General features: G+C 37.7%; 4 protein-coding genes and 2 long non-coding RNA genes across 24 annotated transcripts; 3 read left to right on the top strand and 3 right to left on the bottom strand.

Annotated features, from left to right (window-relative positions):
* The first annotated feature begins 38,308 nt into the window (after window positions 1-38,308).
* On the top strand, window positions 38,309-44,110 carry LOC127943183 (ICOS ligand-like). The gene is made up of 4 exons (XM_052539417.1): window positions 38,309-38,444; window positions 40,184-40,224; window positions 40,318-40,650; window positions 43,639-44,110. Exons 1-4 carry the CDS (start codon window positions 38,434-38,436, stop codon window positions 43,803-43,805), a joined length of 552 nt encoding a protein of 183 aa, XP_052395377.1. The 5' UTR covers window positions 38,309-38,433; the 3' UTR covers window positions 43,806-44,110.
* Window positions 44,111-102,516: 58,406 nt separating this feature from the next.
* Window positions 102,517-271,309, bottom strand: LOC127943181 (CXADR-like membrane protein). Of its 19 annotated transcripts, XR_008149578.1 has the most exons (6): window positions 271,122-271,308; window positions 253,845-253,988; window positions 218,216-218,312; window positions 217,032-217,072; window positions 216,623-216,949; window positions 215,391-216,403 (listed from the first exon to the last, which is right to left on the bottom strand). XR_008149578.1 is itself a non-coding variant. In XM_052539413.1 (5 exons), exons 1-5 carry the CDS (start codon window positions 268,141-268,143, stop codon window positions 216,186-216,188), a joined length of 597 nt encoding a protein of 198 aa, XP_052395373.1. In that variant the 5' UTR covers window positions 268,144-268,420; the 3' UTR covers window positions 215,391-216,185. The 19 variants fall into 19 exon arrangements, 9 of the variants coding, with proteins under 9 accessions (XP_052395367.1, XP_052395368.1, XP_052395376.1 ...); XR_008149587.1 differs by lacking the exons at window positions 215,391-216,403; window positions 216,623-216,949; window positions 217,032-217,072; ... (1 more) ...; window positions 253,845-253,988; window positions 271,122-271,308 and adding exons at window positions 102,517-104,315; window positions 104,517-104,843; window positions 112,896-112,936; window positions 116,249-116,353; window positions 116,486-116,724; XR_008149579.1 differs by lacking the exon at window positions 253,845-253,988 and having other exon boundaries at window positions 218,216-218,414; window positions 271,122-271,309.
* On the bottom strand, window positions 121,021-127,354 carry LOC127943177 (ICOS ligand). Its single transcript, XM_052539394.1, has 4 exons — window positions 127,168-127,354; window positions 126,662-126,702; window positions 126,248-126,574; window positions 121,021-122,476 (listed from the first exon to the last, which is right to left on the bottom strand). The coding sequence occupies exons 1-4, from the start codon at window positions 127,173-127,175 to the stop codon at window positions 122,217-122,219; spliced, it is 636 nt and encodes a 211-aa protein (XP_052395354.1). The 5' UTR covers window positions 127,176-127,354; the 3' UTR covers window positions 121,021-122,216.
* LOC127943187 (uncharacterized) lies at window positions 136,690-138,764 on the bottom strand. The gene is made up of 3 exons (XR_008149589.1): window positions 138,714-138,764; window positions 138,519-138,583; window positions 136,690-137,812 (listed from the first exon to the last, which is right to left on the bottom strand). It is a non-coding gene; the product is annotated as an uncharacterized LOC127943187 (long non-coding RNA).
* Window positions 156,296-158,935, top strand: LOC127943180 (CD276 antigen homolog). Its single transcript, XM_052539406.1, has 5 exons — window positions 156,296-156,414; window positions 156,611-156,858; window positions 157,376-157,416; window positions 157,499-157,825; window positions 158,023-158,935. The coding sequence occupies exons 2-5, from the start codon at window positions 156,848-156,850 to the stop codon at window positions 158,247-158,249; spliced, it is 606 nt and encodes a 201-aa protein (XP_052395366.1). The 5' UTR covers window positions 156,296-156,414; window positions 156,611-156,847; the 3' UTR covers window positions 158,250-158,935.
* Window positions 268,901-276,485, top strand: LOC127943194 (uncharacterized). Its single transcript, XR_008149597.1, has 3 exons — window positions 268,901-269,293; window positions 270,140-270,284; window positions 271,233-276,485. It is a non-coding gene; the product is annotated as an uncharacterized LOC127943194 (long non-coding RNA).
* Window positions 276,486-288,358: the final 11,873 nt, after the last annotated feature.

Genomic DNA, 288,358 nt, shown 5'->3' with positions numbered 1-288,358 from the left:
ATTTGTAAATACTACAAAAACGATCCATAATTTTGTTGGGACGTATAGCTTGTCTGTTCAGAAAATGTAAGCATTGTGGAAATGTGTTCAATGACTCCATATTGTGTGAAAACGACAGGAAATGTGTGAATGGTATGGCCACAATAGACAGATGCTGTGCTAATTGTGTTTAGAGTTTTGAAAATGTGACAACTGCTTGGACAAATGCTTGTTAGCGACTGAAAAAACTGTAATATCTTAGTGTCTTTCACTCATGTCTATGTTTGTGTATTTTCATGTTTACCATTTTACTTGATATGTATGTATTTATGTATGGTCCTGTAATTGTCACTGCTTGTCTGAGCCTCATCACAAGTATTTCAGTGCCCAGGGTTCCTCTGTGTTATCTATGCAAATGATAAATAAAGTTAAAACACACTCTTTTGTGTGAGATAAACATTAGATGTGTATGTGAGAAATACAGTATAATCAACACCATTATGTCAGAGCTACAATTTCCCTTTCATTTTTGTTTATATTAGAGTTGTTTATAGATGCTTTGTATAAAATGTATATGACCCTGACACAAGGTTGCAATATTCAGCACAAGAGCTGCTTCTGCTCATTAGATATAGATTATTAAACTCTGCATGGATGCTGCTCATTTTCATTACAGTTAGACACATGCTCTGTTTGTATCGGAGCTCTCTGAAGGTCACAACTGGGTTAACTAGGATTTAATCAACATTTCCTTGATTAATCAGCATCACGTGATAGATCATGCTGGTCGAGCAAGTCCACCAACCAGCACCAGTATAAGCACTAAAAAGCCTGGGATAACTTGTTGGTCTCTAGCTAGTCTTTTCAGATGTTTTTTATGGGTGTAGGTTTAAACATCTAGTCTTTCACATTATGATAATGTTACTATTTCACATATAATTCACCCAATAAATGCCTTCTGTGCACAAACTGAACTTTTACTGTATTGTGTAACAGCATGTTGTACTAGCAGAGGTGGAACCTGATGACATTATAAGGTTTTTTATTTTTATTTTTATTTACTGTAAGGAGTGTTGTTGTGGTGAAACTCAGCTCAGGATGCTGAAGGTGGAAGAGAGTGCAGCTCATTCACTCATCCTCCTCTTTCTCGGCTCTGGCCTCCAGGGGGCAGTGAGTGAAAAAGTAAGTCAAGATACGAAAATGCAGAAGTTCTGAGCATTTTTGCAATGTTGTGTTCAGTCTGTTGTTCTTCTCATTAAGCGGCGGTCACTGTGTGTAAACAGTCATGTGCCAAAATTCAGCAGTTTCTACACACAAGGAAGAAGTAGACTAGGTTGAGTGCATTGTCAGCAACAACTCTGTTGTGGGAGATAAAGATACTGTCTCAAACTGTGCAACTCAATAATTCAAAAACCCATGCAATACAACAGTTAGACAGACACAAGATACAAACATTCAGAAAGATGCTGCGGTAAATGAGAGCAATGAGAAAATTCAGTAAATTTTATGTCTGAATATTGAATATTAGAATCCCTCTCTACTTTTGTGCTTTTAATGCTTTTGTGCTTTTAATCTATTGCTAATAATATTCAATTCAGCCATACTGAACCTGTCTCAGTTCATCACAGTGTTGGACTTGATATCCAAATTCACACAAGTGAACTGATTCATTATTACATAATTCAGTGAAATCTGATACATGAAAAGAAAGATACATGAAAGATACGTCAATAAATATTATTTTCAATGAAGATGTGTGCATGTTTTTATTCAGAAAGGCTTTTGATTAATAATTATAATTACCCTGATGTGATTTGATTATAAGTTAACATGATTGGTGTTTTGAAGAAGCACAAAAAGAAACAGAAAAAAAAAAAAAAAATTTAAAGTAATGCAAAATATAATTTTATATTTCTGTTTGGTTTTTAATCACAGATCTAATCATGAGGTATAATTTAGGCTTAAAGAAGGTGCTGAAAATAAATTATCACACTGAGGAAAATGTTAATGTAGAGTGTTATAAAAAAATAAAAGTCATTTGATAAGCATTTAACACTTCAGATTTACCAGTGAACAATGAACATTAATTGTTACAAAAATATTTATTTCTTATTCAGTTCATGTAAATATACAGTACTATGCATGTGACAATTATCATAAAATAAGAACAACTGTGACAAAAACTGTAAAAAAAAAAAAAAAAATCCTTTTCACAAATGTCTTAAACTTTTAATAGTATATACATAGCATTTCTCCTTCCATCTTATCACATATCTTATAGAGTCACATATTTAACAGCATCATTGTCTGAACTCTCACATCCCTGCTCTTATTGTGTCAGTACATTATATAGTTTATCATCACTGTCAAGAACATCAATGATTCAGATCTTCCAGTGACGTCCTCATGCTGACCTGAAAGAGAGAAACAAAGGTCAAACATAAAGCCTCACATAAATCATATTCATATCTTATAGTCATATTGGCATATAGGTTTGGTTTTGTGTGTTTCCATTGTGGTTATATTAATCAAATGGAACTCTTTGGCCCACATTAGTTGAAAATCTATTATTTGTCATTGTTATCAATCCAAAAAAAAAAAAACCTGGCACATAAATAAGAGCATTTTGTATTGAATGGATTATATTATTGTTGTATTGTGTTTCTGTTTTAAATCGATGTAATGACAAGATATAATGCGAGATCCACTTTCCTGCAGAGTTTAGCTCCAACCCTAATCAAACAAACCTACCTGTGATTTTCTAATGATCCCAAAGACATTGATTAGCAGACATTGATTAGCAGAGGTGTGTATGATCAGGGTTAGAGCTAAACTCTGCAGGAAAGTGGATCTCGCAAGCCAAATTTGAGGATCATTGTAATAGACCATAGGCCTAACAATATATATTTCATTTACATGTTAACTTGTCCACCAAAACATTTTTAGTCAGCTGAAAAAATGGCAGCTGTTCTTCAGACAATGGCCAGTTGATGGCAACAAGTTGTTGGTTGGTCAGTGTGGTATTTGCCCCGACCCTTGATTACACAGAATTTGTGCTCTGCATTTAACCCATCCAAAGTGTGCGCGCACACGCACACGCACGCACGCACACACACATGAAGCAGTGGGCAGCCATTTATGCTGCGGCGCCCGGGGAGCATTTTGATAGATGAATTTTGTGTGAGGACAGCAGCTGACTTTAAGGAGAAATTACTATTCAGTACACCTATAGCAGTCTATAGTCACATCTATTTTACACACTTGAACATCATTGGCCAGATGTTCTTCACACTTGATTATTTCTGAGAGAGAGAAGTGTCCCCATAGAGTCAGTTACTCTCTTAACGAGAGCTCTTAACGCTCTTAAGTGCTGTGCCGGAGCATAAGATCTTGAAGCTCCGCCCTCTTCTGAAAAGGAAGTGGCTATATATATATATATATATATATATATATATATATATATAGTTGCCTCATTAGTGACTGTTTCTATGGGCCGTTATACATAAGCCATCTGCCATATTGTAACAGTAAACTTGACGTCATTCACCATAATCATCAATGAATTTTCGAAGATGTCACATGTAAAACCCCACGGGGGTTTAACTTAAAAGAAAAAAAAAACACACACACAGAGGGAGAGAGAGAGAGAGAGAGAGAGAGAGAGAGAGAGAGAGAGAGAGAGAGAGAGAGAGAGAGAGAGATGCACACTCAAATGTTTCCTTATTTTGACAGACAGTAAAATAGCTGCTTAAACAAGAAAAATATATTTATATATCTTGGGCAGATTTTACATTTTTGTCCATAGAGTGCTGATTTGATCACTGTGGGTTGCTATTGCTGTGATGTCATGTGAGTGACATGTTAGCTGTGTCCAAATTCAGGGTCTACATCCTTCGGAGGACGCATTTGAAGGATGTTACGTCACAGCGCCGCGACGAAGGCTGTTCAAATTCGTAGGATCCTTCAAATGCGGCCCACAAATGCGTCCTCCTTTTCCCCGAATTGGATCCTTTCGCGTCCTACCTATCCCATAATTCTTTTCGGCAGGACGAAGCGAGCGGTAGCGGAGTATTATTTTCGATGTTTTTTAAAAACTGGCTTTTCAAAAATATATATTTTCAGTGGTTTTCTAGTTAGGCATTTTGTTTTAGCGTTAAGCATTTTTTTTTTACATTTGTACGTGTATATGTAAAAAAAAAAAAAAAAAAGTTTACTTTCGTAAACTAGCTTTTTCCTTACTGTCTGTGTGAATATCCCCTTACACACAGCTAATTTGTTAGTGATTGAAGCTGTTTTAACGCTTCTAAGGACGAAAGAGCAGACAGAAGTGTTTATAAAGCTCCGGGGAGAGAACGATGAGCTCTTCACTCGCGTCTTGCTTGGCGCTGTCACGGTTGTTAGGCGACAGGATATGAGCAACGGGTAAGGGAGGGAACTGAAAGAAAGGTAGGCTGTCCAAATTCACAAACACCAACTTCCGGTTTTTGCGGTCGTCGGAGGACCCATCCTCCTTCAACCGGGTAGGAAGGATCCTAAGGAGGATGCAGACCCTGAATTTGGACACAGCTGTTGTCACCCTCAGGCTAGTAAACACACCCTTAGTGAAGAGAAGAGATGTTGTTGTAGTGTTATTACACTGATCAGCCACATTGAGTAACATTGGTTACATTGTTACAATGGCACCTGTTCACAGGTGGGAGATATTAGACAGCAACTGAACAGTCATGTTGAATTTCATGTGTTAGAAGCAGGAAAAATCTGCGATACTCTGACAAAAGCTAGATAGTGATGACTAGACAAATGTGTCAGAACATCTTCAAAATAGCAAATCTTGGCTAGCAAGTCACAGCATATCTAGTCCATCTGGTCTGATCACAACGAAGAGCTTCTGTATTTCAAAGTGCTGATGAACTTTAATACTGGCCGTGATAGAAAGCTGTCAGAACACACAGTCCATCTCACTTTGCTGAATATGGAGCTGCAAACCAGTCAAAGTGTCCATGGTGACCTCTGTCCACCTCAGAACTGAACAATGTGGACACAACAAAACAACATAAAACTAAATATTGAGCATGAGCATCTGAATTCTAACACTGAACTAAAACCAAACCAGACAGGAGTCTCAAGATCCAGATATCACACTTCAAACACACACAACACACTGAGCAGAGTGAAGAGAAGATGTGGAGGTTCATCAAACACACACACAACACACCACACGAGCAGAGTGAAGAGAAGATGTGGAGGTTCAACAAACACACACAACACACCACACGAGCAGAGTGAAGAGAAGATGTGGAGGTTCAACAAACACACACAACACACCACACGAGCAGAGTGAAGAGAAGATGTGGAGGTTCAACAAACACACACACAACACACCACACGAGCAGAGTGAAGAGAAGATGTGGAGGTTCATCAAACACACACAACACACCACACGAGCAGAGTGAAGAGAAGATGTGGAGGTTCATCAAACACACACACAACACAACACACCACACGAGCAGAGTGAAGAGAAGATGTGGAGGTTCAACAAACACACACACAACACAACACACCACACGAGCAGAGTGAAGAGAAGATGTGGAGGTTCATCAAACACACACAACACACCACACGAGCAGAGTGAAGAGAAGATGTGGAGGTTCAACAAACACACACAACACAACACACGAGCAGAGTGAAGAGAAGATGTGGAGGTTCAACAAACACACACAACACACCACACGAGCAGAGTGAAGAGAAGATGTGGAGGTTCAACAAACACACACACAACACACCACACGAGCAGAGTGAAGAGAAGATGTGGAGGTTCATCAAACACACACAAAACACAACACACGAGCAGAGTGAAGAGAAGATGTGGAGGTTCAACAAACACACACAACACACCACACGAGCAGAGTGAAGAGAAGATGTGGAGGTTCATCAAACACACACAACACACCACACGAGCAGAGTGAAGAGAAGATGTGGAGGTTCAACAAACACACACACAACACACCACACGAGCAGAGTGAAGAGAAGATGTGGAGGTTCATCAAACACACACACAACACAACACACGAGCAGAGTGAAGAGAAGATGTGGAGGTTCATCAAACACACACACAACACACCACACGAGCAGAGTGAAGAGAAGATGTGGAGGTTCAACAAACACACACACAACACACGACACGAGCAGAGTGAAGAGAAGATGTGGAGGTTCAACAAACACACACACAACACACCACACGAGCAGAGTGAAGAGAAGATGTGGAGGTTCAACAAACACACACAACACACCACACGAGCAGAGTGAAGAGAAGATGTGGAGGTTCAACAATACTAGAACATTTCTGTTGTGATCTGAGAAATATACTAAGCTATCATCTAACATGATCAAATATGAAGAGTGCTGAACTTAAAGCAGTGATGATGGTGAGGTTTAATAAGCTGTTGTGGTCAGAACAAATTTGATTTGACTTCCTCTACTTGATGAAGGAAGAGCTTCTTTTGTCTTCCTGTCTCTGCTTTAGATTCATCTTCAGTGTTGTGTGGAAGAAAACACGACAACAAGATGAAGATCATTCAGCTTCAGTTCTGTGAGTTTTTACATGATATCATTATATTTACATGCTTTCTAACTTTATTAAATCATAACTAGTTTTATGTTATGCATCACAGGGGGTTTACATGAGTAATGTTTTATTGTATTTATTTATTTATCTTACAGATGTATTAATCTGTTGTCAAGCTGCAGTTTCAGATCTACTGACTGATTTGGGATCAAATGTGATTATAAACTGTGATCTTGATGAAAATGAGGTTTATTGGATTTTACTGAAAACAGCAGATCCTCCAACACTGATTCTACGAACATTATACAACATAGAACAAATAACACCAATACCTCCTCATTACTATAATAAAACATTCAGAAACAAATATTCAGTGCAGTTTAAACATCGTCTGGTTATTAATAATGTGACTGCTGATGAATTAGGAGTTTATTACTGTATGAACACACGCACCCCTCCAAAACTCAGTAACAGCACCAGAATATACTTCACCGGTGAGTTCATTTATTAATCCAGTGATCAAGACACTGATGAACACTACTTACATACATAGATGCCATTTTCTGCTTAATTTTTTAATATTTATGAAAACACAATTCTGTTTGTTAATTATGTAATCATATCAGTATTTTCGATGCTACAGATCTGCAACCATTTCACTTACACTACAGTTATAGTAACAGACTGTGAACATTTTCTTTACAGAAACATTTAATCAAACTGAGTCTCACAATCATACAGTTCTGGAGATTATTGATCAGAATCAGACACAGTGGCAGATTATTAGCATCATATCTGCTCTGATGAATGGACTTCTGATCATTGTGGTGATTGGTGAGTTATTTTCAGCCATCTGTAAAAATATCACTATGATGCTTTCTCCAGAGGCAGATGTAGATAATAAAAAAATGTAAATATTAATTATTTAAGCTTTCGACTTTTGCCTTTTTTTTTTTTTTTTTTTTTTTTTTTTGCAGATACATTTGTAACAGAATCTAATAAACTGCTCCATTTCTAGGTTTATTGAAATGTTCTGCAGAACAATCCCGACTCGAAGCTGATCAGCATCAGACACAAGATACAGAACAACATCAGGAGCATTTACACTTCAAAACATGTGAATCCAGCCTCATTACTAAAATTCATTTCTGTCTTGATAATTATTGAGGATTATTGTTGACCTGTAAATTAGTGTTCCATAACTCTTCATTATTATTATTTTTTCAACAGTGAAACTTCTTTCTTCTGCTTTTAAAGAATAGTTAGAAGTCATGACATTAATGTCAATTAGTTTATTGAACTAACAGCAATAATTTTATATTTTTCTTCATGTACCTGCCTTTGTATTTTAGTACGTCTCAGAAGTCAAATTTTGGTCATATTTTGGTCTCGGTAGCATATATATATATATTTTTTAAGTTGGGCCCGGTTTCCCAAAACGTTCTTATCGCTAAGTAGTTCTTAACCTATTCCTAACCTCTCTCTTAACCTTGTGGCACGATTCCAGACACGTTCGTACGCTAAGTATATCTTCTGTAAGTCACACTTTCATAAGGTTGGTCTGGACCATTCGTAAGCTCTCGCTTAGCGTTGTTTGAGCTCCAGACGCTACTGTACAGCAGACTTTAGAAATCAGCGCAGTACAAGTCAAACTGTGGTATGTTGACAATGTTGTGGCTCAACAATGATTTTCTGTTATGAACATTTTAAGACTCATATAAATTATGTTCACAATGGATAGAGACCTATTTATGAAGTTGACTTTATGTGGTATCAGAACTAATATGGTGGTAATTAGCCTAAGCTTTTTCGTAATGTAATTAAAGCGAAATGGCAATCACTTTTGAAAATTAAAATCTGGCAAACAATTTGGCTCTAAATGGCTAAGATCTGTAAATGGGTAATCATGGTGGTGTCCAATAAGCGACCAACTATATCAGCGATCCAACATGTCCTTGTATTGAATCAAAGACGGAGCCGGACGCGGAGACGTTTAGTCCATGTCAATTTTTTTATTCGGCAAAACTTAAGCCCTTTTGACATTTTGCCTGACGTGGCTATATTGAAAAAAATTGCCTCCCAAGACAGCTCATTATAGAGCTGCTGGACCTTCTCAGACCTGCCCTGAAGGCCAGCGCAAGGTTTTTTTTTTTTTTTTTTTTTTTTTTTTTGCTACAGAGAGATTCATCGAGGTCGTGGGAGAGGGCTACGGCCTAATCAAGACCTCGGTGTGGAGGTGAGTTCACACTGTCACCAACACCCTTATGCGTCATGCCGGACCATAGGGGTGTGATACATGACCTGGTGGTAAGGTCCAGCAAAACTTCAAGTTCCTCTGACGAGAGGCTTGGTGCCCTTTTTTACGTTGCTTCCCCACCATATTTTGTATCTAACTCTCTCTCTCTCTCTCTCTCTCTCTCTCTCTCTCTCTCTCTCTCTCTCTCTCCCTCTCTCTCTCTCTCTGTTCATTGTAGATATGTTGCTTTTTATTGAAAACATAAACCAATTGCAATTAATACCACATTAAACAGAAGTAACTGCAGCTGCTTGCCAATCAATTCTGATTGTAAAGTACCTTACCATTAATATAAAAGTGTATTATATAATTTTTATAAGTCGTTAAACCCATGTCAAGAAGCTGCACAGAGCTCTTGTAACGTCAGACGTAAGAGGCAGCGTGCTAAGAAGCTTCCTAAGGGACACTTCGGGGAACACACTTAGAAACATAAACAACTTTGGTAAGATATATCTTTCGAGGTCTTCTAAGCACGCAAAGAGTGAGAGTTATCGGGGAACCGGGCCTTGGTCTCTTGGTCATTTGGAAGACTTTGTTTTGGAATCGCTCTATGTTTCATCTGTATCTGCTGAAAAATGTTATGAGTGGTATTCGACATGGACATTTCTCATTATTATTATTTCTTTTTTTTTTCTACTTTTTTTTTTTAGCCTGATTGGTTGAGTTTCCCTTGCTGTTGGACCAAGAAGAGGCTAGATTGTATAAGATATAGAGAACTGTTTATTTAATTTATGATTTGTTGTAGTAATCAGTTAAATGACAATAAGATAATAATGTCTGAGATTGTGAAATGTCATGGTTGTCATGTATGTGTATATTATTTGCCTGTGTATGAATAAAATTAAAGTGTGAAGAGTCTGTCTGGTGGGAATTTTAAAATATGTTCAAATATAAATTAAAACAGAAATTTGAAAACAAGTCCCAAAAATGAATGATAGAACAGTTATTAAAGTCCCCTAAAATAATATTACACTTCATCATGAAAACAGCATTTTTCTTCAATACCAATATAATTTCAACATCATTTTAAATAATGTCACACTATTGATTAATTATGACTATGACTGTATGAACACAGACAAACAATAAGCACCATTTCCATATTCACAACAAATCTAATTAAAAAATTTTAATGTCATAATTTCTAAATTAATATGTATTAATAAACAAAAAAACTTCTAAGTGTGTGTGGGGTTTGTTTGTTTGTTTTTTTTTTTTTTTTTTTTTTTTCAACTAAACTGAAGTGTTAAACCAAAACCCGAAACATGTTCCACTGGCCTTGGCACTTCATAACCAAATCTCACCTTTGTCTAGAGTTGAGGTTTAACTGTGAAATGAGTCTAGTATTTTTCTATATCTTTACGATTATGTTCTCACAGTCGTCTTAACCTCAAATGAAAGAGAAACATTGCAGATGGCTGCCTGAAGTGGATTTTGGCTTGGCTACCACAAACAGAGATGATTGTGCTTGGGCTGATTGCCAAGATTTTCACGCATAAACTAGAATCCCAATCATCATATTTATCATCTTCCTTAAGGACATTTATCAACATCCACACTTCCTCATTTCTCCAGGACCCGGTCAATATATCCTGACTACAGCCCAGCAGGCACTATCAGCTGTGCCGCATCATTCTTGCTTGATGGGGCACAGAAATGTTGGCACATTTGAACGTAAACTCAAATTCTGCTGTTATTTCTCACAGTTCAGCAGTTTGAATTAACAAAGATCTAAAATTAGAAATATGAAAAAATGGTCTGAATTGTGAGATGTTGACTAAACTTAAATTGTGAGATACAAACTCGAAACAGAGAAATAAAGTCATACTTTTGCATTATTGTAAGATGCAGATTTAAATGATGAGATATAAACTCAAAAAAATGTTATGAACTAATTTCTCAGAAAGAAAGTGTAAGTTGCAAAATACGGGAAGTTGTGGCCTAATTGTTAGAGAGTTTGACTTTTTAACCCTAGGGTTTTGGGTTGGAATTTCAGGCTGGCAATACTGTGACTGAGGTGGTCTTGATCAAGGCACCGAACCCCCAACTGCTCCCCGGGCCCTGCAGCATAAATGATGCCCACTGCTCTGTGTGTGCTCTTGTTTTTGTGACATATCAGGACACAACTCTGTATAATGACATGGGTATGACACAGGTATTACAAGGAGAGGGTGACTTATGAGGACATAACCCATGTCCCCATTTTTTTAAATGCTTATAAACCATACAGAATGAGTTTTTTTTTTTTTTTTTTGAGAAATGCACAAAGTTCCCTGTTAGGGCTATAGAATATACAGTTTGTACAGTATAAAAACCATAACATTACATTACAAAAAACATTAAGGGGTTAACAGTACACAAAAATGATAGTTCTGAACCAGACAGAAATTAAAGAGTCTATCAAAGCTGTTTGGAACACGAGCCGAATTCCTCAGGAAGTCATAAATCAGTTCTAGTGCCACAAGAACCAAGCAACCAACCAACTTGTTCACACAACAGCTTTCAACATTAACACCACTAGAACAATTATTGACAATTTTAATTTGCAGAAGAGATTGTCAAATTTGTTGTTCATAATTGAAATGTAACGCTGGACATCACATGGAAACCCATGAGTTAAACACTTCCATTGACTTCCCCCCACCTAGCAGAACCAGACTGAAATTCCTAAGGGGGGGGGGGGGGGCTTTAAACCTCTCTTGTGTTTTGTGCTTACAAGGTAATGTCTTAAACTGCCGATCTTGTTACTGTGCTAATTGATAGTGTTTCACTATAGTTTGGATATTAGTATCCAGCGCAGATTTGATGTTAAACGGCTCTTTCACTGAATCGCAGGGCATCTCAGTGATCAGCCGTGAAACAGTAATTCTGCTCAAATTCCCTTTAAAATCTTAAATGATTCCCTTTGAGCTAAATTGACCTGTTTCCGTTACAATATATATATAAAAATTTGCTAGCACTATAAAATATGGAGCCCTATTACTTCACTTTACTAAAATATTAAAGCCGACAAGTAACAACCCAAAAATTTGTGTTTATTTTTAGGTAAAAAAATAACTTTAATGAATCCACATATAGGTTTATCAAAACAAAGTGAAGGCGTTGAACACACATAACGTAGATGATTAGACCCAGGTGACTTAAGTACACAAGCAAATTAGGATAATTAATGACACATTTAGTATAGATTGTAGGCTATAATCTAGTGCAAATATTTAGCGAAGTGTTCTTCTCCTGAGTTTTTCTAGCAAAGTAATGAGCTGTGGACACTGAATGACTTACTTGAGGTAAAGATAATGCTGCTTTGTGACATTGCTATTTTGTTCGCAGATGCAAACGCAAGTTTGCAAGCCATTTTTTCCATCGTTTTCAGTCCACAACTTTTGGTACATGATAAAAGCTCCTTGTGGTTTCTCAGTTTGATCAACTTGAGCAACAACAAATGACAAACAAATGAGCATCATAACGTCTATAGAATGCTGTTGTCAATGCTGCAAACTCCCAGACATACAAATAATTATACAACAAATATAATTTACCTGCAGCCAGTAGTCCTCTCCCCAGTGTGTGCCCCTGCGCTTCAGCCCGCTGACACCTGTGGAGCCCGATCTCACAGCAATTCGTACATATTTTACAGGAGGCTAATTTGTATGAATTCGTATGATCACACACATACACATTTTTTTATTTTTTGCCAGATCGTACGTATTTTGCAAATTGCACAATTCGTACGAATTTGTAAGAATGACCAACACCTAACCCGAACCGACTCTGGGGTTTTAGACATGATTCTACGATCATTCTCAACACTAAAATCACCTTTTTACTTTAATAAAGAACTTCAAGTTTCGTCTTCTGCCACACCAGCTCAGCTTTATTATGTGTGGAATTTTGTTAATCAATTAAATATTGAAAATTTATCTGTGACTGTATGACTCTATTCTGGATCCTGATCCTCAGTTGAAACATTTTTTTCTGAAAGATGTGTTGAATATTCCTGCTTCGATTTTCTCAATAATCATTGTCATTGCCAATCATTGTCTTGACTTCAGTTTCTTATCATAAAAAGATAAGAAAATCCCATTGCCATCATAAAATCCTCTTGCCGCTTCCATGATCTAGAGCTCGTTCTGGTGGCTGACACACAAGGACCACTTCCAGCAGTAGCACAGGTGGTTTGAGGATTTCAGTGGTGGCAAACCCCGCAGGGAACCAACCATCTGGGGACCATCACTCCTCTTGCACCTCAGGTCTAGTGGAACAACTCACAGAACATCTATTCATTTATCTATTCTAGTCATTTCGAAAAGAGTAGAGGTGTGACCTCGCCATCCTGGCTAAATTCGCCCATTGGCCTCCGACCATCATGGCCTCCTAACAATCCTCATATCTGCTGATTGGCTTCATCACTCTGTCTCCTCTCCACCAGTAAGCTGGTGTGTGGTGGGCGTTCTGGCGCACTATGGCTGCCGTCGCATCATCCAGGTGGATGCTGCACACTGGTGGTGGATGAGGAGATACCCCCTGACTATGTAAGCGCTTTGAGTGCCTAGAAAAGCGCTATATAAATGTAATGAATTATTATTATTATTATTATTATTATTATTATTACCACCCTCGACAGCGGTGCAGTGAAGTGGTCGCAATTGTGTCCCATGTCATGTCTGCCTTACACACTATGGCATTACTGCAGGTGCACCATGCTAAGGCACTGAGGGACCTGCATGAGGGTGGTCACGATCCAGCAGTTTTGAAGGAACTCCGAACCGCCACTGACCTCGTGCTCCGAGCGACGAAGGTCACCGTGAGTTCCCTGGGTCGTGTGATGTCCACTCTTGTGGTCCAGAAAGGCCATCTCTAGCTGAGTCTGGATGAAATGAGTATTGCCGACAAAGATCGGTTTGTTAATGGTTCTATCTTACAGTACTAATGCATTAAAGCATCTAACAAGAAGGTATCATTGAAGGGACAATATCCACAAGCAGTTACAGATTCAGAAACTCTGTTAAATTCAGCTAAATTCAAAAACTGAATATGTGAAACCATGACAAACAGTGAATGGAGCTATTGAAAAAGAGTCAGTTTTCCAACTGGTTGAAACCAATTAGCGCTGTTTGACAACATGGTCTATTTCGGAGGGAAAGACTCTCTGTCTTTGAACATGGTGTTTTGCGTAAGTTACTGGATTTTGTTAATGGAAAAACTATTAAAGATTCTTATAATACTAATATGTTGCATAGGTATCAACCGGACCATTCAGAACATCAAAACACAAATTCATAGACACCAAACATGGTATAGGTGAGGGTACTTTAACTAGTGTTTCATTCCACATACGAAAGACAATATACAAGAACAGTAATAATACACACAATGATCTGGGGATATGCATATAAAGCTTTGGCTATGAATTAATGAAAGAAGTCCATTCCTATGGGCATTATGTGTCTGTTTCAAAGTGACTTCAGTGGGGTGAGGTGAATACCATTGGGCCATAAAACCAGTCTTTTCTTGTAATGTGTCCTTGACGCTATGGTCTGCCTCTGGTTGTTAGTTGTGGCTTCACAGTCATGCTAGTCATGCACAGTCACAAATAATAATGTGTTTGATTTGTTCAGGTGTTACATCTCTGTTTTTCACATTAGTTCTTCACATCGACATCACACTTACATGCCACATTTAAAGATTCAGCGACATAAAATATCACTTGATCCTCTAGAAGGGCCTATTATTTTGGGAAGTAAATCCCTGTAAATAATGTCTTTTTAGCAATTACCGGTCTATTATTTTGATTAATTGTAATATAAATAATAATATTATAAATAATGTTAATAACTTTAAAATATAAACAAACACATAAATAACAATAAATACAGTACAAGAAATGTTTTCAAAAGATGTCCTGTTTTTATATATATATATATATATATATATATATATATATATATATATATATATATATATATATATATATATATATATATATATATATATATATATATATATAAACGTTTCTCTTTCTCTTAAGTTACAAAACAGATAGCAATTACTTTTTAAAGCATGTATTTTTGAAATCGGTAGTGAAATAAATTTTAAAGGTAACATTCCCAACCCTTAATTTTGTTTCATGTCGGTTTAACTGCAGCTGAAATGCTTAGTATTTTTCTCATTGCTCTTTCATTTTTATATAGCTTCCATCAAACCAACAGAACCTCAATGTGCAATATGATCACCTTGTCACTTTATTTATAAGGACTTTTATAAATGTACTATAAGTGGCATGTCAATGTGCAAAACTATATCTGGTAAATAATCACTATTGCCACTTATTCTATTTACATTTGTATTTTTTTTTATATACTTACTGTTCCATGTCAATGTGCAGTATCACTTTACTCAGATTGCTCAGTGTGCAATATTATGACTCTCTTGATGTATATACTTTTATAATTTTGTTCGTTTTTAACTAGAAATCTTCTGTCGTACATGTTTAATAAAGTGATGAGGCCCTTTGTTAATGAGGTCGTGGATCATTGTGTGTTAAAAAAAAAAAAAGTGTGAAGAATGTGGTTAAAGACTTCCTCTTCTTCATTTCTTTCGTGTCTTCTTCACACATGTAGTGTGGAGGGAACCAGATTTTATATTGAAGACAACATGAAGATCATACAGCTTCAGCTCGGTAAGTTACATATTATGAAGATTTTTAACATACATTCACCAAATTTGCAAACTAAAAACTTGATAATAAGTTGTTTTATTTTTCACACAGTGGTATTGATCTGTTGTCAAGCTGCAGTTTCAGATCTACTGACTGATTTGGGATCAAATGTGATCATAAACTGTGATCTTGATGAAAATGAGGTTTATTGGATTTTACTGAAAACAGCAGATCCTCCAACATTGATTCTACGATCATTCTCAACACCGATATCAAATTTTTACTTTAATAAAACATTCAGAAACAAATATTCAGTGCAGTTTAAACATCGTCTGGTTATTAATAATGTGACTGCTGATGAATTAGGAGTTTATTACTGTATGAACACACGCACTCCTCCAAAACTCAGCAACAGCACCAGAATATACTTCAACCGTGAGTTCATTTGCTCCTGTAGTAATTATAAAACAGTCACAGTTCACCAGTGTAATTATTTATATTTGGTATTTATTAATACAGTTTTATAGTATATATATATATATATATATATATATATATATATATATATATATATATATATATATATAAAAAACATAAGGCCTCTCATTGGTCGCTCCACATAAAGATGAATAAGTTATCGATATTTACTTCAGTTTTACAAACCCGCATCATCGTCACTGATCTCCAGTAAAAGACTGACAGTAACAGACTGGAAACTTTCATTACAGAAACTCAACTGACTGAGTGTCACAATCACACAGTTCTGGAGATTATTGATCAGAATCAAACACAATCACAGATTATTATCATCATATCTGCTCTGATGAACGGACTTCTGCTCATTCTGCTGATCGGTGAGTTATTTTTCTTGAAGAAAAATTCAATTGGAAACTTAAACACTAGTGGTGGCATGTATGTCTCTACATTTATTATTACAGTTTAAAAATATTGAATCTGAATATTAAAATATTGAATCTTGAAGTTTCAGTAGTTTTTGCTGTTGGAAAAACAGAAAAGATGGAAAAACATGTTTATGATGCTGATCTGCCGACGAATGTTATGTATCAGCCTCGAGACACAAAACCATCCACAACCAACCACAAGTATAATAAGGTAAATATGTTAAACAATTTAAAATGGTAAAATAGTTAATACATTCATTACTACTATTTTTATAATTATTTAGGATTTTATTTCTATACGTTCAACAAATAGTAGACTTTTGTTCAGTTTAATTTTGGTTTAACCGCGGCTGAAATGTTAACTGTTTTCCTCATTACTCTTTCAGTACACCGCGGTGGACTTTACTTTAAAAAATAGTCATCGAGTCAGCAGCATCTGTGTGTGATTGTATGACATGTTCTTATATGATGTGAATTTTCCTAAAGATGTATTCTGTAATATAAACAGTATTTTATAATAAAATAATAATAATATTTAGTAAATTTCTGTATAGACATAAAACTTGGAATCTTTCCACACAAAAAAAAAAAAAAACACTAAAAAAAATTTAACTATTAATCTAAATATTGAATATTTGAATAAAATTAAATATTTCCACCATTACTGGCCAGGGAAAACATACAGTTTAGGAGTTTACACAGATACACATTAAGCTTCATTGTCAGATTAACTGATGAAAATCAATTTAGTTATCAAGTTTGATGTGAAGTTTTTGATCTGGTTCATTTGCATTTAGCCTTTAAAATTTTTTAGCATGTAACAATAAATTAGCTGAAAAGAGGTCAAAGGCCGCTAGACCTTATCATAATAAATAGTAAGAATAGTGAATAATTGTTACCATCATATATTTTGAATTAAAAAGGGAAAATTTTGAGAATGTTCTCATGCTCATGTAATATACGTCTCCTTCATTTTATGGAATTACATTTGTTTCAATAATAATTAATTAAACTTTATAAAACTTAACGTAACTTTTTCAGAAACTATCAAAAATATGCCATTACAAAAGAAGAAAAACAAAATGATAATTAAAAAAATCTACTCAGTCGCTCAAATTTAACAGGCTCTACAAATATGCTTCATTCTTTGTTAATGTCTTTCAAAGATTCGTTTTCACTAATCGTGGATTCTGAATTCATTGCCACAGATTTCAGTTTCACAGTTTTTCGTTTGGTGTCTTGACACAAACCTCTCCTGGGGGCGGGCTTAACAGTGATCTACTCTGATTGGATAGTGATCTTTTGATGGACAGGTGCTCTCTGACCGGGAAGTACAGACGCCACTCAGTGGTGTGCATATTGGAAAGCTCTCGCGGTGATTTGTATTACCAAATATGTAAATAATATTTGACCTTTGATCATCTCAGTTTTTAATCTTTTTCATCATTTAATAATTTTTCATCTCAGATTTAATCACCGCGAGAGCTATCCAATGACGCGTTTCCACTGCAGGAACTTTACCCAGGAACTAGGGACTTTGGCCTGGTACTCGGTGTGTTTCCACCGCAGGAACCAGGAACTAAATAAAGTTCCGGGTAAAAAGATGCCCCTCAGAAAGTCCCTGCTGGCGAGGTGGTACTTTTTCAAAGTTCCGGAACTTTCGGGGGCGGGACTTGGGCGCTAAACATGCTGATTGGTTGAGTTCAAGCAACATTGGTTGAGTTCAACCACCATTTATTCGGATCAACATTTTCAAAATATTACTGTTATTGTGTCATGAAATGTAATTTTAAAAGTATTTCAGGCGAGAATGTAGTTGTTTAAAACTTTTTTTTGTTTTTATGTTAAAATGAAAACGAAAGGAAGCAGTGGTATTTGATATCCTATTTTGTTTTATTGTAAATATACAGAGAGGAAAATTGCAGTAGCCATGGTCAGCTAAGTGAAGTTATCCAGTACACTGCTGTTTGAAGATTTACCAGACTTGTGTCGTCGCAGACATCACACTCCCAAGACGAATGCACAAAGTCTGAACTACCAAGGAAGATGCACATCCAAAATCAGCGTACTTTGTATTGAGAAACGCGCGCAGACCTGCGTCACCAGTCTATTTGCCTAATCTTTCCGGTACTTTACACTGCGGTGGAAACGTAGAAAGCAACAGGTCTGGGGGGAAAAAAGTTCCTTGGAAAAAAAGTTCCTGGTACAAATGTTCCGGGTAATTTCGGTGGAAACGCGGCACAATATGCACACCACTGAGTGGCGTCTGTACTTCCCGGTCAGAGAGCACCTGTCCATCAAAAGATCACTATCCAATCAGAGTAGATCACTGTTAAGCCCTCCCCCACAAGAGGTTTGTGTCAAGACACCAAACAAAAAACTGCGAAACGTAACTGAAATCTGTGGCAATGAATTCAGAATCCACTATTAGTGAAAATGAATCTTTGAAAAACATTAACAAAGAATGATGCATTGAAGAGCCTGTTAAATTTGTGCAACTGAGTTCATTTTTTTTCATTTTCGTTGTGTTTTTCTTCTTTTGTAATGGCATATTTTTGATAGTTTCTGAAAAAGTTACGTTCAGTTTTATAAAGTTTTGTTCATTAGTATTGAACCAAATGTAATTCCATAATAGTTTTGTTATATGTAATTTTGGATTCTGCAAAAAAATTAAAAAAAATAAAAATAAAAAAAAATGAAAAAAGGTTATGGATAAACTTAAGTGCTAAACCAAAACTATAAATGATGTGTTCCACTATTCGCTCACTTTGCTCACATACAGAGTCTGTCACCTTTGTCTCACCTTTGTCTAGAGAAGAGGTTTTCTAAAACCTTTATACATTATTGTAACTCAGTTCTCATACATCACATGGAAACATAAACACTGTTGTACTTAATGACATGAGGCTTATTGTCTGTGAATCTAGATACATATTTAATATCAGACTATTAGACAACTTGTAAAGCAACTTTGTACTTGATACCGAAGTTAATTTTTTTTTGTGAATGTGCAACAGCTAATGGACTGTTTGTGTGTATGTGTGTGTGTGTGTGTGTGTGTGTGTGTATACAAAGCTCTATGTTTATGACTAATTGTCTTAGACTCTTAATTTAGTGAAGGTTATCTGGAAACTAGGAAATTTAATAATTCTATTAATTCACAAAATGTGCACATTCATTTCTAAATGTGTACTAAGCATGCTTAAAAACAGCTCCCTCAATGTTTATCTTGTCACTTAGGCCTACAAATGACATGTAACATGTCTTTCAGTTCAGAATGGCAAAATTAGACAAAAGTATATACATTTGCATCCCTGATTATTCATGTCATTTAAAATGTAAAACCGCCATCAAAATATTTGTTTTAGCTACTCAAAGCTTATCTTGCACTTTATGATCATCAAGTGAACAGTAGAGCCTGCCCACTTTCATTTGATTGGTCAACATTCAAGATCATGTTTTTTCTTGGCGTTATGCAATTTCCCTTTAGCAAAAAAATAATACAAATAAATAAAATACAGGGAAAAACACTGGTGTGATTTCTATTCATTAGTTTGCATTTATTGCTCTGTCTGTGTTTATTGTTCTGCCACTTTAATATAATCTATATTTGTGTATGTTCATGTTTACCATTTGATTCGTTATGTATGGTTTACTGTGGATTAAAACACATAGAGGTTTAAAAGAAACATCAACCCTTTTCTGTGAGACATTAGTGTGAACATTATATATATGTAAGAAATACAGTATAATCAACACAATTATGTCAGCTACAATTTCCCTTTCATTTTGTTTATATCGATATTGTTTATAGATGCTTTAGCTAGTCTTTTCAGATGGTTTTCATACATATAATCCACCCAAGAAATGTTTTCTGTGCACAAGCTGAACTTTTACTGTATTGTATTACAGAATCAGAATCAGAATCAGAATGAGCTTTATTGCCAGGTATGTTTACACATAAGAGGAATTTGTTTTCGTGACAGAGGCTCCGCAGTACAACAGAATGAAAGAGACAGAACATAAAACACATAATAAAAGAATAAAAAATACAAATAAGTAGATAGTGAATGACAATATACAAATGACAATTGTAGGCAGGTATATTACAAAATGCAGTTATGTATGTACATGTAAATTATGTGCAAAATTTAAGTGTATACTAAGTATGTGTGTTAGATAAATAAAGTGTATGTGTATATAAATATAAAGTGTAGTGTGTTCGCCGTTATTATCAGCTGTTCATAAGATGGATTGCCTGAGGGAAGAAACTGGTCCTGTGTCTGGTCGTTCTAGTGCTCAGTGCTCTGTAGCGTCGACCAGATGGCAACAGTTCAAAGAGGGAGTGTGCTGGATGTGAGGGGTCCAGAGTGATTTTGACAGCCCTTTTTCTCACTCTGGATAAGTACAGTTCTTGAATAGAAGGGAGGGTTGTACCGATGATTCGCTCAGCAGTCCGGACTACCCTCTGTTGTCTTCTGAGATCAGATTTAGAAGCTGAGCTGAACTAGACAGTTACTGAAGTGCAGAGGATGGATTCGATGATGGTGGAGTAGAACCTCACTAGCTGCTGCCTGTCTGTCAGGAAAGTTGAGGAAACTGTTGATCCACTGACAGATGGAGGTGGGCACGGAGAGCTGATTTAGTTTGGGCAGGAGGAGGTTTGGGATGATCGTGTTGAAGGCCGAGCTGAAGTCCACAAACAGGATCCTCACATAAGTCCCCGGTCTGTCTAGGTGTTGCAGAACATAATGCAGTCCAATGTTTACTGCATCGTCCACAGACCTGTTTGCTCTGTAGGCAAACTGAAGAGGATCCAGCAAGGGCCCAGTGATGTCCTTCAGATGGGCCAGCACCAGTTTTTCAAATGACTTCATGACTACAGACGTTAGAGCCACAGGCCTGTAGTCATTTAGTCCTGTAATTTTGGGTTTCTTAGGGATGGGGATGATGGTGGAGTGTTTGAAGCATGAAGGGACTTCGCACAGCTCCAGCGATCTGTTGAAGATCTGTGTGAAGATGGGGGCCAGCTGGTCAGCACAGGATTTCAGACAGGCTGGTGTAACACAATCTGGGCCTGGTGCTTTTTTCCTTTTCTGCTTCCGGAAGACCTGGCGCACCGCATCCTCACTGATCTGAATTGCAGGTGTGGGGGAGAGGGGGGATGCAGGAGGTGAGAATGGTGAGAGTGCTTGATTGGAGAGGTGTTCAGGATGGGTTGCAGGAGCTGTTAATGGTGTGAATGGTTGTTTGGAGAGGCATTCGGGGCTGGTTGCAGGAGTTGTGAATGGTTTTGTGTGGAGGCAACTGAGTCCTTATTTTTTTCAGAATAATTCCTCTTTGCCACTTTGATCTCTTTTTCCAGTGTGTATTTAGCCTGATTATACAAGACATTGTCCCCCTTCTTGTAAGCATCTTCTTTGGCCTGACGGAGCTGTCTGAGTTTTGCAGTGAACCATGGTTTGTCATTATTGTAAATTAGTTGAGTCTTTGTAGGAATACACATATCCTCACATAAACTGATATATGATGTTACGGTCTCTGTGAGTTCATCCAGATCGGTGGCAGCAGCTTCAAAAACACTCCAATCAGTGAGGTCAAAACAAGATTGTAAATCCTGCAGCATGTTGTACTTACCTTAAGGCTGGTTCTTAACCACATTGATTCAGTTTGCAGAGGTGGAACCTGATGGTACAATAGGTGTTTATTTATTGTATTTATTTATTTATTTTTTTTTTACTGTAAGGAGTGTTGTTGTGGTGAAACTCAGCTCAGGATGCTGAAGAGAGTGCAGCTCATTCACTCATCCTCCTCTTTCTCGGCTCTGGCCTCCAGGGGGCAGTGAGTGAAAAAGTAAGTCAAGATACGAAAATGCAGAAGTAGGATAAAAAATTTAAGTAAAAAAAAAAAGCTTTTATCTATAAGCTATAAAAGTTCAAAAAGAGCTATTATCTGATCTGTTTTATTTACTAGTAATGAGATGTGCTTCAGGAAAACTCTCAACACCAGGATGTGAGAAGAGCCCAATCATGCGTTCATTATATTCAGGTGCCAAAATACAACTGGGGCCCTATTCCAAATGTGCACACCATTAAAAACGTATTTTATGTTTACTGGTCATTAATTTTTTTTATTTTTTTATGATTCATTAGGCATTTGAACAATTCAAGACAACATGTTATCAGCATTTATGTTATACTAAGCAAATAACTGTCACGCTGTCTGGTCTCTGTTTCCCTGGGTGTCCACTAGTGGGCTCACTTCCCCTTAGGCACTTTACCGTAGGCACTACAATTTCCAATAGCCTTGTCCCTTCATCACAGTAATTGCACTCCTGTTAATTGCACCATGTGCCTTCACTTAATTGTCATTAGCCTCCCTATATTTACCAGTCTTTTCCTGTTGTCTGGATGGAGTCCTTTCCTTCCGTGATCCTGTCTTCTCGTTCTTTGAGACTCCTTGTATTCTGAGTTCCCTTTCCTGTTCCTCCTTTGTTTGCTTTTGGACTGCATTCTGGTTTGGACCCTGGCTTGTTTTTACTTCGATTTGGATTACCCCAAATAAACATACCTGCACTTGGATCTCTCTCTCCCTGGGCCTGTTCTTCGTACGTCGCTTATTACATCCGAGATAAAAATGACACATCCAAGATGATATCATCGTGCTAATCCTGATCCGGCTAATTTGGTTATTCGAACACACCTGTGGTGTATGATTAGTATCGCTGGATTGAGTTATCTGAGATAAATGCGCGTTCATGTGTCGGCTTAAAAGGGGATATGTATCGATACTCAAAACCATGATCAGCAGTGCAGCGATGGGCAGGTGGCAAGACGGCAATGTAATGACATCATATAATTTAAACGACACCAGACGAAAAAAAAATTTCTGGACTTTTATAAGGAAACAGCCAAGCAAACAAAACTACATAAATGTTTTAATAGATACATGAAACAGATAATACATACATGTTTTCATTTTATTATAATTTTTTTCATGATTCCCAATTATTTAGATTCGCAATTTATAGTTGTGCAGTCTTTACATTTTTATTTCAATGTAGAAATTATCTATTCATTTCATTTTATATTTGGACAGATTCGTTACATGACAGCATTACTGAAAGTTTCTTAAGGGTCAGTATCATGTTATCTGCATCTCCTGCGCTCCATCAAGCCCCGCCCATAATATCATCATCACTCAAAATAATGCACGACTCTATTATCTGTATAGCATGTGTGTAAGACTCTAATACAATTATGAAGTAATAATTTTATGAGAAATAAATATTTCAGTGAGTAAAACTGACTGTCTATTAGCCTGTTATTGACTACGCAGCATTTTTATATTATTTTTAAATATTTCTTTAATGATTATTATTTTAAATTATTGTCCCTGGACTCTTGTAAAAAAGTAGCGGTGGTAGCAGACATATTTTGAGTATCAGTTCTGGTTGAAAAGAAGCGATCTAATCCTGTTTACATGATATAAGCTGCTCCCGAGCAGGTTTAAGCTCACGGACCTGTTGCTATGACAGCAGCTCCGGGATGAGCTTCGAAGAACCAAATGATCCAAGATCACGCCAAATCGTCAACAATCAAATCCAGCTAACTGAGTTAGGACAGGCCCCCTGTTGCTTCTGAGATGATTGTGATCCCAGTAAGACACAGGGAGAGAGAGATCCAAGTGCAGGTATGTTTAGGGTATGACAAGGCTAGTGGGAATTGTAGTGCCTACGGTGAAGTGCCTAAGGGGAAGTGAGCCCACTATTGGACACCCAGGGAAACAGAGACTAGACAGCGTGACAATAACATAAGACAGCTGTTTCAAGATGTTTATTCGTCACATAGACAATTATATATAGCATATATTACCAGCAGTGAAATTTGAGCTGTTTATTTGTCTTCAGCTCTACATATTTCTGTCCAAGAAATAACATCAAAAGCAGAGCATTATGTATTATGTCATTGTTTTAATCTGTTTTGTATATTAAAGTCCTGGTCAGTCTGGTTCTTAAGTACACACGTTCAGTCTTTCTCTTAGTTTGCAGAGGTGTATCACCTGATCTCATTGTTTGATGTTTCATTTTCACTACAGGATTGTGCTGCTGTGTCACCAGGATGTTGGAGTTAAAACACTGCCACAAATAAGAAGAGCCCAGTCCCATTTCTCTATAGATTTCTGCTGCTGAGATACAGTTAAGGCCAAATGACTCACCAATAGCCTCATTGGGCCCTCAAAGTGCCCCAGTGCATGTATAGAGCCCATTATCATTTCTGTGGGGCATTCTGATAATTTTTGCAATGTTGTGTTCAGTCTGTTCTTCTTCTCCTTAATCGGCAGACACTGTGTGTAAACAATCATGCGCCGAAATTCAGCAGTTTTTACACACAAGGAAGAAGTAGACTAGATTGAGTGCAGTGTCAGCAACAACTCTATTGTGGGTGATACAGATACTGTCTCAATCTGTACTGGGTTATTCAAAAGCCCTAAAATACTGCAACACAACAGTTAGACAAACACAAGATACAAACATTCAGAAAGATGCTGTGGTAAATCACAGCGAATGAGAAAATGCATTTTATGTCTTAATATTTAATAGTATAGTCCTTTTCTACTTGTAGATAAATACTTGTATATTTTGTATACTTATGCATAAAACTAGAAGAACAATGAAGAATTGCCGATGACTAATATTTAACAACATTCTCTCAAAACAAGTAATATCTTTCTCAGATAAATTGATCTTGTTTTAAGGATGTTTGGTATTTTTTAGAACATAAAAATACTGTTTGGGTGGCAAAGAGAAGAGTTCAGGACAGAGCATACAGGAGTATATTTTGGACTCGTGATCTACTACTGGTGATAAGATCTGTTCAGTATTTTTTCATAAAACCCAGAAAATGATTTGCATTTGAGACATAATCACAGAAAATGTAAATGCAAAAAGTCATGCAAATCGGTTAAAAGAACACTCCGACTCTTTGGGACTTTAGCTTATTCACAGTATCCCCCAGAGTTAGATAAGTCCATACATACCTTTTTCATTTCTGTTCGTTCTGTAAGTGTTATTTGACACACCCACCGCTAGCCTAGCTTAGCACAAAGACTGGATGTAAATGGATAATGGTAGCATAGTAATCCCAATAAGTGACAAAATAATGCAAACATTTTCCTATTTACATGTTGTGATCTGTATAGTCACAGAGTGTACAAATAACAAGGCTATATGAGACAGAGACCATTTTTAATCGTATAAATACTGGGAACTATATTCTCACTAGGCGTAGGAGCACAGCTAAGTTACTTGGGCGGAGTGGCTACTTGGGCGGAGTGATTAGCGCAGCCTGCAATTTCTTCTGGTGCTCTCAATCCAGGACATTTATCTTAGATTTAAAATTTTTGTTTAATGTGGCACTAAAACAGTGTCATATGTTTTATTGCAACGTAAAAAAAAAAAAAAAAAAAAAAAAAAAGGGAAAGGGAAAAAAAATCTAAGATTACGAAGTTAAAGTTGTAATATTTAGAGAAAAAAGACAAAATATTATGAGAATAAAGTCAAAATGTTTCTAAAATAAAGTTGTAATAGGCCTAATACGGGAAAAAGGTCGAAATACTATGAAAATAAAGAAAAAAATATCACGAGAATAAAGTTGTAATACTACGAGAATAGAGTCGAAATATTAAGAGAATAAAAACGTAATATTAAGAGAATAAAGTCGAAATATTATGAGAATAAAGTTGAAATATTACAAGAATAAAGTCATAATACTACATAATTTATTATTATAATATAGGTGAGTTTTTTTTTTTTTTTAAGTTGTTGATACACACACAGTGCTTTTGGATGGCTGGTGAGTCTTTATATACAGCATCAGCAGCAACATTTCCCATTGTGTGAGACAAACAGTATTTGGGTTATTCAAAAGCCCTAAAATACTGCAACACAATTGTGAGACAAACAGACCATATAAAAACTCAGATAGATGCTGTTAATGACAGTTAATTAGAAGATTCCTTAAAGTTTATGTCTGAATAGTGAATATCATAATCCTTTTCTATTTTGGTGCCTGAATATTTTTGTATACTGATGCATAAAACTAGAAGAACAATTTGCCAATTACTTATTTTCAATTATATTCCCTCAAAACTAGTCTCATATAGCTTTTTGTTTCTCAATAACAAATAATAATAATCTTGTTTCAAGGATGCACTATAGAGAGAGAGAGAGAGAGAGAGAGAGAGCATCCTTAAAACAAGATAAATGTATTTGAGAAACAAAAAGCTGTATGATAAGCAGGCACGTGCACAGGTAGGGCTCAACCAGTGCAGAGCACATGCCCTTTTTGCCCTTACACTCCGAAGTGCCCTTTTTTTGGTGGTGTTTTTTTTTTTTTGTTTTTTTTATCAATGCTATTGGTCACCCTTTACGCCTGTCTGTCTGTTTTACCAAATGAAAGTTCTTAAAACGAGCTTGTGTAAATCTTATTCGATCCTCAAGCTGTCAGTAAGCTGATAACTCCGCCCCCTCTCATTGAATCAACTGAAGTTCCACAGCAGCCGCACAGTAGACACCAGCTGAGCTGAACAAAGTTTTGCGAAGGGTAAATAAATATCTTGTTGTTTGAATAAGTACTACTAAACATTGTCTATAAAGGCTCATATTTTATTTATTTGATGTCTGACTGACTCACTGACTGAGACATGTGGGACGTCGCCTGAGAGAGAGGGCTAGCATTTGCCATCTAGTCATAGCCAATACATAGCCAACACAGCCTGTGCATGCAGTTGCATTTCATCTTTTATAAAATGCTAATTTGGCCAAATGCATTTTACCACAGGAAAAACTGAGCGCTCCGTCTTATATAGCTAAAAAAACTAGTTTGTAACCTGTAGATGAAAATGTAATGTGATGCCCGCAGCGGCAGGCGCCGTCGCCGTTTTAATGACGCACAGAAAAAAAAAATCACATTTGCACACATTCGCTGGTCAAAAATGATATATTGATAAGTAATACAAGAACATATAATTTGTTTTTACCATCGGAAAATCATAACAGGTGCGCACCCGCGCTGTTTCGTACTGGAACTTACACAGCGACGAGTGATCCTCGTCACCTAGATAACATATTTCTAAGAAATTTATTCTTTGATTTATGATTGCTGATACACTTAATTTATTAACATTTAGGCTAATCATGTTATGGTATACTCTCTGTATACTCTCTGTATAAAATGTTGTAAAACATGGTTTTACTACAGTAATGTAGTAGTAACTAAAAAAAAAAATTTGAGAAGATCACTGAAATCTTTATATTTTATCATACAGAATGTAATTCATGATTCATTCCAAGTCTTCATTTATTTGATCCAAAATACAGCAAAATCAGTAATATTGTGTAATATTTTTACAATTTTAAATAACTGTTTTCTATTTGAATATTTTAAAATGTAATTTATTTTTGTGATCAAAGCTGAATTTTCGGCATCATTACATCAGTACTCTTCAGTGTCGTGTGATCCTTCAGAAATGCTTTTCACTGCAACTGTACTTTTCACACTATTTTTATTTATTTTTTCATTGCTGGCTTATTTTAGGGAAAGTTTAGTGAATAAGAGACCTTCAAGAGACCAACATCCCTGGTCCACCACAGTATAAGATTTTTGCCAGATACATGGCTCACAGAAGGTTGCTGTTGTATTAGGTTTAAAGAAGCCCTTAAAACCCTGTTTAACTATATTATCTAATTATCTAATATTATTATTATGGTTGTTATTAATCGTGAATAAATCTAAAGCTTTTGAGACTATTATTTTGTGTTATTGAATTTGTCATGAAGATGTGACCATTTCTTCCTTTTATGCAGGCTTAATAAATAATCTTGATATAAAAAAGGGGGGGGGGGGGTGCCCTTTTTCAGTTTCAGCACATGCCCCTCAAAAGGTCTGTGCACGGCCCTGATGATAAGACTAGGTTTGAGAGAATAATATAGAACTGGACCTCTCTCACCTCGGCACAGTGTTGGACATTGTATCAAAATTCACACAAATTTTATTATAACAAACTGCTTCAAAACATCTTCCGTAAAACCTGAAAATAAAGACATTCAATCTAACTCTCAATCTGTGAAAACTATACACAATAAGATTACAAATGAGTAATAACATATTCAATTAATTAATAATTAATGAATAATTCTCAAAGATAAACTCACACGTTTAAAACCTCATAATAGTTTTGTGTCCCAACCACACAGAAAACAATGAAAAACATCTGATTTGGTGTGCATTAACATATGTACAACCTAAAGCTGATTTTTTTTTCAAAATAACTGTGTGCCAACATATAGTTTTTTAAATGAAGATTTGTGGATGTTTCTATTCTGAATGGCTTTTTATTTATGATTAACATTGCCTTGATTTTTAATATTATCATGATGTATGGTAAATGTTATTAAGAAGCACAGAAGAAACACAAAGGAGATGTAGACTGTGTACATTTTTGCTTGTTGAATATGTTTTATTTCTGTTAGATTTTTATCACAGATCAGCTCATCATCATGGTGTCACTGAGGTTTTTATCAGGTTTAAAAATAAATAAATAAATAAATAAATAAATAAATAAATAAATAAATAAATAAATAAAATTACAATAAGGGCGGAGATCAGGTGGGGTGTTATAAAATGACAAAACACATTTGATAAGTCAGAATAACCACCCATCTTACAGCGTTATTTGTTCTTTGTGTTGCTTTAGGACTTTTGTTATACTTCCTGTTTTCTGTGCCATGTTTGTAGTTCTTTGTAGTTCTTCCTGCTGACTAGTCTTCATTGTTTACAGGTGTGTCTTGTTCATTGGTTCTCTGTGCTCTTTTGTTCCTTGTTCCTTTGTATTTGTTTTGCTTGTTTTCCACCTCACAGATAGATTCTCATCTCTGCATGCCTTCACATGCTCATAAATGGAAACAATACAGGCTAGAATAATCTTCAATCTGAAGAGACATTTAATGCACTAAACATTTAACACTTCAAATATCCCAGTGAATACTGAAGTCACGTGATTGTTACATACATATTTATTCAGTAAGGTTCTCGTCTTCTATCTTATTCAGTTAATGTAAATATAAAGTACAGTGCATTTTATTTGTTTTTGTTTTTTTATGTTTTTTTTTTTTTTTATACAAGTGTACATTTTTTCACAGTATACTGTCTACTTGCAGGTAGATCTTTCCATAGTTCTTATAGTATCACAAATTTAAACAGTGTAATTTTCTCATTTTATCTCAATACACTGTGTAGTTCATCATCACTGTCTAGTATGTCAGGAATGCAGATCTTCCAGTGACGTCATCATGGTGACCTGAAAGAGAGAAACAATGGTCAAACATTCACCCTTGTCATGAAATTGCCATTCAGATTGCATTATATTTTATTTAACATGATAACATATCAAACGTTGAAAGTGAGACATTTTTAAATGTCATGCCAAATATTGGCTTATTTTGGATTTCATAAAAGCTACACATTCCAAAAAGAGATGGGACAGGTAGCAATAAGAGGGCTCAGGAATACTTCCAGAAAACATTGTCATTGAACACAATCCACTGTATATATTATTTATATATATATATTATTATTATTTATTTTTTTGCAAAATGATCTCATACTGCTTTTTGCATATATTGTGGAACTTAGAAATGTCTGGTGAGTGTTGATAAAAAAGTCAATACTTTATTTAGATTGTTGAGAAAAGGGGCAAGTAACCTCATCTTCCAATTCTCATTTCAAACAGAAGCATGGAGATATTTGTATCAAATGTGTTTCCTTCAGGACAAATAATCCAGTCATGGGAAGAAGAGAACAGCTAGAACAGCCAGAAAGTGAACGGCCAGTGGTTAAAAAACTAACCAGTGGCTTGGCACGGGAGATCCACGAGCCTATGGCAACGAAGCCCGCCAAGCCTGCCAAAGCCCGCAGAGAGGGGTGTCAGGTTATATAAGCAGGCCACAGGATTCTCAGTTTACTTCGACTGAAGCGACAACTGAGTCATGCACTACATAGCATGGCTAGAAACACAGTACTCATTCCCATATCTCAGGGAACCAAGGTTACGTTAACCCTTTGATGTCTTGAGGGTATTTTTGGGGCCTGAAGAAGTTTTGTCATGCCCTGACATTTGTGCTTTTTTCAGTTGCTTATAAACAGTTAAATGGCTAAAGTCTAATCTCACTGTAATCAACACAAACAGGGCTACAATAATATTTGAGCAGCATGTATATACGTTATTGTGTTTTTGAGAAAAAAAAATGTGGATGGCATGCGTGGTTAGTGAAAAACAATAAATGTTAAACCACTTTAATAAGGCCATAAAACACATACAGAACATTGGTTCCCGGGACTTGAAGCCTAGAATTTTTATTTCTAAATTATGTGAAAAACATTGTGGCGAGAGGGGTGGGGCCGATTGCCATGGGAACGGAGCGAGGCCGGTGGAGTGATTGGAAATGAGCAGTGTTTGGAATAACGGCGTTTAAAAGAACGGCGTTAGGTAACGATGTTATTTTTCCGGTAACGGGGTAATCTAACTAATTACTTTTCCCGTCGTTACAACGCCGTTAACATTACTGAACATGAAATTACTGAAATTACTTTTTTAAAGTAACGTTCTCAACAGTGGAAATGAGCGACACTTTCTCGACCCACCGGTCTTGAGACCCACAGAATAGATTGGAAGGATACAAAAGAGGAGCGATGACAGTTAAGGACGAGAGAGGACCAGGTCTGGGTTTTAGTTTGTGTTTGGTTTTTGTTTGTGCGTGGCAGTGCACTGTTTTGTGTTTATTTTGTAATTAAAGTAAATTTTGATTGTCCGCCGGTTCCCGCCACCTTCTTCCCAATGATTATGAAGTTTGTACTTTGCTACACTGGTGCCGAGACCCAGGAGAAGGAGGGACACGCTGCTGAAGATCCCTCGCCGCTGGGGTGAACATGCGGTGCCATCGAGCAGGGCGAGGAAGTGTACTGCCATGGACGCTTGAGGCGGTGGGCTGGAGTGAGTTGCCGGGGACGGACGAGCTCGCTGCCATCCGCCTAATGGGGAGGAGCAGGGAACGGGGGACTCCTGCCGACTGCCCAAAATCGGAGGAGCCGTCGCCGTCCACCGGGCGGCGGAGGAGTGTCGTGCCATCCACCGAGGGCTGTCCAGTGCCACCGCCAGGCACCACGGATAAGTTCACTCAGCTAGTGGAGGGCCGAGTGGCAGTGTGTCTTTTTTTACTCAGTTCTCCCCACTCTCATCTCTGTCGCTCCTCATCCTCATCTCCTTTTCTCTCGCCTCGTCTGTCCTATCTTCTGCAAGTCACACTTTCGTAAGGTTGGTCTGGACCATTCGTAAGCTCTCTCTTAGCGTTGTTTGAGCTCAAGACGCTAGTCGCTGCCACTGTGCAGCAGTCTTTAGAAATCAAATCAGCGCACTGCAGTGCAAGTCAAAAACTATGGTATGTGGACAGTGTTGTGGCTCAACAATGATTTTATGTTATGGACATTTTAAGACTCATTATAAAATATGTTCGCAATGGATACAGGCCTATTTATGAAGTTGACTTTATGTGGTATCACAACTATTATGGTGGTAATTAGCCTAGGTTATTTTGTAATGTAATTAAAGCATTTAAATTGGCAATCACTTTTGATAATTAAAATCTGGCAAACAATTTGGCTCTAAATGGCTAAGATCTATAAATGGGTAAGCATGGGGGTGTCCAATAAGCGACCAACTATGGCAGTGATCCAACATGTCCTTGTATTGAATCAAAGATGGAGCCGGACGCAGAGACGTTTAGTCCATGTCAATTTTTTTATTCTGCAAAACTTTAGACTTTTTGACAGTTTGCCTGACATGGCTATATATATATATATAAAAAAAAAAAAAAGCCTCCCAAGACAGCTCATTATGGAGCTGCTGAACCTTCTCAGACCTGCGCTTGCCAGGCTAACGCTGCGGAATTTTGCTTTAAGCCCTGAAGTCCAGCTGCTTGCAGCACTACGTTTTTTGTTGTTGTTGTGAGCTTCATTGAGGTCGTGGGAGAGGGCTACGGCCTAATCAAGACCTCGGTGTGGAGGTGAGTTCACACTGTCACCAACGCCCTTCTGCGCCATGCCGGGAATTACATCCTGGTGGATGTCACACTCAATCATCAGTGATTGATCAGAGGTACATATCGCGAAAGGGATACGCGGCCATAAACGTGCAGGTTAAAGTGGACCATAGGGGTGTGATCTTTGACCTAGCGGCAAGGTCCAGCAAAACTTCAAGTTCCTCTGATGAGAAGCTTGGTGCCCTTTTTTACGTTGCTTCTCTCTCTCTCTGTTCATTGTCGATAGGTTGCTTTTTATTGAAAACATTAACCAATGGCAATCAATACCGCATTATACAGAAGTAACTGCAGCTGCTTGCCAATCAATTCTGATTGTAAAGTACCTTACCATTACTAATATAAAAGTGTATTACATAATTTTTAGCGAGGGATACCCGGTTCGTCTAACCATCACAATTTGTATGAACATATTTATAGTCTATATTTTAATGATAACTATATTAAAATAAATGTTACTGTAATAATTTGAGGAATGTTTAATTTTCATAGAACGGGTTGTATTTCTTAACGCTGTAATGCACCTTTGTGTGAAGTGGAAAATTGATTCCTGAGCAATCGATGCCAACTAATTCAGCACCCTCACTTGGGACAGCGCTCTTGTAACGTCGGACGTAAGAGGCAGCGTGTTAAGAAGCTTCCTAAGGGACACTTCGGGAAACACATTTAGGAACATAAAAAACTAAACATTTGTTGAGTCTACTCCACCAAACTACTGTTAAACATGAGCCCCGTCAGACTGGTCGTGGCGAAGGTGTTGCAACAATATATAGTGATATTCTAAATGTTACCCAGAAAACAGGATACAGGTTTAACTCTTTTGAAATACTTCTGCTAAACGTTACTCTGTCAGACATGCAAAATAAGTCTAATGTATCTCTTGCTCTGGCTACTGTGTATAGACCACCAGGGCCGTATACAGAATTCCTAAAAGAATTTGCAGATTTCCTCTCAGACCTTCTAGTTACAGTTGATAAGGCGCTAATCATGGGAGATTTTAATATTCACGTTGATAATGCAAATGATACATTAGGACTTGCGTTTACTGACCTAATAATAAGAATGTATTGATTTACGGCACGCGGTCTGCGCCGCTGGAGGAGGCAGCCTCAAACTGCACTGTGGCCAGAAAAGCTGTGGTGAAAAGGCTGAGCAGTGGCGGGAAGCAAAGACACTTGCTGCGGTGAGAACTGGGCTCGGGCTTGGGGCTTTGCACAGTCTATTGTCCACAACGTGTGGCTTGGTGAGAAGAGCTTAATGGTGTTCAGCGGCACCCTGGTAATGTTACAGGGCCCGTATTCATAAAGATTCTAAGAATCCACTCAGAAAACTCTTAATTTAGCTTAAAAACTTTTACGTAGGAGTCTTAGCTTAAGAGCGATTCGGGACCGATCTGAGAGCAACTCTGAATAAAGCTGCGTTCAGACTGCACGATTTTAGCCCAGTTTTTGGCTCGCCGACAGGTTTTGAGAAATCAGCGACAAATGCCCGAAATCACAGGCAAATCGGTGCTCATCCACACGCGCGACAATCACGCAGTGTGAATGAACAAAGATGCCATCTGAGAGAATCGCCGACAAGTCGCCGATGCCTATGAGATATTTGGCATGCTAAATATCTGGACCTGTCAGCGATTCAAAATCATGCTGTGTGAAAAGAGTTCTGACTGAAAACTACATAGGCGATGACCAACAGCCAATGAGAGAGCAGGATACAGAGCAGCGGGGAGTTCGTGGAGGAGTTATAGACTACAATATTAAGCAAGTATGATATAAGAACACACAATCCTTGTTCCTCGCATCTCCCCTACCATTTCCTCCTCCATAATCTTCTTTTCTTTTTCTTGTTTTCTCAGCAAATCCGCGCATAGGCAATTCTTAATGCAAGCTTCTTGCAGACTACCATTTTTAATAATCACAGTCTCACGTGAGAACTCCGATCTTGCACGTGTGATATCGCGTTGTTTCCTTGTCACATCTTGCGTGTGTTGGGTTGTGAAAAGTAGTTTGTGTGCCAGACAGAGTTGTCAGCGATTCTTCCTATTGTAAAGTCATGCAGTGTGAAACCTTCTGTCGCCGATCCATCATGCAGTGTGAACACAGCAGTGACTGAATGCTGGCCAATATAGTCATGCAGTGTGAAAAAACAGTGAACTCGGCTTAAGGAAAAGACAAAAACTTTCATCTTAGTGATGCAAGCGGGTTGACCCCGTTGCTATGTATGACACAATCTTTTGAAAACTGTGATTGGTTGGTTGTCCAAGAAGGAAAAAAAGAGTGATTTTAAGTATAGGGTCTATTCTAAATCTCACTTTGAATTTACATGATTAATTTTTCCTATTTGACCGTTCTCGCACACACACACACATTACATGCGTGTATATAAATCATTTTTTATTTACCATGCTTTTAATTTCCTATAAGTTATTTGATTGGCTTAGATTTAAAAGAATTGTTCCACTCTTTCCAATTACAGTGATTGCTGTTCTATTTAAGTGGCGGTTTGAATGTTGGTTTTAATCTATCAAACATGGAATCAAAACCAAGAAGGGCGAAAAAAGCCAAGCTGGACAGAGGAACAGTGTTTACTGTTAGCCCAGTTAGTGGATGAACAAAAGGCATTCTTAAAGGAAAATTTGGGCCGGGTGTCACAGCAAGGGACAAGAAGCAGACATGGGAGCGTATAGCACAAACTATTAACGGTTCATTCCCCCTGCTTGTGTGCACCTATAAGCCTGCTATATTCATAAATGCAGTTTTTTGAGCCTGCAAGGTGGGAATGTCCAGTGGAAATGAACATTATAGCGACACAATAAGATGTTCTGAAAGTGCTGTAATTGTTTGTGTGATCACTCTGCTTACAGAAAGTTGTGACAGACCCAAATCATCACTATTGCATTGTTGCATTTTCCCAGTTACCAAATATCGTAATGTAGTGATTACTTTAATTTCTGGTGCTATGGCTTTTCTGCGCTGTGTCGGAAATGTTAGCACGTCTCTAATAAGATCAGTCACAAACATGATCCCTGCACGATCTAATCTATAGCGTCTTTTTAACTCACTGTCATCCATTGTCTGCAACACATTTCTTCTGCCTCTTCATCTTTCTGCCCTTTTCTCCTCTGCTAAAGGAACTCTTAAGCCTCTTAAAAGTCCTTGTCTGTGTTCCTAACAAGTTTGACCTTAAGACCTCTTTTAAGGGTTAAGATGCTTTCTGAATTACTTTTTTCTACACAAGGATTTTTTCTTTAATTTTAAGAGTAAACGCCAACATTTCTAAGAATTTTCTTAGAATTTTGTCACTAGGAGCTACTTTTTCCATTAAGATTCTGTATGAATACGGGCCCAGATCTCTTTGTTGGAAGGAAAATTGGGTCTGTGATAAGATGACAGACAGCATAAATCGAATGCTAATTAACCTTTGATGGATGTAAGGAAAGTCAGCGATATTTATAATGTGGGATTGATTACTAGATTGTGTCTAGTATCTGACGCACTACTCCCAAACCTTGTTAACGAGAACATCATTTATTCTTCAACAGTGATGCAATCTACTGCAGAAACAGAAGTTTAAAGACAAAAATTAATAAAGATGGTTGCGCACTTTTTCCTCTGATGCGTTAGGTCAATATGAAAGTAGTCAGACTATGAATGAACTGCAGTGTGTCCACTCAGATGAGGGCCCTTGCACTTCAGAAAAGGTTGCGCTTTGGCCATAAATTCATGTGTCTCACAGCTGCTCAGATTCTCAGGTGGGGCATTGAACTGAATGCTGAGCTGAAGAGGTGAGTTGTGAAGGTTTGCGTGAAGACAGCAGCTGACTTCAAGGAGAAAGATTTACTACTTCAATTGCTTAAAGTCGGCATGAAACGGAAGTAGCAATTGTCTTTTTTTCTCTCTAGTGTGATGTCAATCCGAGTGAAACAGCATCTGAAATGAGATGGCGGGACTTGATTTCGATCATTGGAAGTTGGGTAATCTCCTAATATCCTTTCAGTTTTTAAGGTTAGTGTACTCGCATTGGTAAATGCATTGATTTCTATAAAGTGAAGCAGAAGCTCCGCCCTGCGCCATAGCTCATGACCAGAAGAGAGAAGTCGTTTAGAGGGGGAGGGGAGGTTAACGTTTTTGATTAAAAGTTACTAGGGCATTTCATGGTGACTTTAATAAATTTCAGTGTAGTTCATGTTTTATTATGTGTCAACTACTAACACAGTGTCGAGTGAATATTTCTGTACTGTAGCCAATGGAAATCTTAGATTATAAGTGATCAATATTGGACATATGTTTAAGTTATTATAACATGCTCGCAAATACAAGATAATTAGTAACTGTGTTTGACCCTTTTATTTTTTTGTTTTACAGATCATGTTTTCACAGCCGGTTATAGTCCTACATATATATTTGTTTCAAACAATTAAAGGGGGGGTGAAATGCTCGTTTTCACTCAATGTCCTGTTAATCTTGAGTACATTTAGAGTAGTACTGCATCCTTCATAAATCCAAAAAGTCTTTAGTTTTATTATATTCATAAGAGAAAGATAGTCTGTACCGATTTTTCCCGGAAAAACACGACCGGCTGGAGGCGTGACGTGTGGGCGGAGCTAAAGAATCACGAGCGCGAATAGGCTTTTGCGTTGAGAGCATGTGGAAGCTGTGACATTACCCAGAGCCGTTGAAAAACATATTAAAGGCTCTGACATTACCATGAGGGAAAACCCATCATCCAAAACAAACAATGGCTTACAGTCAGATTCAGCCGTTTATTTATGATCCAGAGGCTGAAACTGAACGAAAGCAGCAGCAGCAACGACTCGCTCCGAGCGGGGCTCGAACCCGGGTCTCCGGCATGGGAGGGGACGCACTAACAAGGACGCAGAGATATTTGAAGCAGTTTTACTCACCGCCTGTGGTTCTAACACACGATCGTGACCCTTTTTCGTTGGGATTGCATCATCCTTAAGAAATAAACGATATGCAAATCCGTCGTCAAACTGGGCCTTGTGAACAAGCATCTTCGAAATGCAGGGAACAAACAAAAACACTTGCACAACTCCGTTGATGCTCTGTAAAAATAAACTCCATCCACTGGTCCCTTAATGCTGTTTTTTTTGGTAATCTGCGCAGGGTTGTCTTGCCCTGGCAACCAAAAACACACTTCTTTTGTGACTTTTCGCGACGCTCTCTCTCTGCTGCTCAGACTCGCTATACGGGAGCGCGCGCTCTTCAGGCAGACGTGCCCTCAGGACCCCATATAAGGAAATTCCGCTCCATCTAACGTCACACAGAGCCATACTCGAAAAAAACTTTCCGAAACTTGTGACAAACCGGAAGGAGTATTTTGGGAACAAAAATACTCCTTCAAACGTACAACTTAATTTTTGAAACTTTGTCCATGTTTAGCATGGGAATCCAACTCTTTAACAGTGTAAAAAACTCAGTATGCATGAAATAGCATTTCACCCCCCCCTTTAAAATTAAAGTTGAAAAACAACTTTTCCTGTTGTTGCAAATTAAACTCTTTTTTAATAGTTTTATTTTTATTTATTTTCTTCTTCTTACTGTAGTCTCCTGTTCACCGCTATAGATTTTTGTATCACTTTTGCTCTGTGACCGCTTCCGCTACAGAGAGCACGGGCGTCGCGCACATTGATATGTATACTGACCGATAGGTGCACCAAAGTACCGCGAGACCTATTGAGAGCAGACCGCTCTTCTATGATTTTGAATCACTCTTGCGGTACTTTGATGTCATAACCGGTCTGCGCAGCGCGACCTCAAGTCAAACCCACCGAGCTAAGTTACTTTCTGTTTCTTACGGTGGTATAAGTAGTATTTCTGAAATATTATGTAAAATATATATTCCTTATATCGGGGCACCATGATCATCGGGTATGTCAATGTTTTAAAGTGATATTCTGTTTCAACAAACGGTTTGTACTTTCCACACTTCAGATCTGCCGCGATAAACTTACGTTACGTGAAAAAAGTGATCAAGTTTGTGAGTTAATTTGGCCTGGTTTGTTGTGGCTATCACACAAACTGACATTACCAACATCTAGCATTAACAAACATTTTCACTCTCATTAATGCATTATTCACAGTTTGATTAATTAGCGAATTACAGGTTAGTACTCAAAGAAATATCTATAACTATTATTGTGGTTTAGCCATTAGCATTAGCATGTTGTATCCTTTGTTTTCCCTGCATGTACAGTTAACGTTAGTCAGTTTGACTGTGTAGTGTATTCGAGGTTTTACCAGTAGTGGAAGATGGGTAAAGATGCTCCCTTAAAAACAAGAACATTTACTGCTGAATCATGTTCAGAGTTTATCATTTAACGTTACAGGATATTATAACATCTAGCAGGCTATATTATTAATGGAAATTATAAAGTTTTAAGATTTAATTTGATGCATTGTGTCAATTTAGAGACAACTGGTAAATAAAACTCAGTTAAAATCTGAATCCCATTTAATGTTTATTTTATAAATGTTTTTATTTTAATGGAAGATTGTCATAAAAGCGATAGACTACCAATTCAGTTTGAATGATTCAATTTAACTGGTCTTTAGGTTATGATGAACAATGAAAATTTTACTTGAATAATAACTCCATGAATTATTAAGAAAACAGTAAAAGCACAGTTCCACAATTGCGAGGGGGCATCTGACCTTATTCTGTCCATCTAAATATTCCACATCAAAATAAAATAACACAAAATATAAAAATACATTTAATTAAAATCATTTAAAAGTCACGATTAATAAGGGGATAACCATCTGATAAATGTGTCAAGATTTTAGAAGTCTAAACAGGGTTTCATTACTGTATAAATGCAATGCAATTTCAGTGAGAGTTTTTCTACACGGAGTGTGACAAGGATTTATTGTCATGTGTGTGTATATATATATATATATATATATATATATATATATATATATATATATATATATATATATATATAAGTAACAATTTAATCCATATTGCATGCATTTAAAACAGTGAAAATATTTATTTGACTTAGATTTAGGAATCGTCAGCAAGCTTAATATCTATAGCACAGTGAATGTTTATATGGTTATCAAATAATGAGATGCTACGTTTTATTCAAAATCTGTTTTATATTGACTAAATATAATTTATTATCTTTTTGCTATATTAAGAAACAGGCAATAATGGACTCATAAATGGGCTGTCCTGTTCTTTCCAATGCACTTGAACGCAAACTCCTAATTATAACTCCAGAAGTAAGAAATAGGTAGTTTCAGACACCCTTTCAGCACATGAAAGCAAAAACACATGACCTTGTTATTTATCACATTTAAATTCAAATCAGTTAATCCTAAATATAGGCCAGCAGGCAAATTCATTATTGTTCTTTAATTGTATGAAAACTCATTATTGTTCAAAGCCAGTGGTGTCCGTAAGTTCCTGGAGGGCCAGAGCCCTGCAGAGTTTAGATTTAACCCCAATTAAACGCATCTGATCCAACAAATCAAGTCCTTCAGGTTGTTTTAAAAACTACATGGTATGTGTGTCGGAGCAGAGTTGGAGCATTTTTAGTTGTCATGATAACTTGGTTGAGATCAACAAAGTTAAAGGAACTTGTTTATTTCTTTTTCTGCAGTTGGTGCTTCATCTGCATATTTGCAGTGGTGATAAACGAAGGTGAGCACAAAACAAACTACATTTAAAAAATTTAATTCATCCCACTATGTGTAAGTTCCAGACTGTTTACAATTAGAGTTTGTGTCATTTCAGTGTCTCTGGATGTCACTTTAGTGGGTTTTACTGGCAGTTCTGTTGTTCTGCCGTGTTCTTCAACTGAATATGATCTTGAACTTCAAGACATCAATGTGTTTTGGAGACACAATGGGAGTGAGACTATTTATGATCTAATTAGTGGTAAAGATTCAGTAGCAGGACAGAACCCACGGTACAAGAACAGAGCGCAAACTTTCCCTGATGAGTATCTGAGAGGAAACTTCTCCATCAAACTCATAAATCTCACTCACGCTGATGCAGGAGAGTTCGTCTGCCTCATCATTCACTCATCTGATTCTAAACAGGAGACTGTACTGCTGTTCATTAATGGTAAGTAAAAATAGTTAAAAAAATTATTAAAAATAGTTATGTTTGAAGTTTTAAAGGTGCAGTGTGTAATATTGACAGCTAACGGTTGAAATGGGAACATCAGTTCAAAATAAAAATATTGGAGAGAGTTGTTTCTATCATCCCTCCTCCTCAGACTCAATGCTTGCGCAGTTTGGCAGATTGAGGACACATGACATGAACAAGTGAAATGGACAATAGATGGCACCAAGCCTTACACTGTATGTTAATGTCAAAGAGCTTTTTAGATGGATGCAGAGGATTTTTAGGTTAGCAGAATCTGCAATCTCTGACCCTGTTTGTTCGCTTCTAGTGACGTTAAAAGCACATGTGGCCAAGTATGGTTTCCTATACTCTGAATTTGTGGCACATTTTTCCACTAAGTGCAAATAACAGTAAATTATATTTGTCTATTTGAAGTGGGCGGAATCATACAGACCAAAACAATAATTTTGACACGGGACATGCAAAGTAGAATAACTGGATGTAGGGGATTTTTTTTTTCTTTTCTTTTTTTCTTCAGAGAAACAAGTACAGGTGCATATCAATAAATTAGATTGTCTCGGAAAAGTTTGTTTATTTCAGTAATTCAACTCAAATTCTGAAGTAGTTGAAGTCTTTGGTTCTTTTAATTGTGATGATTTTGGCTCACATTTAACAAAAACCCACCAATTCACGATCTCAAGAAATGACAATATGGTGACATGCCAATCAGCTAATCAACTCAGAATACCTGCAAATGTTTCCTGAGCCTTCAAAATGGTCTCTGAGTTTGGTTCACTAGGCTACACAATCATGGGGAATACTGCTGATCTGACAGTTGTCCAGAAGACAATCATTAGCCCCATTCACACTGCACGTTGGTCCCGGAAAATTGCCGGAACATGGCCGACCTTGATCGATCCCAGGTTTGGGACCTAGTAACATCGCCGGGTTCGGACCTGAATGAGCGCTGTGTGAACAAAAGCCAGAACGTATGCTGTATAGGGTGTGTCATAGTGATGGCACATGTTATTGCGCGACTCTTTTACCGAGAGTTTGGAGGCAGATCAATGTTTGTGATGAAAACAATATGTGCAAACTGTAATGAAGTAGAGATCAGTTAGCTCTACACTTTTCACGCTGAAGCTGAGATAGTTCGCCAGCTTAAAGTGAAGTTAACATGATTATCATTTTCGACTCATTAGACGTCACATCCTGATGTCACATATCTTTACGGGACCTTTACGTGTTGTGTGTGAATGCTAGGAGTGTAAGAAAATATCGATACATGTGAGTATCGCAATATTTTGTTTGCTGATACTGTATCCATTCTCTCAAATTTAAAATGGATATTTAAAAAAAATCATACAAGATTCGTGGCAGATGTTTCGTTTTTAGCATATTTCCCTACTGCTACATGGCAGTCTTCATCTCTGAAAAAATCCTGAGTGACAGGAAATACTAGTATTAAAGCACGCCACTAATGTTAGCGTGAAAGATTTGTCCCAGTTCATGTTTCATGGCACAAAGCAGAAGTGTGCCGTCATGTGGGCTTTTGTGGTAACCTCCACCGTGGGGCATTGGTGCTGACTCGGTTCTGCCGCTTACCATAACAACCCATGTTAAGGCTCACGCGAGACGCAGCCATAGGCATGAAGGTCGCCCTGCTGCTGCAGCCATCTCTTATTTTGGGGGCGTTTTGTGCAGTTGGTGCGGTGCTCTCATCATGGTTTTTCGATGGTGGTTAAGTTAGTTTGATGTTTGAAATTCATTGGACATTAGTTTTTTGGACACTGTTTAGGCACCAGTACTGTTTTAAAAGTATCAAAATGACACTGGTATTGTAAAAAACACAATCGAGTCCCAACCCTAACACAGAAGTGTCAAGGAATTTGCTGAAGGATACGCTACCCATTGGTCCAAACTCCTCTCTTCAGATGAGAGCAAGTTTTGTATTTCACTTGGAAACCAAGGTCCTAGAGTCTGGAGGAAGGGTGGAGAAGCTCATAGCCCAAGTTTCTTGAAGTCCAGTGTCAAGTTTCCACAGTCTGTGATGATTTGGGGTGCAATGTCATCTGCTGGTGTTGGTCCATTGCGTTTTTTGAAAACCAAAGTCACTTCAACCATTCATTTACCAAAAAATTTTGGAGCGCTTCATGCTTCCTTCTGCTGAACAGCTTTTTGAAGATGATGATTTCATCTTCCAGCAGGATTTTGCTCCTGCCCGCATTGGCAAAAGCACCAAAAGTTGGTTAAATGACCATGGTGTTGGTGTGCTTGACTGGACAGCAAACTCACCAGACCTGAACCCCAGAGAGAATCTATGGGGTATTGTCAAGAGGAAAATGAGAAACAAGGGACCAAAAAAAACACAGATGAGCTGAAGGCCACTGTCAAATAAACCTGGGCTTCCAGACGACCTCAGGAGTGCCACAAACTGATCACCTCCATGCCACGCTGAACTGAGGCAGTAATTAAAGCAAAAGGAGTCCCTACCAAGTATTGAGTACATGCACAGTAAATTAACATACTTTACAGGAGGCCAACAATTCACTAAAAACTGTTTCCTTTTTTTATTGGTCTTATGAAGTATTCTAATTTGTTGAGTGAAGTTTTTTGTTAAATGTGAGCCAAAATCATCATAATTGAAAGAACCAAAGACTTAAACTTCAATCTGTGTGCATTGAATTTAATACACAAGTTTCAGAATTTGAATTGAATTACTGAAATAAATTAACCTTTCCACAACATTCTAATTTATTGAGATGCACCTGTATGTGAACTGAGCATGTTTCCTAAATATCTGCAGACATATAATGGTATTTTTATGCTTTAGTAGTCAGTCAAAAATGACATACAGCACCTTTAAAATAAAAAATAAAATAAAAAGAATTCTGCTGTATACAGTAAGAAATTATAGACACATCTGTTGTTTTTATCACATTATGCAGTAATGTTTCTTTGTTTTTGCCCCCCCCCCCCTTACAGAATCAACAGTAGAAAAAAGAAAAAATTCCACTGAACCAGCAGAGACAGAATCAGACCAGAGGAATGTATTATTAATCTGTGTTTGCATTCTTGTACCTGTAATAATTTTGCTGTCTATAGCCTGTTTCATGATTCACTGTAGAAAAAGAACATCAGCTCCCTTATAAAAGGATATTTTTTTAAACTGAAGGGCCTGTTGCACACAGCAAGTGTCAGCATCATCTATGCAGCCTGTATTTTTAGCACCCATGTTAAAAAATGAGTGTTCACATCAGATGCACGAGCAGCACGTCGTTTTCTACTGCATTCTCTCACCTTTTATTTTCTTGTTATACTGTTGCTGATAAATTAAATACTGCTTGTTCTTATTGTATATAAATTAGATTATTAAACACTGTAACATAAAAAAGTCAATCCTGTCCATATCGTAATTCTATACAATTGGTGTTTTTGTCAGAATAAATACATTTTGGATTCTTTAAGTGTTTCTTATTTGTTAGTTTTAGGACTGGACAAAAGAATCTGCTAAATTAATTCCTGATTACACATCAGTCAATTTAATTGTTTCTGTTAACAAATGGTGTGCTCAAGGTAAAACACGGTGCTCACGGCTGTTATACAGCTCTGCAGACTTGTCAGAAGAGAATAATTATTTAATGCATCTGCTGTACTACAGATGTGCTCTTCTAAAAAGGAAGCCTCTTTATTTTAAACATTTTACTGATCTTTCCAGGAGAGGATATCGGGTTGGGCGATTTAGCAAAAAATTGTTTTATCAAGATATGTTTAATATCGCTCCATATTGATAATTTTAGTTTTTTTCTCTCTCTCTCTCTCTCTCTCTTTTAATTTAACTAATTTATTAAGACAAAGTGCATTACATGCAGATTAAATAAGTGTTGGGGAAACATTTGACCTGTATCCTGAGGCCATAGGAGGGCGCAATGAGCAAAATAATGCACCTCATTAAACTGTTTATTCAGTGGAATGAAATAAGGCTGCCTATAAAAAAAGTCCATGCCATCTAAACTAATATTTATAAATATAATTTCATAATTTAAAAAAAAGCATTATTTATTTATGCATAGCTTAATACAAATAGCTAAAGCACTGATCACACGATTGCATTTAAAAACATATGAGACTGGAGTGAAACCACTACAAATTCTTGAGACAAGTTTTCAAAAATGTAACCTCTTTGACCTTTTCCTGACTTTCTGTTCATCTCTTGTGCGAGAGACAAGTGAAACAATAATGGTTCTGTATGCGTTCTGTATGAATGGCTTGGTTTGAATTTTAACCTAACATTCTCCGCTTCTATATTTCTTAAATATTTAGAATAAGAAATGCAACAGCAGCACATCTTGTGGGCTGGACTAGACAGACAAAAACATTAAAATTCAACAACTACACTTAGCGTAACCATCACCTCACTTCGTGCGCCATTGATAGTCTCCCTGACACACTCCTAAAATTCAAATCCGTTTTTGCATTTTAATGCAAATTTTTATTTTAAATTCGACTAATATTCCTTTGTTTTTATTCAGTCTCCTCATAGCAGACAGGCACAGCACTCACTGTACCAACAGTTACAAAATATGCAATACATATTATTTGATGATTATATGTACCTATATACCTTTTATTAAAAACTTTAAATAAAATAACAGACTTGGGCTGATGATACAGGCGTAACATTTTGAGCAGTGTTTCCGGGCAACTTTTGGAAATGTTGCCATTAACGGGCAACCAGGTGAGACACAGGGCCCACGACCATCAAAATATCTGATAAAAAGACCGGGGTGGTGGTCCCTCTTTTCAAGAAGGGGGACCGGAGAGTGTGTTCCAACTATAGAGGGATCACACTTCTCAGCCTCCCTGGGAAAGTCTATGCCAGGGTACTGGAGAGGAGAATTCGGCCGATAGTGGAACCTCGGATTCAGGAGGAACAGTGTGGTTTTCGTCCCGGTCGTGGAACACTGGACCAGCTCTATACCTTTTCCAGGGTGCTGGAGGGTTCATGGGAGTTTGCCCAACCAGTCCACATGTGTTTTGTGGACTTGGAGAAGGCATTCGACCGTGTTCCTCGCGACATCCTGTGGAGGGTGCTCCGGGAGTATGGGGTCGGCGGCTCCCTACTTAGGGCTGTTCAGTCCCTGTACGACCGGAGCAAGAGCTTGGTTCGCATTGCCGGCAGTAAGTCAGACCTGTTCCCGGTGCATGTTGGACTCCGGCAGGGCTGCCCTTTGTCACCGGTTCTGTTCATAATTTTTATGGACAGAATTTCTAGGCGCAGCCAAGGGCCGGAGAGTGTCCGGTTTGGGGACCGTACGATTTCGTCGCTGCTTTTTGCGGATGATGTTGTCGTGTTGGCATCCTCAGACCAGGACCTTCAGTGTGCATTGGGACGGTTTGCAGCCGAGTGTGAATCGGCTGGGATGAGAATCAGCACCTCCAAGTCCGAGGCCATGGTTCTCAGTCGGAAAAGGGTGAATTGCCCACTTCAGGTTGGTGGAGAGTTCCTGCCTCAAGTGGAGGAGTACAGGTATCTTGGAGTCTTGTTCACAAGTGAGGGAAGGATGGAACGTGAGATTGACAGACGGATCGGTGCAGCTTCTGCAGTAATGCGGTCGCTGTACCGGTCTGTCGTGGTGAAGAAGGAGCTGAGCTGTAAGGCAAAGCTCTCGATTTACCGGTCAATCTACGTTCCTACTCTCACCTATGGTCATGAGCTGTGGGTCATGACCAAAAGGACAAGATCCCGGATACAGGCGGCCGAAATGAGCTTTCTCCGTCGGGTGGCTGGGCGCTCCCTTAGAGATAGGGTGAGAAGCTCGGTCACTCGGGAGGAGCTCAGAGTAGAGCCGTTGCTCCACATCGAGAGGAGCCAGCTGAGGTGGCTCGGGCATCTATTTCGGATGCCTCCTGGACGCCTTCCCAGGGAGGTGTTCCAAGCACGTCTCACCGGGAGGAGGCCCCGGGGAAGACCTAGGACACGCTGGAGGGACTATGTCTCCCGTCTGGCCTGGGAACGCCTCGGGGTCCCCCCGGAAGAGCTGGAAGAAGTGGCTAGGGAGAGGGAAGTCTGGGCGTCTCTGCTTAGACTGTTGCCCCCACGACCCGGCCCCGGATAAGCGGAAGATGATGGATGGATGGGCATTTTTATTTTTATTTTTTTGCCTGAACGTTGATCTGCCTTCAAAAGGCCCTGTAAAAGAGTCGCACAATAACATGCATCACTATGACACACCATTTACGACATTGGTCCTGGCTTTTGTTCTAAGGTCACTATTCCAGAACGTGTTTGCATTCACATAGAAGGAACTCTATATGCAATTTTACAGGATCAACCCACCATGTTAAAGTGGCTTAATCAGTCAGTCGATGACGCCGGTAATGTGAAATCACTTTAAATTTGGCATTAAATGGCTTGCAGTATTCTTTTCTTCCTTATTGTGACATATGGTGAAATTAATTCTGGAACAGGAAAAAAATTAGGGTGGGATTTTGTTGTCCATCGTGAGTTAATCACTGTGGCTTGCTATTGCTGTGATGTCACGTGAGTGACAGGTTGTCCTGCCCTCACTCCAGTAAATATGTAATTGGTGAAGGGAGGGGAAGTTACACTGATCAGCCACAGCACTGAAACCACAGAAAGATGAAGTGAATTACATTTATTTCTATCGTTACAATGGCATCTGACAAGGGATAGGATATATTAGACATTAAGTGAACAGTATTGAATTCTTGAAAATTCAACTCTTTCAGCCGACCATTTGAGAGTGTGTGAAGTTGAACCTGGCAGGAAGTATGTGCACAAGACCACGTGTCCCAGAAACATGTCAGAGGACACATAATGAAAACTAAATCCAAACTATCTCTAAAAATGCTTTGAAGCAGTAAGCTATTTAAGTATATCTAATCATTCATCACATTCAGGGACGTATGTGCTCCAATTTTGCATCCTGAAAATTTTATAGTGTAATTTAAATTAAATAGATATTGTATATAACTTGGTAGTAAAATGTAAAGGTTTGCAACTGCACTTTATCACTTAATTTGAAGCACCACAGTCACTAAATCGGGACTTACATATAGTTACTAGTCAATCAACAATTAAAAACTGTAAAAACTTTACTTGTATTACCATGAGTAAGTGTCCCAACATGTGATCAAAAGTTTGTCACATGCAATCTTCATGCTCACTTGAAAACAGGTCAATTACAGAACATTAATTGTTTATTTTTATTATGTGTACATGAGCTGACCAGTCCTGTGATTAAAATGTTTCTGCTTCATTGTAATATATATATATATATTTTTTTTCAAATGGTATATGATTGGTCAGCTCTATAGTGTTGTGTTGGATGTGTTTCAATATTTAGTCAAAATGACATTTTTATATATATATATATATATATATATATATATATATATATATATATATATATATATATATATATATATATATATATATATATTTGTAGCACTTGTGTTTTCTTTGTATATATCACTGTTTAATTTAGTCTACTAGGTTACTTTTGGGGAGTTTCCGCCTTGCCTCTTGTGGTAGGTAATGGGGCTGAACCATGTTAACCAACCGAATCTTGAATAGTAAGAAACTCAACTCTTCTCTTTTGTCTATCTATCATTTGTTTGTGGGATATTCATTGCAAGAGATTGGACAGATTTAAACTTTGCTCTTTTACCACTTATCTGACAGCAAATTACAGTACAGTGTCAATGCAATACAGAAAATAAAAAGACAAGACTATTTTAAATCACAAAGAAAAAAAAAGTTTCAGTGTTTAATTGACAGTGTCATGTCCATGATATTATGCTTGATAGCAACACAAGACAAGGTGTATATGTGAATGCATAAACAACAGACATACAGTACATAACAGAACAAAGATGTCACCTTTGATACACTATAACTACTCCAACCTTAAAACAAGAAGTAGTAATTAAAAACGGAACAACAAAAAAAGTATACCTACATATATACCTACAACTGGTATATCTTTTGCACTGTGTTGGTGGTACTGTGTATTATTTTGCACAGTTATTGAGTAGAGACACAATACAGCCATGACGAATGTTTAGAACTGAGAGATGGAGGAGGAGATGCTACAAGTGGAGACAGAAGAGAGGAAAGAAAGTGGGTGTGTGGGTCAGGCTAAAGGCTAACTTGTCGAGGCCCCCGCTTCCTTCCTACCGTCTCTATTGCCCGGTCGATCCACAGTAACATGGATGAAATACATCTACATCTGGCGACAGTGGGCCATATACAACTGCTGCAGCATGGTTTTCACTGAAACGTGGTTGGACAATACATCTTCAGCTTCTGAGCTAGAACGTACAGTACTTCCTACAGAGAAAACAGGACTTCAGAGTAAGAAAGCCGGCAGGGGACTGTGCATTTACACAGGGAAGTTAAATGCAAAGCTAGCGCTAGCCACCCAAGGATGTGTGTTTAGCCCATTACTCTACATGCTCTTCACACATGACTGCCTAGCCTCTTTGCCATCTAACCTCATCATTGCATTTGTTGACAACACTAAAGTGCTATGATTTATCACCAATAATGATGAGAGTGAATACAGAAAGGAGGTTGGCCATCTGGGACCATGGCGTAAGGAGCACAACCTAGTCCTTAATACCAAAAAAAAAAAAAAGAAACAAGGAAGTGATTTTGGATTTTAGGAAAAAGGGACAGACTAACCACATTCTACTATCGGTAACACTTTAGTATAGGGTCCAATTCTCACTAATAACTAGTTGCTTATTAGCATTACTATTATTAACATATTGGCTGTTTATTAGTGCTTAGAAGTTAATTGAGGCAAAAATCATAGTCAATGGTTAAGTTAATAGTGAGAATTGGACCATAAAATAAAGTATGACCCTACTTTTCATTTGAAGTGAGGAGATACTGTACAGTAAGTTCCCAGCTTTAAGTTCCTGTTAAAGCTGCTCCACCTGCTGCCCTTAGGGAAAGGATACCGGGCCATAAGATCCCGAACCACCACACTGGCCCGCAGCCTATCCCAGTGCCCAGAGATTGCTTAATGAATATTCCTCCAATGAACACCCAAACCATCACACACACCCCACTTCTTTATCTACACGACTGCAATAGCTGGGAACTGGACTATTCATTGCTGCAATATTAATAGTACATCTCACAATCTGCAATATTATTTTCATTTGGACAATAATTTCAATATCTCTGCTGTCTGTTAAAATGTTGTTGTGTCAAATTGGAATATTGTTGCTCTTTTACATTGTAGGCTGGTCTGATGTTATCTCACTGTTATTTATAACAATGACAATAAAGAACTTGAAATTGAACCTTGCAGTCTCCCCTGCAGCTTCTTGTAAGCACAGTCTCTCTAACTGCAAAGATCTGTGTGGATCAGTTACTCAGGCTTTTTTCATTTGCCTGTCCTACACAGTTTGTTTGATGTTTGGTTATCAGATCCAACTTACAATGAAGTGGATGTCCCATGAACAACATTTTTCATTGGATTTGGTTTGTAGTTGCTTTCGCTGTAGTATCAATTTATCATGTGCCATGGCCTGGAAACCTTGTTAAAGCTTTGTACCAATCTCACTGCTTGCCCATTAGAAGCTGGGTGCCATGGTGCAGATGTGACATGTCTGATGCCATTTCTGTGAAATAATGTCTGGAAATCAGTGGCAGTAAATTGTTTTACATTGTCACTAACTGATGAGAAGCTCCAGGTCTGGCAAACAAGTCTCTCAGTACCTCAGTGGTGCATGAAGTGGTGGTAGTGCTTATGGTAAAATCCTCAGGCCTTTGGAACAGGCATCAACTACCAGGGAGTGTCATTTTGCAGTCAGGTAATTGCAATGTCATCCGTATGTCTTGATCCATCACCAGGCACCACACATAATTACTGAAGAGCATTCATCATTACAACTCATAGATGCTTGCCAAAGATAATGCCCAGCATTGTATACAAGCAGCTGCTTTGGCAGGAATTCCTTTCTGCTGGCTGAAAAGTAAGCAGCTGGTGATCCATAACAAGGGTACATTCCATACTGATGAGGTAGTGGTTACATTTTTTGACACCCCACACTAAACTCCATTCCTCTGTGTCAATTTGGGCATAATGCTTCCCAGCTGTAGACAAAAACTATGATGCAAAAGCAATGGGCCTCTTGCTACCATCTTCCATTGCATGTGACATCGCTGCCCATATTCCATAGAGCGAGGCTTCACTGGGAGAGATGGATTGTAATGTATCAGAACCATGTCAGATGTCATCAGCTTCCTTATTCCATTCCACTGTCTGCCAGACTGAAGTAACTCATTGAGGGGATGAAGGAAAGTTACTATTTTAGTAAAACATTGTGTAATAGTTCACAAATCCTAAGAAGGATCTGATCTGGGAGACATTTTATGGCTTTGGAGCATTCACCACTCCCTGTGTTTGTTTCTTGTGCACCCCTTGGGCATCTATAATTTGCCCACAATATGTGACACCCAGCTTAAAAAAAAAGAAAGAAAATACATTGTTCCTGCCTGGATGTGAGCCTGTTTTCCTCTAGTTGTTTCAAGGCAGTTACCAGTCACCTGTAGTGCCCATGGCAAATATGTCATCAAGAAGGACTTGATCCATTGCATGTTGCGTACAAGTTGAGAATTTCTATCTTGCCATAATATTCTACTGTCAATGGCAGCATATCCTGTGGTCTTACATTTTCACCAGCATATGTTTTTTGAGAACAACAGAAGATAGGTTGAGCTTCTCATTGCTTAAAAAGATTTTGTAATCACTCTCAGACCTAACTGTCCAACTCCATTTTTACCAGTTTTGGCATGAGCCAGCTGGCCTGTTTGTCTTTTCATCCAGACTGAACAATTCTAAACTGGCCAGTGCATCATTACTGTCATTACTTGAAACATCAATCTTATGCACATTTCTCTTGTGATTGCAATATCACTTGTCCTTCTCAGCCTTTTGTTCTTTGCTACTGCGGCAAACTCTTTAAATATGCCAGTTTCCACTGCTTGTTTAAACATCAGGTCTGGCTCAGTCAACAGTCTCTTTTGACTTCCCTCATTCCACATACTAGACGATCGTGCAGTGCACAATTTAGTACATCCCCATATGGGCAATTCTCCATTTACTCCATTAATTTGGCCACATAAGTGGAAATGATTTCTCACACTGATTTAATTTACAGAATCTGAAATGTTCGGCAATCAGTAACAGTTTGTGTGATAAATATTAGTCTTTCAAAATACATATTACAATCCTTCGTGGAGCTATCAAATGACAGAATCATCCCATACACACAATCATAACCGAACAAGCCTGCACATGTTGAACAACAGACATACATGGTAAATTGAAAAATGCTTTGCTCATATGCTGATTATATACGACAGCAAGTGACTGAATTGAGTACTGCAGTCCAATTTAAAAATATTTGGGAGGGTTCCAGGCTGAAGAAACAGAATTGCCATCGTGCTCAACAAAAACACAAAAGATTAGAGTAGATCACGTGTTAGGGAACAAACACCTAGACCATGTGCTCACAGTGAGCAAGATTAGATTAGCACGCAGCCAATGAATAAGACCGACTAGCATCAAAACAAAACATATGCACATGAAACAGGTTGAAAGACCATGTGCTCATAACAAAAGACAAAAAAATAAAAAATAAATAAAATGGAGAATGAGCATCTTGATTCCAACAAAACCTGACAGGAGCATTAGGATCTAGTTACCGGCTTTCAAACACACAAAACACACTACATGAGTGTCCTGAATAGAAGGTTGAACAAAAGTTTTACAAATTTAAGCGACTAAGAAAAACATGATTGAATATCAAACGTGTTAAACTTAATGAATTGATGATGTGATGAGAAATTGGGTTTTGTGGTCAGAGCAAATCTGTCTTTGACTTCCTTTGCTTGATGTGGGAAGGGTTTTTTTTTTTTTTTTTTTTTTTTACTTGTCTTCCTGTCTTTGCTTCAGTAAATTAATCTTAAATGTTGTGTGGAAGGAACCAAGTTGTATAGTGTTTTCACCACGAAAACAGCATGAAGATCATTCAGCTTCAGCTCTGTGAGTTTATTACATGATCTATCAATGTATTTACATGCATTGGCTAAAATAAAGTTATATATAGTTTTATATTATTCATCAGGTTTTATGTGGTTGATCTTGTTTATTTATTTATCTTACAGATGTATTGATCTGTTGTCAAGCTGCAGTTTCAGATCTACTGACTGATCTGGGATCAAATGTGATCATAAACTGTGATCTTGATGAAAATGAAGTTTATTGGATTTTACTGAAAACACCAGATCCTCCGACAGTGATTCTACGAACATTATACAATAAAGAACAAATAACACCAATACCACCTTTTTACTATAATAATACATTCAGAAACAAATATTCAGTGCAGTTTAAACATCGTCTGGTTATTAATAATGTGACTGCTGATGAATTAGGAGTTTATTACTGTATGAACACACGCACTCCTCCAAAACTCAGCAACAGCACCAGAATATACTTCACCGGTGAGTTCATTTATTCATTCAGTGATCAAGACATATTGACCAACACTGCTTACACACATATTAATTACTTAAATTTGTAAATACTTTTGTACTTATAAATTTCATCATACACTTCTTGCCAACAACAAGCAAGTTAGTGTCTGATTTCTATAAGGAAATACTTACAATTTTATGATTGGATCTTTATTGCAGTGTTTCTTATGTTTCTGCTATTTTGTATTGTTTGACAAGAATTATTTTAACCCTAACTCATGCAGTGCATAGATTTTTTATTTCTAAAACAATCACGTCTGAAGATGTACCCGTGTACATATTCCAGGATGACAATGTCAAGATTTATCAGGCTCAAACTGTGAAAGATTGACCATCACAAAGTCCATCACATTAACCTCAGTGGAAGTCTTTGGAATGTGCTGGAGTTGACTTTACACAGCCTGTCCAAAATAAAAGTGTCACACTCATTTTGTTGGAGAGTCTTTAGCATATACAACATAATACAACATCCCAGCATTTATTTCCATCAAGAATTGCATGCATTTTTTGTGGGGATCTTGTATTGAAATGATAAAGTGTCGAACCCCCTGTAAAGTCGACTCCAGCACAACCTCAAGACTTTCAATAGGGTTAAGCTCAGGACTCTGTGGTGGCCAATTCATACATGGAAAAGGATTCCTCATGCTCACTGAACCACTATTTTACAAACTGACTCCAGTGAATCCTGACATTGTCAGCCTGGAATATGGACATGTATATGTCTTCCTATATTGTTTGAAAGGAAAAATCTATGTACTACACTTAAAATAATTATTACCAAATTTACAATGTGCCAGAAACATACTGTATTAATCACTATAAAAAAAAATTATGTCATAAAACCTTAATTATTTACTTATATAAATATTAACCTTCAGTGTTTGCAGTGTAAATTACCAGTATTTTCAGTGATTCAAATCTGTAGCTATTGCACTAACAGTAAATGTTTTTACAGTAACAGACTGTGGACACTTTTATTACAGAATCAACTCAACAAACGGTGTTAACTGAGTGTCACAATCATACAGTGATTCCGGGTACAGAGCAGAATCAGACACAATGGAAAATTATTATCATCATATTTGGACTGATGAATGGGCTTCTTGTTCTTGCGGTGTTTGGTGAGATGTTTTAAGCCATTGGTAAAAAATATTTATATCATGATTTTCTCGATAGCCAGCTGATGATAATTGAAATATTGTAATATATATAAATATTCTTTATTCGGACTTTTGACTGTTTCAGTATTATTGCGCCAGTTATGTGATATGAATATAAATACTGAATCTGAAACACTTTTTTAGGACTGGTAAAGGTTTTTGTTGTCGGAAACAGAAGGTCTGAAGAACAATCAGAACAACTCGACACTGATCAACAGATGATGCAAGTTATAGAACCACATCAGGACCAGTTACATGTAAGCATATGTGAAAACATCATCATAACTAAAATTCATTTCTGTCTTGATAATCACTTGAGGATTCTGTTATTCCAACATTAACATTTTATAACACTTCATTTGGGTTTATTGTTCAACTGTAGCTGAAAATGTTAATATTTCTCTTTCAGTATGCCACGGTGTACTTCTCCAAACCGCGTAGGAATTTTCGGTCCAGCCAAATCAACAGCACCTATGCTGCTCTAAACCTTCCGAGATCATGAACACATGAGTATGACAGATTATACTTATTTAATTCAGTTTTTCTTTATGTTCAAATGTGAATCTCTGAGTCTGATCAAAGTTCAGAAAAAAAAATGCTGTACTGCTTTCTAGAGGCTGGTTGGAAGTAGTGAGATTAATCCGAAATATTTTATTGAATTCACAACTATTGTTTTATGTGTGCGTATCTGATAGGACTCTTGTCATGTATAAAACATATTACCTGGAAAACATTACTTTCTATTAAGTAGTTATTATTTCACTGTATAATTATTGTATGATTTTTTTTAATAAATAAAAATATGTACCTGTCTTTGTATTTTAGAGGGTCTCGCAAGAGGTCGGTGACATCAATCAGTTTGAAAAGTGTTTAGGAACTTTTATATTAACTGTCTTAAGCCATATCTGGTGAAAATTCTCTGAGTGGTTGTAGATGCAAATATATGTATGAGAGTGGATGGAATATTCATTATTTTTGTGAAGCCAGAATGGTTGAGTTTTTCAATGCTGTTGGACTAAGAAGAGGTTAATTTTTATAAGAAAAAAGGGACTGTCTATTTTGTAATTTTTGTTTTATTATTATTTATTTATACCTAATTAAAGCTGTATTTAAATAAGTAAACATGCTCAGTTATTTAGTGTGAAATGTAGTGGCTTCTTAACCTACTTTTCTCAAACTCAGCACAGGTTTTCTTTTCTTTTTTTTCTTTTCTTTACTCTTCTTTTAAACAAAACGTTAAGTGTGAAGAGTCTGTCTGCTGGGCTTTTTAAAAATGTGTTTTATTTTGAGAAGGCATTTGTGAGTATATTTTGGTATTCAAATGGGAATCATAAAAAAAAAAATGTGTTTGCAAATGAATGACAGAAATATTTTCCAGATTGAACAATGTTATCCTTATATTTTAAATGCACTTATTATTTGCTTTTATATTGATATGACTTTCTTTGATACTCTATATTATTATATCTACATTCATTTTACAATTAGTTTCGCAATCTATATATATATGTGTGTGTGTGTGTGTGTGTGTAGTATATAATTATAAAATAACAATATTTAAAACACGTTTTAAGACAACTTGGCCCGACTTGACATTTATGAGAAGCACCCTTATTCTGAGAACAAGGTTCAGCATTTTGTTAAATTCTACCTTTATTGTGAAGTGTCTTCATTATAAATAAATATATTTCTATATGCGTGTTTTTGTGTGTAAGAAAGAATGTAATTCTTAATATTTTACAAGAACTACGAGAAACTTACAAGAAACCACAGTCCCTCAGTAATGAATTATACTTTCTAATTTAAACTGATTTCAGTAACAAACACAAGTAGTTCAATGATATTTCAGTGTTGTGCTAAATAATGTCCATATTGATGAACAAAAAGTATATAACTTTATGAACACAGATATACATTTCGCCGAATTTCCAGATGAATCATAAAGCAGTAATAATTAAACTAAAACAGAGAGGGGTGCGGCAGTAAAGTCTGAAGTGGTTCTTTGGCCTGACATATCTCATATATATATATATATATATATATATATATATATATATATATATATATATATGTGTGTGTATATATATATATATATATATATATATATATATATATATATATATATAGCACTGAAATCTCAACCAATCAGGCTTCACAAAAATAATGAATATTGTGAAGTAGGTTTGTAAACGGTATTGCATACTATGAAATATGTTAAGCAAAAAAAAAAAAATAATAATAATAATAAAAAAAACACATATGCAAACTACTCAGTGTTATCCTCAACTAAACTCATCTAAAGTGCTAAACCAAAACCAGAAACATGTTCCACTGGCTTTGGCACTTGACAACCAATGACTCTCACCTTTGTCTACAGTGGAGGTTTAACTGTGAAACGAGTGCACTGTTTTTTCCAATACCTTTATGTTTAAAAGGTTCTCACGGTTGTCTAAACCTCAAATGGAAAGTACATCTGCTTTGTTTGTTTACTAGACCCCCACAGTGCCAAATTAGCACTTGCAAAGTGTTAACACATGTAAACCACATTCGACAACAGCACTTAAACTGAAGTTTTTATTGCTGTGATTGTCCAACTGTAACTGGCAGTGTAATTTCACATTAATCTATGGTTAAACTTGAAATGAAATAAATGATTGAAATGAAATAAATGATTTTACATAAATGTCATACTAGAAGTGCTGAAACTAAGCCCTCTGTGGAAAAGCAAGTGGTGTTTAACTAGTATGTGTTTAACTATTGAAGGCCTATTGCTGAAATCACAGACAAGCAGGATGATACGAAGAGTGACATTTCCCAGTGCTGTGGACCAATCAAATCTGACGATCAGAACTAACAGTAGTTTTTGCATTCTTGTTGATTAAACAATCATGAAAAAAAAAGCAATGCAAATGGTTGCTATTGGAAGTCCCGGTTCAACAATAATACATGTAATTCATAATAATGTGTGACTGTTTCATAATCTGGGGAACAAATTTGTCCATTTATCAATATGTCACAGTAGTCTGAAGACAGCAGCACCAGACAGCAGACTCCTCATATACTCACCTTAATATACTCAAAACAAAAAGAAAGAAAAAGAAAAAGATTTAACGATACTGTTCAGTTTATTTAAAAAAATAAATAATTTTCATTTAATACCATTGTATTAGGTTTCTCATTCAAACAATTTTATTGTGTTAAACTGACTTGAAACAGTTGCATTTTGGATTAATTCAATATTTAAAGGTAAACAATACATTTGATGGTGATTTTGTTTACTTAAGTAAATTTAGTTAATCCAACATAATTCTAATCCATTTGAGTTGAGAGTGCATACAGTAAATTAATCCCCTTTCTATCATGCTTTGCACACTGCTTGATAAGAAGAGTAAATTTTGTAATAAAATGTTGTTTTATGCCTTTTTTTCTTTGTTTGTCTGTGTTTCTTTTTTTTAGATAAAATATGATCTGCATACTGATAAAATTAATGTTTTCCCATGTTTTCATACAAATAAAAGGCTTTTTAATAAAATGATTCATAAGCATATTTCCAGTAGTAGGGGCGTGTTTCCAGTTTTTGGGGTGCTAAGCAAAGCGTTACTTTGGGCCCCCTTTTGTAGAAATCGTTTTCCTCCGGGGCAGGGGTGTAGTGCATTGGGGCACCAAGGGGTCATGTTGTTGTGGTGGTGGTGCTGGTGGGATGGTCATGTGACACATAGCAGCCACAATAGTGTTGTATAACTGATGTAGGCCTATTGACTTGACAGTTGTCCACAAGACAATCATAAACACCCTCCACAAGGAGGGTAAGCCACAGAAGGTCATTGCTGAAAGGGCTGGCTGTACACAGAGTGCTGTATCAAAATATGTACATAGAAAGTTGACTGGAAGGACTGTGGTAGGAAAAGGTGCACAAGCAACAGGGATGACCACAGCCTAGGGAAGATTGTCAGGAAAAGCTGATTCAAGAACTTGGAAGAGCATCAAAAGGAGTGGACTGAAGCCGGAATCAGGGAATTAAGAGTCACCACACTCAGATGTCTTCAGGAAAAGAGCTACAGCTGTCTCATTCCTAGAACCAAGCCACCCCTGAACCAGAAAAACATGTCAGAAGCATTTCACCTGGGGTAAGGAGAAAAAGAACTGGTCTGTTGCTCAGTGGTACTCTTTTCCACAGTCCTCTTTTCAGAAGAAAGTAAATGTATTATTTAATTTGGAAATCAAGGTCTGGAGTCTGGGGGAAGACCGGAAAGGAAAAGAATCCAAAGTTCATTGTTAAGTTTCCGAAGTCAGAGATTTTTTGGGGTGCCGTGATGTTTGCTGTTGTTGGTTTATGGTGTTTTATCATGTCCAAAGTCAATGCAGCCATCTACCAGGAGATTTTGGAGCACTTCTTCTGCTTCTATCTGCTGACAAGCTTTATAGAGATGCTGATTTCATTTTGCAGCCAAACTTTAGCACCTGCCCACAGTGGCACTTCCAAGTTGTTTGAGGACCATGATGTTACTGTGTTTGATTGGCACGCCAACTTACCTGACCTGAACCTCACAGATAACCTATGGGGTATTGTGAAGAGGAAGATAATTAACATCTGACAAACAATACAGTGGAGCTATATTGAAGCAGTAATTCGTCAAAAAGGAGCCCCAACCAAGTATATAGTGCATAATTAAACCTGCTTTGGAGATCTTTTTTTTTTTTTTGATTGATCTTTGAGAAAATATATATAAAAAAAAAATTTGAGATATTTTTTTACATTTTCCTAAGCTTTAAGTCATAACATATAATAACAACAACAACAAAAAATATATTTTTTGAGATGCACCTTTAATGGTAATTAAATGCAACATAACCCAGTTGTGGAACCTGTTGACATATAAGCATTAAGTAAATCCAACATATTTTTTGAGTGATTAAGTGGGAAGACAGTATTTTTATGTAAAGCCTTTTCTCATGAATAAATAAACAAAAAAATAGATAGCTCAGTATAGTCTACAGCTTCTTAAAGGGGTAATCTTATGTTGCGAAAAAGAACATTTTGTTTTGTATTGCAATTGGTATAAGTGCTATGCAAAGTCCTATACACATCTTCCCACACAGTGGGGGGGGGGGGTGGAAAAGTCTTAACTTTTATACAGAATATTTCTTTGGGTTTGAGACTTTAGTCTTTGCAACATTACAGATCTCCAAGATCTTGTAAAACTCCAAAGAAAAAGGAAAACTTGAAATCACAGCCTGGATGCACTGTAGGTCGCTTTGGTTAAAAGTGTCTGCTAAATGCACACATGTAATTGTAAGATAAGCGCAGAATATAAATGCAAAGAACATAACGTGCAAATCAGCAATTTTATTCTTTGCCTAAAGGCATTTTAAAATGCATTAAGAAAGGTTAAGATTAGCCTAATCAATAAAAAAAAAAAAATGTTCTTCATATGGTAACATCTTGATTAATAGATTTTATTTTTGCAAACTGCTAATATGTTATTCGACATAGCCTAAATATAATGTAAAACTATGTGTGTTGTGATAATATTCTGAGCTTTTCTGTATCCTAGAGTTTGATTTTTTAATATCACTGTTATTAATGCATAAGTCAAGTTAAGTGAAAAAATATCCACTTCGATTAAGCGCCAATGTCTTAGAAGTATGAGAAATGGGAACGATTACTGATTTTACCTGAACATAATTTAGCCACCTTCAGGGTTTTTCACACACGTATGTAAAGAAAGACTCACCATGTCCAAATACCCCCATATGCAGTTTTTGCACTTGGCCACTTGACTACTTATATGATGTTTTTCCCGTATTTGGCCAAATTGTTCAAGTGAGCACGAAGACCACAAGTGTGTGTCGAACTTTTCATTACCTGATGGGACACTCTTGTTTAGTGTAGTGTTGTAAAAATGCAAGCATTTACATAGCTTTTTTTTAATTTTTAATACTTTGCATTTTAAAATCAACTTCCAAATGTCTGTTCAGTATTCCCAATAATATGACGTCATTTTAATTTGTGGTGCTTCTAATTAAGTGATAAAAATCAGTTACAAAATAAATATCACCATTACTCATCGTTGCACCAATAAACATAAAAAACACTCTTTTTCTACTAAATGATATATAACATCTAATTATTATTAATATTTCAAAAACATTGGAAAGGTTTCTGTTACCTCTCACGAGATCTCGGCAAAAAGTCTCAGGATTTATTTCCACAACATGACGCATGATGGGATACACTAAGCCCTCGAGTTAGTGTATTTACTGTGTGTTAAGGTCACTGCGCTTTTGGCATTTTTAAGACATGGGACAGTCTTAAACACTTTTACTTCCTGTTGTGCACAAGTGGCCAAGACTGCAAGTGTAGGTGTTTGGACAAGGCTTCTGTCTGATCCGGTATGTTTTGGAGCTCCTCTGCTGCCCTCTGCAGGTCATTCGTCATACATAGTTCGAAATGACGTCACTATAATAGTTTAGTAACCACATCATCCTCTTCCTAACAGACTAGATTAAAATTAGTCATCTTTCCAAGGCTTAGCCTCCACTATTACCTTCATCAGCAGCTGCATTAACCCTGGTCTTGTAGGTCTTGTTTTTAGATCTTGGCATTTTTAGTGTGCTTTTTACATTGAAGTAAGACTGAATGATGCTGTTACTGGGAAACTAGGACAAGTGCACTTGAGTGAATCTACAGTACCACTTACAGTGAAGAGTCACTGTATACAGTACTTCAAAGATTAGTTTCAGAGTTTTTTTTTTTTTTTATCCAGTAGATAGCATCACTATTATAAAGTATACTCCAACTGAGTGACCCATGCATTCTAGAAAGCTTCATCTTTAATACTATAATAGTAGAGCAGTAGAAAGATTTGTAACTGCATTGACAGCAAATGACAAAATATTTTAGTGGTTTAGAGCATACGTTTCTGTTTAAAACAAGAACAATTTTATTTGCTGACTTTACTAATTACTAATTCAAGTGGTATATTCTCTATAGCATGTCTTAATATCTTATTCTTTTAGGGCATTCCACTGAGGGTAATAAAAAAATAAAAATAACTAACTAAAAAAGCTGTATATTTGACATAAAAGGTGGCAAAGAGCATTCGGTGACTTTCCCTGCGGAATATTTACAGTACAGGTAGCCTATATATGTTTTTGCCAGGCAGGATATTTCTTCAGTCAACATCCTTGTTGGTCCTGAACCAATCAGATTTCAAGCTTGGAGTTAGGTTAGGCTTGGGTTAGAGTTACAGGCTTGCATTTTTGAGCCACCCCCTCTTGAACTTCCTATAGGATTTTGGAATTGACATTTACGATTTGTGAATGAAATAAAGTAAGACATTTGAAGTATTTTTGAGACTTGTCTTTTTCTACATTAAGTTACAATTTCGGTATAAATTGTTATGGTAAGTTTGGCATTATGAGTAATGCAGATAATGCTTTGATAAAGGTTTAACTTTGTTAAAGTTTAATTTAAAAATTATGACTGAATATATTGCTACTGTATAAGTTACTACAATGCTATTCTCAAAGTAATATTAATAATATGATTATTTTTAAGGAATATCATTCAATCAAGTTTGTTTATAATTATTAATTTATAAAGTTATGCTGTGCAGCATCTGCAATGTTTTGCAATTGCTTTTCATTTGATTAAATTTAAATGATTCATTATTTTGTTAAAGTTTATGAAATCATTTCACTAGATACCACTTTTTATGATACATTTATAATTTATAATCCTTAAGAAATCAAATGCAAAACACAGAATGTAGGGGAAAATACAATCCATTACCTGGGACCCTAAATTAAAACGTACTGTAGCTCCTTTGTGAAATTTAATTATGAACAAAGTTATGTTTACCTTCATTCTCAAGGTCTAACAAACATTCGGAAAGCAGAAAAGACAGTTGCATTTCCTATAAGTGGTTAACATGTTGACAGTAAATGCATTGTCTGCTTATTTAGCTACTTTTCAGTATGTACTTAAGTATGTGTTCAGTACTTAACACGTATGTCAGTTAGTACTGTAAGACTTTGAATGTAAAATTGCAAATCAGCACCTAAGCACTCTTGTGGGTTTGAGGGTAAAAAAGGGTAAAAACATGTCAGGTAGACAGTGGTACGAAGTAAGCAACACCGCTGCAACAAACAAAATTGATAATGGTTGTGTTTGATTTATAGTATCTGAATAATCAAGAATTGACAATAGTCAATTGTATTGGCAGCACTGAGGACAAGCACAAATACAATTCTGCTTGGGGTTCCATAAAGGCATGGCCTGGCCATGGGTTAGTGTCTGACCAAGTCTGAGCTCATCCAAAATTATTATTCAGAGTTTTATAGCAGATTTGAACCCTGAGTACAATTATTTATACTCATTTGTATCAGGAAATACAAATATGTAATATTACATAAACAACACAAAATGTATTTAATACTGGCAAACTTAACGTGAGAAAGAACACTTGTCGTAGAGACAGGAAAATAATGAAAAAAAAATTATTTAGCAACAGCAAAAATATTTTCCTTATACAGTGTTTCAAGATCTTATGTTCACATGGCAATTGTTTAACAGCACAAAAAAAAAAAAAACGTCTTTTCTACAAGAGAACCAATGACAGATGAAAAAACGTCCATCTCTCTTAGCTCATCATATTTGTATTCTGGTTCAGATAAGTAAGGCTGGGCAAAAACATGCAAGTCATCCTCTCTGTCGAAATCTTCTAAGACTGTTTTATGTACTGCGAGTGTCAAGGTACAAGGTAAACAAGGTACAGTGCATCAGGGTTCTACGTCAGATCGACAGCTCCACTTTTTGCTAAAATTATGCTTTTTTTTTTTTTTTTTTTTAATGAAACCTATACCTACATTCAAGTGTTAATAAAAATGCATGTATTGCATATTCAAATATTCATACAGCAAAATATACTGGAGGCCAAAATCGCTGGCGGTGGCTGCCAACTTTTTGTCAAAAATGCTGGCAGGGAAAGAGTTAAAGGGTTAGTTCAGACTAAATAAAGAGTCATTAATGACTCGTTCCAAACCTGTAAGACCTCCGTTCATCTTTGGAACACAGTTTGTTTTATATGTTTATTATTTATATACGTTTTATTTGACTATTGCATATAAATATTTCTGAAATTGGAGTGAAAAACGTATTTTTCAACAGAGTATCCTAAACTCCTAGGCTTAACCACAAGATATTCATTCATCTTTCTAAGATTTATTTCAATATATTCGAGACCTCTGTCCTTCTACTGAATTTTCACCTTTATTAATATTAAACATGATTCTGACTGTATTACTGTATCTGAAAACCATCTGTCTGCCATGACTAGACTTTAATCAATAACAGTTTCACTAAATAATTAATTTTGATATCTAATAATAAAAATAAGATGGTCTTTTCAGCATGCATGTATGTGTTGTTTGATCCAATAATGTAATGATGAAATGAACAGCAGTAAATTTAATAAATTAGTAAATGTACTCAGACTTACATAAGTATGCGATTGAAGCTTCTTGCCATAAACCTATTCTGTATTTTGGATCCTGTTCCTTGAGTCAAACATTAATCGAATATGTTCCTGCTGGCTCATTCTGACCTAGAGAGAAAAATGAGAGAGAGAGAGAGATTTGAATACAACAAGGAAACACAACCTGGCTTTTTCCCAAATTTGCCTTTCAAATAGATTTCAATAATTAATTACTAGCAGTTTTTCTACAACAATATATTACCTGTTTTCTTTTTCTTATAGCTTAGCTCAATCCCTAAAGGTGTTCTCTCTTGTTTTGATCCTGACAGATTGTTCAGCTGCTGTGAGACTCAAAGATAATATAGTAAATATGTTATCTTGGGAGGAGGAACTCTGAGGGCATCTGTCAGAGATGAGAAGGCGAGTGGACAATTACAGTCTGTTTTGTGGTCATCAGATCACCAAGACATCCTGATTCTGATCTACAAAGGAACTAAAAGCGAGAGAGAAAGCAAAAGTCTCACACGCACAGCCTTGTCTTGAATCTGCCCTTCATGCCTTGTTTGTTTATAGGATACAGTATCAGCATGAAGGTTTGGTTGCTAATTTTAAAGCAGATGAATTTTAATTCTGAATCAAGTAACATTTCAACAACTAAATGTTTCAGGTATAAACACTTCATGGACAATGCTAACATTTTGTGAAACGGAAACATTTTAAAGAACAGGTCACTTTGAACAAATTTTTGAATAATGTTACTGGAAGAATGGTTGTTCTTAACTTTTATTTTTTATTTTTTTATTGTACAGCTCATACAAAAAAAGTTTTATACTGAAACATTTCTATTTTTATTTAGAATATCAGCCAATCCGAAGCATTCTGACACACTTTGTGTTGATTTACACTCATTTTAATGTTTTTTATTAACAGATCTGAATGTAACAGCTGCTCTTATCATGACATGAGAACTTTGACCTGAAAAAACTAAAACCATGAACTCGCTGAAATATGAAAACAAGATATTGTTGTGTCTGGATGTTTTTGTGATTAACATCTCACTGTCCTTCCAGCTTCAGAATGAAGAGATCAGATGAGATGTGATCATGACGGGGCTGGAAAAATATCTTTATTTTGCATCATTGTGTTTCTTACACCCTCAGGACATTTAATGTAACAGCACAGGAATGCTGTTATCTTGAAGATCCCTTAACATTCCACTAGATGGCAAAAACGACATCTAGCAGAGATATAGGGTTTGAGGCATGTGGAGCTGCTTGTTTGCAAATGACTCATGACGTCATAGAACACTAAGATATCATTATCACAAAAAAAAAAAATAATAATAATAAAAAACTGGGCTTTGTGTTTTTTTTCTTGATATCACCATTGTTGAGATTCATATGCTGCTGCTTGATGTCTGTGTGTGTCGAAATAATAAAACAGCTCAAAACATTTTGGTAAAGATCTTTTTTTAATCCTTCGTTCCTGATTGGTTCAACACTACTGGCTTTCATGCTGCAGTATTACGGGGTTGGTGAACCTAAATTAATGGAGCAACACACTTATGATCAGTATTTAGGATTCAGATGAGATCAGTGAATTAGACCACTTCATCATGCTTATATTAGAAATAATATTTAGCCATCATCACCTGATCATATTCTGTCTTGGAATTATTTTATTTTATTTTATTTATTTATTTATAGTTTTTTGCTACTGCAACTGTGTTTTATGAACAGATTCAGCAGCCAGAGAAAACTTAAATATTCAAGTCAAGGTCAGATGAAGACTGATCCCTGAAAGCAGAAGAGCGTCCAAGTGCCATCATTCAGAATGTGGTCCAGATCTGGAACTAAACAATGTTGCTGTCAGGGATTATTTCAGACAACAAAGCATGTGAACCTGATGAGCTGGTACTAATGGCTTCAGAAATGGGAAGTAGGAAATTTCTGATTCATTCATTCACCTGACACAAACATAGTATTTGAAGTGATCATGTGTGAACATTTTTGGCTTTCTCTCTACACAGGCATCAGACAAAACTAGAAGTGTTTATGCACACACTTGTTAGACTGGAAATCTAGTATGGCCACCATATGCATCTACTCCATTAGAAATGTGTGTACCTTAAAAAAAAAAAAAAATGTTGGTATCTATTATAACATCTTGCTCAAGGCTTAAATGTTGAAATTGTTATTAAGACATATTACCTTTGTTACTTAATGCCTCAAGTAAGTGTAGAGGAAGTGAACCTTCCATATTTCTTTCTGTGAAAAGAGTAAATTTTTAGCAAACAATCTGTGGAATTTAGGAGACAAATCTTCAGTCCATTCTTGTAAATGTGTTGAGTTTTAGATGACTAATGGGATAAGTAATGTTCTTCAAACAGGGACAGATCACACATGCATGTCTGTCCCACTTATTTCACAATTACTGTATGTAGCAAAAAATAAAAATAAAAAAGTGTTGCTCAAAAGAGTAACAAGTAACTATGGCTTGCAGAAAGTAGAGCACAACAAATTGCAACACTGTATTGTAGAAGAGATGATATTAACTTAATTTGAGGCATTAAGATGGACTTTACAATTCACAGCCCTACTTCAAAAGCATCTCAGTTGTTATTCAAATGAACTTTTAAACTGTATATTTAAGCATCTGTAAGGATGCTTTTCCAAGCCCTGCACTTAGTTTGAGTGTATACTGCACCATTTTATATAGAGCTTTAAATATATAGATTCATTTATAGTAACCTGTTTGTCATTGTTATTCATTTAATTGTCACAGCTGTTTGTCTTTAATTCTATCATTTGCCCTATATTTAAATTGTTCTAGTTCATTCTTCAATTGTTGTTCATTTTTAATCAGCTTTCGTTATCTTCATCTTCTGACCTTCTGGGACACCGTGTCATTAATCTGTGACCATATAGCAGTTAGCTTCCATGCTACCTTAATATTAGCATGTGTTTTTGATGATCTGATATTTGCCTCAAAATTCACTAAAGCATACCTGTGTGCTATTGTACAATTTAGTTTTTCAAAGTGACAGTTTAACAATGTACAAGTTATGATGGGATTTAATGTGACATTTTCTCTAAAAGACAGAAATATCAGATAATTTTGACTGGCTAGAAATAAACTTGAATGACCAGATATGGTCGATATTTATGTGTGTTCTGTTTTATGGTTTATTTTGTACCTTTTTCAACCCGATTTCACGGCAATTAGTAAATTTTCCACAAGGTTGCTTACTCGTACGAATTCGTACGACCACACTCGTACAAATTCATACGATTGTTGCCAAATCGTACATATTTTACAATTTGCACAATTTGTATGAATTTGTACGAATGACCTACACGTAACCCCACCCCTAAACCTAACCTTCACTGGGGTCGTATAAAATCGTACAAGTGAGGTCGTACAAATTCGTACGAATAAGCCACCTCATAAAATACGTACGAATTGGTCGTGAGATAGCGTTGACCTTTTTATATGATATCTTTTGCATCCCGATTATTATTATATATATTTTTATATTAAAAATAACATTTGTTTGTTTAATGGTAAAATGTTGTTCTAAACAAAGCAGAATAACTTATCAATATCACTACTCACATAATCCACACACCAGTCGTCCTGGTTAGTTTTTATGCCTAGTTATTGTATTAAATAGTTTTCTTTTTTTATATATATATTTTTTGACAACTCCTATATTACTGAACAAATGGAATACAACTAGAGGTTTGAATGCTTTACACACCTTTGATGAAGAACTGTTCTTGATTGGTGAAGCTGGAATACATCCTTCTTGATTCTGCAGTTAGGAAATAATTTTTGTTTTGTTCAAGGAATTTTATTTGTATTTTGCCACAATCTCAAAGATTAGCCTCAAAAAGACTTTTCTTTCTCATCTTCTCTGTGTTAAAGATGTGTGTACTCCAGAAGTTTGAGAGACTGTGTAGATGTGGAGGAAACACAGAGCATAGTTGTGATGGGAGGAGCAGAATCCACATGACTACAGCTAATGTAAACTATTACAGGTATTACAAGGCATTGCCACTTATACAGAAGAACATTCTTGTTTTGAAAATATTCATATATTGTAAGGGCATTGTGTGATCTGCTGTTGGTGTTGTTTTTAAAAATATCCAAATAAGAACAGGTCTGGCTGAAATACCAAGAAGAATATGAAAGACTGCTGGCCTTTATTTTAAGAAAAAAGTTTTAAATACATTTGTGTTGTAGGCCAGGCCTACAGGAAAAGATCAAACCAGAAACTCAATAGGAGAAAACTCATATGCCCTTGAAACGATGGCTCAAAATAACTAAAAAAGGGGGACATAAATGCAGTTTAGTAACCAAACTGCCTTAATTATTGCATATAAAATTATGACATGTAAATTGACTTGTACTTTTTGAGTAAGGGAAGTTTCTTTTAAGGCTATTTTTTGTTAATGAAGAAGAGAGACAGATAGATACATTTTATTTGGGTTAGACTGAATGATACTGTTACTGGGAAGGTCAATCTACAGTACCACTTGTTGGTTTGATATTTTTAAATTTGTCTCAAGTGTCACTTTTAATCTAAGAGAGTCGTTTCAGGTTTTTATCCAGTAGAGGGAACCACACAGCAGAAACAAAGGCCCAAAGAGACTTACTATATTAGTGTAGTTATTACCATAAATAACCTTTTGTTTCAGTTTTCAGTATAAATATCACTATATTTTGTTATTAATGCTTAAGAACAATTTGATATGCTAATGACTTCTATTTTCTGAAACAAGACTTAATATCTTAAATAATTTTTCTTCTCATTTGATTTGGGGATGTTTAGACACTTTTACTGAAAAACATGGCAGAACATGATATATGTTGGTACTTTCACTGAATAATATTTACTTAAAAGTGAATATAAGCAGAACATGTTTCCTGGATAAACATCCTAGTGTCGGGTCACTGGTCTAATCATCTGCTCTTTGGTTTGAGGGTTGTGTGTGTGTGTTTGTGGGTGTGGATTGTTTGACAGCTCACCACTTGCACGTGTCTGTATTATTTATCCCCCCCCCCCACCCCTCCTTGTTCTCTGCTTGTTAACCTATATTGTTTGCCACCTGGCCCTTGTTACCTCTAATTTCCTCCCTTTATAGTTCCCTGTGTTGCTCTGTCTTTGGTCAGACTGTTATGATTCATCCCAATAGCTCTGATCATCTTGGTGGTCAGTGTCCTCACCATGTCTTGTCTCGTCACCAGGCTCGTAGCTGTATTGTTTTCTGCTCCCTCTCCATAAGCTCAGTTGCCAAGAATATCCCTCTGGTTCTAATCCCATCCTGGGTCTCTGCTGTCGATTTTGTAGATGCTCTGATTAGCGACCTGCCTTGCCGGCTTCACCTCCTCTGCCGTTTTTATGGCTGATGTCAGCCACTGCTACTCTTTCGATCCGGAGACAGCAGACTCTTCATCCACATGAGCCGGCTGGGGAATGGCCGATTGCATGCTCTGATTTTTTCTGCTTGAATAAAGCTTTGTTTAACTCGCATCTGAATCCAGCCTGCTTTTCTTGACACCTAGTTGGTCTTGGATCAGCATCCCTCTCAATCAGATTTCAAGGTGCGGTTTCATAATGGGATAATGTTAAGGTTAGGATTGGGTTAGAGTTAACCCCTATTAGAGAAAAAAAAGATTGTGCAGAAATAAATGCATACTGACTGTCCATGTCTGCTCAGTGATGGTAAATAAAATATAACACACTGCTCAGTAGTGATTTCCATTATCTCTGAACACCATAACCAATCAGTATTTTTTTTTCCTGTTTTATGAAGTCATATAAAATGCTAACATAGTTTTGCTATTGGAACTAACTTCAAGGTAACCTTTGTTCCCTGAAGGAGGGAATGGAGACGTTACATCAGAACCCGAGAGCCCAATCACCTTCAAGTGGTAACAAAACAAGCCAATGGTACAGAGTGGTTGGTGGGATTTGCATCGCGAGCTCCACCCCACTCTGTGGGTATATAAGGAGCAGCGCAAGTAACTCACATTAAAGTCTTTACTAAGGAGCCGAGCCCTGTGACCTGGCCGTTCAGCAGACAAGCGATGTGGCAAAGGGATGTAACATCTCTGTTCCCTCTGTTCTCTTCTTCAGGGAACGAGGGTTACATACGTGACTTAGACATTCCCTATACTTACTGACTGAAGGACACGGGCTCTACACAGAGATTATAAAATCTTGCAAATATGTTAGGTGTTGGCCAGCCCGCAGCTCTACAGATGTCTGTTAGCAAGGTGGCATGCTCCAGTGCCCAGGAGGAGGCTAGACTCCTAGTTGAGTGAGCTCTCAACCCTAGGGGGCATGGCAAGTATTGAGCCTAATAAGCAAGGACTATAGCATCCACTATCCAGTGAAATAACCTCTGCTCGGAGACAGCCTTTCCCTTCTGCTGGCCTCCCGTAACAAAGAGCTGGTCTGAGGTCCTAAGGCACTGAGTTCCGTCTACGTAAGTGTGGAGCATACGTACTGGACAGAGCAGCACCAGGGCTGGGTCTGCCTCCTCCAGGGGCAGCGCATGCAAGTTCCCCACCTGATCTCTAAAGGGAGTGGTGGGAACTTTGGGCAAGTATCCAGGCTGGCATCTCAAGATAACGTGAGAGTTGGCAGGCACACTTCTTCAACTGAAAATGTCTGCAGGTCCCTGACCACCTTAACTTAAGCCTAAGCGATCAGCAGTACAGTTTTCAATGATAAAAACTTTAGCTCTACTTAGAGCAAGGGTTTAAAGGTTGTCCTCTGAAGTGCTGATAGAACCACTGCAAGGTCCCAAGAGGGAACTTGTTGAGGGCGAGGTGGATAGACCCTCCTGGCCCCTCTCAGGAACCTGATAACCAGATCATGCTTCCCAAGAGACTTACCATCAACAGGGTCATGGTGAGCCGAAATGGTGGCCACATAGACCTTCAGGGTGGAATGAGACAGTCTTCTTTCCAACCCTTCCTGAAGAAAGGAAAACAATGACCCAATCGGGCATTTCCAGGGGTCTTCACTATGTGAAGAACACCAAGTGACGAAGAGGCTCCACTTCAAAGCATAGGCGTGTCTGGCAGACAAGGCTCTAGCCAAAGTGATGGCAGCTACCACCTGAGGTGGAAAGGTACCTAAACCTTCCATGACCCATCCAGAACCCTCACATGTGGGTTCCAAAGATAGGGACACGGGTGCCAGAGGGTGCCGGGACACGGAAAAAGGGTATTTTCTCAGTGGAATTTTCCAGGGAGGAGCTGTCGAGAGGAGTACCAGTTCGGGGAAACAGGTCAGGCCGGTACAAAAAGGTGCACTCATTAGGACCTGCTCCTAGTCCTCCCTGATCTTACACAACGTCTGTGCAAGAAGGCTCATTGGGGGAAACACATACTTGCACAGGCCCAGCATCCAGCTGTGCACCAGACCATCCGTGCCAAGGATGCCTTCAGTCAGGGAGTAAAACAACTGGCAGTGGAAATTTTCTGGAGAAGCAAACAGGTCTATATGAGCATCTCCAAAGCATTCCCAAATTTCTGACGTGAAAGCTCGTTGGTTGCACGATTGAGCCTGAACGGGATTTGACTTGAATCTGAACCATCAGATGCTTCTGACTCCACAAGAGGAGATGGTGAGCGAGTTGCAACATGCCACAGGAGTGTAGACCACCCTGATGGTTGATGTACAACTATGGTTGCAGTGTTGTCCATACTGACCAGAATGTGCTTGTCTATCAGCAGGGCCCTGAAGCGGTGGAGAGCAAGCTGAACTGATAGCAACTCAAGGCAATTCACATGCCACTGAATTCAGGGTCCCTTCCAGGAACCTGATGCAGCATGCCCGTTGCACACGGCACCCCAGGCTTCTGTTGACACCACAACATGTCTGGACACTGGTTCTAGGGGAATGTCAGCATTTAGAAACGAGAGGTCCAACCATGGGGTGAGGGTTTAGAGGCAGGCCGGAGTCACAGTCACTTGGAGTGTGCCCTGCTGCCACTTGGTCATGAAGCCAGTGCTGAAGCAGTCTCATATGGAGCAACCTAAGCAGTATGACTGCCGCTGCAGATGCTATATGCCCCAGGATTCTCTGAAACAGTTTCGGTGGAACCTCTCTCTTGTCCTCGAATTGACTCAGGCAATTCAGTAGTGTCTGGGTTCAAGGCTCAGTTCAAGCAGCAGCAGTGTGGAGCAGCAGTGAAGAGGTAGCAGTGGGCTGCCGGGGCAGGATGTGTTTGATGGCCTCAGACTTCTTCTGGGTAGCAGAGAACTGCTGGGCAAAATTCTCAACTCAGTCCAATTAAACTCCCTCATGTCTGCCAGGTTTAGACATAGGTGGCACTCTTGGACCACCAAAGTGGACATCACCTGACCCAAGGAGTGTGCAGTAACATTCATCACCTGGAGAGTAAGGTTGGTAACCTCGCGCCTCCTGCAAAACCCCTGTGCAGCTCTTTGAGGACTTAAAAGGCCTTGGGACCATCACAGCATGAGAGGTACTCTGAGGACACAATTGCATCACAATGGAACACTCCACTGGGGGAATCCCAGCATACCCCTCGGCCACTCCACCATTAAGGGCAGTGAAGGCAGAGGAAGCACCAGAACGGCACTCCAGAGGGAGGCAATGCAGCCGAATTCTCATCTCCCGAGGACTCAAGCCCGCCTTGTGATACGGCGATCGACATTACATTTTCCTCCCGAGCAATGAATGAGATGTCAGGAAACTGAGAGGGTCCAGCAAACTCACCTGTAAACTCTACCGGATGCAGCGTTTGTGAGGGGGTTGTGGCCCGGGGAGGCTGGCTCATCGGGAAAGCCCACGTGGTAACCCTCAGATCACCCTGTCCATCAGCCGGAGTAGCCCTCTTACGAGAAGAGGAGCTAGAATGGGGTCTGGCAGAGTCGACTATATACCTTTTAAGCTAATCAATTCTTAATGCCGAGTTGGTCATGTCCCCGTAATGAGAACACAAGCCATTCAAGAACACAGTCTCAGCATGCTGAAAGCAATGCGGGAGTTGAAGTCAGGAAGCTCAGTTGAATCGCTGAATCGCGCCATCACACCAACACCAGCTGACTCACTTGAAAGCAGCAAGCAATTGTCACGGTGTCTGGTCTGTGTTTCCCCGGGTGTCCACTAGTGGTCTCACTTCCCCATACGCACCTCACCACAGGCACTTCATTTCCCACAAAGCCTTGTCCCTTCATCACAGTAATTGCACACCTGTTAATTGCACTCAAGTGCCTTCACTTTCATCGTCATTATCCTGTCTATTTAAATCAGTCTGTTTTCTGTCTGTGTCATGGAGTTCTTATTTTCCGTCACCTGGTTTCCTCGTGTTCCCTCTAGTTTCGAGTGTCTAATTTCCTGTTTGTTTGTTTCTTGACTGATTTTTGTTTATGACCCCCTGCCTGTTTTGATTCTGATTTTTGGATTACCCAATAAACACACACTGCTCTTGGATCTCTCGTCTCCTGTGTCCCGATCGTTACAGCAATGTGCTCAGCTCCAAAGCCAAAGCTTGAATGCAAGTTGCCTGTGCTTCTCGTTATACCCCCACACAGTGGGGCGGAGCTCACGATGCAAATCCTGCAGACCAAGGGGGCAATGTGTACCACTGGCTAATTTTGTTACCACTCGAAGGTGATTGGGCTCTCGGGCAAAACCCCATTCATCAGTCCCTTCTGACTGAACTGAAAGGGAACAGAATTGTATTTGTATTGAATTGTAGTTTCCATTCAAGCTGGATGACAGATTTCTGTTGGGTGGCCGAGTGAAGGGACTGTTGATTTCTGCCCTTTTCCCCTGAACTCCATGACAAGTTATCTCGATCATAAAGTAAACCATGTTCCTCTAACATCATTGTACCCACAACCTTTTTTATAAAAAAGATTTATCCGACTATCATGTGTGCAAAGGCACAGTGGTATGCAATGATGCCCCATATGGAAGAGATGCTTGCTGGATATTTCTCACCTGTGAGATAAACATCACTGAAAAAAGCCAGCGTTAAGTGTTCCAGGCAGTGGGTCAGTTTCCTGCTGCCTTGCACACCAAGGTGTATTTGCAGGCCTAACAGGCTGATCTACTGAAAGTCCTGAGCATGGGTGGGAGCATTAGTGAAGAAACATTTTTAAAACTACACTGAGCCATGGATATTGTCTCTCCGTGCAACCAAGCAAATGGCCCATGCCATCGGCCATTCTGTGGCTGCTATGGTTGCCTCTGAGAGACAGGATGCCTCTGAGAGAGAGGATAGGAACAAGGTGCTCCTCCTTGATGATCCCGTGTCACATTCCGGCCTTTTTGGTGACTCCATAAATACAGTCAGTAGGTATTTTACATACGCCCCTCCTTGGACAACCAGAGTGTGGTTCTCAGATATATCCATCCTCAAGCTGTTACTCTCAAAGTCTTTGTGGCCACCATTTTGGCTTGCCACTCTGTTATTGACAGGATCTCTGTGGTAGTGATGGGTCATTCCTGAATGATTTGTTAATTTTAAAACACATCTTTAATGTGACTCAGGACGAATGAGTCGTCCAGGGGGTGATTCGATCAGTTTCAAATGCGCAACATCCTAGGGGTTCTGTACTGAAATTAGTTCACCTGTTTCGAGTTCACCTGTTTCGAAATTAGTTCACCTGTTTCATCACGTGACAGCCCCATAAGCATAACCTATGCAGTCGGAAAGAGACTTAATAATAATAACCAACTCTTTTTTTTTTACCTTTGTTACCACATTCAGTGTATAGAAAGGAACCATCATGGCAGAAATTCACACATTTATAAACTCTAAGAAATAAAAAGCTACAATTTGACCCCAGAAACACATCACATAACTTTAAGAGTAAATGATAATAGTATTAATATTAATGATTATAACTATGCACTCATTTGTAAGGAAATTCATTTCTCTATCCAATGTTGTCATATCATGTAACAAAAGAACAAATTAATCGAAAGATGATATAATCAATTCTCTTTTCGGCTCAGACTGCATAGGTTAAAGCTTATGGGGCTGTTATGTGATGAATGAACGCCCCAAACTTAAAGACTTGTCAGATATGAGGTGAGGTGAACTGATCATAGGCTAAAGCTCCAGTTAAATAATCAATTTATCTTTTCTGTTTCTTATAGCATTATTTTTTTATTGTTTGTAGTGTGATCAACGTTTGAGTAGTCATGTCTGAGACCACTTCAGTGTTTGTGTGCACACACTTCACAACCTTAAGGAGTCCTGACACTTCCAGTGCAGTGACATTGATAATGTCATTCCCATTAGCATTAATGAAACACAAGTTCGAGTGTAGCCTATTAAACCAAGAATGTTCTCATAAGCATTAATGAAATGTAACATATCGTTCCCTGTTTTTTCAAGGAACAGGTTACAGTCCTGTAACCCGAGATGAATCCTAGAAATGTGGAAAGGTGTTTCATCAATTAGCTATAGGCAATCTTACGTGTGATAGAGTACATGTAATATCAGACCCTAAATGTAAAACGAACAGGCATTAATGGTATGGTATTTTTTTTCTAGCTATCTCTACAATGTTTATTCTGACAGACTGATATTTTCAATCTGATAAATCAGGAGGATTGTTATCAGACCAGAAAGTGGGCTGAATAATGTGTACACACTGTCATGTCAAAGGTTTTGTTTACCGTCAATGCACATGACAAGAATGCAGAAATTCCACTTATATCCTCATTCATGCATAGGAGAAAAATATTTTTAAAAAGATGAAAAAACAGTCAGGATGTGACCGAGTCAAATAGTATGATGTGATTTATTCCAGGTGTGTCTCATTTGGTTCTTAAGCCCTGTGTTCCCACATGGAAAAAACCTATAAAAACATATGTTTCAATATAGGTTTTGATATAGGTTTTTAATATATGTGACATATATAAAATTGGCCATTTTCCTATATTATATGTACATATATGCACGCATATATTTACACATATATATGTGCATGCATACACATATATAGGTACATATATTAAATTCAAATTAAAATCCATAGCTGCTAGGCAACATAAATAAAAGTCCAAAATGTAGAAATGTACATTATTTATTTACTCAAGATCAATCAAATAGTACAAAACAAAAAATATAGTACAAGAACAAAAATAAGACAAAAAAACCTGCTAGGCAACATAAATAAAAGTTAAAAATATGGAAATGTACATTATGTATTTACAAGAACAATCAAATAGTACAAGAACCAAAATAAGACAAAAAAACTGAACAGAATTTTATATTTCTTTATTATTCTTTGAAGGTCTGTCATGACGCGCCTCATCATCCTCCTCCTCCTCTTCGTCTTCCTTCCTGCACTATCCAATGACGTTTAATATGGTGTCCGATATTTTTATTTGTTCCTCTTTTTTTTTTTTGGCGCACACATTTTTTAGCGGATAGGCATTTTCGTCCACACGGATCTGCCGTTTTGGAAGAGTAAAACTGATGTTTTGAAACCGGGTCCCAGAGTGGATATATTTGAAAACGCCGCCTTAGCGTTTCAAATCCGTACACGACGGCGAATCCGTACATTTTCTGAAAATATGGCGTCATCAGCACACATGGTATTGCATGTTTTGTTTTTATATATAGTATTGTTGTATTGTGTTTTTGTATTAAGTTAACTGATGTCGTGATGACTTTCTTTATCATAATGCTTCTTAAATGCATAGATTCTGTTCGCTATTTTTGTTTGCTACTATATCTAATGTTTTTCATTTACTATTAATGAGTGGCGCTTGATGTGGCAACACTCAGCACCAGAATGTTTTTCATATATATATATATATATATATATATATATATATATATATATATATATATATATATATATATAGGCATATATAGCCATTGTTTTTATAATATTCTAGTGCCAAGATGCCCTTTTATGGGCAATCAAACCCCTTACTGGGCCTTTGTTTTTGTTTTGTTTTTACGGTTTTACAGTTTTACAAATTGAAATTCTTGCAAGCTTAGGCTATGTCCACATGAAGCCAGAGCTTTCCTTATCCAATCTTTTTTTTTTCTCGTCTCAAGAAATTGTGCATTCACACAAAACCAAGGAAACCAACACAAAAACGATGTATCATACATGCCAGACCAGTATGTAGTGCTGTAATTCTACAACAGGGATAAACTAAAAATGGAGAAGAAGACTTGGACTATGCACAAACTTGACCATTGAACTATACATTTTTTTTTAATCTGTGTTAATGTTAGTTAATAAAAAGACAGTAGTTTATTATTGTTTTTGTTGTTGTTACATGATGTAACCGTGTCTGACTAGGGGCGAGATGTGGGCTGAGGAAGTCATCGTTTCAGAAAATATACATATTCACTGTCGACACGAAAATACAAAGATGGAATTTTCAAATTTATCCACTCTGGGACCCGTTTTAAAAAATATATTGGTTTCTTTCTTCCAAAACGCCAGATCCATGTGGACGAAATGCCTATACGATACAAAATGTATGCGTATATAGCTAAACAGCTACAGCGTCTGCGTGTGGACAGGGCCTTAGTTTAGTTGACCATTGCAGGGAGATACTACAGTTTCTTCTGCTGCCCTCAAGAGGCTTCAAGTGATAGTCATTCACCTTTAAACCCAATGAATAAGGATAATACTGGGATAGATTACCTGCATACAACGAAACAGAAAAAGTAACCATAAAGATACAACGTTAATTAAGAGTACAAAATATAGCTACTGAAGCCAAAATAAGTTCCGTTATGTAATTTCCTTTGTGGTAATTTTTTTTTCATAATTTTAGAGTTAGTATTTTTTACTTTTTTTTAATAATAATTATGCTTTACGAAAGCATGATCTTTTTATTATTCTTATTAAAAAAAACGGATATCTGAAAAATATGTCTTATTAACAAGTAATTTATATGGTGCTGTTTTGAGGCTATTTACTGCAATGTCACCTACATAAACATTGTTTTTGAGATCCTAAATGCACAGCAATTCTATGCGAACTAAACATATTTCTTAAAAGCCAAGCCATGATTTGTGTTTCACAGTTGCTTTTCCTTTGTGCTTGAAAATTCTTTAAAATTGACATAAAATATTACATCCTTGTGATAAAGGCAACAGATTGATCTGCAATTTATATACATCAGCATTCAGACTGGAGCATCACTGGTGAACTTCAGATATTGGATCAATCACTTGCAGTATTTAGATTTTAAAAGCCATCAAATTTAAATGAAAACTTTGAGATGAGACAGAGCAGATGAGTAATGTTCCACAGTTTAGCTCGTAGGGTCGAAGAATGCCAGCACCCGAGTGAGGGTATGAGAAGTCGAAGCAGATGAGTCAAAACAGATGAGTAACGTTCCACATTATAGCTCGTTTGACAGCCGAGACCGAAGGCATGACAACTGAAAGCTTCTAGGAGCTCTGCGTTCATGAGAACAGGAGGCAGAGAAAACAGCTAAAGACACTGGAGCCTGACGACACGGCACGGTGAGTACATAGACCAGCTAATAGATCAGAGCTATTGGTACGAGTAACAACAGTCTGTCAACAGACAGACAAACACAGGGAATTATAAAGGGAAGAAATTAGAAGAACATGGAGATCAGGTGGCAATCAATTAAGGTTAACAACGGAGAAACAAGGAGGGCGGGGGATCTCAAATCAAACAGACAGACGCGGTGAGCTGTCAAACCATCCAAACACACACACAACACATTCACAACCCCAACAGGCAGGTGATTAGCCCAAGACCCAACACCAGTGGTGTCAAAAGTATTGGCTTTCATTACTCAAGTAGAAGTATAGATACTAGGTTTTAAAAAGACTTTTGTAGAAGTTGAAGTATCAACTCAAGCTTTTTACTCAAGTAAAAGTGTAAAAGTACTGGTTTAAAAAACTACTTAAAGTATAAAAGTAAAAGTAATGTAAGGAAAAAAATGCCATTAAGAACAAAAGCTTAGGCCGCACCACAGGGTCCTAGTGTGCACTACCCCACCTCCTCAAAAAACATTTTTCTAAAGGCAATAATGACTATAATGTTATATTAAAATGTTCATGTTGAAAAATTTGGGATGCACTAGGCTACCTGTTTCAGCCACATTTATCCCATTGAAAATGAACGCATTTTAGTACAATGCAAATACATTAAAGAGCTATAGATATGATGACTAGTTGCCAATAAGTATTGTTATGGTGCAAAAAGTCAAATTTCAGAGGCATTAATAACCTTTAATGGAATGTAAATGTACATCCAAGCTTAGCTGCAGGAATCTGTGAGGGCAATGGACAAGAACATCAGTGCAGGCTTAGTAACAATTACACTTGTATGGTTGTCTATTTACAGTAAACATTATAGTGCTGTCAAAATTAATGATTAATCCAAGTGATTAATCAAAAACTAAAAATGAAAAATAACTCATAATCCTTCTTGATTGATAGCTTCTTGTATTCGGTACATACGTCTGCTATGTCCAGTGTTCGGGGGGTAACGAGTTACAAAGTTGATATAGAGCTTCACAGTCCCACCCACAGCCCCAGAGAGCTCTGGTGCCGGAAGTAAATTTCCCATTCATTTCTCCCATTCACTTTCGGAAAAATCCGTATTTAAAGAGTTTTAGAGCATGTGTGAGGATAACCAGCTACGGCTGAACTCATAAGCATATAACATATCATTTCAAGTGAAAAAATTAAGACAAGATCCAAAAAAAGTCAAAGGTACAAGACTGTGTACATATTTTCATTTCGAGCGCAGGAACTACTCATCCCATAAACCACCGCGCCTCATTGAATTAGACTGAAGCCACAACTGAGAACGAGGCAACGAGCCTTTTGAGCGACATCCAAATCTGATGACGGCCGCTCGCGCGAACTTTTTCCTCCAGTGAATTTTATTTTATATAGTGAATGTGCAGTAATTATATATTGTGTGCGTGTTTGAAAGTGGTTAACGATAACGTCAGCAATGGTGCAGTGCTTTGTATCTGACTGCAATCACTGCTCAGTTGTCAACACATGTCGTTGCCATTACACAAATGTTCAGTAAATGCACAAAAAGGTATGTCTAGGCTAAATATTGTTTTGACAGTGGCATTATAAAATGCTTGATATGACTCATTTCATATGGAGGCTACAGAAGCCTTGCTAAAGTGGACGATAATGCTAACTAATGTTACCAAGCTCCCTGCAAAACTCTCAATGGCAGCCAAGGAGATCATGATTGCACTGATAAGTCTACCGTGCAAAAACGCAACACAGGTTTTTATTTTATTTTATTTTTTTATTAATGATATTCAGTCTTCACGGACCTTCGAGGGGTTTAACCAGACGGTTACACGAGCTCCACCAATCAGATGCATCACTGTGGGATTGTGGGATTGTTCAGGATTGTGGGTAATGAAGTACTTAGCCAAGACATCGCGAATAAAAGGCATTTATCTCAAAACAAGGTTAGTGCCCCATGAACTTTTGGCGTTTATATGAGCATATACTGTCGCTTAGTACAGCCGTAGCTGGTTTTAAGCCTACCATGTATGGTCACGTTTTTATGGCTTATACCCCAAATGTCAATGCAGAAATTGCATTGAATTTTTAGTTCCGGTGTCCTGACATTTTATCCTACCCTGCCAGATTTTCCTACGCGGGTTTACTGCGCACGCGCACATCAATATCGCGTCCTTTGTCTCATGCTAAACAACGATATTTAATGTATCTGCATTACTGTAAGGGTAGGTTTAGGGCTGGGGTAGTTGTAGACTTTAATAAAAACGCAATCTAATTGGTAGAAAATAATATTTATTGTTGGTTTCATGTAACTGTATCCATTTTAGCTACAACCGCGAATATAACACATAATTACTGTATTTGCAGTACTGTAAGGGTATGATTAGGGTTGTGGTAGGTGTAGACGTTAATAAACCATAACTTTACAGTAGAATTTTCGTTGTGGAATTGTACTACCCACTGTTTTGGTGGGAGGTAGGAAAATCTGACAGCGTAGGACAAATCGACAGAACACCGGCACCAGCTGTGGGTGGGACTGTGATGATCTATAGCCTAGATATCACAACATTGTCATTTGTGTCATCAATCGCAAACGATAATTTATTAAAACGTCTCACTACCCAACTACCTACAGTAGCTTAATTTGTGGAGGAGGAAGAGAAAGCACCCATTTGGCAAATGAGCCAGTAGTGAGAAATAAATAATAACTTTTAAGTAGGGTCCAGTGCCTTTTCGATACTTTTAAAATGGTACCGGCGCCTCAACGTGCCTGAACCGATACTTAAAAAAAAAGAACTACAAAAAAAACTATGGATAACTTTAAAGAACATTACAAATATTAAAATAAATCCATAGCTTTCACCTTGGATGCTCTCATTTCCCAAGTTATGCTTCCCTTAATCTAAGGCTAATAAATGTATTTCACAATCTGGGTCATTATTTAATACAAAACCACACATAATGTTTCTACTGTATCTGTCACTCACTCTGATATTTAGTTAAGATGAGTGCTGTCTGTCACTGTCTTTAATCAGTTCTGTGAATTACTGTATGGTCATCCTTTATAAAATAGCAACAATGTAGTTTTTAAATACAGTGCTGTGCAAAAGTCTCATGGAAAAGAAAAAATAGTATTTTCACCCCAAAAAAGGGTTTTAAGCCAGTTATTTATATCTTTTTCTGTAGTGTGTCCATAGGAAATATCAGTTTCCATTAATTTTAATAATAATCTAGTGCGATTTTGAATGCACAAGCAGGCTGACAACGGCAAAATGAATGTTTGGAAATGTAAACTGATATTTTATACCGACACTCTACAGCAAAATATATAAATAACTGTCCGAACACCATTCTTTTAAGTGAAAATACTAACGTGTCTAAGACTTTTGCACAGTAGTGTATGCATAAAGTACCTATGATTAAATTAATTATATTTAAATAAGTGTAAGGAAACTTTACAGTAGATGAGAAACCGACTGATCGTGACCTTTTGTAAACTGTATTTATGTCAAAGAACTGCACAGATACGTATATTCTAACAATCTATCGATAAACACACACCTTGTGTCCTCTGTCTCTGTTTGAGCTCGTGCGGCTCCGCCGCGATCTGCGGATTGAAGAGCGCGCTGAAAGACGGAGAGGAGACCGGTCTGGCGCCGGTTTCATATGAAATTTAAGCGGACTGACTCTGAGGCGATCGGATACTACTGGTTCCAACCTACTTTTAAGAAATATATTTTTGATAAACGATCCCAAAACTGTCTATGCAGTGTGATGTGATTTGTGTCATGTGCAGGTGTGATGGATCGCGTATGGACCAATAGGGTGTCGGAATGGTATATGTGTATCTCATCCAACCACAATCAAATTCACTCCATCCTGATGGCGCGATTTATCTGGATAGGTTTTTTTTCTTTCTCTCTCTCTGAACGATAACAATCCGGAATGAAATAGCAGTAACGAAGCTATTTTTAAAATGTAAGGAGTAGAAAGTACAGATACTTGCGTGAAAATGTAAGGAGTAGAAGTAAAAAGTCGGCTGAAAAATAATTACTCAAGTAAAGTATAGATACCCCAAATTTCTACTTAAGTACAGTAACGAAGTATTTGTACTTCGTTACTTGACACCTCTGCCCAACACTACTGTGATCTGCAGACACACTCAAATCACACAAACTTTACTGTAAACACACAGTCTGGTGAGATGTGGGAAGAAGCCCCCTTTAAGAAAAATGTCCTTATACTGACATTTACATATGAGTTTAGCATGTAGAGGATGGTTATGCATCACAAAACATGCTAATGGAAATAAAATGGAAACAATTAATATTTTAGTTGAAATGGCACAAAAATGCCAATGATGAAATTGTGTCCCACCATTTACTTGGGGCAAGAAGTCCCCAGAGGCATATGACCTTTACAGAACATTTTAACTAAATAATTTGTCCCAACAATTTTTTTTTTTTTTTTTTATATGAAAAGCAAATATTCAACACATTCTAAACCTGAAAATAACACAACATCACAATATACTGTATACTCGACCACCCTAATACATTTCTCTAAGACTATTTAATCCTGAAGTGGGGTAAGCTAAAGTCAATGCCTCCATGTCACTCTCACTCCTTTTTTTTAACACTTTATCTTTAACATTTTCAAGCAACCTCATATTTTGAAGGAAGATGTTACCTTGGGCCTTTTGCCCTATTTTGAGGAGGCCATCTTTAACTTTACACTTAAAAAAAAGCTAAATAAAATACAAATATCCAGAGGGACTTCTTTCCCAGTTTTAACCTACATGTGGTATGAAAATAACTTTTAAAAGTAGTTTTTGTTTTTAATCGTTAATCAGCACAGCAAATAATGAAGCAGCAGCTGCAGAAACAGAGAAAGTTCCTTAAACTTCCTAATTTTGAATAGCATGCTTCAAGCAACGATACTGTCAATACAAAATGCTAATTGTTCTTAGTCATTTTATTCAGAATTCATCAAACTTACCTGTTGATGGTTTTGGCCCAGTATTATATATATATATGTATATATATATATATATATATATATACAGTATTGTTCAAAATAATAGCAGTACAATGTGACTAACCAGAATAATCAAGGTTTTTAGTATATTTTTTATTGCTAAGTGGCAAACAAGTTACCAGTAGGTTCAGTAGATTCTCAGAAAACAAATGAGACCCAGCATTCATGATATGCACGCTCTTAAGGCTGCGCAATTGGGCAATTAGTTGAAAGGGGTGTGTTCAAAAAAATAGCAGTGTCTACCTTTGACTGTACAAACTCAAAACTATTTTGTACAAACATTTTTTTTTTCTGGGATTTAGCAATCCTGTGAATCACTAAACTAATATTTAGTTGTATGACCACAGTTTTTTAAAACTGCTTGACATCTGTGTGGCATGGAGTCAACCAACTTGTGGCACCTCTCAGCTGTTATTCCACTCCATGATTCTTTAACAACATTCCACAATTCATTCACATTTCTTGGTTTTGCTTCAGAAACAGCATTTTTGATATCACCCCACAAGTTCTCAATTGGATTAAGGTCTGGAGATTGGGCTGGCCACTCCATAACATTAATTTTGTTGGTTTGGAACCAAGACTTTGCCCGTTTACTAGTGTGTTTTGGGTCATTGTCTTGTTGAAACAACCATTTCAAGGGCATGTCCTCTTCAGCATAGGGCAACATGACCTCTTCAAGTATTTTAACATATGCAAACTGATCCATGATCCCTGGTATGCGATAAATAGGCCCAACACCATAGTAGGAGAAACATGCCCATATCATGATGCTTGCACCTCCATGCTTCACTGTCTTCACTGTGTACTGTGGCTTGAATTCAGAGTTTGGGGGTCGTCTCACAAACTGCCTGTGGCCCTTGGACCCAAAAATAACAATTTTACTCTCATCAGTCCACAAAATGTTCCTCCATTTCTCTTTAGGCCAGTTGATGTGTTCTTTGGCAAATTGTAACCTCTTCTGCACATGCCTTTTTTTTAACAGAGGGACTTTGCGGGGGATTCTTGAAAATAGATTAGCTTCACACAGACGTCTTCTAACTGTCACAGTACTTACAGGTAACTCCAGACTGTCTTTGATCATCCTGGAGGTGATCATTGGCTGAGCCTTTGCCATTCTGGTTATTCTTCTATCCATTTTGATGGTTGTCTTCCGTTTTCTTCCACGTCTCTCTGGTTTTGCTCTCCATTTTAAGGCATTGGAGATCATTTTAGCTGAACAGCCTATCATTTTTTGCACCTCTTTATAGGTTTTCCCCTCTCTAATCAACTTTTTAATCAAAGTACGCTGTTCTTCTGAACAATGTCTTGAACGACCCATTTTCCTCAGCTTTCAAATGCATGTTCAACAAGTGTTGGCTTCATCCTTAAATAGGGGCCACCTGATTCACACCTGTTTCTTCACAAAATTGATGACCTCAGTGATTGAATGCCACACTGCTATTTTTTTGAACACACCCCTTTCAACTAATTCAACTAATTGCCCAATTGCACAGCCTTAAGAGCGTGCATATCATGAATGCTGGGTCTCATTTGTTTTCTGAGAATCTACTGAACCTACTGGTAACTTGTTTGCCACGTAGCAATAAAAAAATATACGAAAAACCTTGATTATTCTGGTTAGTCACATTGTACTGCTATTATTTTGAACAATACTGTATATATTTGACTATACTGCACATAAATATAAAAAACAAAATTAGAATGAAATACTATACTTTTAATTCTTCTGGCTCAATGTGCCATGCATCGACCTACAGATTTAGTACGTAAGTGTACTTAACGCTGCGTTCCAGGCAGGTTTTTGAGCCCATAAGTCATGACTTTAAACCGCGACTCACGACTTTGTAGAGTTCCAGACAAGTCATGCCAAACTTCCTGAGTGCAAGGAATTGCAGCTAAATTATTAATTTTATTGCAACGTTATATTGTCCTAAAATAGTTTTTCAATGTCAATTGAGTGGTGAAAATCATTTTGAAGTCATAGAGCTTTTTCTGATTGTATTAAGTGCCGTTATGCCTCCAAAACCCAGAAATATGGAACACTAGATGTCACTGAGAGTGCGGCCTAATGCAGGGGCTACATCCTCGGCCCAGCTTGATCCTGTCAGACTGCCGCCTCATGATGGAGATGTCGTTGACACCACTAGCAGTGTCACAGCATTGAGTATGGCTTCTGCGGACTTTAAAGCCGAACTTCTTGTTGCTCTCTGAGAAATGATGGTACGCATTTCAAGTCTGAATTACAGAGGGCTTTGACTTATCTCAAATAAAGTCAGAATTGCAAAGTGTGAAAACGGAGCTGACGGCTAACCTAGCCACTATAAGATATGATGTGGGTGAGCTAATGGGGACTGTGATTGAGATGGAGGAATCACTGTCAACTTGCACAGACGACGTGGCGTACCTCAAGAGTAAAGTGGAGAGCCTCTCTTATAAAGTTCTGTCTCTTAAAAATAAATGTGAAGATCTAGAAGGTAGATCTTGCCACAATAACATCCGTATAATCGGGTTATCTGAGCAATGTGGCACGGATATTGTGGCATCTACCTCCACTCTGCTTAAGGAGGAGCTTATCTTGGATAAAGCACATCTTATTGATCGTGCTCATCGATCCTTAAACCTCAAGCCCAGACCCGGAGAGCGGCCACGTCCTATAATAGCACGTTTACATTATTACGCAGATTGTGTCGACATGTCATGGTTGATAAACCATGGTCTCGGGGCTTTGCACTATGTGGGTGGAGTGAGTGTGTGTCTTCTGTCAGCACTGATTGTTTCTTGTGGGTGTCTCCGCTAATTGTTCATGATCACCAACTGCTACTCATTACCCTTTCCCTACATATTGCCCTGTCTTTCGTCTTGTGTTTGTCAGAGCATTGTTGGTCATTCCAAGGGTTACTTCATGTTCTCTCTTTCCTGTTTATGTTCTTCTCGTCGTTGGATTGTCCTGTCTTCGGAACTCCGTCCACTCCTCTTCATCCCCGGATCTCACCACTCACCTTCACGGCTCTTCCCCTACAGTTCCTGTGTCACGCTCTCCTGCTGCCAACTCACCATCACACCTTGGATCACCCGTGAGCTTTGTCTCTTCCCGGAATACTCCCAGACCTTCAAGATTCACCTTACCTCCTGTCTTTGTGTTCATTGTTTGTTTTGTTATTTAATAAATATTATAACTTGCACTTGCTTCCTCACCTCCTAGATCTCATTACAGAATGCTCTGACCCAACATGGAAGCAGCGAGTACCACTTCTCTCACAGACTTTATTCATCACAATTTCACCGGTATGGATCAGCAGCAGGAGAGTATAGTCAACACCGTACGGGCGGTCTAAGCGCTTGTGAGACAGGTGTCTGAGCTTACCCAGCAGATCCATCAGCTGACCTCTCCCGCTGTGCCCCCCACACCGCCCATTCCCCGGGACATCCCCGAAGCCCACTACGAACCCGAACCTCGTCTTCTGGTGCCTGAGAGTTACTCTGGTGAGCCAGATTTCTGCAGAACATTCCTAACCAAGTGTTCCATGCACTTTTCCCTACATGCTTGCACCTTCAAGACGGAGGAGTCCAAGGTAGCATTCACCCATACACTACTCTCTGGTAGGGCCGCTTTGTGGGGAACGGCGGTCTGGGAGAACCACCACCCATGCTGTGCCTCGTTCCATTCCCTCTCAGAAGAGATGAAGAGAGTGTTTGACAGGGCCGCAGCCGGCAAGGGAGCAGCCCGTCAGCTCGTGTACCTCAGGCAAGAAGATCTATCCGTGGCTGATTATTCCATCAAGTTTCGCACCTTGGCCGCCGTGTGCAAGTGGAACGAGAAGGCGAAGTGGGATAGATTCCTGCATGGGCTGGTCGACTGTGTCCACAAGGAGATCTACCTCCTTGAGTTGCCAACCAGTCTCTATGGGCTCATCGACTTGGTGCTTTGCGTGAACGCTCAGATTAACCGCCTGGGGGCGCAGACCAGTCACACACGCCTTCTCAGCATCCCGGAGAGTGGTATCTCGAGTCGAGAGAACATGGTCGTTCCCGTCATTGATAACGAACCCATGCAGGTGGGTACGCCTCGACTGTCCCCGGGAGGAGAGAGATAGGCGGTGTCTCTACTGCGGTGGCTCCATAGGTCTCGGGTTTTGCACTATGTGGGTGGAGTGAGTGTGTGTCTTGCGTCATCACTGATTGTTTCTTGTGGGTGTCTCCGCTAATTGTTCTTGATCACCAGCTGCTACTCATTACCCTTTCCCTACATATTGCCCTGTCTTTCGTCTTGTGTTTGTCAGAGCGTTGTTTGTCATTCTTAGTGATACTTCATGTTTCTCTCGTTCCTGTTTATGTTCTTCTTGTTGTTTGATTGTCCTGTCTTCGGAACCCCGTCCACTCTTCTTCATCCCCGGATCTCACCACTCACCTTCACGGCTCTTCCCCCACAGTTCCTGTGTCACGCTCTCCTGCTGCCAACTCACCATCACACCTTGGATCACCCCGGATTGTCTCTTCCCGGAATACTCCCAGACCTTCAAGATTCACCTTATCTCCTGTCTTCATGTTCATTGTTTGTTTTGTTATTTAATAAATAGTATAACTCGCACTTGCTTTCTCACCTCCTTGATCTCATTACACGACATCTTTCAACGTGACAGGGCCCAGCAGCAGGTCAATAACAATCTCCATCTTTCCGGACCACAAAAGCCCGGACGCCGAAAGCACTCGCTGCCAGATGTCAGGTGGCAACTCAGGGACATTCCAATCATACGGTATGGTCTGATATATCCTGCTTTCCTCTGGATCACAATGAGTGGAGGGGTTACAAAGGATTTCACATCCCCTGGAGAGGCTGCTGTTTCAATCAAAACCCTTTAAGTGGTTAAAGCTGATTTTGAATGCCACCTGCCTACAAAGTGACTTTGAATGTTCATGTAACATCAAAGAAAGTTTGACTTTGAGACCTACAGTGGCACAGAGACCTACAGTGGCCCAAATATTTTATTATTTTGATAAGCAAATATCTTTCTCAGGTTCACACAAGTTGCATTGTTCTAGTTGAATGTACACCCTGTAATTTAAGCTAAACATTTTATTGTTGTTGTGCAGGAGCTCCTGTAGAATTTGGAGAAGTATGAAGATGACTGTTGGGCTTATATACAGAGTTTAGTTGTTCTGCTAATGACTCCTAGTGGAGTCTGCACCGGTATCCTATAGTTTGGGGATGGGGTAATAGTAGGTGTGGGGGGAGGGGGTTGGGTTTATTAACTATTTTTGCCTTTTTTAATGTATTTTTTGTGTTGGCGGTCGAATTGTGGTTGCAGTTTCAGTTGTGATACAAACTAAACATGACAAGTATTAAAGCTTTAAATATGAGATTTGTTAGTTGGAATATCAAGGATTTGGGGACTGCTGTCAAACGTTCAAAGGTGCTTTCTCATTTAAAGCGTTTTAAAGCCTGATATTGTTTTTCTGCAGGAGACCCACATGCAAAATAATGACCAGGCATGATTGAGATGTCCCTGGGATTTGGAGGTATTCCATTCCTTATAAATCGATGGAACGAATTAGTAAACCGTGCGCACAATTTATAAATCGAGTAAACGCAATAGTAAATTTAGTGCACGTTTTAGTACATTGAGGGAATGGATTAGTAAATCGTGCACACAATTTAGCCTTGTATTTTTTCCTGCATGTCATGTGTGGGGCTCTGTATACCTATATTGTTATCTAAAGATTTTTTCAAAAGCATTGATTCAGTTATATCTCTATCTATCATTTTCTGTGGAATGGTAAGACACCTGGAATCAGGCTAAAAGTATTACAGAATTGTAAATTTGATGGTGGCCTCTCTCTACCAAATCTTCCACAAACTCCTCCTGAGCAGACATGGGACAGTCTTCTACAATTGAATTTTTCTCAAAGATCTTTAAAGGGGGGGTGAAATGCTCGTTTTCACTCAATATCCTGTTAATCTTGAGTACCTATAGAGTAGTACTGCATCCTTCAAACCTCCAAAAAGTCTTTAGTTTTATTATATTCATAAGAGAAAGATAGTCTGTACCTATTTTTCCCGGAAAAACACGACCGGCTGGAGGCGTGACATGTGGGCGGAGCTAAAGAATCACGAGCGCCAGTAGGCTTTTGCGTTGAGAGCGTTTGGAAGCTGTGACATTACATGAGGACAAAACCAACCAAAACAAACCATGGCTAACAGTCAGATTCAGCGTATATTTATGATCCAGAATCAGATCCAGAGGCTGAAATTTAACAAGAGCAGCATCAGCAACAACGTCTCTGTGTGGTATGTACATATTTGCTTAGCGGTTTTGGAAAATGACTAAGTTCCACTTTTTTTTTTTAAAGCTGTACGTGTGGAAAGTGCAGTTTGATGACAACGTCGCATGTTGTTTACTTGATGGGCTCACGCGCTTATAGCTAAGTTAACAATAGAGATATTTGAAGCAGTTTTACTCGTGCAGTTTGATGACAACATCGCATGTTGTTTACTTGATGTGCTTACGCGCCGATAGCTAAGTTAACAACACAGAGATATTTGAAGCAGTTTTACTCACCGCATGCAGTTCCAACACACGATCGTGACCCTTTTTCGTTGGGACTGCATTATCCTTAAGAAATAAACGATGTGCAAATCCGTCAAACTGGGCCTTTTTTGTAAAACAAACATCTTCGAAATGCAGGGGAACAAACACAAACACTTGCACAACTCCGTTGATGCTCTGTAAAAATAAACTCCATCCACTGGTCCCTTAATGCTGTTTCTCTTTTGGTAATCTGTGCAGGGTTGTCTTGCCCTGGCAACCAAAAACACACTCCTTTTGTGACATTTCGCGACGCTCTCGCTCTGATCAGTGAATGTCTGTTGTGCTCTCAGTGCTTTCTAATCCGGCAGACGTGCTCTTAGAACCCATATAAGGAAATTCCGCTCCATCTAACGTCACACAGAGCCATACTTGAAAAAAACTTTCCGAAACTTGTGACAAACCGGAAGTAGTATTTTTGGAACAGAAATACTCCTTCAAACGTACAACTTAATTTTTGAAACTTTGTCCATGTTTAGCATGGGAATCCGACTCTTTAACAGTGTAAAAAACTCAGTATGCATGAAATTGCATTTCACCCCCCCTTTAATTTCAAAAGCCTATGGCACTATCCAGTCCTATGACGACCATTTAACCACTAGGACGAAAGAGACATGGGAGAAAGAATTGGGTCTAGCCTTTGATATTGACTGGTGGGACTCTGTTTTAAACGGTATTCACAAGGCCTCAATCTGTGCCCGCTTGACCTTAATACAATTTAAAGTAGTTTTCAGATGTCACTATTCTAAAACCCGACTATCACAAATTTTCCCTAATACAATTGATGTCTGTGGCAGATGCTCTGGTTCGCCCTGTAATCTTGCACATATGTTTTGCTTTTGCCCAACTCTAAGAAATACCTGGCAAACTTATTAGAAAATAACCAAAACAATCCAAGGTTTTTATTTAGCACAGTGGCTAAATTAACAAATTACCAGACGCCACCTGATTCAAATATTCCACCAACATTAAATAGTAATGACTTTATGAATTTATTCACTGATAAAATAGATAACATTAGAAATACAATAGCGAATGTAGATTCTACAGTATCTAACACTTCAGTTTCATCCATCGCACCCAAAGATAAACTGCAGTGCTTTACAACCATAGGACAGGAAGAGCTAAATAAACTTATCACTGTATCTAAACCAACAACATGTCTTTTAGATCCTCTACCCACTAAATTACTGAAAGAGTTGTTACCGGTAGCCGAAGAACCGCTTCTCAATATCGTTAACTCGTCGTTATCTTTAGGTCACGTCCCAAAACCATTCAAGCTGGCGGTTATCAAGCCTCTTATTAAGAAACCAAAACTAGATCCTAATGTACTGGCAAATTATAGGACTATTTCAAATCTTCCATTTATGTCAAAAATTTTAGAAAAAGTTGTGTCTGCTCAATTGAGCACCTTCCTGCATAAAAATTATCTGTATGAAGAATTTCAGTCAGGTTTCAGGCCCCACCACAGCACAGAAACTGCACTTGTTAAAATTACAAATGACCTGTTCCTTGCGTCAGATCAAGGCTGCATCTCATTTCTAGTCTTACTTGATCTTAGTGCTGCATTTGACACCATAGATAACGACATACTCATAGATAGATTACAAAACTATACAGGTATTCAAGGGCAGGCTCTAAAATGGTTTAGATCCTACCTGTCCGATCGCTGCCATTTTGTTTACTTAAATGGGGTGTCATCTCATTTATCATCAGTAAAATATGGAGTGCCACAAGGATCCGTCCTGGGTCCCCTTCTATTTTCAATATACATGTTGCCCCTTGGTAATATCATTAGAAAATACGGAATTAGCTTCCACTGTTATGCTGAAGATACTCAGCTATATATCTCAACGAGAACAGATGAAACTTCCCAAATATCTAAGCTAACAGAGTGTGTTAAAAATGGAAAAGATTGGATGACAAATAATTTTCTCCAAATAAATTCGGATAAGACGGAGATATTAATTATTGGACCAAAAAACAATACACAGAATCTTGTAGATTACAATTTGCAACTAGACGGATGTACTGTTACTTCCTCTACAGTCAAAAATCTGGGTGTCATATTAGACAGCAATTTGTCTTTTGAAAATCATATTTCCAATGTTACAAAAACTGCATTCTTCCATCTTAGAAACATTGCCAAGCTACGAAACATGTTATCTGTTTCTGATGCAGAAAAGCTAGTTCATGCATTCATGACCTCTAGACTGGACTATTGTATTGCACTTCTAGGTGGTTGTCCTGCTTCGTCAATAAACAAGCTACAGGTAGTCCAAAATGCAGCAGCTAGAGTCCTTACCATGTCAAGAAAATATGATCATATTACCCCAATTTTACAGTCTCTGCACTGGCTACCTATTAAGTTCTTTATCAGTTACAAATTATCATTACTTACCTGTAAGGCCCTAAATGGTTTAGCTCCTGCGTACCAAACTAAACTTCTACCACGCTACAACCCATCACGCACCCTAAGGTCACAAAACGCTGGACTTTTGGTAGTTCCTAGGATAGCAAAGTCCACTAAAGGAGGTAGAGCTTTTTCACATTTGGCTCCCAAACTCTGGAATAGCCTTCCTGATAATGTTCGGGGTTCAGACACACACTCTCTGTTTAAATCTAGATTAAAAACGCATCTCTTTCGCCAAGCATACGAATAATGTATCTCTTAAATTGTGAGTGTAGTTGCATCTGATCAAATGTGCATTTTTATTCATTAGCCTGGGTTAAACTAATTTTAGTTTGTTGGATCAGCAGCTATGCTAATGATGTCTCTATTTTGTTTCTATGTTTTGCCACGGGTAACTAGGATTTACACAAGCTCCAGTCTGGACCAAGAACACCTGAGAAGAGATGATGCTGACCCTCAGAGGACCTCAGATGATGCTAACCCTGAATCAACAAACAGAACGTCTTGGTTACATATGTAACCCTCGTTCCCTGAAGGAGGGAACGGAGACGTTACGAATGGGATCTCGCCCGAGAGCCCAATCACCTTCGAGTGGTACAAAATGAGCCAATGGTACACAAAGTACCTTGGTCTGCGGAATTTGCATCGCGAGCTCTGCCCCGCAGAGCGGGTATATAAGGAGCAACGCGAGCAACTCGCATTCAAGTCTTCGCTGAGGAGCCGAGCCAGTGACCCGGCTGTTCAGCGGAACAGCGATGTGGCAAGGGGACGTAACGTCTCCGTTCCCTCCTTCAGGGAACGAGGGTTACATACGTAACCAAGACGTTCCCTTTCAGTCGGTCACGTTCGACGTTACGAATGGGGTCCCTTACAAAATGCAACATGGCTGTCTTCCAGCGACCCATGTGAGTGATAGCACCCTGTCGTGAGGCCAGCACGAGTGAGGGCCTATAGCTCACACAGAATACACTGGGTAGCATATTCCAGCTGGACATATGCTAGCAAGCTGCCTGCCTGTGGGAGGACGTACAGAAAGCAGGTATCTACCAAGGTGGTGATACGTAAGAACTCTGAGGTACCCAGCCCGCAGGGTGAAAGTTTCAACGACAGAGCTGGCAAGGGCTTGCCAAGGGAAAGACACATGCTGCGGAGAGACTTACTGTGGACATACACACGTGGGATTACCCAGAAGGGGAATCACGACACATGGAGGCACCTAGTCCCACACATGGCTAACCAAAGGGCATGTACGCAAGTGTTGGACATCAACAGTGATGGAGGAACCCAGGGTTCTGACTGAGGAACTCACCTGAGGGAAATAGTGCACGCATCCAGTCCGCGGAGTGGAATGGCGCAGCAAGCGGATTGACACCGAGCAGGTCCTTACTGGCCCGAAAGAGCGAGTACCCGGGAGGACACAGGCTCTACACGGAGATTATAAAATCTCGCGAATGTGTTAGGTGTCGCCCAGCCCGCAGCTCTACAGATGTCTGCTAGCGAGGCACCATGCGCCAGCGCCCAGGAGGAAGCTACGCTCCTAGTTGAGTGAGCTCTCACCCCTAGGGGGCATGGCAGGTCTCGAGCCTGATAAGCCAGGACAATAGCATCCACTATCCAGTGGGATAACCTCTGCTTGGAGACAGCCTTTCCCTTCTGCTGGCCTCCGTAACAGACAAAGAGCTGGTCTGAGGTCCTAAGGCACCGAGTTCTGTCCACGTAGGTGCGGAGCGCCACGTAGAGCTCATCGGCTTAACAATTGAGCCTGCCTGGAATGTGAATGGCACGAAGCGACCTCAGATGCTTGTGACTCCACAGAAGGAGATGGCGAGCGAGTTGCGACATGCGGCGGGAGAGTAGACCACCCTGATGGTTGATGTACGCTACGGTCGCAGTGTTGTCCGTACGGACCAGAACGTGCTTGTCCTTCAGCAGGGCCCTGAAGCGGTGCAGAGCAAGACGTACTGCTAGCAACTCAAGGTAATTGACATGCCACTGACATCACCTGACGCAGCATGCCCATTGCACATGGCACCCCAGCCCGTGGCAGAGGCATCTGTTGACACAACAACATGTCTGGACACCGATTCTAGGGGCACGCCGGCCCGTAGAAACGAGGGGTCCAACCACGGGGTGAAGTATCGGCGGCAGGCCGGAGTGATGGTCACTTGGAGCGTGCCCTGTTGCCATGCCCATCTCGGGACTCGGTCGTGAAGCCAGTGCTGAAGCGGTCTCATATGGAGTAGCCCGAGTTAAACACTTAATAAACAGTTTCAGTGGAACCGCTCTCTTGCCCTCGAATTGTCTCAGGCAATTCAGCAGTGACTGCGCGCGCTCGTTTGTAAGCTGCGCGAACATGGCGACCGAGTCTATTTCCATACCGAGAAAAGAGATCCTCTGCACAGGGGAGAGTTTGCTCTTTTCCCAGTTGACCTGAAGACCCAGTCGGGCGAGGTGTCTGAGCACCAGATCCCTGTGCTCGCACAACCGCTCTCGAGAGTGAGCTAGGATCAGCCAGTCGTCGAGGTAGTTGAGGATACGGACACCCTGTTCCCTGAGAGGAGCCAGGGCTCCCTCTGCGACCTTCATAAAGACGCGGGGAGAGAGGGCCAACCCGAATGGGAGAACCTTGTACTGATATGCCTGCCCCTCGAAAGCAAACCAAAGAAACGGTCTGTGTCGAGGAAGAATGGAGACATGAAAGCACGCGTCCTTTCAGGTCGATCGCTGCAAACCAATCCATCGGACGAATGCATTCAAAAATGTGATTGGGCGTTAGCATCTTGAACGGGAGTCTGTGCAGAGCTCGGTTCAAGGCACGCAGGTCCAGGATTGGCCGTAACCCACCTGTCTTCTTGGGTACTATGAAGTAAGGGCTGTAAAAGCCGGACTTCATGTCGGCTGGAGGGACCGGCTCTATCGCACCCTTTGCCAGCAGGGGCGCGACCTCCGCGCGCATGACAGGGGCATCTTTGCCCACCATCGTCGCGTGGGCACCCCGAAACCTGGGGGGACGCCGGGCGAACTGAATCGCGTGGCAGAGCCTGAGCGTCCGGATGAGCCAGCGGGAAGGCCTGGGGAGCTCTAGCCAGGCTCCCAGGAACCGAACCAGCGGGGTCAAGGGGACTACAGGCGTACCCACAGTGGGGCAGCGTGGTGGAGCAGACAGCCCCGGCATGGGAGGCATAGTGTCCCTTAGCGGGGGCGGAGTGCGGGCACTTGTCTGACTCCAAGTGGCAAAGAGGGCATGAGAAGGCGAAGCGTTCTTGAGCCGTCTTTGCACGGAAACTGGCAAGGGGAGAGGGGAACAAGAGCGGCGAGGAAGCACATCGCCAGCTGTCGTTCGTGGCCTCTTGGGACCCGGAGGTAGAGGAAACAGCTCTTTTAGTGAAGGTTTGGGGAACAAAAAGAAAACAAGAACAAAGGATTCTCCCCCGGCCCTCCTCCGGGGAAAGGAGTGGTCCTGCTACCATCTCCTGATGAGCTGACGTCTCCAACGCCGGGTCGCCCGTCTCAGGAACGCCGCTTGGCCTGGCGTTTGGCAGGTTTAGGGGCAGAGACGGGTTGCGCCACCCTTCTGCGGCCATCTCCTCGCCGCGGCCGCGGTGAAGGCTGCTGCTGTGGCCAAGCGCCCTCGGTGACGAGCAGGCTGAGGTTGCGCTGGCAGCGGGGTGGAAGCAGCAGTGGGCCGCCGGGGCAAGATGTGTCTGATGGCCTCAGACTGCTTCTGGGCAGCAGAGAACTGCTGGGCAAAGCTCTCTACCGCGTCGCCGAAGAGGCCATCCTGGGAGACCGGGGAGTTGAGGAGCTGAGCCCGATCAGACTCCCTCATGTATGCCAGGTTCAGCCATAGGTGGCGCTCCTGGACCACCAAAGTGGACATCACCTGACCCAAGGAGCGCGCAGTGACCTTCGTCGCCCGGAGAGCGAGGTCGGTAGCAGTGCGCGCCTCCTGAAAAACCCCTGGATCAGCACCGCCCTCGTGCAGCTGCTGGAGCAGCTTGGCCTGATAGACCTGAAGTGAGGCCATGGCATGCAGGGCAGAAGCGGCCTGGCCCGCAGCTCTGTAAGCCTTGGCCACAAGCGTGGATGAGAACTTACAGGCCTTGGAGGGCAGCTTGGGACCACCACACCAAGCGGAGGCGCTCTGTGGACACAGTTGCATCGCAACAGAACGCTCCACCGGGGGAATCCCAGCATACCCCTTGGCCGCCCCTCCATTGAGGGCTGTGAAGGCAGAGGTTTCGGGCAGTTAAAGGTGCCTTCCATGAACTAGTTACTTCCTGGTGCACTTCCGGAAAGAAAGGAACCAGAGGGGGGTTCTGGCGATCCGTATGAGAAGCCCCCAGGAACCAATCATCCAGCCTCGAGCACTCGGGACAGGGTGGAGGATCCCACTCAAGCCCGATGCTCTCCGCTGCCCGGGAAAGTACGGCCGTCAGCTCGGGATCAGACTCGGACAACGCTGGCACTCCCGAGGGAGGCAACGCAGCCGAACTCTCATCTCCCGAGGACTTAAGCCCGCCTTGTGATGCGGCAATCGACATACGGTCCTCTTCGCGAGCCCCGAATGAGATGTCAGGAGCCTGAGAGGGTCCAGCAAACTCATCCGGGAACTCGACCAGCTGCGGCGTATGTGAGGGGGGTGTGGCCCGAGGAGGTTCGCTCGTCGGGGAAGCCCACACGGTAACCCTCAGATCACCCTGGCCACCAGCCGAAGTAGCTCTCTTACGAGAAGAAGAGCTAGAACGGGGTGTGGCAGAGCGGACTCTATACCCTTTAAGATAATCGAGTCTCGATCTCAACACCGAGATGGTCATGTCCCCGCAATGAGAACATGAGCCATCCATGAACGCAGTCTCAGCGTGCTGGAAGCCTAGACACGTGACACCGCGATCGTGACCGTCACGAGGAGCGATATATCGACCACACCCAGAAACACACGGGCGAAATGACATCTTTAAAAAGACGCAAATCCGCCCGTATCTCTTTTGTGAGAGAAATTTGGCTCTTTTAGAGGTGTTGAACCGCTCAGGGGAACGCGGGAGCTGTCACAGGAAACCCAGACGAACAGCTAAATCGCGCCGTCACACCAACACCAGCTCTTGCTTGTAAACACTCCGGTGATTGCAGCAAGCAATGTGCTCAGCTCCGAAGCGAAAGCTTGAATGCGAGTTGCTCGCGTTGCTCCTTATATACCCGCTCTGCTGGGCGGAGCTCGCGATGCAAATTCCGCAGACCAAGGTACTTTGTGTACCATTGGCTCGTTTTGTACCACTCGAAGGTGATTGGGCTCTCGGGCGAGATCCCATTCGTAACGTCGAACGTGACCGACTGAAAGGGAACTAACAATTATTGCTACATGTGTGACTGCATCATATAACAATTATGAATTAATAATATTAATAATGTTCATCGTCTAGCTGACTACGTCTTGTATTATTCTTTTTTCAAAAAATCCTGTCAAACATGCACAAACTGACAGTCACCACCATAAGCTACTACTAAATATTGTAGAAACATTATTTTCTGTAAAGTTGCTTTGTAACGATTCGTATTGTAAAAAGAGCTATACAAATAAACTTGAATTGAATTGAATTGAATTATTCTGACACCATGTCTAAAGTGCTCTTCAATACAATTGATGTTTCTCCACATGTAGCAACAAATGCCCCGTCCAATAGACTTTGGATCACTGATGTCATGTACTTTCTAAAACTGGAAAAAAATAAGATACTCTAAACATGGTAATCTAGCCAAATTTTACAATAAGTGGCAACCATTTATGCAATTTTTCCAGGCTAACTAGACCTAACTCCAACACGCAACCTTCCTTTTTTTCTTTAATGAAAAGAGGTGTAATGGGAAAAAAAAATCTAAAAGTTGTATACAAATATGTTTGTTATTGTTATCCAAGTGCCTTCACTGTTATTTGTGTGCAAGCCAATAAATATATGAAACAGAAAAATAAGCTGCGCTTGTTCCTTACATCTGATGTGCCATTTTATCAAATGTCAAGTGTCTTGGCACCACGAAAGAGGCCCGAGGGGAGCTGACTAATTTCTACCAAGGGCCTCCCCCCACCTGGAACATGGTTTCTACCGAGGCCCCCTCGATAAACTCAGTTGCCCTCCCAGTTTGTGTCGGATGGTGCAAACTCTGAGCAATAAATTAAATGAATAAAAGCACTGAAACTTCCCTTCCTGAATTATTCTGGGGAAAAAATGTATTGTGTATCAAGGAAAACATTTCTCTGAATAATTTCTTAAATATTCCCACTCATTGGGCCTCATTTACGAAACAAAATTGGGCGTCCAGTCATTTTAGTACAAAACTTGGAGTTTATCAATATGGATGTGCAACGGTGGCTACGATCAAATCTCACATCTGGTCTCAGATTGTGTACGCAAGTTTTTGAGTTACCTTAACTTGTGGACAGTACAGTAAATATAGTAGAGAATTGTAGAACGACAGTACTGTGTTAATTTTTATATTCCTGACTTTCAGACGAAGCTCATTAGTCGATCGTTAGCCAGTAAGATAGAGCAGAATGTATTTTTGTTGTTGTTGTTTTATACAGGGATTTTGCTTTATATGTGTGAATAGCAGCGTAAACAAGAACATGATGATTCAATCATTACATCAGGCACCTGCAGCACTTCTGTGAAAAAAAAAATAAGTCTATAAAAGGGATAAAATAATTAGGTGCAACCAGTATAGGCTATAGGTATAGACTCGTTTTTGTTACACTCTCAATGCGTTTTATTTATTTTCTTTGTATCTTTATTCAATTTAATCCATCTGATCACACAGGCGCCTCATGCACACACAAACAACAAGTTCTACCATTGCCTGATATTTAATCTGATCAACGTGTGATCATTTGCATGATGAGATTGGCCGCATGCGAATGTTTCATGAATCACATGTGAACTCTGTCATAAGTTGATACTTTATGTGTGCACAGATCTGCGCTCTTTTCTTCGTAAGATTTATAAATGAGGCCTGTTGTGTCTCAAAGCACTTGATTCATGTCTTGTCATGTTTTGATTTTATTTTATTGTCACTCTAAATACAGGACAAAAATGCAGAATTCCCAACATCGTCATTCTTACCTACAAAGAAAAGCAGAGAGAGAAAGAGAATTGAAAACAGCTGAATACAGTCTGGATGAGCAAGTGTTTAGTGGGCAGATCATGTGTTTAGTGAGAAACAAATCAAAGCAAAGTCACTCCTGTTACCAGAGTCTCTGAGAAGGAACAAAACAATAATAGTACACATGGAGACAGACAAACATATTAATCTCTGTACATGTGGTTATTTAAACACTGAAGTTTTCAGAATTCTGTTTGACACAATCCCGCTGTCACTGTGACTTTATTATCATCAAAAGTATGACATGAATGCTGAGTTTCCAGTGCCACCCTTAGTTATGAACCACAGAGGAACTGAAACACAGTTTACATCAGCACAATTGTTTGGTTGTGTATGTTGCACATTTGTTTCACTTTGCACACAATTGTACAAAGAACATTTACTTTAGACATTAATTTCCTCTCATTATAATAATTTTAATAATTGAATTTTGTTTTCTATATTGTTATTATTCCAATAAATGTATTGCATGCAAAGCAGGACATTTTGTATGTTTATAGCACCTTCCTTTATGTCACTGGTGTTCATGATTAGAAAAAAAAAAAAAAGAAGCAGCCTGGGCATCATGACGGTTTCTTTCAATAATCAAAGATTTTTACAACCCGCACTTTATATTTACACTATAAATACAATGAGTATGATCTTCATCTTGTTATTGTACAACATTCAGATCACTCTTCACAAAAATACAAATTATTTCTTAATGTGTAACGTTAAGGAGGTTTGTCTAGCACAGCTCACAATCTCCCTTACTGACACGCTCAGCGCTTTGTATTATATTGTTTTCTGATGCATCCAATCATAGATGAGTGTAGGTAGATGCCTCATTTGACCGCTCCAGACAAGTCAATGTATCCATCATCATGTCAATGTGTAGTTTTGCCAAAATTTCACAACATTGTTCAGCCTATGGTTGTTAAAACCACCGAAAAATTCTGGAAGAATTTGAACAGACTCTCACAGGTGTGTTGTTTTGTGTTCCCTTTCAACGGAATGAGACACTGTGTCCTCTAGGGGTCCCTATGGGGAATGTCTAATCGTGACCTGTCTGAAGCACACACTGAAGAAACATCAACAACATGTTGATTGGCAAAAGCCCATGATGTCACTACAGGTGGGACTACAGTATAAATAGGCGCTGGGAGAATGCGTCATTCTCTTCTTTCGTTTTGTTTTGTTTGAAGTGTGCATTAAGAGTGATCTTTATTCTATCTTCTATTCTGAAGAGCATGCACACAATGTCCTGAAGAGGGATAATTTGCATGCATTGTGAGCATTTTCTGATGAAAAAGCTCTGCTCTCATTTGTCTCTCTCATGGAGGAAAGAGGGGCAGCCATCTGCTTCCCGCAGTTCAGGACCCGCTGCTGCTGAGGCATGGAGGAGAACAAGCTTGTGGGCTTCACAGGTGGATCTGGTTGATAAGTTTAAAGAGGAACATTCCCTTTCTACAAGGTCTGACAACCCGATCTCATGGCAATTCGTACATTTTTCACAAGGTGGCTTATTCGTACAAATTCGTATGACCACACTCGTACAAATTCATACGATTGTTGCCAAATCGTACGTATTTTACGATTTGCACATTTCGTATGAATTTGTACGAATGACCTACACCTAACCCCACCCCTAAACCTAACCGTCACTGGGGTCGTATAAAATTGTACGAGTAAGGTCGTACAAATTCATACGAATAAGCCACCTCGTAAAATACGTATGAATTGGTCATGAGATAGCGTTGGGTCTGAATGAAAATGGAAGAAGGATAGGCTGCAAGTATCATTTGATATGTTATATGAAGCTCTGTCAAATTTTCAGTCTATTGTGAAGGTTGGAAAAGTAAAATATTATATAGAGTATAATTAATAAGAACTCAGACAAGCCTAATATTTTATTTAATACGATTAATAAACTGATATTTCCTGCACCTACTGATTGTCTCGAGGCTACTCAAAAGATGTGTGAGGATTTTTTGGCAATTCTTTGTAAACAAAGTAACAAAGTTGATAATTTTTGGTCACAGATTATAGTAGCAATGACCTTGCACTCTGAGTTAAATCATCTGAGTTTGTTTAGTAATTTTGAACCTATTTCTTTACCTCAGTTTGAGCATATAATAAGGCACATCCATCTGATTCTCTTCCTCCTCTGCTGTTTTTAAAATTGTTTGATCTTTTAGGCAATACTCTTCAATCTCTTTTTAATAGTAGTTAAATAAATGGAAAGGCTCCTGCTTGTTTCAAAAATACAGTAGTGCAGACACTTCTTAAGAAACCAAATTTGGACTGAACTGTTTTATGTAATTACCTACCAGGGAAACTATAAGTAGGTTGGCCGCCATGAAGATAAGTTTTTCAGATCATGTAAAAAATGTGGGTGTTATGATGAATTCAGCCTTAATTTTAGATAAGCAGGTCAATAGTGTTGTGAGGGCTGACTTTTATCAACCCAGAATTATCTATAAACTCAAAAAAATTCTCTCTTTAAGAATCTGGAGAATTTTATTCATGCCTTTGTGTCATCATGCATCGATTACTGTAATTCAGTTTTATATAGGTATTTCACAGGGTCAGTTATCTTGTATTCAATAAGAAGAGAGAGATAATTTCTCCAGTTTTTTTACACTGGTTGCTTGAAGATTTTAGAATTTAATTCAAGGTTTTGCAGATGGTTTTTAAAGCTGAGGATGCTTTTAAGTCTAGATTGAAATTGTACTGTTTTGTTAGAGCTTTTAGAATTGATCTTGCTTGTGTTACTGTATGTAATGTTACTGGAAATCACTTTGGTCAATGGCAGTTGTTTTATATGTGCTATAGAAATGAAAGTTGTAATGTATTGTATTGTAGCTGTTTTCTGTTCTTCAAGCAAACCCTTTTCTTACTCACCTGTGGCAGCAACAATGAAAGCACCAAACTCATACTCAATCCATTTTTTATTGTTTTTAATGAAGAACAGTATAATTCAAGCCTAGGTTCCCAGCTAACATAATTTTGTTATAAGAACATTCTCCAAATATTCAGTGTTTGTTCTGGGAACATATTTTTTTTCTTCAGTTTTCTGTACATTTGAGGAACATTTTTAAAAGCCACCAAACTTGGCTGAATGTCATGTCACTTTCTCGTCACTTTCACTAAATGTATAATCAAATGAAACATTATGAGGTTTCAATAACAATATACACTACTACTGTAGGTAAGGAATGTCTTTCCGTACCTACTTATTTGTATTTTTTATTCTTTTATTATGTGTTTTTTGTTCTGTCGCTGTCATTCTGTTGCACGGCAGAGCTTCTGTCACGAAAACAAATTCCTCGTATGTGTAAAGATACCTGGCAATAAAGCTCATTCTGATTCTGATTCTGATACTATACCATTCAAAAGCTTGATGTAAATAATTTAAATGTAAAAAATAAATGTAAATGTAACAAATGTAACAAACAATGCTGTTCTTTCAATTTATCCCCCAAAAACCTGAAAAAAATATTCTCAGCTCTTTTCAAAATTAATAATAATGTAATGTAATTAATAAACCAAGTAATGGTGCTAAAAAATCAGCTTTGATTGTTCCTAATAAACTGTTTAACTGCACTCGCAAGTGGATATTAAATTATGTTGTGGGATAATTAAATATATTCTAAATAAACTACAAACATAAAATATATAGATTTATTTTGATTAAGATGTATATAGATTAAGGCTCATTATGCAGCTCATTATGTGGGTCTTCTCAGGTGTAAATCACAATGATATTCATGGTAGTTGACGCCTACTCGCCTATGAATTTTACCAACAAAAAGTGTCTTAAAAAATCTAAATCAATATATTGTTTTCTGTAAGTGAGTAAACAAGATGATTTTCACATAATTTAGAAAGAAAAAACATTTGGCTACAAGCTCCAGTTCTCAAAAATCCCGGGAACTAATGTTCTGTATGTGTTTTATGACCTTATTCAAGTGATTTGACATTTTTAGTTTTATACTAACCACGCATAACATTTTTTTTTTTTTTTTTTTTTTAAACACAATCAATTACATACATGCTGCTCACATATTATTATAGCCCAATTTGTACTGGTTACAGTGAGATTAGACTTTAGCCATTTGTATGGGTATAAGAAACTGAAAAAAAAAATAATAATAAATATCAGGGCCTGACAAAACTTCTCCATGCCCCAAAAATGCCCTTAGACCTCAGAGGGTTAAAACAAACAGTGACCCCCATGGTGGTGACACCAACAAAAAAATTTCGACATCTTAACCTCTGTTAATTCTCAACAAGAATTTCTGTAGATGTGTGACAGAAATAAAGTAAATCTAGTTAGTAACAATTGAAGCTGGAAATGCTGTTTGAGGACTTGTTTAATCAGATCTTGAGAGATTTAAAGTCTTTTATCTTCATTTCATCTAATGCTGTTGCTGAAGAAAATTGTAGTTTGTGTTCTTATGTCTCTTTCTTTCAGTGCTTGTTTACAGCAGGTGTTTGAATGATTGAAGGCATGTTTCAGGAACATTTTAAATAGGATTATCAACGTGATTCATACATAATTCAGTAGTGGCCAAACTCATGACGTTTCCAGTTTCCCTCTGGCTGCTTGAGCACCTTTTTCTAAAGAAAACTGCAATGAAAATAATAACCAATGACACAGCTGATATAATGCAAACCAAGACCAAAGGCAGTGTTGGCCCCAGTCCCTCCCGTTCTATTACTCCTTGGTTTCCCTGTTCAATGGATATTGATCCTGAGAAAAGGTAAAGATAAAAAATAAGAAAAGATTTACAGGAAACATTACTTGTTGTACACAGTTATATACGTCAGCATTCAGACTGGAGATTTGGTGAATTTCAGACACTGGATCAAACAATTGCAGGATTTAGATTTTAAAACAATCAACTTTGTTTATATTGAAAACTTATTGCACTTCTCTGCTAGTTTCACATACCATTGATGATCAGCTTTAGAGTCTGATATTTATCGGAGTTTTTGATATAGCAAATGTATTCTCCTGCATCAGTGTGTTGAAGATGGTTGAGTTTGATGGAGAAGTTTCCTCTCTGATACTCCTGAGGGAAGGTTTCAATTCTGTTCTTGTACTCTGGATCCTGTGTCACTGGTGAATTACTGTGTGGAATTATATCAAATATAATTTTGCTGCCATTGTGTCTCCAGCTCACATCAATGTCTTGAAGTTTAAGATCATGTTGAGTTGAAGAACACGGCAGAACAACAGAACCATAGATAAACCCCTCGACTGTGACCTGCAGACACACTGAAATCACACAAACTACTGTAAACACAGTCTGACATCTATATATGTAGCATGAATTTAACTCTTAAATATAGTTTTTGTTCTGACCTTTGTTTATCAGCACAGCAAATACACAGATGAAGCAGTTGCTGCAGAAACAGAGAAAAAAATCTATTTAACTTACTTTAGCTCAACTTTAACTTCAACTTATCATGCTTTAAGCAACACCAACATAATATGTTTGAATCTCACATAAAACACATAATTAAGATAGGTTAGGATCTCCCCCATGTCAATGCATGCACTATTGTTACAATTTGGCAGTCTTCACCTGTTTTACTCAAATGGTAAAACCTTGATTTGACTGTAAATCATAGTACTATCAACTAAAATTAACATGTATCACAAACATGAGACATAAAAGATGATAATCCAAAATGCTAACCGCTAACAGCTAAATTAAAATAACAGTTACAAGCAGTTAAACCTAATAATCAGGTTTTTAATATTTCATGTTTAATGTATTCATGAAGCTTAAGTTTTTAATTCTAGTTTAAAAGAGGCATTTTTGTCAACTCAAACACAGCAGGCCAAACACAAACACAAACAACAAGCTTCATCAGACTTTCACTTTCAGAGAAGAACGAGTTTCTCCAAACAGCATTTCTTTCAGAATTCATCACACATACCTGATCATGGTTCTGGTTCGGTATTACCAATATACTGTATGATTTATTTGATTATATATTGCTCATAAATATTTCTGAAATTAGAGTGAAACACTACTTTTCCAACTCTTCCGTCTCAATGTGCGTCGTCCTTCAGATAACGTCAGACGTCAAGTGTACGTAAATACGTAAGTAAGACGTGAGTTTCATCAACAGTTACCAGGTGAAATGATATGAAACAAACTCGAGATTAAATATGTACCCTTTAAAATATTCACTAAATTTACCCGTGCAAAATATCATTATCAAAATTCATTAACAATATTATTCTGATTCTGATTCTGAATAACTGCACTTTCTGTACTATCGAAATAAATGGTTCATTTGATACATAACAGTAATTTGGGTCTAATTTGTTTAATTATTTCCCCCAGGAAATCTAAATTATAAGCTGTCTCTAAAACATGTGATATATTCTTTAACACAGAGAAGCAAAAATGTTTGAGTTTATTAGTGAATTAGTCTCAATAGAAATGGAGTCAATTAAAAAAATGTGTTTAAATGTCAATCAAATCAAAAAGAATTATACATTTTTTAACTTCACGGATAAATTCTTTGCATGGTAACGTTCTTGCTGTACATCACCAAATACTTTGGATCTTGAATATGTTGCTAGAAAAGAAAGAGGAAATGGTTGTTGTAAAATAAAATGTATTTTCTTATTGTATGTTTTATTCATTTATTTGTTTATCTTCTTCTACAATCTATCTGGTTTATTAATATGTCTCCTTTAAAGTAATCCTTTCCTGTATGTCTTTAGAAATATGTTGTCAGACTTATTTGTTCCATTAATTAATGAATACATAATTTAATAAATTAATTCATTAAAAAATAAATAAAGAACGGCACTCTAGATTTTCTTTCCTTCAGTATATTTAAGACTCTCGAGACACAAGCTGACTATTAGTAACATACTTTTCACAAATTACTCTTGATTTTCAACTTAATTTTTACCATTAGTTATAATGAATGTGTTTCTAATCTCAGATGTCTTGAATAATCTGTCTGATCCTTAGTCATCAATAAAATAAATGACATTGGTTAGCCTACAAAATCTCCAAGAAGACTCCAAGACCTCATAATTGTGTGTGTCAGAGAGACACCAAAAACGTGCAGTCCTGGGGTTCTCCAGGACCAGGATTGGGAACTACTGCCATAAGTGAAATTAACAGCAGCAAATTAAATGAGTAGAAGTACTCAGACTTACATGAGTATGAGATTGAAGCTTATACTCCCATAAACCTCTTTGGGAAAACATCGTATTTTGTATCCTGTTCATCAAATCAGACATTTCTCTTATATGTTCCTGCTGGCTCACTCTCACCTACAGATAAAATGGAAAGAGATTTCAAGAATTAATTAATAAGCAGTTTTTCTACAACAAGAAATTACCTGTATTCTTTTTCTTATAGCTGAGTTCAATCCCTAAAGGTGTTCTCTCTTGTTTTGATCCTGACAGATTGTTCAGCTCTTGTGAGACTCAAAGATAATATTGACTGACGTTCTCTTGGGAGGAGGAACTTAGAGACTGAGGGCATCTGTCAGAGATGAGAAGGCGAGTGGACAATTACAGTCTGTTTTGTGGTCATCAGATCACCAAGACATCCTCATTCTGATCTGCAAAGGAACTAAAAGAAACAGAAAGGAACAGTTTCACACGCACATCATGTCTTGAATCTGCCCTTCATGCCTTGTTTGTTTATAGGATACAATATCAGCATGAAGGTTTGGTTGCTAGTTTTAAAGCAGATGAACTTTCTGAATTCAAATATCCAGTTTTTAAATGTTTTAAAAGCACTTTTTCTTGTTTATTTGATCATTAGGAAACATTCTAGTTCACAATCCTTCACACATAATGAGAATTTTACTTCTGAATCAAGTAACATTTCAACAACTAAATGTTTCAGGTATAAACACTTCATGGACAATGCTAACATTTTGTGAAACGGAAACTTTTTAAAGACCAGATGACTTTGAACAAATGATTTAATAATGTTACCTGAAGAACGATTGTTTTTAACCTTTTTCATTGTACAGCTCATACAAAAAAAGTTTTATACTGAAACATTTCTATTTTTATTTAGAATATCAGTCAATCTGAATCAATCTGACACACTTTGTGCTGATTTACACTCATTTTTATGTTTTTTATTAACAGATCCGAATGTAACAGTTACTCTTTGCTCAGTAAATATCATGACAAAAACTAAAAACATGAACTCACTGAAATATGAAAACAAGCTGTTGTTGTGTCTGGATGTTTTTCTGATTAACATCTCACTGTCCTTCCAGCTTCAGAATGAAGAGATCAGATGAGATGTGAGACATGATGGGGCATGATGTCTTTATTTTGCATCATTGTTTCTTAAACCCTCAGGACATTTACTGTAACAGCACAGGAATGCTAGCAGCTAGCAGCAGATCTAGCAGCGATATGGGATTTGAGGCATGTGGAGTTGCTTGTTTGCAAATGTCTCAAGACATCATGGAACAATCAGCATCACAAAAAAAAAAAAAAGTGGCCTAAAGATTTTTCAACTGGGCTTTGGGTTTTTTCTTGATGTCACCATTGTTGAGATTCATGTGCTGCTGTTTGATGTCTGTGTGTCGAAATAATATAATAGTTCAAAACTTTTTCTGTATAGAACACATTTTAAAAAATTCTTTATTCCTGATTGGTGCAACAATACTGGGTTGGTGAACCTAAATTAATGGAGAAACACACTTATGATCAGTATTTAGGATTCAGATGAGATCAGTGAATTAGACCACTTCATTATGCTTATATTAGAAATAATATTTTTTCATCATTACCTGATTACATTCTGTCTTGGTTGTATTTTTATTTATTTTATTTTTCTACTGCAAACGTGTTTTATAAAAAGATTCAGCAGCCAGAGGAAACTAAAATATTCAAGTCAAGGCCAGATGAAGAATGAGCTGAAAGCAGAAGAGCGTTCAAGTGCCATCATTCAGTGTGTGGTCCAGATCTGGAACTAAACAATGTTGCTGTCAGGGAATATTTCTATTCTTTCCGACAACAAAGTATATGAACATGACGAGCTGGTTATCATGGCTTCAGAAATGGGAAGTAGGACATTTCTGATAGCATGTACATCATGAGTCCAAGACAGTTTTTTGATTATTTCAATCATTCACCTGACAAAAAACATACCTGAGATCAAATAATATTTGAAGTGATCATGTGTGAACATTCTTGGCTTTCTCTCTACACTGGCATCAGACAAAACTAGAAGTGTATATGCACACACTTGTTAGACTTGAAATCTAACATGGACAACATATGCAACTACCCCATTAGAAATGTTGGTATCTATCATAGCATCTTGCTCAAGGCTTAAATGTTGTAATTGTTGTTAAGACATATTACCCTCGTTACTTAATGCCTTGAGTAAGTGTAGAGGAAGTGAACCTTTCATATTTCTTTCTGTGAAAAGAGTAGATTTTTAGCAAACTATCTGTAGAATTCAGAAGACAGCTATTCAGTCCATTTTTGGAAATGTGTTGAGTTTAAGATGACTGATGGCATCAGGTTAGACTGAATGATACTGTTTCTGTGAAAGTCAATCTACAGTACCACTTACATTGTGCTCATTCTCTCTTTAATATAATCTTTTAAGTTTGGCCCAGTAGAGGGCACCACACAACAGAGAGACAAAGACCTGTTCATACAACTCAGAAAGATACTTAAGTTTCCATATTGCATTTATAACCATAAATAACTATTCCTTTAACAGTCTGTTTTTAGCATACACATATATTTTGCTGTTAATGCTTAAGAACAAGTTGATTTACTATTGACTTCTCCTATTGACTATGCAAGCAGTATGTTTGACGTAGAAGGGTAAAGAGCACATTTGGGACTTACGCTGAAGATCATTTACTTTGAAGATCATGTGATGTCATGTAGGACATGTTTCCTGGACACACATCCTTATTGGTCCTGGATCAACATCCCTATCAGCCAATCAGATTTAAAGGTTGGGTTTCAGGCTAATGTTAGGATAATAAGACTACATGAATCACATGTTGTTTTCTTGTTTTAACAGTCCTCATACTACAACACAAGGTGCACAAACTACAAGATCTTTGGCCAAGAGACAGCCCCGACCAACAATGTTAAGTATGTTAAGTATAGTGCAAAGACCACCTATTTGGATTTTTAAAAAATAAAAAATTTTTTTTGATCACTTGACATTGCATTGATCCAGGAAATATCTTGAATGCAAGCAGATCCTTTTGTACTGTATGTATTATAAAGCTTGTTTTTTTGTATTATGCATGACGTTATGTCTTTATCTGATGTTTTTCATTTACTATTAAAGAGTGGTGCTTGTGAGACCCTAACTCCTCAGATGAGTTCACATAAGATTAGAAATATCCAGACATCTTTGACAGATTCTATTTTATTTACACTATTTGTTGGATCTTGAACATAAAGAGCTTGTGTACATACAATGAAACACAATGGTCCTCATTTCCAGCGTGTATACCTGAGAACAATGTAGTACATTTAAAATATATTTACCAGTTCTTACAAATAAAACATGTTCAGTATAAATGTTTATATAATTGACAGGCTTATCTGTCTTACAACTTCAGCCAAAAATTTACCAGTTTAAACATCTCTTTCTGTAACACAATAAAAACAGTGCATAAGGCAAGGATATAACAGTACATCCGAAATATGTAAACATTTAGCTAAAAAAGTAACTTATAAAGCCATGAGGCAAGGCAAGGTTATTTAAATAGCACACTTCATACACACTAGTAACTAAAAGGACTTGAGACAAATGGTACAAAATGAAAATATAAAAACAGCTACTGAAGCAACATCGTAGCTTTCACTTTTTAACATTGTAACTTTTTTTCTTATAGGGTATAGATCTTATAGATTTATGAATGAGTAGAGCACCTTGTAAGATCCTGAACATTTTTTTGAAATGTACCTGAATTCCAAAACCATGAACAACTACACCACTAGAGACTGTTAGATAACCTAATAGAGTACTCATAAGGAAGATCCAGAAACACACTCTTTCTAGCTGTTTTCTGTTCTTCAGAAAAACACTTTGCTTACTGGAATTTATTTTTATTTGTCTACCCGAAGCCACAGCACCAACCTCCTCTGACTCAATGTTTAATGCAAAAGCTCATGCAGTTGCTGCATAAAAGTGCAGTTTTTCATTTACCGACTGCTTCATCATGATTATCAGCCAATACTGTTTCATATTGTGCAGAAGAGTTCACAACCTCAGGAGCAGTGTTGTGGGTAACGCGTTACAAAGTAACGCGTTAGAGTACTTTAATTACTTTTTTCCTGAAATTTGTAATTTAACGCGTTAGTTTCGTGCGTAAGTAATCAGTAACTTCGTTATTTTTTTAAAAAAGTAATCCGTTATTTTAAGGAAAGGAAAATCCCGACTGCAGCCTGCTTTTTGTCAGACAGTAGTCCTAGGTCTACTGTGCCACCTGCGGATGTACAGTATCAGCGGAGCCGAAGCTCTGTGATCGTAAAGTCAATGGCTGTGATGCGTCTGTGCCCTGCGCCTGACCCTGTGTGTGTGTGTGGGGTTTTTTTTTTTTTTTCGAACTCCCGGCAAGATGGCAGAGAGGACAGCGTTTGGTTTATGGAAGTACGCACATTATTTTCAATTTGTCAACGAAAAAGAAAAGAACATAACGGTAAAATGCACACTCTGCTTTGGTGAAAAGCTTCTGTCGACCGCCAAAAATTCTACCTCAAATTTAACGCTACGTTTTAATCACTACTTTGAAGAGTAAATGTAAGAGGACTGTGTTCAAGCGAATTTAGGCTTGTGACTGTGAGTGACACTTTAATAATAATTAGTTCGGCTATTAAGCGATTTGTCATTTGCCTGTGTGGCGGTGAAGGATTTAATTCGGTTTGTTATCATTTTTGTTTGACAGGCAGCTGTTAATTTCTGTTAGATCATTGGCTGGCTGGTTGTTCATCATTTCTAAATGGATTTAAATCTGCACGCCTGTTTAAGGTTGTGTTTACAAGTAAGCATAATTGTACTTTGATAACTGCATTATTTAAAGTTAAAGAAAAATCAGGAGTTATCTTGTGGTGCTCATAATATACAGTAGCCTAGGCTACCCGGGCTGGGTAGGTGCAAATTTTGATTAATAATATGTTCTGTGATAATAAATAAATAAAACGCAATGTGGAATAGCCGATTGCTGACTGTCTTTCCTGTTATTGTTATCCTGCAGTGTTAATGTAGTCGGATGACTGACGTTATTCATTGTCGGGAGTCACGACTTCTAGGTGCATTTAAAGGGACCGGGGGCTGTGTCTGTCATGTGTGAGCCGCTGCAAATGGCTTTTAATTTTTGGTAATGCATGAGTACTCTAACGCGTTACTTTTATGAATAGGTAACGCTGTATCATAACGGATTAATTTTAATTGATGGTAACCTTGTAACCTAACTAACTACTTTCCAAAGTAACTATACCCAACACTGCTCAGGAGTGGCTGAACTCACAACGTTTCCAGCTGTCTGGCTGTCTAAGTGCTTTTTTCTCCAGAAAACTGCAATTAAAATTACAACCAGACATAACAGCAACAGTGGTACTATAATGCTAACCAAGAGCGAAGACAGTGACGGCACCATTTCCTCTTGTTCTGTTCCTCCTTGGTTTCCTTGTTCAACAGATATCGATCCTGAAAAATTAATGAAAAATATAGTTTTTTTTTTTTTTTTTTTTTTTTTTTTTTACAGAAACCATTACCTAAAGGATCCATCAATAATTTATATACAACAGCACTGAGACTGGAGCATCAGGGGTGAATTTCAGATATTGGATCAGCCACTTGCAGTATTTAGATTTTGAAGCAAACTAAATTAAATGAAAACTTTCATGCACTAATTAACTAGTTTCACATACCATTGATGATCAGCTGTACAGTCCGATATTCAGATGACTGTGTAATATAGCAAATGTATTGTCCTGCATCAGTGTGTTGAAGATGGTTGAGTTTGATGGAGAAGTTTCCTCTCAGATACTCCTGAGGGAAGGTTTCAATTCTGTTCTTGTACTCTGAATCCTGTGTCACTGGTGAATTACTGTGTGGAATTATATCAAATATAATTTTGCTGCCATTGTGTCTCCAGTGCACATCAATGTCTTGAAGTTTATGTTGAGCTGAAGAACACGGCAGGATGACAGAACCATCAATAAACCCCTCGAGTGTGACCTGCAAACACACTGAAATCACACAAACTACTGTAAACACAGTCTGACATTTATACATGTGGCATGAATTAAACTCTGAAATATAGTTTTTGTTCTGACCTTTGTTTATCAGCACAGCAAATACACAGATGAAGCAGCAGCTGCAATAACATAAAGTCTATTTAACTTCATCATTAGCTCAACTTGAAGAGCATGCCTCAAACAACACCAAGATAATGTTTTTCTTAAATAACACAAATAATTAAGGTACGATAGGGTAGTGTTTCTACCCTGTCAAAACATGCTATATTTGGCAGTACATGTTTTTGAAGAGGACAGTCTTCACCTGTTTGACTTTACTGGTAAAACCTTGATTTCAATGTAAGAGTGAGAACATCAAACTACTATCAACTAAAACGATCATGAACCACAAACATGAGACACAAAAGACGATAATCCAAAATGCTAATGGGATAGGTGCACAAGATGGCGCCGGTGAGCTTCAGCGACGCGAGTGTGTGCGTACTTATTTCCGGTCTTGCACGCTCGCATTGACTGTAAGGGAAACTTACATACGAAACTTGGCTAGATGGATATAATTAATGTTTTTCAAATTTAACAGCGAATAGTGGTATATTAAAAACATGGGGAAACATCCTTCCTACATTTTTGCGTACCTCTGTGTGGAAATTCATCAAGATACAACACGAAGATTGCTTTATTCTTCTGTTGATTACGCACATCAGCATCGACGTCAGGTTAATCAGTCCACAGGGATTTCTTCTTTCAAACACAAACCTCTGAAATATGCAATACTGTTCATTTTCGAAGAGCTGGTTTTGTTCTGACTGTTATGAAAGATCAAGGTTTCTGACTGTCAAACGAGACGCACAGAGATTTCTGATAAAGCTTGTTTTATTAACTTTATTTGATAACATAATTTATAACTAACTGTACAATTAAACGTAATGTACTTATGGTAAGCTTGCATTAATTAAAAGATCATTGTTTGCGTTCATGTGTTTTTATCAATGTTTATTTGTTTTGTGAAAGATCTGCAGCATAAATCATTATCTGTCTATGAGCAGCGCATGTATATTGTTATTGTTTTGCATTAACTATCAGATTAAACAGATATTGAAAGTAGTCATGTATTTTTTTTACTGTGCAAAATAAAATATTTTGTGAAAATAATGATGAAACAGACTGATATATGTGTGCAATTGAGAAATGGATACTTCTGAAGATAAATCGCAGCCCATGTCTCACTAGGTAAATATTTAACCTGTTAACTGTCACTCACGTTTTTGAAGATAGACTTCAATGTGCATGATACAAACCTATTTTTTTTTTTTAATTCATGACTGAAAACATTTTGTAACATGATTTTGATGTACCATTTACATGGTAATACAATGTCTGATTTTAAAATGGGTTTTGAAGGATGAATTTTGAAATTTTATGTTTTCAAGTGATATATAACTTCTGATGATTTCTAAAATGTGAAATAAAAAAAAAAAAACTAGGAAGTATTTTTTTTAAACAAAGGTCAAAACTCCTTTTGTAATGCAGATTTCTGAGGGTGCACTCTTGTCATAAATTAATCTATTACTTTTCCTACATAATTTTTTACAAGAAATATTGGTAAAAAAAATATTTGGGAGTCTTAGACCTTTCCAAAGATATATAGTTTGTCAAGATTAGATTAGATTTGATTGTAATATAGTATAGTCAATGTAGGCGTCCCGTATACGGGACGGGGTGACAGTTAGCAGGTTAATTGAAAAAAAAATCTATGTAATACAAATTTTTTCGAGAAATAAGTAATTTTTACATTTACATATTTGGTTAGATAAAAATATATTATGTAGCTGTGTATACACACCATGAATTCAACTTTCATTTCGTGAACAGTAGTGAACATTAGTGTATTTAATTCATTCACCAGACCCAAACATACACAAGTTTCAAATCCACTGGCTCAGTTAACATTTGTAGTATAGTGATAATAGCAGTGTATATCTTATTTGAATTTGAAGTGATATTATAAATCCTGTAAACATCCTCTGAACTGACGTTTAGCACAACCGGAAAGACTGGAAATCCAAGATGGCGGAGTTATGTAACTAGGCCATTGCTAACAGCAAGAAAACTAAAACAAAATAAACCTTAAAGCAGATCAACCTGATAATCAGGTTTATAATAACTAATGTTTAATGTATTCATGAAGCTTAAGAGTGTTCCTGTTTTTGATTCTAGTTTAAAAGAAGCATTTTTGTCAACCCAAACACAGCCGGCCAAACACAAACACGAGCAACAAGCTTCATCAGACTTTCACTTTCCGAGAAGAACGAGTTTCTCTAAACAGCATTTCTTTCAGAATTCATCACACATACCTGATCATGTTTCTGGTTCAATATTATCAATTTACTGTGTCTTTTATTTGACTAAATATTTCTGAAATTAGAGGGAAACAATACTTTTCCAACTCTTCCGTCTCGATGTGCCATGTGTCGTCCTTCAGATGACGTCAGACGTCAAGTATACGTAAATACGTAAGTAAGACGTGAGTGTCGTCAACAGTTACCAGGTGAAATGATATGAAACAAACTCGAGATTAGAGATGTACCTTTTAAAATATTCACTAAATTCACCCGTGCAATATATCATTATCAAAATTCATAAACATTGACAGTAACTTCACTTTTTATACTATCGGAAGACTTGGCTCATTTAAGCTCATAGCTTAATTGTAATTTATCTGTAATAGAAATGGAGTCATTGAAAAAAATCTTAAATATCAAACAAATCAAAAAGTATGACTCCTTTTTAAACTTTACGGACAAAATTATTTGGTAACGTCCTTGCTGTACATCACCAAATACTTTGGATCTTGAATCTTTTGCTAGAAAAAAATGAAGAAATGATTGTTGTTAGTATTTCTTTTCTTTTCTTCTTTTCTGTTTTATAAATGTATTTGTTTATTTTCTTCTACAATCTATCTGGTTTATTAATGTGTCTCTTTTAAAGTAATTCCTCCTTGTGTGTCTGTAGAAACATTTTAAGACTCATTTGTTCCATTAATTAATCCATTAACTAAAACATAAATAAAGAGCTGCACTCTAGATATTCGTTTCTTCAGCGTATTTAAAACTCTTGAGACACAAGTTGACTATCACATGTTCTTCTGCTGAATTTTCACCATTAGTAATAATGGATATGTTTTTCTGATCTCAGTTGTCTTGAATAAACTGTCTGATATTTAGTTCATTAATAAAATAATTGACAAAACCTTTTTTTGTGGTTGTTCTTCTGGTTAGACTACAAAATACTATCCAAAGTTCACTGAACAATAATTTGGATATATAATAATAAACATTCAGTTGCTCTTTTCCAAACATCTGATGTGTCATTTGATCCTATAAGTGAAATTAACAGCAGTAAATTAAATGAGTAAATGTACTCAGACTTACATGAGTATGACATCGAAGCTTCTTGCCGAAAACCTCTTCTGTATTTTGCATCCTGTTCACTGAGTCAAACATTTCTCTTATATGTTCCTGCTGGCTCATTCTGACCTACAGAGAAAAATGAGAGAGAGAGACATTTGAATACAACAATAAAACACAGCCTGACTTTTTCCCAAATTTGCCTTTCAAATAGATTTGAATAATTCATAATTAAAAACTTGTTCTACAACAATATATTACCTCTTTTTTTTTCTTCTAGCTGAGTTCAATCCCTAAAGGTGCTCTCTCTTGTTTTGATCCTGACATGTTGTTCAGCTCTTGTGAGACTCAAAGATAATATTGACTGACGTTCTCTTGGGAGGAGGAACTCATAGAGACTGAGGGCATTTGTCAGAGATGAGAAGTCAAGTGGACAAGTACAGTCTGTTTTGTGGTCATCAGATCACCAAGACATCCTCATTCTCTGCAAAGGAACTAAAAGAGAGAGAGAAAGCAAAAGTCTCACACGCACAGTCTTGTCTTGAATCTGCCCTTCATGCCTTGTTTGTTTATAGGATACAATATCAGCATGAAGGTTTAGTTGCTAGTTTTAAATCAGATGGACTTTCTGAATTCAAATATCCAGTTTTTAAATGTTTTAAAAGCACTTTTTCTTGGCTATTTAATCATTAGGAAACATTCTAGTTCACTATTCTTCAAACATAATGAGAATTTTACTTCTGAATCAAGTAACATTTCAACAACTAAATGTTTCAGGTATAAACACTTCATGGACAATGCTAACATTTTGTGAAACGGAAACTTTTTAAAGTCCAGATGACTTTGAACAAATGTTTTATTAACTGTACTTGAAGAATGTTTTTTCTTAACCTTTATCATTTTACAACTAATACAAAAAAAGTTTTATACTGAAAAATTTCTATTTTTACTCAGAATATCTAATATCTAATATCTAATATACACACTTTGTGTTGATTTACACTATTTTGTATGCTTTTTTATTAACAGATCTAAATGTAAGAGTTGCTCCTTGCACAATAAACATCATTACATGACAACTGATCTGACAGATGCTAAAAACATGAACTTGTTGAAATATATATATATATATATATATATATATATATATATATATATATATATATATATATATATAAAAAACTGTTGTTGCGTGCAGTTACAGGAAATGTTCAGAGAGTTTAAAAAACACAATTATATGTATCCTTCTGGCTTCAAAATGAAGCGATAAAATTAGATGTGATCATGATGGGGCTGATAAAATGTCATTATTTTGCATAATTGTGTTTCTTAAACCCTCTGCACATTAACACACAGGAATGCTGTTATCTTGAAGATCCATTTACATTCCACTAGATGGCAAAAACGATCCCTAGCAGAGATATAGGGTTTGAGGCATGTGGAGCTGCTTGTTTGCAAATGACTCGTGACGTCATAGAACACTAAGATATCAGTATCACAAAAAAAAAAAAAAAAAGGTCTAAAGATTTTTCAACTGGGCTTTGTGTTTTTTTTTCTTGACATTACCATTGTTGAGATTCATGTGCTGCTGCTTGATGTCTGTGTGTCGAAATATTATATTTGTCATGTGTCTTTAGTTCCTATTTACTGTAGTTTAGTTCTAGTTTTCATTTAGTAAATCATTGTTATTCTGTTCACCTGTTTATGTTCTCACTAATTATGTTTCATGTGTTTATAAACCCTGAGTTTTCCTCAGTTGTCTTGTCTTGTGTTAAAGTTAAGTTGATGTTTTCATCTCTTTCTGTTTTAAAATGATTTGTTCATGTTCTGATTATTAAAGCCACTATAGTGGATTTCTTCCTGTCTGTGTGCACCACGACCCGTGACATTAGTAGTTCTAAACTTTTGTGCAGAACATGATTTAAAAAAATCCTTCATTTCTGATTGGTGCAACAGTACTGGCTCAGTTTCACTGGGTTGGTAGAGCAAAAATAATGGAATAACACACTTATGATAAGTATTTATGATTCAGATAAGATCAGTGAATTAGACCACTTCATTATGCTTATATTATATTTGCTACTGCATACGTGTTTTATAAACAGATTCAGCAGCCAGAGAAAACTAAAATATTCAAGTCAATGTCAAATGTACACTGAGCTGAAAGCAGAAGAGCATCCAAGTGCCATCATTCAGTATGTGGGCCAGATCTGGAACTAAACAATGTTGCTGTCAGGGATTATTTCTATTCCTTCCGACAACAAAGCATGTGAACGTGACGAGCTGGTAGGAAATGTAGGACATTTCTGATAGCATGTACATCATGAATCATTCATTCACCAGATGGAAACATAGTATTTGAAGTGATCATGTGTGAACATTCTTGGCTTTCTCTCTATACTGGCATCAGACAAAACTAGAAGTGTATATGCACACACTTGTTAGACTTGAAATCTAACATGGACAACATATGCAACTACCCCATTAGAGATGTTGGTATCTATCATAGCATCTTGCTCAAGGCTTAAATGTTGTAATTGTTGTTAAGACATATTACCCTCGTTACTTAATTCCTTGAGTAAGTGTAGAGGAAGTGAACCTTTCATATTTCATTCTGTGAAAAGAGTAGATTTTTAGCAAACTATCTGTAGAATTCAGAAGACAGCTATTCAGTCCATTCTTGGAAATGTGTTGGGTTTTAGATGACTAATGGGATAAGTAATGTTCTCCAAACAGGGACAGATCACACATTCATGTCTTTTGTTCCACTAATTTCACAACTACTGTATGTAGCAAAAAAAAAAAAAAAAAAAAAATGTTGCTCAAAAGAGTTATTAGTAACTATGACTTGTGGAAAGTAGAGCAAAATTGCAACACTTTATTGTAGAAGAGATGATAGTAACTTCAAGACTTTAGTTTGAGGCATTAAGATGCACTTTACAATTCACAGCCCGACTTCAATACAATCTCAATTGTTATTCAAATTGAACTTTTAAACTGTATATTTGGCATCTGTAAGAAATATGTTAGTCACGTTGAGACATTTTAATGGGTTTAGTTTAGAAAGATGAACATTTTAAGCCAATGTTTTAGCCCTGTATTTATTCTAAGTGTATACTGCGACATTTTATTTACTCCTTCAAAAGAAGTATGTTTATTTTATTGAATCAGCATTAATGAAACAGTTTTCAATGTAGTTCTATAAATAGGCAGTTTAAAAAAAAAATGGGAGAACAATTTAGTTATTCGGGTATTTTGCTATTTTATTTTTCTAAATAAATCGTTACTATAAAAGAGAAATAATACATCCTATTAAACAATATATTTATAGAACAATCAGACAAATTGAATATTATCTCAAAATAACTTGCATATGAGATGATGAAATGATTAATTATGTATTTTCTTATATGACCTGTTTTAGGTGATAAATGCAGAATCTGGAAATTCTGATGGGTTTCTTGATGATGTATAGGCTGATCATAAACAGTTACGTGTGTATCTTGCACAATTTATTATAATAATATCTTGATTGTGACTTATTTGCATAGATTGCTGAAACTTTCCACGTGAATCAGAAAAATCTGGATCAAGAGAAGAAAGAAGAGGTCGTCCATCTAAGAGAGAAAGAGTCTGATTTCACAACTACTTCTAATGTCTTGTCTGGCTTGTTTTTGGGTCTTGGCATTCTTCTTCATACATTTTATATAGGTTAGACTGAATGATACTGATACTGTGAAAGTCAATCTACAGTACCACTTACATTGTGCTCATTCTCTCTTTAATATATATATATATATTTAAGTTTGGTCCAGTAGATGGCGCTACACAACAGAGAGACAAAGACCTGTTCATACAACTCAGAAAGAGACTTTCTATACTGGAGCATTAGAGTTATATTATAAACATAAATAACTATTCCTTTAACAGTCTGTTTTTACCATAAACATATATTTTGCTGTTAATGCTTAAGAACAATTTGATTTACTATTGACTTCTCCTATTGACTATTCAAGCAGTATAGTCTCTGCAAATAAGGCTTAATATCTTAAATAATTTTAAACTTATATTGTTTCAGGGATGTTTAGACACTTTTACTGAAAAACATTGCAAAACATAAACTTTATGTTTGACACAGAAGTGCAAAGAGCACATTCGGGACTTACGCTGAAGATCATTTACTCTGAAGATCATGTGATGTCATGTATGACATGTTTCCTGGACAAACATCCTTATTGGTCCTGGATCAACATCCCTATCAACCAATCAGATTTAAAGGTTGGGTTTCAGGCTAATGTTAGGATATAAGACTACACGAATCACGTGTTGTTTTCTTGTTTTAACAGTCCTCATACTACGGCACAAGGTGCACAAACTACAAGATCTTTGGCCAAGAGACAACTCCAACCAACAACTAAAAATGTGTAAGTATTTATATCACAATGTTAAGTATAGTGCAAAGACCACTTATTTGGATTTAAAAAAAAAATACAATTTTTTTTTAACTGATCACTTGACATTGCATTCATCCAAGAAATATCTTGAATGCAAGCAGATCCTTTTGTACTGTATGTATTATAAAGCTTGTGTTTTTGTATTATGCTGACTGATGTTAAATGCTTTTGATGTCCATTCTTATCATACTGCTTCTTAAATACAAAGATTCAGTTTTTTAGTTGTCAGAAGCATGACGTGACGTCTTTATCTGATGTTTTTCATTTACTATTAAAGAGTGGTGCTTGTGAGACCCTAACTCCTCGGGTGAGTTCACATAAGATTAGAAATATCCAGACATCTTCGACAGATTCTATTTTATTTACACTATTTGTTGGATCTTGAACATAAAGAGCTTGTGTACATACAATGAAACACAATGGTCCTCATTTCCAGCGTGTATACCTGAGAACAATGTAGTACATTTAAAATATATTTACCAGTTCTTACAAATAAAACATGTTCAGTATAAATGTTTATATCATTGACAGGCTTATCTGTCTTACAACTTCAGCCAAAAATGTACCGGTTTCAACATCTCTTTCTGTAACACAATAAAAACAGTGCATAAGGCAAGGATATAACAGTACATCCGAAATATGTAAACATTTAGCTAAAAAAGTAACTTATAAAGCCATGAGGCAAGGCAAGGTTATTTAAATAGGACACTTCATACACACTAGTAACTAAAAGGAGTTGAAACATGAAATAAATAAGAAATGACAAATGGTACAAAAGTAAAATATAAAAACAGCTATTAAAGCAACATTGTAGCTTTTTTTTTTTTTTTTTATAAGGCAGAACAAGCCAACAAACTGAGCCCATGTTTACAGGCGATTGTCTTAGTGTGAATGTAGCTAAGAATATCAAAACATCGAACACTCCTGAAAATAAATAAATAATGAAATAAAATGGATATTCATGAAATGTTATATGACCAGGTAAGTAGTTTACATGGTGCTGTTGTTATAAAGCTATTTAGGCAATGTTACCAACATAAACATTGTTTTAACAGCAAATGTGATTCTATGCAAACTAAACAGATTTCTGAAAAGCCAAGCCAACGATTCATGTTTTACTATAGTTGCTTTTCCTTTGTGCTTGGAAATTCATATCAGTTCAAGGGCATTTTTTAAGCCTTCTAGCTACTATGAGACCTTCTGTCCTTTAAAGATATGGCATGCATTGAAAAATGCCATTTCCTGCAAAAACATGAATGAGTAGAGCACCTTGTGAGCTACTGAACAATTTTTGAGAATTTACTTGAATTCCAAAACCATGAATGACCACATCACTAGAGATTGCCAAGCAGCCTTATAGTATGCTCATAAGGAAGATACAGAAACACTCTAATTCTACCCGTTTTCTGTTCTTCAAACAAAACATTTGCTTACTAGACTTTATTTTTATTTTTCTACCCGAATCCACCGCACCAACCTCCTCTGACTCAATGTTTAATGCAAAAGCTCAAGCAGTTGCTGCAGGAAAGTGTAGTTTTTTAATTACCGACTGCTTCATCATGATTATCAGTCTTTATTGGTTTATATTGTGCAGAAGGGTTCACAACCTCAGGAGTGGCTGAACTCACACCGTTTCCAGCTGTCTGGCTGTCTAAGTGCTTTTTTCTCCAGAAAACTGCAATTAAAATAACAACCAGACATAACAGCAACACTGGTACTATAATGCTAACCAAGAGCGGAGACAGTGACGACACCATTTCCTCCTGTTCTGTTCCTCCGTGATCAGTGGATATTGATCCTGAAAAAAGAAAAATAATAATAATAACAAATAAACATTTTACAGAAACCATTACCTCATTGTGATAGTGTTGGGCGATATGGTCATTTTTCAGATCGTCATATCGTCAGCCTGTGAGATTGACGATACACGATATTATCGTTCATGTGTGGAGCAAGAGAGAGACTCTTTGTTCTCGTCGTAGCATAACTATTTGTTTTTTTAAACCATGCAGGTGCCCGAGAGAGAGAGAGTATGGAATCACCAATAATCGGAAAATACTTTCAAACATACTGATAAACTAACGTTAAATAAAATATACTCTATTTAAAACAGCTAGATCATATATAGTCGGACACAACTGTCATATCGCACTTCCTGTGACAGATTTGCTGCATCTACGCACGGAAGTTATCAATCTAAATCAGTCAATGATGAAAATCAATAGTAGATTTCATTTTAATGTCCATCATTTGAACACTAATATTGGACATAAACGAACACGTTAAATATAAAGTATTAAAAACAGGTAAGTTCATATATTTTGAGCAGTGGCGGCTCTAGACAAATTTTACTAGGGGGGCCAAGGAGGGGCCAGTGTTTAACCAGAGGGGCACATTGAAAATGGCAACATATTTTATTTAAATGCAATGCAAATAAATACAAAAAGTAATTATTGAAGAAATATACACAGTAATTTTACACAATCTAAACATGTTAATAAAAACAAATTACTATTAGTACTCTTATCAAATTCAATCAGGCAATCATATATAAATATTAAATTGTGAAATGTATGAATGTCAAGAATTCAGAAGTGTATATATTTATAATGCTTACACTACACTACACAGAAATGATATACAATTAAATTATGCGTATTTTAAATGTATTGTGCAGGCTAAAAATATAATAAGCTTTTAAAAATCTTTCAGTGCGCAAAACCATGATAATATGAAATGCTTCAAAACTGAGCTCACAAAGTGATTTTACAAGTTTACGGCTTTTAAAACATGTGTGTGATCTAACAGGCACAAGTGAGTCTTTTAAAAACAGCCACATAAAATACAAATACACAAAATAAAGTAATTTTATGCAAATCCATAGCATCAGTCATACAGCGCTCCGGACCGCACGCCTCATGGCGAGCCCGACGCACCGCCACAGAAACAAGAAAAGCATTCTAACTCTCCCGTTAAACTCAGTTAGTTAGGGCTTGTTAAAAATATTGCACATACATACAGTAGGCCCAGCGCCGGCGCTATGGTGGGGCATTCGAGGGCCGTGCCCCCCCTAGCTGTTATTGATACCCCTCCTACAGGCCATGGCGTGGCCAAAAAAAAATCCCTTTTAGTTATTATTTTAATATTAAATGTTCAAACTGTAACTTAAATAAAATAAAATAAAAAGAATGGGGAAATGAATTATTTTGGTTGTTCATGGCACATTACTAGGCTTCGTCATGGTCAATGCTTATTGGATGCCGTCTCGCCGAGTAAACTTGTTACATTTGATTTGCAGCGCGCGCGCAAAATCCATTTCAAGTTGAAGAACAGTTTATCCGTCTATATTATTGATAGTTGTTAGCAGCTAATTAAAAAAAAAATGGATTAGACCTCCGCAGCCTCGTCGTCAATCAGCAGATTTAGATACTCCGGCCACGACCACCAGTACCGCGGTCTGAGAGCCGAGCTGGCCCTTCTTTTGTGAATGCTAGCAAATGCACAAGCCAATGGAAGGACACAGTACTTCATTCAGTTCAGTTCAGTAGCAACACTCGTCGCCTGCAACTCTTCTGAGGGTTAACTCATATGTTCAATTCACTTATTGAAGCCAGCCACGGCTTTCATAAGGCCTATACTAAGCAGGTGACTTGTTAATGAATGTTTGTGGGTTCTAACTGCATTTTTGCTTTATACTTGGCTGTCTGTAAAGATGGGCTTATGTCATTTCTGCTTGGTGCATGCATAAACTGCTGGGAGGTGTGTAACCTAGGTTAAAAACAACTATTAGCATAAACAGGAGAATATACATTTATTTTTGTCCTTTATTTATTTTGTTTAGAAAACAAGTCCTTTAGAGTATTTAAAGTCCTTGAAACCTTAAGAAAAAACGGTGTTTAAATAAATTATTTTATTTGTTAAAGCACACTTAATATTTTCTGTATTTTATTTTCCATTTCCTGTATTTTATTTTATCTTTATCTATTTCTCAAGTTCTACAAAATTTGCATTCTACACAAATCAAAAACTAAAAAGTCAGTTCAAAATGTTGTGACATCCTTATTCTCTGCAGGCAAATTTTAGTCTTCTGATTTAAATGGTCCATACGCAGACATTTGTGTGATGATGTCCAACTCGTTTTATGAGGAAGTTTTCAGAAACATCTACGAAAAAACTTTGTCTGATGGGGACATTTTTTTGCAGTTTTTTCAAAGCTTCAAACTGATTCACTGTTTTATTTTTGTCATCGTAATTTGTTAATTATTTAAGTATTTAAGTATAAAAAATATATCGCGCGTTTCACAAAAATGTAGGCTACTGAACTCATAGAACGCGAGAATAGGCGACTACGTGCTACTTGAGTCACTGTCCATTCGCAAAGTGCTGAACTAGGCTAACCTTATATGGAATTGTATTCTGAACGTTTAGCCTAACAATCGTCATCTGTGGTGTATTAGGAATCAAGACAGGTAAAAATAAAAAACAAAATTATATGATGACATTCAATATAGATAAATCATTGGAGCTAACATTCTATGGTAGAATGTCATTCTATATAGATCGAGCTAACTGACTCTTGCCGTATCCGGTCGGCAAAACAGCAAATTTCAGCGCTGCTGTTCCTCTTTTAGATAAAAACCCAAGTCCAAATCTTTTATTGTCATTCTATATAGATCTTTCAGATTTAGGTCTGGATTTCCATGCTACTATGATGTTGCCAATGCGTCAAAAATTATTCATCAAACGACAGTGCCCCCTCGCCGATGATCCAATGCCCCTCCAGTAGATCTGCTCTGACGCCGACTCGGAGTAGGCCTATAAGATTACTTGTTAAAGTGCAATTAAATACCTTCTATCTGCAGACGATGTACATCTGTTTGTGGATGGAGACTTTGTAAGGACTGAAACTATGTATTTTGCATGCATCACATTATAGTGTGGAGTGTATGAAAATAATAACAAGGCGGCAGAGCGAACTTATCCATAGTGGTTCTTACATATACCTTCTACATCATCACCACATAGTGAGTGTTATAAGTTAAGTGATCAGTCTCTTAAGAGAAGGACTACGTGAGAGCCACTTTGGATGATAAGTTCGCTCTGCCGCCTTGTTATTATTTTTTCTTTACTTTATTTGCTTTATTTACTGCTCCGATCATGATCGGCCGATCATTAATGCGCATCTTGTCAGTAAAGCCGGTTTTCTAATCAGCGATAAATTCCATCCGGTGCGTGATTTCACATAGAGCAGCAGTTACTACACAGAGCCGTTGTTAACTGAGAAGATGCGCAAATCCATGTTCATTTCCAGCGTTTATTTGCGCATCTTCTCAGTTAACAACGGCATTGTAGTAACAGCTGCTCTATGTGAAATCACGCACCTGATGGAATAACGATCGGCCGATCGTGGTCGGAGCAGCCCTAAAAGCATCCATCTATAATTTATATTCATCAGGATTGAGACAGGAGCATCATGGGTGAATTTCAGATATTGTATTAGTCACTTGCAGTATTTATTTAACAAAATTAAATGAAAACTTTCATGCACTAATTAACTAGTTTCACATACCATTGATGATCAGCTGTACAGTTTGAAATTCAGATGACTGTGTGATGAAACAAATGTATTTTCCTGCATCAGTGTGTTGAAGATGGTTGAGTTTGATGGAGAAGTTTCCTCTCAGATACTCCTGAGGGAAGGTTTCAATTCTGTTCTTGTACTCTGAGTCCTCTGTCACTGGTGCATTACTGTGTGGAATGATATCAAATATAATTTTGCTGCCATTGTGTCTCCAGCTCACATCAATATCTTGAAGTGTATGACCATGTTGAGCTGAAAAACACGGCAGGACGACAGAACCACCAACAACAGCCTCGACTGTGACCTGCAAACACACTGAAATCACACAAACTACTGTAAACACAGTCTGTCATTTATACATGTGGCATGAATTTAACTCTTAAATATAGTTTTTGTGCTCACCTTTGTTTATCATCACAGCAAATACACAGATGAAGCAGTTGCTGCAGAAACAGAAAAAGTCTCTTTAATTTCATTATTAGCTCAACTTGAAGAACATGCTTCAAACAACACCAAGATAATATGTTTGATTCTCACATAACACACATAATAAAACCTTGATTTCACTGTAAGACTGAGAAAATCAAACTACTATCAACTAAAGCTAACATGAATCACAAACATGAGACACAAAAGATGATAATCCAAAATGTTAACCGCTAACAGCTAAATCAAAATAACAGTTACAGCAGTTAAACCTAATAATCAGGTTTTTAATATTTCATGTTTAATGTATTCATGAAGCTTAAGAGTTTTCTTTCTTTAATATTAGTTTAAAATAAGCATTTTTGTCAACTCAAACTCAGCAGGCCAAACACAAACACAAGCAACAAGCTTCATCAGACTTTCACTTTCGAGAAGAACGAGTTTCTCTAAACAGCGCTTAATTCAGAATTCATCTCACATACCTGATCATGGTTCTGGCTCAATATTATCAATATACTGTGTCTTTTATTTGACTAAATATTTCTGAAATTAGAGTGAAACACTACTTTTCCAACACTTCCGTCTCAATGTGCCATGCGTCGTCCTTCAGATAACGTCAGACGTCAAGTGTACGTAAATACGTAAGTAAGACGTGAGTGTCGTCAACAGTTACCAGGTGAAATGATCGGAAACACACAGGAGATTAAATATGTACCCTTTGAAATATTCTTTTAATTTACCCGTGCAATATATCATATAATTTATAACAATAATTTTGGTCTGATATTGCCCAAAGAAATGTTCATTATAAGCTGTTTTTAAAAGATGTTATATATTCTTCCACACAAAGAAGCAGAATTTGAGTTCGTCGTGAACTCTATTTTGTAATGTAATATCACATTCACAAACAAAAATGCAGGCCTAGCCTAATTGTAATTTATCTGTAATAGAAATGGAGACATTGAAAAAATCTTAAATGTCAGTCAAATAAAAAAATAATGATAGGCCTACCTTGTTAAACTTTACAAAGAAATTCTTTGCATGGTAACGTCCTGGCTGTACATCACCAAATACTTTGGAGCTTGAATCTGTTGCTAGAAAAAAAATGAAGAAATGATTGTTGTTAATATTTATTTTATTTAATTAATTTTTCTTAAAACAAAATTATTTTGTTGTTTTCTTCTACACTCTCTCTGGTATATTAATGTTTCTCTTTTAAAGTAATTCCTCCCTGTATGTCTATAGAAACATGCTGTAAGCCTTATTTGTTCTATTAATAAATATATTAATTAAAAAGTAAGAATGATCTAGACATCTGTTCCTTCAATATATTCCAGACTACTGAGACACAAGTTGACTATCACATGCTTTTCACACGTGACTGTTGATCTTTTGCTGAATTATTTTCACTATTAGTAATATTGAACATGTTTCTGATCTCAGTCGTCTTTAATAATCTGTCTGGTCTTTAGTTCATCAATAAAATAAAAGACAAAAGATTTTTTTTTTTTTTTTCATTTGTTAGACTATAAAATACTGTGCAAAAGTTCACTGAACAATAATTAATTTGGAAAATAATAATAATAAATAAGCCAGTTTTTTCCTTACATCATATGTGCCGTTTGATCAAATTAAGTGAAATGAACAATTAAATTAATAAAAGTGCTCAGACTTACGTGAGGATGAGATTGAAGTTTCCCTTCCTAAATTCTTCTGGAAAAATGTTGTATTCTGGATCAAGTAAATCATTTCTCTGAATACTGTCTTATATATTCCCACTCATTGCATCTCAATACACTATCATGTCTTGACTTTATTTTGTCACTGTAAAAACAGGACAAAAACACAGAATTCCCAAAATCTTCATTCTGACCTACAGAGACAAACAGAGAGAGAATTGAAAACAGCTGAATAAAGGCTGGATTTTAAAATGTTAAGATTTTGCTTAACATTAATAACTCCAACAGATGAGTTGAACAAACTCAAAGAGAATAGATGGATATAGAGACCTGCATTGAGGGTATAGGTTGTCATATCTAGGCTCAATCCAGAAAGATCTTCCTCGTAGTTCTTCTCTCTCGTCTTCATCCTGACAGACTGTACAAGTGCTGTGAAGAAACTGAATACACCCTGATATCCTGATGGGTGGAGAGTCTGTCATGGGTTCGACCTGATGGGTGTTAGCTGACAGACCTGATGAACAAGTAAATGTTTACTAAGAGGGCAGATCATGTGTTTAATATAGAAACAAATCACAGCAGTTCCTGTTCCCAAAGTTTCTAAGAATGAACAAAATAAGAATAAGAATAAGAAGAATACGCAGAGACAAACAAACATATTGATCTCTATACATATGGTTATTTAAACACTGACGTTTTCTGAATTATGTTTGACACATTCCTGCTGTCTCTGTGACTTTATTATCTTTAAGAGAATGACATGAATGCTTAGTTTCCAGTGAAACCACAGAGAAACTGAAACACACAGCTTTAAAAATGCCTTCCCCATTATATTCAGCTACATCAGCACATTGGTTTGGTTGTGTATGTGTAGCCCTGAAAGTTCATTGACAGCTTGAATAAAACAGATAAATGTTGTCCCTTTAAATTTCTATCTGGTTAATGACTGAGTTCTGAAAATAAGGAACCTACTGTGACATTCAATTATAACATTACTGTGTTTTAAAGAGTGTCACTATTGTAAAAGTCAGCTTCACCAGGCCGAGGATTGATCGTTGAGGCTGTAGAGTGGACATCGTGTTCAGTACGTGATAAGTGAGTTCAGTGGTACACAGATAAAGGCATTAAATGAGAGAGAGAGAGAGAGAGAGAGAGAGAGAGAGCTTTAAGACCAAGTTGCAACCTTATATTTATTAAACATTCTGTTTCAAATAATCTCACACGTTATTAATCTTGTCTCATATTCTGTGTTTTAAATTGTTGTATTGTCAATTTGTAGCCATTATGTTTTCTTTGTGTATAATGGTTTGGTGCAGTAGGTCATTTGTGACTTTACACTTCACCTCTTGAAGCAAAATGGTGGCACTGTGATGTTTGCCAACAAAGGACAAATCACTTGGCAGAAACTCTGAACTCATCTCTGTTTCACACTGTGACTAAACACAGCAACCCAGTCCTGTGAGAATTCATTATCATTTGTATGTGATCAAAACTATGAAATCATTCAATATCAAACCTATACCTGACCATAATAACAGAACGAAAAAAGGTGAAAGTGTTTGTACGATTATAAGTAGCCTAATATAATGTAATACAATTTTAGCTTCTCTTTCAAATTGTTGTGAGTTTTCATGAGAGGGTGTTTTATGTTAACTGCAAATATCTGGTAATTTACTGCCATGTTTAATAGAGTTGTTCCGATTCCGATACTAGTATCGGAAATATCTCCGATACCACAACAAATTCTGGCATCGGCATCGGCGAGTACATGAACCCATATACCGATCCGATACCATTTTCTTAAAAAATACCTAGTTATGACCGCAAGCTTTGCCTAACTGCTGCACGGTTCTTCTTCGCTGCTCAAAATGCATTGAAAACACAGGAAGTTGTGCTGTGTTGCCACAAGCAACCCCTGTTTAGAGCAGCGAAGAAGAAATGAAAACGCGTTAGCAGCCCTGATCTATATATGACTGGATCACTCATCACATTCTAAACTGCCAAAAGACAGTGAAGCCGCTTCTATATTATAGATCAGTGGTTAGCAGTATGTCTCTGTAGTACCGGTAGTTACAGACTCTCAAGTATATTCAGTACCGGCAGCTGCGTTCAGTCGCTTCCGTGTAAGTCAAAGCGCAGGGCTCCAGACAGTAGCCGAATATATACTAGTGTCTGTGAATATTAAACTGCAAAATACTATTTAAATATTACTCCCGCAAAATCTACATCTCTGTGGGTGACTGGCACAGATGCGCGAGAGCTCGCTGTTTTGTAGTCTCTGTCATGAGGACACGAACGCATAAACCGTCACTTCATGAGAATTTACCGTTTCATTTGAGAATACTGTCATATCATAAACACAGACACTCAAAGATCTTCATGGCAGCCCATTAAAATAAATGTTTGGTTTACATGAGTATATTGACAATATATAAAGCTACTGTTGTAGCCTACAGTAATAATAATACGTCTCTATAATAATAATAATTATGCCTAGATGGTTGCTTGTTTTTTACTTGTTTTGTTGTAAAGAGATTATCTGATTAATAGATCTTTTTTTATATTCCTAGACTTATTTGTTGCAGTTTTTTTATACAGTTATATTGTAAAACTTAAATACCTTTTTTAGTTTGCGGTGTTAGATTTTTGGCTGCATTTGAAGTTCTTTTTTGCATATGAAAATAAATAATACTGTCAAATTCATGTTAGATAATAAAAATACTGTAATAAATACAGTAGTTCACCATGTATTTGTTCATGTTTTATTGAGGGATCTGTCTGAAGCACACCATAAAAAGAATTCTAGCAATTTACACAGGGCTAGTAGTATATACAGCTGTATATACAGATACACACCCAGGTATCGGATCAGTACTCGGTATCGGCCGATACCCTGAGCCCAGGTATCGGAATCGGTATCGGGAAGAGAAAAAGGGTATCGGAACATCTCTAATGTTTAACCTAATTAATGAAGTGATAATGGTGGGTGTTGGGTGTTGAAAAAAAAAACTGTCTGCAATGTGGTCAAAGCAAACTTGACTTCCTCTGGTTTCTGCTTGAGAGCTGCAGGAGACTTCATTATGAATGTTGTGTGGAGAGAAGCAGGCTTCATTAGATTCAACGGTTATAATCAGGCAAGAAAATGAACACCCTTCAGCTTCAGCTCTGTAAGTTCATATTTACATGCTCTTTGTTGTAAATTGTTTTATGCTAAATGTTCACTGTGATTTAAAAAATCCGGTCTTAATTATTATATATGCTTATTATTATCTTATTTTACAGATATTTTAATCTGCTGTCAAGCTGCAGTTTCAGATCTACTGACTGATCTGGGATCAAATGTGATCATAAACTGTGATCTTGATGAAAATGAGATTTATTGGATTTTACTGAAAACACCAGATCCTCCGACACTGATTCTACGAACATTATACAACATACAACATACAACACCAAAAACACCTTTTTACTTCAATAAATCATTCAGAAACAAATACTCAGTGCAGTTTAAACATGGTCTGGTTATTAATAATGTGACTGCTGATGAATTAGGAGTTTATTACTGTATGAACACAGAAACACCTCCAAAACTCAGCAACAGCACCAGAATATACTTCACCGGTGAGTTCATTTGATTAAACATTTCCATGGTCTCATATTTATTTATACGTGTTTTTGAATTCACTTTAGTTTTTTGAACCTCATAAACACAACTAGACCACTTAAATTTTGCTCTACACAAAGATTAATATGTTACAGATATTTCATTTAGTTCTACAAAATTGCAGTCATTGTTCTCCAGATGTCAGCAGTTCTTATAGTAACAAACTGTGGACATTTTCTTTACAGAACCAGCTCAAATAAATGAGAGTCACAATCGTACAGCAGAGTGTATTGATCAGAAGCAAACACAATGGCCGATTATTATCATCATCATATCTGGCCTGATGAACGGTCTTCTGATCATTCTGGTGATCGGTGAGTATTTATATGATTCTCTTCTCCATAGACAGCTGTAAGTTCTTTATTCATAATTTTCACTATAATTTTGGTATTTTAGTTGAATTAATTAAATTATTTAAGCAATAATATTGCAAACGTTAGTATATGCTGAATCTTAATTTGCTATTCTATTTTTAGGTCTATTAAAGGTTTTTGTTGTTGGAAATAAAAGATCTACAGGACGAACACAACTCAACACTGATCTACAGCAAATGCAAGTTTCAGAACAGCATCAGGACCAATTACAGGTAAAAAAAAAATCCTTAATGTGGGTCTTGATAATAATTTAGGACCTTTTACAGTATCCTCTTTTTTTGATTAATTTAAACTTTAACTTTGGTCCATGGACAGCTCGAGCTTACTGTATATTGTTTTCTTCATTGCTCTTTCAGTACGCTGAGGTGGATTTTTCCAAGCAGCGTAGAAATATTCGCTCGAGCCAAATCAACAGCACCTATGCTGCTCTAAAGCCACCAAGACATAACACATAAGTATAACTAGTTGTTTAGTTGCTTGAAGTTCATGCAACTCTCAACCCACTGACCACAAACAGTTCGGCAGTTATACATTCTTTAGATCAGGGTTTTTTTGTTTAGTTTTTTCATGGAAAAATACATGCTAGGGGATCCGCGTATTTTTATTTTTTTTAAATAAAATATTTGCTAGCAAATGAATGTTGTAAATATTTAAGGAATGGAAAAAAAATATTGTCTTTGTATTTGATTGCCGCCATTCTTTTAAACTCATGTTTAAGAAAATAGTTATTTGACTTTTAATATTTCTAGTTCTACATTAGTTTTTAATCTATAAATAGTATAAGAATTGTGTAAAATGGCCTTTGAAACTGACTTTAATGAAAACGCCTTTATGCTGAGAACACAACTGGACCTTTCAAAGTAAAATCTGTGTTCTAGGTTTATACTTAATATTATATAAATAAATATGTGTTCTGTGCATTTTTTGTCAATATTGAATAGCCTGAAAATTCAGCAATGTAATTGTTTAGTTTCTTAATAATGATATCATACATTGTCATGTAAACAGCATTTTATTCAATAAAGAAGTCAATGCAATTTCAACATCATGTCAACATTTATGAATATATGAACATGACACTCATTAAGCATTATTGTCAAATACATTTGTAAATTAATAATGAATAAAACATTTTTTTTAGAAATGGCATGGCATCGCTCACACCTCAAACATGTTATTGCTGTCATATTGTATTTTACATATAATAAATTAAACAGCTTTATTTTCAACTGAACTCAACTGAAGTGCTCAACCAAAACCATAAATATGTTCTGCTGCATTGATATTTGTCAACCAATGACAAACAGGGTCGCTCACCTTTGTCTAGACTGGAGGTTTAACCAAGAACCGAGTGCAGTATTTGTTCAGTACCTTTATGCATTTATGTATCTCAGTTCTCACAGTCACCTTAACCTCAAATGGAAACAGCAGCCTTGTGTTACGTCTACTTTGTTTGTATACTAGATCTAAATGTTCAGTTTACATTTAGTGCTTGCCAAGAGTGTTATGCGAAGCACCTCCACACTTAATACTGAAGTTAATTTAGCCATGAATGTCTAACAATAATATTCCGCAACTGTCAAAGCAATTCATGTGAATCTAGGGTCATTCTCAAAGAAATAAATGCTTTTACATAAAAGTCATACTAGAAGTGCTTAAACTAGGCCTTCTGAGAAATAGCTAAGTGAACTGCTCACTCTGCAAATAAATGTTTCAGTGCTGTTGGAGTAAATATCAGCACTCATGGAACGCAACTCACTAATCATATCTGAGGATCAGAACTAACATCAGTAGGCCTATAATATTTAGTAAATATTTTTAATTACCAGTGTTCTATTTTATTTAGTAAATCCCCTGTGAGAGGGCATAGCCTCAACTGTATGATTCTTCATTCTGTAACCCAGATTTATTTCCTTTATGCAGTTACCCAGCAAACATCTCTTTCTGACTGGAAACACCACACAGCTTTAGATGACACCTTAACCACACAGAAAAGAGCTATAGCAACACACACTCACAGCACTCTGATTTATTCATTCTATTTACTGAATTAGATTAACATTGTACCTGTTAAAATAAACACAAAACATGTTTTTTTAAATCACATGACAGATCGTAATGCTTCTGTTATGATCAGGGGTGGACTAAGGTGGTCAGGGGCCCCTAGGCTGCTCTTTGTGTATACCCCTCCATCCCCCCAATCATTTTGCTTTACTGGAAAAATGTATAAAATGGAATCAATCCCATAGACTCCCCATGTTAAAATTCCCAACTTTACAGCAAATAAAAAATAAAAATGTACAGCCTGTAATTATAAATTATTTTGGTCTATATAGCTAATTTTGCTCTTCATGACAACTGTGAGGGGGATTCATTTTTTTTATTATAACTCATCCGTTTAAATTAATCCACTTGACTGACAGGTGGATTGCTGCTGCTGACACTGCCATTGAGCTATAGGTGAGCGTGGCTTCAGAAACCTACTCCCGCCTTTTTGCCCATTTTCAATTATCCGGGAGTGACACTCTGTGATGCGCTGCCAATATGGCGATGGTCAACTAAGCCTACTTCCATTTTTGACATTTGATAGTTGTCTTTATTTTTAATTTGCATCAGTGCCCCTCTGCTGCCCTCTGCAGGTCATTCATGATAGTTCAGAGTGGCATATCATATACAGCAAACAGAGGAAATGTTTTATGTGAAGTAAAGTGCATTAACAAATTTGTAAAGCAGATATTTAAACATCATTTTAATTTAAAATGTATGGTTTCAGGTGAAGGAATGTGAATGAGTTTTTGTAACTGAAATTACACTTTTTCTGATTGTTACTAGTGGATCAAGAAAATGCAGGTAGGTAGGTCAAACAATTATAGAGGATAGAATCGCAAGGACACACACAAGTATCCAATAAAACTAACCACCTGATCTCGTTTTGTTAATCGCTCCATCATTTAATTTTCAGTCTGAAGATCTCATTCTTCAATAAGATCAATACAGTGCATGAACACAAAACACTGTCTTCTGCACCAGAGAGAACAAATGAAAGTTGTTACAGTTGTAACTACAAACCCGACTCCAAAAAAGTTGGGACACTGTACAAATTGTGAATAAAAACAGAATGCAATGATGTGGAAGTTTCAAATTTCAATATTTTATTCAAAAAACAACATAATGACACATCAAATGTTTAAACTGAGAAAATATAAAATTTTAAAAGAAAAATACGTTTATTTTAAAATGCATGGCATCAACCCATCTCAAAAAAGTTAGGACAAGGCCATGTTTATCACTGTGTGGCATATCTAACCAATGAATACATTTTTGAAATCCACACATGACACTGTGATCAGAAACCTGTTTGATATTACTAATGGGGAAAAGTTGTTAAAGTCAGATTGTCTCTCAGGAGTCTTTAATATACTTAAGTAAATTAAGTAAACCTCTACAGAGGTCTCTCGGGCAGCTAGTACCACCGTTCCTTGCTGGTTCAACACTTCAAGGCACCAAACTAGTGCCTTGTTTGGTTACGTTTACAATTATAATGAAAATTAGATATAATAAGAACAAACTGGTCTTTTCTGCAGGCAGCAAGATGTCTGATGTGATTTTAAGTTAGATATTATATGCAAAATGAACATGTTAATGAAATGAGTAAATGTGCTCTGACTTAAATTAGAATTGAAAATAGCAGGGAAAATAGTCTGGCTTATTAATCAAAAATGAAATTTTCTACACAATGAAATTACCCTTTTTTTATTCTGCTTCTCAAGATCTGGACTACTCTTGTTTTTCATCAACCAGATGTGTATTATTCAAGACTGAAGGTTAATTTTCTTTAACCCTTGTGTACTGTTCGATTTCTGTGTACACCCTTTATGGAGCGGGTCAAATTGACCCTAATTGGATTCAATACAATTCCTCAAAAATCACACTATGAAAAACAACAAAGATTCAGGTACAAACTGTAAACTTTTATCAACATTTTTCAAATAGTCCCCCAAAAATATATCTGAAGGTATGATTTAATGAAAATGTTTTTTAACCATTTTTAAAGATATTTTGTTTTGACAAAATTTGAAAATAAACAGTATGTTGACTTGTTTTGCATATACTCATTTCATAAAGTCATGAAGTTACTTTTGACATGATGAGCACACAGCAAGTGTGTGCTTTTGGCATATGAATTTCTTGCACTTCACACACATGGTGCTGGTTTTGCTGTTGCGCTTGAATGGGCACACCTCACATCTCTTCCATTTTATTTTTTCCCTACACTCTAAAAACTGCTGGGTTGAAAACAACCCAATTTGGGTTATTTTGACAACCCAGCGCTGGGTCAAAAAGGGACGAACCCAGCGCTGGGTTGTTTTAACCCAACCAGTTGGGTTATCATATTTAACCCAGCCTGCTGGGTTGCCTTTTTTATGGTTTAAAATGACTATATTGCAGGGTTTAAAAAAACAGAGCGGGTGTTTTTTTATCACTGTATTTCAGAAGGAAAACTACTATATTTAGAAAATGTTCGATATCATTTCGCATGTGCTTGATAAGGCAGCGTTTGTGAGCTCAGCACCGCTCTGCAGCCGTTACCGGAGAAACCTACCTCTCCCGCTCTTAGCGCCTCCTGCTGGCAGAAAATAAACTCGCAGAGTGCAGCCATGTGGGGAAACAATGCATTTCTACGTTAAAATTAACCCAAATTGAGCTAGGCATTAAACCTACAAATGTTGTTCATTTTAAATATCACTTTTACACACAAATAATAATTATCAAAAGGAAAATATTTATTAAAAACAAGAAAAAAGTCAAAAAGTAACATGTTAGAAGAAATGCAGAAAAGGATGGCATTAACAGCTACAGAGTTCATAAATAAAGCATTGAACATTTGATGAATATAACTTAAGATCAAATTGGACTTTGTTCAATTGTATATATTGTATAAAAATATACGAAAACACATACAATAAATTTACAATTAGTTAGGTTTTTTTCCAACTATTCTGGCATGAGAGTACACAAATAAATCACAACATTAACTTTGATATTCTAACATTTAACAGACGCATGTGTGTGTGTGTGTGAAAGAATGTGAGCAGGTGTATGAATGACAGAGTGTAAACTCTTCTACTAAACAACACAGAAAAAGCATTTAACTTTTTTTTCTTAACAAATTATACACTTACAGTTTGTTTCATAGTCCATGAATACAGATCATGCATCACGGTCAATTTTCATGATCTCTTTAGCATAACTGATGTAATCATGAAGAAACCCCATCAGCACAGCATGTGACATCTTCTACATCATCCAGGGCAGCGTCCTCCTTTAAAACCACTGCTGTTTAGGGGAAAGAAGATTCTCCTCTCTGACCAGGATTCATCCCAGTCACCGCCTGTTCTTCATCAGTGGCCTAAGAGAAACACATTTGAAAAAATTAAACATTTAATTAAACTATCCATTTTCAGGTAGAGGTGTATTCACATCCGTAAGGATAGGTAAATAATCGGTTTTAAAGTTTCAACACTTTGTGCGGTTGTTTAATGTCTCAGTCCACCACAGAGCTCCAGGAGGCTATAATGGCAGCACTAGTGTGAGGACATGCGATATTGTTTGAATAAATATTGCTTTCAGAAAGCTTCTTTACTGAAACATTAAAACAGACATGACATTCACATACCTCACAATATTCATGTACGTGGAGGGCTGCTCTTCAAACCGTTAGTTCACCAAATAATTAAAATGTTTATAATTTACTCTCCTCATGTTTTTCCAGACTCATACAAAATCTGCTAATTTTTTGGAAAACGTATGAATATATTTAATATTCTCTTTTTGTGTCCTCCATTGCTGGTCTGGGAGACCAGTATTTTATTTTGAACATACATGTTTGCTATCATATAATTTAAGATGTATTCATATATAAATATCAGAATTTACTTCTACAATAACTCTATATTTATGAAGCTTGAAAATACTGATTATCTAAACTATAAATGGATTAACAAATATTATGAGAAAACTAAAAATATATTAATTTATGTTGTAAAGACAGACAAAAGTCTTATAGGTTTGGAATGACTTGAGGGCAAGTAAATTATTTTTTGTGTGAACTTTACCTCTAAGAGCGAAGACCAAGAATAATGACTCTCCAAATCAGACAACTCCAAAGTTGGTTTGAGTTCTGCAATAAAAAAAAAAAAGACATCAATGGTCTTAATGAAATGAGCACATAATCACACTGTTGTTGCATCAAAATGTGAAGTAAACTGGCAGGAGACAACAGAAAAATGTATTTTCTAAAAATAACTTACATAAAATCTCAAAGGAATGATGCTCTCCCATGTCTCTTGCTTTTAACATCTACAAAAACAAAAAACAAACATTATTTTACTCTTAGTAAAAAAACAACAACTGATAACATGAAATTATGAAGTTTACTTGCCTTAAACGATCTTTCCCTCTCTTCAGAAGAAGCTGAGAAAACCACCTCCTCACACAAGCAGACTTGTGTGTCCTTAACTCCAGTTAGTTTGAGTTCTGCAAAGAGGGACATCAATGGTTTCAATAAAATATTAACATATACATACATATATAAAATCACACTGTTTTTGCATCAAAATGTGAAGTTAACAGGCAGGACACAACAGAAACATTAATTTTCTAAAAAAAAAAGGTAATAATAATTTAACTTACATCAGTCTCAAAAGAATGAAGTTATCTTGTCTCTGGATTTCAACATCTAAAAAAAACACACACATTATTTTAGTCTTAGTAAAAATAAAGATAACTTGATGTTATTCTGAAGTTTACTCTCCTTAAACCGTCTGTCCCTCTCTTCAGAAGAACACCTCCTCCTCATCCTCACACAGGTCTGTGACTCCTCACACAAACAGCTTCTGTGTCTTTAACTCTCAGCACGAGGACTCTGGCAAGGAGGAAGGAAGTCTGAAATATTACATGTAAAACATACTTTTAACAGTTACCACTTCAACAGCCTCAAAATAATTATACTAGTCTTTACTACACAATGCCGTTTCCTTTAGGAGACAAACATACATTCAGTTTAACCGCGAAAAAAAAAGACAAATTCACATGAGCGTAACCGTGACCATAACCATCTATTAACGCCTCAAAGAGTACAGATAATGTAAAATCTTATGTAAATATGACAAAATACATTCACAGACGTTATATTAAAAGTACATCCTTCGTTCAGTAACGTTACATGAGGCAGTTAAGACCTCCGTGTGCGAGGCGAAAACCGCGTCCGTTTTTTTATATATATATATAACGTTAAGCTCCTCTGTTTCCGCCTTTCATAAAACCTTCCGCCTTTCATACAACCGGGTAAACAATAAAAGATAACTTTACATTTTGAATATTTAACGTTACTTACCATAGTCTTTCACTCGCTTCTCGCTTCTCGCTTCTATCACGCTGAGAAAATGGCGGCTGCTCGCACTGGAGACGTACGATTTTGACGTGACGTGCGTGCTCTCCTTCACGTCCGCGTCCTCAACCCACCCCGCTGGGTTAAAAAAGAAAGTTATTTTCAACCCAAACTTGGGTTAAAACATCCCAAAGTCCTATCCAACGGCCTCAACCCAGCAGTTGGGTTGAAAAAACAACCCAGCGTTTTTTAGAGTGTATCATCTGTGTTCACTCCTTTATTTTCTGTGGGTCTGATTACAGATGCACTTTCTGCCCTCCATGTTCAGAATCTCTCTGGGTAGCTCAGGTTTGTCATTTGTAATTTGCCATTAATTTTGAACACCATGATTTAGCTTTTTGAAGTGTGTTTGGTTAGGGTTAGAGCACTTTTAAATACACTTACACTTTAGAACTGGAGTTGATGCCCTGACATACATGAAATAAATGTTTTTATTTTGTGTCTGTACAGTTTCTTTTGAATGGCTGTCTATGAGGGTCAAACTGACCCACGAACATCACACATGTAATATTAATTTTGCGTGTATATGTAAAAAAAAACCAGCATGTTGAAACTTTGCATGCATATCCATGATGATAAATGAGAAAAAGTCACAAAATATCAATAAAAGAAAAAAAAGGTTTAATATTATTTCAGGTAGCTTGAAAAAATAAATGAAAGGTAATTTTTACCATCTGTGGCTTACAAAATATTTTTCTGTATTGAAATAAGTGTGGAAATCCTCATTTTTTAGCTTCATAAAGTAGTAAAATAATAAAATATAACCAAGAAATCGTATTATTTTGGTTCAGTACAGATTCCTTAGAGCATTAAAATATGCTGGTCAAATTGACCCGCGAACGTAATAGTAATTTTGTTTGTATATGTGAAAAAACACCAGCATGTTGAAACTTTGCATGCATGTTCATGATGATAAATGAGAAAGTGTCACTAAATATCAAGAAAAAAAAACATAGGTTAACCAGTATTTCCAACAACTAAAAAATCTAAACGGGTCAAATTGACCCGCAACATAACACAAGGGTTAATAATCTGATGCTAGGAGCTAGGAGTTTTATTAATTCTAATAATCCAGTGACATTTCTTTATGAACAGTTCTAAATATTAGTTGTACATAGAAATACCTTTTGTGTAAATTTAGATCATATATGTATTATATCAAAACTACTGTATTGTGGACTTAATGACACTGAAGTCTGTTCTCATAGTGCTCTGACTGGTTCTTAAATACATAGATACATTCAGTTTTTGTTTCTTTTGGTTTGCAAATATTTTATTACGAGCAGAGTGGTTTTGCTTTGGCACCAGGATGATGGAGTTATGAACACAAACACAAGTGAGAAGAGTCAAGCTCTATTTCTCTGCAGAATTACTGGGAACTCCATGAGTCCTTAAGAGCCTCATGGGGCCCTCAAAGTGGCTGTAAAGAGCTCAACATCATGTCTGTAGGACATTCTGGTCATTTTTCACCCACGAGGAGAGCTCTGTTCTCTTGATTGCTGACAAAAAAAAAAGACATTAGTCCCCTTCCAAATAAGCAGATATCAAGTTACTTGCCAAAATGGTTCAATGTTCAGCACCCAAGGAAGAAGTAGGGACCTGTTGTCAATAAATCATTTTGTGGGAGACTTTCTCAGAGAGCACCTACTTTAGTTAAAACAATTCTAACTAGGAATCTTTCAGGGCCAATCTGAGATCAACTCAGAGTGAGGAAAAGTCAAACATTGTAAAATATATTCTTTATTTTTTATTTACCTCTGTTTATTTATTCTTAATTTGCAGTTCATTTCCTACCTAATGTATTTGATAGACCTAAGATTGAGTACACGAGTACTTTCTTTCCAACCCCACATTTCTTTGTATACTATTCAAATGCATTCCTCTTATTTATTTTTTTGTCCCATATCCTGTGCCACCCTAGAAAAACTAGCTATATAACTATGCCATAAAATATCTGTAATATTTCATATAATGTCTTGCCTTGCTGAGAATACTTCACATAAACCTTTCAGAGCCGATTATGAAATCTATAAATATCATAGAGCTTTGTGTTTTTCTATCCATTGTAAATTGTGTTACAATTCAGCAAAGTTGCTGTATATTTAAACAAACCTAGGCATAGGTGTCAATTCTACATAGAAATATGTTGTCTGTTGCTCTTTTTGTTATTTTAGCTTTGTGTTGAGGAATGTTTACTGCTGCAGCCTCTCTGCCTGATCTGGGATGCTTTGATCCATCTGTGAATATTTGTGTCATGTTGTAGCAGGCTTGATTGACGGTTGAGCCATTATTTAAATGGCGAGTTTGATTAATTCTCTTTATGAATAAAAATTCTGGCATGTAGATGGAATTACAACAGAAGGAGCTATCTCAGTCAGCCCCATTCCCTGTGCCTCTTGATTTATACCCAACCAAAACTGTCTTCCATACACATTCCCGCAAGAATTAACTGTTTTCATCTCATTTCCATTGGCATATCTCCTTTGGGATGTCATATGTTTTTCTCCACAACACTGTCTCGGTTGAGCTTGTACATTAATACGTTTTTCCACAGGGGTTTTTGAAGCCGAACCATATATCACACTGCCATAATCAAGCACAGACTGGATACATGCCACATAAATAGTTTTTAATAAAAGAAGAGTGCCAGCATTTCAATCCACTTAAATCTCATGATAGACATAAATATATAAACTTAAATAATAATCATAATAATCATAATCATAATAAAAATAAATGGATGTTTACAGGGAAAAGCCAAAGTGAAACAACATATTGTGTTGTTAGCAGTATAGTAAGTAAATACTGCTGTTGTTCTCTGCTGCCCTCAAGAGTCTGCAAACAGTGAGATGTCCACCCATTTTCACCAAGTAACTTTAATTAATGTATTGAGGTGGCAGGGTGGGCCCTTTTGCCCACATATACAGGGGAAACACCTCACAAGGCATAAAGTAAATACTTTAGCAAAAATAACATCTTTTGAGTAATATCTCAGTTAATACATTATGAGAGTTGTGACTCTCCTTTAGACTTCCATTGGAAACGGGGAATGCAGAAATATTGTCTTGGCAATAGCAAACAACAAATTTACACCCCCTAAAAATAGTTTGTTATAGAGCAAAATAAGCACAGCAACTGAATGCATTCCACTATATATTATTTTTTCTTGAATGGGCAGTCTTCATAGGAAACCATTTGACAACCTACAGGAAAGAAAGATTGCGGAAAGCAGGCCAGAAAAGTCTTCAAAAAATTAATTGCTTGCTTTCTTTTAGCACAACAGTAGGAAGAAAAGTAGACCTTAATGAACATTAATTAACATGAATGAAACACAAGATCAGATTATTATTCTGTTACACAGTTTTTTTTTTTGGGGGGGGGGGGGGTCTTGTACATAAGACCATCTGCATATAATGAAACACGAGGCATTGCTTTAAAGCAGAAAAGGATCCAAATTCGCTGGTACTTGAGCATAAGCTAGTTGTGTTCTTCTGCAAAGCTGTATAACAGATTTCAACCCGGAGCAACATGTTTTATCTGTTTTATCTTGTGCATAAACTACACTGACATAATTCATTTGATGTGTTGATGTGTTGTCAGTGATGAATCACATTTCAGCTTGAAAAAAAAATGCAAGAATAATTTCGTCCCTATTGTGTCATATATCAGAGTGAAATGGCTTCTAGAACAAGAAAAAAAGAAAGATAAAAAAAGAAAGTTGGCTTTTATTTTGTACATTTGAATGGACTGCTGTTCTTTGCTTTGCCACAGGTTTCTGCCCTTGCCAGAAACTGCCTATACATCAAGAAGAGAGAGGGGAAGTTATAAAAAAGAGTTTATTTCTAATAAATACTGCAATATTACATTTAAAAAAAAAGAATAATCAGTTTTGTTTTTATAGTAACTTTAATAAATTATGTGCAGTTATATTATTAACAAATATAAACTACTACAAATAATGGTAACACTTTAGAATACTGTTTCTTACTTGCTACATAACTAATAAGGAATTATTGAAGAACTAACAGGTGATTATTCATTAACACTTAACTCACTACTGTTAACTACTATGAAATATGTGTTAATTAATCAGTATGTAATATAATTTTATGATTATGTTAAGTAACAGTTAGCTAATTAATAACTAATGTATTCTGTCATACCTCCTGAAGAACTACTATTAATTATCTACTAGTTAGGGTTCAAGAAAAATAACTATGATGTAATTACTAATGAATAGTTTTACACAATTACATTAAATTGTGACCCTTTCATATAAATGTTATTAGCAATAGTAGTAGTAGTATGAAAATGCAATCTTAATAAATGCAATACATTAAATAGAGGTTTTGCCTTTGTAGTAAATTGTTTTGTTAGTGTGTGTTTTGTAAGAAATCAGCTTCCAATAGGAACCCCACCATGACTCCAGTGCCTTGCGATAACTTACCTTAGTTTTTATATTTTATATACAGTACTGTTTGTGTGCCTCCTCAGCAAATACAACATTATCATTAAATCAATTTCTGTATGTAAGGCGAAGCCTGAGGAAAATACAGGTATCCAATTTGTAATTAATAAAGAATTCTAAAATAATTATGCAAGACTTATTTTGAACCTGAAACATTAGGCCTATTCTAAAGTGAAAATATTAGAAACCCATTAATAATTAATAAAGAATTATCAGATAATTCCTGAAGAATTACTTAGAATCTGAAACAGTATTCTAAAGTGAAAGCATAGGGAACCCATTAGTAATTAATAATGAATTATCAAATAATTCTGCAGGACTTACAGAATTATAAAGGTAACCTATTAGTAAATAATAATAAACTACATCATTTTGACAAAAAAAAAAATATATATATATATATAAAAGTAATCATAATCTTTGTAAAATACTCTCATCTTTTTATTTCAGATGAGAACATTTCTTAATACAGCATATTTTATTCCATTTTAACATGTATACTGCCCACATTTTAAATAATTTAACACACATTTCATAATCAAAAGTTAAACATTTAGAAGCAAACAAAATCCATATTTCATTTCCATTGTAGGCTTATAAGTGGGCTACTGTAGTAGTACTTTGTACTTGTCCTTTTACTCAAGTAATTTTGAAAATGAATAGGACTACTTATAATTTTACTGGAGTAATATTTTATTGGGGTATCTGTACTTTTACTCAAGTACTTGATATGTGGGACACATCCTGATAATTATAGTGATTATTTGCGTATAACTGTTCAGTAGTCATTTTTTCATAGTTATTTTTCTTGAACCCTAACTAGTAGATAATTAATAGTAGTTCTTCAGGAGGTATCACAGAATATATTAGTTACTGATTAGCTAACTGTTTCTTAACACAATCATAAAATTATATTAAATACTGATTAATTAACACATCTTTCTTAGTAGTTAACAGTAGTGAGTTAAGTGTTAATGAATAATCACCTGTTAGTTCTTCAATAATTCCTTATTAGTTATGTAGTAAGTAAGAAACAGTATTCTAAAGTGTTACCCAAATAATACAAAATACATTTGTGACACAAAACTTTAGGCAGCATACAGAGAGACTCTTTCAGAGATCTCATTCAGTTATACAGTAAGAAGACCGCAGTGCAAGCAGCAAAAATATAAGAGCACATATAAGACATATTAGAGTCTTTGAAATAAGAAAGTGAAAAGTGCAACTATTTGTGTCATTTAGGACATTAGGTGCGTTTACATAAAAGTTTCCCTCCTCGCACCCAAAACTAGTCGTCTGTTGATGAGAGTCTTAAACGATGACTGGTGGGACGTGATCGGGTACCACTTCACATACGCTGAGTGAAAGGGGAGATTTATAATTACAGGACACTTATTTATGACACTTTATTCACCAGGAAGAACACCTCGTTCCGCGCATCATATGTCATTACGCTATTTCTTCGCTCGTCACTCCGCAGGCGGAATACTTTCCAGTTTCGGTTTTCAATCCGATCAAGTGTTTACATGTCCTCTCGCTCGGATTACAAAAGGGATAAACCAACCCTTACAATCCGATCGAAATTTTAGTCGGATTGAGCCAATTCAATCCGATTGACGTGTTTACATGTCACATTTTTATTCCAATTGTGCTTCTAGTCCTATTACGATCGGATTAGTAGTGTCCATGACACACAGCTACTGTTGAGTCATGACAGAAGATAATAAGGCGGATTGAATTCTGTTTCTAAAGAGAATTATGATCAAACAGGCTATTAATACTGCTAATACACTGCAAACCCACAGCAATGTTGTCCCAACACTGTCTTCTCCTTTCTCTTCTCCTTGGTCTTCCTGGTCATTTGATGTGTTTGCTTTTTCTTTTGTTGATTTTACAATAAAACAATAAAAGAAAAAAATTACTGCACTGTGATAAAGACAACAGATCCATATCATTCATGCATAACATCATTTAGACTGGAACATCACAGGTGAATATATATTAATATTGAAATAATATATTATTTTCACAAACCTTTGATGATCAGCTGTAAAGTCTCATGTTCATCTGAGGGTGTGATGTAGCAGATGTATTTCCCTGCATCAGCATCAGTAAGATTGATGAGTTTGATGGAGAAGTTTCCTCTCTGATACTCTTGAGGGAAAGTTTTAGTTCTGTTCTTGAACCATTGATTATGTTCTGCTACTGAATCTTTACCCTTGTTTATATTACACACAATATTGCTGCCATTGTGTCTCCAGTGCACATTCATGTCTTGAGGTTGAAGATCATGTTGAGCTGAATAACACGGCAGGACGACAGAACCACCGATAAACCCCTCGACTATGACCTGCAAACACACCGAAATCACACACACCGTAAACACACAGTCAGTGGCATGCATCTATCTTTCAGATGTGTTGTTCAGATGCTCACCTTTGTTTATCAGCACTGCAAACACACAGATGAAGCACCAACTGCAGAAATAGAAAAAACAAGTAGTTGTTAACCAGCAGAGCATTACACTAGCAACAACAAAGCCAAGACATACATATATATATATATATATATATATATATATATATATATATATATATATATATATATATATATATATATATATATATATATATATATATATATATATATATAAATATAGTTTTTATTTTTAATTTAATCGCTAAATGAGATCATTTGGGGTAAGAACTGGAGCAGAAGGTCATTATCATTTTGACTGAGATTCAGTCATTTAAATCATTAACTGCTGAAAATGATCAATTTATAACTAAATTAACGAATGTAAAATTTATATACTTTAAGAATATATTAGATGCTGCATAATCATTCTTTACATGCTACATTCATCTCTAAATATGAGTGTGCATTAAATGTTTTTTTTTTTTTTAAGTAGGCATCTTCACCGATCTAAACCTTGTAAATACAGTAAATAATTTAGTATCAAATGATTAAACAATCATTAAACAATTAAACATGTATTTATTTATTTATTTTTATTTTTTATGTATTAATGATGTCCAAAAGCTTGCCTATACATTTGTGATTTTTGAATAAAGTAGGTGAGGTCCCCCCCGCCCAAAAAAAACAAACAAAAAAAAAACAAGGCCAAACACGGATATGAGCAACAAACTACATCAAGCCTGAAGAAATATAAGTTCGTACAAACCGTGTTTCATTCAGAAATCATCAAACATACCTTATTTTCATGATGCCTTAATATTATCATATGGTGAATCAAAATAAAAAAAGATTATAGCACTTTTTCAAACAACTGAAAGTATCGGAAACACCTCTACATTAAAATGCCACGTTGGACAAAATGACATCAGTAAGTGACATCACAGCGTCATGAATAATAAACATGCTCTTTCGCAATCTTTCTCAAATTTATATCGGTATTTTTTGAAAGCCACCAAAACACTCTGTTTCAGCATTTACATGTAAAACACATTGATCATATTGTATTATAAATGTCAATCATAAAATGTGGCTGAAATATGATAAGGCGAATGGCTTCCTTGATCAACCAGAATCACAAGAAACACTACGACTTTGACGAGGTCTATCAGCAAGACCAAAACTATGCCAACAGATGACCAGCACGAACCAGTAAAAAATATCTGTAAGACGTGTCTCTATGGGTGAAGATAGAAGTAACTTACATGATTTTAAGAAGGAAGCTTCTTTTTGTCGACTCCTCTGAGAAAATATTGGATTCTGGATCCTGATCCTCGAGTGAATCATTTGTCTAAAGGTTTAACATTGACTGATAGTCTGACAGGAGGAGAAATTTGAAGTCACTGCTTGTTGTACAGTTGTCAGACCAGATGAACAAGGTGAGGTGCCAGGTACCGTGACAAGCTCTTTTTTGAGTACACCCACACAAATACACATTTGTTTCATTAAATTAGTCAGTACTTCTTGTATGTCTCCATTGTTTTTCTATCAGGTTCACAAGTCCGCCTGCCTATCTAGTCCCTATGGTTAATGGTTACTTCGCTTGCTGTCCTCGATGGAGGCTTGAACATGAGGCTCAGATTAAGCTCTACGTTCCACCCCCCATTGCGGTACTACACAGAAGTAGAATAACAGAAATAGAGGAGGAAAGGGGGAGGTGGAGGGATGGCGGAATAATTGTCGCTGGGATAGCGCAATGACTGCTGCCTGTAGGTTTGTAATGGGGAATGACAGGACTGAATGATTAGGTTCCTCCTGAACTTCTTTTAATAGATTTTCTATGCATGAGCCCGACCCCTACCCCTAAACTCTCACAGAAACATCTGCACAGTACTATATTTGAACAGAAACATGATTTGACTGATTAATACTTATTAATAATTAGTTTTCATTGGGTTTCACTATATTAGTGAAATCATTTTGGTTTTCTGAATTATCATACACAGCTATCCTTTTTTCTTTAATTCATATTTTGATTTTATTTTAGTGCCGTAAGAAAAGGACAAAAGCTTCCAGTAACATCCCAGATAGCATGGTAACATTGATGCAGTGTTTTCATCCAAATACAAATTTTGTTTGAAATCTGAAACTTCAAGGTTTCATGTATGTTTTATAAACATCAAGTGTGGGGTGGCCGGCAGGGTGGCCAGTGAACTGTCTCTAAGGTAAAGTACAAGGCAAGCATGTACTGATCCGAATGGACAATACAGCGACCATGGCATACATCAAACGACAAGGTGGTCTGCAGTGCCGTCGCATGTCGCAATTTGCCCGCCACCTCCTCCATTGAAGTCGTAAGGTTCTGAGGTCACTTCATGTTGTTCATATTCCGGGCCTTCTCAACCATACAGCGGATGAGCTGTCTTGAGCAATGCTCCCAGGAGACTGACGGTCATGACAGCTGATGGTCCAGGTGATTTGGAGACAGTTCGGAGCCGCTCAGGTAGACCTGTTTGCTCCTCCAGAGACCCCTCACTGCCAGCTGTTCTACTCCCTGACCGAGGGAACACTCAGCATGGACATATTAGCACACAGCTGGCCGCAGGGCCTATGCAAAAATGTGTTTCCCCCAGTGAGCCTTCAAGCTAGTGGCGCCGTATTGGCCCACTCTGACTTCGATCCCCAAACTAGTGCTCCTCGTTACAGCCCCTCCTTGGCTGATTCCTCTGAGGATGGATCTACTCCCCATTTGGGAGGTTCTAGGTGATCTACCTCAGGAGTTGGTAAACACCATCGCTTCTTCTCGCAGAGAAGATCCCCGAAGCTGCCCGGTTGCGGTCGTGCTTTCCTTTCCGCAGCAAGGGCTGGAGCGAAGGCTGTCTCCCTGCACCCTCAAAGTACAGGTTGCCACTATTGCTGGATACCATGACCCTGTGAATGGGAAGTCTTTAGGTAAGCATGACCTCGTCATCAGGTTCCTTAGAGGGGCCAGGAGGTTAAATGCTTCCCGGTTCCCCTCTGGAATACTGGGTTCCATATTGAGACCTAAGCAGTACTTTGGTAGGAATCCCAATTTCGTTGGTCACCAACGTGATGTCGAGAGTGACAGACTGAAAGGGAATGTCTCGGTTACGTCCCGTCGCCACGGTTGCTGTACCACCACTGATCAGCCGGGTCACTGGCTCAACTCCTTAGCGAAACCTGGTATGCTTTGCACCTGCTGCCTTATTATACTCAGTGGCAGGATGGCTGGATACAATTGCATGCCAATGTGCATTGGCTCTTTTAGTTTACACTTGATATCCCAATTTCATCAGCTTCACTTCCTGCCTAATGAGATACCTTCTTCTGATTTAATTTTGAAGGCCTTTGATATCCCAAAACCATGTGCATTCCACTCTGTGAGGGTTGAGCTAAAAATAAAGAAGCCGTCTGAAGGTAGCGTTTGGTGGTCAGTTTATGTGTAAATGTGTATTTCTGACTAACTTTTTTTTTTTTTTATGTCCTGGCATGAGCCACAGCTTCTAGACAAATTATGTTCTTAAACAAGGCTTTGTAAAATATATGTTATTAGATATTAAATTTCAAAAGGGAAAACTGATCTCAAGTGACTTTTATTAGAGATGCACACAATCATGACTATTTATTATTTTTGTTATATTATTTCTATGATTAATGGGCCTATAGGTTTGTCCTTGTTTTTGTTTTTTTTTTTTTTGTTGACTGTGTCAAAAAAAGTAAAAGCAGGTCACGTCTTTGACCCCTGTGATATGAACCCTTATGTTGCATTTATTAATAGTTGTTTTTGTTTTAAAATATGGTCACTTGACAGCCAATGACAAAAAGAGTCTCTCACCTTTGTGTAAAGTGAAGGTTTAACTGAGTACCAGTGTCTTTTTTTTGTCTCAGACAGTTCTCACAGTTATCTAAAACTCAAATGGAAAAAGCAGCATTGTTTGTATATCTACACATTTAATGAATGAAAATACTCTTCACACAAGTTGTATATTCCTTTGAATATAGTTAAACCTTCAAAGCTGTTATTAAATATAAATACTTGACCTTCATTGTAAAAGTGAAAAAAAAAGAAAATGGGGGGAAATAGCGACCCCAATTGGCCTACACCGGAAGTTAGTTTCGGTTTATTTAAAAAGTGAAAGTGAAAGTGAAGTGACATACAGCTGAGAATTTGTGCTCTGCATTTAACCCATCCAAAGTGCACACACACAGCAGTGAACACACACCCGGAGCAGTGGACAGCCATTACCGGTATACCGCGGTGCCTGGGAGCATTTGGGGGTTCAGTGCCATGCTCAAGGGCACTTTAGTCATGGTATTGCCATGGAGGTAAAGTCAGGAGTCAAACTCTCTAACCATTAGGCCATGACTTCCCCAGCTTTTAAAAAGTTTATTCATGCATAAGGTTTTCAAAGCAAAATGTAGTACATTCATTAACATTATTTATAAATATTTGAACTTTCAGAAATCATTTCTTTTCTCTGTCTGTTCTGTAGAAGAGAGAAGCTTCACGGTCAGACAAGAGCTGCTTCACTGAGACGCTTCAACAAAACCATTTCAGCAAACTGAATGAGAAATAATATGAGACCACTTAAAAATATACAATATAAACACATTTAAAATATAATTTCTACATACTGCAATGCATTTTTGCATTACAAATAATGGAATAGTATAAATTCTAAATAAATACAAATTTGGAAAAAGAAATCATCTGCTTTCCTCTGGAGGTCATTAATATAAGTTCAGAATTACTACCAGTTTTAGTGCACAGATGTTAAAACTTCAGCTTGTTAAAAACTTGTCAACATTCTGAAGTGAAGGTATCTGTATGTTTTGATCTTGTAAGACATTGTCATGATGATAATGAAGACATCAACACCAGGATTATAGTTCTGTGTGAGTTTATTACATGGCATTTAATATGTGTTTGGAAGTGTGGGGATCTACCAGGCGGCAAGGAACTCGACCGGAAGTTGAAGTCGGGTGGGTGCTGCCATCTTTTAGCAGAACTTCGCTTGCGTTAGCATCCCATTGACTCCCATTAATTTTGGCGTCACTTTGACAGCGAATAACTTTACATCTGAGGTGTTTAAAGACTCCGTTTGTCCATTATTTATTTCTAAAGATACACGACAATGTATAAAGGGCTCCATTACCTTCTATGTTACATTATGGCCCTGTAGAAACAGTTTTTGTAAAAATAGACTAACGATTGCGTCATAACCACTCGACTCTCTGTCGCATTACCGTACAGACAGGAGGAGAAGCTCGCAGGCAATTAACTTAATATGGCGTACTGGTGTTACATTTTAAAATACTATACAAAATAATTAATCAGAATACTTACTCCTGCTCACTCACGACAAAGATCTCCCCGCTCAAGCTCGCCGTCTCTGCAAGATTAATGATGGCAGTTTGCACGCACAGCCACTTAGAAGATTTACATCTGTCAGACAGGTTGCTGACGTCGTCAAGCTTCGTTTGAGTCTGCGCTTCAGAAACGGAAGTGCTAAAAAACGCTAAAAACGGGCTTCACTTGTCTCAATTGAGTTCCAATGGGGTCGCTGTGTCCATTTCTTTTACTGTCTATGGGATCTACACAGGCAGGCACACAACATAGCTGCATCACATTCACTCAACGCCCAGGATCACATGATGTCTTGGGAAGTCACATGACCAATTAGGAAGTGATAAGTGTCTGCTGGCTGCAACTCAGATTCTCTTTGTGTTGGAGCTGGTCACTGTTGTGTGTGTTGGGCTTCCTTGTCATGTAGGTACTGTTGGTCATGATAGAAAATGTTTAAACACTGCCATTTGAATTTTAACATGTATTTATTTTCATCAGGGTAATTTCTTCTTCACAGAGGACACAGGCTTATGCATGGTGTTTTAACATTTGTTGAGATCACCTCATTGAGACTTGAGTTGCTGGACTGCATCGGTAAATGCCTTAAGTGTTTGAGTGTTTCATATCTGCATTGGAACATGTTTTAAAATACTTTTTCTGTCCGTAGCAATGGAATGTTCACCTTTTGTCTTCATATGCCAATGAGCTGTGGGACACTTGAGCATACTGAAAACTAGGCCTATATTTTCTAGCTATGGTTGAGTTGACTATGCTGTTTAATGAGGCTGGCAACTAACATGATTGTTTTCTCCTTAAAAGGGACCAGGCCAGCCACTGTTTTCTTGTAATTAATATGCATTTCTTTATTGTTTTGTTGGTTTGTTTGGTTATGTGATTTTGCCTCTGGGCCTACACCCATGTGCCCTACTTGTAGTAGCATTGTTCATTAACTCTTGGTGCTATCAATGCTGGTGGTTCTCCTCCCTAACTATGTCTTCTGTTTAGGCCATCCCTGTACAAGGCCGGATCCACACTGATGCTTTGCCCCTTCTTGTTAAGGGACCACATTGGGAGAAACACACACTGTTTTGGGGTGTACTTGTATCTACAACAAGGTGTGAGATTTTGTCGTGGTATCTGAAGTTCTTATATGTGTATCACTTGTGGTGTTGCATGCTTCGCCTGGTGTTGCTGTCTCCTGTTTCTTTTTTTGTCTCACCAGGGTCCTCCTGAGCAGGGGTTTCACATCGGCTGATCCGACCTTTCTAGACTGAGGAGAATCCACCAGTTGTTTATAGCAGTATTTAAGTACTGCTTTTTAAGTCCTTTTGTACTAAATTGTAATAAATTGGAAATACATTTACAGTACATATCTGCCTCTTGTAAACTGTCCCTTTGCGGGGGAAAATATTGAATTAGCTACACTACATTCAGGGAAGATTTGTGGGTCCTCCTGTCCATCATCAGGGGTGACGTAGTCAGACTGTAAAGGTTTACTGCTTGACAGGTAACACATACGCTTAAGGTACTCTTATATATAACATTATAAAATCATTTTAAGAAAATTTGCTTTTCATTACTTTGTTTGATTTGTTAACTACTCATACAGTGAGGTTTATAGCAGATTTTAACTGAGATGAACAACTAAAATTAAATGGAGGTCATTTGTTTAGAGAGAATAACCATCGCAGCCTCCTTCAGTCACCTTCACACCCTCAACCTACAGCACACTTCACCACTAGAGGCTCTCTAGATCCACTATGACTGATCATTACTGCTCACAGAACAATCACCAAAATGAAGGCACTTTAAGGCATTAAACACTTCATCAAGAAACACTAATAACCAGTTTACATTTAACAGTTCTACCATGGAACATTTAAATTTAAAGTCATATTTAATAATATCACTGGCTTGTGTCATACTTATTCACAAATATAAAATTTTCAACAGTCATTGTGTATTTAATACACTCCTCCAGTGATGTCTCAATTTGACTGGCAAAGAATCTGAAAGAGAAAAACAAAAGGGTCAAACATACAACCTTTACATGAATTTGCCATTCAAATTTCTTTCAGATTGGTTTATAGTCATATCAGTATGTAGCTGTGGTGTTGTGTGCTTCCTTAGTTTAATCAAATAAACCTTTTTGGTACAACTTTCTTTTATATTCCTTTTCATTATTATCATGTTCGTATTTCTCTTCAGTTTGAAATATTCATCCAACAAATACCTGACATGCGAAAGCAGAGCATTTTGTGTTGTATGTATTATATAATTTTATTTTGTTTCTATATTATATGTACACGGAAGTTTTTTCTCATAGTGATCAGACTGGTTCTCAAATACATGTTACTTGTCATTCAGTTTGCGTGTCAGCTGATGTTTGATATATTATGTTCACTAAGGCGTGGAGTTTCTGTGGTGACACTCCGCTCCAGGATACTGGTGATATAAACACGGTCACAAAGTCAAAAGCAGGACAAAGTACTGAGGGCACCATTACTTGGGTCAAAGTACAGACACTGCTGGTCAAATATTACTCCATTACAAATGAAAGTTGTAAAGACAGATTTTTTTTCTTAAGTAAAATTTTGCTTTTAAAAGTACTTAAGTACCAAAAGTACATTTCCTCTTTTTATATATATCAGTGCACTGTTTATTATTGTTGTATGTAATACTTTCATAAACACTGTATGTCTCTTAAGCAACTTATAATACATTACACCTACTGAATACACTGATAAGCGTGCAGTATCTTTGGAATAAATAGCTTTTACAAAGGTAAAAACCTATAGAAAGGAAACAAGTGAGTAGACCAATTTTTGTTATTTTATTTATTATTAAATTATTTATTTATTTATTTATTTATTTATTTATTTATTTATTTTTAATACCCAACTCCACAAGAGCAATATGGTAGTGATCTCACAAAGCTCCGGCAGTGTGTGCACACATCTACGTGAACCAAGTGTATAGATAAATCGCTGTAAATACAGACTGATAAGAGAAAAAAAAAAAAAAAAACCTGCCTTAAATCAAAGTAACACAACTGTAACTGTGAATATCACATATCCAGCTGGCGATATACTGTGAAATCACTTCACGTAACCCTACAAGAGTGATTAGCCCGCGAGAGGTCACCTTTAGGAGAAGAAATTAATAAATCTGTAGCGACGGATTGCGAAAACGTGTGCACAAATTCAAAAACCGAAGGTACTGTTTACAACATCTGAGTGCATGGATTGGAATTTTGTGGGTATGGTTTGTTAATCCATTTGCACAATTTGTTAAACCGAGGTGTGACCTCCCGGGCTCCATACTGACAGTGTTAACAAAAATAAACATGCATTTACAGACAAATTTACTGAAGCAGCCATGGCATTTTACCTAGTTTTTATATTGCAGCATGGCCATTTCTGACTTTCTCTTCAATGGTACAGTGCTATTTACCAGAAATTTACAGTGAATGCAAAAACATTGAATGTCATCATGTGACAAACTAAATGAGTCAAAATAAACTGAAAGTATATTTAAGAACCTGGCGGAAATTGCTGATCTGCATTCATGTCGTTCTCTCACAGTGACAGAAAAAGAGACAAATCAAGACATGAAAGTAATAAATTGTAATAAATTATTATTGAACATATCAGTTTTGTCTCACACATTTCTTCTGACTTTGTGTCTTTAATAGACTTTCATGTCTTGATTTGATAACAACTGTGTGTTTCTGTTTTGTGGACAAATTGATATGCAGAAATGAGTTAAATCTAACAAACTCACTAAAGTCCTCATGGAGACATACAGGGACATCCTCTTGTGTATTACTGAAAATTATTTCAATAAATAGATTTGTTTTCATGTTAGGGTTAAAATATAGTTATTATTTATATTTAATTGCATACAAAAATAAAGCCCCAAAGACAGTAAACATGTAAGTGTTGAAATAGTAAACGTCTCTCTCTCTCTCTCTCTCTCTCTCTCTCTGTCTCTCTCTCTCTTTGTGTGTTTGTGTGTGTGTGTGTGTGTGTGTGTGTGTGTGTGTCAAAAGGGAGTTGCTGTCATTTGTTTGTCACTAATCTCATTGTATCTTCCCACTCAGCTGCTCATCTGGTCTGACAAGTATTAGTTGGTTAAAGTCTCTGCTTCCATCAATCCAATCCAGTCATGACACTTCAGTCTGTGAGGATAAACGAGAGAGAGAGAGAGAGAGAGAGAGAGAGAGAGAGAGAGAGAGAGAGAGAGAGAGAGGGGAAGATGAGGCAGATCTTTCTGGATCCCAGATATGAAGACAAATAAATCTAAACACAGGTAATTACATCTCAACCACTAATTTATTTTTTATATCGATTGTTTGATTGATTGACTCTCTTCAGAAAAGAGTTTCTAATGTGTTTTCTGTTCTCTCAGCTGCATCTTTTGGTGTCATTAATAAACACAGTTTGAAAGGCTAATTCATAACTTTTTATGGCTTGTTTTGAATTCTCTCTCTTTATTTTCTCTGCAGGTCTTGGATGAGGATGTTACCGGATGCTCCATGTTCTTGTCCTGCTCTTACAGTGACTGTACACTGAGTTCAAACATGACTGTTTTGAGACCAAATTAAATCAGGAATATATTAAACATCATCACGGAAGTGTTAGATACTTTATTGTTTGAAAGAGTATTATTTCATCCCTACATCAGACATATTTATATGTTCTATATTTAAATGTATTATATATGAATATAATATTTGGGCATCATGATCTTCAGGTATGTTTGATGAATTGAGAATGAAACGTTGTTTTGACAGACGAGTCGTAGTTTCTCTGTAACGTTACTGAAGGCCTGATGTGACGGTGTTTGGCCTGCTTTGTTTTCATCCTCAACTGCTTTATTACACAAACATTAACAGCATTAATGGAGTTTATAATTATAAAAAATAACTGTATTTATGTATTCTTCATTGTTTTGTGCGGTTTGTTTTACTTGATGGAAATTAGATTTTCCAGTACACTGAAGATAAAGTTTGGAGTGAAGATTCCTGCTTTAAAATATTGACTGAATTAGTTAATATTTAGAGATGAGTTTAGTATGTAAAGGAAGATGATGATGATGATGATGATAAAACATCCAATATAATATTAAAGGGAATAAATGGAAACATGCTGATTTAGATCTTCCTCATTGTGAAGAATCACCTCAAGTGTCTCACTTTAACTTTCAACTTTAAAATTAAAACACTACGTCTAACTCGATCTAAATTAACCAGTGTTTTCTGTTTGTGCAGTTTCTGCTTCATCTGTGTGTTTGCACTGCTGGTAAATAAAGGTGAGCAAGAAACAAACTACATCTGAAAGATGAATTCATGCTTCATGTGTAAACTGTGTGTTTACAGTGTGTGTGATTTCAGTGTCTCTTCAGGTCAGAGTCGAGGGGTTTATTGGTGGTTCTGTTGTTCTGCCGTGTTCTTCAACTGAACATGATCTTAAACCTCAAGACATTTATGTGTATTGGATGTATACTGGCGGCACAAATGTGTTTGATATAATCGAGGGTAATGAGTCAGAAGCAGGACAAGACCCACGATACAAGAACAGAGCTAAAATGTTCCCTGAGGAGTATCTGAGAGGAAACTTCTCCCTTAAACTCATCACTGTCACTGAAACAGATGCAGGAGAATACACCTGTCTCATCACACACTCATCTAAATCAAATACTGTAGAGCTGATCCTCAAAGGTGTGTGAAACTGGTGGATTATTGTGTGATGTTTTTAATTACATAAAAGGAAAATCAATCTGAATATGTGTTTGACCAACTAGATTCCAGTCACAACAGATCCATATACAGCATTGCTGTATAATATAAATGATAGACGGATGTGTTGTGTTCATGACAGTGTAGTAATGTTGTTCGTTCTCGCTGTTCTGTTGCAGAATCAACAGTAGAAAAAGAAAACCAAACCCAAACAGGAACAAATCCAGATGTGGAGACATTATCATCTTATCAATGGGTTTACATTGCACTACCTGTAGTAATAATAGTGTTGTTCATTGCCGGTTTCCTATTTATCTGTAGAAAAACACTTCAAGCTCGCTTATTTCCATCATCCACAACTGAAGAACAAACAACAGCGACAGCTTTCTCTGAAAGTAACGTTTAGTTGAATCGATGCATCTTTCATTGGTTTCTTTCTGGTGTTAAAACAGCTAGTGTCTAAGTCCTTTTTTGTTCTTTTATTTTATTGCCACATGCACTGCTTTGTTTTTATTATATAACCGAATAAGATCTTGACAGTTTTTTTTAATATATTTCAATGATGTCTGAATCTGCCAGTATATTGCCCGAACATTTCTGTACCACAAGTGCTCTTTCTAGCTGTTTGACTGAAAAAAAATATATATATTTTATGTCCTTTCTGTATTATTTTATATTTGTTAAATTGTTGCTGCACATCATTGTCATAATGATCATAAATCACCAGATCTGATTTATTAATTCATGATAACACATCTTTTTTTTTTTTCCCTGGGTATGTACAGTCAGTGTGCAGTAGATAAATCAGATAAAGATGTATCTCAGGGTTTAGATCTGTTACACAGCTCTGCAGACTGATGTCAGAAGAGTACAATGTTTGATTCATGCACTATTGAAGCTCGAGAAGTTTAGATCGAGTTATAATGTGTCTGTTCATGTAAATACATGAGCTTCATGAGTGTGGAAAGATGCCTTTAGATCTTAAATCTACTGCAGTATTGTCAGGTATTCGGAGCTTAAGAAACTTGGGTTTCCTTGTAAGTGTATGATCTCAGTGTTATAGACTCAAATTGTGCAGATGAAATAATGTGTCTGTTGTGTTCATGTTTCTTTTTTCAAAAATAAATAAATTTCAGACCATAAATCTTAATGCCTTTAACTAATTTTGAATCAACTATTTGTGCTACTTTTTATAAGTCACTGTAGTTTGTTAATGTGAGTTGTGAAATCAGTATCACAGGCCTTCTGTGTCTCTTTTTAATGGAAATTGCTGAAGCCATTAATCATCTTAAACAAAACACATTTCAGGAGTAGATTGAGTTTATTTTCTTAATTCTACACATTTGTGGATACATAATCTTCTTCTTTTGCAAGTTTTGATAAAAAGCATCATGAAAGCCTCTCTTCCCCTCCTCTTTCTCAAGACATCATCATGTTGCTCCAAAACCCAATAAGTCTTAGTTTTTAGTGTCTTACAAGACTATATATGCAAGTCCATTTAGGCACATTTCTTATATTATTAAATCAATGTTGGACATTTTGGTCTACTCAAATTTAAGATGAAAGCTTTCTTTTGTTTTTAGACCTCTAATATTTGAATATATAATATATGATGTATTTGATTCAGTTGAAAATTATTTCCCTGTCTGACTGTTTTTTTTTGTTTTTTTTTTTTTTTCACTAAAGCAAATTAGACACTTCATAAAAACAGTAACTTCTTATTCAAATTGAATGAGATTTTTCCTCAGGATTATAAATCAAATATTAATAAACATGACATATTTTCAATCAAAACATGTCTTATGTCAGACATACAGTACATATCCCATGCATATTCCTTTCAAAATATTTATTAAGACATATGTTTAATATGTTTATTATGTAATATGTTTAAGTGATTTGTGACACCACTTCATGGAACATCAGGGAATTGATATTAAAGATATAGATATTGTACTTCAAAGTCATGATAGAGATCATTACCTCATCTTTGGCTCACTGTGTGTATTAGTCATATCACATAATCACGTTGTTGAATTGGTAAAACTGTTATTCTAACCAGTGAAGACAGAAAGGCTTTGAATGTTATTACTAGCTTAAATAAAGCAACTAAAGACCATAACAAACCAGACCAAAAACAAATCTGAGCACAAAAAAATTTATCTTTCTGCACGGATCACAGCTGTTTCAAAGTGAAATGTGTGGGAAGTGCAGCATGTTTTGTGGAAACAGAAAAATAATAAAAATACCAGATGATTATGGTGCCCTAATGTCATTAATATAATAAAAAGGTTTTTTTCACATTTACACATTTCACATCTCCTTTTTCACATTTGCAGGGTTCTCAGTTATGGAAGTCATTACAGATTCATAAACCATGTGATAGACTTCTGGTGAATGAGAGACTACAGAAAAGTATTATTATTATTATTATTATTATTATTATTATTATTATTATATTTTGTTCATGATTGTGTTTCCACAACTTTGCTTTCACTTCGTCAGCTGTTGTTTTAGAAACCAGGAGGTCAGGCTTTGGCTGTTTAACAGGTTCCTGTTAGATGTTTCTGGTTACTGTTCCTCTAAACCCCTGCTGGTAGATGCTGGAACTGTACACACAGATCCTGATTCTCCTGCCTTTGAAAGTGGCAAACATATGATTGTGTCAAACGTTCAGTATTGGTGTGGAAAATTTCTCTACATTATTAGTTAAGGTCAAAGGCTTTGTTTGTTAATACTAGTTTAAATAAAGAAGATTGGGCTCAAAATAACTCAGGCTTAATGCAAATACGAGCACACAAATTACATCTGGTCTTTTTGCATTGATAACAGCTGTTTCAAAGTGAAAGGTGCAGGAATTATGATGCGTTTTTTTATAAATAGAAGTTTATTTAAAAAGCAAACTCAATGATCATGCTGGCCCGTACACAACAGAAGGTATCATGACTTACACGCATCCCTTTTCATATTTCCAGGGTTCTCAGTAGTGGAAGTCATAATAAACTATGAGCTTTACATTTGGTTTTATAGGGTTTTTTAAGAAGGGGTTTGTTCATGTCATCTGCCTGATTTTAAACACAAAGCAGACAAACACAATCTCACGACAAGAAGGCATAACAAGACTGAACAAATGGAGGAATCGGGCAACACCAAACAAAATCAAACAAGAATTGTAAACCTGATTTCTTCCGATGTTTAGATTTCTGTCCTGTAAATGTCTGCAAATATTTCAATATTTAAACATAACATTTCAGAAAACTTATGCAATAAAGTCTTTGTAAATTGTAATGTAATCAATCATTTGGGGAAGTATATGGTGCTTCTTCATCTTGTATATGCTTTTATGCTTGTTAATATTAAAACTGCACATCATTTACCAAATCAGATTAATTAATTTCCTGTTACACACCATTCATATGATTTTGATTTGGGTCAGTCACTGGGACTCTTTGTAATAATAATAATAATAATTCATTACATTTATATAGCGCTTTTCTAGGCACTCAAAGCGCTTACATAGTCAGGGGGTATCTCCTCATCCACCACCAGTGTGCAGCATCCACCTGGATGATGTGACGGCAGCCATAGTGCGCCAGAACACCCACCACACACCAGCTTACTGGTGGAGAGGAGACAGAGTGATGAAGCCAATCAGCAGATATGGGGATTGTTAGGCCATGATGGTCGGAGGCCAATGGGCGAATTTAGCCAGGATGCACCTCTGCTCTTTTCAAAAGAAGTTTTAATTACCACAGAGAGTCAGGACCTCGGTTTAACGTCTCCTCTGAAGGATGAAACGTAAAGAGATTATGAGGAAAATAAATAGACATACACAAAATGTGTGCCAAAGAGTTCAATTTGACCAAACAAAAAAATAAATAAATAAATAAATAAACACACACGAAAATACGCTTATATGCCTATGAACAAATCTTAATGAGATTTGAATGGCAAATTCATGAGAAAGCTGAATGTATGACCCTTGTGTTTCTCTCATTCAGTTTCTTTGCAAGTCAAATCGAGGACGTCATGGAGGATCTGCATTCGTGTCTTGATCCAGCAATGATCATATGTTTGAAATTTCAGAAAAATGCTGAAAATCGAGATTTTTTTTTTTTGTTTCTTTGGTGAAACATGCACTTACTTGCACAGTATCGAATGTTTAGAAGTATGACAGATGCCAAGAATATTTAAGAATAAATATGAGAGTATCAATTACATTTCTCTTCAGTGTTCACTGGTGTAACTATAGAGGTCAGTGTTTTGATGAAGTGTGTATTGCTGTCTCTTCAGTTTGGTGATTGTGTGTGCTGTAAGGAGACACTGGGGGTCTAGAGAGCCTCTAGTGGTGAAGTGTGCTGTAGGTTGAGTGTGTGATGGTGGTTAACAAAAAGAAGGCAGGTAACAAACTGGTTTTTCTCTCTACGTTAATGAACCGATTCACCATTTAATTTGAGTTGTAAACCCTTATGAAACAAAAATATATTGCAGTATATTGGAAAATATCATGTAATATATTAGGCATATATTCTTATATATATATATTTATTTTTTCTAATATATTGCAATATATTGAAAGCGGCAATCATTTGTATATTTTGCAATATAATGTATGTTTCATCAATATATTATTAAATGTATTCAAATATATAAAATATTAGAAAATAAAAAAGGGAAAATAATATATTACAATATATCACAATATATTTAAAGAAATATATAGGTAAAATATATTTTCCTTTCGTAAGGGAACCTTAGTTACTCTATATGAGTAGCCTATATAAAAAAATCAAACTCCTTTGCCCTCTGCAGGTCATTTATGTTATTACAGCTGCAAACCATCCAGCATGAACAGAATTACACACTGCACGTTGTCCTTTTACAATTTTACAATTAATTCCTTTTGTGCTTTGTAATCCAGAGATTGTGTGTGAATATCGTCCCCTTGGAATTATAAGGTTCTATCTGCGTTCTGAGCAGTTTGAGATATTGAGCTTAAAGTTTTTGTGTTCCATAGACTTCTGTAGATAGAACCTATTTGTTTTTTTCAATAAAAAATCCCAAAATGTACACAACAACAAGCAAAATAAATTTAAAAAAAACAACAACACATAATGTAAATAAATTGTCACAGAATAAGAATATGTGAATAATTTTGACACAGCATTGACAGCTGCAGTTTATTAACTGTTGGACATTCAAAGCAATACAAACTTCAGTACGTGTGAAGGTGCTTCACAACACAAGCACTTTGACACTAGATGTGTAGATATACAAAGACAAACTGCATAATGCTTTCCATTTGAGTTTAAGAGAACTGTGAGAACTGAGAGACATAAATGTATGAATGTACTGGAGAAACACTCAGTATAGGGTTAAACTTCCACTAGACAAAGGTGACATACTCTAATTGTCATTGGTTGTTAAATGACCAAGAGACCAACCAATGGAACATATTTATGCGTTCAGTTAGTTTAACCACACTGTGTGGTCTGTGTAGTTATACTGTGTAGATTTCTGCTGAAAACAAAACTACATAATAAATATATAGTGATACAATATAAAAAAAAAAAATATCCAGAAATTCAGGTGAATAAAATACAAGTAACTAATGAACTAAATTTAGTTTGCAATAGTGGCATCAGGGTTCAGTCATGTGTTTGCTAAGGGTTTCTTCACAGGGGTTGAGGATGTGATGTTTTGTTGAAGCGTCTCAGTGAAGCAGCTCTTGTCTGACCATGAAGCTTCTCTCTTCTACAGAACAGACAGAGGAAAGTAATGATTTCTAAAGGTTCAAATATTAATACATAATGTTCCTGAATGTACTTCATTTAGCTTTGAAAACTTCATAAATCGTCTTTTTTAAATAAACCGGAATTTATTTCCGGTGGAAGCCACTTGGCGTCGCCGTTTTCCCCTGTTATTATTTTTTCTTCACTTTTCCAATGAAGGTAGGGTATGAATATTTAACAACAGCTTAGAAAATGTATCTATATTCAAAGCAATATAAAACTTGGGTGAAGAGTATTTTCATTCATTAAATGTGTAGATATAATGCAGGCTACAGACAAAGAAGACAAACAATGCCGTTTTTTTTTTTTTTTTTTTTTTTTATTAGTTTAAGTTAACTGTCTGAGACACATAAAGACACTGGTACTCGGTTAAACCTTCACTCTACACAAAGGTGAGAGACTCTGTTTGTCATTGGCTGCCAAGTGACCAAGCACTGGAACATATTTATGGTTTTGGTTTGTGCTGCAGTCAAGTTTAACCGCATTGTAGTCTTACACTGTGTAGATATTTGCTGAATACAAAACTACATAACAAATATATATTTGTATACCCTTACGAAAAATAAGTTTAATCAAGTTTGCTATTAGTATACTTCTTTTAAAAAAAAAAATTGGAAAGTATGCTTTTAGTTAACTTTTTATGTACTTCTCAGAAATGTGTTTTCTGTACTCCTCATAAATATACTTAAAATTACATTTAAGTAAACTTGACTTATACTTACAACAATTCTAAATCTATTTGAGCTACATGTGCTGGTCATATAATTAGTATATATTCAAAAAGTTGATTTATTTCACTAATTCCATTCAAAAAGTGAAACTTGTATATTATATTCATTGATTACACACAGAGTGATATATTTCAAATGTTTATTTCTTTTAATTTTGATTATTATAGCTGACAACTAAGGAAAATCACAAATTCAGCATCTCAGAAAATTAGAATATTGTGAAAAGGTTCAATATTGAAGACACCTGGTGCCATACTCAAATCAGCTAATTAACTCAAAACACCTGCAAAGTCCTTTAAATGGTCTCTCAGTTCTAGTTCTGTAGGCTACACAATCATGGGGAAGACTGCTGACTTGACAGATGTCCAAAAGATGACCATTGACACATTACACAAGGAGGGAAAGACACAAAAGGTCATTGCAAAAGAGGCTGGCTGTTCACAGAGCTATGTGTCCAAGCACATTAATAGAGAGGCGAAGGGAAGGAAAAGATGTGGTAGAAAAAAAGTGTACAAGCAATAGAGATAACCGCACCCTGGAGAGGATTGTGAAACAAAACCCATTCAAAAATGTGGAGGAGATTCACAAAGAGTGGACTTCAGCTGGAGTCAGTGCTTCAAGAACCACTACACACAGACGTATGCAAGACTTGGGTTTCAGCTTCGCATTCCTTGTGTCAAGCCACCATTGAATAACAGACAGCGTCAGAAGCGTCTCGCTTCAAACAGGACTTGACTGCTGCTGAGTGGTCCAAAGTTATGTTCTCTGATGAAATTATATTTTGCATTTCCTTTGGAAATCAGGGTCCCAGAGTCTGGAGGAAGAGAAGAGAGGCACACAGTCCACGTTGTTTGAGGTCCAGTGTAAAGTTTCCACAGTCAGTGATGGTTTGTGGGGCCATGTCATCTCCTGGTGTTGGTCCACTGTGTTTTCTGAGGTCCAAGCTCAACGCAGCCGTATACCAGGAAGTTTTAGAGAACTTCATGCTTCCTGCTGCTAAACAACTTTATGGAGATGCAGATTTCATTTTGCAACAGGACTTGGCACCTGCACACAGTGTCAAAGCTACCAGTACCTGGTTTAAGGACCATGGTATCCCTGTTCTTAATTGGCCAGCAAACTCGTCTGATCTTAACCCCTTAGAAAATCTATGGGGTATTGTGAAGAGGAAGATGCGATATGCCAGACGCAAGAATGCAGAAGAGCTAAAGGCCACTATCAGAGCAACCTGGGCTCTCATAACACCTGAGCAGTGCCACAGACTGATCAACTCCACGCCACGCCGCATTGCTGCAGTTATTCAGACAAAAGAAGCCACAACTGAGTATTGAGTGCTGTACATGCTCATAGTTTTCATGGTCATACTTTTCAGTTGGCCAAGATTTCTAAAAATCCTTTCTTTGTATTGGTCTTAAGTTATATTCAAATTTTCTGAGATACTGAATTTGGGATTTTCCTTAGAAAAAACATTAAAAGAAATAAACATTTGAAACATCAGTCTGTGTGTAATGAATAAAATCACTTTTTCAAATTCACTTTTTGAATGGAAATAGTGAAATATATCAACTCTTTGATATTCTAATTATATGACCAACACCTATATACTTGTGCTCCTAGAATATGAGTATTGAAACAGTACAAGTATACTACTAGAACACTGATAATTGTATACTTGCTACATAAAGTATACTTAAGTAAAGTTCAAGTATATTTTTAAGTATACTTAGTGAAATAAACTTTAAGTATACTACTTTTCCATAAGGGTATTTAACAAAAACAACTTAATGAGTGCAACAGAAGTATAAGGAGTCGAGGACGTGACCTGCTTTCACTTTGTTCTTGACACAGTCCAAAATACATACCTATAAATAGTCATGAATCCGTCCCTGGACTTACAGTACATCTGTAATTCTGGTCATTTGACATTAAATTTGCCTTTTTTAAATTTCATGTCTAATAATATTTATTTTACTAAACCTTATTTAAGCACATCATTGGTCTAGAAGCTGTGACTCATGCCAGGACATTCCCAAAATAAATAAACAAATTATTTTCAGTTAGGTATAAAAAAATAAAAATCCTGACTAAGACGTGTGAAGAAATACACACCAACACATCAATATTAAGTGAAGCTTGATAACAGAAGGACCATTCACCATATATATATATATATATATTATAATTTTTGTAGCCAAGAGATCAAAATATGTGACTGACTTTAGTAAGAATTGTGATAACCAGTATCCAAAATATTCATGAAAATACACCGAAAGTATATGTTCTTGACTCAAACACAATATTTGAATAAAATGTAATATTTTCACACAGGTGCTCTTTGCTGCTGAATATTTTCCAGGTCAGTGAACTGAAAGAGCCACAATAAAAACAATATTATCATCCAGCTGCAGTTTTTAAAAAAAAAATCCAAACTAAAATCTTCAATATTTTGTTGGGATGACAGTTATCAATTATCAAAACCTACAGTAATGACATTTAACAGTAAATAAATAAAGAAATCCATTTCTTCATATTTACCTCTTTGTGCCGTCAGCTGGTTCAGATCTTGAGGCTGATATGTTACTTTTGTCTGCAGATCAACATTATAAACATGTTTTTCCAATCGATCTGTTTTTCCAGCAGCATTTACTAAGAATGTAACAGTAAATTATTTAATAACGGTTATATTATTTCTTTTTTTAATGGTAAAAATATATATGAAGACACAAACACACACAAAATCTAAATTAAAAACTTTATCTAGAAAACAATGTTATATTGATATTTTTACATTAATGTGTATTTAACTTGATAATTTTAGAACAATAAGAAAATAACTCACCGATCAGCAGAATGAGCAGAAGTCCGTTCATCAGAGCAGATATGATGATAATAATCTGCCATTGTGTTTGATTCTGATCAATAAACTCCAGAACTGTATGATTGTGACACTCAGTTAGATGAGCTGATTCTGGAAAGAATATGAATTTAATATCTATAACATATTCATCTCTGTGTGGAGCAACCAATGCAAGAGTTCATTGTGATATTTCTGAGTAAACGTTACAGTAAGAACCGTTAATCTTAGTTATAGATGAACTAGTAGATAACACATCATTCATATGTCTTGATCACTGAATTAATAAATGAACTCACCGGTGAAGTATATTCTGGTGCTGTTACTGAGTTTTGGAGGAGTGCGTGTGTTCATACAGTAATAAACTCCTAATTCATCAGCAGTCACATTATTAATAACCAGACGATGTTTAAACTGCACTGAATATTTGTTTCTAAATGATTTGTTTGGGTAAAAAGGTGATTTGGGGGTTGGGAATGATAGCAGAATCACTGTCGGAGGATCTGCTGTTTTCAGTAAAATCCAATAAACCTCATTTTCATCAAGATCACAGTTTATGATCACATTTGATCCCAAATCAGTCGGTAGATCTGAAACTGCAGCTTGACAACAGATTAATACATCTGTAAGATAAATAAATAAATATATATGAGATAAACATGCCTCATAATTAGGATTACTTGCTCACAACCACAGTAAACCTTAAAAAAATTCATGCCCATTTAAAGTTTATATCCAGCGTGTCAATATATTTACACAATGTAATAAACTCACAGAGCTGAAGCTGAATGATCTTCATGTTGTAGTGAATAAAACATGTCAAATGTCCAGTTTCTTTCTCTTCACACAACAGTTAAGCTCTGAAGAACAGACAGGAAGAAGAAGAAGAAGAAGAAAAAAAACGTTCCACTTCAGTCAGAGGAAGTCTAAGTCAAGTTTACTCTGACCACACTCTACACCCTGTGCTTTGCTTTGGTTGGTGCTGGTTTGGGGTTATGGGGTGCATTGGTCTGTTCAGATGGGCGATATGGAAAAAATGACTTTTTTATTTTGTTGAAATATCATGATTTTAATCACGATTCTTTGTCGTGTTGGTTTTTCTGTTTCGCAAGCTGTTTGAGTATCACAGCCTAACTAATATCCCTATAATAAAGACAAAGCTTTAAGGTAACAAAATATGAAAAAGCATGGCGGATATTTAGGCCAAAGAGGTAGAAGACAAAAAAAATCTTATTATATTTTTGTTATTAAAAAATAAATAAATAAATGAATAGAACAAACATACACATTACACATACACATAATATACAAATACAAATAAACAGTGTTTTATTTTTAGGAACAATAGTATTTAGCAAAAGCATTCAAAAAATTTAATGAACAAATAAAAATAAAATACATTCCTATTAAAGCAATTCAGACAGGAACCACTTTGGCAAGTTTACTGATTTTATTGAACACAATTTATCTTTGGCTGTATGGTTCCTTATGGGGGTTCTTGCTCCCAGAATAATTGAATATACAAGAGCTTTAAACATTTACCCCCCAAACATAATGAGAGGTGTTACTGCCTGAAATTTTTCTTATTTGAGGGGTGTTCGTACCTCGCAGGAGGGATAGAACAGCGGTCCCCTGTAGTTATAGCAGCAAGGGTAATTATTTTTTTCTTCCCATCTCCTTCTCCTCCTCTTTTATCTTCTCCTTCTTCTCCATCTCCTACATCTTCTCCATCTCCTTCTCATCCTCCTCCTCATTCTTCTTATTCTCCATCTCCTCCTCCCCATTCTTCTAATTTTTCTCATTCTCCTCCTTCTCCTTGCTGTCAGTGTCATATTGTTTGTTAATTTATTTGTTGAATGTACGTTTGTATGAAATATCCACTGGTTATCACCAACACTTCTATATTTAGCTGTAGATCATGCTGTAGACCATGTAGACCATCATATGCCGTTTAAATGCTAATACAGCGGGGTATATGCTTTGATCTGTATAGTATGATAAACATGACTCAATACAACAGTGCGACTACATTAAAAAGCTTTTACCATTCTAAAATGCAGATTTGTTGCTGTTATTGGAGCTGCAAATGTTGAATTAACCCCCGAACACACATGCTCGTTGTCGTGAGGTGGATCTGACCAATGGTGAACCGCTGTGTTGTCATCAGTGATCCTGCAGTCACTCTAGAGAAACTCTCGAAACACTCTTACGTTACTTTGATGCCACATGTGATGGTCATGGCATCGTTGCAGTCTTGTAGTTTATCTGACCCGAACCAGACAAATTAAAGAGTCGATCAGGACTGTGGTTGAAACACTAGCCAAATTCCTCAGGAAGGAAACAGGTTGTAAATCATTCTGTGCCACAAGTCCAAAGCAAGATAACCAACCAACCAACTCTTTCACAGAACAGCTTTCAACATTAACACCATTAGAACAATTATTGACAATTTCAATTTGGAGAAGAGATTGTCAAATTTGGGGCAAGTAATTGAGATGCAACGCCGGACATCACATGTAAACCCATGAGAGTAATACTCAAGATCCTTGGATTGACTTCCCCCACTTAGCAGAACCAGACTGAACCTCTTTTAACCTCTGGTCTCCACAGAAATATTTATGTCAGAGAAGGGCACAGAAACTGAGTAATACGGGGGTGCCATAAGGAACCGTGCTGGCCCCGTTACTGTTTACTATCTATATGTAACGGATATATTATTTTGAAAGAAGTTTATTTTTGGGATACTTTTATTTTGGCGAGTGGTCCGCTTTTTGCGCATGCTGTAATTGCAGCAGGGGTAGACGAAGAAGAGCGTGATGTATGGGTGTGTCGCACACAGAAGTGAGTGCAGCGTTGTGATCGAGAAGCTCGTTCGATAAAGTTGATTCAACGGAAGATTATCGAGGCTTACGTCGAGTAAAATACAACCGCACTAAGTGAAGGTGTGGATAGTGACCCGCGGCTCATAGAAGTAAATAGATTTTTTTTCGTGATGTGTGTTGGCTGTTAGAGTGACGCAGTTACATAACGTGAAGGCCACTGAGATTGTGAGTAAACTTAGAGTGAAAACCCTGTTTGCTTGTTTTTTTTTTTTTAATATCTTTTATGTGTTTTTGCCGCATTTTGCACTCGTGTTTTGATTGAAACGCATCGGCGAGATCTAACATGTCAACGAGACTGTTCACGTGTAATTAAGCTTCCCACATGTGTTAGCGCACGTGAGACTGAGACCGCTGTGAAATGCAATTAACTTTTCCTCCGATCAGAGTTTGAAGATTGAGTTGTTACCCTGCCATCCAAGGGACATCTCCAGTTGATTCATCACAGTTTGAACCTTTTTGAGGCAGTTTATCTGTGGGATATTTTATTTTTATTTATTTTTTTTTTTTTACAAGACTGAGTGAATTTTTTTTTATTAAACTGTGATGTTCAGTTTATTTCAACGCACCCTACGTCCAGACAACACACTCTAATTCATCGTTCTGCGAACTGGTATTTTTCTCATTTTTTTTCCATTTTATTCAGTGACTGAACTGATAAACACTGAACTGTGATAATTCAAGTGCACTACAGAACAGAAGATACTGTAAACCTTTCAAAGGACATTTCTTATAAGTGCTCATTCTAAAGTAAGATTTAATTGTGTATTGTTTTTTTCAAATGTGATTGTTTAAAAGTGACCATTTGAGAAGGGTGAGAATTTGTGGGTCTACCAATTGAAAAATTGTATGTGATTTCATTTTGAAGTTTCATTAGGTATTTGTTAAATCACAAGTGAAAGTTTTTCTTTCAACTGATATGTTGAAGGTGATTATGTAAATTTGTAACAACGGCACAAATACTGTAAATTCTTTATATTTTTGTTTAATTGCTTTCTTAATCAGACAAAAAAAATAATAATCATAAGAAGAAGAAATCTAGAATAAATAGTTTAATTAATTTCTAAACTTGGAACGTGTACTCTTCTCTTGGGAGCTGTCAGGGAGTGGGGAAGTCTCACTTACTTTATTAGATCTGGGGAGGGAGGAGCATATAACACTGCACTGTCATATATGCAATTTCACTTCAGGAAGCCACCGTGTATCACTACTATAACTGAAGCCTACCCTTGTCAATCAGTAGTGTTCTAACAAAATAGAGTAAGAAACCACATACACACATTAGTGTGTAACGAGACTAAAAGGTTGGGGAACGGGGACCAAGATCCTTTCGTTGTCCAAACTTCCAGGGCAGCCATAATCCATTTCCCCTACACAACGGGTTACCCCCGTTACAAAAGTGGCGTCACGAACAGGATCGAATTAGGCACATTTAGATAGTCACACGTCTCCAGGCCCACAAGTTTTTGTCAAGTAAGAAAATGTCTGAGCTGGAGGAACTAAAGAGAGAGATGGCAGAGATGCAGAGGAGGTTTGCTGAGCAGGCGGGGACACTTGACCAAGCCAGGACAGAGCAGAGAGAAGCCCTATCCTTAGCAAAGGTCGTAATTGAGAGCCAGGCCTCTGCACAAGCGACCCCAGCTGCCATTTATATCCCTAGGGACCGGAAGCTCCCTGATTTCACTGGTTGCGTGTCCAAACCAGGTGACCTGAGTATTGAAGAATGAGTGGCATCAATGAAGTCTGCATTTCAAGTCATGAGGGTGCCCACTGAGGATCGGGTTGAGCTGGTGAAACAGCACCTAAAAGATGAGGCCAAAGCCACAGTGAAGTTCATGATGGATGGAAAAGAGGAGTCTGTTGACAGCATCTTCACTGTTCTCCTTGACACCTATGGAGATAAAGTGCCCATTGGTACAAGGCTGAAGGACTTCTATGATCGTCCTCAGAATACAGGAGAAACAATACGTTCCTATGCATATGACCATCGGGAAAGACTTAATTGTGTTCAGCGCCGAGAGCCAGCTAGAGTAGCAGATGCTGAAAAGGTTTTGAAAGAGCAACTGGTGCTAGGCCTAAAAGATGACTTCTTGCGCCGAGAGATGAAACGCAGAATTAAGGCTGAGCCAGATTTGAGTTTTGTGGAGTTGATGCAATTACCTGGTCAGAGGAGGAAGAAGCACAGTCTTCTAGTAATCTCAGGCCCAGTATCCGTGCTAGAGGGGTAGTAAATGCTGCTGCAGCACAGGATGCTCCCTCCACTCTGTCTTTAGAGAAGTTGCATGAAGCAATTCAGAAAATAGCTGCTCGTCAAGAGGAATTATATCAAATCGTTCATGCAAAAGAAAGGGATAGACCACAGCAGAACCATTCAAAGAAACAACCGTTAAAAGACAGTGAAGGACGTTATATTTGTTATTCATGTGGTGAAACTGGACACACCAGCCGCTATTGTCCACAAGGAGGCAAGTCTGGGAGTGGACCAGCCCCACCACAGTGTATAGTGGAGTCTGCTGAAGTTACAGAGAAAGACTCAGGAGGTGCAGTACAGAAAAGCCCAGGGCCCTCATTGATTAGATGTCACACAGCAGAATGGCTGGCGGATGAGGCTGCTGATAAACTGAAGGATAGTGCTTTTGGGGATTGTCTTGCAGTTGATGTGAAGATAGCCGGTGTCAGGACCAAGTGCCTCTTAGATACAGGGTCAGAGGTGTCCACCATCTCCGAATCCCACTTCAGACAGCATTTTGGGGAGCAAAAGCTAAAGTTGTCCTCTGCATGCTGGGTTAAACTGACAGCGGCCAATGGACTAGACATTCCTGTCTTAGGTTGCTTACAGGCTGATGTCGAATGTATGGGAAAAGTGTTTCCTAGGAAGTGCATATTCGTTTTGACTGACACAAGTCCTGATGTCAAGGAAATGAAAGGAGTGTCTGGGATCATCGGTATGAATATACTCAATGAAGTGCAGTCTTTGTTCATCTCAGCAGAGGGGATGGAAAAGGTAGACAAGTATAGTCAGCGAGATGAAGCTCAAGTCCGGAGGGTACTTGCAAGAGTTGAGAAGGAAGCAGGACATCTAGGGCCTGGCGGAAGGATTGGGTATGTTAAGATTGCTGGAAGACAAGCTGTCACTATTCCTCCCCGCTGTGAGAAGGTACTTGAGGGCCTCTGTGGAGTGTCACCTAGGGTGAAATGTAATGTGCTGGTAGAACCTGCAGATGCCACTAGTTTGCCAAAAGGACTCTTAGTGGCTCATGTTCTTGCTAAAACAAACTGTGGAAAGGTTCCTGTGCGTATGCTGAACTTGAGTGGAAAGACTGTTAGAATTGCACCCCGATCTAGAGTGGCTTCTATTTTTAAGCCAAAAGAGGTGGTCACAAAGGATGTTCTTGAATTGGAGGAAGATGACGGTGTACTTCATGTCAAAGGATTAAAGGAAGATAATGTTCATGCTGATAATAACTTACTTCTGCAGCCGCCAGTTCCGGTTGAAGTAAATTATGAGGGTCTCACACCAACACAATGTGAAAGGCTCGTTGAGTTGTTATCAAAAAACAGAGATGTCTTCTCCAGAGATGACCGAGATTATGGTTACACCACAGCTGTGGTGCATGATATCCCTACTGGCGAAGCACCACCGATAAAACAGCGTCATCGTAGAGTACCACCACAGATATTTCAAGAAGTCAAGAGGCATGTCCAAAACCTGGTGTCTAAGGGAATCCTCAAAGAAAGCAGTAGCCCCTGGGCATTACCGGCAGTTATCGTAATGAAGAAAGATGGCAGTGTGCGTTTTTGCTGCGATTATCGAAAGCTGAACCAAGTGACATATAAGGATGCTTATCCGCTTCCACGGGTGGACGAGTCCTTGGATGCGTTGGGCAACGCTAAACTGTTCTCAACACTGGATTTGACTGCTGGGTATTTCCAGGTGGCTGTGAGTGAGAAAGATAGGGAGAACACAGCCGTCACCACCCCATTTGGGCTGTTTGAGTGGACCAGGATGCCGTTTGGGTTGTGCAACGCTCCGGCCACCTTTCAGCGCCTGATGGGTGTGGTGCTAGGTGACTTGGCCTTTGATGTTCTTCTGGTCTACCTGGATGATGTCATTATCTTCTCCAGAGATTTTGAAAGTCACTGTGAGAGGTTAGAACTTGTCTTTAACCGGCTAAGAAAACATGGTCTGAAGTTAAAGCCAAGCAAGTGCTTCCTTCTAAGGCCTGAAGTAAAGTTTTTAGGGCACCAGATTTGCTCAGAAGGCATAAAAGTAGATAACGAGAAAGTTAAAGCTTTGGACACCTGGCCAGTTCCCAGAAATGTGAGAGAAGTCAGGCAAGTGCTCGGTTTTATGAGTTATTACCGAAGATTCGTCCCAAGGTTTGCTCAAATGGCCAAACCACTACATGCACTGGTAAGTGGAGGAAAGAGAAGGAAGACGCCAGTAACATTCACTTGGACTCAAGACTGCCAGACCGCCTTGGATGATTTGAAAGGGTGTTTAATGTCTCCACCAATTCTGGCGTACCCTGAATTCAGTGAGCCCTTTACACTTACCACAGATGGAAGTCATCACGGACTGGGAGCAGTCCTTAGCTAGAAGCAGGAGGGGATTGAGCGTGTGGTGGCATATGCAAGCAGAGGACTAAGAGGTTCAGAGAAGAATGATAAAAACTATAGTGCATTCAAGTTGGAGCTGCTTGCATTAAAGTGGGCGATCACAGCAAAATTTAGAGAATACCTCATGTATTCAAAATTCACGGTGATTACTGACCATAACCCACTACGGTACCTTTACTCCGCTAATCTTGGTGCAGTTGAGCAGCGCTGGGTAGCACAGCTGGCAGAGTATGACTTTGAGGTATGTTATAAACTTGGCCGACACAACACAAATGCAGACGCCTTGTCAAGGATCCCCTCAAGGGAGGAACCAGAGGAGGACGATGATGGAAAGGATTTCATCAGACTAGGAGCTGACGAGGTGAGAGCATGCTTGTGGCCAGGCAGGAGAATTGACCGAGAGGAACTTGAAGGTAAAGCTGCGGTTCAAGCATCAATAAGAGGAGAAATAAATGGGTTTAGCTGGAACGAGATAGGAAAGCAGCAGAAGAACGATCCTTTGATCGGCCCCATTTATAAAGCAGTATCCGAGAACAAGAGACCAAGGAGAATGAATCTCAATTGTATGGAGTCTAAAATGAAAAAGCTTGCCAAAGAGTTTGACTGTCTTAAGTTGCGTCAGGGAGTGCTGTTCAGACGCATCCTGGATCCCAGGGATGGGGAAGAGATCTGGCAGATGGTCGTTCCTGAGCCTCTACAGCATGAAGTGTATGAGAGACAACATGAACACGGAGGTCATTTCGGTGAAAGAAGTACATTAACTCGAATGAGACGCAGTTATTACTGGCCTACCATGTCTGCAGATGTTCCATGCTGGATAAGGCAGTGCGAGAGATGTACACTGGCCAAAGATGTTTTCCCCAGGCTTCAAGCTCCTATGACATGCAGTAATGTTTCAGCTCCATTAGAGGTCCTAGCCATGGATTATACACAGCTTGAACAATCTTCTGGATGGTATGAAAATGTGCTCGTTCTCACTGATATGTTTACCAGATTCACAGTCGCTGTTGCTACCAGGAATCAAACTGCAAATACAACTGCAAAGGCCCTGCTCAAGCACTGGTTTGTTTATTATGGCTGTCCGGCTCGTTTGCATTCTGACCAGGGCAGATGTTTCGAGGCCAATGTGATCAAAGAGCTTTGCAAGATCTATGGTATAGGTAAAAGTCGTACGAGCCCATACCATCCACAGGGAAACTCTCAGTGTGAGAGATTTAATCGTACCATGCACGACTTGTTAAGAACTTTGCCTCCAGAGAAGAAGAGAGATTGGAAGACTCATCTGCCAGAGCTGGTAATGGTCTACAACAGTAATGTCCATTCATCTACTGGTTATTCTCCGTTCTATTTAATGTTCGGAAGGGATGCACATTTACCAATGGATGTCCTTGGAGAAAAGGATCTATAAGAGGATGAGGTGGATAACCTAGATGACTGGGTGAAACATCATCATGCAAGACTGAAGACGGCTGTGGAAGTTGCAAACGCAGCATCTCAAGAGGCTTCCAGAAAGAGAAAGAGGATTTATGACCGCAAGACATTTGGAGCTCTTGTGAGGCCTGGAGATCGGGTGCTACTGCGCAATCACAAACACAGGGGTAGAAATAAAATTCAGGACAAATGGGAAGACACACCTTATTTAGTGATAAAGCAAAACCACTCAGACATACCTGTGTTTACCATCAAACCAGAAAAGGGGGGTCCTACAAAAGTAGTACACCGAGATCAGCTTCGGCATTGTTCGTTCCCATCACCTACAACACCGCGTACATGCCGGCATCGTGTGAGAGATGAAACAGAGACAGTCACAGACATATCGGACTTTGTCTGCTATCCTGAAGCTCCGCAACACTCCACTTACCATGCACACACAAGGGTGGGTCAAGGGAAGTCAGAGGAAATACGACAGTGTGACAGCTACGAAAATTAGAATGTAATAGCAGAATCAGAGTTGAGGGTACAAGGTGACTCAGATGATGTTGATGTTTCCGAAACTGAAAGAGAAAGTATTTCTGAGCCTAGGCGCTCTCAGAGGCAAAACAAGGGTATCTTACCTGTGAAGTACAGAAGTGACTATGTTGTGAAATAAGAGTTCAGAGTCTTCTGTAACTTTGGGTAATAATAAGTTATTAATCTATAATGCCATGTTTCTTAACATGTTGTTTTGTGTTTCAGAGATGAATCTGCCGGAGATGTCAATGGAGTGGCATGGTCTAGCAGGGGGGAATGTAACGGATATATTATTTTGAAAGAAGTTTATTTTTGGGATACTTTTATTTTGGCGAGTGGTCCGCTTTTTGCGCATGCTGTAATTGCAGCAGGGGTAGACGAAGAAGAGCGTGATGTATGGGTGTGTCGCACACAGAAGTGAGTGCAGCGTTGTGATTGAGAAGCTCGTTCGATAAAGTTGATTCAACGGAAGATTATCGAGGCTTATGTCGAGTAAAATACAACCGCACTAAGGGAAGGTGTGGATAGTGACCCGCGGCTCATAGAAGTAAATAAATTTTTTTCCGTGATGTGTGTTGGCTGTTAGAGTGACGCAGTTACATAACGTGAAGGCCACTGAGATTGTGAGTAAGCTTAGAGTGAAAACCCTGTTTGCTTGTATTATTATTTTTTTAATATCTTTTATGTGTTTTTGCCGCATTTTGCACTCGTGTTTTGATTGAAACGCATCGGCAAGATCTAACATGTCAACGAGACTGTTCACGTGTAATTAAGCTTCCCACACGTGTTAGCGCACATGAGACCGAGACCGCTGTGAAATGCAATTAACTTTTCCTCCGATCAAAGTTTGAAGATTGTGTTGTTACCCTGCCATCCAAGGGACATCTCCAGTTGATTCATCACAGTTTGAACCTTTTTGAGGCAGTTTATCTGTGGGATATTTTTTTTTTATTATTATTTTTTTTTTTACAAGACTGAGTGAATTTTTTTTTATTAAACTGTGATGTTCAGTTTATTTCAACGCACCCTACGTCCAGACAACACACTCTATTTCATCGTTCTACGAACTGGTATTTTTCTCATTTTTTGAATGATCACAGTGAACTGTGATAATTCAAGTGCACTACAGAACAGAAGATACTGTAAACCTTTCAAAGGACATTTCTTATAAGTGCTCATTCTAAAGTAAGATTTAATTGTGTATTGTTTTCTTCAAATGTGATTGTTTAAAAGTGACCATTTGAGAAGGGTGAGAATTTGTGGGTCTACCAATTGAAAAATTGTATGTGATTTCATTTTGAAGTTTCATTAGGTATTTGTTAAATCATCACTGAAAGTTTTTCTTTCAACTGATATGTTGAAGGTGATTATGTAAATTTGTAACAACGGCACAAATACTGTTAATTCTTTATATTTTCGTTTAATTGCTTTCTTAATCAGACAAAAAAAATAATAATCATAAGAAGAAGAAATCTAGAATAAATAGTTTAATTAATTTCTAAACTTGGAACGTGTACTCTTCTCTTGGGAGCTGTCAGGGAGTGGGGAAGTCTCACTTACTTTATTAGATCTGGGGAGGGAGGAGCATATAACACTGCACTGTCATATATGCAATTTCACTTCAGGAAGCCACCGTGTATCACTACTATAACTGAAGCCTACCCTTGTCAATCAGTAGTGTTCTAACACAATAGAGTAAGAAACCACATACACACATTAGTGTGTAACGAGACTAAAAGGTTGGGGAACGGGGACCAAGATCCTTCATTGTCCAAACTTCCAGGGTAGCCATAATCCATTTCCCCTACACAACGGGCTTAATACCCCCGTTACATATACAGCAGACTTTCAGTACAATAGTGGCAGTTGCTTCCTCCAGAAATTCTCAGACGATATGGTTATTGTTGGCTTAATTAAAGGAGGTGATGTGGAGGAGTACAGGAGAACTATTATAGAGTTTGTGGGTTGGAGCAACCACAACCATCTCCAACTTAATACCTCAAAAACAAATGAAATGGTTGTGGATTTTAGGAAGAGGAAGAAGACACCGATAATCCCAATCACAATCCAGGGCAGTGAAGTGGAGTTGGTCTCCAGTCACAGATATCTCAGTGTACAGCTAGATGATAAGCTGTACTGGAAGAGTCACATGGAGACAGTGTATAAAAAGGGTCAAAGCCGACTTTATTTTCTAAGAAGGCTGAGGTCATTTAACATCTGTCCTTCACTGCGACGCCGGGACACCACGGACCCTGGGTGCATCCACAGCGGAGGACGCGAGCCGGGTCCTGGGCGACGACTTCTCCCCCTCCTGCCTTCGACATCTCCATCCGGAACCGCTTCGCTCCCCTCCGCGAGACAGGACGCGACGCTGTGATCATTGGAGACTCCATCGTCCGGCACGTAAGTGCTACGTTAGCCGAAGGTAAAGTGCACACTCATTGTTTGCCTGGTGCTCGTGTTCTCTATGTTTCTGCGCATATACCCGTGATCCTGAAGGCCGACGAGAGCCCCAGAGAGGTCGTGCTTCACGCCGGGGTTAACCACACCACGCTGCGGCAGCCGGAGACGCTGAAGAGGGACTTCAGGAGCGTGATCGAGGCGGTTCGCAGCACGACGCCCAGACATGCAAAAGAAATCTAATGTATCTCTTGCTAAGGCTACTGTGTATAGACCACCAGGGCCATACACAGAATTCCTAAAAGAATTTGCAGATTTCCTCTCAGACCTTCTAGTTACAGTTGATAAGGCGCTAATCATGGGAGATTTTAATATTCACGTTGATAATGCAGATGATACATTAGGACTTGTGTTTACTGACCCAATAAACTCCTTTGGATTCAAGCAAAATGTCACCGGGCCCACTCATCGTTTTAATCATACACTAGATTTAATTATATCGCATGGAATCGATCTTACTGCTATAGATATTGTACCTCAACGTGATGATGTTACAGAACATTTCCTTGTATCGTGCATGCTGCGTATAACTGATATTAACTATATGTCGCAGCGATACCGTCTGGGCAGAACTATTGTTCCAGACACCAAAGAAAGATTCGCAAATAACCTGCCTGATCTATCTCAACTGCTATTTGTACCCAAAAATACACATGAATTGGACAAAATTACTGACAACATGGGCACTATTTTCTCTAATACATTAGAAGCTGTTGCCCCGATCAAATTGAAAAAGGTTAGAGAAAAACATACTGTACCATGGTATAACAGTAATACTCACTCTCTCAAGAAAATAACTCGTAGTCTTGAACGCAAATGGAGAAAAACTAACTTAGAAGTTTTTAGAATTGCATGGAAAAACAGTATGTCCAGCTATAGACAGGCTCTAAAAACTGCTAGGGCAGAGCATATACACAAACTCATAGAAAATAACCAAAACAATCCAAGGTTTTTATTTAGCACAGTGGCTAAGTTAACAAATTACCAGACGCCACCTGAATCAAATATTCCACCAACGTTAAATAGTAATGACTTTATGAATTTCTTCACTGATAAAATAGATAACATTAGAAATACAATAGCGAATGTAGATTCTACAGCATCTAACACTTCAGTTTCACCCATCGCATCCAAAGATAAACTGCAGTGCTTTACAACCATAGGACAGGAAGAGCTAAATAAACTTATCACTGTATCTAAACCAACAACATGTTTATTAGATCCTGTACCCACTAAATTACTGAAAGAGCTGTTACCTGTAGCCGAAGAACCACTTCTCAATATCATTAACTCGTCGTTATCTTTAGGTCACGTCCCAAAACCATTCAAGCTGGCGGTTATCAAGCCTCTTATTAAGAAACCAAAACTAGATCCTAGTGTACTGGCAAATTATAGGGCTATTTCAAATCTTCCATTTATGTCTAAAATTTTAGAAAAAGTTGTGTCTGCTCAATTGAGCACCTTCCTGCATAAAAATTATCTGTATGAAGAATTTCAGTCAGGTTTTAGGCCCCACCATAGCACAGAAACTGCACTTGTTAATATTACAAATGACCTGCTCCTTGCGTCAGATCAAGGCTGCATCTCATTTCTAGTCTTACTTGATCTTAGTGCTGCGTTCGACACCATAGATCATGACATACTCATAGATCGATTACAAAACAATAGAGGTATTCAAGGGCAGGCTCTAAGATGGTTTAGATCCTACCTGTCCGATCGCTACCATTTTGTTTACTTAAATGGGGAGTCATCTCATTTATCATCAGTAAAATATGGAGTGCCACAAGGATCCGTCCTAGGTCCCCTTCTATTTTCAATATACATGTTGCCCCTTGGTAATATTATTAGAAAATACGTAATTAGCTTCCACTGTTATGCTGATGATACTCAGCTATATATCTCAATGAGACCAGATGAAACTTCCCAATTATCTAAGCTAACAGAGTGTGTTAAAAATGTAAAAGATTGGATGACAAATAATTTTCTCCAATTAAATTCGGATAAGACAGAGATATTAATTATTGGACCAAAAAACACTACACAGAATCTTGTAGATTACAATCTGCAACTAGACGGATGTACTGTTACTTCCTCTACAGTCAGAAATCTGGGTGTTATATTAGACAGCAATTTGTCTTTTGAAAATCATATTTCCAATGTTACAAAAACTGCATTCTTCCATCTTAGAAACATTGCCTCTGTGCAAGGCAGTCTGTGCTGCCATTGAGGTTCCTGCGTCACTCTCCAACCTTCTATCATCTCATCTATTACAATAAACTCTGTTTACTTGCTTTTGCCTCCTGTCTTCCATAACCCAGCGTCACAGAATGATCTGACCAACATGGAAGCAGCGAGTACTCAACCATCTGTTCTCGAGGAATTTCTCAGCGCCAGTGTTCGGAGGATGGACTCGCAGGAGAGGAATCTTAACGACACTGGTCGCGCGGTTCAAGCCTTGGTGACACAGGTGTCCGAGCTCACTCAACAATTCCAGCTACTTCGAGCTCCCACTGCGCCGCCCACACTGCCTGTTCACCCAATACCACCGGTGACCACCTCCCAGCCAGAACCACGTCTCCCAATCCCGGAGACATACTCGGGTGAGCCCAACTTCTGTAGAGCATTTCTAACCCGCTGTGACATACACTTTTCCCTACAGCCCAGAACCTCTGCTAACGAAAGGGCCAAGGTGGCCTTCGTGTTGACGCTACTCTCTGGGAGGGCGGCATTATGGGGGACAGCGGTGTGGGAGAACCAGGATCCATGCTGCGCCTCGTTCCAGGCACTCTCCGCCGAGAAGAGACGGGTCTTCGATCGGGCCGTCGCAGGACGGGAGGCGGCCAGGAGGCTGGCGGAGTTACGCCAGCACGAGAGATCCGTCTCAGACTGTTTAATCGAGTTCCGGACCCTGGCGGTGGAGTGCCATTGGAACGAGGAGGCGCAGTGGGACATGTTCCTGCATGGGCTGGCTGACCGCGTCCAGAAGGAGATCTATGCCCTGGATCTCCCCACGTCCCTCAACAGATTGATTGAACTGGCCTTGCGGGTCGACTCACGTCTGACATGGCTGGAGAGGAGGAGCTTCCCCAGCACCACATCCAGGGGACCGGCAGACGTGCGATTCAGCAGCGGGGACGCAGCCAGCCCCTCCTACGATCACGAGCCCATGCAGGTAGGGCGAGCACGGCTTTCCCGGGAGGAGAAGGAGAGGCGGAGGTCTCTTGGGGGAGCCAGACATCAAGCCTACACCTGTCTGGTAAAAGGCCAGGCCCGGTAGTACGTATGAGGCTGCTATCGGGTGGGATCTCCGCCGAGAAGACCTCATCACCACCATCATCATCATCTACGCTCCTCCCGGTAAGACTGAGGTGGTCAGCACAGACCCACCACTGTCAAGCACTACTGGACTCTGGGGCAGAAGGTAACTTCATGGATAGCACATTGGCACACAAGCTCCACATTCCCCTCAGATCCGTTCCGCACCACATCACAGTTCACGCTTAATGGACAGCAACTCCCTACCATCTTATACATCACTGAAGACATCACACTAATCACATCTGGCAATCACTCTGAGACTATTTCCTTTCACATCCTTGACTCTCCCCTGGCACCCATTGTCCTTGTGCACCCTTGGCTCCTCCTCCATAACCCCAAAATAGACTAGTCCTCTAATTCTGTTCTGTCCTGGCGTAAAAAGTGGAGGCTATGGAGAAATATATTTCTGATTCTCTAGCTTCTAAGTTCATCCGCCCTTCCTCTTCTCCTGCAGGGACGGGGTTCTTTTTTGTGGGAAAGAAGGACGGATCCCTACGACCTTGTAATGATTACCGGGGACTGAACAACATCACGGTAAAGAATACTTATCCTTTGCCGTTGATGTCTTCGGCCTTCGAGAGGTTGCAGGGAGCGTCAATTTTCACAAAACTGGACTTACGCAATGCTTATCATTTGGTTCGGATCAGGGAGGGGGATGAATGGAAGACCGCTTTTAACACCCCCAGAGGGCACTTTGAATATTTGGTTATGCCCTTCGGGCTTTCCAACTCCCCAACTCGTCAACGGCGTGGTGCGAGATATGATTGATCAGTTCATTTATGTCTACCTGGACGACATATTGATTTTTTCTTCTTCTCTCCAGGAACATGTCCAGCACGTCCGACGAGTGCTTTAGAGGTTGCTAGAGAATGGGTTTTTTGTCAAGGCTGAGAAATGCGAGTTTCATGCACAGTCAATTCCATTTCTGGGGTATATCGTGTCGACTGAGGGAATACGCATGGATCCCGAGAAAGTTAAGGCTGTGGTAGAGTGGCCAAGTCCAGATTCCCATAAGGCCCTACAGAGGTTTCTGGGGTTCGCTAACTTCTACTGGCGTTTTATTCGCAACTTCAGTCAACTAGCCGCACCTCTGACCGCCTTGACCTCCACCAAGACTGCGTTCAGGTGGTCAGACATAGCTGAGGCTGTGTTTGCCAAACTGAAGAGCCGCTTCATTTCAGCCCCTATTCTGATTACCCCTGACCCTACACGTCAGTTTGTGGTGGAGGTCGATGTGTCGGAGGTGGGGGTAGGAGCGGTGTTTTCACAACGTTCACCCTTAGACGACAAGGTCCATCCTTGCACGTATTTTTCATATCGTTTATCTCCTGCCGAACGAAATTACGATATTGGTAACCGAGAATTGTTGGCAGTTAAGATGGCATTGGAGGAATGGCGATACTGGTAAGCAGGATCGGGGGTTCCTTTTATAGTATGGACTGACCACAAGAATTTAGAGTACATTAGCACCGCCAAAAGGTTGAACTCCAGGCAGGCTCGATGGGCACTTTTTTTCAGACGTCTTGACTTTACTATCTCATACCGCCCGGGTTCCAAAATATCAAACCCGATTCTTTGTCACGTATTTTTGACCATTCCGAACGCCCATCCACTCCCGAGTGTATTTTTCCTGAGACATTAGTGGTCTCCACTCTCACATGGGAGATCGAATCGAAGGTCAGAACGGCCTTAGAAGGGGTAAACGCCTCCGCCCGGATGCCCACCGAACCGCTTATTTGTGCCGGAGGGATTAAGGTCCAACGTTATCCAGTGGGGACATTGCTCTAATGTAGCTTGCCATCCAGGGGTTAACCGTACTAGATTTCTAGTCAAGGCCATGATTCTGGTGGCCACTTATGGCTCGCGACATTCACAGTTTTGTTTTGGCTTGCTCGGTTTGTGCCACTGGTAAAACTTCCAATCGGCCCCCTGATGGGTTAATCCAACTGCTGCCGGTCCCTTCGAGACCCTGGTCCCACATCGCTCTGGATTTTATTACCGCCCTCCTGCCCTCCCAGGGCAACACGGTAGTTTTAACCGTGGTGGACCGGTTCTGGAAGGCAGACCACTTTATTCCCTTGCCCAAATTACCCTCAGACCACGTCTTTCATTTACATGGCCTCCCGACAGATGTGGTTTCCGACAGGGGACCCCAATTTGTGTCAAAATTTTGGCGAGAATTCTGTAGACTACTGGGAGCGACTGTAAGTCTGTCCTTAGGGTTTCACCCCCAGAGCAATAGTCAAACCGAGAGAGTCAGTTCGTTCTTTTGTCACGTGGCGTGACAACATTGGGCTAGAGTAATTAGTTAATTTACAACCTTCCCTGCAAATGGGTGCATAGTACTTATTATTATTATTTTTATTATAATTATTGGTTATGCTTTAAATGTTGTCCATATGATGGCGAAATCACTTTGAGGAAGATATGTTTTTTCTGTTTTTTTTTTTTGTTTGTTTGTTTTTTTATACAGTGGATTCTAATCTTCAAAAATGACCTTGTTGTATGATTTATGTCTTTTGAGTTCACCCTTCAGATTAGACTATAGAACTGTAGTGTTACTAGTTTAGGATTCAAAATGATACTTGCTTTTAATTTATTTCATTATGTCCTTTTTGAGCAATCTTCTTGTACATATATTAGACCAAAATATCAAGTTTGCCTAGGAAAAGCAATTATTATACCAGCAAACTCAAATTTGGATTAAAAATGAACAAACTAGGCTATAAATACTTTGGGTAGCACTTTATTTTACAGTCCTGTTCCTCGTGTACATACTATGTACTTATTATAGTAATTACAATAACTATGTAATTACTAGGTACTAACCCTGAACCTACCCCTAAACTTAACCATACCCCATGTAGTTACCTTGTGTTACCAGAACTTTCTTAGATAAATACAATATAAGTACACTATAAGTACATGTTAGTACATGTACATACTGTAAAATAAAGTGCAACCATACTTTGTATTGTAGGCTTGTATTATTACAGTAGGTGGACAGCCTAATTGGGCATTACCGCCATGCGTACCGGCACCGCAAATTCAGCCGCGTGTTAAAATCATTCGCGAAACTACCACCAGGTGGCGCAGTGGGACGGATTGCGGAATTAATGTAATTGTAAAATGAGATAAAAGAAGGAAGTAAAACAACAATAACATTATGATATAACATTGTAACATTATATTTATCCATTAGAATTATATATTTTTAATTATTGTTATTTTTCTGATAAATTTGTAAAATTTAAAGGATTTGTTGTAAAGTGAAGGGAACTAAAAATATCCTGTTGGTACATTATAACATTATTAGGCCAGCCGTTATTATTTCTAAATGTAATATAATGAAACTTATACCTGACTTATATTTTTTCCTCTCACAAACTCTGATTTATTTTTTAGCGTGTTGTGCGATGCTCAGGTGTGGACGATTTAAAAATGTTTGATATAAAGGTTGCTGTCCCATTTTATACAGGAATTGTTAATTTAAAAACATTTTATTATATTATTAGTTCTAATTATATTGTTAACACAAGTTCATTTAGGCTATTTAACATGCACTGTGACATTTTACAATTTTTTACTTATAAACACCTTGAGAATTTAAAGTTATTTTAATGGTATTTAAATTTAAGTAAAAAAAAAAAAAAGTAAAAAAAAAGGTTTTAATTGCTTAAATTATTTTTATTAATTAATAATATGTTATCAAGTTTATTCTTGTAGAAAATACATGTTTATTCTTTAAGAAAATAAGAGAAAAAATAAGGGACCACGGTTTTGCTTCACTTATTTATTTAGGCTACAATTATATATAAAAAAAAAAAAAAAAAAATTATAAAATAATGTCATTAAAAAAATACCATTGGCCTGAGTAATTTTGACCATTATAGAATTGTGACTTTAAAGGTTAGTGATTTAGAAGGTGAAAATACTGTGAAATTACAAATGGCATTGGATTTTAGAGCATATAACAACGGAAGGTTTATGAAACATTAGGCAATAAAGCATTTTTTTTTAAACAACGGAACTTAAAGTTGAGAACTAAAATAATATTTCAACCATACAGCATGTGAATAAATAAAATGCTTACTTTTCATAGCATTTCATTTTTCATAAAATGCATAACGTTTCTGGAGTTTGGATTTGTACTTCAATATAATGAGCTCCAAGTTTAAGAATAGCCCTAGACTAGTCTCTCTCTCTCTCTCTCTCTCTCTCTCTCTCTCTTTCATTAGCTCAATGAAATACGTCTTCCTTCCGTTAGAATTAATATTTTGCTGCTCGCTAAATGTTGGTCTCATGATCAATAAGTTGTATTCGTCTCAATCTGATTTAGTAAAGTCAAACCGCAGACGGTGAAGCAGACTCAGTTAGCGAAGTCCCGCGCGCTGTGAGGTGGGAGCAGATGACAGAGGACTCCGCTTGGTCTTAAAGCCTTCCGCAAACATCCACGATCACAAATAACAATGATTTTCGTAAAATAATGATTAATTATTAATTGATGATTTGTTATTATCATTATGGGCTGCGAGAAAATAATGAATACAAAGAATGGTGCTGCTGAGTGCAGGCATGTGCAAGACCAGTAACATACCGTTCTTCAGAGCAAAAACACAGACCGAATTCTGTTCAGCTGGAGGAGGTTGGGTTTTTTGGGGGGTAGTTATGTATGACTTGTGGGGGTTGAGATAAAGGTGTGAATTGCTCTTTCATATGGACAGTGCCTATGAGGCTTTTACTTATTGAACTGGTTTATATAGGACTGTTGTTTTGGTTTTAGACTAAAAAATGGTCTGCCCCCACGTAAAAGTTTTCTAGATCTAGTCATTCGTTTGTTGTATTCAACTAATCAGAGGTTTATATTAAATTTACATAATCAAATCTTAATATATTCCGCGCTCAAGCACATGCATTAAGTTTGCAAAAAAGCACATGCAGAAGTAGCCTTATAATTGTGAAAAATTAGACATTTTAATTATTTATTAATTTAAAAAAATTATTGTCGGCTGCAAGATGAAATTCACAGTGGTGGCTCTCTCCGACGAGAGAAATGCAACATTCACAGATTACACAATTATTTTTAGTTTAAAAAACATTTCAAGCTTTCTGTAGATATATTTTTAATGTATGTGAGACACCACGGTATTATGTTAATAAAAAAAATATAAATTCATTATCAGGAAAAAATTAAAGTGATGAGACGGCGCCTCCCTGTCATTAATGCACATGAATAATTTTTGCACAAACACTTGAATATGAGCATTATGGTTTTCACTCGCTCCAAGAGCGCTCCATCACAAGTAAAATTCATGCCATTCATGCTCATGCTCACAAAAAATATAAGTACAACTTCTAATATAATATTTCAACCTTTAGTCATTTTCAACCAATGTGGTTGAAGTTTTTACAGTATACAAAAATAAAGAGGCAAAGAAAATTATTTTACTATGGTAAATATAAGTTTACGATAGCGTTTATAATTAAACCACAGTAGCCACAAATTTAGAGTTGTCCAAGACGTCATGAAATATTCTTTAGCATCACAAACCATAAAATGTAGTCAGTGTTCTGTTATGGTTTAGCATGGTTTCCAGAGATCTGGAGCTGATTCGGGGTAGCTCGGTGGTTTGTGACTTTTGTCTCGGGACGAGCTGTATTTTAAGGGGCCGTTCACATATTCACAAGTTCGTTATTTCCAATGTAGGTGCGCGGGAATGCGCGCTCATAATGGAAGTGACGCAGTCGCAACGCGCACACGAAAACAGGCGGCAGACGCCCCAGGGGTGCAACTGCCCGAGCGATTTGGAAAGAAGGAGAAAGCGGCGCGACTAGCGTTTTCCACGCGTTTTTAGGCACGATATTTGAACGCCCCTAACGCGTGTTCGACTTACTTTATTTTTTATTTTATCCTTATTTCAGCTGCTACGGGTTATCATACCAATTACTTGTAATCTTTACAAGAATATCAGAATCATGCAATGAGCGAGTCTGCATTTATTAGACACTCAATAATATCACATCATTTTGTGCTTTTAGAATCGCAGAATTTGCTGCGGTCGTTCCATCACATCTGCAGCAGAGACACACATCTGAATCAGGAAGTTGGTCCACGGATCACACGGTAACCAGTTAAACCATAACACCGGAGAGCACCAGGATGTTTTCCTCTGAGGTGCTCGTGCATTGCATTTGTGCTGCCGTGGTACACCATATCGGTTTTCCAAAGGGAACAAAGGGCCATTTTATTTGGCCTCGGTTTAAAGTATTCCCATACTTTAACAGATAACAGTGGTCTCTGTTTTTGTGATAGAATGCAACTTTCTCCATTCCCAGTATGCCATTACGCAAGATGTAAACAGTGTGACGCGTCAACGCATTTCACGCACGTCGACGTATTTTTGTAGTCGTTGCAGCACTAATTCAAACAAATGCAATCTTACAGTGCTACTACATTATCAGCATGCTATCTGATTTTGAAATCTTGAAGAAGTTTGAAGAAGTCTGTTTAGATAAAAATAACTGACAAAACTTTACTGTTATTTTCATCACAAACAAAATTTTCACAGCACAAAGCAGCAATTAAAGATTTAATGCTTATAATGTTATTAGTTTGGCATGTGATATAGGGAAAAAAAGTTTACATAAAATAGCTTAAGCCACTTTAAACTCTCCTGTTATTTATTATTATTATTATTATTATTTTATATGCTACGTTATGAACATAACATTTCAAACATACTGAAATACTTTATCCACGGAGTGAAGGCGGAGCGTGTTTCTGGTATCAGTTCGCGCGGAGGGGAAGTTGTTGCTGCTCACATATCGAGTGAGATTTATGCCAAAACCTCACACACACACAAAATGTGTTTTACTCACACCCAACGATTCACAAACAAACTCAGTGTGGTTTGCAAATACAAAACATCACTCACAAACTAATGCATTTTGTTCTGCAAATAAAAAACGTAGCTATCAAACAAATACAGTACGTTTTACATATACAAAGAAACGTATGTCTTCAATGACAAAAATATCTTCCAAGTACAAACTTAAATCTTTCAAGTACAAAACAAAATCCTTCAAATACAAAACAAAATCCTTCAAGTACAAAACAAAATCCTTCAAGTACAAAACAAAATCCTTCAAGTACAAAACAAAATTCTACAAGTACGAAAAACAGTCACGTGACTTTTGGCACAAATTTTCCGCCTTGCTGATCCGCACGCAAATGCCTTCAGATCCACACACATGCTAGTAAACTGTCATGTAATTCGCACTCCACAACAGCGGGTGGCGCTGTTAGCGACTTGCTTGGCGCTGCCACCGACATGGAAACAGGAGAGAACAAGAAACGCTAGCGTGAGGGACGTTTTGAACACGATGAGCGGTCAACAGGTCAGTTTCCAGTCATTGCTGGTGAAAAATCAGCCTGAAGGGGTTGTTATTCGCTATAACAACCGCCTCGCTATACACGATCCCACTTATTACATTGCTACCTACAAAATAAATAAATAATTTGACAAAATTTATTGATTTTAAAAACGATTGTATTGCTTCCGCTAAAGAAAATAGTCCGTTCCGCGTCCATATCAACGGTCTGTTTATCATGGCAAGGGTGTGTTTAGACCTCCAAATCAACCCTGGTCTTCTCCTGCTAGTTTCTAATAGAATATAGAGGCTTTATTCCATGTCAAATCAGTCAGAATCCAGGAAAGTGGTTGCAGCAACATCTCAGATGAAGAGTTTTTCTATATTATCTTTGGGTCCCAAAACCAAGGCCTGTAAAAATATTCATATTTTTTGTCAGTCCTTGAGATTGTCATTTTTATAGCATCAAAAACACTATCAGAGAACCATGTTTGGGCATTAATATCTTAAAGTGTTATTCATAGCCTCACCGAACTTTGCAGGATGGAAGACAAACATGTTCTTAGTATAACTGAACCAAAGTTTGTACTGCATGTCTATTGAGATTCTACAAGGCCCTAGACTTGGGTAAATGGCTAAACCCCTGATACTGAGGGTATTATAAACTCATTTTCTGCATCCATATCATACCAGCAGGCTGTCAGCATACATGGGTGCTGCATTTTTTTAAAGCTGAAAATTAGGACATAACCTGCTTGTTAATAACCCTTAACCCTTGCTAAAAAGAACTATATGTATGAGGTAGGTGCAAAGATTTTATTTGAATTAAAGTATATTCAATCAGTAAGAATAAACTTGGCAATGGGTTTGGCACTGGTCCTTGAGGGAGGTTCAAGGAGGGGTATATATAAATACATACAACTTTTTAATTCTGACTTTTTCTAGAAATAGACTATTTTTCCACAAACTTCTTTATAAATTTTACCAAAAAATGCATCCCATTGACATTAATTTGAACATACATTGACAAAGAAAGTAATGTTATTCAGTCTCAGAATTAATATTGTGTATTTCTGGAGTTTGTTACAAAATGTTATCAAATGTGGTCCGGGTCCTTGATGTAAAAATGTTTGAGAACCACATAAACACTTTACATGTCTTTTCAGGTATTGTACCTACCACCTTTGTACCTTTGGACTGGGAGGACAGTGGCCTGCCTGATGAGCCACACCATGGTGTCACTGTTCCTGAGATGGGCGATGTACTGAGTGATGAACAAATGGCAGCACTAAGGGCAGCCATAAATCCCCTGGGACACTCCCAATCACATGGCTCAGACATCTACTTACTTACTGTGGAGTATTTCCAGCACTTACTAGGCTTACCGTAAAATGTACTCAGCAAAGGACCTGATTCAATGATAATGCAGCACAAATATAAAAAGAACACTTATTTACAGAACAGTGCCCCTGCTAATAACTGGTTTGTAAGATGTTACAGTTACACAAATAAATATTTCTGAATCAGTGAGGTGGTCTAATGTTTGATTTTTCTCTGTTTAATCAAATCAGACCAGCAGACATGCCCCATGTTAGGACTGCCAGCGGCAGCAGGAAGAATTGCTTTCCTCAAGCAGTGCTAGAAGCGGACTTTAAGACTTTCAGCTCTCTTAATGTTGTAATGAATGTTCAAACCAAACACATGTAGATTGTATTTTTTTTTATTGTAGTGTGAATACAATCTTAAAACATCTGGGGGGTTGGAACAACCAAAAAAAATAAAAAAATCTTTCTCTCTTTTTTTTTTACTATGGGGACCTGATTTTCTGTTTCTTATAGGGCGGTCACACTGCACTTTTCTCTCCATTGACTTCCATTCATACGCATGCGAATGCGTCAGACCGGAAACGCAAGCTCATGCGAAAAATTCCGCATTTTGCTGCATTCCAAAGTTTAAGTTTGGTGAACTCTGACCTACGAATTCGCATCACGTGAAGATGTGGGACCAGTAGAAGATCGATACGTCACTGCGTGACCTCTCTGTACAGAAATTCAAAAATGAAGGAAGCGCTATATAACTTTAGTTGTAGCGCAGCGTCCTTTTTTATATAATACAGATTTAAAAGATTATAAAAAATAAAATAAAGTATCTGCATGGTTTGTAGTGTCAACAGGAACAGATGATACATTTGAATGTGGATGTTTTATAATTTTTTATTGCTTAGGGTGTATATATTTATAAAGAGAGAGAGAGATGGGGAGTACAATATAATAAGACGCTTTCGACGCCGTCGCAAAAGACACAGTACAAGCACATATTAATCCATGTTGTGATAATTGAGGAAAGACCGTTTTATTGCTCCCGCCCATATTCGCAGCAGTGTCCGAAATATTTTCGCACGTTTAAAGTCTAGTGTGACTGCGCCTTTAACCAACTTGTGCAGCTCTGTCAGTGCATCTAAAATGCCTTTTGGGATGAGAACCTTGTTAGAGGCAGCACTAAATAGAACAGCCTCCTGAAAACACTTCATTCAAGGTAATCCAGGTCAAGGGGTTGCTGACAGACAATATGCTGGAGCCGTGTGTGGATTCTCTCTAACATTGTTTGTGCAAGCAGTTCCTAGAGAGAGGGAAAAAGAGGAAAAATGGATGAGGTCAAAAACACTGGTGTAACTGAACATGACCAGTAAAATAACCAAAAACTACACTTTGGTTCATTCTTAATATCTTCATGACCATTAAATTTAAATTAAATTCATGCATTTAGCAGACACTTTTATCCAAAGCGACTTACAGTGCAATCAGGCTATCAATTATTACATATCATTAGTGATAGAGACCTCAAATAATGACACATGATTATGATTACGATTAAGAAAATGTAATGATTGATAGCATATGGATGCAGAAAATGAGTTTATAATACCCTCAGTATCAGGGGTTTAGCCATTTACCCAAGTCTAGGGCCTTGTAGAATCTCAATAGACATGCAGTACAAACTTTGGTTCAGTTATACTAAGAACATGTTTGTCTTCCATCCTGCAAAGTTCGGTGAGGCTATGAATAACACTTTAAGATATTAATGCCCAAACATGGTTCTCTGATAGTGTTTTTGATGCTATAAAAATGACAATCTCAAGGACTGACAAAAAATATGAATATTTTTACAGGCCTTGGTTTTGGGACCCAAAGATAATATAGAAAAACTCTTCATCTGAGATGTTGCTGCAACCACTTTCCTGGATTCTGACTGATTTGACATGGAATAAAGCCTCTATATTCTATTAGACACTAGCAGGAGAAGACCAGGGTTGATTTGGAGGTCTAAACACACCCTTGCCATGATAAACAGACCGTTGATATGGACGCGGAACGGACTATTTTCTTTAGCGGAAGCAATACAATCGTTTTTAAAATCAATAAATTTTGTCAAATTATTTATTTATTTTGTAGGTAGCAATGTAATAAGTGGGATCGTGTATAGCGAGGCGGTTGTTATAGCGAATAACAACCCCTTCAGGCTGATTTTTCACCAGCAATGACTGGAAACTGACCTGTTGGCCGCTCATCGTGTTCAAAACGTCCCTCACGCTAGCGTTTCTTGTTCTCTCCTGTTTCCATGTCGGTGGCGGCGCCAAGCAAGTCGCTATCAGCGCCACCCGCTGTTGTGGAGTGCGAATTACATGACAGTTTACTAGCATGTGTGTGGATCTGAAGGCATTTGCGTGCGGATCAGCAAGGCGGAAAATTTGTGCCAAAAGTCACGTGATTGTTTTTCGTACTTGTAGAATTTTGTTTTGTACTTGAAGGATTTTGTTTTGTACTTGAAGGATTTTGTTTTGTACTTGAAGGATTTTGTTTTGTATTTGAAGGATTTTGTTTTGTACTTGAAAGATGTAAGTTTGTACTTGGAAGATATTTTTGTCATTGAAGACATACGTTTCTTTGTATATGTAAAACGTACTGTATTTGTTTGATAGCTACGTTTTTTATTTGCAGAACAAAATGCATTAGTTTGTGAGTGATGTTTTGTATTTGCAAACCACACTGAGTTTGTTTGTGAATCGTTGGGTGTGAGTAAAACACATTTTGTGTGTGTGTGAGGTTTTGGCATAAATCTCACTCCATACTCACAGACTCTGCTGCGAGTGAGAGAGACGGTTTACCTGACGAAATGAAGACAACCGAGGGAGCACAAGCACAGCACATCCGCCAAAAAGCATTCTCGTTCTGTTTATGATGAAATGTACTGATTCTGTGTTCAGATGATTTGACACTATAGTGTGATGTCATCAAGTTTAGACACACTTTTAGCGCAATGGGGCACAGATGACAACTCGTGTCTGGTGTAGACACACAGAAAGTGTCTGCTCTTTTTACAAATAAGTTCTATAAGAAAAAAAAAAACCTAAACCAGCGGCATAACGAGATGGAAATATAAACTAGAAAATATATTGTTTAACAGGTCCTCCGTCCATGACATTGACTCACTGCTGAGCTGCCAGTTTTAATCTTAACAGCTCTTAACACTGAGTGGATGGTTAGATGTATGATGGGCTAGTATTAAATAAATAAATAAATGAATAAAAATAAAGGTCTTTCCAGCAATAAGATAATAACATTACTGTTTTTTTTTTTTTTGTATCATCTTGTTGCAGTTATAAATTTGACTGCTAAATGAATGATAAAGAACTATATTAAAACTTGTTTTTGTAAAATATCTTCGTCATTTGAATATTGATTTAAAAATCAGTTTAAATCATTAATCAGATTTTTTTTAGGCCATATGCTATTGCCCAACTTTAAAAGCAAGCAAGGAAGGCTCCCTTTAAAATCACTTAAGTTGTCAATTACTAAAGCTCTTTTTTACATCGTGTGAATTTTGCTGATTTTAATGAGAGAACTTTAGTTTAATCGTGAGGACGTTTTATTAATCCGTCTATTCTTTAGAGTTTCAAAGATTTAATCGTGCAGGTTTCATTCTATTCGTTTCTTGTTTTAGTCAAATTAGGCCTAAATAATGGGAAATTATACAGTGCTTCACGTTTAAACATGCAACAATTTCATAATCAGTTTACAGACAAATGTCTTTTTTCCAATAATTATGATGTTCGAGAGAGTCCAGTCCAGTGAACGCATGATCTCAGCACAACTGTAGCATTCAACTCCGTGTGTGATTAATTATAATGCCAATAATACCTACCCTGATGTTATAGGGAACCCTGCATAAGATTGTATCCATTACAGTCTTAGGATGAAGTTTAACTGAGCAGGGAAATTTTTTTTACCTTATATGCTCAAAGTGCACGCTCTCTCGTGGAAAACAAACCAAGCAGACTTTTTTTTTTTTTCTTCTATAATAGGGCTCGCAATAATAAGGGCATTCTACAGCCACAGGCGCAGACTCGAGCGAAGCTGCTTATATAATTCAAACCATGGTTAACCATTCAGTAAAGAAGCAAATATTAACCCAATGCACGCATTTCCAAGCACTTATCTAAATCCAAGCATTTTTTTATTAGTTAACCTTGAAAACACTGCATTAAATTTCCAGCATTTTGGAGGATTTCAAGTACCCATATGACCCTGTATGACAGCGAATGTGAATATAAGCCTTGACCATTTGATCAGGTGCGTGATCAGTCAGCGGAGGCTCGCAAGTGGAGCCAGCGAAAGCATAAATCCCTCCTATGCAACGGCAGGACTAGCACATGATACTGGACAATAGATAAGCTTTAACAAGCAAGCAGTCCCATATCCTGAAAGCTTTGGCAAGACCTTCTTAAGTGCGTGGAGCGGGGTGGGATCCTTTTACGGAGATAGGAGTAGCGAAGGGTGCTCTTTTAAACAGCTAAAAGATCAGCATGCACCTTTAAAGCAGTAAGCCATATGGTAGGAATTCTAATTTAGGCAACAGCATTAGCCCTTGTTCGGATAACGTTTTAGCATCGATACGAGCAATTTACGATCTGTACATTTAGGATCAAGCACTGTATCGATACACTAGTTTGAGCAACAGCAGATCACTAATTTAAGCCCAGTGATGTGCGACTAGCCCTGGCATGCACTAACACACCCACTTTTTGGCCCGACAGTGGAAACGCGGCTAGTGACTTCCATAGTATTTTTTTCCCCTTCTATCAAAGTCAACCAGCAACTGTTTGGTTATCCAGATTCTTCAAAATATCTTCTTTTGTGTGCTGCACAATAAATAAATTAATATACTGTAGGTTTGGGACAACATGGAAGTGAATAAACAATGACAGAAATTACATTTTTGGTTGAACTATCCCTTTTAACTACAGTCGGAAGCATGTCACAGTTATGGACTTCTGTTCTCACTGAGTTTACTTATTTAGTCATGTTCCTTTTTCTTGTTTGGTTAATTAATTAGCCTCACACCTATTTCTGTTTCCCACTGAATACGTTCTCAGTATTTAAAAATCTGTGTTCTCCATTTTTGCCTTTTTTCTCCTGTGGATCATTAAAAGAACTATTTAGATATCTATTAGAACTGCAGCTGATAGAATATGCGTTGCAGCACAATACAACGATATTTCTTAAAAAGCAGACATTTTTATCATCCACGATCAAAAATCTTCATATCGCACACTCCTATCCTCAGAAGAAATCGCGGACCAAGGGCAGACCAGACCGCAAGGGCACTTTAGTGTCCGACCTCAAAGGGGCAGGGGCAGGGGCTCAAACATCCCCAAGCCTGTACATGCCACTGCTCACAGTTACAGAGTTCACTCAAAGTTATATCATTCACTTCTTGTATTTATTTAAATCACACCACGAGATGTCACTGTGCCCTCAAAGCTTCATCCTTCCTTGACTAAGCTGCATTTTGAGCTGGACTGCTTTCTGAAGGAAGACTTACCACCTCTTTACCATATGGGTAAAGAAAAGAATAATATAAATATATTTAGCATATAAATGTTGACATGGTACATGTGTAAAGAAATAAATGTCGAAAAAAATAAATGTATAAATAAATCACTATTTTTTAAGAATTTTCATTTTAATTCTGTATGTATATATGTAGGCAGCTTTGGCATATAACAGTTATTTAGTTATAAAGTTTAGTTTTCACAACAAGGTATTCTAGACATTGTTGGTTTGGGTCTGGCAACATTTTTGCAAAAATGATATTACAGTGCTTCTTGTATGTTTCCTATAGGAAAATAAATGTCTGTCATAAAACAATTCATGAATGCTCTATTTTAAAATAACATTATTCAGTTTTGCACAGGCGGCAGTGTCTTAACCAATTGGTGATTAATGTAAAATAAATGCTAAAAAGAAGACTATTTTGTGAGTGCTGATCATGGTCTCATAGGATACTATGAAAAATATTGTTTAATTAACAGAATTGAATCTGCCGGTGGGGGTGGAGCCACAAATCTGTGAGTTTACAAATCTGAGGGAACAGATTGTGAAAGCGTGTGCGAAGATTATGAATTAGTGGGTACCGATTCAAAAATCGAAAGAACGTTTTACAAAATCTGAAGACACGGATTGTAAATTCATGGGTACGGTTTGTTAAACAGAGGGAACAGTTTAAGAATTCATGAGTACTGTTTATAAACCAGACAGCAATATAGTGTTGGCCCAGATCTGGCCCGCGCGAAATCCATGTGTGCTGGATCTGAGCCGAAACTGCTTGCTGTCTAGGAAACACCTCCGTGAAGTTGGCACCCCATAAAAAGAAATAATCTCCAAAACTATGCCATTTGTTTGTGCTGCATTTGTGCTGATTTGTGCCGTAAAAACAAACTTCCCCGAATTATATTTGTTATTTCTAAAGGAGGGGATACAGATAGAATGTTAATTTTAACAGCACAAATGGGCACAAATAAAGCACAAACGAACTACACAGTTTAAATGCGATTTAGACGAAATGGGGTGGAGAGTGACATCACAGCTCCCGAATTAAAATTGTTATATCTGCAAAGGGAAAATAGATAGACTGTTTGTTTTAATGGCACAAACCAGCACATACAGAGAACAAACGAATGACACCGGCTTGAAGCGATTTGAATGACATGTAGTGGAGAGTGACGTAACAAGATGTGACGAGTGGGACGGGACCGAGGGACGTGGGAACAAGCGAGGCCGGTGGAGTAATTGGAGATGAGCGACACCTGTTCGACCTGTATTTCTGATGCTTCAACAAATTCTAAGTGACCCTCTGATGTCACATGGACTACTTTGATAATGTTTTCCTTACCTTTCTGGCCATGGACAATATACCGTACATACGTTTTCAATGGAGGGACAGAGAGCTCTCGGACTAAATCTGAAATATCTTAAACTGTGTTCCAAAAATAAACAGAGGTCTTACGTGTTTGGAACGACATGAGGGTGAGTCATTAGCCGCATTTCCAGTGTCGAGGTTAAACTGGGAGTGCTAGTGCGTGCCAGGACCAGTCGCGTTTCCACTGTCACTTCCGGGGCTTGATCGTGTCTCGTTGGGGCTTCCTCGGCGCCAATGGCCACAGTTTTTTTGGCCCGCCTAAAACCTTGGGCCAAAGAAGGCCAGCTGGGTCTAGAGGAGGAGTTATGAACAAAGGCGGAGTTTCTCCATGTCTCGAGAGCATCAGCACTAAAGATCATTTCAGAAAGATAACAGCTATAACACCAGCATTAAAAACCTTTTAAAATAAGTTGAGCTCAAAACTCACTTTCAGTCATCAGTGAATGTTTGAAAAACTTGATCCGATGTGGATTATAATCACTAAACAAGAAAGAAATATTTGTAAGTGATGTAAAAGACTTTGTGCGCTAAACATTAACGTTACCAAAGTAAACATGGTAAATGCAACCACTTGGAGAAATCAGATGTCAGCTTCTTATTCTCTATCACAATCGTGTATTTATTTAGTAACTTATATTATCTGTCATAAGTCTCATCTCGAGTGAACATTTTTTGGTAAACTAACCCTTTAAGTACACATTGATGACCTAAGACACGAAACGAGCGGTTTGTGTGAGAAAAAGAACAGTATTTATATAGTTTTTACCTCTTGTACACAACCACATCCAACTGATCTGAGTGCGCAAGTGCTTCTTGATGTGACGTGCGCGCGCGCTCTGGCTTAGTCTGCGCAAGCGCCGTAAAGCACCGGAAGTGATCTCTTAGGCGTGTATGTCACTCATTGTTTATACAGAAATATCAGAAGTGTTACCTTTCACTGTGAAGATCTAAACATATTTAGACGTACAGGAAATCGCAATGGAAGATGAGTTCAATATATCAACAGACAATGTTGAATTTTTTTCATAACCATATTTATTTGAACCATAATACACTGATCAAGTACTCAGGAGCGATCCGCTGCAGCAGCACGTCTTCAAGCCTCAGAGAGACCGAGATCTCTTCAAAATTGGTGGCGTTTTAGTAGCAAGTGTTGTGAGATGCCATCAGAAGCGGAGAGCATATGTTGTCACGAATGGAACATAGCAAAGCCACAACTACAAGACGAGGACGAGGACATTTACAGTATATCGCATCACACGCCTGCCTGAATGAAGATCCTGAGTTTTCTCCGCTGTTGAGTCGCAGCGTTTTACACGTTGTGTTTTGTTTGCCACGTATAAACTGGAGGCGACGTCCAATGCGAGAGGGACCGAATGGCACGCTTTCAATAGAGTGAGTACTGTGTTGTATTTTTATTAATATCGCAAAGATTATAGGGTGCATTATTAACCAATTAATTAATTACAATTACTGCATTATATTTTGGACTGTGCAGATTGTTGGCATATTGTGTGGTAAACCGTAAACAATGAGTGACGTACACGCTCGAGAGATCACTTCCAGCGCTTTCCGCACTTGCGCAGACTAAGTCAGAGCGCGCGCAAACATCACACAGCAGGAAGCATGTGTGCCCTCAGATCAGTTGGGTGTGGTTGTGTACAAGAGGTAAAAACGATATGAATACTTTTGTTTGTTTTGTTTTCTTACACAAACCACTCGTTTCGAGTCTTAGGCCATCAATGTGTACTTACGATGGGGAATTGTTTAGTTTGGGCTTCTCTGCGCATGCTCTTTGAGGTGGTGACCATAGACCTGCATTATATGAGTCACAGACAAGAACGGTTTGACCTAAAAATATGAAAATGTAAACTACTGCGGAAACAAAGACACCTACATCTTGGATGCCCTTGAGGTAAGCTAAAACATACCAAAATTTAATTTCAAAGTGAACTATCCCTTTAACTAATTGGATCTGACTTTTTTCAGAGCCAGCTGTTTTTAAATCCTATTCATAATGTTTAACTAAATAAAAATCTAATAGGTTTGACAGTTAACAGATTTATAATGATTCGATGTAATCGGAGTACATAATAAAAATAAAATAATAAAATCAAATAGATGCAAATTCTTAATAAACAATTGTGCCAAGAATCATTTTTCGGAGTGCACGTCACATTCATTCATTAACAAGATTAAAGGTTTTATAGCAAAGAAAGGACTACCTATAAACAACAACACACAGAATACATTCCTGATGAAGTGGAGATGGTGGGCATTAAGTATTGAAGTGTCTAGCGTGTGGTCAAAGTAAACTTCACTTAGGCTTCCTCTGACTGAAGTGAAACTTTTTTTTCTTCTTCTTCTTCTTCCTGTCTGTTCTTCAGAGCTACAGTCTTAACTGTTGTGTGGAGAGAAGGAGATTTCATTCTAACACGTTTTATTTACAGCAACATGAAGATCATTCAGCTTCAGCTCTGTGAGTTTATTAAATTATGTAAATATATTGATATTACCTTCAAATGGCATGAATTGTTTTAAGGTTTACTGTGTTCGTGAGCAGGTAATCCTAATTTTGATGCATGTTTATTTTATATATATATATATATATATATATATATATATATATATATATATTATTTATTTATTTATTTATTTATTATCTTACAGATGTGTTATTCTGCTGTGAAGCTGGTATTTCTGATCTACTGACTGATTTGGGATCAAAAGTGATCATAAACTGTGATCTTGATGAAAATGAGGTTTATTGGATTTTACTAAAAACAGCAGATCCTCCGACACTGATTCTACGAATATTTCCACACCCCAAACCACCTTTTTACCCAAATAAATCATTCAGGAACAAATATTCAGTGCAGTTTAAACATCGTCTGGTTATTAATAATGTGACTGCTGATGAATTAGGAGTTTATTTCTGTATGAACACACGCACTCCTCCAAAACTCAGCACCAGCACCAGAATATACTTCACCGGTGAGTTCATTTATTCATTCAGTGATCAAGACAAATTAGTGATGTGTTTTCTACTACTTCATCTATAACTGAGATTGACGGTTGTTACTGTAACTGTAACATTTACTCAGAAATATCACAATGTACTCTCGCATTGGTTACTCCACACAGAGATGAATGTGCTATAGATATTAAATTCATATTCTTTCCAGAATCAGCTCATCTACCTGAGTGTCACAATCATACATTGGTGAAGTTTATTGATCAGAATCAAACACAATCACAGATTATTATCATCATATCTGCTCTGATGAACGGACTTCTGCTCATTCTGCTGATCGGTGAGTTCATTTTCTTATTGTTCTGAAATTATCAAGCTCTATACACGTTAGTGTAAAAATATAAATATAATGATGTTCTCTGTATAGGTAAAGTTTTTCATTTAGATTTTTTTGTGTGTGTCTTCATATATATTTTTACCATTTAAAAAATAATAATAATAATAATATAACCATTATTAAATAATAATAATAATGCTGTTGCATTCTTAGTATTTGCTGCTGGAAAAAAAGATCGATTGGAAAAATACGTTTATAATGTTGATCTGCAGACAAAAGTAACATATCAGACTCAAGATCTGAACCAGCTGACGGCACAAAGAGGTAAATATGAAGAAATAGCTTTCTTTATTTACTGTTAAATGTCTTTACTGTAGGTTTTGATAATTATTGAGGATCCAAACTGTCATCCCAACAAAATATTGAAGCTTTTAGTTTGGATTCTTTTAAAACAACTGCATCTGGATGATAATATTGTTTTTATTGTTGCTCTTTCAGTTCACTGACCTGGAAAATATTCAGCAACGGAGAGCACCTGTGTGAAAAAATTACATTTTATTCAAATATTGTGTTTGAGTCAAGAACATATTCTTCCTGTGTTTAATTTCATGAGTATTTTGTTTTGAACGAACATTTATGATCCTGTTGCACTCATTAAGTTGTTTTTGTTTATTGGATTATATATATATATATATATATATATATATATATATATATATATATATATAATTATTATTATTTTTTATTTTTTTATTTATTTTTTTACTTTGTGTTCAGCAAATATCTACACAGTGTAACTAGGCTACAGTGCGGTTAAACTCGACTGAAGCTCTAACCAAAACCATAAATATGTTCCAGTGCTTGGTCACTTGGCAGCCAATGACAAACAGAGTCTCTCACCTTTGTGTAGAGTGAAGGTTTAACTGAGTACCAGTGTCTTTATGTGTCTCAGACATTTCTCACAGTTTTCCTAAACTCAAAAGCAGCATTGTTTGTCTTCTTTGTCTGTAGCCTGCGTTATATCTACACATTTAAATAATTAAAATACTCTTCACCCAAGTTTTATATTGCTTTGAATAAAGTTAAAGGGGGGGTGAAATGCTCGTTTTCACTCAATATCCTGTTAATCTTGAGTACATATAGAGTAGTACTGCATCCTTCATAACTCCAAAAAGTCTTTAGTTTTATTATATTTATAAGAGAAAGATAGTCTGTACCGATTTTTCCCGGAAAAACACGAGCGCCTGGAGGCGTGACGTGTGGGCGGAGCTAAAGAATCACGAGCGCCAGTAGGCTTTTGAGTTGAGAGCATGTGGAAGCTGTGACACAGATCCAGAGGCTGAAATTTAACAAGAGCAGCATCAGCAAAGGCTTCTCTATGTGGTATGTACTGAAACTGTATATATTTGCTTAGCGGTTTTGGAAAATGACTAAGTTCCACTTTATGTCGTCTTTTTTTTTAAGCTGTACATGTGGAAAGTGCAGTTTGATGACAACATCGCATGTTGTTTACTTGATGTGCTTACGCGCTGATAGCTAAGTTAACAACACAGAGATATTTGAAGCGGTTTTACTCACCGCATGCGGTTCCAACACACAATCGTGACCCTTTTCCGTTGGGACTGCATTATCCTTAAGAAATAAACGATGTGCAATCCGAAATGCAGGGAACAAACAAAAACACTTGCACAACTCCGTTGATGCTCTGTAAAAATAAACTCCATCCACTGATTCCTTAATGCTGTTTCTCTTTTGGTAATCTGTGCAGGGTTGTCTTGCCCTGGCAACCAAAAACACACTTCTTTTGTGACTTTTCGCGACACTCTCGCTCTGATCAGGCTGTGCTCAGCCTCTCTCTGCTCTACTATACGGGAAGAGCGGTAGAAGAGCGCGCACTTAGGACCCATATAAGGAAATTCCGCTCCATCTAACGTCACACAGAGGTACTCGAAAAAAACTTTCCGAAACTTGTGACAAACCGGAAGAGGTTTTTTTGGAACAAAAATACTCCTTCAAACGTACAACTTAATTTTTGAAACTTTGTCCATGTTTAGCATGGGAATCCAACTCTTTAACAGTGTAAAAAACTCAGTATGCATGGAATAGCATTTCACCCCCCCTTTAAACTTTCAAAGCTTTTGTTAAATATTATACTTGACCTTCACTGGAAAAGTGAAGAAAAATAAATGAAAACAAGGGAAAACGGTGACAGTAAAAAGACAGTTTATTCATGACAAGGTTTTCAAAGCAAAAAATGAAGTACATTCAGGAACATTATTTATAAATATTTGAACTTTCAGAAATCATTACTTTCCTCTGTCTGTTCTGTAGAAGAGAGAAGCTTCATGGTCAGACAAGAGCTGCTTCACTGAAACGCTTCAACAAAACATCACATCCTCGACCACTGTGAAGAAACCCACTATTGCAAACTAAATTTAATTTATTGGTTACTTGTATTTTATTCCTCTGAATTTCTGCATATTTATTACAATATATTTGTTATGTAGTTTTGTATTCAGCAGAAATCTACACAGTATAACAGACTACACAGTGCGGTTAAACTCAACTATAGCACAAACCAAAACCGTAAATATTGGACCTAGAGTTGGGTCCGAGTGCACCTTTGTCGAGTACGAGACAAGACCAAGTCCACAAACATCGAGTCCGAGTCCGAGTCCGAGTCCAAAAGGGGTCGAGTTGGACTCAAGTCCGAGTTCTTAAAGGCCGAGTCCGAGTCGAGTCCGCCCGAGTCCAGAAAGTAATTAAATTAAAAAAGATTATAAATTGGTATTGTACATTTTTACATTCTATTAATATTTTAACCTTTCAACCCATTAAACCAATGGCAATATAAAAATGTGATAAAAAAATACCACTGTTACATCTATTCATTGCCATTGAACATTTTTATTTTATGTCAACAGAACTAGTTTTGTTAATTTTTCAAGTATTTTGTTAAACATCGGAAAGTGTGATAAAACTATATATATATATATATATATATATATATATATATATATATATATATATATATATATATACACTTTTTTTTTTAAGATAGGGGCTACATGTTTCTAATCTGTATATTGTAGATTATGTATGGGCCAAAGGGGTTTTGTTTTCAGGGAAGTTGGACAATAATTAAGACTCTAAAGACTCCATGTTTAATATGAATAAGGGATGATTTATGAAATATCTGTACTGTATTTATAGTTAATGATGACAGATTCACAAACTGAGTTTGTAGTAAACAGAACATGAACACGAGTAGAGCAGCTGATGATACTGAACTGCAGCATGTGCCGGTGTCCTAACATTTTATCCTACCCTGTCAGATTTTCCTACCCGGGTTTTGAGCGATTCTCGTTCTCGAGTCAAGAACCGGTTGTATCAGTTTTCAGATCATCAGTAAACTGAACCGAAAACCGTTTCTTTCGGACGCGTCCGATTCGAGAACCGAGGAGCTGATGATACTGCGCATGCGTGATTCAGTATGAAGCCGAATGACTCACAGCGCGTCTGAACCGAACTGATTCTTTTGGTGATTGATTCTGAACTGATTTTGTGCTAATGTAATGAGTGCGGGTAAACCGAGGGCTTGAATGAAGGGCAATCTGACGAAACGTAAGTTCATTTAATAACAAATACATCGCAATGGATTATGTATCCGGTGAACTGTTTTTTTTTTCAACCGGTTTATTGAATCGAACCGTCCGAAAGAACCGGTTCGCGGAAAAGAATCGAACTTCCCATCACTAATCCACACTGATATCCAGTGAGTGGTGCGTGTGTGCCTGCCGGTGTGGTGCAGTAAAATGACAGAAGGGGAGACATTCATTAATTTATCATTTCAATTTTATGCTGGCTTTACATGACGTGGACTCGACTGTACTCGGAATATTTTCAGAGTCCAAAATGTTCAAGTCCGAGTACAAATTCACCCGAGTGCGTGACAAGTCCGAGTTCATTCAAAATTGGATTCGAGTCCGAGTCCAAGTTCGAGTACCCCAACTCTAATTGGACCATTGGTTGGTCACTCGGTCGTTTAACAACCAATGACAATTAGAGTATGTCACCTTTGTCTAGAGAGGAAGTTTAACCCTATATTTAAGTGTTTCTCAGTACATTCATACATTTATGTGTCTCAGTTCCCACAGTTCTCTTAAACTCAAAGCAGCATTGCAGTTTGTTTTTCTACTGTATTTCCACACATTTAGTGTTAAAGTGTTTGACGAGTGTTGTGAAGCAACTTCACACGTACTGACTGAAGTTTGTATTGCTTTGAATGTCCAACAGTAATAAACTACTGCTGTCAAAGTTGCTGTTGAATATTCACACATCATCTTTGTATGTAAAGGTCTTGGCTTGACTTCTGTACAAATGTAATTGTTTTTGGTGAGTGAAAAAAAAAAAAAACAGTTCCTGTTTACTTGAAAACACGATTTATTCATGGAATCTGGATTTCACAGCACCAAAGGAATTAATTGTAACATTGTAAAAGCATATTTAAGCATCAAACAGCTTCTCTCTCGCTGATCAACTTGAAGTGTGTAATCCTGTTCATGCTGGCTATAACATAAATGACCTGCAGTGGGCAGCATAGGATTTTTATTTTTCATATATAGGCTACTCATATAGATTTACAACTCAAATTAAATGGTGAATAGGTTCATTAATGTAGAGAGAAAAACCAATCTGTTACCTGCCTTCCTTTTGTCATCCACCGTCACACACTCAACCTACAGCACACTTCACCACTAGAGGCTCTCTAGACCCCCAGTGTCTCCTTACAGCTCACACAATCACCAAACTGAAGAGACAGCAATCCACACTTCATCAAAACACTGACCTCTATAGTTACACCAGTGAACAACACTGAAGATAAATGTAATTGATACTGTCATTTTATTATTTAAAATGATTGGCTTCTGTCATACTTCTAAACATTCCATACTGTGCAAGTTAGTGCATGTTTCACCAAACGAAAAAAATATAAATCTCGCTTATCAGCATTTTTCTGAAATGTCAGACATATTATCATTGCTTGATCAAGACACGAATGCAGATCCTCCAGTGACGTCCTCGATTTGACTTGCAAAGAAACTGAATGAGAGAAACAAAAGGGTCTAACATTCAGCTTTCTCGTGAATTTGCCATTCAAATTTCATTAAGATTTGTTCATAAGTATATACAGGTGCTGGTCATCTAATTAGAATATAATCAAAAAGTTGATTTCACTAATTCCATTGAAACTTGTAAATTATATTCATTCATTTCACACAGACTTATATTTCAAATGTTTATTTCTTTTAATTTTGATGATTATAACTGACAACTAAAGGAAAATCCCAAATTCAGTATCTCAGAAAATTAGAATGTAACTTAAGACCAATACAAAGAAAGGATTTTTAGAAATCTTGGCAAACTGAAAGTATGAACATGTACAGCACTCATTCCAAAGCCTAGGAGCTGCAACAGAAAATGCCCGATCGCCTTTACATTTTAAACGCGTTCATGGAACTACAAGAAGCAACTGATCATTTGAGTGCAGAGATCTGCTGGATTGACAGCGGCTGATTAAATCAGTAACATACTGGGGGCTAGATCAAGCAGAGATTTCAAAATGTATAACAGCACTTTGTATTGAATTCTGTAACGTATGGGTAACCAATGTAGTTTAATTAAAACCGGAGTAATGTGTTCTCTCTTCTTAGTACCCGTTAAAAGTCTGGCAGCTGAGTTCTGAACAAGCTGCAAACGGGAGAGAGAAGCCTGACTCACACCGAGATACAATACATTACAATAATCTAAACATGAAGACACAAAGGCTTGAACAACTTTCTCCATATCATTAAAAGTAAGAATAGATTTCAATTTAGATATTGATCTATATATAAGATGGAAGAAACTATTCTTAACCACAGCATTAATTTGCTGCTCAAATTTAAGCTCAGAGTCAAAAATGACTCAAAATTTTCTCACGTTAGACAGTTTTTTCCCAGGAAAAAACCCCAGGCAGTCATCATCTACACACCACTTATTTACAAATAAAATGAGCTCAGTCTTATCCTCATTTAATTGGAGAAAGTTATTTGCAAGCCAGCACTTAACTTCTGCCAAACAAGCATGAAGAGACTGAATGGCACTTTTATGCCCATGTTTCAGTAGTACATAAATTTGAGAATCACCTGCATAAAAATGATACTGAATCCCAAATTTCTCAAAAATAGAACCTAGAGGGAGCATATAAAGGGAAAATAAAATTGGTCCCAGTATTGAGCCCTGTGGAACCCCACACATAAGTGGGGCAATGGAATAAAAATAATCCCCTAAGCTGACTGAAAGAGTCCTATCCTTCAAATAGGAAGAGAACCATTTCAGGGCTAAGCCCTGAATACCAACCGGATCCCTAAGATGATCAATGAGAATGTTATGATCAACTGTATCAAATGCCGCTGTAAGATCTAACAACAGCAAGACAACGCGGTTTCCAGAATCAACACCTCGTAGGATATCATTAGACACCCTCAAAAGAGCGTATTCTGTACTATGACCAACTCTAAAACCTGACTGGAATTTATCGCAGATGTTATTCCTAATTAAAAAGTCATTAAGCTGTGCGTGCACAATTTTTTCTAGTATCTTTGAAATAAAAGGCAATTTTGAAATCGGACGAAAACTACTCATATCAAATGGGGTTTTTTTTAAAAGAGGCTGAATAACTACATGCTTAAAACTAACCGGAACAACACCAGATGACAAACTAATATTTATAATCGACAGAATACTTGGGCCAATTGAATCAAGTACCTGCTTAAACAGAGAAGAAGGGAGCACATCACCAGAAGACCTGGTGGACTTCATATTAACAGTTATATCCTTAAGCTCCTGCAAAGAAACAGCCATGAAACTGGTCAGTTGGTTTTGGGGGGCAACAGAAACAATAAAATCATTGCCAACAGATGAAACTAGAGATCTAATTCCATCAACCTTACCAATAAAAAAGTTTAAAAACTCTTCACACATGTCAGCAGAAGGAGTTAATGTAGGAGTAGCAGTAGGATGAAGAACAGCATTTGCAGTAGACAAAAGTATTCTAGAATTATTACAGCTTCTGGAGATGATGACAGAAATAATTTGATCTAGCCAATTTAACAGCTCTTTGATACTCATTCAAACGGTTCTTCAAAATCTCATAAGAGACTTGTAATTTATTTTTAACCCATTTGCGTTCGGCCCTCCTACACTCCTGCCTAAGAGCATGGGTAGTACTGTTCAACCAGGGCTGCGATTTGACTTTTCTTCCCCTGACTTTGACAGGAGCCACAACATCTAAAATCTCTAAGCAAGAAGAGTTAAACTGATCGACTAACTCTTCTAAACTCATACAGGGAGAGTGTGACTCGATCAATGAAAATGAAGGAGAGACATTAAAGACAGCTGAAAAACTACTCGCTGTACATGGATTAAGTATGCAAGACGAAATCGAGGGAGAAACAGTATTACCCGGCGCAACACAAGGAAAGTTAGAACTTTAAATAACAGTCTTATGGTCAGAAAAAACTGTATCAACAATCTTCACGCTATCAATAGAAAATAAAGATAAAACAAGGTCAAGTGCATGACCACGTTCATGAGTTGGACCTGAAACACATTGCAAAAAGTCACTCATAATAGACTCATAATAAATTTAAATATTCTTTGACCGGGGGATTTGAAGGACAGCACACATGTATATTAAAATCCCCCAGAATTAAAATACTGTCAAAAGAAGGGACAATACCAGATAAAATTCAGAAAACTCCTGTATAAAATCCCCATGAGAGTATGGGGGTCTATAAATCAAAATGCATAAAACAGATTTAAAAGAATTCACCATAATTAACTGAGATTCAAAAGAGCTAAAAGACACAGAAGGTGAAAGTCTACACTTAAACTTGTCTTTAAAAACAACTGCAATTCCACCACCACGACCAACAGACCTAGGGGTACTGAAAAACTGCAGCCTGGAGGAGAAAGTTCAGAAAGAGAAGTCATTTCACCAGGATTAAGCCAAGTCTCAGTTATAAATAAAAAAATCAATTTCATGAGAAAGAAAAAGATCGTTCAGGATAAAGGTCTTATTTGCCAGAGATCTTGTGTTTATCAAGGCCATTGTCACTGGAGTGGGAGTGGCATAAAAAGAGGATCACAGAGAGGAATCATAGAATGGTACCAGCCCATTGCCACATAAATAGCGAAGATTCCGATTATTAACTCCTCAATCTGCAGACTGTTGCTTCACGTACACCATCCGCGAGGACTGAGGCATCAGCACCGAAGATGTAAAGATAGTCACAATGTATGAACATCTCAAGTTCACGATCACGGACTCCGCCATCAAAGAAACTGGTCTGATGACTGGAAACTTTCCGATCCTTTTCGATCTCACAGGGACTCCAGCACGCTTCCCACGCTTCCTTCGCTGTTTCGTCCAAATGTTAGGACCATGTTAGGACTGAGTCTTAAGAACTAGTTTGACCAACTAGCAGTGGCCAAGGGGAAATCAGTCTTACTTTTCAAGTGCAGATATGACCAACCTAGTTTTCAAGACTGAATTAAAAAAGTTATGACCAGTCTTGGAGAAAAGAAATCAGATTACTAACTTTTTAAAACTGGTATAAACCGTTGGACCCAGGTCTAAAGTTTCACTTTCTTACTTTCATTTTCTTTTCTGTCGGACTGAAACTAGCAAAAAATGTTTGTGCCACACTGCACTGAATATTTGATTGGGCCCATCAAGTTAAGTTTTATAATTAATATTAGGATAAAATGTTGTAAAGATCTGAAACAGAACAATATGTTTAATCTGATAGGAGCAACAGTATCTACAGTAGAATGCTATAAAACAGTGTCCATACGGATAGTTTCTACATCGAGTTCATATGCATTTATAGTTAGGCAGAGCAGTTCAGACAAATCAAAAAAGTTTCTGTCTGGATAGAATATCAGTTTTACCAATTGAAAAACATGATGATGTGATATGACTAATACACACACTGAGCCAGTTTTAACAAGGTAGCAAACTCTATGATATCATGACTTTGAAGTACAATATCTTTAATATCAATTCCATGTGATTTTACAAATTACATAATAAACATGTTAAAAATATTTATTTATAAATATTTTGAAAGTCCTTCACAGCATGGGACATGCACTGTATGTCTGACACAATACATGTTTTGATTGAAAATATATAATGTTTTTTTAATATTTCATATATAAACCTGAGGGTAAATTATTATTATTTTTTTTAAATCAAATTGAATAAACAGTTACTGTTTTCATGAAGTTTCTATATGGACACATATTTTGAAGTCTTGGCTACAAAAATGATTAAAAATATATAATTGGTGAATGGTTCGTCTGTTATCAAGCTTCACTTAATATTTACGTGTCAGTGTGTGTTTTTCATACGTCTCGGTCAGTATTTCTATGTGTTTGTACAGTATGTACAGTAACTGAAAATTATTTAATTATTTATTTTGGGAATGTTCTGGTATGATTCACAGCTTCCAGACCAATGATGAGCTTAAATAAGGTTTAGCAAAATAAATTTTATTAGACATTAAATTTTAAAAATGCAAATGTAATGTCAAGTGAATTTAAGATATAAGTACAGTGATACATTCATGACTATTTATTTATAGGTATGTATTTTTTGACAGTGTCAAGAACAAAGTGAATGCAGGTCACATCCTCGACCCCTGTGATATTTCATATGAATGAACCCTTATACTGCTGCTGCACTCATTATTAGTTATTTTTGTTTAAATATATGGATATATACTATTTGTTATTAGGGCCCAAGAACTGCGGTGCGAGGACAATCTTGGAATTGCTCTGTTTTTTTATTATTATTATTATTATTCTCCCCAATGAATCAAATTTTTGAGGGCCTAAACATACTTGAAAAGTAATGAAACTTTTCACACCTCAAAACTGGCGAAAATTTACGTCTGATGGGTTTCAGAAGTGGGTGTGGCAAAAAATGTCCAATCTGCCCCAAACTTCACATGTTTGATAACACTTCAGCCCTGAACAGATCTATATGCCCATATTCCATATTCCAAAATCCAGTTATAGTCATATAGCGCCACCAGCTGGCAGCAGGAAGATTTCCATATATAAATGACTGACATATTCCTCTTATATTTACCACTTTAAATGCATATTTCTCACTGTTTACTGTTTTACTAAATCCACCTGTTGGCGGGGAGCCCGGGTTTGAGGGCCCGTTCATCGCTGCTTGCAGCTTTAATGTAGTTTTATATTCAGCAAATATCTACACATTGTAACTAGGCTACAGTGCGGTTAAACTCGACTGAAGCTCTAACCCAAACCATAAATATGTTCAAGTGGTTGGTCACTTGGTCCCTTGACAGCCAATGACAAACAGAGTCTCTCACCTTTGTTTAGAGTGAAGGTTTAACCGAGTACCAGTGACTCAGACAGTTAACTTAAACTCAGATGGAAAAAGCTGCATTATTTGTCTGCAGCCTGCATTATATCTACACACTGTCTTTACAGTTTAAAAGATAAAAGTTTTATATTGCTTTGAATATAGTTCAACTTTCAAAGCTTTTGTTAAATATTCATACTTCACCTTCACTTTAAAAGTGAAGAAAAAATAAATAAAAACAAGGGAAAACGGTGACAGTAAAAAGACGGTTTATTCATGACAAGGTTTTCAAAGCCTAATCTAAGTCTAATCTAAGGCCTGTGCGATATTAAATTGTGAAGATCTTGAGTTTTCGTTAAAAGATGTGTCCATGGCGCCGTGACAAAGTTTGATGTCTCGCCATGGAAATAATGTTATAACTCAGGCATAAAATGTCCGATCTTCCCCAAACTTCACATGTTTGATAAGATTCCTGGCTTGAACAGATCTGAAGGCCATTATTCGATTGGGTGTGGCAAAATGGCTCAACAGCGCCACCTATACACTTTCAACGGAGTGCTCCTCGAGCTACATTTCATGTACATGTACGAAAATCGGTACAAACATGTAACACACCAAATACCTACGAAAAAGTCTCCTGGTACTAAACCGAATCCCAACAGGAAGTCGGTTATTTTTAAATGTTACATTTTTGTTGGTTTTGCAATTTTCAGTGGTTGTACTTTAACGTACAGGGGAAAATTGCAACTGTTACGACCACAGCCATAACACACGAGAGGACATAGACAACACAGCTCGTACAATAGGGAATTTATTAACGAAATGATAGACATAACAACAGGAAAATTAAGGGGGGTAGGACACGACAATAAGGCACACAGAGATTTTTCCCATTTTCCCCATTACCAATAATGGAATAGTCAAATATATAAATAAAGATTTAGAAAAAGAAAGAACTAAATTCTCTGCAGGTCATTCATGAAAGTTCAGAATTACTACCAGTTTTGGTAAAGGTATTTTTGAACTGAAGGTATATGTACATTTTGATCTTGTAAGGCTTTGTAACGAGGATATGCTACTGAAGACAACAACATCAGGATCATAGTTGTGTGTGAGTTTATTACATGTCATTTACATAACGTGTTTGGAAAGCTTAAGGCACTCTTCCTATATGTAACATTATGAAATCATTTTAAGAAAATTAGCTTTTCATTACTTTGTGTTTGATTTGTTAACTGTTCATACAGTGTGGTTTATATCAGATTTTAACATGAAAAACTAAAATTAAATGGAGGTCATTTGTTTACAGAGAATAACCATCCCAGCTTCCTTCAGTCACCTTCACATCATCAACCTGCAGCACACTTAACCACTAGAGGCTCTCTAGATCCACTATGACTGATCATTACTGCTCACAGAACAATCATCGAACTCAAGGCACTTTAAGGCATTAAGCACTTCATCAAGAAACATAACACTTACAGTCAGTTCACATTCAATATTTAACAGTTATACCACTGAACACTGAAAATTAATGTCATATTTATTTAGTAAGATCACTGGTTTGTGTCATATTCAGTGCTGTGCATGTTTACACACACACACACACACAGATATATAGTAATTTCTGCACATATTTAAACAGTTATGTGTTTAATACACTCTCATGTTTGGTCTTTAGTTCACTGCTGGATCATGACAAGAATGCATATCTTCCAGTGACGTCTCAATTTGACTAGCAAATTATATGAAAGAGAAAAACAAAAGGGTCTAACATACAAACTTCACATGAATTTGCCATTCAAATTTCTTTCAGATTGGTTTATAGTCATATCAGTATATAGCTGTGGTTTTGTGTGCTTCCTTGGTTAAAACAAATCAACCTTTTTGGTACAACTTTCTGGTATATTCCTGTTATACATGTTATCATGTTAGTATTTGACTTCAGTTTGAAATAATATTCATCTAGGAAATATCTGACATACAAAATCAAATCATTTTGCATTATATGTATTATATAATTTTATGTTTCTATATCTGGTTGCCCAACCCTGCTCCTGGTAATTGACTGTACTACAAAGTTTAGCTCCAACCCTAATCAAACACAGCTGTCTTTAATTTGTATTTGATCCCCGAAGACCTTAATGTACGGTACACAGAAGTTTGTTCTCAGAGTGATCAGACTGGTTTTCAAATAAATGTTGTGACTCATTCAGTTTGCATGTCAGCTGATGTTTGATGTTAAACATTCACTCAGGCGTGGAGTTACTGTGGTGACACTCAGCTCCAGGGGCCTGTACCATGAAACTAGATTAGCTGGATAGGCAGGTAAGTTTCAGGTTAGTTTGCACCAATCCTGGATTTTAGGTACCACGTAAGTGGCTTGGCTTTTAGCAGCATTCGTTGCCATAGTAACTTACACTCCACGGCTAACCTGCTCCGGGTTAGAGATCTCAAACTGAAGTTTGACCAATCAGATGTGAGAGAATTGACACGTTTTACACAAAGTCACTTCAGTTTATCTTGCTCTTATTGTGATTCATTTTATTATCATTGTATATCTTTTACACACAAGCAATTAATAAATAAATATTAATGTATACAGATCATGTAACATAAATAAGTTGTAGTATCAAAAAATTTCACAAATAAAAATTCTGACCTTACATGTTCGAGTCTTTATCATTATATATTTTCAAATGTATAAACTAAGTTAACAAGTTTCACTTGTCACTGCACTGATAGAGCAAGATTATTCATTTTATTTGTCCTCCTTTTTGTCATACTCTTCAATCTCATCCTGTAACTCTTAATTTGTTCAGCTACCATCATGGTACTGGCCACAGGATGCCTATACCATGAACAAATTCAGAGTTACAGGATTAGATTTGAGTTGACAAAACCAAACCTCTCCAATCTGGCTTTGTTGGTACCATGATGCTGATCATCAACTCAGGTTTGATCCTGAGTTTGTGGAGCATGTGCACATGAATGTGTGACATCACTGGTGAACAGCCAATCACGAGCCTTGCAACACAAAGCAAGTTTGATTTACTTCTTGGGAGAGACTCACTGAAGTTCAAAACTAAAGGTTAAAGGTTTTGCTAAAGGTTAAGAGATTGAAGAATATGACAAATTTAAACACATCGAAGGAGGACAAATAAACAAATAATCTTACTCTATCAGTGCAGTGACAAGTGAAATTTGTTTATACATTTGAAAATATATAGTGATGGAGAGTTGAACATGTAAGGTCAGATTTTAGATTTTAGCATTAGGCACCTTTTAATTTGGAGCAAGATAAACTGGAGTGACTTTGTGTCAGACATGTGTCACTTCTCTCACATCTGATTGGTCAAACTTCAGTTTGAGATCTCTAACCCAGAACATGTTAGCCGTGGAGTGTAAGTTACTATGGGAATGAATGCCGCTAAAAACCAAGCCACTTGGTACCTAAAACCCAGGATTTGTGATACTGATTTCACAAATCACATTAACAAACTACACAGATCAAATGAGAAACTTCAGAGAGTTATAAAAAGTAGCACAAATAGTTGATTCAAGACTTTAGTTGAAGGCATTAAGATTTATAGTCTGAAATTGGTTTATTTTAGAAATAGACACATGTGAACACAAGAGATGCATTATTTCATCTGCACAATTTGAGTCTTTAACATTGAGATCATACACTTACAATGAAACACAAGTTTCTTAAGCTCTGAATACCTGAGAATACTGCAGTAGATTTAAGAGAGCTAAAGGCATCTTTTCACACTCATGAAGCTCATGCATTTACATGAACAGACACATTGTAACAAGCAGATCTAAACTTACTGAACTTAAATAGTGAATATGAATCAAACATTGTGCTCCTCCTCAGTTTGCAGAGCTGTGTAACAGATCTAAACCCTGAGCAACATCTTTATCCGATTTATCTTCTGCACACTGTACATACACAGAAACAAACGGATCTGTTATCATGAATTAATAAATCCGATCTGGTAAATGATGTGCAGAAACAATTTAACAAATATAAAATAATACAGAAAGAATAAAAAAATACATTTATTCTGTCAAACGCAACTAGAAAGAGCACTTGTGGTGCAAAAATATTCAGGCAACATACTGACAGATTCTGACATTACTGAAATATTGTGAAAAAAATTGTCACAATCTTATTGTTATAAAATAAAAACAAAGCCATACATGTGTAAATAAAATACAAGAACAAAACACTGTCTTCTACACTAGCTGTTTATATACCAGAAGAAACCAATGAAAGATGCATCGCTTCAACTAAAAGTAACTTATCTAACTGTCAGAGAAAGTGTAACATGAAACGTTTAGATCTGTTTATGTCACTGTTGTTTGTTCTTCAGTCGTGGCAGATGACAATGAGCAAGCTTGAGCTCTTTTCCTATAGTTAAATATGATGAAACCGGCAATAATAAACAACACTATTATTAATAATAATACAGGTATTGCAATGTAAACCCAGTGATAAGATGATGATGTCTTCACATCTGGATCCGTTCCTGTTTGGGTTTGGTTTCCTTTTTCTACTGTTGATTCTGCAACAGAACAGAGAAAACAAACAACATTACTACACTGTCATGAACACAACACATCCATCTAACATTTATATACAGCAGCATTCAGACTGGAATATAGTTGGTCAAACATATATATATATATATATATTTATATATATATATATATATATATTTTTTTTTTTTTTTTTGTACAAATTAATTAAAAACATAATACAATTATCCACCAGTTTCACACACCTTTGAGGATCAGCTCTACTGTATTTGATTCAGATGAGTGTTGGATGAAACAGGTGTATTCTCCTGCATCAGTTTCAGTCAGATTGATGAGTTTAAGGGAGAAGTTTCCTCTCAGATACTCATCAGGGAAGGTTTTAGTTCTGTTCTTGTATCGTGGGTCTTGTCCTGCTTCTGACTCTTCACCCTTGATTATATCAAACACATATGTGCGGACACTATATACCCAATACACATAAATGTCTTGAGGTTTAAGATCATGTTCAGTTGAAGAACACGGCAGAACAACAGAACCACCAATAAACCCCTCGACTCTGACCTGAAGAGACACTGAAATCACACACACTGTAAACACACAGTTTACACATGAAGCATGAATTCATCTTTCAGATGTAGTTTGTTTCTTGCTCACCTTTATTTACCAGCAGTGCAAACACACAGCTGAAGCAGAAACTGCACAAACAGAAAACACTGGTTAATTTAGATCTAGTTAGACGTATTGGTTTTATTTTAAGGTTGAAAGTTAAAGTGAGACACTTGAGGTGTTTCTTCAGAATGAGGCAGATCTAAATCAACATGTTTCCATTTATTTCCTTTAATATTATATTGGATGTTTTATCCTCATCATCTTCCTGTACATACTGAGCTCCTCTCTAAATATTAATTAATTCAGTCAATATTTTAAAGCAGGAATCTTCACTCAAAACTTTATCTTCAATGCACTGAGACTATAGGACAATCAAATTACCATCAAGTAACAAAACAAAGAAGAATACATAAATACAGTTATTTTCATGCTGATTAACTCCATTAATGCTGTTAATGTTTGTGTAATAAAGCAGTTGAGGATCAAAACAAAGCAGGCCAAACACCGTCACATCAGGCCTTCAGTAACGTTACAGAGAAACTACGACTCGTCTGTCAAAACAACGTTTCATTCTCAATTCATCAGACATACCTGAAGATCATGATGCCTAAATATTATTCATATACAATACATTTAAATATAGAACATATAAATATGTCTGATACAGAGATTAAATAATACTCTTTCAAACAATAAAGTATCTTAACACTTCCGTATTAATATGCCATGCGCACGTCGATGACATCAGACGTAAGTGACGTCACCAGCAAACACGTGAAATATTCGGAAATGATCGGCTCACTATTACAGCTATTCCTTCTACGTTTACGTATATTTAACACTTCTGGAGTTTTACATGTTTTACAACTTTTGAGTCATATAATTCAGAAAAATAACTGAGTTTTAGATTTAAAATTATAATAAAGCTTTTTTTCACACATGAAACATTCACAATAATAATAAATAAAACAACAACAATAACTATCACTATTATTATTATTATTATTATTATTATTATTATTACTGAAGTACACACAGACTAATCAACATACACTCACAGTGTTTCATCATCCATATACTGAACAGTAAGTAAATAATAAATGTCAACCATAAAATGTGACTGAGATAACATGAGGGTCGACCAGATTTATCGTCAAAACCAAGAAAGAAAAAAAAAGACTAACATCAGACCACCACAAACAAAAAATAAATAAAAAACAAACACACACATTTATTCATTTAGCTGACGCTTTTATCCAACTTGCGTGAGTGCTGGAGTGAAGCTATCTTTCGTCGAGGGGAAGCACTGTATTCTGGATCCTGATCCTCAAGCGAATCATTTTTCTGAATGATGTTTAATATATTCCTGATTTAATAAAAGCAGGACAAGGGCACAGAGCTTCCAGTAACATCCTCATTCAAGACCTGCTGAGAAAATAAAGAGAGAGAATTCAAAACAAGCAATACAAACTGTTATGGGTTAAATAACACCAAAAGATGCATTTAAGAGAACTGCAAACACATCAGATACTCTTTTCTGAAGAGAGTAAATCAATCAATATAGAAAAATAAATCAACGGTTGAGATGTAATTACCTGTGTTGAGATTTATTTGTCTTCATATCTGGGATCCAGATAATGTGAAAGATCTGCCTCATCTTCCTCTCTCTCTCTCTCTCTCTCTCTCTCTCTCGTTTATCCTCACAGACTGAAGTGTCATGACTGGATTGGATTGATGGAAGCAGAGACTTTAACTAACTAATACTTGTCAGACCAGACGAGCAGCTGAGTGGGAAGATACAATGAGATTAGTGACAAACAAATGACAGCAACTCCCTTTTGACACACACACACACACACACACACACACACACACACACACAGAGAGAGACACGTTTACTATTTCAACACTTACATGTTTACTGTCTTTGGGACTGTATTTTTGTATGCAATTAAATATAAATAATGACTTAACCCTAACATGAAAAAAAAAATTACATTATTGTCAGTAATACACACAAGGATGTCCCTGTATGTCTCCATAAGGAGAGTTTGTTGGATTTATCTCATTTCTGCATAAATATTTTTCCACAAAACAGAAACACACAGTTGTTATCCCTGAACATATCAGCTTTGTCTCACACATTTCTTCTGTCATTGTGTCTTTAATACACTTTCATGTCTTGATTTGTATCTTTTTCTGTCACTGTGAGAGAATGACATGAAAGCAGATCTTCCAGTTACACCCTCATTCATGAGCCGCAGAGAAACTGAAAAAGACAGAAACAAAATAGTAAAACATACAGACTCATTTATCTATTTAAATTCATTCATGTGTGTTTATGTACATATCAACAGATATCAGCAAATTTCAGCCAGCTTCTTAAATATATACTTTCAGTTTGTTTTGACTCATTTAGTTTGTGTCACATGATGAAATTTAATGTTTTTGTATTTACTGTAAATTTCTGAAGAAAAAGTCAGAAATGGCCATGCTGTTGTGGAGCACTTGAAGCACAGCTTGACAAAATAGCAAAGAGTGGTGTAAAAACAAGGTAAAATGGCATGGCTTCTTCAGTAAATGTGTTTGTAAATGAACATTTACTTTTGTTAACACTGTCTGGTAGGGTTTAGTGTATGTGGTAGTCATCAAAAGTGATGAAGCATAAACCTTTTAGCGCCACTCAGTGGACATTTGTGCATGATCCAGTGAAACAAAACATTCAGTCAGGTTTATCTGCTTCTGAGAAAATGTATCATGCTTTTTAGCTCCACACACTGGACATTTCACTTTGAATCTGGGAAATGTGCAAGAAGCAGAGACCCAACCCAAACCAACAATGTCTAAAATACATTGTTGTGACGACTAAACCTAATAAATGTCATATGCCAAAGCTGCCTAAATACATACATACATACATACAGAAATAAGCATGAAAAAAAATCCACATTTATTTCTTTGCACATGTACCATGTCGAAATTTATATGCTAAATGTAGCCTATTTATTTTCAGATGTATTTGTTTATATTATTCTTTTCTTTATCCAAAAGAAAATGGTAAAGATCATGTTTTCTAGTGCTGCTTAGTCTAGGAAGGATGAAACTATGAGGGGCACAATGACATCTCGTGGTGTGATTGAAATAAATGCAAGAAGTGAATGACGAGCCTTATCAAGACAAATAGAGAATTAAAGACTTCGAGTGAACTCTGTAACTGTGAGCAGTGGCGTGCACGGGTGGGGGCAGTGTGTGTGGGACGATTTGTTTGAGTCCCTGCCCCTTTGAGGTCGGACACTAAAGCCGCGTTTCCACCGCAGGAACTTTACCCAGGAACTAGGGACTTTGGCCTGGTACTCGGCGTGTTTCCACCGCAGGAACCAGGAACTAAATACAGTTCAGGGTAAAAAAAATGCCCCTCAGAAAGTCCCTGCTGGCGATGTGGTACTTTTTCAAAGTTCCGGAACTTTCGGGGCGGGACTTTGGTGCTAAACATCATGATTGGTTGAGTTCACGCAGCATTGGTTGAGTTTAACCACCATTTATTCGGATCAACATTTTCAAAATATTACTGTTATTGTGTCATGAAATTTAATTTTAATAGTATTTCAGGCAAGAATATAGTTGTTTAAAACTCAAATCTGTTGTTTATTTATAAATACAGTGCCTATTTAAAAAAGTGTTTTACCGATCTCGGAGACGGTGAGCTCCACACGATCAGCGGGAGCTCAGTCCTCATGTATCCGCCAAGAAGCAGCTTCACCTCGGCTAGACCTTCTGATATGTGCCGCTGGCTCTGATTTCTCTTTAGTGGTTAAACATAAAATATAATTCAGCTGCGGGGTAAATCTAACAGGTTTTCTTTGGTCTGTATTCAATTTATTTATATGTTAAAATGAAACTTTTTTTTTTTTTAATCAGCGGTACTTTGTAATGAGAAACGCACGCAGACCTACGTCACCAGTCTATTTGCCTAATCTTCCCGGTACTTTACAACGCGGTGGAAACGCAGAAAGCAACAGGTCTGGGGGGAAAAAAAGTTCCTGGGCAAAAAAGTTCCTGGTACAAATTCGGGTAATTTCAGTGGAAACGCGGCATAAAGTCTGCCCTTGGTCCGCGATTTCTGCCGAGGGTAGGAGTGTGTGATATGAACATTTTTGAACGTGGACGATTAAAAAAAAAAAGTATACACAATCTGCTTTCGAAGAAATATTGTTGTATTGTGCTGCAGCAATATACTGCGACATACATCCCCAGTGTCCCTCTCACAGGACACTGCACTTATTCACTAAAGTATTTTTTTATCTGCTTTAAAGCCTTACTGGTTATTTAAATGTTTAATTTGTGTGCTGTTCTGATGTGAGGTTTTTCTGAGCACACACAAAGTGTGCACACGAAAACGAAAAAGCCCTTCAAACTGTGCCTGATTACTGAACTATAAGTTATGTTTTGTGTTAATACTGTCAAAACACATAAGCAGGGGCAGCCTTACCCATTAGGCAGGGTAGGCGACCTCATGTAAAAAACCATAAAAAATATAATAATGTTTTTGTTCGGGAGCTTTTATAAAAATAGAGATATTATCATTCATTATAAATGTGACAGCTACTGTGGCTACAAATAAACAGAAACAGGCTCGACTGTGTTCTGTATGTAATATCGTTGTTTCCCCATTGTGCCAGCGGGTGGCACTGCCACTTGTAATTGTGAGTTGTGTTCCTTAAAGTAATAAATCCAGAAGAAGAATAGTATCCCTGAATGTTGGTTGTGTTATTTGAACGTGGTTTAACCCAAAAGTTTTATATATGTTTTAGTCAGTTAAAACATAACATATTTGGCGACGAGGTGGATTTAAATGACCACGAAGCTACTAACTTACAGTGAATCGTAGTTAGGCGTTACGTTACCATACATTTTCTTTTCTCTGCGTAGCTTTAGTGTTCAGACTAGCTAGGATGGCTGCTGCCATTGGCCACATGGAAGCTTTTAACGAAAGCATAGAACCATGGACCACATACATCGAACGATTTGAACACTTCATAGAAGCAAATAGTATTGAGGCCGAAAAGAAAGTGCCTGTGCTACTCAGTGTGATCGGAGGAAAAACATATGGACTACTCCGAAGTCTTATCGCGCCAGAAAAACTGGGAGAGAAAAGCTTCAAGCACATTACAGACACGCTACAGTAGCACTTCTCGCCGAAACCCCTGGTCATCGCGGAGTGTTTTCGTTTCCATCGGCGGAATCAGGAGCAGAGCGAGTCGGTGACACAGTATGTTGCAGTGCTTAGAGGGTTGTCAGAACACTGTGAATTTGGGGGACATTTGGATGATGCACTTCGCGATAGATTTGTGTGTGGCCTAAAGTGTGAGGCTACTCAAAAACGCTTGTTGACTGAGTCTACGCTGATGTTTCAGAGAGCGGTAGAGTTGGCGGTCTCCATGGAAACAGCGTCACGTGAAGCACACCAACTCAGCGGATCACTGACGGTAAATGCACTGTCTTTATCAAAGAGTAAGACTGGGAACAAATGCAAACGATGCGGAAAAAATAACCATAATGATGATGATTGTTGGTTTAAAGACAAAAACTGTAATGTTTGTGGAAAAAAGGCCATATCAATCGCGTTTGCAGGAAAAGTAACGTTTATGATGACAGAAAAACAAAGAGTGGAAAAACAGCAAAAGCTGCAGGGCCAACGAAAGCATTTAAGCAGAAAGGCTACATAAAAAAGGGAAATGTACACCGCCTTGATGCTGATGCAGTGTCTAATGAGGATGACACAGACTCAGATTTAGCTCTGTATGAACTGTCGCAGCCAGGAGAAAAGTCTAGTATCACCGTGAAACCAGAAATTGAAGGTACACCACTGGAAATGGAACTGGACACGGGCGCAGCAGTGTCATTGATCTCAACAGAGACTTATGATCGAATATTGAAACACCTGCCCCTATGCTCAACGTACATTGTTCTTCGAACATAGACTGGGCAAGCATTGCGTCCTGAAGGTGTAATTGATGTGCATGTGAAATTGGGCAAGCAGACAGCTGTTCTTCCATTGTATATCGTGCAAGGAGACTATCCACCACTCTATGGCAGAGAGTGGTTGCGTCAGATCAAAATGAACTGGAAAGAAATTAAAGCAGTCAGATTGAAGACGCTCGAATCTGTGTATGCTCTTCATCCAAAAGTCGAAGCGGAGCTGAAACGTCTCACTGAAATTGGAGTATTGTCACCAGTAGAGCATAGTGAATGGGCTACTCCAATAGTTCCTGTTGTAAAGAAAAATGGAGACGTGCGCATCTGTGGTGATTTTAAGGTGATGATAAACCCTGTCTTACACATTGAACACTATCCATTACCGCGCATTGAGGACCTGTTCGCTTCATTAGCAGGGGGACAGTGTTTCAGCAAATTGGACTTGTCACATTCTTACCTTCAAATGAGGGTCGAAGAGGATTCCAGGAGGTTCCTTACAGTTTCTACACAAAAAGGACTATTCCAGTACAATCGCCTTCCATTTGGGATCGCTTCGGCGCCAGCTATTTTCCAGAGAGCTATGGACCAAATATTACAGGGTCTGCCTAATGTCCATTGTTACCTGGATGACATTCTGGTTACCGGGCGGACTGAAGCTGAACACCTGGAAAACCTGGATGCAGTCCTTGGACGACTGGAGCAGTTTGGGTTGCATGCTGAAAAAGGGAAATGTGACTTTTTCAAGGACTCACTGGAATACTTGGGTCACATAATTGATGCAGAAGGTTTGCACAAGTCACCTAAAAAAGTACATGCAATTGTCAATGCGCCAATTCCATCAAACATCACACAGCTAAGATCATTTCTAGGACTGTTAAACTATTATGGGAGATTCATACCCAATCTGGCAAACATAGCGAATCCTTTGAATGCCCTGTTGTGTAAAGGGAAACGCTGGCAGTGGTCTGAGGAGTGCGATGCTGCATTTAAAAAAGCAAAAGAACAATTGGTGTCACAAAATGTTTTGACACACTATGACCCTCAGAATGCAATTCGGCTTGCATGTGATGCATCACCTTATGGCATTGGTGCCGTCATTTCCCACATGCTACCCAGCGGTGAAGAAAAGCCGATAGCTTTCGCATCACGCACACTTAGCAAGGCAGAACAGAATTATGCACAGATTGAGCGCGAGGCTCTGGCCATAGTGTTTGGGGTCAGAAAATTCCATCAATATCTTTACGGACGGAAATTCACGCTTTTCACGGATCACCGCCCCCTTACTATGATCTTTGGGCCACAAAAAGGAATTCCGTCTATGGCGGCAGCACGGATGCAAAGGTGGGCATTACTTTTGTCTGCGCACAATTATACAATAGAGTACAAAAGAGCTGAGCATCATGCAAATGCTGATGGTCTTTCCCGTCTGCCGTTACAAGTAGAACACAGTGAGAAAATGGATGCAGTAGAGCTATTTTACCTCGAACAGATGGAGAAACTCCCTGTCAGTGCCACGGATATCCGACGTGAGACTATGAGTGACTCAAACTTGTCTACAGTTGTTGAAATGGTCATAAAAGGGACCCAAGCTGTCAACCTGACTGGTAATAATGAACTCTCACCTTTCATCTCCAAACGCGCTGAGCTGTCCGTCCAACACGGGTGCTTAATGCGGGGCATGAGAGTTGTGGTTCCCCTTAAGCTGCGGAAAAGAGTACTGGAGGAACTGCACACTGGCCATCCAGGAATTGTCAGAATGAAAGCCATTGCTCGCAGTTATGTGTGGTGGCCTGGTATTGATGCTGACATTGAACTGTGCGTGAAAATGTGTCAGTCATGTCAACAAATACAGAAAATGCCACCCCAAGCACCCCTCCATCCACGGGAGTGGCCAACCAGACCATGGGAACGTATTCATGTAGATTTTGCTGGCCCATGTGAGGGTCACATGTACCTAGTCGTAGTTGATGCACATTCGAAGTGGCCTGAGGTGCAGTTGATGACATCAACAACAGCAGGGAGGACAATTGAAGTTTTGCGGAATCTTTTCAGTCATTATGGACTGCCTGAAGTCCTGGTGAGTGATAATGGACCACAATTTGTCTCTCGGGAGTTTGTAACTTTCCTGAAGGCCAACCATGTGAAGCATATCCGTTCAGTCCCATATCATCCAGCAACCAATGGGCAGGCTGAAAGGTTTGTTCAGTCGCTAAAACAAGCATTGAAGGCATCTAAGGGCTCTTCCACTGTTCAGAGACGGTTGGAAACATTCTTGCTGACGTATCGCAACACACCACATCCAACGACTAGAGAGGCCCCTTCTATGTTGTTTTTGGGAAGACAACTGCGCACAGGGCTGGATGCCTTGAAACCCAGTGTGACAGCTGCCGTGCGACTCTCACAGACCTCCCAGGTCCTCCGCCGTGCTGGTCGTTCAAAACCAAGACAGTTTGGAGTCGGCGATGCAGTTCTGGCTGGTGATTACAGAGGGAGAGAAAAATGGACATCAGGTGTGGTGACGGCTCAAAGTGGTCCATGCTGATCAACTCTTGTCCATTCCGAATCAAGCAGCTGAAACTCAGGTGACACAACCACCTGACATCAGTGATGTACCGGTTCCTCTACAGTCCTGTGTAAACGACACTTCTTTAGCACCACCAACCAGGGAACAGGATGTTAACAGTAACGCATTAGAGTCTCAGATAAATCATGGCAAACTCAACATTCCATCAGTGCAGGTCAGACGTTATCCAGCCAGAGTGATTAAACCGCCCAATCGTCTGACATTATAAAGCCATGAGAAACTCCTGTTGAACTGAAATGTAATCAGTTATGTTAGTGAGCCTGTTCTGACAAGGGGCAGAATAATCCCCGAACTGGCTCGAGGCAGTCTACCCTCTACCTCTAGTTAAAAAAAAAAAAAAAGGCATAATTTTTGAATAGTTGAAAATGCATTGTTTTTTCTTTTGTTTGTTGATTAAGAGGGGAGGAAATGTTATGTATGTAATATCGTTATTTTCCCATTGTGCCTGCGGGTGGCACTGCCACTTGTAATTGTGAGTTGTGTTCCTTAAAGTAATAAATCCAGAAGAAGAATAGTATCCCTGAATGTTGGTTGTGTTATTTGAACGTGGTTTAACCCAAAAGTTTTATATATGTTTTAGTCAGTTAAAACATAACAGACTGAACAAGCAGGCTATTTTCATAAGCGTTAAAATAAATAAAATAGAAATAAGTGTATTTATGTGTGATTAATTTTGAGTCCTGATAAATTAAATCAATATGATCAATGTATCACTTATTCTATAAGTTAAAACGTCGATGTTTTGGAATTTGAATATTTAACAAAGCATGCAAACAAACGGCCGCTTTTAACATGTTCCTGTGTGATTGCAATAGTTCCAGTGACTTATTTCTTAGTTTTCTGATAACTTATCTTTGTTGGTGAAATGATGGGGTTGCATGATGTTGTTCTGAGAGGCGTGTAAAGGGCTTGTTTTAGTGACGCAGCGGAGCTTCAGGCCCTGACTGTGGAAACCCTGCGCTATTCTGGCCTCGGTGCTACTGGCCCGAAGCTATTAGCCCGGCCCGGCCCGGCCGGCTTTAAGCCCTGGCTCGCACTGGCTAGACAGTGGAAATGCAGCTATTGTGAATGTCCCACTTCAGGTCCTGAGAGACAGTGGTGCCCAGGAATCTGAATGACTCCACTAAGTTCGGAATTCCAGTTGGCCGGTTATGTTGTTCAGATATACGGTCCCGAACACTTGACATCTGAAGAAGCAGAACATGCGGACACCCAGGTTTGAAAGCAGTTAGTGATTAAAAATCAGCTAGCAATTTCTACAAAATTTCACGATAAACTATGTTGTGCAGAAATGCACAGCATTTCCATCCCTGTACAGACTAGCTGACCGTCACAGATGTAAGCTATAGCCTACAGCATTCATTTAAAATCTGGGACCTAAATTAAACATTTTAAGACATATGTTGCTGGCACAAAAAAAACAACAAAGTCTACAGCAATATTGCTAAATCTGATTTATTAAAGATACTGCAATGTGATAAACATGGAGACAACGTTAGTGACAATTAGCTATAGCCTGTGGTCACTCCACCAATTCTCCTCACACCACAACTCTATCTCTCTCCTCTGTCCATTTCCCCTTCCCCTTAACTCTGCCTGACCCCTCTCTCGCCTAGGCGGCTCATAATTATACGGCAATGGCCCATCGTAAGAGTTGACATTAACCCCAACTGCAACCTCTTCACTGTCTGACTCCATTACGAAGAGATGAGATTTACCGGCCGTTGTGTCACTTCCGATCAGAGCGTTTTTGACAGCGGGAGTAATTTTTCTCAAAATGTATTTTTAAAAACTTTTTAAATGCACATTTATGATTAATTTCTTCACACAAATCGAGTTCCTACACTATTTATCTACGCATTCATTCACAGGGATCTTCAACTTGATGGATAGGCTTTAATGGGTCACATTTCAGTCACTATTTCATATTCATCTTGTTGTCTGACAACAAACAGTTAAATATATCAATGAAAACAGTTTGTATAATTTAGCTGCATCAAAATCGAGTGCAGCGTTAATTCAGTCAGGCCACATACGGAGGCATAGGCTGCGACCAGCTGATACGGTATCATATCGTGCTAGACCTGCCGTTGCATAAGCTGGATTTATGCTTTCGCATGACTCCACTATTTAGATAAAGTGCTTGAAAATGCAGTGCATTGGTTCATAATAATTTGTTTTCTTAGTGAATGGTTAATCATTGTTTTTTCATGTGTTGTGGCTGTAGTGTGCTCTTTATTAACGCATGCCCTCCGATAGAGGAGAGAAAAAATTAATTAATTCATGTATGTAAACAGGTAATTTACCACAGTTGTAAAGTGCTGGAAAACTGAAATGTCCTTGGAAGTATTGTAGGCTGCATCCGGAACTTTAGGCAGCTGACTCACTGCATATCACTGCAATAACTTGCAGGCAGTGTTTTTTGCATGAAGGCACCTCATGAACTGTTTTTGGACAGGCTTTTGAGGCATGATGAATTAGGCCTACAACTCAGGATGTTTTTCTACTGCAAAAGCTTGAGCAGCCCTCCCACTGCTTCACACCACTGCTTCACACTGCCAGCAGTCAGTCCCTCGAGAGCGGAAGGAAAAGGAGATCAAGGAGAAAGAGATGGAGAATGAGAAAAGGAGATGGAGAAGAAGAAGATGGTTGCCATAACTGTAGCAGCCTGCTGTTCCTTATGAAACAAAAATATATTGCAGTATATTGGAAAATATCATGTAATATATTAGGCATATATTCTTATATATATTTATTTTTTCCAATATATTGCAATATATTGAAAGCGGCAATCATTTGTATATTTTGCAATATATTATATAATATATGTGTCATCGATATATTATAAAATGTATTCAGATATATAAAATATAAGAAATAAAAAGGGAAAATAATATATTACAATATATCACAATATATTTTAAGAATATTTTCCTTTCGTAAGGGGTTCTATTCCTCAGCAAGGGAGGAACACCCCTCAAAAAGAAAAAGTGCCTGCTGTTTTTTTCTTGCTGGACAGAACACCCATGCTGCTATAACTCCAGGTGCCTGTCACACCAGGCCCCTGTAGATTGTGCCCTCATAACAGCATTTTGTCTTGCCCCTCCAGAGGTCTGTGCAGCCACTGTGACTGAGTGTGAGTTTGTTAAACAGGCCTCCTCAGTCTTCACAGAATCAATCCTGAAGTTCTGTGTGACAGTAACAGCTCCAGAACCAGGAGAATCAGTGCATGTTTCTCTGCAGTCAGTCAGTCTTAGTTTTAAGAATCGCAAAGAAAGCACACAGAATACCTTCCTGATGAAGTGGAGATGGTGGACATTAAGTGTTGAAGTGTCTAGAGCAGGGTGTCAGACATACAGCCCGCGGGCCAAATACGGCCCACAGAGGTGTCCAATCCGACCCGCAGGAGGATTTCAACAATAATATAAATAATAAATTAAACCTCAGTTTGAAAATGAAATAAAGTGTGTTCCCTACAAGATTTTATTTCAAATTTAAAGAGGAACAAATTACTAATTAACTTATGTTGATATTACGTCTCGGGAGTCTGGACACTTAAAGAGCCAGTAAGATGAAAATTCTAAGCTTCCTATCACTGTTTATAAGTCCTGTACATTAGGTTTAAATCCATCCAAGGTTAAAAAACATTGTCATTTTGTCAAAATATAATTTTAAAATTACCTCAATTCTCAGAGATCCCTAAATGGTTCACACGAAGCTGTTCAAAAGATTCAGTTTCCTTAAACCCCACCTTTCGGTAGCATACTGTGTTCTGATTGGTCAACTGAAATAGTTTTGATTGGTTGTTCCGCACACAACTTCACGGTAAACAATGCGTTAGCATCTGCTTGGGGTGAATTATGTCTTATTCCTCTTACCGCGAAGCAAATAGTAAAATAAAAAACTTGATCAGTCTCGCTGCTTTTTCTTCTGTGTGGGTGTACTGAAGCCTCGCGCTTCAGTTTGAATCTGAATAGTGCGTTCAGCGCGGGGGCGTGGTCACATTAGATTTAATGAAGGGAGACGTGAAAAACAGACATTGCGTTGTTTTCATATGGATTACTTTATCACAGGATATCTGTTAGCAGCACTTATTTAGTTTTAAAGAAGACATGTCAAGCTTTCTATAGATATCTCTCTCATGTCTCTTCATTGAGTATTCACAGAGTTACACTTCATTTTAATGACGTGTTTGTAAATGAAGATCAGCGCAGACAGCACACATACTGATAAGACGCTCGGGAGAAAACAGACACATAACTTCATAATCATACTTCGCGTTGTGATTCGGAGATGCTCGTTGTTCTAAATAAAGTTGGTAATGAACCCTCTTTTATGGCCAAACACTTTGAAAATCCCGCTGTACTCACCGAGATTAGAAAAGCAGTCATCAGTGAAATGTTGTGAACACAACAAAAGGGATTTGTTGTACTGCTCTGGTATGGTGGTAAAAATTAGTTTTAGCAATTGGTTCTTCTGATCTTCATTCTTTGGCAGTGAAAATAAAACAAACTTGCTTTTACAATTAAAAACACACTGTCTCGTCGACATGATGCTATCACACCAACCAGAGCGTCTGTGTGTGGGGGTGGGGCAGGTCAGAGTTCCGTTTCTCTCAAGGCGGTAGGCGGAGATTATTATGCAAAGTGCTCCTAGTGACGTACATAGAGATGGGCAAAAGATTTGAAACCTATAACGACTCGTTTCAGCGATTCAGAGTTGACTCCTTACTTTAGAAGCCAATAACTTTATAAATCGTGTACTTTTTGGTTTAATTATTTGCACATTGTTTACACTGATGGACAGCTATATCATACACTGTAATACAGGTAATTTTTGATTTCCCATCTGTATGGCTCTTTAACATGCGCATGCACAAGGGGACATTTTCTCCGATCCAGCCCTCAACTTTAAATGCGTTTGACACCCCTGGTCTAGCGTGTGGTCAAAGTAAACTTCACTTAGACTTCCTCTTATTGCAGTGGAAACATTTTTTTTTCTTCTTCTTCTTCTTCCTGTCTTTGATTCAGGGCTGCAATTTTTTTTTCTTTTTTTTCAGTCACACTGTTGTGTGGAGAGAAAGAGATTTAATTCTGAAATGTTTCATTCACAGCAACATGAAGATCATTCAGCTTCAGCTCTGTGAGTTTATTAAATTATGTAAATATATTGACACGCTGGTTATAAACTTCAAATGGTTATGAATTGTTTTAAGGTTTACTCTGGTTGTGAGCAGGTAATTCTAATTATGAGGCATGTTTATCTAATATATGTATTTATTTATTTATCTTACAGATGTATTAATCTGTTGTCAAGCTGCAGTTTCAGATCTACTGACTGATTTGGGATCAAATGTGATCATAAACTGTGATCTTGATGAAAATGAGGTTTATTGGATTTTACTGAAAACAGCAGATCCTCCAACAGTGATTCTACAAACATTTCCAAGACCAAAATCACCTTTTTACTATAATAAATCATTCAGAAACAAATATTCAGTGCAGTTTAAACATCGTCTGGTTATTAATAATGTGACTGCTGATGAATTAGGAGTTTATTACTGTATGAACACAGAAACACCTCCAAAACTCAGCAACAGCACCAGAATATACTTCACCGGTGAGTTCATTTATTAATTCAGTGATCAAGACATATAAATGCTGTGTTATCTACTACTTCATCTATAACTGAGATTGACGGTTGTTACTGTAACTGTAACATTTACTCAGAAATATCACAATGAACTCTTGCATTGGTTACTCCCCACAGAGATGAATGTGTTATAGATATTAAATTCATATTCTTTCCAGAATCAGCTCATCTACCTGAGTGTCACAATCACACAGTTCTGGAGATTATTGATCAGAATCAAACACAATCACAGATTATTATCATCATATCTGCTCTGATGAACGGACTTCTGCTCATTCTGCTGATCGGTGAGCTAAATACACGTTAGTTTAGATTTATTTGTGTGTCTTTCTGTATATTTTTACCATTTAAATAATAATAATATAACCATTATTAAATAATGTTATATTCTTAGTCTTTGCTGCTGGAAAAACAGATCGATTGGAAAAACACGTTTATAATGTTGATCTGCAGACCAAAGTAACATATGAGCCTCAAGATCCAAACCAGCTGACGGCACAAGGAGGTAAATATGAAGAAATAACTTTCTGTATTTATGTATTTATTGTTAAATGTCATTACTGTAGGTTTTGATAATTATTGAGGATCCAAACTGTCATCCCAACACAATATTGTAGCTTTTAGTTTGGATTCATTTAAATCTATTGCAGCTGGATGATAATATTGTTTTTATTGTTGCTCTTTCAGTTCACTGACCTGGAAAATATTCAGCAACGGAGAGCACCTGTGTGAAAATATTACATTTTATACAAATATTGTGTTCGAGTCAAGAACCTATTCTTCCTGTGTATTTTCATGAGTATTTTGTATACTGGTTATCACAATTCTTAGTCTGGTAAAGTCAGTTTCTGTATGGACACAAATTTTATAAAAAAAAAGACTAGAGTACTAGAATTAGAGATATAAGTACAGTGACGGATTCATTACTATTTATTTATAGGTATGTATTTTTTTGACCATGTCAGTAATAAAGTGAATGCAGGTCACGTCTTCGACCCCTGTGATATGTGACATGAACGAACCTTCATGCTACTCTTGCACTCATTAAGTTGTTTTTGTTTAATGGATAAATATACAAACATATATTTGTTATGTAGTTTTGTATTCAGCAAATATCTACACAGTGTAACTAGGCTACAGTGCGGTTAAACTCGACTGAAGCTCTAACCAAAACCATAATATGTTCCAGTGGTTGGTCACTTGGTCACCATTAGCAACAAATGACAAACAGAGTCTCTCACCTTTGTGTTGAGTGAAGGTTTAACCGAGTACCAGTTTATGTTTCTCAGACAGTTAACTTAAAAAAGCTGTTGTTTGTCTTCTTTGTCTGTAGTCTGAATTATACATTTAAAGAATGAAAATATTCTTCACACAAGTTTTATATTGCTTTGAGTATAGTTAAGCTGTTAAATATTCATACTTTACCTGCATTAGAAAAGAGAAGAATAAATAAATAAAAACAGGGAAAAACGGCGACGCCAAGTGGCCTACATCGGAATGAAGTCCCATAAGTTTTCAAAGCAAAATGAAGTACATTCAGGAACATTATTTATAAATATTTGAACTTTCAGAAATCATTACTTTTCTCTGTCTGTTCTGTAGAAGAGAGAAGCTCCACGGTCAGACAAGAGCTGCTTCACTGAGACGCTTCAACAAAACATCACATCCTCGACCACTGTGAAGAAACCCTGACAAACACATGACTTAACGCTAAACTAAACTAAATTTAATTTAGTGGTTACTTGTATTTTATTCCCCTGAATTTCTGCATATATTTTTATCACTATATATTTGTTATGTATTTTTGTATTCAGCAGAAATCTAAACAGTATAACAGACTACACAGTAATGTAATTGTTTTTGGTGAGTGAAAAAAAAAAAAAACAGTTTCAGTTTACTTGAAAACACGATTTATTCCTGGAATCTGGATTTCGAAGGAATTAATTTAGTAAAATTGTAAAAGTAACATATCAACATACATACCTGTCAAGTATCCCGTTTTGGCCGGGAAAGTCACGTATTTTACCCTTCTTTCCCGCCGTCCTCCCGTATTAGTATTTTCCCGTAAATCTCCCGTATTTTTTATTTTATTTTAACCTGCGTTATTAATAAAATAATAATAATAATAAAAACATTCCCAATCTGAGCTCTGTCACTAGTCTCGCGATAACTGCCACCTGTAAGTAGCCTGTCGCGAGGGGTGTGTGAGGTCAGGTGACATGAGTTATAACGCGGGAAAAACAACAACAACAAAAGAAAAAACCGAGACGGATGATTGATGCTACGATAGAGAGTGAAGGCACACCTGCCAAAGAACCAAAACCCATGTGTAAATACCAGGATAAATGGGACAGCGAATTTACTTTTTTAAAGAATGCAAAGTCTGCAACAAATTTGTACAACAACTCACTAAAAGAGTAAAAGAAAAGTTATGTGAAATAAAAAGAAAAACTGTAAAAGAAAAGCAATATGAAATGAAAAGAATGTGTGGAATGAAAATAAAATGTAAATGTAAAGACAAGCAATGTTAAATTAACAGAAAATATGCAAATAAGCCTTTAAATAAATGCTCTTCATATATAGGCCTACCCTTTTGTGTTTTCATTTGGGCTATAACACCTGCCCTAAAATGTAAGGGATACTGGAGCTTTGTTGGGGTGGTGGGACTGCTTGCGGTGGGCGCCGGAAAATTTCCCCCTATTTTCAAATTCAAAACTTGACAGGTATGCAACATATAATTAAGCATCAAACAGCTTCTCTCTCGCTGAACAACATGCAGTGTGCAAGGGGCAAGGAACTCGACCGGAAGTTGAAGTCGGGTGGGGGCTGCCATCTTTTAGCAGAACTTCACTTGCGTTAGCATTCCCATTGACTCCCATTCATTTTGGCGTCACTTTGACAGCGAATAACTTTACATCTGAGGCGTTAAAAGACTCTGTTTGTCCATTATTTATTTCTAAAGATACACGACAATGTATAAAGGGCTCCATTACCTTCTATGTTACCATATGGCCCCATATAAACAGTTTTTGTAAAAAATAGGCTAACGATTGCGTCATAACCACTCGGCTCTCTGTCGCATTACCGTACAGACAGGAGGAGAAGCTCGCAGGCAATTAACTTAATATGGTGTACTGTCGTTACATTGTAAAATACTATACAAAATAATTAATCAGAATACTTACTCCTACTCACTCAAGACAAAGAACTCCCCGCTCAAGCTCACCGTCTCTGCAAGATTAACGATGGCAGTTTTCACGCACAGCTACTAGAAGATTTACATCTGCTAGACAGGTTGCTGACGTCGTCAAGCTTCGTTTGAGTCTGCGCGTCAGAAACGGAAGTGCTAAAAAACGCTAAAACTGGGCTTCATTTGTCTCAATTGAGTTCCAATGGGGTCGCTGTGTCCATTTCTTTTACTGTCTATGGCAGTGTGTAATCCTGTTCACGCTGGATGGTTTGCAGCTGTAATTTCTGAAACATGAAAATAAATGACCTGCAGAGGGAAGCAGAGGATTGTTTGATTTGACACATATAGGTTACTCATATAGAGTAACTAGGGTTAACAGATTTACTACTCAAATTAAATGGTGAATAGGTTCATAAGTGTAGAGAGAAAAACCAATCTATTACCAGCCTTCCTTTTGTAAACCACCGTCACACACTCAACCTACAGCACACTTCACCACTAGAGTCGCTCTACACCCCCAGCACACACAATCACCAAACTGAAGAGCCAGCAATACACACTTCATCAAAATATTGAACTCTTCAGTTACACCAGTGAGCACTGAAGATACTCGTAATTTATTCTTTAAAATTATTGGCTTCTGTCATGTATGCGTCTAAACATTCGATACAGTGCAAGTTAGTGCATGTTTCACCAAACGAAGAAAAAAAATCAATCTCGCTTTTCAGCATTTTTCTGAAATGTCAGACATACTATCATTGCTGGATCAAGACATGAATGCAAATCCTCCATGACGTCCTCGATTTGACTTGCAAAGAAACTGAATGAGAGAAACAAAAGTGTCAAACATTCAGCCTTCTTATGAATTTGCCATTCAAATCTCATTCAGATTTGTTCATAGGCATATAAGATTAGTTTTGTGTGTGTGTGTGTGTGTGTGTGTGTGTGTTTATTTTATTTATTATTATAATTTTATTGTATTTTTTTAACACTTTGGCACAAATTGTGTGTTTATCTATGTCTTTTCATTATAACCTTATTACAAAGAGTCAGTGAATGACCCAAATAAAATAATTCATATGAATGGTGTGTTACAGGAAATTAATGAATCAGATTTGGTAAATGATGTGCAATATTAAAATAAAATGTATTTAACAATGGCAAACCCAAGATGAAGAAGAACCATATACTTCCCCAAATGATTGATTACATTACAATTTACTTTAAAGACTTTATTGCACAAGTTTTTAAAAATGTTATGTTTAAATATGGAACTGAGGAATTATCTTATTAAATATTTGCATACATTTACAGAACAGAAATCTAAACATTGGATGAAATCAGGTTCAGAATTCTTGTTTTATTTTTGTTTTTATTTTATTTTTGGTGTTACAGGATTCCTTCATTTGTTCAGTCTTGTAATGCCTTCTTGTCATGAGATTGTGTTTGTTTGTGTGTGTTTAAAAGCCAGCCATGGCCTCACAACCAGTTCAAGAGCATGCACTTATATTGAGTTTATGCTGTATACCTATTTTCTAACCCATTTGTTGCAAATATTTATTTCGTTACAAATAAACCAAAGGCACGAAATTAATTTCACATACATTATACGTTGTTTAGTTGACCTTACAGAAGTATATTTTTGGGAATGCGCACCAGTGTGTGTGTGGGGGGGGGGGGGGGTGCTCATTCTCTCCTCATATATTTTGGGGTTTAGACATTTCACTTTGAAATAGCTGTGATCCATCCAAAAAGACCGGATGTAATTTTTGTATTCGAATATACATTAAGCATGAGTTTTTTTTTTTTTTTTGTCGTTGTTGTTTAGCCCAATCTTCTTTATTTAAACTAGTATTAACCAAAAAAAACGTTGTACTTAACTAATAATGTAGAGAAATTTTGCACACCAATACTGAACGTTTGACACAATATGTTTGCCACTTTCAAAGGCAGGAGAATCAGGATCTGTGTGTACAGTTCCAGCATCTACCAGCAGGGTTTAGAGAAACAGGAACCAGAAACATCTAACATGAACCTGTTAAACAGCCAAAGCCTGACCTCCTGGTTTCTAAAACAACAGCTGACGAAGTGAAAGCAAAGTTGTGGAAACACAATCATGAACAAGATATAATAATAATAGTTTATTGTAGTCTCTCATTCACCAGAAGTTTATCACAGGTTTTATGACTCCGTTACTGAGAACCCTGGAAATGTGAAAAAGGAGACATCTAACAGGACTTTGTAATGTGTAAAATTTATATTAATGACATCAGGGCACCATGATCATCTGGTATTTTTATGCTTTTTCTGTTTCCACAAAACATGCTCCACTTCCCACACATTTCACTTTGAAACAGCTGTGAACCGTGCAGAAAGACCTCATGTCATTTTGTGTGCTCATATTTGTGTTTGGTCTTTTTTGTTTTGGTTCTTACTTGCTTTATTTAAGCTAGTATTAACATTCAAAGCCTTTGGACATCATTAGTACTTTATTAAACATGAACTTATTATCTAATGAACATAATATTTGCATGTGTGAAGAAATAACTATTTTAATTTAGTTATTAAAAAGTAGGATTAACATATTGTATTACTTTTTGTGTCTTAGGGCATAAACTTAAGACACCATGTTAATATGAGGCGCCGTGTAGGATTTAAATCAAACTTCGCTTATCAATACATACATAAAACACGTGCATATAGACCTATAAATTACTCGCATATACATTCATACTACTGGATGTTCAAAAATACATATATAAAATACACGTGAACACTAATATGAAACCGATATACATATACAATACATATAATGTTAGCAATGTATGCATGCACACTTGTGAATAACTTGCGTATACATATAAATTTGACAGGTGCATACACCTACAAACACTTACATATAAATATAAACTTGATCCATGCATATACACCTATTAAACACTCGCACATACATGTAAACTCGCTGCATACAAACACACCTGCACATACTCGCACATATATATAAACTTGATCCATGCATATACACCTATTAAACACTCGCACATACATATAAACTTGATGAGCGCATACACATCCATAAAACACTTGCGCATAAACAATAACATTTACTAACGTATACAGTTCAGATGAGAAAAACATATGCATTATTTGTGTACATATAAATCTATTCGAGTGATTTCATATGTGGATGAGCGTGAATTTTCAATGTAAACGGAAGGCGTTTCAGTGTAAAAGGAAGTCGTTTAAGCGTGTACGGAAGTAACCTGTCTATATACCGCATTTGCAATCATGGACAGGGATTGTGCTACACCTGAAGCATTTTGCGGAATGTACTTTTTTCGCCCACTGTTATAAGATCAATTACCCTCAGTTTAATCGAATGTGTCGCCTGCTCATCTGGGCTGCGTTCAGCCCCGACAAAACGTTGCACAACGTTTTTTAAACAGAAACGTTGATGCGTTGAACACACTTCTGATGACACAAGAGTTGCAACTATGGCAATATTTTATTTTATTTTTTTAACACTTTGGCACAAATTGTGTGTTTATCTATGTCTTTTCATTATAACCTTATTACAAAGAGTCAGTGAATGACCCAAATAAAATAATTAATATGAATGGTGTGTTACAGGAAATTAATGAATCAGATTTGGTAAATGATGTGCAATATTAAAATAAAATGTATTTAACAATGGCAAACCCAAGATGAAGAAGAACCATATACTTCCCCAAATGATTGATTACATTACAATTTAATCGAATTACAGTTGAGAAGGCCATTCTTTGTGTTCTTTGTGAAGAATTTTCGGAGCCATCTATTTAGCCTCACATACGGACTTTATTTGTAGTTCATACGGTTTTAATACCCTGTATTTTCTTTCAAATTTTTAGGAAAGGCACATAATTACCATTGTTTATTTCTATACCAAATGTCATACACTTGCATTGAAGCTAAAAATATAAACAACTACATAATTATGTTGATATCCTATATTTTTACAATAAAACTTACGACAAACATGTCTTCTAATATCCTCACTTGTTGTGTATACCGAGCTGCAACGAACACGTTTGTACATTATTTTCCTTGAAGCCATTGTGCGAGTTCACTTTAATACCGCTTGCTTTATATAAATTCTGCTGATTGGACTGCAGTTCTGACACACCCACCAAACAAGAGAAAATGCATCTCAAACCCCGGTGCACACCGTTTCCAGGAAACATGACGTTCAACCTGGAAACCGTAGCAAAAACGTTGCGCACCGTTCCAAGAGGGTCTGGCTGCAGACTTGCACTTGCACTCTCAGACACTTGCACTTCCGCTAGTGACATCACTTGAAGTCTTTATTTTTAATTTTGTGGAATTTTTTTTATTACTTTTTGTTTGAATTTCCCAACATTTTATAACAGTAGCCAGGTGGCGAAGACACATTACAATGTCACTTGCAATCGCCGCACTCTCCGCTACCTGTGATGTCATGTGCAATCGACACAAATCGTGCATGATGCCAATGGAGACAAGACGCTGTGGTGGTGATTAAACAATTAAACCTAATTTAGTACTGTAATGTACAGGGTCCTGCAAGAAAAAGACAAGACTGGCAAATCCAAGGTCAGAACACCAGAATATGAACGCTTGCGCAAAGTCTCTCGCTAAGCATTTTCTTCCCGTAGAAAAACATAAACACTTAACATGGCTTAGGGTCTTTTTCTTGCAGGACCCTGTACGTTATATTAGTAGGCCTATTAATTTGGTTTTAATCATTTAATCACCACCACAGCATTTTGTCACCATTGGCAACACGCACTATTTTTGTTGATTGCAAGTGATGTCACAGGTAGCGGAGAGGGCAAGTGGCGATTGCAAGTGACATTGTAATAAAAAAAAAAAATGTCTTGTCTTCTCCACCTGGCTACTGTTGTAAAATGTTGAGAGATTCAAACAAAAAGTTGTCAATAAATAGAACAAAATAAAATAAAGAGTGCAAGTGATGTCACTAGCGGAAGTGCAAGTGTCTGAGAGTGCAAGTGCAAGTCTGCAGCCAGACCCTTCTCCACTGTTTTGAACTTGAACATGCCCTTGCAGTCAGAAACACAATCCGAATCGCGCACTTTGTTTCGGTCTTCGAGCCCTGGCATACAAAGCATCAACAACCCTCAAACGATGCAATCATCCGCTGGCAAAATTCATGGACCATGGACACTCGTCAGTGGTAAAGTAACCAGCAGTTTCGATCTAGAAAAAGGTGAGAATTTCACTTCTATGCAATCTTCACGAAATACCTTCCAAACGCTATGCAAGTTACACACCCACACCCACACACACAGAGAGAGAGTTTAACTGCCTATAGTTAAAAAATATAAATTGTGTTCCCAACTAAGTCCCACTAGCTTAGCCATTTTCAGAATTATAGATATAAAAGTGTTTATGCTATTTGCAAAGAATCAGAATATCATAATTTCATAATATAGTGAGTATGTTTGCAAATATTTTGACTAAAACAGTCAAAATAAAATAAAAGCGATCCATGTGTCATATGGTTGTGTTGTCACATGAGAAGCATGACGGGTCGCCATGGAAACATTAAGGCGGTACATTAAAAAATAATGGTCGCCTAAAGACTCACGCTAGGGCTCAGCTAGAATATTTTAAATTCATGTGCGAAAGGGTTTTATTTTTGAAAATGGCTAAGCTCAAGTGGGACTGGGACTTAGGTGGGGACGCATTTTATATATTTTTTAAATAGAGGCAGTACATTTTACTCTCTCTGTGTAATTTGTATAGCTTTTTGGAAGGTATTTCGTGAAGATTATATAGAAGTGAAATTGTGAAATTCTCACCTTTTTCTAGATCAAAACTGCCAATTAACTTACTGCTGGTGAGTGTGATATTATGGTCCTTGAACTTGCCGGTGTTCTGAAATGTTCAGTGTCTGAGATATTTGTTGTCATTGAGAATAAAGAACTATATATAAAGACTTGTATGCAGTAACAAGTATTTAACTTTTTTTCTCCTTAAAAAAGGTTTCACATGGAAGTGCAAGTGCACGAGAGCCTACAGTTCACGTGGAGAAGCTGTTTGTTTGCAATTAATTATGTATATGTTACAAATCAGCAGAGTTTGATACTTGCACTTCTGCCGGTTATTTTGTTCCTAGTTTGCAGAAGCTCTTCTAATGGGGAGACTCATTCTCAAGTTATATATGAGCCACTATTGCACACATACATGAAGACATGGGGAAACCCTCTCAGAATTAAGTTTAGTTTTTTATTATCTGATGCAGGGGATGGAAATTTGATCCGCCCTTGCCCAAACTACCCAAAATGTGTTGGAGAATCCACTGGTCGAAACGTCCGGGATGCCCCCGCTGGTAGGATGGGCGGTGATTCCAGGAGGCCTAGGCCTATGGCTACGACCTGAAGCACCCATTTCCCCACCTCGACAGTCCGAGCGAGAGCATCGAGGTCAGCCTCCAGCCAGGTTTGGAGACTGGGTGTCTGGAGACCGTTCTCAGGACTAGAACGGTTTGACGCGGGGGTATGTCACGGTGTGACAAATGGTATATGGAACTTATTCCCACTGAAGCAGTGTTCATGAAACAAGTGAAAAGTCATTTTATTGGGTGGTAATAGTTATTGGAGGACGGGTGAATGAAGAGAAAAGTGTTGCTTTTATGAGGAATTCGAGGACAACAGAAGGAGAGTGAAATACCTCGTTTGCATTGGAGAGGAGCTAGGTCTCGAACTGAGTCTCGTAATTGTACACGTTCGACACTGAATTGGATGTGATTTGGAGTGTTTGGATCACGATCATAAATATCATTGTATTGGTTCATTACCGATCTCTTACTTCTCCCTCCTTTATAAATGGTGATGTGAACTCTGCCTGTGACTGTGAAGAAAAACATCTCACGACATCCTCAGCGGCACTGAGGATCGCGCCCCCCCCCCCCCCCTCCCCTCGGACAGAGACCCGAACGTGAGTGCTGGCTTTAAATTGCACTTTGTGAAGTGAGTTTGCAGTGCCTACAATTGATGTTTTCCCCCACATTATATGCTTGAAGTGGAATTGCTATGTGTGTGGAAGATATATACTTGTTTTGCGTTGCACTCTCCATGTGTTGGCTGACGGTCAATAGTAAGAGTTCTGTGACATTGAACTGTTCCAACTGTCTGGATGTTGAGGAATTATCATCTGGGATTTGAATTAACTCCTCTGTTTGTACTAATAGGAGAAGAGATGCCCTGTTGAAATATTTACTATCTGCCTCGGTAAAAGCCCTGTGTAAAAGCCTTTTTCTGAAGCATTCATTCTGTCTCAGTAGAAACCCCGCACAGCCTGTTGACCTCGAGTTTGCCTCATCCTTGTGGCCCACCTGTGCTGAGAGAGGTGACTGTCCTTTGTCACGAACGTAAGGCTGGCACACTCTGTGTGGAATATCCACTCTGTCAGTGTCAGGAGAAGCCACCTTACCGTAAGACCGTGCACCTGCCGTATACGTACTCGACTGATATCATTCACCTCAAATTTCACATCTGTGAAAGAAGGAAGGAAGGAAGGTTGGAATTACATACTTACCGGAGGAGCCTTACCGGACCTCTCATTTGCCAAACACATCCCCACCTTAAGGCTGTGTATCTGCCGTGTACCTGACTGATATCCATCCATCCCAAATTCTGCATCTGTGAAAGAAGGAATAAGGTTGGAAGTACTTAATTATCGGAGGAGACTAACCAGACTGCTTGCTTGCCAATCGTATCCCCACCTGTGAAATACCTTCTTGACCACCCATCTGTCCATCTATTGCGGGGCCCGCACAGAGGAAGAGGGCGGGAGAGTCCCCGGTCGCTGCACTGTTCACCTTCGATCCCTGAGGGAAACAAAGAAGATTTTAGATAATGAATTCCAATTTGCTTTTACTTCAAAATAAAAATTGTTAAATTTATTCCCTGTCTCCGACTCTTCCCTCTGATATGCTCCTCGAGGTGGTCCTGGTTTAGGGGTGGGTGCAGTCTAGCTTGGGCCACCCGACCTGTGACATGCACGGATCAAGTTTATATGTATGTACGAGTATGTGCAGGTGTGTTTGTAAGCAGCAAGTTTATATGTATGTGCGAGTGTTTAATAGGTGTATATGCACGGATAAAGTTTATATGCATATGCGAGTGTCTGTAGGTGTATGCACGTGTCAAATGTATATGTATACGCAAGTTATTCACAAGTGTGTATGCATACATTGCTAACATTATATGTATCGATTTCATATTAGTGTTCACGTGTATTTTATATATGTATTTATGTACATCTATGTATATGCGAGTAATTTATAGGTGTATATGCACGTGTTTTATCTATGTTTTGGTAAGCGAAGTTTGATTTAAATCCTACACGGCGCCTCATATGTTAAGACTTGAGAACTAGTTTGACCAACTAGCAGTAGCCAAGGGGGAATCAGTCTTACTTTTCCTGTACATATACGACCAGTCTACCTTTTCAAGACTGAATTAAAAAAAAGTTATGACCAGTCTTGGAGAAAAGAAATCAGATGACTAACTTTTGAAAACTGGTCTTTATGCAATTGGCCCCAGGTCTAAAGTTATACTTCCTTACTTTCATTTTCTTTTCTGTCGGGCTGAAACTAGCAAAAAAATGTTTGTGCCACATTGCACTGAATATTTGATAGGGCCTATCAAGTAAAGTTTTATAAGTAGTAATATTAGGATGAAGATCCGTAACAGAACAATGTTTTTAACCTGATAGGAGCAACACGTATCTACAGTAGAATGCTATAAAACAGTGTCCATACGGATAGTTTCTACATAGAGTTCCTATGTATTTATAGTTAGGCAGAGCAGTTCAGACAAATCAAAAAAGTTTCTGTCTGGATAGAATATCAGTTCCCCTTCAGGAACTACCGCTGCGTGAACTTGCAGTGGGAACGCCCCCAGCGTAGTGCGTCTGAAGCATGAATGAAATCAGTCAATGGCGAGAGTGAGCGTCACAGAGAGTGATGTCATCGACCAGGATTGGTGAGGAATCACACCAACTATGTGTGGCTTGTTTAGGAGTACAGCCTGCCCAGGCAGCTCTCGAGGGGGCTGACTGTGAGCATTGTGAGCGGCTGCCCCTAAGGACGCTGCACTCCTGTCGATCGCTCTTTGAGGAGAGCAGTTCCATGTGCATTCCCCGTGGCTCGGGTCCCGCTTCTGTCGAGGCAGAGCGGAGGCGTTTGTCGTGGGGATCGCAAATGGATCTCACTGAGGCATTTGAGACTGGCTCCGCCCTATCTCAGCCTTCACCGATGAGATCTAGTGTCTCTATCGTGGCTGTGGATGCGTTGGCTTCTCCCCGTGTTGAGACACAACATGATGTTCCCGAGCTTCAGCTATCCAGTTCTGAGGAGCTGGATGCTGAAAGCCTGGGAAGCGGAGGCTGGAGACTCGTCACTCTGGTCTCCCCCTGATGAGGAGCTTATTGATGTATTGTCCTGTGCTGTAAAAAAGTTCAGCATCTAGTGTCCATCTGATAGGCAGGAGTATTTTATTAAAAGCAAACTTGATGACAGATTTCTGCCAAAACGCACTCAGCCTTCTTGCCGGAGCTTACCATTCTCTTCCCGGATCTTCACACTGAGGTGTCAAAGATCTGGGCTAGACCGATGTCAGCGCCCATTTACATCCACACTTCAAACATTTATTCTAATATTATTACATTACATTACATTTAATCATTTAGCAGACGCTTTTATCCAAAGCTACTTACAAATGAGATCAATAGAAGCAGTCAGGTCAACAAGAGAACAACAACAACAACAGTATACAAGTGCCATGACAAGTCTCAGTTAGTCTAGTATAGAACGCATAGCCAGGTATTTTTTTTTTATTATTAAATGAAAAAGACAAGAAAAGGAAAAGTGCTGTTAGTTGGTTAAGTGCAGGCGAAAAAGATGAGTCTTTAGATGTTTCTTGAAAATGAGTAAAGACTCAGCTGTACGAATTGAGATTGGGAGGTCATTCCACCAGCTGGGCACAGTCCAGGAAAATGTCTGTGAGAGTGATTTTGAACTTCTTTGGGATGGCACCACAAGGCGTCGTTCACTTGCAGAGCGTAAACTTCTGGAGGGCACATAAGGTTTAACCAGTGAGTTTAGGTAAGTTGGTGATGTGCCAGTGGTCGTCTTGTAGGCAAGCATCAGTACCTTGAATTTGATGCGAGTGGCTACTGGTAGCCAGTGTAACCTGATGAAGAGAGGAGTAACATGAGCTTTTTTTGGCTCATTGAAGACAACCCTCGCTGCTGCATTCTGGATCATTTGCAGAGGCTTGACAGTACATGCAGGAAGGCCCGCCAGGAGAGCATTACAATAGTCCAGTCTGGAGAGAACAAGAGCTTGGACAAGAAGTTGGGTTGCTTGCTCTGACAGGAAGGGTCTGATCTTCTTAATGTTGTATAAGGCAAACCTGCAGGACCGGGTCGTTGTAGCAATGTGGTCAGTGAAGCTTAACTGATGATCAATCACAACTCCTAGGTTTCTGGCTGTCCTCGAAGGAGTTATGGTTGCCGAGCCCAGCTGTATAGAGAAGTTGTGATGAAGCAATGGGTTAGCTGGAATCACCAGGAGTTCAGTCTTTGTAAGGTTAAGCTGAAGGTGATTGTCATTCATCCAGCTAGAAATGTCAATCAGACAGGCTGAAATGCGAGCAGCTACCATCGGGTCATCTGGCTGGAATTAGAAGTAGAGTTGGGTGTCATCACCGTAGCAGTGGTAAGAAAAGCCATGCTTCTGAATGACAGATCCTAAAGATGTCATGTAGATGGAGAAGAGAAGTGGTCCAAGTACTGAGCCTAGAGGAACCCCAGTAGCAAGGTGGTGTGACCTTCAAACATCACCCCTCCAAGACACACTGAAGGATCTGTCAGAGAGGTAGGACTTAACCCACAGGAGAGCAGTTCCAGAGATGCCCATCTTTCTGAGGGTGGACAGGAGAATCTGGTGATTAACAGTGTTAACCTCCAGGAGGTTGTTCTGTACAAGGAACATAGAAAGCTGGTTAAACACAGCTCGCTCAAGTGTCTTTGCAATGAATGGAAGAAGGGATACCGGTCTGTAGTTTTCAAGAAGCGCTGGATTTAGAGATGGTTCCTTCAGCAGTGGGCTTACCCGAGCCTGCTTGAATGCTAAGGGAAATGTTCCAGAGTGAAGAGAGATAATGTGAGTAAGCGAAGGTATGACTGAAGAAGAGATCGCTTGAAGGAGGTGAGTGGGGATCGGATCAAGTGGACAAGTAGTAGGGTGATTGGACAGGAGAATTTTGGAGACGTCCATCTCTGAGAGTGGGGAGAAGGAGGATAAAGAGTGTGCGTTGGTTATTGTGAAGTTGTCCTCAGTCTGCGGTGTGGAGAATTGGTCACTGATGGATCTTGTCTTATTTGTGAAGAAAGCTGTAAAGTCGTCCGCTGTAAGAGTCAATGGAGGAGGTGGAGGCGGCGGATTAAGAAGAGAAGAGAAAGTCTTGAAGAGTGTCCGAGCCTCACAGCAGCTGTTAATTTTAATGTGGTAGTAGGATGTTTTAGCCGTGAAGACATTTGCAGAGAAGGAAGAGAGGAGAGATTGATACACACTGAGGTCAGTAGAATTTTTTGATTTCTGCCATTTCCTTTCTGCAGCCCTGAGTTTAGAGCGTTGTTCACAGAGAACCTCGGACAGCCAGGGGGCAGATGGGGCAGTGCGTGCTGGTCTAGACAACAGTGGGCAAAAGTTGTCCAACCAAGATGTTAAAGTGGAGCAAAGAGTGTCCGTAGCACTGTTCATGTCCAGAGCAGAAAACTGAGAGCGTGGAGGAAGTGAGGATTAAACCACAGCAGATAGGCGAGATGAGAGAGTGAGCGTAGGTTCCGTCGAAAGGTGACCTGCGTTGGAGTGTGTGCCACTTCAGGAGTAAGTGCTAGGTTAGCAGTAATGAGGAAGTGGTCAGAGGTGTGCAGTGGAGCAACTGAAGAGGTGTCCACAGAGCAACAGCGCATGTAGATGAGGTCCAGTTGGTTGCCTACAGCGCGTGTAGATGAGGTCCAGTTGGTTGCCTAATATTATGGGTGCTAAAAATGAAGGTTATGTGACTATGTTGAGGGCAGAAGAGACGCTCGCGAGCTATCTCTCTCCCGAATCAGCGTCATCACTTGAAGCTCCGGCGCTCCCCACCAGACCTTTAAAAAATACTTCAACATTGGTGGGGAAGGCTTACTCAGCAGCTGGCCAAGCGGCAGCCTGCATGCACACTATGGCTATAATGCAGGCTTATCAGGCTGACCTGCTTAAAGAGGCTAGCGAGCAGGGAGAAATTTCAGCTGATATTATTAAATAATTGAGACAGACTGCTGATCTATTGGCCATTCTATGGCAGCCCTGGTGGCCACGGAGAGGCATTTATGGTTAAACCAGTCTAAAATGAATGAGAGAGAAAAATCTGTTCTTTTAAATGCCCCGGTTTCTCCTAGGGGTCTCTTTGGTGAGGCATTACAATCTGTCACTGAGAGGTTCCAGGAACGAAAGAAACAGTCTGCCGCTTTTTATAAATTTATCCGGCTCAAAGTTAAGATTTCTGGGGCTGCTGGACGAGGGCAGCCCCAGCCATTGAGTTGCTCCTCAAAGAGAGTGTCTCGTCTCGTGCCCATCACCCCCACAGAGAGACTGGAGGGACGAGGCGGGATGCTCTCAGGCGCGGTCTTCGAGGGGCAGGGCTGATCTGAGGACAGTCATTGCCGCCAAGCAGGGGCAGACAGTCACTCACTGTGGAACAATTTCAGAAACCATTAGGTCTCATGGCAGTAGCGTCCAACGTGATACCTTTTGGCCTCTTGCACATGAGACCACTACAGCGGTGGCTCAGATCCAAGGGATTCTCCCCGAGGGGAAATCCGTTTTGAACGTCAGATCCTTCTTTGGTCCCAGGGGAAAATTATTTCGCTGAGGGCTATTTATCTGGGGGGGTATCTGAATCAGGGGGCAGACATCCTGTCGAGACAGGGGCCAAGGCCCGGGGAATGGAGACTTCACCCCGAGGTGGTGGAGCTTCTGTGGGAACACTTCGGTCATGCTATCTGTGTCATGGGAACACTATCTGTGCATCATGATGTCTAATGCCCCTGGCGAGCGGAGATTCTCAAAGCTGGGAATAATAAAAGGAGAGCTGCGGTCCTCAGTAGGGCAGGAAAAGTTAAGCATGCTGGAGCTTCTGTGGGAACACTTCGGTCATGCTATCTGTGTCATGGGAACACTATCTGTGCATGAAGATGTCTAATGCCCCTGGCGAGCGGAGCTTCTCAAAGCTAGGAATAATAAAATGAGAGCTGTAGGGCAGTATGGCAGGAAAGGCTAAGCATGCAGGTGCTTGAGTGTCGAATGCACATGCACCAACGCCTTCTTGCCCTGTGTCATCAGGCCCAGTTTGGTCTTAATCCGGCCCTGAAGGCGGTGCATTGCCATTGAGACTTACCTATGATGAGTTCACAGCTGAGCGGACATTTCATTCGTTGGCTTAAGCGTCACATTTGCGTATGCCATACAGCTGGATTTCAAGATTGGTTGACAGCAAATTTCAAATATTAAATGGAAAAAAAATATTTAGTTTCTGTTTCTGTTCCTGTCAAAATCATTCGTTTCCAGTTTTCGTTTTCGTTCCTTGAACCGGTTCAGAGCCCTAAATTACAGACAACGTTGACAACGTTTCTCACAACCATGTTTATTTTAACCAGAAAACACAGATCAAGTAATCAGACTGATGGATGGTCGTGTTGTAAACAGTAAACAACGAGTGACGTACAAGCGTGAGAGATCACTTCTGATTCTTTCCGGCGATTGCGCCGACAAAGCCAGAGCGCGTGCACTTCACACATCAGGAAGCACTTGCCATCAGATCAGTTGGACGTGGTTGGACCAAAGAACGACATTATGTGAGTCACAGACAAAGAACGGTTTGACCTAAGAATATCAAAATGGAAACTACTGCGGAAACAAAGACACCTATACCTTGGATGCCCTTGAGATAAGCTAAAACATACCAAGATTTAATTTGAAAGTGAACTATGCCTTTAAGCCCCTTTTCACACTACACATCTTACCTGGAAAATTCCCGGTCACCTTCTGTGTGAAAGCAAACACGTCAGATTGATCCCGGGTCGGGGACCTAGTAGCATTGCTGGGTTCAGTCCCGGAACGAGCGCTGTGTGAACAAAAGCCAGATCTAATCCCGTAAAGGGTGTGTCGTAATGATGATGCACGTTATTGCGCAACCCTTTTACCGAGTGTTTTGAAGGCAGATCAATGAATCTGTGCAAACTGTAATGAATCAGAGATCAGTTAGTTCCTCACTTTCCGCACTGAAGCTGAGATCGTTCGCCAGCTTAACCCTTTAACGCTTATGATCACATCAGTCTTGGCTGGTCTCTAAAGCATGCAATCACACCGGTGTGATTAGAACTTTCAGTGTGTCACGTCATTAACTGCTGAATTTAAATCTGCTTTTGCGCTTTGACTGGCACAGAGTCAGATCGGACATGCTGAGCACTTGTCATAATATCACAAATATTCAGTGTTTTCAACCATATAATCCTTATTTTAGGTTTCAGATATTTAAATACACATGAGTACTAGCAAAAAACATACCTTTACGTTTGCCTACAGTACATTGTAAAATATACGCTGTTGTCTGTGGGAATGGCAATAGTTGTCTTACAAATATAATATACACATCTGGCACGCATAGATTTCACACAGGCCAGATGTGGGCCGGATCTGGGCAAACTAGGGTTATACTTATAGATGATAATATCGTGTATCGACTATAGTCAGAGATATCGACATAAGCAGATTTCTCTGTCGATAATCAAGACGATATAAGGCTCTTTTTCCTATTAATGTATTAGATAATACTAATAATAATAATAATAATAACTATTATTGACTCTGATAACTCGTTAAATCCATGATATGAAAGAGATAGAAAATGTGGAGCTGGTGCCCAACACATTTAATGGCTGGTACATGGCAACGCGATCTTCTCATACATGAGAGATTAACTCTTTTTTGCCGTTTCAAATAAAGACAAAAAATAAGGCGGCAGAGCGAACTTATCATTCATAGTGGTTCTCACGTTGTCCTTCTCTTAAAGACTGATCACTTAACTTATAACACTCACTATGTGGTGATGACGTAGAAGGACTATGTGAGAACCACTGTGGATGATAAGGTTGCTCTGCCGCCTTGTTATTATTTTCATGCACACTGCACTATAATGTGATGCATGCAAAATACAGAGTTTTGGCCGTTACCATGTCTCCATCCACAAACAGACGTACATCGTCTGCAGATATAAGGTATTTCATTGCTCTTTAACAAGTAATCTGAATGGACTATATGGATATATGTGCAATATTTTAAACGAGCCCTCACTAACTGAGTTTAATGGCACAGTTATGTTAGAATGCATCTCATACTTGTTTCTGTGGCAATGAGTCATGAGGCGCGCGGACACTTTTTGCTTCCATCAGAATGAATTCATTCTGATTGACGAATCCAAATGCAGTCTTTACATGAACGGTAAATAAAGTGAACGGGTTGATATGCGTGTGTACAGTGCTTTAAGTGGGCCGGTACGCACCGGTACTCAGTACCGCCACTTCCAAATATAGCTCTTGAGGGTACCGCCACCTCTCCGTGCGCCCAGAACGTGCTTTTAGCGTACCGGTATGCTCATTTGGACATCTCTTTTAATAGAGGTTATAATCCTTTGCCTGCGCTGCCGCTTTTCAGAGCGCCCTTCACAATGCACGCTTCCTAATTCATCCCACCGAGAGCAGAGACTACATTACCCATAAAACCTTGAGTTTTACAAGTGAAAAGCATATGCGCCGTTGTCAGTGTCAACCAGGGGCGGAGTGGCAATCGGGCGATCGGGACTTTTCCGGTTGATGAATTTTCATGATGGCCCAATATAAATTATTCATAACGGCCGTGAAAGTGGCCGGAGCGGGAGTGCGGCGGCCGGCACTGTATTTCTCAGTCATAGTTACCCCCCTGCACACTCATCTCATCTCCCCCGTCATATTCTTCATACAGAACTTTCATGGTCACAAAAAACGAGTATTTAATTCATTGTTTGTTCAGCTGTCACAGGACGCGCGATATGACAGTTGCGTCTGACTATATGTGAACTAGCTGTTTTAAGTACAGTATTTTTATATTTAACGTTAGTTTATCAGTATGTTTGAAAGTAGATTTTTTCTATTATTGGTGATTCCATATGCGATATGCCAGACCCAACAATGCAGAAGAGCTGAAGGCCACTATCAGAGCAATCTGGGCTCTCATAACACCTGAGCAATGCCACAGACTGATCGACTCCATGCCACTCTGCATTGCTGCAGTAATTTTGGCAAAAGGAGCCCCAACTTAGAATTGAGTGCTGTACATGCTCATACTTTTCATGTTTATAATTTTCTGTCGGCCAAGATTTCTAAAAATCTTTTCTTTGTATTGGTTTTAAGTAATATTAAAATGTTTCTGACATATTGCATTTCGGATTTTCCTTAGTTTTCAGTTATAATCAAAATCTAAATAAAACAAAGAAACTTTTGAAATATATAAGTCTGTGTGTAATGAATGAATATATTATACAAGTTTATACAATGGAATTATTTAACTTTTTAATGATATTCTAATTATATGACTAACATCTGTATAGTCTGAAATTGTTTTTTTTTTAGAAATACACATGTGAACACAACAGATGCATTATTTCATCTGCACAATTTATTGAGTGTTTAACATTGAGATCATACTCTTACAATGAAACAAGTTTCTTGAGCTCTGAATACCTGAGAATATTGCAGTAGATTTAAGAGATCTAAAGGCATCTTTTCACACTCATGAAGCTCATGCATTTACATGAAGACACATTATAACTCGATCTAAACTTCTCACGCTTCAATAGTGCAAGAATCAAACATTGTGCTCCTCTGACATCAGTCTGCAGAGCTGTGTAACAGATCTAAACCCTGAGCAACATCTTTATCCGATTTATCTTCTGCACACTGTACATAACACAGAATAAAAACTGATATGTTATCATGAAATAATAAATCAAATCTGGTAAATGATGTGCAGCAACAATTTAACAAATATAAAATAATACAGAAAGAATACAAAACACATTTATTCTATCAAACACAACTAAAAGAGCACTTGTGGTGCAGAAATGCTTGGGCAACATTCTGGCAGATTCAGACATTACTGAAATATAAAGAAAAGTGTCAATCTTATTCTGTTACATAATAAAAACAAAGCAGTGCATGTGGCAATAAAATGGAAGAACAAAACACTGTCTTCTATAGCTGTTTTTAACACCAGAAAAAAACAATGAAAGATGCATCGATTCAACTAAAAGTAACTTATCTAACTGTCAGAGAACGTGTAACGTGAAACGTTTAGATCTGTTTATGTCACTGTTGTTTGTTCTTCAGTCGTGGCTGATGAGAATGAACAAGCTTGAGCTCTTTTCCTATAGTTAATTATGATGAAACCGGCAATAATAAACAGCACTATTATTAATAATACAGATACTGCAATGTAAACCCAGTGCATTGATGATGTCTTCACATCTGGATCTGTTCCTGTTTGGGTTTGGTTTCCTTTTTCTACTGTTGATTCTGCAACAGAACAGAGAGAACAAACTACATTACTACACTGTTATAAAGACAACACATCTGTCAATCATTCTTTTTTATGTAATTAAAAACATCATACAATAATCAACCAGTTTCACACACCTTTGAGGATCAGCTCTACAGTCTCATGTTCAGATGAGTGTTGGATGAAACAGGTGTATTTTCCTGCATCAGCTTTAATGGCATTGATGAGTTTAAGGGAGAAGTTTCCTCTCAGATATTCCTCAGGGAAGGTTTTAGCTCTGTTCTTGTATCGTGGGTCTTGTCCTGCTTCTGACTCATTACCCTTGATTATATCAAACACATTTGTGCTTCCACTATACACCCAATACAAATTAATGTCTTGAGGTTTAAGATCATGTTGAGCTGAAGAACATGGCAGAACAACAGAACCACCAATAAACCCCTCGACTGTGACCTGCAGACACACTGAAATCACACACACTGTAAACACACAGTTTACACATGAAGCATGAATTCATCTTTCAGATGTAGTTTGTTTCTTGCTCACCTTTATTTAGCAGCAGTGCAAACACACAGCTGAAACAGAAACTGCACAAACAGAAAACACTGGTTAATTTAGATCTAGTTAGACGTAGTGTTTTTATTTTAAGGTTGAAAGTTAAAGTGAGACACTTGAGGTGATTCTTCACAATGAGGCAGATCTAAATCAACATGTTTCCATTTATTTCCTTTAATATTATATTGGATGTTTTATCCTCATCATCTTCCTGTACATACTGAGCTCCTCTCTAAATATTAATTAATTCAGTCAATATTTTAAAGCAGGAATCTCCACTCCAAACTTTATCTTCAATGCACTGAGACTATAGGACAATCAAATTACCATCAAGTAAAACAAACCGCACAAAACAAAGAAGAATAAATAAATACAGTTTTGTTCATGCTAATTAACTCCATTAATGCTGTTAATGTTTGTGTAATAAAGCAGTTGAGGATGAAAACAAAGCAGGCCAAACACCGTCAAATCAGGCCTTCAGTAACGTTACAGAGAAACTACGACTCGTCTGTCAAAACAACGTTTCATTCTCAATTCATCAAACATACCTGAAGATCATGATGCCCAAATATTATTCATATATAATGGATTTAAATATAGAACATATAAATATGTCTGATATAGAGATGAAATAATACTCTTTCAAACAATAAAGTATCGTATCACTTCCGTATCAATACGCCATGCGCACCTCGATGACATCAGACGTAAGTGACGTCACCAGCAAACACGTGAAATATTCGGAAATGATCGGCTCACAGATATAACTCTTCTTCCTACGTTTACGTATATTTAAGATTTCTGAGAGAGAATTTGACTTCTACAGGTTTTACAACTTTTGAATCAAATCAGAAATATAACAGGGCTTTAGATTAAAATCAAAATAAAGCTTTTTTACACACAGAATATTCACAATAATAATAAATAAAACAACAACAATAACTATCACTATTATTATTATTATTAATATTATTATTATTATTACTGAAGTACACACAGACACAAAATACACAAAAGACTGCAACAAACAAATAATAAATAAACTTACGTAGAATGAAATATAATTTTCTGTAAAGTTGCTTTGTAATGATTTGTATTGTAAAAAGCGCTATACAAATAAACTTGAATTGAATTGAATTGAAATTACCTGAGTGCTGGAGTGAAGCGTCCAGTCGTCGACTCTTCTGGGGAAGCGCTGTTTTCTGGATCCTGAACCTCAAGCGAATCATTTCTCTGAATGATGTTTAATATATTCCTGTTTTAATTTGGTCTCAAAACAGTCATGTTTGAATTCAGTTTATAGTCACTGTAAGAGCAGGACAAGAATACAGAGCTTCCAGTAACATCCTCATCCAAGACCTGCAGAGAAAATAAAGAGAGAGAATTCAAAACAAGCCATACAAGTTATAAATTAGTATTTCAAACTGTGTTTATTAATGACACCAAAAGATGCAGCTGAGAGAACAGAAAACACATTAGAAACTCTTTTCTGAAGAGAGTCAATCAAACAATCAATCTAGAAAATAAATCAATGGTTGAGATGTAATTACCATTGCTGAGATTTATTTGCCTTCATATCTGGGATCCAGATAATGTGAAAGATCTGCCTCATCTTCCTCTCTCTCTCTCTCTCTCTCTCTCTCATTTATCCTCACAGACTGAAGTGTCATGACTGGATTAGATTGATGGAAGCAGAGACTTTAACTTTCCAAATACTTGTCAGACCAGATGAGCAGCTGAGTGGGAAGATACAATGTGATTAGTGACAAACAAATGACAGCAACTCCCTTTTGACACACACACACACACACACACACACACACACACACACGTTTGCTATTTAAACACGTTTACTGTCATTGGAACTGTATTTTTGTATGCGACTAAATATAAATAATAACTGTATTTAACCCTAACATGAAAAAAAGAAAATTAATTTATTGATCTGTCAGTAATGTCTCCATAAGGAGAGTTTGTTGGATTTAACTCATTTCTGCATATAAATTTGTCCACAAAACAGAAACACACAGTTGTTATTCCTGAACATATCAGCTTTGTCTCACACATTTCTTCTGTAATTCATTGTGTCTTTAATACACTTTCATGTCTTTATTTTTATATTTTTCTGTCACTGTGAGAGAACGACATGAATGCAGATCTTCCAGTTACACCCTCATTCATGAGCCGCAGGGAAACTGAAAAAGAGAGAAATGTGTGTTTATGTACATATCAGCAGATATCATCAAATTTCAGCCAGGTTCTTAAATATATACTTTCAGTTTGTTATGACTCATTTAGTTTGTGTCACATGATGATTCAATGTTTTTGCGTTCACTCTAAATTTCTGGTAAAGATCACTGTACCATTGAAGAAAAAGTCAGAAATGGCCATGCTGTTGTGGAGCACTTGAAGCACAGCTTGACAAAATAGCAAAGAGTGGTGTAAAAACAAGGTAAAATGGCATGGCTTCTTCAGTAAATGTGTTTGTAAATGCACATTTACTTTTGTTAACACTGTCTGGTAAGGTTTAGTGTAGCTGGTAGTTATTTTCAAAACTGATGAAGCACAAAACCTTTTAGCGACACTCAGTGGACATTTGTGCATGATCCAGTGAAACAAAATATTTAGTCATGTTTATCTGCTTCTAAAAAAAATGTATCATGCTTTTTAGCTCCACACACTAAATATTTCACTTTGAATCTGGCAAATGTGAAAGAAGCAGTGTTATATCATTTTTGCTCAAATGTTGCCAGACCCAAACCAACAATGTCTAGAATACCTTGTTGTGAAAACTAAACTTAATAAATGTTAAATGCCAAAAACTGCCTAAATACATACAAACATACATACAGTATTTTTCAACATTTGTTGCTTTATACATGTACATCAACATTATGTCTAAATTTATTTATTTTCAGATTTATTTATATTATTCTTTTCTTTGCCCGTATGGTAGAGATGTTTTCCTTCAGAAAGCAGTCCAGCTCAAAATGCTGCTTAATCAAAAAAGGGTGAAGCTTTGAGGGAACAGTGTCACCTTGTGGTGTGATTGAAATAAATGCAAGAGTGAATGTCATTCCTTTGCAAGACAAATAGAGAATTAAAGACTTTGAGCGAACTCTGTAACTGTGAGTTTGTTCAACAGGCCTCCTGAGTCTCTCCACAGAATCAATCCTGAAGTTCTGTGTGACAGTAACAGCTCCAGAATCAGGAGAATCAGTGCATGCTCCTCTGCAGTCAGTCAGTCTTAGTTTTAAGAATCGCATCACATTCATATCGGTAACAAGATCAAAGAAAGGGTTAACTCTAAACAAAAACTAAGAATACTTTCCAGGTGAAGTGGAGATGGTGGGCATGAAGTGTTGAAGTGTGTAGAGTGTGGTCAGAGTAAACTTGACTTAGACTTCCTCTGACTGCAGTGGAACTTTTTTTTCTTCTTCTTCTTCTTCTTCTTCTTCTTCCTGTCTGTTCTTCAGAGCTACAGTGTTAGCTTGTGTGGAGAAAAATATATAATTCTGAAATGTTTCATTAACAGCAACATGAAGATCATTCAGCTTCAGCTCTGTGAGTTTATTAAATTATGTAAATATATTGACACGCTGGTTATAAACTTCAAATGGTCATGAATTGTTTTAAGGTTTACTCTGGTTGTGAGCAGGTAATTCTAATTATGAGGCATGTTTATCTAATATATTTATTTATTTATTTATCTTACAGATGTATTAATCTGTTGTCAAGCTGCAGTTTCAGATCTTCTGACTGATTTGGGATCAAATGTGATCATAAACTGTGATCTTGATGAAAATGAGGTTTATTGGATTTTACTGAAAACAGCAGATCCTCCAACAGTGATTCTACAAACATTCCCAAGACCAAAATCACCTTTTTACTTTAATAAATCATTCAGAAACAAATATTCAGTGCAGTTTAAACATCGTCTGGTTATTAATAATGTGACTGCTGATGAATTAGGAGTTTATTACTGTATGAACACAGAAACACCTCCAAAACTCAGCAACAGCACCAGAATATACTTCACCGGTGAGTTCATTTATTATTTCAGTGATCAAGACAAAATAATGTTGTGTTATCTACTACTTCATGTATAACTGAGATTGACAGTTGTTACTGTAACTGTAACATTTACTCAGAAATATCACAATGTACTCTTGCATTGGTTACTCCCCACAGAGATGAATGTGTTATAGATATTAAATTCATATTCTTTCCAGAATCAGCTCATCTAACTGAGTGTCACAATCATACAGTTCTGGAGTTTATTGATCAGAATCAAACACAATCACAGATTATTATCATCATATCTGCTCTGATGAACAGACTTCTGCTCATTCTGCTGATCGGTGAGTTCATTTTCTTATTGTTCTGAAATTATCAAGTTAAATATACATTAGTGTAAAAATATCAATATAATGATGTTTTCATTATTATTTTGTGTGTGCTTGTGTTCATATATATTTTTACCATTTAAATAATAATAATATAACCATTATTAAATAATATGCTGTTATATTCTTAGTCTTTGCTGCTGGAAAAACAGATCGATTGGAAAAACATGTTTATAATGTTGATCTGCAGACAAAAGTAACATATCAGCCTCAAGATCCGAACCAGCTGACGGCACAAAGAGGTAAATATGAAGAAATAACTTTTTCTAGTTATTTATTGTTTAATGTCATTACTGTAGGTTTTGATAATTATTGAGGATCCAAACTGTCATCCCAACACAATATTGAAGCTTTTAGTTTGGATTCATTTAAATCTACTGCAGCTGGATGATAATATTGTTTTTATTTTCACTCTTTCAGTTCACTGACCTGGAAAATATTCAGCAACGGAGAGCACCTGTGTGAAAATATTACATTTTATTCAAATATTGTGTTTGAGTCAAGAACCTATTCTTCCTGTGTAATTTCATGAGTATTTTGGATACTGGTTATCACAATTCTTGTGAAAATTATTTAAAAAAATAAATAATAGGTGAATGGTCATTCTGTTATCAAGCTTCACTTAATATTGATGTGTTGGTTTGTATTTCTTCACACGTCTCAGTCAGGATTTTTATGTTTTTGTACCTAACTGAAAATAATTTATTTATTTTGGGATTGTCCAGACTTAACAGTCTGTTAGTCTGCAATGTGCACAAAGACAGGCTGGACAGCCTTAACAAAAACAAGATATGTCAAGAGTTTGTGGGGCACAGTGATACCAGGAAAAATACATTTGGTACTTTTGTTTAGTGCCTATCCTGTCATGCAAGTTTGATTTAAATTACACCTATTTATTACTACATATAGAGCAGTGACTATAACCTAATAACCTAATAGTTTTATTTGTTAAAATCATTTGATTTCTTTTATATGGGGACACTTTTTCACAATATTGAAGTTTTTTATTACATTTAATGTTAAGTTGAAAACTTATCTTTTTAACTTAGCTTTTAGTTAAGGGTATTTGTTCATTGACGTAATAACTTATTTTTATTTCATTTTTTCCCTCTCTTTCACATTTATACTGATCTCACTATACAGTTGTGTGAGGGTGTATGTCTAAGAGTATGTAGTCATGCCTTAATTTTGCTAGGCATGGTAAATGTTTTCATATATGCATGTTTTAATTATAACTGCGAAGCGACACTGCTGTTATTAAATGTGCTATATAAATAAATAAAAGTTAAAGTTAAGTTCAAATTCCATTGTATTTTGGTGGCTTGATTGTGTAAACAAATTCAAAAACATTGCAAAAAAAAAATGGTTTTGAAGAATGTTTTGGTCAGTTTAGTCAGCTTTTTCATTGAACCAAGAAAGAAACTTTGAGAAGAAGCATAATGGAACAGTCTAAATGCAATAGTAGAAAGGCTTTCCTCTCTGTACATATATCCTTAAGTACAATTTTGCTTGGATTATTGGTGTCCCCTTCAAAACTTACTCTTGAGAAATGTTATGTTTATTGCCCCCCCCCCCCCCCCCCCCAACATCTAGATGAAATTTTCGCCCCTGTTTCACACATGATCTTTGTATGTAAAGGTCTTGACTTCCATGTATTTCTTTTTGGTGAGTGAAAAAAAAAACAGTTATAGTTCTTTTGAAAACAATTTATTCATGGAATCTGGATTTCAAAGCACAAAAGGTATTAATTTAGTAACATTGTAAAAGGATATTTAGGCCTCAAACAGCTTCTCTCTCGCTGAACAATGTGCAGTGTGTAATCCTGTTCATGCTGGATGGTTTGCTGCTGTAATAACATAAATGACCTGCAGAGGGCAGCAGAGGATTGTTTCATTTTACACATATAGGCTACTCATATAGAGTAACTAGGGTTAACAGATTTACAACTCAAATTAAATGGTGAATAGGTTCATTAACAAATTCCTAAATACAAGACCAAAATGTATTTTCAATGCTTCAAAAAAATCTAACTGACCCTCTGATGTCACATGGACTACTTTGATGATGCTTAAAGGGTTATTTCACCCAAAAAATGAAAATTATGTCATTAATAACTCACCCTTATGCTGTTCCAAACATGTAAGACCTCCGTTTATCTTCGGAACACAGTTTAAGATATTTTAGATTTAGTCCGAGAGCTCTCAGTCCCTCCATTGAAGCTGTGTGTACGGTATACTGTGTGTATCTGTGTGTCCAGATGCTTTCTGGACATGGATAGTATACCGTACACACAGCTTCAATGGAGGGACTGAGAGCTCTCGGACTAAATCTAAAATATCTTAAACTGTGTTCCGAAGATAAACGGAGGTCTTACATGTTTGGAACAGCATAAGGGTGAGTTATTAATGACATAATTTTCATTTTTTGGGTGAAATAACCCTTTAAGCCTTTGGACATCGTTAGTACTTTAAACATGGATTAATTATCTAACAAACATAATATTTGCATTTGTGAAGAAATAACTATTTTAATTTAGTTATTAAAGATTAGCATTAACATTTTATATTACTTTTTGTGTCTTAGAGCATAAATTAGACACAATGTTAAGACTGTCTTGAGAACTAGTTTGACCAACTAGCAGTAGCCAAGGGGGAATCAGTCTTACTTTTCCAGTACATATATGACCAATCTAGTTTTCAAGACTGAATTAAAAAAGTTATGCAAGTCTTGGAGAAAAGAAATCAGATTTTAAAACTGGTCTAAACAGTTTATGCAATTGGCCCCAGGTCTAAAGTTTCACTTTCTTACTTTCATTTTCTTTTCTGTCGGGCTGAAATTAGCAAAAAAAAAATTGTGCCACATTGCACTGAATATTTGAAAGGGCCCATCAAGTAAAGTTTTATAAGTAATATTAGGATGAAATGTTGTAAAGATCTGTAACAGAACAATGTGTTTAATCTGATATTAATATCTATATCTTTAAAATCACTTCCATGTAATGTCACATATTATATAATAAACATATAAAAATTTATATTAATAAATATTTTTAAAGTCCTTCACGGCATGGGATATGTAATTGAATAAACAGTTACTGTTTTTATGAAGTTTCTATATGGACAAATATTTTAATGTCTTGGCTACAAAAAGTATTAAAAATATATAATAGGTGAATGGTCATTCTGTTATCAAGCTTCACTTAATATTGATGTGTCAGTGTGTGTTTCTTCATATGTCTCAGTCAGGATTTCTATGTGTTTGTACGTAACTGAAAATTATTTCTTTATTTATTTTGGGATTGTCCTGGCATGAGTCACAGCTTCCAGACCAATGATGAGCTTAAATAAGGTTTAGTAAAATACATTTTATTACACATTTAAAACACATTACAAATTTAAAAAAGGCAAATTTAATGTCAAGTGAATGTAATTATAGATATAAGTACAGTGACACATTCATGACTATTTATTTATAGGTATGTATTTTTCGACAGTGTCAATAACAAAGTGAATGCAGGTCACATCCTCGACCCCTGTGATATTTCATATGAATGAACCCTTTATGTTGCTGCTGCACTCATTATTAGTTGTTTTTGTTTAAATATAAGGATATATACTAATTGTTATTAGGGCCCAAGCACAGCGGTGTGAGGACCACTTGGAATTTATCCGTTTTTTATTATTATTATTATTCTCCCCAATGAATCACATTTTTGAGGGCCTAAAAATACCCGAAAAGTCATGAAACTTTTCACACTTCAAAACTGGCGAAAATTTACGTCTCATGGGTTTCAAAGGGGTTGTGGCAAAAAATGTCCAATCTGCCCCAAACTTCACATGTTTGATAACACTTCAGCCCTGAACAGATCTATATGCCCATATTCCAAAATCCAGTTATAGTCATATAGCGCCACCAGCTGGCAGCAGGAAGATTTCCACATATAAATGACTTTGACATATTCCTCTTATATTTACCACTTTAAAGGCATATTTCTCACTGTTTGCTGTTTTACTAAAGCCACCCGCTGACAGTGAGCCCGGGTGCGAGGGCCCATTCATCGCTGCTTGCAGATTTAATGTAGTTTTGTATTCAGCAAATATCTACACAGTGTAACTAGACTATAGTGTGGCTAAACTCGAAGCTCTAACCAAAACCATAAATATATTCCATTGTTTGGCCACTTAGTCACCATTAGCAACCAATGACAAACAGAGTCTCTCACCTTTGTGTAGAGTGGAGGTTTAACCGAGTACCAGTGACTCAGACAGTTAACTTAAACTCAGATGGAAAAAGCTGCATTGTTTGTCTGCAGCCTGCATTATATCTACACACTGTCTTTACACAAGTTTTATATTGCCTTGAATATAGTTCAACTTTCAAAGCTGTTGTTAAATATTCATACTTGACCTTCACTGGAAAAGTGAAGAAAAAATAAATGAAAACAGGGGAAAACGGTTACAGTAAAAAGACGGTTTATTCATGACAAGGTTTTCAAAGCCTAATCTAAGTCTAATCTAAGGCCTGAGCGATGTTCAGTTTTGAAGATCTTGAGTTTTCATTCAAAGGCGTGTCCATGGCGCCGTGACAAAGTTCGATGTCTCGCCATGGAAATAAAAGATGTTTTAACTCAGGCATAGAATGTCCAATCTTCCACAAACTTCACATGTTTGATAAGATTCCTGGCTTGAACAGATCTGAAGGCCATTATTCGATCAGGTGTGGCAAAATGGCTCAACAGCGCCACCTATACACTTTCAACGGAGTGCTCCTCGAGCTACATTTCATGTACATGTACGAAAATCGGTAGAAACATGTAACACACCAATACCTCCAAAAAAGTCTCCTGGTACTAAATCCGAATCCCAACAGGAAGTCAGTTATTTTTAAATGTTACATTTTTGTTGGTTTTGCCATTTTCAGTGGTTGTACTTTAACGAACAGGGGAAAACAGCAACGGTAAAAAGACGGTTTATGCATGAAAAGGTTTTTAAAGCAAATTGAAGTACATTCCGTAATATTATTTATTAATATTTGAACTTTCAGATATCATTACTTTTCTCTGACTGTTCTGTAGAAGAGAGAAGCTCCACGGTCAGACAAGAGCTGCTTCACTGAGACGCTTCAACAAAACCATTTCAGCAAACTGAAAGATAAATAATATGAGACCACTTATAAATATATTTAAAAAAAAATCCATTACCAATAATGGAATAGTCAAATATATAAATAAAGAATTAGAAAAAGAAAGTACTAAATTCTCTGCAGGTCGTTCATGAAAGTTCAGAATTACTACCAGTTTTGGTGAAGGCTAGGCTACTGAAGACAACAACACCAGGATCATAGTTCTGTTTATTACATGTCATTTACATAATATTTGTTTGGAAGCTTAAGGCACTCTTCTTATATCATTATGAAATAATTTTAAGAAAATTAGCTTTTTATTAATTTGTGTTTGATTTGTAAACTACTAACAGAGATAAACTAAAAATTAAATGGAGGTCATTTGTTTAGAGAGAATAACCATCCCATCCTCCTTCAGTCAATAGTATGTTCCTGCACAACCGGAGGCTGCAGATTCAGGACCATAGATCTAGGACCGCAGTTCTAGGACCCTAGTTTTTCGTGACAGTGCCACATACCGTACTGGATGATATAGCGATGGCTGCAGTTTCAGGACCGCAGTTCTAGTACCCTGTTGGTTTAGTTTGCAGTCAGGTTACTTACTGTACTGTATATCGCATCAATATATTAATCTTTAATTAAGACTTACTGTTTGTCAATTTTATTTGGGTAGCACACATATTCTGAATGTCATTTTTATGACAACAGCACCAAAGTGAACCCCTTTTCCATCAGTTGCTGCATGGAAAGAATGGCTGTAGGCTTCAACTCTAGAGAAAGAGAGAGCGAGAGACAGAGAGAGATAAATAAGAGACATTTGTTTAACATATTCTTCTGGTATATATATATATATATATATATATATATATATATATATATATATATATATATATATATATATATATTAATAGTTAGCAGTTCTCACTATGTAATCTTCGCACCGTTTAAACGTTATAAAATAAAACTGAATTAATTGCTGTCCACGTCGTTTAATTAGTGTTGATCCAGTACGGTAGGTGGCGCTGGCACAAAAAACCAGGGTCCTAAAGCTGCGGCCCAAGAGTTGCGGTCCTGAAACTGCAGCCTCCGGTTGTGCAGGAAAACCAAAAGAAATGGACACAGCGACCCCATTGGAACTCAATTGAGACAATTGAAGCCCATTTTTAGTGTTTTTTAGAAATTCCGTTTCTGAGGCGCAGACTCAAACGAAGCTTGACGACGTCGGCAACCTGTCTGACAGATGTAAATCTTCTAGTAGCTGTGCGTGCAAACTGCCATCGTTAATCTTGCAGAGACGGCGAGCTTGAGCGGGGAGTTCTTTGTCTTGAGTGAGTAGGAGTAAGTAATCTGATTAATTATTGTGTATAGTATTTTAAAATGTAACGCCAGTACGCCATATTAAGTTAATTGCCTGTGAGCTTCTCCTCCTGTCTGTATGGTAATGTGACAGAGAGTTGAGTGGTTATGACGCAATCGTTAGCCTATTTTTTACAAAAACTGTTTCTACGGGGCCATAATGTAACATAGAAGGTAATGGAGCCCTTTATACATTGTCATGTATTTTTAGAAATAGATAATGGACAAATGGAGTCTTTAAACGCCTCAGATGTAAAGTTATTTGCTGTCAAAGTAACGCCGAAATGAATGGGAGTCAATGGGATGCTAACGCAAGCGAAGTTCTGCTACAAGATGGTGGCACGCGGCCGACTTCAACTTCCGGTCGAGTTCCTTGCCGCCTGAGGAATACCCTTCTCCCTTCAGTCACCTTCACACCCTCAACCTATTTATTGTTATTTCTACAGTTATTTCTGCACATATTTAAACAGTCGTGTGTTTAATACACTCTCATGTTTGGCCTTTACTTCCAGTGACGTCTCAATTTGACTGGCAAAGAATCTGATAAAGAAAAACAAAAAGGGTCTAACATACAACCTTCACATGAATTTGCCATTCAAATTTCTTTCAGATTGGTTTATAGTCATATCAGTATATAGCTGTGGTTTTGTGTGCTTCCTTGGTTAAAACAAATCAACCTTTTTGGTACAACTTTCTGGTATATTCCTGTTATACATGTTATCATGTTAGTATTTGACTTTAGTTTGAAATAATATTCTTCTAGCAAATCTCTGACGTACAAAAGCTGATCATCTTGCATTATATGTATTATATAATTTTATGTTTCTATATCTGGTTGCCCAACCCTGCTCCTGGTAATTGACTGTACTACAAAGTTTAGCTCCAACCCTAATCAAACACAGCTGTCTTTAATTTGTAAGTGATCCCCGAAGACTTTAATGTACGGTACACGGAAGTTTGTTCTCATAGTGATCAGACTGGTTCTCAAATAAATGTTGTGACTCATTCAGTTTGCATGTCAGCTGATGTTTGATGTTAAACATTCACTCAGGCGTGGAGTTACTGTGGTGACACTCAGCTCCAGGGGCCTGTACCATGAAGCTAGATTAGCTGGCTAGCTAGATAAGTTTCAGGTTAGTTTGCACCAATCCTGGATTTTAGGTACCACGTAAGTGGCTTGGCTTTTAGCGGCATTCGTTGCCATAGTAACTTACACTCCACGGCTAACCTGCCCCGGGTTAGAGATCTCAAACTGAAGTTTGACCAATCAGATGTGAGAGAATTGACACGTTTTACACAAAGTCACTTCAGTTTATCTTGCTCCAAATTAAAGGGCACTAATGCTTTTATTATCATTATATATATTTTACACTCAAGCAATTTTAGTTTAACAGTTGTTATTATAAATAGTTTATTTTGAATAAATATTAATGTATACAGATCATGTAACATAAATAAGTTGTAGTATCAAAAGATTGCACTTCAAAAAAAAAAAAATCTGACCTTACATGTTCGAGTCTTTATCATTATATATTTTCAAATGTATAAACTAAGTTAACAAGTTTCACTTGTCACTGCACTGATAGAGCAAGATTATTCATTTTATTTGTCCTCCTTTTTGTCATACTCTTCAATCTCATCCTGTAACTCTTAATTTGTTCAGCTACCATCATGGTACTGGCCACAGGATGCCTATACCATGAACAAATTCAGAGTTACAGGATTAGATTTGAGTTGACAAAACCAAACCTCTCCAATCTGGCTTTGTTGGTACCATGATACTGATCATCAACTCAGGTTTGATCCTGAGTTTGTGGAGCATGTGCACATGAATGTGTGACATCACTGGTGAACAGCCAATCACGAGCCTTGCAACACAAAGCAAGTTTGATTTACTTCTTGGGAGAGACTCACTGAAGTTCAAAACTAAAGGTTAAAGATTTTGCTAAAGGTTAAGAGATTGAAGAATATGACAAATTTAAACACATCGAAGGAGGAAAAATAAACAAATAATCTTACTCTATCAGTGCAGTGACAAGTGAAATTTGTTTATACATTTGAAAATATATAGTGATGGAGAGTTGAACATGTAAGGTCAGATTTTAGATTTTAGCATTAGGCACCTTTTAATTTGGAGCAAGATAAACTGGAGTGACTTTGTGTCAGACATGTGTCACTTCTCTCACATCTGATTGGTCAAACTTCAGTTTGAGATCTCTAACCCAGAACATGTTAGCCGTGGAGTGTAAGTTACTATGGGAATGAATGCCGCTAAAAACCAAGCCACTTGGTACCTAAAACCCAGGATTTGTGTAAACTAACTTAACTGGCTAGCTAGCTAATCTAGTTTCATGGTACAAGCCCCAGAACTCTTTGCAAGTTTGTTTATACTGCACGAGACAACAAAAACAAATGAAAACAAAGACACAGAACACAACTCATATTAACAAACTACACAGATCAAATGAGAAACTACAGCGACTTATAAATAGAAGCACAAATAGTTGATTCAAGACTTTAGTTGAAGGCATTAAGATTTATAGTCTGAAATTGGTTTATTTTAGAAATAGACACATGTGAACACAACAGAAGCATTATTTTATCTGCACAATTTATTGAGTGTTTAACACTGAGTTCATACACTTACAATGAAACACAAGTTTCTTAAGCTCTGAATACCTGAGAATACTGCAGTAGATTTAAGAGAGCTAAAGGCATCTTTTCACACTCATGAAGCTCATGCATTTACATGAAGACACATTATAACAAGCAGATTTAAACTTACTGAACTTAAATAGTGAATATGAATCAAACATTGTGCTCCTCTGACATCAGTCTGCAGAGCTGTGTAACAGATCTAAACCCTGAGCAACATCTTTATCTGATTTATCTACTGCACACTGTACATAACACAGAATAAAAACTGATATGTTATCATGAAATAATAAATCAAATCTGGTAAATGATGTGCAGAAACAATTTAACAAATATAAAATAATACAGAAAGAATAAAAAAAATAATTTATTCTGTCAAACACAACTAGAAAGAGCACTTGTGGTGCAAAAATATTCAGGTAACATACTGACAGATTCTGACATCATAAAAAAAATGTCAGGATCTTATTGTTATAAAATAAAAACAAATCAACAAATGTGGAAATAAAATACAAGAACAAAACACTGTCTTCTACACTAGCTGTTCCAACACCAGAAGAAACCAATGAAAGATGCATCGCTTCAACTAAAAGTAACTTATCTAACTGTCAGAGAAAGTGTAACATGAAACGTTTAGATCTGTTTAAGTTGCTGTTGTTTGTTCTTCAGTCGTGGCTGATGAGAATGAACAAGCTTGAGCTCTTTTCCTATAGTTAAATATGATGAAACCGGCAATAATAAACAACACTATTATTAATAATAATACAGGTACTGCAATGTAAACCCAGTGATAAGATGATAATGTCTTCACATCTGGATCCGTTTCTGTTTGGGTTTTGTTTCCTTTTTCTACTGTTGATTCTGCAACAGAACAGAGAGAACAAACAACATTACTACACTGTTATAAACACAACACATCCGTCTATCATTTATATACAGCAGCATTCAGACTGGAACAAAATTAAAAACATAATACAATAATCCACCAGTTTCACACACCTTTAAGGATCAGCTCTACTGTATTTGATTCAGATAAGTGTTGGATGAAACAGGTGTATTCTCCTGCATCAGTTTCAGTCAGATTGATGAGTTTAAGGGAGAAGTTTCCTCTCAGATATTCCTCAGGGAAGGTTTTAGCTCTGTTCTTGTATCGTGAGTCTTGTCCTGCTTCTGACTCATTACCCTTGATTATATCAAACACATTTGTGCTTCCACTATACACCCAATACAAATTAATGTCTTGAGGTTTAAGATCATGTTGAGCTGAAGAACATGGCAGAACAACAGAACCACCAATAAACCCCTCGACTGTGACCTGCAGACACACTGAAATCACACACACTGTAAACACACAGTTTACACATGAAGCATGAATTCATCTTTCAGATGTAGTTTGTTTCTTGCTCACCTTTATTTACCAGCAGTGCAAACACACAGCTGAAACAGAAACTGCACAAACAGAAAACACTGGTTAATTTAGATCGAGTTAGACGTAGTGTTTTTATTTTAAGGTTGAAAGTTAAAGTGAGACACTTGAGGTGTTTCTTCAGAATGAGGCAGATCTAAATCAACATGTTTCCATTTATTCCCTTTAATATTATATTGGATGTTTTATCCTCATCATCTTCCTGTACATACTAAACTCATCTCTAAATATTAATTAATTCAGTCAATATTTTAAAGCAGGAATCTTCACTCAAAACTTTATCTTCAATGCACTGAGACTATAGGACAATCAAATTACCATCAACTAAAACAAACCGCACAAAACAAAGAAGAATAAATAAATACAGGTATTTTCATGCTGATTAACTCCAGTAATGCTGTTAATGTTTGTGTAATAAAGCAGTTGAGGATCAAAACAAAGCAGGCCAAACACCGTCAAATCAGGCCTTCAGTAACGTTACAGAGAAACTACGACTCGTCTGTCAAAACAACGTTTCATTCTCAATTCATCAGACATACCTGAAGATCATGATGCCTAAATATTATTCATATACAATACATTTAAATATAGAACATATAAATATGTCTGATGTAGGGATGAAATAATACTCTTTCAAACAATAAAGTATCGTAATACTTCCGTATTAATACGCCATGCGCACCTCGATGACATCAGACGTAAGTGACGTCACCAGCAAACACGTGAAATATTCGGAAATGATCGGCTCACTATTACAGCTATTGCTTCTACGTTTACGTATATTTAACACTTCTGGAGTTTTACATGTTTTACAACTTTTGAGTCATATAATTCAGAAAAATAACTTTTAGATTTAAATAAAAAAAAATAAAAGTTTTAGATTTAAAATTATAATAAAGCTTTTTTCACACATGAAATATTCACAATAATAATAAATAAAACAACAACAATAACTATCACTATTATTATTATTATTATTATTATTATTATTATTATTACTGAAGTACACACAGACTAATCAACATACACTCACAGTTTCATCATCCATATACTGAACCAGTAGCGGTTTTAGGCACGGGCGAACCGGGCAGCCGCCCGGGGCGTCATTTTTTCGTGACACATTGGGGGCGGCATCACGAGCAGATAAACAAAAAATCATCTGTGTCGCGAAGCGGTTTTTCATCATTTATATCATTTCACTGTGTGTGGAATTGGCAAATCGGCGCTCCCTGCAGCTGCCGGCGCCCCTGCTTGCTGAAAATATCCACTGAAAATGCGCACAGAAGCTTTGTGTTGTGGGGCGAGAGGCGCGCGGCGTGCGACATTTCACCTCTGGGTCTCTCTCAAATGGCACGGACAGGGCGGGGGTGGACGGGGACGGGGGATCCACACTAGTAATATAATTAATAATAGGCTAAAGTCAGTCACACACCTCGACTTTCTTCCAAATAACGCACATTTCATTCATAATGTTATAATACAGGCCTATAGTTCCTGAAAATGAAACTAGGTAATACAAAACGATTATGCGGTCATCAAGGTGAATTGGTTTAGTCTTGACTTCTGGTCCTGAGTGACAGTTGGGGGGATGGGAAATCTGTTGATTGTCGAGTGCCAAATAAACAGAGATGGAGAAGAAAAGGTCAAAGCCAGGAGCCCAATTTCGAAAAAAAAAGAGGAGAAACGAGCAAAAGATAAAGGTATGCAACTATTGTCTCTGTATGATTACAGTATCCATTTCATGAATGAAGGGCTAATGTTAATTAGTGGTGGGTATAACTCTTTGTTAGCCTTTTGGCTATGATGCTTGCTATTCTTATACAACAATTATTTGGTTTCAACTCAATCACGAGATCTAATTTATAATATTGTGCTTTGCAATAAAGCTGTTACAAGTTCAGTTATGATTTCCATCATTTTTTTAACGTTAGGCCCTGTAAGTAACCAACGGCATTTTCAAATCTGTAGGTTAAAGACGAACATTTGCTATTTATTTGCTACACAGTATGCTAAGTATAGTTTCCTAAGTATAGTTTTACAAGTCATAACTGAAAGTGTGTCATGCGTATAATTTGAGGCAGTAACCTAATGGCACCTCCATGAAAGTTAGATTAATATACAAATTTTGGTTGAAAAATATCTTGAAACCCAAAAAGTTTTTGGTGATTAAAAAATAAAATCCCATTGTTTTTGCCTATACATATAATTTAAAGTAATTTTATTTTTTAAACAACTGAGTCCCAGTGACCATAGCATAACATGAATAAAATATAATTTTTCAATATATATATATATATATTTTTTACAATTTGTTTCTATGCTCTAAACAATGTGATGACATGGGGGGAAATAATAAAATAAATAAATGTTTTTTTTTCCGGGTCTAGGAGGATATAGCGTGTAATGACAGACATTTAGTGTGTAAGAGCATGTTTATGTAACCCTTCTATTATGTTTTGAGTCAATTTGACCCCAGGCTGTTTTAGCTTTATAAAACATTATCCTATGGTCTTTTGATTTCAAATGCAGTTCAATTGCAATTTCAGGGGCACTTCTAAAATATTTTGGAGCATCCTCTACCACTGGTCAGGATGAGCCAACCACCTCCTCCGCTACACATGTCTCCACAAATATCTGATATTGAGGATGAAGACCTCTTTTCCTCTACTTCTCCCCAGCATGAGCTTTCAGGTGTGCATATCATGTGTGTTTGTGTGTGTGTGTGTGTGTGTGTGTGGGCTACAAGACAACTGGACAACTGCAATTTAATGTAACTTTAATATTTCTGATAATTTATGAGTAGGACTGTGTTTTTTCACTGCTATGTGTTTTGAGTAATATGCCAATATGCTGTCTGATAGAAATGCCTGGATCTGAACCCCCACTTAGTCCCACTGGTGAGGATGAGCCTCTGTCAACCGACCCTGCTCACTGGCCCTCACTGGGGGGGGGGGGGCGTGGGGGGGGCTGGTGCTCGAAAGGGGTCTCGCCCAGGGTGTATTTCAATCTAGAACCGCCACTGTACTGAACACTAAGTAAATAATAAATGTCAACCATAAAATGTGACTGAAATAACATGAGGGTCGACCGGATTTATCGTCAAAACCAAAAAAAAAAAAAAAGACTAACATCAGACCACCACAAACAAACAATAAATAAAAAACAAACACACACATTTATTCATTTAGCTGACGCTTTTATCCAACTTACGTGAGTGCTGGAGTGAAGCTATCTTTCGCCGAGGGGAAGCACTGTATTCTGGATCCTGATCCTCAAGCGAACCATTTCTCTGAATGATGTTTAATATATTCCTGATATAATAAAAGCAGGACAAGAGCACAGAGCTAACGTCCTCATTCAAGACCTGCTGAGAAAATAAAGAGAGAGAATTCAAAACAAGCAATACAAACTGTTATGGGTTAAATAACACCAAAAGATGCGAGAACTGCAAACACATCAGATACTGTTTTCTGAAGAGAGTAAATCAATCAATATAGAAAAATAAATCAACGGTTGAGATGTAATTACCTGTGTTGAGATTTATTTGTCTTCATATCTGGGATCCAGAAAGATCTGCCTCATCTTCCTCTCTCTCTCTCTCTCTCTCTCTCTCTCTCTCTCTCTCGTTCATCCTCACAGACTGAAGTGTCATGACTGGATTGGATTGATGGAAGCAGAGACTTTAACTAACTAATACTTGTCAGACCAGATGAGCAGCTGAGTGGGAAGAAACAATGAGATTAGTGAGAAACAAATGACAGCAACTCCCTTTTGACACACACACACACACACACACACACACACACACACACACGTTTGCTATTTAAACACGTTTACTGTCATTGGAACTGTATTTTTGTATGCGACTAAATATAAATAATAACTAAATTTAACCCTAACATGAAAAAAAGAAAATGAATTTATTGATCTGTCAGTAATGTCTCCATAAGGAGAGTTTGTTGGATTTAACTCATTTCTGCATATAAATTTGTCCACAAAACAGAAACACACAGTTGTTATCCCTGAACATATCAGCTTTGTCTCACACATTTCTTCTGTAATTCATTGTGTCTTTAATACACTTTCATGTCTTTATTTTTATATTTTTCTGTCACTGTGAGAGAACGACATGAATGCAGATCTTCCAGTTACACCCTCATTCATGAGCCGCAGGGAAACTGAAAAAGACAAAATAGTCAAACATACAGACTCATTTATCTATTTAAATTCATTCATGTGTGTTTATGTATATATCAACAGATATCATCAATTTCAGCCAGGTTCCTAAATATATACTTTCAGTTTGTTTTGACTCATTTAGTTTGTGTCACATGATGACATCATTCAGTGTTTTTGCATTTACTGTAAACAGTGTTGGGATACAGCTAATGGGTGAAGATGGCAGAAGACCGTACATTCACGAGATGGACTTATGCACATCTTGTCATTTTACAATTATATGGCATTAGAGTTTGCGAATAGTCCTGTTGTGTCTAATATGAATAGACCTAAGCAATTCACAGATATTGCCAGATAATCACTTTACCTCTACCATACTTTTAACAGACTTGGATGATTTGTGATTCTGGCTGTCATCGTTTCTTGAGCCTTCACTTTGCCAATAATATTAGATATTGTAAGTAGCCTGGATAGCCCACAGCTATTATGCTACACTCTCTACTGGATGTAAAATGCTCTGCAGTACATTTTGTGATTTCAAGTTCTACTTCTGTAGTTATTTTGGTGAAAGTAACTCAAAAGTAATACAGGTGTCATGTAACGCATTACAATTCTGAGACAGTAATATTGTAAGGTTAGGAATTAATATTAAATGACAGTAACAAGTAATCTATAATGTTTTACAGTTTGGAAGTAACTTACACAACACTGACTGTAAATATATGCGGTAAAGATCACTGAAGCATTGAAGAGAAAGTCAGAAATGGCCATGCTGTTGTGGAGCATTTAAAACACAGCTCGAGAAAAGAGCAAAGAGCTGTGTAAAAACAAGGTAAACTGGCATGGCTGCTTCAGTAAATATGTTTGTAAATGCACATTTACTTTTGTTAACACTGTCTGATAAGGTTTAGTGAAGATGGTACCTTATTTTAAAAAGTGATGAAGCATAAACTTTTAGCGCCACTTAGTGGACATTTGTACATGATCCATCGTAACAAAACATCTAGGTTAAATATGTAACCCGGGTTCCCTGAATATTAATGTGTGTCAGTCAGTATAACGCTAATTACATTAATATTGTTAATAAAACAAAGGAAAAGCAGAGAAGCACTCACTGCTCTTAACTAAGTAACTTATGTAACTTTAATAGGTAATTGTGTATGTCTATTTTATAATAAAGTTTCATAAGCACTGTAAAAATGGCATTTCTACATATCTGTGAAAAAATTTACTAGTTTAAAATGTAATTTAAGATATCAGTAGTTCTATTTTCACTAGTTGCAAGGGGAATTTCAGATATCAATTCCCTTTGTTGATATCAACAATTACTTTGTCACTAGTAAAAATGTGAATTCTTGACATAAAGAATTCAGTTGTTAATTGAAATGTTAATTATTGATATCAGTAAAAGTATTTCAACATGTTACATTTGCTATTTCTGATATCTGATACAATATATATATATATATATATATATATATGAAAGCCTATGAAATACAAAAGAGCTTTAGATTTAGAACAGCAGGGTTTACATGGTATATCCAAAAATGTCTTATTATGAAAGATGTGTTTGCCATTTGATTCAAATGTTTGATGTTTGTGGTATTTTGAATGCAGAGTTGCATTTTGAAGGAGATGTGAGGCATTTTGCATTTTGTGTGTGCAGTTTTGAGAATTGCGTGGAGACTTAGTTTTGAAAACTTGTGTAAGCAATTGGTACAAACTGTAATCTATAAGCTGTACTAGTATCTTTTTTCATGTTACTAGTACTTATTTTTTAGATACTAGTATCTTTTCCATTAAGTACTAGAGCTTATAAGTACTAGTGCTTATTCATTAACTACTTATTCTTTAGGTACTAGTGTTTATTCTTTAGGTTAGTGTTTATTCTTTAGTTACTAGTTTATATTCTTTAGGTACTGGTGTTTATTCTTTAGGTACTAGTGTTTATTCTTTAGTTCCTAGTAATTAAACTCTTTGTGTTTACAAAAAAATAGAACTAGTACTTATTTTTTAGTTACTAGTAACATTTTAGAAGAGAGATATCCTGAACTTAATAGATGCTAGTACTTTTTAAATTTGCATTTCTGCCAATTATGGTAATTGTATGTTGAAAATGAATCAGAATCAGAATCAGAATCAGAATGAGCTTTATTGCCAGGTATGTTTACACATACGAGGAATTTGTTTTCGTGACAGAAGCTCCGCAGTACAACAGAATGACAGAGACAGAACATAAAACACATAATAAAAGAATAAAAAAATACAAATAAGTAGATAGTGAATGACAATATACAAATGACAATTGTAGGCAGGTATATTACAAAAAAAAACAGTTATGTATGTACATGTAAATTATGTGCAAAATTTATATACTAAGTATGTGTGTTAGATAAATAAAGTGTATGTGTATATAAATATAAAGTGTAGTGTGTTCGCCGTTATTATCAGCTGTTCATAAGATGGATTGCCTGAGGGAAGAAACTGGTCCTGTGTCTGGTCGTTCTAGTGCTCAGTGCTCTGTAGCGTCGACCAGATGGCCACAGTTCAAAGAGGGAGTGTGCTGGATGTGAGGGGTCCAGAGTGATTTTGACAGCCCTTTTTCTCACTCTGGATAAGTACAGTTCTTGAAAAGAAGGGAGGGTTGAACCGATGATTCGCTCAGCAGTCCGGACTACCCTCTGTAGCCTTCTGAGGTCCGATTTAGAAGCTGAGCTGAACCAGACAGTTACTGAAGTGCAGAGGATGGATTCGATGATGGTGGAGTAGAACTGTTTCAGCAGCTCCTGTGGCAGGATAAACTTCCTCAGCTGGCGAAGGAAGTACAACCTCTGCTGGGCCTTTTTCACAATGGAGTCAATGTGAATGTCCCACTTCAGGTCCTGAGAGATAGTGGTGCCCAGGAACCTGAATGACTCCACTGCAGTCACAGGGCTGTTCATGATGGTGAGTGGGGGGAGTGCAGGGTGGTTTCTCCTGAAGTCCACGATCATCTCCACTGTTTTGAGCGTGTTAAGCTCCAGGTTGTTGAGAGTGCACCAGACATCCAGCTCTTTTACCTCCTGTCTGTAAGCAGACTCATCACCATCCTGAATAATGCCGATGAGTGTGGTGTCATCTGCAAACTTCAGGAGCTTGACAGAGGGGTCCTTAGATGTGCAATCGTTGGTGTAGAGGGAGAAGAGCAGTGGGGAGAGAACGCACCCCTGGGGAGCTCCGGTGCTGATTGTACGGGTGCTGGATGTGTATTTTCCTAGCCTCACTAGTTGCTGCCTGTCCGTCAGGAAGCTGTTGATCCACTGACAGATGGAGGTGAGCACGGAGAGCTGATTTAGTTTGGGCAGGAGGAGGTTTGGGATGATCGTGTTGAAGGCCGAGCTGAAGTCCACAAACAGGATCCTCACATATGTCCCCGGTCTGTCTAGGTGTTGCAGAACATAATGCAGTCCAATGTTTACTGCATCGTCCACAGACCTGTTTGCTCTGTAGGCAAACTGAAGAGGATCCAGCAAGGGCCCAGTGATGTCCTTCAGGTGGGCCAGCACCAGTTTTTCAAATGACTTCATGACTACAGACGTTAGAGCCACAGACCTGTAGTCATTTAGTCCTGTAATTTTGGGTTTCTTAGGGATGGGGATGATGGTGGAGCATTTGAAGCATGAAGGGACTTCGCACAGCTCCAGTGATCTGTTGAAGATCTGTGTGAAGATGGGGGCCAGCTGGTCAGCACAGGATTTCAGACAGGCTGGTGTAACACAATCTGGGCTTGGTGCTTTTTTCCTTTTCTGCTTACGGAAGACCTGGCGCACCGCATCCTCGCTGATCTGAATTGCAGGTGCCCCACCTGAGAGGGGGATGCAGGAGGTGTGAATGGTGAGAGTGCTTGATTGGAGAGGTGTTCAGGATGGGTTGCAGGAGCTGTTAATGGTGTGAACGTTTGATTGGAGAGGCATTCGGGGCTGGTTGCAGGAGTTGTGAAGGGTGTGAATGGTTGTGTGGGGAGGCGTTCAGGGCAGGTGATGGGTGTTCTTTCAAACCTGCAGTAAAACTCGTTCAGATCGTCTGCCAGTCGTTGATTCTCTACAGTGCTGGGGGGTGGTGTCTTGTAATTGGTGATCTTCTTTAGACTTTTCCACACTGATGCGGAGTCGTTGGAAGTGAACTGAGTCCTTATTTTTTCAGAATAGTTCCTCTTTGCCACTTTGATCTCCTTTTCCAGTGTGTATTTAGCCTGTTTATACAAGACATTGTCCCCCTTCACGTAAGCATCTTCTTTGGCCTGACGGAGCTGTCTGAGTTTTGCAGTGAACCACTGCAAATGAATGCAAGGAATTAAATGAATGAATGCATAGAAAAGGTTTTTTTTTTTAAGTTTTTTTTTTTTTTTTTTTTCGTTTTTTAGTTTTTTAACTGTAATTTCGTAAATATAGTAGCTTAAGGTGTTTGTTGGTCTTTGAGTTACCTCTGCTGGCAGGATGGAGATACGACACCAATTTTATTAGCTGTTTTCTATTTTCCCTCCAGTAATATATAATAACATAATAAAATATGTATGTTAACTTTTTTTTTTTTTTTTTACATATACAAATAAAAAATATATATATTCCCCATCATATTCACAATTTTGAGTACTCCAGGGTGATTATGAACATGAAATTATCCAGCCATTGCTTCCTGTTTTCACAGGCAGTGTATTGTGAGATTGCAGGTTGACAAGATGAACGCTCGGGTGTGCTGCTCGTTGATTGCTGTTTTGTTGTGTCTCTCTGTGTGCTTGAGCACAACAGACTCCAAATACCAGGCCAGAGCAAAGCCAGGAGTGTGTCCTGATAAAGACATGATAGAGGCGTGTGTCGAGAACTGTTTTGGTGACCGTGAATGTCCAGATAATCAGAAATGCTGCAGCAATGGATGTGGACATCAGTGTATGTCTCCATGTACAGCAGAAAAGCCAGGATCGTGTCCAAAACCCGTTGGATTTGGACTGTGTGCTGAGATGTGTTCTAGTGACAGAAGCTGTCCAAACAACCAGAAATGCTGCAGCAATGGATGTGGACATCGGTGTATGGCTCCATATAAAGCAGAAAAGCCAGGAGTGTGTCCAATGACTTTGGAGGACCGTGTGAATAGTTGTGTGTCAGTGACTTTGACTGTCCGACAAATCAGAAGTGCTGCAGCTCTATGTGTGGAGGATGGATATGTACACCTGCATCTTAAAACAGACAGTCTTGCCCAACCACCTGTGGACATGCATGCAGATAACATGCCGATTTAACCACTGGGAGAAGTCTTTGTATTCAGGTTTTTTTTTTTTAAAGTAAACTTGTACTAACAATTTCATGATTTGTTACATGATTATATCATAGCTTTTTTTTTTTTTCATGTTGTAACCCATATTGCTTAATAAATTGTTTTACCACAAATATTACGGATAAAAAAGGGCCTAAGACTCATAAGGTTGCCTTCTCACTCCTTGCCTGTTGGTGTCGCTGTTGGACAGTATTTTCTCTACTTCCTGTTGGCCTTCTGTAGCTAATCGTAGCTCCGTGTAGCTGTTTTTATTTTATTTTTTCTCTAGAATCTTTATCTTACTATCACTCTCTGTTTTTTAAAGTGATAAAATTAGGGCCGGGACTTTAACGCGTTAATTGAGATTAATTAATTACACAAAAAATAACACGTTAACTAAGATTAATTAATTACAAAAAAAAAAATTCCCGCATTTTTTATAACTTATTTTTGCACCGCGGAACGTTTCTCACTGGATTTGTTTCGGCGGACCGATTATACTGCAGCACCAACTAGCGTTCGCTCCACATATCACTACTGTCTATGATATCACTGCAGCACATCGAGCCTCAAGTATCACCTCAACGCAAAACATATAGCAGCTAGCGTGGACTTTACACTTTATGTTGAACTATGTATTATTTTGTTGGCGCAACAGTTTATGTTGAACTCTTTATTGTTTTGGCCAAGGTTATTGAGAGTTGGACTTAGTATGTTATGGCCTCTGAAGCAACAGAGAGATGTTTTCTAATAGTCAGTGTTTCCAATGTTCTGAATGTAATTGACAGTATTGTGTTTTACTTAAAAAACTCTTTACAGAAGGTTCCAGCACCTATAAGCTTCCTGAATTTCTGAAATGTACTATTTCTAAATTGTTTCTAAATATGCTATTGCTACACTTCATGGCAAAAATTGCACTGGTCTGCTAGACTTGGGTGAACAAAAATAAACAATATTTTGTTGCTTAAGCTTATGTATTCAGTCATTATTCAATGGTATACTATAAATCCATGTGAAAAAAAAAAATTACTTCTCACTGTTCTCAGGTCAAATATTTATATGCGATTAAAATGCGATTAATTTTGATTCGAATTAATTACAAAGCCTCTAATTAATTAGATTAATTTGTTTAATCGAGTCCCGGCCCTAGATAAAATATAACTTAATTCACACCATACTCGGATAGTATTGATCAATCTTATCAGATTAACATTGATCTTTCACTTTTATTTTATATCCGTGAGTGCAGTACACCTGCAAAGCGTTAGCACTCGTTAGCTTGTCATTAGCATTTTCATTCCAACCTATCCCTGTATTCTTTTTTCCTCTCCTCTCTCTCTCGCCCCAGTTTTGTCACATGTACAGTTTATCGATCTCTTGTCGCTGATGAGGGATTCACATGTGATAAATGCAGGGAAATAGTTAGGCTGACAGAGAAGATTTCAGAATTAGAGACACGCATCCAAACTTTCATTGAGGACAGTAAGAATGTTACGGCACTAGTTACGGCTTTGGATGCGTCTAGCTCAGGGATTCCTGTAAAGAGGTTTGTGAATGTGCAAGCACGATGTCAGACACTTTAATATGCCCTGGTCCCCTCCCTGCTTACCGTGGTGACGAGATGCATAGCAGATTGTCATCACTCAATGGCTGGATGTCTAAGTGTTGCCCACAGAATAACATAGGTTTCATAGACAATTGGACGAGCTTTTGGGGCAGACCTGACCTGTTGAAAAGAGATGGTCTTCATCCCTCCTGGGGTGGCGCCACTCTTCTCTCTAGAAATATGGCAAATAGTCTTAGCGTTTATACTTGACTAACTGGGGCCCAGGTCAGGAAGCAGACAGACTGGCTAAACCGACCGTCTGCTAGCTGCCTCACGTCACAGAGGTCAGTTAATTCTCAGTACATAGAGACTCTTTCACCTAGATATCACACTATAGAGACTGTGTCTGTTCCCCGAACTAGAAAATACAAAAAAAGTCCAAACCAAGTTAAGATTAACAATTTAATTGAGGTTCAACAAATAAAAAACAGATGTAATATGGATAAACAAATTATAGGGCTTGGCTTATTGAATATCAGATCCCTTTCTACGAAAACACTTTTTGTAAATAATATGATCACTGATCATAATATAGATGTACTCTGTTTGTCAGAAACCTGACTAAAACCTGATGATTACATTATTTTAAATGAGTCCACCCCCCAAGATTACTGTTATAAACATGAGCCATGTCTAAAAGGCAAAGGGGGAGGAGTTGCTTCAATTTATAACAACATTTTCAGGATTTCTCAGAGGGCAGGCTTCAAGTATCACTCGTTTGAAGTAATGGTGCTACATATAATTATCCAGAGAAACAAATGTTAATGATGAATCGCCTGTTATGTTTGTACTGGCTACTGTATACAGGCCACCAGGGCACCATGCAGACTTTATTAAAGAGTTTGGTGATTTTACATTCGAGTTAGTTCTGGCTGGAGATAAAGTTTTAATAGTTGGTGATTTTAATATCCATGTAGATAATGAAAAAGATGCATTGGGATCAGCATTTATAGACATTCTGAACTCTATTGATGTTAGACAACACGTTTCAGGACCTACTCATGGTCGAAATCATACTCTAGATTTAATACTGTCACATGGAATTGTTGATAGTGTTGAAATTACTCAGCCAAGTGATGATATCTCAGATCATTATTTAGTTCTGTGCAAACTTCATATAGCCAAAATTGTAAATTCTACTTCTTGTTACAAGTAGGGGTGCTCCGATCACGATCGGCCGATCGTTATGCGCATCTCATCAGTAAAGCCGGTTCTCTAATCAGTGGTTAATTCCATCAGGTGCGTGATTTCACACAGAGCAGCTGTTACTACACAGAGCCGTTGTTAATAGAGAAGATGCACAAATCCACTTCATTTTCAGCGCTTTTTGGCGCATCTTCTCAGTTAACAACGGCTCTGTGTATGCTTAAATCGTACTTATATGACCGCCATCAGTTCGTAGCAGTGAATGAAGATCATACTGATCACAAGTGCAGTATGGAGTACCTCAAGGCTCAGTACTAGGGCCGCTACTCTTCACGCTTTATATGTTACCCTTGGGAGATATCATCAGGAAACATGGTGTTAGTTTTCACTGTTATGCTGATGATACTCAGCTCTATATTTCTTCACAGCCCGGTGAAACACACCCATTTGAAAAACTAATGGAATGCATAGTCGATATAAAAACTGGATGACGAGTAATTTCTTACTGCTAAATTCTGAAAAAACAGAGGTGTTAATTATAGGACCTAAAAACTCTGATTGTAATAACCTAGAACACTGTCTAAGACTTGATGGTTGCTCTGTCAATTCTTCGTCATCAGTTAGGAACCTAGATGTACTATTTGCTCGCAATCTTTCCTTAGAAAGCCACGTTTCTAGCATTTGTAAAACTGCATTTTTCCATCTCAAAAATATATCTAAATTACGGCCTATGCTCTCAATGTCGAATGCTGAAATGTTAATCCATGCATTTATGACCTCAAGGTTAGATTATTGTAATGCTTTATTGGGTGTTTGTTCTGCACGCTTAGTAAACAAACTACAGCTGGTCCAAAATGCAGCAGCAAGAGTTCTTACTAGAACCAGGAAGTATGACCATATTAGCCTGGTCCTGTCAACACTGCACTGGCTCCCTATCAAACATCATATAGATTTTAAAATATTGTTTATTACTTATAAAGCCCTGAATGGTTTTGCACCTTAGTATTTGAATGAGCTCCTTTTACATTATAATCCTCTACGTACGCTACGTTCTCAAAACTCAGGCAATTTGATAATACCTAGAATTTCAAAATCAACTTGCAGGCGGCCGATCGTATTCCTAGTTGGCCCCTAAACTCTGGAATAACCTACCTAACATTGTTCGGGAGGAAGACACACTCTTGCAGTTTAAATCTAGATTAAAGACCCATCTCTTTAACCTGGCTTACACATAACATTCTAATATGCTTTTAATATCCAAATCCGTTAAAGGATTTTTAGGCTGCATTAATTAGGTAAACCGGAACCGGAAACACTTCCCATAACACTCTTGCTAAATGTACTTGCTACATCATTAGAAGAATGGCATCTACGCTAATATTTTTCTGTTTCTTTCTAATTCCGAGGTCACCGTAGCCACCAGATCCAGTCTGTATCCAGATCAGAGGGTCACTGCAGTCGCCCGGATCCAGTACGTATCCAGACCAGATGGTGGATCAGCACCTAGAAAGGACCTCTACTGCCCTGAAAGACAGCAGAGACCAGGACAACTAGAGCCCCACATACAGATCCCCTGTAAATACCTTGTCTCAGAGGACCACCAGGACAAGACCACAGGAAACAGATGATTCTTCTGCACAATCTGACTTTGCTGCAGCCTGGAATTGAACCACTGGTTTCGTCTGGTTAGAGGAGAACTGGCCCCCCAACTGAGCCTGGTTTCTCCCAAGGTTTTTTTCTCCATTCTGTCACCAATGGAATTTCGGTTCCTTGCCGCTGTCGCCTCTGGCTTGCTTAGTTGGGGTCACTTCATCTACAGCGATATCCTTGACTGGATTGCAAATAAATGCACAGACACTATTTAACTGAACAGAGATGACATCACTGAATTAAATGATGAACTGCCTTTAAACTTGGAAACAGGGCTTAGGTCAGGAACAGGGGCCAACCGTGGGCTTAATTCAGAAACAGGGGCCCGCCGTGGGCTTATCTCGGGAACAGGGGCCCTCCATGGGCTTAACTCGGGAACAGGGTCCCGCCATGGGCTTAACTCGGGAACAGGGTCCCGCCATTAGACTCGACTTAGCTCACGGAGGTTAATGGTGACTCGACTTAGCTCATGAAGATCTACGGGGACCTGACTTGACACATGATGTTTAACTGTTGTTTTACTTGACTCTTCGGTGTTAGTGGGGACCTGACTAGACTCTGGAAAGATCGACGGGCACCTGACTTGACTCTGGAAAGATCCCTATTGTGCAGCGGCGCTGTGCTGGCGGCCATCTTGTGCAGTGACGCTGGGCTGGCGGCCATCTTGCCCATCTCGTCATCCACAACACCCACAGTAAATGCAGAGCTACTTAATTGGAAGTGCCAGATCTATATAACTTTCAAGTGTCCATTGAGGTTTGTGCAATGGCATGAGTGAGCCGAGCGGCTCAGATAGGCCACCACGAAAAATTATCATCAGATATATCTCGTCCATGATAGACAAATGGGCCAACTCAAAAAAGTCCCTCACATAGTCCTTGATGGACCGAATTATTCGACGTAGACACATAATTTGGGCTATTGGGTTCATGACTGACCCGGATTTACTCATTAAAGAGGGGGTGAAATGCTCGTTTTCACTCAATATCCTGTTAATATTGAGTACCTATAGAGTAGTACTGCACCCTTCATAACTCCAAAAAGTCTTTATTTTTATTATATTCATAAGAGAAAGATAGTCTGTACCGATTTTTCCCGGAAAAACACGAGCGCCTAGAGGCGTGACGTGTGGGCGGAGCTAAAGAATCACGAGCGCCAGTAGGCTTTCGTGTTTGGAAGCTGTGACACAGATCCAGAGGCTGAAATTTAACAAGAGCAGCATCAGCAAATGCGTCTCTATGTGGTATGTACGGAAACTGTATATATTTGCTTAGCGGTTTTGGAAAATGACTAAGTTCCACTTTATGTCGTCTTTTTTTTTATTTATTTTTTTAAGCTGTACATGTGGAAAGTGCAGTTTGATGACAACATCGCATGTTGTTTACTTGATGTGCTCACGCACCGATAGCTAAGTTAAAAACACAGAGATATTTGAAGCAGTTTTACTCACCGCCTGCGGTTCCAACACACGATCGTGACCCTTTTTTGTTGGGATTGCATTATCCTTAAGAAATAAACGATGTGCAAATCCGGCGTCAAACTGTGCCTTGTAAACAAGCATCTTCGAAATGCAGGGAACAAGCACAAACACTTGCACAACTCCGTTGATGCTCTGTAAAAATAAACTCCATCCACTGGTCCCTTAATGCTGTTTCTCTTTTGGTAATCTGTGCAGGGTTGTCTTGCCCTGGCAACCAAAAACACACTTCTTTTGTGACATTTCGCGACGCTCTCGCTCTGACCAGTGAAGTCTGTTGTGCTCTCAGTGCTCTGCTATACGGGAGCGCGCGCTCTTCTGGCAGAAGTGCCTCAGGACCCATATAAGGAAATTCCGCTCCATCTAACGTCACACAGAGCCATACTCGAAAAAAACGTTCCGAAACTTGTGACAAACCGGAAGAGGTTTTTTTGGAACAGAAATACTCCTTCAAATGTACAACTTAATTTTTGAAACTTTGTCCATGTTTAGTATGGGAATCCAACTCTTTAACAGTGTAAAATACTCAGTATGCATGAAATAGCATTTCACCCCCCCTTTAAGGCTGCTGGATCCAGGTTTGGCGAAGTTTTCTGTAACGAGGAGTCAGAGGCGTTCGGATCCATGTGCAGAACTTTATTAAGAGAATGGTCATACAGGCACAAATCAGGAACAGCATCAGGTATGTTAGGGATATCCAGATTCATTAACGGTAACAAGCAGAGATCAGGGCAGGCAGCAGAGAATCAGAGTCGGTTTAAATAATCCAAGATCATACGCAGGAAGAACAAACACTAGGAAAACCGCTCAGAAATGTCAGACAGGCTAAACAAGACAACAATGTGGTAGAGTGAGTGTGCTGCTTATATGGGTGTGTGTGTATTAGCTGCAGGTGTGTAATCAGATGCAGGTGTGAAATCATATGCAGGTGTGTGTGTGTGCAGTCAGTACCAGGAATGAATGAGTCCTGAGTCGAGTGCCTTCTACTGAAGCTCATGGGCACTCCTAAAGAAGTGTTTAAAGAAGAATAATAACTAGTACCTAATGAACTACTAACTAACTACTAGTATCTATTAAATAAGAATTTGTATTTAATGAATAAGTACCAGTATCTAAAAAATAAGTACTAGTATCTAATGAATACTTACTAGTAATATTTAAATAGATACTAGTTACTATTGCAATAATTACTAGTCAGAAATTAAAAGATGATATCAAAAACAGAATAACTCTGAGCCCCTGTTTGTTTGGAGATATCTTCAACCTCACAAATAACCGGTCAGAATGCATTTAGGGATATATTCATTTAAACAGATAATTAAATAAACATGAGTACCTCTCCACCGTCCAATCAGAGTCCACATGGTAATTCAATACGCATTAAAACTCTCCTTCTCTCACTGCACATTAGGATGATATAGACACACGTCCTCTTCCAGGCAGTTTTGTATAATTTTCTGTTGATTGGAAATTTTTAATTGTTGCCATGATGGTTGAAATGGGAATTTTCACGGCTCTATTTGTGAAGCTCACTTATCTTCAGAATCAGAATCAGAAAGAGCTTTATTGCCAAGTATGCTTAAGCATACAAGGAATTTGTTTTAGTGACATAAGCTTCCAGTACACAGAGACAACAAAAAAAAAGAGATTTACAAATTGGCAAATAAATAAGTGTATAAACAATTGTGCTATAAATGATAATGGAATAGGATTGAGTGAGATGCAGGAATGTTCTAGGAGGGTTAACAAATAAATATAAGGATATTGCACGTTTATAAGCATAAGTAGGGAACATTTAACTGTTCATGAGGTAGATTGCCTGGGGGAAGAAACTGTTCTTGTGCCTTGCTGTTCTGGTGTTTGCGGCCAGATGGCAAAAGTTCAAAGATGGGGTGACTTGGATGTGAGGGATCCAGAGTGATTTTCTGAGCCCTTTTCCTCACTCTGGATGTATACAGTTCTTGAAGGGTGGGCAGGGGAGCACCAATAATCCTTTCAGCAGTCCGAACAGTTCTCTGTAGTCTTCTGATGTCTGATTTTGTTGCTGAACCAAACCAGACAGTTATTGAAGTACAGAGGACAGACTCAATGACGGCCGAGTAGAACTGTTTTAGCAGCTCCTGTGGCAGGTTAAACTTCCTCAGCTGGTGAAGGAAATACAACCTTTGCTGGGCCTTTTTAACAATGGAGTCAATGTGATTGTCCCACTTCAGGTCCTGAGAGATGGTAGTTTCCAGGAATCTGAATGACTCCACTGCAGTCACAGTGCTGTTCATGATGGTGAGTGGGGAAAGTGCAGGTGGGTTTCTCCTAAAGTCCACGATCATCTCCACTGTTTTGAGCGTGTTCAGCTCCAGGTTGTTAAGACTGCACCAGACAGCCAGCTGCTCAACCTCTTGTCTGTAAGCAGACTCATCACCGTCCTGGATGAGGCCGATGACTGTAGTGTCATCTGCAAACTTTAGGAGCTTGACAGAGGGGTCTTTAGAGGTGCAGTCGTTGGTGTACAGGGAGAAGAGCAGAGGGGAGAGAACACATCCCTGAGGGGCACCAGTGTTGGTGGAGCAGCTGTTTGATGTGAATTTCCCCAGTCTCACTAACTGTTGCCTATCTGTCAGAAAGCTGGTGATCCACTGACAGATAGAGCTAGGAACAGAGAGCTGGGTCAGTTTGGTCTGAAGGGCTGTTGGGATGATGGTGTTGAATGCTGAACTAAAGTCCACAAATAGGATCCTCACATAAGTCCCTGTTTTGTCCAGATGTTGCAGGATGAAGTGCAATCCCATGTTGATTGCATCATCCACGGACCTGTTTGCTCGGTAAGCAAACTGGAGGGGGTCCAGTAAGGGTTCAGTGATGTCCTTCGGATAAGCCAGAACCAGTTTTTCAAACGACTTCATGACGACAGACGTTAGAGCCACAGGTCTGTAGTCGTTAAGTTCTGCTATCTTGGGTTTCTTTGGGATGGGGATTATGGTGGAGCGTTTGAAGCAGGAAGGCACTTCACACAACTCCAGGGATCTGTTGAAGATCTGTGAAAATATGGGGGCCAGCTGGTCAGCACAGATTTTCAGACAGGCTGGTGTAACACCATCTGGGCCTGGTGCTTTTCTTCTTTTGTTCTTCTTGAAGACCTGGCGCACATCATCTTCACAGATTTGAAGAGCAGGAGGTGTGGAGGGTGGGATTGCAGGATGTGTTAATGGTTGTGTAGGGAGATGGTCAGAATGGGTGATGGGGGTTTCAAATCTACAATAAAACTCATTCAGGTCGTTAGCAAGTCGTTGATTAGCCTCAGTGCAAGGGGATGGTGTCTTGTAGTTCGTGATGGCTCTTAGACCTCTCCACACTGAAGTTGAGTCGTTGGAAGTAAACTGGTCTTCCTACTTTTTAGCGTAGGTCTTTTTAGCCGCTCTGATCTCTTTGTTCAGTGTGTTCCTGGCCTGATTGTACAAGACCCTGTCCCCATTTCTGTAGGCATCCTCTTTGGCCTGACGAAGATGTCTGAGTTTTACTGTAAACCATGGCTTATCATTGTTGAATGTTAAATAAGTCCTGGTAGGAATGCATATATCCTCACAGAAACTAATATAGGATGTTACGGTCTCTGTGAGTTCATCCAGATCGGTGGTAGCAGCTTCAAAAACACTCCAATCAGTGAGGTCAAAACAAGATTGTTAAATCCTGCTCTGTTTCGCTGGTCCATCTCTTCAGAGTCCTTACTACAGGTTTAGCAGATTTAAGTTTTTGCTTGTAGGATGGTATAAGATGAACCAGACAGTGATCGGAACGTCCCAACGCTGCTTGTGGAACAGAGTGATATGCATCCTTTATTGTGGTGTAACAGTGATCCAATATATTACTGTCTCTGGTGGGACATGTAACATGCTGTCTGTATTTTGGCAGTTCACGGGAGAGATTGGCTTTGTTAAAGTCCCCAAGAATGATTAAAACAGAGTCCGGGTGTTGTTGTTCTGTGTCTGTGATCTGATAAGCAAGTTTCTGTAAAGCTGAGCTCACATGCGCTTGCGGAGGGATGTAAACACTGACCAGAATAAACGAGTGAAACTCCCGTGGCGAATAGAACGGCTTGCAGTTGACAAACTGCATTTCTAGATCAGGACAGCACATCTTCTTTAACACAGCTACATCTGTACACCACCGTTCATTGATGTAAAAGCATGTCCCGCCGCCACGCGATTTCCCAGTTGATTCTGATTTGCGATCCGCTCTAAACAGCTGAAAGTCCAGCAGATGGAGCGCGCTGTCCGGTATGGTGTCATTCAGCCAGGTTTCAGTGAAACACAGAGCAGCAGAGTGAGAGAAATCCTTATTTGTCCGAGAGAGCAGAAGCAGTTCGTCTGTTTTGTTGGGTAGAGAGCGGAGATTTGCAAGATGGATGCTAGGCAACGGCGTTCGAAATCCGCACTTCCTGAGTCTGACGAGCTCTCCCGCTCGCTTCCCTCGTCTGCGCGTCCTGAAGCGCTTGATCAGCGCGGCCGCTCCTCCGATAACAACGTTCAGTAAAACGTCTGAATAATTTAAATCCGGTAAAAGATCTTGTGTTGTGTTCTGCCGTATGTTCAGCAGTTCATCCCTGGTAAAACTGATCGTGTTTGTTAAACAAAAAACAGGAAAAACAAACTAAAACAGAACAAACACTGGAGAGCCAAGCACTGAAGCAGCCATCTGCGGCGCCATCGAGTACACATCTTTTGGTGCACATCAGAAATATATTATTTGGTTTTTCTCATTGTGATGGATGATTAAGGGCATTTGGGCCTTGTTTCCCCACCATTTATATTTCTGTCACCTTTATTTTTATTTATATAGCGCTTTAAACAAAATATATTGTGTCAAAGCAACTGAACGTTCATTAGAAAAACAGTGTGTCAATAATGCAAAATGATAGTCGTTCCCAAGTTAAGCCCACGACGGTCCCCTTTCCCAAGTTAAGCCCATGGCAAGCCTCTGCTCCTGAGTCAAGCCCTGTTTCTGAGTTAAGCCCACGGTGGGCCCGTGTTCCCGAGATAAGCCCACGGTGGGCCCCTGTTCCTGAGTTAAGCCATGTTCCTGAGTTAAACCCATGGCGAGCCCCTGTTTCTGAGTTAAGCTCTGTTCCCTAGTTAAGCCCATAGCGAGCCCCTGTTCCTGAGTTAAGCCCTGTTCCCGAGTTAAGCCCACGGCGGGCCCCTGTTCCTGAGTTAAGCCTTGTTACTGAGTTAAGCCCACGGCAAGCCCCTGTTCTTGAGTTAAGCCCTGTTCCAGAGTTAAGCCGAGGACTGGCCCCTGTTCCTGAGTTAAACCCATGGTGGGCCCCTGTTCCTGAGTTAAGCCCTGTTCCCGAGTTAAGCCCATGGCGGGCCCCTGTTCCAGAGTTAAGCCCACGGCAGGCCCCTGTTCTCGAGTTATGCCCAT

Source organism: Carassius gibelio, chromosome A22 (assembly GCF_023724105.1).
Source record: "Carassius gibelio isolate Cgi1373 ecotype wild population from Czech Republic chromosome A22, carGib1.2-hapl.c, whole genome shotgun sequence".
Taxonomy (NCBI): Eukaryota; Metazoa; Chordata; class Actinopteri; order Cypriniformes; family Cyprinidae; genus Carassius; species Carassius gibelio.
This window is presented reverse-complemented; position numbering and strand designations above follow the sequence as displayed.

Excerpts from the sequence above, each read along its gene's own strand:
- LOC127943177 (XM_052539394.1), bottom strand. Across the intron at positions 126,575-126,661 it reads TGCTGTGATGATAAACAAAG|TGTGTTTGCAGGTCACAGTC; the intron begins GTGAGCACAAAA and ends GTGTGATTTCAG. Across the intron at positions 122,477-126,247 it reads TGTACAGCTGATCATCAATG|GATCAATATCCACTGATCAC; the intron begins GTATGTGAAACT and ends TTCTTTTTTCAG.
- LOC127943183 (XM_052539417.1), top strand. Across the intron at positions 40,225-40,317 it reads TGCAGTGGTGATAAACGAAG|TGTCTCTGGATGTCACTTTA; the intron begins GTGAGCACAAAA and ends GTGTCATTTCAG. Across the intron at positions 40,651-43,638 it reads TGTACTGCTGTTCATTAATG|AATCAACAGTAGAAAAAAGA; the intron begins GTAAGTAAAAAT and ends CCCCCCTTACAG.
- LOC127943181 (XM_052539407.1), bottom strand. Across the intron at positions 104,844-217,031 it reads TGCACTGCTGGTAAATAAAG|TGTGTCTGCAGGTCACAGTC; the intron begins GTGAGCAAGAAA and ends GTGTGATTTCAG. Across the intron at positions 104,316-104,516 it reads TCTAAAGCTGATCATCAATG|GATCAATATCCATTGAACAG; the intron begins GTATGTGAAACT and ends ACCTTTTCTCAG.
- LOC127943180 (XM_052539406.1), top strand. Across the intron at positions 157,417-157,498 it reads TGCACTGCTGGTAAATAAAG|TGTCTCTTCAGGTCAGAGTC; the intron begins GTGAGCAAGAAA and ends GTGTGATTTCAG. Across the intron at positions 157,826-158,022 it reads TGTAGAGCTGATCCTCAAAG|AATCAACAGTAGAAAAAGAA; the intron begins GTGTGTGAAACT and ends GTTCTGTTGCAG.